This window comes from Lepeophtheirus salmonis, chromosome 13, assembly GCF_016086655.4.
Source record: "Lepeophtheirus salmonis chromosome 13, UVic_Lsal_1.4, whole genome shotgun sequence".
Lineage (NCBI taxonomy): Eukaryota > Metazoa > Arthropoda > Copepoda > Siphonostomatoida > Caligidae > Lepeophtheirus > Lepeophtheirus salmonis.
This window is the reverse complement of record NC_052143.2, coordinates 14998194-15286551: the sequence shown is the minus strand read 5'-3', so window position 1 is coordinate 15286551 and position 288358 is coordinate 14998194. Positions and strand designations below refer to the sequence as shown.

The 288358-nt window shown below is 31.6% G+C and overlaps 15 protein-coding genes and 5 long non-coding RNA genes across 36 annotated transcripts; 10 read left to right on the top strand and 10 right to left on the bottom strand.

Moving 5' to 3' along the window:
- Positions 1–54918: 54918 nt before the first annotated feature.
- On the bottom strand, positions 54919–61371 carry Rabex-5 (Rabaptin-5-associated exchange factor for Rab5). Of its 3 annotated transcripts, none has more exons than XM_071893043.1 (7): positions 61257–61371; positions 60817–61146; positions 60630–60763; positions 56759–57058; positions 56467–56694; positions 56147–56403; positions 54919–56083 (listed from the first exon to the last, which is right to left on the bottom strand). In XM_071893043.1, exons 2-7 carry the CDS (start codon positions 60945–60947, stop codon positions 55262–55264), a joined length of 1872 nt encoding a protein of 623 aa, XP_071749144.1. In that variant the 5' UTR covers positions 60948–61146; positions 61257–61371; the 3' UTR covers positions 54919–55261. The 3 variants fall into 3 exon arrangements, with proteins under 3 accessions (XP_071749144.1, XP_040578897.1, XP_040578898.1); XM_040722963.2 differs by having other exon boundaries at positions 61218–61344; XM_040722964.2 differs by lacking the exons at positions 60630–60763; positions 60817–61146; positions 61257–61371 and adding an exon at positions 57121–57395.
- A 906-nt stretch (positions 61372–62277) lies between these two features.
- On the top strand, positions 62278–64756 carry LOC121127755 (pre-mRNA-processing factor 17). The gene is made up of 2 exons (XM_040723237.2): positions 62278–62671; positions 62728–64756. Exons 1-2 carry the CDS (start codon positions 62525–62527, stop codon positions 64312–64314), a joined length of 1734 nt encoding a protein of 577 aa, XP_040579171.1. The 5' UTR covers positions 62278–62524; the 3' UTR covers positions 64315–64756.
- A 12830-nt stretch (positions 64757–77586) lies between these two features.
- Positions 77587–80326, top strand: LOC121127589 (uncharacterized). The gene is made up of 2 exons (XM_040723004.2): positions 77587–78037; positions 79606–80326. The coding sequence occupies exons 1-2, from the start codon at positions 77674–77676 to the stop codon at positions 80043–80045; spliced, it is 804 nt and encodes a 267-aa protein (XP_040578938.1). The 5' UTR covers positions 77587–77673; the 3' UTR covers positions 80046–80326.
- On the bottom strand, positions 80159–101451 carry sals (sarcomere length short). Of its 8 annotated transcripts, none has more exons than XM_071892691.1 (5): positions 101360–101451; positions 82535–82765; positions 82012–82472; positions 81828–81942; positions 80159–81770 (listed from the first exon to the last, which is right to left on the bottom strand). In XM_071892691.1, the coding sequence occupies exons 2-5, from the start codon at positions 82575–82577 to the stop codon at positions 80470–80472; spliced, it is 1920 nt and encodes a 639-aa protein (XP_071748792.1). In that variant the 5' UTR covers positions 82578–82765; positions 101360–101451; the 3' UTR covers positions 80159–80469. The 8 variants fall into 8 exon arrangements, with proteins under 8 accessions (XP_071748792.1, XP_071748795.1, XP_071748791.1 ...); XM_071892694.1 differs by having other exon boundaries at positions 82012–82469; XM_071892690.1 differs by lacking the exon at positions 101360–101451 and adding an exon at positions 82856–83005.
- Positions 101452–113097: 11646 nt separating this feature from the next.
- LOC121127784 (glycerophosphocholine cholinephosphodiesterase ENPP6) lies at positions 113098–136817 on the bottom strand. 5 transcript variants are annotated; one of them, XM_040723275.2, is made up of 6 exons: positions 118403–118897; positions 117872–118343; positions 117236–117541; positions 115292–115785; positions 114417–114924; positions 113098–114360 (listed from the first exon to the last, which is right to left on the bottom strand). In XM_040723275.2, the coding sequence occupies exons 3-6, from the start codon at positions 117519–117521 to the stop codon at positions 114143–114145; spliced, it is 1506 nt and encodes a 501-aa protein (XP_040579209.1). In that variant the 5' UTR covers positions 117522–117541; positions 117872–118343; positions 118403–118897; the 3' UTR covers positions 113098–114142. The 5 variants fall into 5 exon arrangements, with proteins under 5 accessions (XP_040579209.1, XP_071748856.1, XP_040579208.1 ...); XM_071892755.1 differs by having other exon boundaries at positions 118224–118343; positions 118403–118840; XM_040723274.2 differs by lacking the exons at positions 117872–118343; positions 118403–118897 and adding an exon at positions 136648–136817.
- A 26175-nt stretch (positions 136818–162992) lies between these two features.
- Positions 162993–168740, bottom strand: Mybbp1A (MYB binding protein 1a). The gene is made up of 4 exons (XM_040722870.2): positions 168627–168740; positions 166527–166713; positions 165917–166462; positions 162993–165855 (listed from the first exon to the last, which is right to left on the bottom strand). Exons 2-4 carry the CDS (start codon positions 166650–166652, stop codon positions 163132–163134), a joined length of 3396 nt encoding a protein of 1131 aa, XP_040578804.1. The 5' UTR covers positions 166653–166713; positions 168627–168740; the 3' UTR covers positions 162993–163131.
- Positions 168741–169923: 1183 nt separating this feature from the next.
- LOC121127491 (very-long-chain 3-oxoacyl-CoA reductase) lies at positions 169924–172223 on the top strand. The gene is made up of 5 exons (XM_040722875.2): positions 169924–170324; positions 170645–170805; positions 170860–171146; positions 171837–171967; positions 172018–172223. Exons 1-5 carry the CDS (start codon positions 169985–169987, stop codon positions 172095–172097), a joined length of 999 nt encoding a protein of 332 aa, XP_040578809.1. The 5' UTR covers positions 169924–169984; the 3' UTR covers positions 172098–172223.
- A 116-nt stretch (positions 172224–172339) lies between these two features.
- LOC121127490 (very-long-chain 3-oxoacyl-CoA reductase) lies at positions 172340–176087 on the top strand. Its single transcript, XM_071892765.1, has 7 exons — positions 172340–172842; positions 172907–174286; positions 174343–174689; positions 174811–174971; positions 175030–175317; positions 175376–175508; positions 175580–176087. Exons 3-7 carry the CDS (start codon positions 174350–174352, stop codon positions 175654–175656), a joined length of 999 nt encoding a protein of 332 aa, XP_071748866.1. The 5' UTR covers positions 172340–172842; positions 172907–174286; positions 174343–174349; the 3' UTR covers positions 175657–176087.
- Positions 176088–178533: 2446 nt separating this feature from the next.
- Positions 178534–186144, top strand: muskelin (muskelin 1). Of its 3 annotated transcripts, XM_040722871.2 has the most exons (12): positions 178538–178645; positions 178815–179165; positions 179245–179443; positions 179712–179904; positions 182706–183049; positions 183249–183482; positions 184000–184175; positions 184238–184424; positions 184478–184675; positions 185067–185288; positions 185356–185610; positions 185669–186144. In XM_040722871.2, the coding sequence occupies exons 2-12, from the start codon at positions 178855–178857 to the stop codon at positions 185870–185872; spliced, it is 2523 nt and encodes an 840-aa protein (XP_040578805.1). In that variant the 5' UTR covers positions 178538–178645; positions 178815–178854; the 3' UTR covers positions 185873–186144. The 3 variants fall into 3 exon arrangements, with proteins under 3 accessions (XP_071748863.1, XP_040578805.1, XP_071748864.1); XM_071892762.1 differs by having other exon boundaries at positions 178534–179165; XM_071892763.1 differs by having other exon boundaries at positions 178572–179165; positions 184241–184424.
- Positions 179916–181735, bottom strand: LOC121127488 (serine protease inhibitor 42Dd). The gene has a single exon (XM_040722873.2). The coding sequence runs from the start codon at positions 181598–181600 to the stop codon at positions 180122–180124; it is 1479 nt and encodes a 492-aa protein (XP_040578807.1). The 5' UTR covers positions 181601–181735; the 3' UTR covers positions 179916–180121.
- On the bottom strand, positions 185990–191348 carry LOC121127492 (salivary protein Tsal2A). 2 transcript variants are annotated; one of them, XM_071892764.1, is made up of 7 exons: positions 191201–191348; positions 189124–189343; positions 188960–189069; positions 188663–188889; positions 188454–188591; positions 188177–188400; positions 185990–188092 (listed from the first exon to the last, which is right to left on the bottom strand). In XM_071892764.1, the coding sequence occupies exons 1-7, from the start codon at positions 191256–191258 to the stop codon at positions 187951–187953; spliced, it is 1119 nt and encodes a 372-aa protein (XP_071748865.1). In that variant the 5' UTR covers positions 191259–191348; the 3' UTR covers positions 185990–187950. The 2 variants fall into 2 exon arrangements, with proteins under 2 accessions (XP_071748865.1, XP_040578810.1); XM_040722876.2 differs by having other exon boundaries at positions 185990–188069.
- Positions 191349–201008: 9660 nt separating this feature from the next.
- Positions 201009–202054, top strand: LOC139906990 (uncharacterized). The gene is made up of 2 exons (XR_011783270.1): positions 201009–201212; positions 201382–202054. It is a non-coding gene; the product is annotated as an uncharacterized lncRNA (long non-coding RNA).
- Positions 202055–207052: 4998 nt separating this feature from the next.
- On the top strand, positions 207053–208823 carry LOC139907050 (uncharacterized). The gene is made up of 2 exons (XR_011783363.1): positions 207053–208291; positions 208348–208823. It is a non-coding gene; the product is annotated as an uncharacterized lncRNA (long non-coding RNA).
- Positions 208824–212583: 3760 nt separating this feature from the next.
- Nup188 (nuclear pore complex protein Nup188) lies at positions 212584–218444 on the bottom strand. The gene is made up of 8 exons (XM_040722756.2): positions 217927–218444; positions 217551–217860; positions 216187–217481; positions 215681–216118; positions 215120–215622; positions 214764–215070; positions 214212–214694; positions 212584–214155 (listed from the first exon to the last, which is right to left on the bottom strand). Exons 1-8 carry the CDS (start codon positions 218183–218185, stop codon positions 212693–212695), a joined length of 5058 nt encoding a protein of 1685 aa, XP_040578690.1. The 5' UTR covers positions 218186–218444; the 3' UTR covers positions 212584–212692.
- Positions 218445–218606: 162 nt separating this feature from the next.
- On the top strand, positions 218607–219465 carry LOC121127416 (uncharacterized). The gene is made up of 2 exons (XR_005867832.2): positions 218607–219027; positions 219090–219465. It is a non-coding gene; the product is annotated as an uncharacterized lncRNA (long non-coding RNA).
- A 4986-nt stretch (positions 219466–224451) lies between these two features.
- Positions 224452–229105, top strand: LOC121127557 (FYVE, RhoGEF and PH domain-containing protein 6). Its single transcript, XM_040722969.2, has 7 exons — positions 224452–224733; positions 224835–225319; positions 225927–226235; positions 226534–227469; positions 227526–227954; positions 228221–228519; positions 228638–229105. Exons 2-7 carry the CDS (start codon positions 225226–225228, stop codon positions 228791–228793), a joined length of 2223 nt encoding a protein of 740 aa, XP_040578903.2. The 5' UTR covers positions 224452–224733; positions 224835–225225; the 3' UTR covers positions 228794–229105.
- On the bottom strand, positions 228038–229589 carry LOC121127559 (uncharacterized). Its single transcript, XR_005867857.2, has 3 exons — positions 229441–229589; positions 229088–229378; positions 228038–228388 (listed from the first exon to the last, which is right to left on the bottom strand). It is a non-coding gene; the product is annotated as an uncharacterized lncRNA (long non-coding RNA).
- A 422-nt stretch (positions 229590–230011) lies between these two features.
- Positions 230012–246402, top strand: LOC121128099 (BBSome complex member BBS2). Its single transcript, XM_040723668.2, has 10 exons — positions 230012–230176; positions 242302–242420; positions 242482–242530; positions 243851–244239; positions 244294–244959; positions 245023–245199; positions 245250–245393; positions 245459–245922; positions 246012–246160; positions 246221–246402. The coding sequence occupies exons 2-10, from the start codon at positions 242304–242306 to the stop codon at positions 246325–246327; spliced, it is 2262 nt and encodes a 753-aa protein (XP_040579602.1). The 5' UTR covers positions 230012–230176; positions 242302–242303; the 3' UTR covers positions 246328–246402.
- Positions 246162–271666, bottom strand: LOC121128098 (uncharacterized). Its single transcript, XM_040723666.2, has 5 exons — positions 271581–271666; positions 252054–252256; positions 250167–250532; positions 248010–248048; positions 246162–246722 (listed from the first exon to the last, which is right to left on the bottom strand). Exons 2-5 carry the CDS (start codon positions 252102–252104, stop codon positions 246444–246446), a joined length of 735 nt encoding a protein of 244 aa, XP_040579600.1. The 5' UTR covers positions 252105–252256; positions 271581–271666; the 3' UTR covers positions 246162–246443.
- Positions 271667–284911: 13245 nt separating this feature from the next.
- On the bottom strand, positions 284912–286447 carry LOC121128074 (uncharacterized). Its single transcript, XR_011783321.1, has 3 exons — positions 286338–286447; positions 285899–286280; positions 284912–285827 (listed from the first exon to the last, which is right to left on the bottom strand). It is a non-coding gene; the product is annotated as an uncharacterized lncRNA (long non-coding RNA).
- Between the last annotated feature and the right edge of the window lie 1911 nt (positions 286448–288358).

Sequence of the window (288358 nt, the reverse complement as noted above, 5' to 3'; positions counted from 1 at the left end):
ATCCAAGGTATTTTTAATCGATTTCAAAGTTTGAAAAGCTGTTCCGGAATAGACCATTGTTATATCGTCGATGTAGCACAAGCTCTTCAGTTGGAACTGATTCAAGTTGAAACCTTTGATTATGGATTCATTATACAAATTATACAGTAAAGAGGGAGTCTATTATATGTTGATTCAATACAGTATCAAAAGTCTCAGTGAAATCGATGGCCATGACTGAAGTGTTGGTGTTCGATTCTAAGAGAGTCTGCAGTCTAAAAAACCATATTGTGAAAATGTATGATTGTATGTAACACTTTTTTAATGCGATTTTCGATGATATATGAATAAATTTTATCGATGCAATTTTGCATCATAGGATGACGTAAATTCAAAAGAAAGCCTGGACCTTTGACCTTTTTGAGAATTAAAACAAATTTGCTTTTTGAAGCGAAGTCGGAAAAAAAGCCTTAAGCAAATACCTTTTCATAAAACAGTAGTAAAATAGGAACTAAATAAAATGCAGACTTTTTATCAAATTCGAACGTAAGCCCAGATTGACCAGGTGCCTTGTTCCTTTTAGCATCCTTGATAGATGACTTGATTTCGTCAATGGATATATCATTATCAATTTAGTTGTTGTCATCATAACCAATCACACGCTCGATGTCCAATTCTCAACTCAATTTCTCGGAAAAGTCAGTATTTGATATTTTACATCTTATCAAAGAGTAGAATTTTCAGATTCAATACATCTGTAGAGTTTCGAACAATTGGATAAAATTTCAATACATACAAATACAGGATCACTGGATTTCTTACCATTTCCCGCCTTTAGGGACAAATCATTGTTTGAGTTTATTTTAATCTCTTCTTTTAAACAATGCAACCTGTAGTTGGATATACATTCTTTATGCTATATTTTGAGCTTGACACGATAAAGAAAATCAGCTTCACGATACATTTGATCCATTTTATAATATTTTGAAGTTTTTAAATTTCCTTTCAGGGTTAGGCTCAGGATAGGAATCTACGACCTTACAAAACTTTGAAATCCATCCTACCAAGTTTTTTTTATCAACTCTTTTAAAGGTGTTGACAGCAGAAATGGTAAATCTTTTTTCCTTTTCCATCTTTTCTTAGTATCTTTATTCATGAAATAAATTTTCTCAAACTTTGATCGCAATCTGCTACCTACAGATGACCTCATAGAACAATGCAAAACTTTTCATACCATATGGCAACTTTTCTGCACAGCTGTAATACACATTCAAAAAAGTTGAAAATCAAACCGCTCTATTGATCGTGTTTTGGATTATGAATTGTGTTATCATAAATCTATAGTCGTGAGTAAGAAGATAATTTTTGGATATTATTGGTCCTTTAGTGTAAATTCCCATAAGTAGAGACGTTATCTCTGCTTCCTTCCTGGGTAACGAATGATTAGTTTATTATACAAGAGCAGGGTACATATGTATTGTAGTATTGGTAGCTCTTTGGATTGGTACTCATGATCCCCTTTACATGTTCCTTCTCTTTCTGTCTTCGGCCCTCAGCTTCCATCAACTGAGGATCAGTTCTCCTTAGATAAAGATTGGGTATAGCAGGAGAGACGGTACTTTGTACTCTATGTTTGAAAGAAGATAACCGAATCCTATGTGCATTGATACTATCATTTCAAAAAAATATATTACGTATTTATAAGTTATATAACCCTGGGTATTGTAACTTTATAACATGCCACAGAATACTTTAAATGTTTTAGTCATTCCTAATAAAATTTTATTTTTATGTTGCACCAAGTACATTGTACAATTGGCTTATTGGAGGTTGCAACTTGTATACAACATACGTACAAAATTGTGATTTTACTATAAATATCTTGAAATGAAACACAAACTGATTGAGTTCAGACTAATGGGATATTTGTTGTAACTAACCAATTCTTTAGCAAGGGTTAAAAAAATAAATAAGATTAAGGCTCTATGGCAATAATTAAGATAATTAAAAATACTAATTATTGAACCTGCAAAGTTATAAGGGAATTGATCAATTATACTTTTTACACAATCAAAAGATTATTTATCTAATAATTTTACGGAAGTAAAGTGTATGGATCACCCATGACCAAAAAAATTAAAAACCCGATGTGACACATATTTAATTGTTGAAAAGGATGTAAGTCATATAAACTAATTTATGTGCAACAAAAAAAACTGGCTATTGAATTTTGAGCTATCTAAGAAAGAGAGAATAAATTAAACAATTTTTTTTCTTTTTTGCAAACTTGTTCATAAAATACACGTTATGTATAAAAGCAGGATCCAAAACTTGCAACAGCATTTTATTCCAGTAAATTTTTAATTACGAGGTTTAATTTTGCAGCAAAACGACAGCAGAAACAAAAACAAAACAAGTTTTCTTTTTTATTCTATGTCTTTAAGTTTAGAAAATGTTGGAGAAAAAAAAATCCTTACTTTTTTTTATGATTGAATCAAATCAAGGAGCAAATATTAAAATTTATAAGAATTTCTCCGATACCGATACCATGCAGATATCGGATATTTTATGGGATCTATTGATTCTTCGATTTCGATCTTATTCGACCCAGTGGATATAAATCCTTTACACATGGGAGATAGAACTAAATCACATAATTCCTCTTCGACCATCGTCTATCTAGTGTCGTGTTACTCCCCATTTCCAGCTCAGTCCTGTCTTTGTACCGATCCTTAAGAGTCTCAGTACTTGGGACTGTCAGTGCTAGAACTAAGCTTTATAAGTTTTTATGACTAATAAGCAGGACTAAACTGGACCGGACTGAGACTGAGTTGCAAGTTACTGCAGGCTTCAGTCCTGAATCAGAATGGATACAACACTAGTTCTATTACTACTCATACTCCTTCATAAATTTTTTAGCGGGACCGGGTTTTTTTTTTTTTTGGAATTACTCATTTGAAGAATTCATTTTCTTTCCCTTAGCAGTTGTCATCATTATTTCATTGCTGAGTAGTGAACTTCCTTTCCTAAGTAGATTCAATTATATTTAAAACCTGATTGAACATTCTTGTGTGCACATAAAATATTTGTTGTGGAGTAACTCTTGCAAATTCATTCTCCTTCTTTTCCCCTGTCACATCTGATTGCCTCTACTCTCCTCCAAAACATTTTTTCAAATTGTCAGGGTTATCATATTTATTTTTGGTTACTTTTATTAACATGTCCATTATATGTACACACAATTTTCATCACATATCATGATCCCTTTTTATCTTTCGTTTGTCTTCTCACAGTTCAAAACTACGCAAGCAATAAGAAAATTCCTCTGCCCCCTTCATGTACACAGCTTCATTCAACAATTAACTAGCTTAGAAAAATACACCGTGTGACATCACTAAACATCCCATTTCAAAACGGAAATAAAATGTACGGTGATTAATTTGATAGGTAATGAATTTACTGGAATTAAAAGGGCAGTTAATATAATGCATTAACAAGGAATGTATTAAATTAGTTATCATTTGATAGCACGGAATAGGTTATTCATGGTTTTTTTTTTTCATATAAACTAGCAAAGGGTTACACGGTGTTGCTCGGCCATTGATGGAGCGGGAAACCACATTGGCAATGGTTAGTACTATTTCCTCTTAATGCTTAGACCCCTTACAATCATTATAATATATCTGCAGTATTTTATATCATGGATTTCTCAACTACTGGATAATCAGACTCAATAAATAATCATGCAACCTTTATTTTAGACACCAATGGATTTTTCTTATTTCATATTTTGTCATTTCATATTCTCTTACTCACACTATGTTGCTTTTATTAATACATATTATATTAATGATAGCTATTGATCAAATAATTAGAGATGTGAAATTTGTCGGAAACCTCCTGAGTATTTAAAACAACAATATTTGGTTAATCTGCAATATATAAGTACTTTTACTAATTATTTATTCATATTTATAAAATTCATATGTATTAGGGTGCAAAGAGCACAATAATTTGTATAGTGATCTCTGTCAGCAAATATGTCAACTATCAAACTGGCCAAAATATACTTATCTTTTTTATTTACACTTGCAATGATTTAGACAATTTTTACATCCTTACAAATAATACAAGCGAATTCTCACGTGTAGGATTTTGTAGTCTCAATAAACTTTTCCTGTTCATCAAGCTAATTAACTTTTATACCTGTGGGTATTTCAATCTATTTCTAATTGAAGCTTGAATATTTATTTTATGTTGCCTTTAATCCATTAAATGTAGGTTTATGAATTAATGCAGGAAAAGTTTATTAAATAATCATTTTCGAAATTATTTAAATTTTCATCACGGTTATAAAGTCCTTCCTATGCATATTACTTAATTTCGAGTGTTAAGCTTGAATTGTCTTTTACCATTTATCATATTTATATGAACTACCTGACATTATTATAAAATAGGAATCACTGTCAACTTGCAGTTCAAGTTGAATGGGAATGTCTCATTGTCTTATAAAGCCAAATAAATGTTGGACTTAAATGCTTCAAGAAAGATATAGCGACCATTAGATAAAGAGATCTTTGAGGGCTTGATAAAGTTATGAATGATTTTTGTATTATGAATAGAAGTCAGTAACGTAGTCAAGTACACCTTTTCCTAGTCCTCAAAATGCTTGTGAGTCTGAGATGAGGCCATGAAAAATTTGAATGAGGACTGGAGTCTATGTCTGGATTCAAGTACTACGGTTTTGCTAGAAATTAAGAGCCATTGATGCTCAAATAGGTGGCAGCAGCCTTGCTATATAGATACTGAAAAGATATTTATTAATCATCTTTTCTTTGTAAAGTTAAGTTGGGAATAATTTGTCCATAGTGCCAAAGAACCCATACTGATGAGAGCAATTTCTGGAACTCTTATTGTAAATTCAAAATTTTGGACTTGCAAAACAAAAAAAAGTTATAATATTTATTTATACTTTATCAATACAATTCCATCTGACCAATTAAAGGAACATTTTTAAAAATTAGAAAGCGATAGAAATTAAAGTTGTAAATTGTCATTTTTGGAAATATATCAAAAATTGTAATGTAAAATGTTCTGGAAATTAATATAATGCTTAGCTTTAAAAATTTATGTTCAAAATGCATCATTTTGCGACATTTCCTCTTCAAAATGGATAATTGACGTTAGATAAAAAAAAATGGGAAAAATTATTCAGAAAATGAAAGATATTTTAGTTTAACATCACATATACGTCACATAAAAATATTCAGACGATTTTACGGGCAAATATCTAGAAAATTTATTTCATCTACGAATCCAATATTTAATTGGATTTTTTTACATCTGATAAAAAACTTCACTGCAATTTTTACTGTTTTCTTTTTTTACCCACAGCTTTTTCGATTTTGAATAAAATAAGAAAACGTCCGTTTCCTTATATTATTCTTTATAACCAACGTGATTTATTATTTAATATTAATTTTATATTTAGAAAGCTTCGACTTGACGCATTTCTATAATATATAAATCAGAATTAACCAGGGGGAGGGAAAAAATCATCCCTTAATTTTATAAAATATATAGAGATATGAATCTTTTTATATGTAGAATATAATCAAATTGCGTGAATAACTTCAAAGGATCTAACAGCGAATAAACAAAATACTAGCCTCGAATCTGAATATTTTTAGCACGTAGAGGAAATTGTGGGAAAGTTTCATGTTATTATTGTTTTTTGTATTCCTTATGTCTCTTTCTGTGTGTCACATAAATTTTAGCCACGTGACTAAGAAATAATAATTGAATGGGAAGGAATATGAAATGTTTCTATTGATAAGAAAAATGCTATTTTCGGCAAGGGGGGTTGAGGAAGGTGTCAAGGAACTCAAACAACCAGGGAGAAAGATAAATAGTAAGTTATATAATTGGATTTTTACATTACATTTGTTTTTTCTTAATTCCTTCAACTCATTACAACAAGTAGAGCAATAAAATGTTTTAATGACATATCATCCAAACACTACAAAATAGCTGTCATTTACAACATTATGTTAGCACATTTATGTCACTCAAATGTCGTATTCATGAACCATCACCACATTTTGGACAGCTCTTTATTGTCTTTTTGCTAAAAGTCTGCACATTAGAGCAATAGATCATTCATGCTTCTCTGGCTAGAGAGGCAAATTATCACATTTGCAGAGTTAATCAAGTATATAAAAATGAAAGAATAAATATGCTACAGGAAGTTAGAGCTGTTCAAAAATCATTTTTTTACGAGTCTGAGACAAGTTGAGGGAATTTTCACTTCGAGACTAAGTTGAGTCGCAAGTTTCAGTTTAGATATACTTATACGCAATTCGATTCCTAGTTGTGAGGACAAGCTCTAAATCTTCCTCTGTTTACAAGTCATCTTTTACGACTCATAGAGAAAGAAAAATTTAGAAGTCAGAAGGATTTTTACTTGGTCGCTTCATTTACAGAGTCTTTCAGGTAAATCTGGACCACCTTTAACTGCATCCTGATCAATAAGAAAAGCAAGTAGAGGTTTAAAATTTTATTTACAAGTTCTAACAATACAAAAGAAAAACTACATGTAATGTGTCCACCATCTTGCCAATCATTTACTGGATTTGCAGGCCTTGCCCACGTCCGTGGGGGTCCAATTAATTGATGATGAAGGTCTTCAAGGAGTCGATGCTGTTGTGTGAATTGGGAGAGGTCTTCTTCTCTAACTCCCTCTAAAAGAAGTAATACATGGGATTGATTTCGGGGGAATTAGAGGGACAGGGTCCAAAATGGTAACTTCTCTTCTTTGAACAAGTTTTAAGTCTTACAGCTCTTGTGAGAGGGGGCTGAGTCATGTTGAAACAAGAACTTAACACCAATGGCCTCAGCTTTCATCCAAGGTATCACATTTTTTTTATTACCATTTATTTCGGTACAACTATAACAAACAAAAAAAACAAAAAATAATAACAACCTAAAGAACAGTCAATAATCCTTAATAAACACGAGGCGATAAAAAAAATCATATAAAAACAAGCAAATGAAGCTTATTTTTTTTTTTTTTATGCTTTTTTTTTTTTTTAAACAAGGAATAACAATTTAATATAGTATTTAACAATGTTTTCCACCGGAACACTTGTGGTATCATTAATTGCTTTAAGCGAATAAAGGTACTAGTGTAATTTTGTTATAACGGCATGATTTTTTTTGGGGACGTCAGAGCGAAAAAAGTCGTCCCTCAGAATTTCCCCTCCAAAACATGATTCCACCTCCTTTGCAACGACGTTAAAAGCTGCCTGGAGAGCTTTGCAGACATATAAAATGTGAGATGTGGTCTCCTTATCCATCTTACATTAAATAATTTTATTCATAATAGAAGACAATTCAAGTTTACCTGTGCAGACTCTGTAATTAAACCAGTTTTCAGCTGGAGACAGAATCCAAAGTATCACTTGATCGAACAGGAGCTCAAAGTAACCTTCAGCACCCACCCTCTCTTTTGGCTCAAAAAAGGTAGGGGGAATGAAACTTTCGTTACTCCAAATGATCTAAGGGTCATGATACTGGCCGGAAACTTGGTTTTAAAGACGTGGGGAACATTAGCTCTCTCTGTGTCCAACCATTTGTCGTTCTGGATATAGTAGAATCTGCCGACAGTCCATTGTATCTCATCCAAATTAATGATTATTCGGTTTCCATGACACTTCAAATCTTTCAGAAATTTTCTTTTTTGGGGAGCCTGTGTGGCCTTCATTTTGTCTGTAAGTATATGTCTGTTGTAGAGGTGGTATGACTTCATCCTCAAGTCAGTGTTTATGGACCTGGAGATTTCTGCAAGACTAACATAGGGCTTTTTGACAGTAAAATTAATTGAAGCCCCAGAAAATGCCTTCACCGACCAATTACGGTCGGCGAAGAATCTGGGAACGTGTTGTTTATCACTCTGGGACTTGTGGGTTGTTGTGTTATATGTGCCAACTCCTTCCAGCAGTGGTAGACGTCATAGGTAGACTCTGTTCTTTGGATACCCAAGCATCTTCTTGATGTATGCTGGCTGTGTTCTGTGCAAGCCAATTCGATTATGGCGTTCCTCCGGGTCTCTTCCATTGTAAATATTTGTTTTTAACATTTAGGTCGGGGAACAAACTTAAAATGAACACTCAACCTCCCACTTTAAATTTGAAATTTACCAACTGAAATGTTTTCCTAACTGTTCAAGATGTAGTTAAAGATGGTACGGATTTATCCGAATTGCCCTGTAGTTAGGCAGACATAGAATACATATTTTTATCTTGAGAAATTTAAATCTCTTGTACTTTTTTATGGTTAGAACACAATACTTGCAGTAGCATGACTAAATTACGATAAACGTAATTTTTACGAAATCAAGAAAATGCAACTCAAAGCCAATTTGTGATGTATTTAGCTATATTTTGTATTCTATATGTCCTCTTTCACAAGTTATAATTAACTCAAGACGCTCGTGTGGAAAACATTCTTCTCCAAAACGACCTAACCTGCAAAGTCCAGGGGTTTGAGGTAAAGGTAGAAGTCAGCAATTTTGTTGATCCAGTAGTTTTTGTTCTTCTTGGCTTTATGGAGCTGTAAAATGCTTCTTGATGTTGTAGGTAGTCAGGATGGAGATGCCAACCGTCTTTGTGGCAATTTAAGTAATTGTAACCATCTCTTGGACTGTTTATAGAAGATTAAAAAATTTCTATATGAAATAAAACGGTAACAATCGTTTTTACTTCATAATTTCATATAAATATAAATATTGACATGTAAGAGTTGAATTAGAATACAATGATAGTAATATACAACAGCTTCAAATGGTATCATATGCCCTAGTACACTGTTTAAATTCTGATATATTTTCATTCATCGTCTATTCCTTAAAAAATTGCTACACAGAGAAAATAGAAAGCTAGACTAGATAACGCAGAGCTTTTTTTTTATTCAAAACTGTGTATATTCAAAAGGCCTACTATTGCTAAAACCATCATTTGAATGTAAAATCAATATTATCAGCTCTGGAACCGTTTATAAAAGATTAATACTTTTGGAGGTCATGTTTAAAAATATAATGCTATTAAATAAAACCAAAAAAGTCATCACAATGCATTTATCTGGAAGTTTTTAAGTTTTTTCCAATTGTAGTGCACTAACATGTATGTCCCATTACTTTCCAAAGGGAAAACCCGTTCTTAATAAATCAGATTAGCTATTGATTTTTTTTTCTAAAAGTAGTGATATATTAATAGCAGGGGATTTTAATTTTACCCTTTTTGTAAAGATGACTCATATCTATTTGATTTTATCTTATGTGAATGTCTTAGTCTCATCAACGACCAACCATTTTAAAAAGATATATATATCAGAGCTGTGCATTAGGTATATCTTTTTCTTTTTTTTTGCTGAAGTTGTAAACTTTTTGACTCTATTCATTTTCCAACCCCTAAGGTCCTATTTTTTAGTGATAATGAGGAAGAATACATTGCTACATTCTTTTATAACTATATGCTCAAACACTTTTATATATATGTATTATACATTAGGCCGGTTTGTTTTTCAACTTTTTTCGCATTTCGATAACGGTTTGTGCGAAAAAGTTGTCATATGGTATGAAAATCACCTATTCAAAGTCGCATTATCCTAAGAGGTATTTTTTTAGGTCGTAAGACTGATCAAATTATGGAAAAAGGTAAAAATCTTTAGTTAGTTAATATGGATAAAAAAAAGAGATTTTTAGTTATTTTGCATAACACAGTTTTCATATACATTGTTTTAACTTATAAACACTTTTCTTCGAAAAATAGTCCTAAGTAACAAAAAAAAAAAGAGAAAAAAAGTTAGGAAAATTGGGGGATCCTCGTATAGCGTACATTATTTTATTTTACATTTTCAATAAGGAAATTTTCTTTTGTTGAGCTCTCTTTTTGGTCTTTATGTTAGCTTTAGTAAAATACTTTACTAATATTTTTATAGATTAGAGTCAAGATTAATAGAAATACAAGGTTACACCATAATGCGTGTACAACTGATGTTTGACTTCCACCACGCTTTTAATATTTATGTCATACTTGATGAGTGGTTGCGTGTATTGTCAAAATGTGTTTTTCTTCCCCAGGTGTCGGTATTATATATCAAATTGAAAATTCTAGCAATATAACACAACACATCTTTTTCGAACTAACAGTAATCGAAATTCGAAAAAAGTTGAAAAATAAACCACCCTATTATCCATACTAGAAAATTAAATTTCAAGAGTTGTTCTTCACAACATACATTCATGCAGCTTGCAGACTTTGTTTAAGAACGAACTTTGAGCAGATGTGCAGGTAAAACATTGTTTATTGTTTTGGTGTCTAGCCAAAAGTGTTTGGCGTCATTTTAAAAAATAAATCGATTAATGAAGTAATTATTCCGTAACCCTTGATTTGATCCCTGCTCGACGAGACAATGTTGAGATTGCAAACTTCTTAAGGTTCTTTATTTGGAAGCTTCTTGAGGGGATTATTACTCTGCTCCATGCCAAACTGTAAAGAAAACGTTGACACGGTTGTTATAATTTTATTTTGACATTGTTGGACCCAGTGTTTGTCCTTTATTCTTACTGGACTCCAACCCTATTGACTAGCGACACACCAAAAAGTCCTCCTATAACACAAAAATCCAGGTTGATGTCCAGGATCCTGGAAGAATCCCGAAATTTACCAAAGAAGACTGTCATCAAAACCTGCTCCTCTTTCTGAAGTCGAGTAGAGTTCGTCATTGACGCTAAAGGTGATTATATTGAATGATAATCATTTTTATTTCTTCAGTCTTCATTTGGCATGGATTTTTATTAAAATCAGATTATTAATATGGGAGAATATCTATATAAAATAAAAATCGTGCTGTTGTTAAATAGAGGTCGCATCTTGTAGATGTATTAATTACGTGAGTGTTGATTCAAAGTACTTGAAATGTTAAATGAGTACTCTACACTTTGGCACAAATACTGCAACTAACTCATCATCTTAAAACTCATTTCTTAAACTCAACTTGGTTGTTTACATTTTGAATACATGTACATAGATCCACATAAAAAACTTGTAAAATTAATTTATCTAATTGTATACCACAAAATGATTACATCAAACAAGAAAGTTGAAACTACGAACATACAAGTATATAGGTAGTGATGAAAATACTGAGAATTTTTTAGCTGGCCTGTTTTTTTTTTTTTATTGGTAATCTTAGGAATGAATTTTCTTTTCCTTATCATTTGTCATTATTACTTCATTCCTGACTAATAAACTTCCTTCTCTAAATAGATTCAATTATCTTCAAAAATTGATTGAACATTCGTTTGTGCTCATAAAAGACGCAGAGTAAACTTGAGGATTTGTTACAGAGTTATAATTATGTAAGTCCTTGTTGAAGTCAGAGTGGAATTGGGGATCGACATGGGAGTGACTCTTTCCAATGTCCTCCTTATATACTTCTACCCTCATCCCTCGTCACAGCTGTTTCCTCCAAAAAAAGTTCCTAAAATTATCAGGATTAACTTGTTGATTTTAGTTTTCTTTTTTATTTAACATGCCCATTATACACACGATTTTCAACACTTTACATAGATATGTAAAAAAATTCATATTTGAGGGTAATAACAAACGTTAGTTGATGTAGCCTTTTCTTCTTATTTCAGCTATGCCCATTTCCAATATTTATTAAACAGCGACGGAGTAATTAGAATTTTTTGACAGAAATTATAACATCATTTTCTACGCTTCTTTAATTCAAAAGTAAAAATTTTTGACATACAATACGGTCACATAGATGGTCCATGTTAGCTACATGAAATTTCGTCAAAGGATAGCTGAAACATTCAAATATGTGAGAAAATTTAAGACTTTAAAAAATGACAGAACTTAATATCACAGAAAAAAACTTTCCTTCTCTTCAAAAGGACAAAATATTTGAAGCGCCCTCTATGTTGTTAACATAACTACAAGTACATGACAACACATACTTTTATTTAGTTTTGTAAATTCTACAAAAATTGATGGATAATTATATAGAGGTGTTTAGAACATGTTTCAGTGCGCGAGAGCGGATTTTCCTTGTTGTAATCTAAAGATATTTTTTTTATTTCCCAAAGCTGTTGACATTATTATATAATTCTTTAAGACAGAACATTTAAGTAATAACTTGTATGTAGGCTCATAAAAGACAGAGAGTAACAATGAGGGTTGGATTAAGAACTCCTTGTTAGGCTCAGGGTAGAATTGAGGATCGACATCAGAGTAATTCCATCCTATATGTCCTTGGAATTTACGGAATGGTATTGGAGTTATTTTCTTTTCTATGAGGGCTGATTCCTGCTGATCTAATAAATCAACATGACAGCTAAGCTGATCTTCTCCCATACTCTTCAAACATTCTTCAAATTGTGAAGCTTAATTTTTAATTTCTTATATTTTTACATAAGGGTAGGATATTTATTATACGCAGAGTTGACATATTTGTAAGGAAAAAACTAAGTTTACAAATTCCGAAAAAAGAAAAAAGATTATTGTGTGAGTTTTTTTCTGCTTTAATGTTCATTTTAATACTTCATACTGTTGTTAACTTCAGTCTCTGAAGTAAGCATTCTTCGTTATATTTGGTGTAGTTTCTTCAAAAAATTTATAATAATATATATATGAATTTAAATATAGTAAAAATATTTTTCCTGTAAAAACTATTTTAAATGTAGAAGGTTCTCCTCTTTATAGCTGTAAATCATTTTCTCAAAAATCCAATTATGCATGTTTTTCTTTAGCATAATAGTATAAAATTGGTTTCATTGCCTTATAAAAGGGAAATTTATGTTATCGCACTCTGTTTAAGGAAATTTTAATTATTCCGTAATGAAATTGCAAGTACCGTTTCAATATCGGTTTCCAATTTAGGATAGAAACATTTTGAATGTATCAATAAGTCGTTGTCACTATAGCACTGGTGTAACGAATAACACAAGTTGGAGTCAAGTCCAATCCATGGCACATCATTCATTCACCAACATTGTCCTTATATCCTCTTACATATAGTTTTAATGAATGTCCTTTATGTAGACATTGAATGAGATTTGTATCTCTGTCTCTCTCATTCAATTTTTATGAATAAATGTATTTAAAGATATGATTTAAAGCATTTCTTTTTTACTGCGGAGTTTTAAAATAGGTTTAATAAATTAAAATTTGTCACATTAATATATTTCTCTGTATATTTTCCCCTCGCATGTATGTACATTTATATTTTTTATAATAATATCTTAGATAAATTACATGGCTACTTTATGTTGAAGCTTATTTTGCCTAGTGGGGGGGGGGGCTAGTATACCTATTAGGGATGGAACGATACGCACTAAAACCATGTTTTAATACGAACTGCAGTACACTTTTCATTGTACGCGGTTTGGTACAGTAAAATAGTATTTGTTTTTTTGTAAAAGAATTAATGTATTTATTCAAGATTTTTGATATTTTATTCTTTAACAATTTCCTACATGGAAAAATAGATTATTACTAAATGTATGTATTAAACTTCTTTTAGAAATAAAAGTTGATATAAAATGTACAGGGATTAAATAATACTATGATTCATGAATTTATGATTTTTTTCAAAAGAAATATGAAGTGGTCTACATTTGTCAGTAATAAATAAGACTGATTAGCAGACACAATATCCCCAGCTGTTAAAATAAATTATTTCTCTTGATACAAATGTACCAGTTGTTGCGAGGTATTGGAAAGATTGGGAATTTTTCTAAATTATTCCTCCACCATACCACTGTGTTTTTGTCAACTGGAATGGATTTTGTAAGGCATTATCTCTTTTCTACTTCTTTTGAATAATGTTTTATTTATTTTGCCTCAAATCGACGAATATTTCTCTCATGAAAGTTTTTTAAGTAGGCGGGAATCTATCATTTATTTCACCTGGAGGATGTAGTATTTTTGAATTGACTTCTACAGGTTTTGATTGATAGATCTCTTTAATAAAAAAAATTACAAGTACAAAAATTATTTCTTATATAAAAGGATGCTTATGGATTAAAATCTAACCTCACTATCTAAATCTATTAATTTAAAAATAATAATAATGATAACTAAAGTTTCATAATACCAAAATATTTAAGATGTGATTGTATATACATACCGTAGCGAGGGTAAGAACGTACCGAATCGTAAGGGCTACACAATCCCGTAACCTATCAGCCTAATACTATTAATATTTTTATTATGTTGATATTTATGTTACAGGCAATGTGGAAATCATGCAATCTTCAAAATGCCTGTTAGAGAGAGCAATGTGCAAAATACCCGACAAAATTTATAAAATTTCTAATAGAATTTTCATTTTAAATTCATTTACATTTTCAGGTAAAATGATTGTGGGCAATTTGATTTTTAAACAATTTATTCCTAAGAAATTGATCATTAAGGATTTGGTTATTATAAGTATTTTTATGTATTTCTGAGTGACGAAATATCCCTAGCAAAGGAGATAAAACTATTTAGCCATGAGAATATATAATATATTAATTAATTAATCTAGGGTGAACCATCTGACAACATTTTTACTCCTATAAAAATGTCGAATCACTAGTTTAATAACTCACAAATATTCTTGATCAATTTTTCTCGCACACTTAAATATGAAAATGCCAACAAGTTTAGTTTAATATTTAGAATTAAATAACATACCTGACACAATATTTCGTAAATTTATTTTTGATTATTAAACTTTTATTAATTGCCAAATGTATAACTAAACTAATAAAAATCCGGAATAATTTCAATAAATATATATAATTAAAAATCTAAATTAAGAATATTTAAAAAATCATTGAATATAGATAAGATTGCAAAGATATTGAGGTCTAAACTTTTTTACATTTCCTTTGTTCCGGCCTGGAGCACACTAGATGAAATCTTAAGGTTTTTGTATTTTGACTTTTGTTAGCTAAATCTGATGCGCACATTTTCATAAACATAGATTCCAGGGTTGCCAATATATCGATTTATATACTTGATTATGGATTTAAAATCACCAGCCTGTATTTGAACAATCGATTACAATAAATTTGTAAAACTCTTACTCATCAATAAGAAATCATTTTCCATAAATGGTTTATGATACCAATAAACCTAAATAAAGAACGAGAAAATTATTTATGTTGATATTTGTCATAAAATTTATCAAAAACTATTGAGTTTCCCTAATTGCTATGCTATTTAGTCTTATAAAATACAAAGTAAAGCTGGGTTACTATATCTATCATTAGTGATGTAAATTCTATGAATTTTTAAGCTGTTTCGTTTTTTGGAAATTGGTAATCTGAAGAATGAATTAGTTGGTTAGGTTCTCATTATTATTTATTACCTGAGTAGTGAACCTCCTTTCTTAAATAGATTCAATAATATTATAAATCTGAGTGAACGTTTGTCTATGCCCATAAAATACAAAGTGTAAGCCTGAAAATTTGTTGTGTAGTTATAATTGCATGTACTTATTAGAATTCAGGAAGAAAAGGGGATCGACATCGTGTAACTCTAGCAAATATTGTTTTAAATTTCTTCTCCCCCTCATTCCTTAACACAGCTGATTGTAGCTGATTTCCTCCAAAACATTTTCAGGGTTACCATGTTGATTTTGGTCTCTTTTTTTTAAGATGCCAATTAAAAAACAGTTTTCATAACAATTTAATATGGGTATCAATGTAATACGTGTAAAAAAATACTTTTAAGATCTTTGAAGATTATTTAATTGTCAAATCTCAACAAATCTTCCTGTCAAAATAAAGAAATATTGTTAATTTAAATGTATCTTGTATGTAGGAATACAAAGGAGAGATTGAGATTATCACCTTTAAAAATTAGTATTGAGTACTTAACTGATCTCGAGAGCAATATCAAAGTATTGTCAAATATTTTCAATAAACTCAAATATATAAATAGAACAGAATGTTCGACATTTGTTTGTTATCAGTAGTAAACATGATTTTGATAAATGAAATACTATTCAAGATATTATTTTAAAGTTAAATCAAATTAATTTTAGAAATAAATTGTTTTAGATTAAATATCTTTAACTTGAACTCAACTAGAAGGATTGGAATAATTTTTTTTAATGAATCTTCATTAAAAAAGTAAAAGAGGTAAAAAAATATCCTCACATAAATTTAATTGTAATGGGTAATTACATCTCTTTTTAAAGACTTTTTATCAGAGGCTTAATGATAATTACACTTTGCGATTTTCCATATTTTTAATTAAAATGAAATAATATTATAATATGTGTTATAATAGATCGATTAGAGCCTCATAATCTCAAAGATTAATCAGATTGATTTTATTTCTCCTCTTTTATTTTTTAGTACGTGGATTTGGAAGCCATTTGAAATTAAAGGAAATAAAATAATTTTTTAATTAAAATGGACCCTTTCCTTAAAAAATAAATCTGAAAAGCATTATTGTTCTTCTTTTTCCTTTCTAAAATGTATGGATTTATTGTACTACTATCAAATTATTCATTCAATGCCAAGATTTTTATCGAAATTGAGCGAATGAAGATTATATACAGTGTAAGGGTCGAAATTGGAAACATTTAGCCCTATTCACTTTGAAACATTGATTCCCATAAACCACAAAAGTTAGGTCAATAATTCATTTTTAAAGTGATTGACAATAGATACAAAATACACTTTCAAAATTACCCCCCCCCCTTGCAGCTAACATTGTCCTACACGGTCCATGAGAACCTTGCACAACGAAATGACAAAATGTTCAGACATATTGGGCCACTCCTTCTCAACTATAGCTTCAAGATCCGACACATTCTTGTGAGGTGTCACACAAACTCAACTTTGACTCACGCAGTAAACTCGAGAGACAAAAGATTAGGTGATGAAGGAAGCCACAATTCTAGCACTAATTTTGGACATATGAGCTCCTTTGTGATGGAGCTGAACCTTGCTGCCAAACATTATTGCCTCATTGGTAGTTCTTGTGCAGATAGGGCTGAATGACTTTCTTCGTGACGTTTAGGTAGAAGTATTTTTTGATTTTTAGGCATTTTTTAAACCAATGAGGTTTCATACACCTATCAACGGAAACAATGACACTGAGCATCATTGTTGAAGCGGGAAGCTTCCTCTGAAAGTATTATTCGCCCTCCTTCAGCTTATTGACAATAGCAGGGAATGATAAGGCATATAATATCTCCGGCTGATAGTTGTGTATCGAAAAGATACGACACGCACTGCCTCTTGGACTCTATCTTGAACTTGGGCTCACAATGGTCAAGTTTAAACTACTTAACACACTGATACAATAAAAAAAGATTTATAATCAAATTGATCTTTCTGTCTTGGTTCCTACAGGCTTCTTTTTTTTTTCAGTCCTACTTTTGACCAAATTTAAAGATATGTTGATAAATACGTAAAGGGGCATTCACAAATGCAAGTTTTTGGCATTTATATACAGGGTAGGGATTCTACATTTGGAAGATATAAAGATATTGCATATAACAATTCATATGCCAAAATCAGTGAAGCTATTCAAAAATCTTATTCTCTTACATGATGGTATCGATAGTAAAGTCAATCACTCAAACCAACCATATTCAGCTTCAACTAGAGCCTCCTACCTGGTCCTGAAACTCACACCAGACTTCATGAGGAACTCCTTGTTCATATTGACAACTGCCTCGATAATGCAAGCCCACATGTGTACAACATTATTATGAACGCGTCTCTCTCAGACGGCCCACAAAATGTAATCCGATGGGTTCAGATCCAGCGAGCTAGGAGTTCACATTTCTTTTACCTAAAAATAAAGATCTTAAAATATTGTTTTAACATATATAAGTCCAGTTCCAATTATTGTGCAAACCGAAACAATTTAGTCTTTTAGCATGACATCGGATCTTATCATTATCTTTTGAGATATTTGTGTTCTTGAGCATGCGCCCGGCACAGAGGCACACAATAATGGTTGCTCAGAGCTCGTATTTGAACTATAAAATCACAAGTTTTGTAAGCTGAATCTGATGAGCACACTTTTATAAGTATAAATCTGAGTGTTGCCAGGATATTGAAGTCTAAACTTGTTCCGGATATAAAATCCTCCCCTTGTACCTATATCCTTATACGTAACAAAAATGTTTTAAGCAAATAAATATTTTCCATTGATCGAATTGTAAGTATTACGATATTGATTCATTTTAAAAACCATTAATATATTAGATATCTTTAACGTATTCACTTACTGTTACCTTACAGGATTAATTTTTTAATCCTGTTTCCATGCCGAAAGAAAAAAAAACATTTCAATTTACACATGTATAAATCTTTTTAATAAACTTTCCAAAAGATTGATTTATAGTTCATTATATATAAGTGCTTATTTTTAGGTTGAGAGTATGAGAAGTTGAAACTTCTCATTTGAAGTGGGGGGTTTTTGTAACTTTTTAATAGAAAAATTCCTTTCTTGGCATTTTCTAATAAGTAAACGCATAAAATATTAATTTAATATATTAATTAATGTAAAATATTGTCACTGAGATATGTTACGAGCTGGGTTTTTTTTCTTTACTTTTTCTATTAGGAAGAAATAAAAGTTTTCGGGGCAAATTCAATTCTAAATATTTGTAAGAGGTAAAACTGATATACTTCCATGCATAGTATGTTTGTAAATATTAGATCTACAAACAAAGCATGACTGTATGTACATTAGGGGGTTTCCCCCCTCCCAATTTTTTTCAAATTTCGATTAAGGCTAGTTTAGAAAAATTGAGATATGGTAAGAAAACTACCTACCATGCAAAATTGCATTGTCCTACGAGGTCATTTTTAGGTCGCATATCTTGATCAAACTATGAAAAAAAGACAAAAACTCTATGCTTAGTAAATATATATATTTAAAGAAGACATTTTTAGTTATTTTGCATTAAATAATTTTGATAGATGTTTTCTAGCCTATAAAAAATGTTAAAAAAGATTTTTCCTAAAATTGTCGTATGAAAAAGAAAAAGAGAAAAATGTTTGAAAAATTTGCTGATCCTTGTATAGCAAGCATCCTATTTTTTTACATTTTCACAAAGGAAAGATCAAAATTTTTCAGGTATACTCTCTTTTTGCTTCAAAAGTTTGCCTTAGAAAAAAAAGTTTATACATATTTTTATGGGTTAGAACAGCGTTTTCCACCCTTTCTGGTGGCGTGACCCCTTAAATCATTTTCCAAGTTATGGCAATCCCACAGAAACCAAAATAGTTGGGTTGCTCCTTCTTTGCAGGATTTTTGGATCTAACTAGTTCTAGGCTATATATAAAATTTTATTTTTAATATCTGAAAATTTACAGGCATAACGTTTTTCATTTACAAAATTTCGTTGGAATTGACCAATGGTGGTTTTTCAATTCCTGTTTCAACTATGAAAGTAAAATCTTACTTTAAATATTCCTCAAAATATCTTATTTTCCTAATAACTGTCTCTAATTGCATCATGAGCAATCTCAAATTTTACAAAATAAATTTTAATTTAGTTGATTATTATAATTAGATAATTTTGATTTTGACACAAGAATACAACACAATAACTTTTTAAAGGCCTTAGGCGATCCCATGCAAATTTTCTAACGATCCCAGTTGGAGTTACTACCCATAGGCTCAACCACAGCGTTAGAATAATCTATACCATAATAAAACAATACAAAATAATGATTAATGCTGTATTTTAATCTTTATTGGAGAAATAAATAACTTTTGTCTCCTTCCAAACTTTAAACTAGATGTGCTTTCAAAGGATGACATTTTAGTAAAATGAAAATTTGCATAGGGTTACCATATTACAACTTTTTTTTTTCTAGACGATTTCGAAATTTGAAAAAGTTGAATAACAAAATACCCTAAAATACATACTTTGTGCCTACTTTAATATATGCATAAAATACCAAGGGATATACGGGGTGCATAGTTGAAATCTGGACACCTACTAAACAGTGGAATAAGAAAAATCAATCCAACAATGGCCTAACATGATACAAGTTAATCGAGATTGCTGCTCTAATTTGTGTGGAATACACACCAACACAGATCCAAAATTTGATTTATTCTAGTAGGTTTACTATTTATAACTTACAAAAGGTCATTAATGTCGGTATTGGCATCAAGAAGAAGCCTAAAGGTGTTGCCTAACCCCAAATAAACCGAATGACATTAAATAGGCTCCCCCGAATAGGTCAAAGAAATACATGCAAGATTATGCCAAAGAATTCAACGTTTACCTGAAGGCACCACCTGGAATGCAATCAATAAGGCAGAATGGAAGAGATTGACAATGTTGGTTTGTCCGTTATTAAGACAAAAAGCTCATCAGAACCAGCGTTGTCAATCTCAATAACTACCATGTAACACAGTTCGGGGTTTATTGGATCCCATAGACTGGCGATGTCACTCATCTGGTTCAAACAGTTGAGGGTATAGGCTCAACATTACTAACTACGTCGACCTGTTGATGACTAAGTTTCCGAAAGGGAATGTGATACTTACATAAGATGGTGCATCGACACACACACAGCAAATGCTACTCATTCTTTTTTGGATACTTAATTCTATTCTAGCCGAAAAAAATGCGCCAACCACACTTGCCAGATGGCAACCCACTCGGCATTTGCTTGATGCCGCATGTTGAGCTTATAGAAAAAGGGCGCCAAATCTCAAAGAATTATGGATTAAGGAATGTATAGAATTCAAAATCAAAGAAGAACCGGTCTGACTATAACATTCATTAATCAATGGTTGTTGATAAATGATAAGTCAATTACATTGATATTATTTCCTGTTGTCTTCTTCTCCAAGCTAGATAATTAATCTGATCGAGATCCAACAGTTACGTTGGAAATGATAGCATAGAAGCATCAAAATGTAGCGAATATGTCATGTGGAAAAATTTCCTTGAGGCAAAATTGCCACAGGCGAAAATGTAGTTGACGAAATTACCTAGAAACATTAATACCACCCCACCTGTCAGAGCTTCCATCAGGGCATCACGGCCATTATCAAAGTCAATGGAGGCTACATTGAAGATTAGAAATGACAGCACGTGGGGCAACGTCCTTTTAAAGTTTATTTAATTTAGTTCTCCTAGTTTCAAACATAGCACTATGTAAAGTTCCAGATTATATATTTTTAGTTTTTCATTAAGCACCCGGTACGTATGTACATTTTTAGACTCACAAAATGATGTCTTTATTATTCCTTCCACTACCTACATAAATGTACGATGGCATGCAAACATATAAACAGCTGTTACATCCTGCAAATACAAATAATAATAGAACAGCAAATAGTACAGCAAAATGGTACATAATAGTACAGCAAAAAAAAAACAATAACAAAAAAAGGATGATATTTATCACTTTCCTTTTTGAACATATATGTTACCTATGTACTCGTAGGTAGTTAAGAAACATATTAGTTTAGTTGAACCTGGAATTACAAAAGCTTTCACCAATATTTTAGAAGTCGTAATAAAATATTTGAAAATTGCACATTGTTGTATGGAATGAGGGGAGACTCAAAATTCAAAAAAAAAATAATGGAATCAAGGAAAGACAAGCACAAAGCCAAGTTGAGAAATGTTTAAGTACTATTTTATTTTATTTTTTTGTTCAATATGTTCTCCTTCACAAGCAATAAAAGTCTCCACACGCCGCCTAACAGATTCTCAGCTCTTAACGATGAAAGACGTGTCTATGCCGTACCACACTGTCATGATGGCAGCTCGGGGCGAATCTACATTTGGATGAGAAATGTGACAAATATTCTCCTCTAAATGCCTAATCTAAAAAAATCCGGGGTAGAGGTCAGGCCTGGAAGAGGTAAAAAATAAGACAAAGGTGTGTCATTTAAAAAATTGTTGCACTTTAGACGGAGGGGCCTTAATTTAAATGTAGAAGGTTCTCCTTTTTATAGCAGTAATTCGTTTTATCCACCTAAAATCATATAAGAGGCAGCTGATATTAAAAAAGGTTATGATTCAGTATACCATATGTCTCGCTCTTACCTTCTCCTTGAGCTCTGAAACAAATTTCATCTCTAGAGATGACATATGCGCCTACGGATCACTAATGTCTACGATAGAGCTACTCAACAATTACATGCAAAGTTTAAATTTCAGCAGGTGTTTGTTTATATAATTTATAAAAGACCATTTTCATTTTTTGATTAGCTCAAAAAAAATGAAGAAGTTTTTTGTCCTCCTTGGGCCTAGAGTCCAACTACATCACTCAGAAGGTCCAGATTCGGAATACAGACTACCAGTTAATGAGCCATAGTTTTGGTGCCTCTTTGTTTGCTGATGACGTTTGAATCTCCAAAATATGGAATAACTATAATTAATAAGCTTAATGGGAGTATTTTCTAGGTTACGAAAATAGACTTATTTTTTTAGTTTACGTCACTGGGATTCGAGCAATTTTCTCACCTCTACACATAATGTAACATGGATAAAGATGTGAAAAAGGTTGATATCTAGGGAAGATATAGTAACATGCAAGATATTAGTGCTCATGTCAACTTTTCCTCTCTATTTTGAAATTTCAAAGATATTAGCAAAGGAAAATAGCTTTTTACTATAGAGATCTCTAGGAATTTGAATATGAATGCTCTGATTCATTATTCCTCCCTATTTTGAAAATTTTAACGTATCATCAGCAAACAAGGAGCACTATAGTTTATAGTTACCTCTGTCAGCCATTATGTATAAAAAAAGTTTAAAAATATCCTGAAAATACATTTTGTGAGAACTCATTGTATAAAATTAACTTTTATACCAAGATATTTTTCTTTAAATTGTATTTGTAGTTTTTTTCGATAAATTATTTGGAGGTCCCGCTATTTAAGATTCTATTTGAAAGGTAATAATAATTTTTTTAGCCATTTTCCATTAGTTCCTCTGGAATTTTATGCAAGAAGTTGGGATAGAAAGAGAAAATAAAAATAAATTAAATTCAAAGTGACCTTTGTATTAAATTTAGAAATTTGATAAGGGTTTTAGAAGAGATTTGGGATCGTAGGACGGGATCTCCCACCAATTATTTCTACACCAGGCGGTGCTCTTTTGGAGCACATTTAGCTAGAGGATGAGTAGAGGCTTGTTCCCTATCCCGTACTCTCACACGTATAACAACGGAACGCTTCTTTGACTTAACAAATAACTAACTAATAATATGAATAATAACAACGGTGTCAATTACAAGTAATTTTTTTGGAAACTGCTGTTGATTTTTGAAATTATTTTCCAAAAATATTAATTTTGTGTAAATATTTGTAGTTTTTTGAAAGTTTTTGTAAACAGCTGTGGATTTTTGAAATTTTTTCAAAAAAAAAAAATTGTATGAATATATGTGGATTTTTGAAAAACAATCTTAAAAAATGTAATATTTAAAACTTTTTCCAAAAACTTCAATTTTTCTAACTTTTTCCAAAAACTTCATTTTTTCTAACTTTTTTCCCAAAAATTATATTTTCTGTGAATAGCTTTGGATTTTTAAAAAATATTTCCAAAAAAATTAATATTTGAAATCTTTTTTCTACATCAATTAATTCCATAAATCAAGACCCCTTCTTGGATTCTCAATCATTTTCATTTTAAACTTAAATTATTTAACAGATTCAACTTTTGACTCCTCAGATTCACAATACAAATACAATACAATACAAATCACTTCAGGCATGCAGGATTCATCACATAATTGAACATTCGATCTATTTTCGTCAGGAAAACCAATGACTAAGTACAGTCTTCTTTTTACGGATTCCTGTACTTTTTTTCGCTTTGATAACGCATAGGCTTTTGATTTATGAGCTTTTTGTTGGTCAAATGGACTTTCCCCTAACTGAGTCAGTGACTGATTGAAAGTATCAACTTCAATATTTTTCTCCAAAATTTCATCCTCAGTAAAAATGTTATCAATTTCTGTTGCTATCAGATAAACACTGTTTTCTGTTTCTGTTGGTAATATAGGAGAATTTGTTTTATGGAGTGTTTTCCTACATCCAGTGCAAGTCTATCACCTACCTTTAATAACGAAGAAAACTGCAGTGAAACATCCAGAAGATTTGTTCGTAATACTTCTTTTTGTGTGCTTTTATAGGATCTGCACATTACTTACGAACATCCTTTTTATTTGCAGATGCCATTTCACCAGCTGGGTATATCAATTTTAGAATGTGTCTGACTTAATAGATTTCTTCAAAATGCCCGCATAAATTAAAGTACAATAAAGCATTTCGATGTTTCAATTATTTAATGCGCAATAAAACTATGTGGGGATTTAAATTACTTTGAGTACGTGATTTCTTTGTTATGAGTGCTAACTTATTGACTTTATCAATATCATAGTGTTATTTTTATTGTTATTTGATACAATATATAAATTTTCAATCACATCATACTTAAATAAGAATCCCATTTTATTTTATTAATCAACAGAAAATATGTATATTATATATAATACGAGTTTAAATATAGAACAATCATACCAATATGCTATAAAATCTGCTCTATATACTCTAAATAATGCTCTTGTTGGAAGTGATCCCATTAAGATCCCACTCTGAATTTTGGATATGTTTGAAAACATATACTGATACATGTTCTACAAAAATTAAAACAAAATCGGGTATGCTACTTGGTAGGGACGCCATTTTGAAGGCCTCGCCAGAGCCTCAAACTTTTATTTTTGGATTAAAATAAGATTATGATTGAATATAAATTAAAGTTTGTCGTCTTGTGCATCTTTTGACGTAATTTTGTGTTAAAGTTGAGCCGTTAGGAGCGGAATTATGCCCTTCTAAACAACACAGGTCCAACGCATCAGGCCTAATTTTGAGCGGGCCTAGAACAGCCCAGGTTAGTCACAGAATCCCAATATTTTATATAGGTACTCTCTTATTTCATATAGAAAAGCCAGCTCACCAAAAATCATCAAAATCAGGGATGGCTATGCCGTGAGGGTGTGTACACTTGACGTGAAATGACCCATATACATGTAAACGTTTTACTCAGTGGCGAAAAAACTACAAGTGAATAATGGACAGAAGATTTAAATCATGTTACCTTTTTAGAGGTAGAGCGCAGGCGCACTGTTGTGAGGATGTATAATTTATTTAATAAAGCCATGAATATAGTAATTTTGGCCGTCTGTGCCTAATGGTTTATACAGATTTGTTTAATATTCTATGTATTTACAAGAGATTTATTGATGCTCATTAGTGAGTGGAAACAAGGAAACTTCCCGCAAAATATTCCCCGTATTAAAACCGTGCCTAATCAACTCCAACATAATGAATTAAGCTTGTTATTTATGACTGCAACATGGATGTTACACGAGGAATAGTGTTCCTTCCAAATAAGAAGGGAAAAGGAGTGGATATCGATCCATCCATCCCCGCCATCATCTTCATTATGTATTCGATTTATACGTAATGAAACAAAAATAAAAAGGACAACAAATGGAAAATGAGAGGGGTTTTTTACTACATACTCCGACCAGCTGTTACTCCTTTTCTTTTTATTCCCCTTAAATTATTCAGAAATCCCATTTTTCCATCCCCACAGCATTTCCTTTTCTCTCCCTTTATTTTATATATGTATAAACATGGAATAGCAGAAAATAAAAATTTGTCAAATCAAGTTTTCTGTGACACTTTAACAAGTTACTTATTAAAAACAACACACCTCGGACATCAAACACAGAATCCCAATGAGATGGAGAATGAAGGGAAAAAAGCAACAAAAAAAACCCTCATAATTAGCCATTCCCTGTGTACAGATGGAGTTTTGATTATAACTTCGTCAAAACAAGGAATCAGAGGGTCTTTTGGTTGTAAATCAGGGGCGTCCCCAGGATTATATAGGGGGGTTTAGTTTTTTTAACTATTTTATAATAAAAAAATTGAAAAACATTTCAAAAACCCACAGCTGAACTGTTATTAAAAAGTTAAATTTTTTGCAAATAAATATCAAAAATTAAATTTTTTCCGAAGATTACAAAAATCCTGAGCTATTCAAAAAAAAAAAGTTTAATTAAAATTTTTTAAATTTTTTCCCAAAAAATTTCAAAATTCAAAGCTATTCAAAGTAAATAGTGTGGCTGCAGCACCCTGTGGATGCCCCTTTAAACATTATAAATAAAAAGTATTTCATTACATGTTTAACACAGTTGAACAATTATGATAATTATGTCATTTAAACTTTATATCATTTTTAACTATTACATCCCTTTTGCACCTATAAATATCATTTAAATACTAAAAATAATTACATGAATATAAGAAATAGAGAAAAAATAAATTCTTATTTTAAAATAATCTTAACATCATAAGTTAAGGTTTTAAACTTGAAATAATTTGTTTTCCTTATACCAAAGACATTAAATTCTTATCAGTAATTAAAATTTCTATGAAATATTGATTACTTTATGCAAATTTAGAGAATCAAGTAAATCATCATCAGTTTAAATGAGGTTGCGTGAATAAAATCAAGTAGACTTCAATCATAGATGTAAGAAACATTGTGTGATAATGTAAAAAAGAAGTTTACGCCGTCGAGGTTAAACAAAACATTCAAATTGTAGTGGATATCATATATAGCACGGAGTTACCTCAGTAACACAAAAGTATCCTCTGTATTTTGTTGTCAGCTGTCAATTGCCTCTCTGACTTGATACGTCATGGCTATTTCATAATGTATTCTTTTTAATAAATAAAGAAACTAATCCTCCGTTTCCAAAAGGACAGGAATAAAATTTCTTGTTGATTCCTTATCGTGTTTATATATATATGTATGTCGGCCCTTTTATTATTTCTATGAAGAAATTTTAGCTATCATATGGAAATACAATGTATACCTACATTAAAAACAATATTGTACCTAATACAGTATGGAATAAATTACCATAGGATTTGAATATTATGAAATTTTTATATGTCATTCATTTGAAAAATTGTGGAGAAATAATGATAGACAATGATAGTGTTGGAGTATTTAAGAAATAAATAACAGTTGGTGTGATTGACTCATTTGGCTAACTACCAGAGCATTTTTTTTCTTTCTTTTTGTAGCAAAGGTTGCGTGATAGAATAAAGGTAACAACGTGATAGAAGTATGTTAACAACATAGAGGGCACTTCAAATATTTTGATGTTCCTCAATGTATTTTTAATTTGATTATATTTTTCTTTATGGAATCCTTCAGTTTTTATGGAGCTATAGGATGATTTCATAGAAGATTGATGTATAAATAACTATATTCTATCAACCTAAGCACTCTATGACACAGCGTTACCTCGCCAGCACACAATATATCCTGAACGTTGATTAAGTGAATTATAATTAGCTCCTTTTCAACTGTAAACAATTCTCAACAATCATTGAACAATAGCTCCATGTTTGGAAAGAATTGGCTAACTACCAACTGATTTTGGACCTTTTCTCTGTTTCCTTTAAGGAGAAAAACGTTAGTTGGTCCAATATGTGCATTTTTTCGTTCGCCTTCATTTTTTTTTTCTTTTTGTAGTTGGGAAAGATAAGAATGAATTTTCTTATCCTAAGCTGTTGTTATTATTATTGAAATTCTTCCTTTTTCTGCTAAATGCAATTATTCACAGAACAGTCCTCATATTGAATTGAAAAAAAAATCAAGAGGAAGAATAAAGAAGTAACTTTTAAGCAAAACAGTTAATAAAATTCACTAAACCTCGATTAAAGATTGCTAAAAATACGAATAAATCCTAAGCAAGGCATTTTCAGGATAAATTCATGTTTCAATATACTGAAACGTATTGGCGATAAAATCTAGATTCAAAGGAATAACAAACATCTTTTGAAAAACTCTGTAGTGTATAATATACCAGTTTTTCATATGATGATTTTTCTTTAATTCGATATAAAAATGAACTACGCAAATTCTTATTTTATAATTTGTCAAAGTCCAATATCATTATTATACTTTTTCTTATTTGAATCCCCATAGGAATTCACCAAGTAGTGACTCTTCCAATTACACGAAATGACACTTTCGTTCAGAGTAACAAAAGAAAAAACTAATCTAAACATTTATTACGTCTAGTCCAAAAATAAACGCTAAGAAGATGGATTTGATTTTTCAACTCCTTGTTCTTGTATGTGAGGGTTGAGATCGTAAAATGTAAATCCTTAGAAATATATATATATAACAAAAAAATACAATATTAGACAATACTTTTTATGAGTGTTTTTTTTTTTTTTTTTTTGGGGGGAAAGAAGGGACGATATTAGTCATCAATAAAGTTGATAATCCTGTAGAGAAAAACGCGTGCAAGGAGAAGGGGGGAGAAAGACTTATGGTATCATTGTTTAAAATACTGATGTATTAAATGAATAAGTAGATAAATATCATAGGTATTTCTTCCCTTCTCCTTGCACGCTTTTGTATCCTTACCAAAATTATCAACCTTAGTCATCAATATTCTCGGAGAGCTTTAAGGAAATGGTGTATCCTTAGATATATTTTCTTAAATTTTACAGCAAAATGACAAAACATGAGATATAAAAGGACTCTGAAAGGCCATGCAAATCAAATAAAACATTTTTGAGGACGTCACCACGATGGAAAGTATACAGGGTGGGAATTTTAAATCCCTCTAATTCAAGGATAATGTATATTACAATATATTTCCCAAAATTAATACAACAATTTAAAAATATTTTGCTATTGTGAAGTCAATCACTCAAACCAACCTCAACCTCCGAGTGGCCCTGATCCTGAACTGGCATTAACTTTCTACTATGACACCGGATCTCTTAACATCAATTTAAGCTCTCTTGCATTATTATCGGATTGTAGAGTTGTTGGTGCCCATTATTGTGTGCCTTGCCACACAATAATGGTAGCACTTTGTTCGTATTGGGATGCACATCCCAGGGATTTTGTATTTTTTCTTGAATAGTTTTTCTAATTGAATCTGATGAGCACACTTTATTTTTATTTTTTCACCCCAAAAAAAAAATGTGTATATACCGGTAGTTGCATAAATACACGGACTAATTTTTAAACGCTTATATCTCGAGGTTGCGCGACCGGAAATAAAAAATTCCAGCACAAGTAACTTGGTAAATCTTTTGGTTTTGTTTTTCTTACTCGCATCAAACAAAGTCGTTTACGATGAACGTCATATGGTTGCCACTCTCCTTCGCGCCGGTAGGTCTGTCAAGGAGATAATCAAGGACACTAGACTATCCTGGACTACTGTGTTCAAGGCCCAGAAGCTTGTCAAGGAGGGAAAAGATCTGAAAGACCTGCCTATACCTCTGGAATGACTCAGGATTGGCTCGCTGCCAACATGCCATTTTGGAACAAAAACATTTGGCCACCTCAATCACTTGATTTGAATCCCCTTGACTACAGTGTGTGGCGGCAAATTGAGAAGAAGGCCTGTGCTACCCGCCACCCGAATTTGGACTCATCGAAGACCAGCGTCAATGAGCAATGGGCAGCTATGGAAGCCCATTACATCATCTATGTGTGCAAGACCTTCTGCGGGCGCTTGGAGGGTGACATAGCAGCTGATGGATGTTATATTCAGTAATTATATGAAATTTTATACCAGAATAAATTCTCTATTATATAATTCTCAAAAAAATACGTCATACGAATTTTATTGCACATTTAATTATTTATCACAAATAGCCTGCGTATTTATGCAACTACCGGTATATGAAAACAGCAAAGCTCCTGCATTTAGCCCTTATTTTACTCATACTTAGTATGAGTAAACATGTAAGAAACATTGACCCATATGAGAAAATGAAAAATATTTCCTTTATTCCAGATATCTAGAGTTCCATGACTTAACATAATATATTTTTTGATTAAATATATGTCCTTTTAGAAAATTATTCATGAAATACTAGATCAAATAAAATAGAAAAAAAAATTCGAATTTGAGCATAGTATTATTTGAAGAGAGAAAGAAACACGTCATTCAGTATGAGTAAATCTGCTCCCAACTACCGTTAGTGTATCACACAACCTTTACTCAGAGGCAAATCCTTGCAATATGAAGATGTTAAGTCTTGTAAAGCGGAGAAATTACATTACAGAATACCATTATTCGAAAAACAAAATGAGCACTAGGAGAAAGCGAAAACGATACTTTTGGTAGAACTGCATTAAAACCTTTGTTACAGTAGATGCAAGGTTAATAGAAATACAAGATTATACCATAACGCATCTACAACATATGTTAGACTTCCACCAAGCTTTTAATATATACGTCATAGTGTATGAGTGGTTGCGTGTTTTGTCAAAATATGTTTTTCCTGCCCAGTAGTCAGTACAATACAGCAGATTGAAACTTTTAGCAAGCCGGATTACATGATGGTCTAACCTTGTATTTCTATTAACCTTGGGTAGATGAAAATAATATTAGCCGCCGGTACGTTAAAAACAATAAACCGACAATTAACATGACTACTCTAATAATACTCAATCCTAAATTATACTCTGAGACCAATAAGGAATTACACTTGTAATTCTACAACAAATCCTCGAGTCATTCATCCTTCACACACTACTGATTTCTATATAATTTTTGTTTTCTCGTCAAAAATAATGATGACAGCTTTCCTAAATAAAGAATACGCAACAACAGTTTTTGTTGTTGTTTTTTTTTAAATTTTTTTATTTCCTCTTTCAAAACTTATTTTTTGATCACAAAAATGACAACCTTACACATAATTAGTCTGTATATAGGTGTATACAGTGATACTAATCGGGAGCATTTTGGGCATGTTCCAAAATAATACACCAACAAAAGTCCAACAAGGACTTACCATTATAACTCTACAAAAAAATCTGCAGGATTACTTTTATGGGCACATACAGATGGGCAATCAAGTTTTGTAAACAATGGTATGAAGTGTAAAAGGAAGTTTACTCCTCTGAAATTAACTAATTATGGCAATTGCTTAGGAAAAGAAAATTCATTCTTCAGTTTACCAACTACAACAAACTGGGCAAGCTAAAAGATGTACCTGATTTTCATCACTAGGTTTATTTATGTATATGTAACCTATGTATACCATGGCGTAATCTGTATTTATACACGAAACTTTTTATAGTAAAAAAACAAACAGAAAAAAAAGACTCAAAGTCAGTTGGTAGCAGTGTTAACTTTGTCAAGCCTAACGAGACAAAAACAAAAATCTGACAAAGACGAGATGAAGACGAAACTGACAAAGACAAAACTCTGACGAATACGAAGCTCCGGCGAAGACAAGACGAAGATATTTTCCTCTGATGTGGCGTTTTGAAATAGTTCTACGGAATCGTACTCAGCACACTCAGAATACGATAAAAGGGGTAAGAAGGCAGGAAAATCCACAACTGACAACATGATGCAGTGATCATTTTTATGTTAGGGAACTGTAATACACTCATAGTCACATATTTCGATCAATTATACGTAGTGGTTTTCCCAAAAAAATTAATCCCCATTGTTGGTTATTATTTCCTATGAGGCATTCAGATGTATATTCGTATTTCTTGTAAGGGAAATGATACCATAAATATAGGCGTTACCTTTTAGAGCTCATGGTCTTCAATCTTCAAATTTATTCATCAAACTAAAATAATGTTACAATCTATTTTTTTTTAAATGAAAATGAAAGGCGAATACTAATTGAGATTTGGTGGAACCCTCATCTTGCTGAAAGTAGATCTTACCCACGTAGGTCTAATAAAAAATGAGTTACGTCATGTTATAAGCGTATGTGTTTCAGATAAAGCTAAATATACCCTTCTTCTTTTAAAATGAGTCGAAAATATAATTTTTGACTAGTGCAAATGAGCGTGCCGTATAAGTTAAGAACTCCTTTTGGTATGTAGTTTACTATATATGGGAATTTGATACAATTTTTTGCAATTTGATGACATGATAAGTAATTAGTTATTTGTGATGGGTCACGAGTAAAATTAGACATAAAGTACTTGTCACTATAAAAGTACCATAAATTATCAAAAAAAAAAAAAAAAAAACCAACTCCTCGGTTTAAAAGACGAATTTTACTAGTTACTCATCAATTACTCGAGACTTGTCTTCTACTCGTGGCTCGTACGCTACTCGTGGATAGTATAATATATCTAATAAAATTATGTCAGAATATAAAACTTTGATGAAGACGAAACTCTGACGAAACAAAACTCTAACGAAACGAAATAAAATATAACAATGTGTTGCGTCTTGACGAGGGAGAGACACAATCTTATTTATAATAGGAGAGATCCAGGATGACCGGGAGAGATGAGAGGAAGAAGGACGTGGAGGAATGAAACTACACACTGTTTATACGCTCATGTGTATTCTAATTATACTCTAATATATTTACAAAAGACGACACTATTTATAATACGTAAAACTCAGTACTTATAATACATAGACGAATATACAAGAAGATAAAAACCAGAAAGGACATATTAAATACATAACACAATGAGGAAACAATGACGATGTCTGACGAAGACAATATTTATAACACAGACGAAACTATGATGAAGACGAAAGCTGATGAAATGATGACGAAGACTAATGACTTACGAATACTATTGGCTGACGAAGAAGAGACGAGACAAGACAAAACTGATAATAGCTGACAAAGTTAACACTGGTTGCTAACAATCAAGTTATTGTTCAATCATTCATTGACAGGTTACAACAAAATATAGTATTTATTTTTGTGTTAGCGAGGTAACGCCATGCAATTTCTGTTCTTTTTTTATTCTTCTTTTTAATGTCAATATCTAAGCTCTTTCCATTTTATGGAACAGCAGTTTTCTGCTTATTTTTCCATAATCATTTAACAAACTTCGCTAATATAAAAATACCTTATGTATTTTATCGTAATTTGTCGATTCACTCATCCCACTTGATAAGTCAAGGCTGTTACATAATTTATTATTTTGCGAAAAATGAACGAAGTAATTAGTTGTTTAATTTTTATGCTTCGTTTCCAAAAGGACAGGAATACAATTTCTTGTTGATCCCTTGTTGTATATATAGGGCACCTAATTATTTCTATGAAGAAATTTTGGTTATTATTTACAAATGGATGCTTTTCTTATGGAGTATCAAATGAAATACTATGGAGGATTTTAATATTATAATATAAATATATATGTAATTCATTTGAAAAATTGTGGAGAAATAATATGACATTAATAGTCTGGGAAGACTTAAGAAATAAATAACAATTGGTATTGGTTCATTGACTTATTTAGCTAACTACCAGATGATTTTGGGACTTTTTTCTGTTTTCGGTAACGACGTGCATTGACATTTTTCAAGGTTTTTCTATTATATAGATACAATTGTTCTAAAATATTTACAAATATTTGTTCCACTAATAACAATAAAAGTATAGTCATATGTGAATATTATCACATACACTTATGTGTATTTTGTATTTTTAAAATCCATGAAAACCTCGATACATCATTTGTTTGTTTGTTTGTTTGGAGAGTTTTGAAACATACCGTTAAATCAAAGCAAAGAAAACTATGGGTACACAATATAAACACACAGAAAAAAATATTGGTTCCAACTGAGGATTTGTACATATAAAAAGGTAAAATCCTTTTGTAAATTATTCATTCCCATGAATTCCTATGAAGTTGATATCAAATAAGGAAGAAAAGTTGACTTAATTGTATTTGTTAGTTCATTTTTCTTATATACGAATTTTTAATTGTAGTGAAAAAATGGTATCTGAGAGAACCTTTACTAAAAGCGTATTTATATTTTATCCGGATTTGACTATATTTGTAAAATTAGATCAGTGTCCAGTGGAGTCCAGGGACCATATGCAAGTTTAATTAAGCGGGTTAAAAAAGTATAAATCAAATTATTAATAGTTTGAGCCAGTGTCGGTTTATGAACATGCAGGACTCAAGTTAAAAAAAATGTGCGAGGTATTTTGTATACATGAACTGTAATCAGAATAATGAGACATTTATTTTCTAGTTTTTCGAATTAATTAAATTTTGAATCTTTCCCCTTTTTTTTCGATAAAATTGTGATTCGATTAAATTTATTCTGCACTAAAAAATTTTAATTCTCAAATGTAAAAAAAAGTAAATACATATAAGATATTTAACAAGATAAACAACAAATGAAATGGATCAGAATCGATCTATTACTAATACATTCATAAGTTTCTGAACATAATTTACTTTTATGTTTATTCACAAGGCTAAGTAATGAACTAGCATGGCTAGCGGCTATGATCTACCCAACATAATAATTTATACTTTACAGATGTTCGGAAATTGTGATTGTATAGATCAGGGGTTGCAAAACTACAGCCCGCGACGTCAGTTAATACGGCCCACCAGTATTACTTGAATTTGCTTGATAAAACGTATGGAACACGAAATTTTGTGATAAAATATAAATTTAAATATTCTGTTTAGAATACTAAAAGCTCCTGTTTTCCTGTGTCTTAAGTTTACTATTCGTGTAGTATATTTTATGGGTAATATCTTGTACCTTTGTCTTGTTCAATGTATTTCAAGAAATATATATTCAGTCTACATATAGCATCAGCAAGAGCGATAATTATTTTTTTTCCATCATCATTTGGATGACGCATGTTTCCTGTTATTGTGCAACACTTTTGCTACATAGGTATTAACAGACAGAGTGCAATCTTCGGCGTCACTATTACACCAAACATGCATCTACATATTTGAAATTTTCTGGAAAGTTACACTCTCAGAAATTTGAGTTCATGAAATGGGGCTTGGAAACTAAAAGAAACTTCTTCAGAAGAAAGATTGCTGAAAATGAATTTCACACTTTTACAAGTTAGAAAATAGAATGATTATTCGACCCACGCTCGTCATTTTTTCAGTTATCAGGCCCACAGTATCAAAAGTTTAGTAACCCCTGCTATAGACTATAGGGCACGTTTAATTTTTTTTTTGAAGTAATCTTATAAATGAGTTAACTTTCAAGTTTCACAAGTTAATAGTATTTAATACCTATAATTTATAACCATTTAGAAAAAACCTTTACAAACGCTCAATGTAATCCTTAGATTATAAATAAGTTTTATTTAGGCAAATTAGAATCATTTTCGTATCCAGAGTTGGAGTCGGTTCAAATTTTCCAACTTCTGACTCCTACTCCACCAAAAAAGACACCACATCCATCTCTGCAGCCCTGGTTATAACTATAAAGAACTTGAAAAGGGGGGAGGAGGGTAATGGTCTCTATTTTTCCAGCATCATTGATTACTACCTATTAGTGCTGCATTAGCTACGACTCTTTAAGAGTTTGTGAGTACACTCATTCCTGAGTCGTGACTCATTTTTGGAGCAATTCTTTTTATCACAAATAATTTCCTCTTAAACTCTAGTATCAGCTTTCATGACCCTTTGAAGTGCTAATTAACTGAAAAAGTTGAAATCCTTCTCCTCTTCCTCCGTCAATATATATATTCGTATATACCGAAGGTATTTCTTAACTATTGAAAGGTTGGGATGATTGAGTTAGAAAATTCAGCAGTCACTGTCTCCTATTTCATTATAAAAAGAGAAAGTATGACGTATTTCTTTTGGGTAAAGGCTACCCAAAAGAAATATTTAGTGAAAAGGTATTTCATTGTTTCAGAGTAAACCGCTCAATCCACCTCCAACCGTTACAGACTTTTTGAACGACTCATGATACAATTCAACTCTATGGCCAGTAAAAAAGTGTTTATTTCTAAATTGTTACTTTCAAGTACATTTCCTGTAAAAACTACAAATTTGTGTCTTTTAATTTTTTTTTTTTTCCGAACGTCATCTAGCTATTTTATTTCTTTGTAATAGTAATCTTATCTCAAAAAATGAGCTCAAATAAGTCATGCTATCCAGATAAATAATCATGCATATGTATAAGTAGAATTGGCAGTAGTGAGTCAAATTTGATACTTCCAAAAAGACCCATTTGTACCGAGTCTGCTGCGTTAACAAGGGCAACAAAAGTCTAAGTGGCGCGAAAACAACTTGCGAATTTCTGGGCCTGGTCAATGTTGCTTCTGTTCCTATCAGACTTCAACCCTCTTGACACCATCGAGAGGAAGGGATTATCCACCTTCCATACGAATGCCGGAGCAATACGTGAAGAATTCATGCAAGGCTATCAGGCCTAGGATTGAGATCATGGTGGATGTCAAGTTTAGTCATTTTTAGAAATCATTGTTTGGTATTAAGCATCATCGTCCTATTACTTGTACTCTTTGAGAATCTTGGTAAAATCAACCTTGGGAAAATTCATTCACAATTCGCAGGGATGTGAATATATATTTTTAATTTAAATAATAATATTACACTTGTTCCATGTTCCTGGTTCACAGCATCATTCATGACCTCTAGTAGGTCATTGACACTTCATAGAAGCTAAAGTAACTCCTTTCAATATAATGAAATTTATATTGGACAAGATTATTTTAATAAAATATATTACTAAATGTATATTTTAATTTTAGAAACTGTCTAAGTATACCTTTCAATCTGTTACAAGCTCAATTCCTGGGCACCTGTAGATGAAAAAAGAGGTCAACGACATTGTTTTTATATCATTACTGTTGTTAATTGAAGTCCATGAAATGTGTCTCTTCATGGTGTACAACTGTTTATTTGTATCCAAAGGCTTTTGTGTTTAAAAAAAATGACAATGAATATTTTTCGTACATAGAGCTGTAGTACAACTCATTTTCCATTTCTCTTCATCCTTTAAATATCTGCATACATATGAATAAAATGTGAATTTGCTGACTAGAAATGGCATAATAAAATAAATGCTGTTTAGTAGGGTTATGAAGACAGTCGAAAATAGATTTGTATCTACATAAGAACTATTTGTTCAAGGACTGCTGTCATCTGTAACCTAATTTACATACATATTGATGTATTTAGGCAGTTGTCATTAGACGTGGGCTGGTATATCGGACAAAATATCCAATATCTGCATGCTATTGGTATCGGATAACTTCTTTTAAATTTTAATCCTTGCTCCGATAAAATTTTTGTAGCAAGGGAATACTTAAACTCACATTTAGATCAATGTATATGTTATGACTTATGTCCTTATAAAAAGGAAGTGTTGCCAAGTGGGATGAAGCAAAAACGCCTATATACTTTTGTAAAATCAAATAAAAATCGGCTAGTTACAACAACAAACGACTAAAAATCAGCTATATGGTTTTTTAGCGCGAACAGGCTATCTTAAAGATAGCCAATGAAAAATTAAAATGATTTTATTTATATTTAGTTTGTTTATGTTAAAATTCTAAACTAAAACAATCTATTATAAACTATAAATATATATTAGATAAATTTATATTGTAAAACCTCCTTGTATACAATTTTAATTGTTGTTTTCTGTCCATTTGGTGTAAATATAATCAAACTTGCATTCCCTTTTGACACTCTTGAAATTGCAACATACAATTGACCATATGAAAATACTTATTTTGATAAATAAAAAGCAATTTTTTTAAATGTTTGACCTTGTGATTTATTTATTGTCATTACCAGTGCTAACTTCCCATGTTCCTTCTTAGACCATAATGAAGAAAACTAACTTGCTAATCCTCTTTTTCCTTCATTTACATAATTCCCTTTTTTAATTTGTATTTAATATACGTTCTCCCTTGTTCCGTTGTACAATATTTTTTTTGTGCATTTTCTAATCTACAACACTTAACTTCAAAAAACTTTGAGAAAGGGAATCAATCTTGTTTCATGAAAAAAATAAACTTATTATTAGCGAAAAACAAATTTGCCCTGAAAAAAATCTGATCTGATCATAATGAAAAAAGCCCTAATTCTGAACAACTTTTATTGTACGTTTAAAGTATGTATCTGTCTCCGTTTTTGAAATAAATTCATTTTATCATTGTTTTTCTAAGCTGAACCTACATCACACACACACATAAATTATTTTAATACTATTGGAATAGGTAGAGGTATTTAATTTTTTATAGGCCTCCTTAATATATCATTTTTCAAAAATTTAGCGGGACAATTGAGACTACTACAAGAAAAATGTATTATTGCTTACCAAATTTCGAAAATCCATGAGGCTTTCAACAAAAGAAAAATTTTCACTTTAACCTCTGTTCTTTAAAGTGCGAGCCGACCATAAATTTTTTTGTGGGCGAGGGAGGGGGTGAGGGCTCGAATAACTATTTTTTTTTTTAATTTCAGAGTTAAACTTTTGGGAGAGATCAAATTTGAACGAATAACCTTTTTTCCTTTTTTTTTTTTTAAATTGTAAGATTTAAATTTTTGATACGAAATGATAGTTTTATAACAATTTTTCATAAAATCTTCCAAAAGAAAATATAAATATCGCATCCTTTTCTATGATTTTTGTGAAAGTTGATCTTCTTTCGATAGACATTATTTTTCTTTTAATGCCACCAAATGAAATATTTTATTTAGGATGTCAAATGTAACACAGTTTTCAGACATCATTTTAAGGTAATATCTTTTATGAAGCAGTGTATAACATTATTAATAATTTATTTCCAAAATTTTATGTTATGATTTGGAATATAAAGAATAAAATAAATTTATATCTGGGAGGTAAGCTTTTCCAGCTATCAGCCAAGTGATATTTTTTCGAGCTGTACAGTTTAAAAATCAGCAAGATCTAGTCGGAAATGAGCTAGACTATCAAAACTTTTAAAAAGAGTGCGATAATTTAAATTTTGTTGTACTAAAGCTGAAGAATCATCAGTCAATTTCAAATGATTATGCTTAACAATCGTTTATTAAATAGAAGACGGACTTGATTCAACCAACACAATAAAACATAGATGTTTATAGGATCAGTAACATTTATTCGATTTAGTCTCCATTGGAAACCTCTTCAGAAATAATAATATAACAATATTCTTAGATTTTCACAAAAAAAATAAAAACATTAAAATTAAAAACTAAGAATATATAAAATAATATATCAATAATATATACGAGTAGTATTAAGAATAAAATATCAAAATATTTTCCGTTTACAGGATCGTAACCTTGCATAAGTGCATAATTATATTTTTTTTAAAGTGATATTTTTTTAAGACAGAGCTTGTTTACAGTAAATTTAATGAACGTTCAATTCAATGTCTATTCATTTTAGTGGGTGTTTTGACTTAAATCCATCATTTTTCTCGAACCAAAAGCAACTGTATCGTATCAGCATCGAATCTTGTAGGCCGTACTTGTTCTAGCACCTGTATTTTTATATTTGATTTCTTATTTCCTTTCGAATTGAAGCGTTATCCAGTGGCTTCCAAACATTTATCGACATATCTCATGTGATCACTTATCTGATCTTTTAATCTTCTTTTTGCTTGGCCGACATATTGCTTTGAGGATTTCGTACAACCCAAACACATAAACAGAATGTGTAGAATTGCATGTAATCACATGAGACAGTTTCTATGTAACGCCCATTGCCGATGATTTGATAACCAAACCTGGTTGAACATATAAACATGTTCTACAAACATTTTCTAAGCACTTTTTTCAAACCCACTTCAATGACACTACGTGATGAACTACTTGGAGTCTCTGGAAAAACTTTTGCAAGACAACGTAGATCCCAGATATTTTCTTTTTACTTGACATGCGACTACTTAGGGATATATTTATGAAATAAATGTTTAATTAATTGTTTTTCTCATCAAAATGATAATAACTTCAAATTTTAGGGCTCAAAAAAATTCAAAAATAAGTACATACAAATTTCATCTTAAGCTAATAAATCCACAAATAAAAATCTTTATCCTACAGAGTGTGTACTCAAAACATACAATTGCATGACTAAATTACGAAGAACGTGATTTTTATGGGATCTTACAAGACACGTCAAAACCCATTTGTGATATGTTTAAATACTGTATTCACCTATGTTTTTTTATTCTATATCGCTACTTTCAAAAGCAATAATAACCTCGACGCGCCGGAGAATAGATTGGCAGCTCTTGAAAAAGAATGCCGTGTTGGATGAGAGGTGCGGAAGACATTCTTCTCCAAGACACCCTAAATTGAAAAGTGCTGGGAGTTGAGAGCAGAGCTTGATGAGGGGCACATGGAGGCAGGCCAGAAGCGAGCTATACTATTGCTGCAGAAGTTTTGGTTCTTCTTGGATATACGGGCTTAATGGACTTTTTGAAGTTGTAGGCAGTCCTAAAGGACTCTAGAGAAAGAGCGGCTAAGGGAAAAATAAACAATTCAATCTAAAAAGAAGGAAGACTATGTTCCTAATAACACCGGCCTATAATATCGTGTTATTGTTGTGACGTAGTCGTCCTTATTCTTCTCTTTTCACTAGGGGGAGACGGCCTGTTCCAACTGGCTGCGTCCCTGGAGGAACATGTAGCAGTTTCTAATTTTAAACTAATTAGAATTGAAAACTACTAAATCCTACCTTCCGTGCTTTGAGCGTCCACTCTTTCCTAGAGTCCTTGAGGCAGTCCGTATAAAGATGCCAACGGTCTCTGCAGCCTTCTCGTTACTGGCATCGTCGTGGAGAAGATTGCACAGGTTTTACTTTTTTGCTGTTGCTCCGACTTTTTTAAACTTCGAGACATGGGATACAAACATAGTATGATGATGTGAGGAAGAAGTTGACCCCGTCTTAGTTACCCAAAACATTCAAATAAAAGGGATAATAGATAGGTATGTCAACATCATAGAAGGCGCTTCAAATATTTTGATATTCAATTCTCACTGTATTTTACAATTGATTATATTTTTCTTTATAGAACTCTTTAATTTTTATAGCAGTATAGGATGATTTCATACAAGATCTGGGGTGAATTATGTATAAATAACCATATTTTCCATTGTTTTGGTTACCTAACTTTTGCCTTCAAAAAATTTCCCTTCTCAGTGAGCTGGAGAAGCATAGTTCTGCAAAAATATATAACATTAAAATGACACCCCAAACTCAAACTCGAAAAAATATATAATCAATTGGGTACCAGATGCTTCAACAAATTGGAAAAACCATTTTATAGGTGGTTCAAAATCATGTATTTGACCACATTTAGAAATTTCAAAGTTGACAACTATGGTTACTTGACTTGATTATTTTATTCTCAAGAGATTCGGAAAGTCAGATGTCATAGCTTTTGAATTTGGGGTGTCATTTTGATGGTACATTTTTTTTTTTCTTTTTTTGAAAAATATGTTCCTCCAGCTCACTGTGCCTTGCTCAGCGGTAGAACTCTACGTATTTTATCTCTATGAATAAACATAAAACTTGTTTATGATTGTTTCAGCTGTCATTTGGTAGTGTAATAAAACCTCGTAACTAAAAATAAGGGGGATACAATTGTAGTTAAATTCTACAGCAAGTTTTGGGTCCCAACAATGTAAAATCTGGAGTGCCTTTTTTCGATACATGTATATAGGTTTCATTACAAGACTTTGTGTATACTACAATGATCCAGTACATTATATAATAAGCAATATGCATTAGGGCAGTTTGTTTTTTCAACTTTTTTCGTATTCCGATTATGGATAGTTTGGAAAAATTGTCATATGATATGAAAATTACCTATGCAAAATTGAGGGCATCCTTAAGTCGCTCATCTTGATCAAACAATGAAAAATAATAATATTAAGTTATTCTCCTTTTGCTCCATAGGGTAGCTTTAGAAATAAACTTTATAAATATTTTTTATTGATTAGAATAATATCTATTATTATTAATTAATTCTATATAATGATTAACACTGTGGTTTAAACTTTATTGACGAAATAATGAACTTTTTTTCCCTTTCAAACTTGGAACTGGTGGGTGCCACATCTTAAAACAATGAAATTTTGCACAGGTTAATATGTTACCCTTTCAAAACTTTTTCGAACAGGCAGTAATCGAAAGTGGAAAACTCCCCTAACCGCCTTTGCATGTTTGTGGACTACAGCATACAACAATATTTTCTTTCTTATCTCAGTTTTGTTCCTTCTTCTTTACATAAATTTAATTAATATACGTTTAATAAATATAATGTTGTCAACATGAATTTTTATACTGCATTATATAAATACATAGATACATATCCCAAGAAAATATAATAATAATTTATGTGTAGACTTATTTCAGTTTTGAGGGCAATAAATATCTGCGTTATACCTCAATCACTCCAGATCTTGTATGAAATCATCCTATACGTCTATTAAAATTGAAGAGTTTCGTAAAAAAAATCAAATCAAATGTAAAATACAGTGAAGATCGAACATTAAAATATTTGAATGTTTTAATCAACTAACACAGCGTCAACTTTTTATTCAAGCCATCATCCTAGGTTTTTATCTCTTTGAGGAAAGAAATAAATGGACTGAATTTGAGAAAAAAAGCTGTCTTTCTTCCGTCCCCAGTCCTATAATTGCTTCAATTTCTAATATACAAAAGAAACACGATTTCTTCAATTTATTTTCATGATTTGAAATTTGCAAAATTATTTAAACGCAAATAACTCCTCGAATAAGGAAACTGAAATTGCTACCATCAGATTTAATCTAAATTTAATATAATTATCCCACTAGAATCTCATAAGGAAAAGTAATGTTAGAGTAACAAAAAAATGAAAAAATCACCGGATATTAAAATACTAAAGCTCGGTTTATTCAGTGTATGGACATTGGGGGACGTCACATTTGATTAAAAAAACTATAAATGTGTACTATACCAGGGGTGTCCATAGGGGTTGGCCTGGAGGGGCAGGAGCACTCCCCAAATTATGGAATTTTTGGTAATTACTAGAAAATTTAATATTTAGATTTTTTGTGAATGCCTGTGAATTTTTGAAATTGTTATTGAAAAAAATTATTATTTATAATTTTTTGTGAATTGCCATGGATTTTTGAAATTTTTAACAAAAAATTTAGTATTTACATTTTTTTTTCAAAAAATTGAATATATAAATTAAATTATTCAATTTTTTTTCCAAAAAATTTTCATTTATGACATTAAAAAAATCTATAATGACGTCACTCAACTTTATTTACTGAGATTCCGCAGTCTTAAGAACCGGTCCTAAGCACTAATAGGAACTGTCCTATAACTGGACTGTTCCAAATAAATGAGGAATGACAGAACACAAATCATTATGAAACAAAAGTAAATCTTTTTTATTTATAAAACTTTTTTTTATTCCCCTATAGAAAAAGGAGGTTATTTTACTGCACTCTGTATTTAAAATGTACATTTATTTAGTCAATATAAAAGAAATGAAACTTAAAGGACTTACTTTTCCAAATTTTGATCAAAACGAGAATGTTTATCATGAAGTGTTTATGTAAGGTTCTTCTTACAAATGAACGTGTCGTCATTTTCTACCTTAGTTATATTATGTAACATATGTGCATAAATCCTCCATTTTAATTCGTTATATAAAATCTATATAAATGACTAATATTTAGAACGCAATAAACAATAATTAAAGACAGCAGGGAACAGAGTAGCCAATACTGAACTACGTGACAAATAATAGTATTTACCATACGTACGAAGAGATATCTTATTTGTTCAAAAGGGATTGTCAGTGGCTAAAAATGGATAAATAGTATATGAAAAAAGATTATCACTAATTTAATGACTTTATAAATATAACGTCAATACTCTCTTGTATAGTGTATACAAAAATCCTATAACACATACATATTAAACAATCAAATGCTTATAAATTTGAAAAGATATTTATTATTCGTAAACTTTTGAATCAATTACAAAAGTTTACTAAAAAACAGGATTCAACATTCGTGTGTTGTCATAAAAAAGGGATAATTTGTTCCGTAGTTATGATTGTAAGTCTTTGTTCAAAGTAGAATTGAGGATCAGCATCGGAGTCGTTCTTGCCAATATCCATGTTAGCTGTTCTCCTCCAAAAAAATTCTTTAAATTGTTAGGGTGACCATGTTGATAATTGTCTTTTTTGGGGTTTTTTATCATGGCAAAAATACTTGCTTTTTTAATGTGAGTGGGCCCTATAGCAAAAATAAATATTCATATTTATTTCTTCCTTCTTTTAAAATTGATTTTTTTTAAATATTTTCACTTGTTTAGTAAGTAACATTTTTGTTTAAATCACCTTTATTTATTTTTTTTTTTTTTTTTTTTTGAGAAAAGTAGTGTTTATATTTTTTAAAGACTTACTATTTTTAATCCTTGATTTTTTTTTTCCAAAAGTATGAACATATTTCATTTTTGACGTTTTTTAGAAAAAAATAACTTTCTATTTTTAAAAAGTCCTTTTAAAAAAATAAGATCAATCCCTATTTTATGGTCTATTAATACAAGTAAATTATTCATGTAACTATTTACAAATTATCTCCAGCATGATGCCCCAATGCCCGCAACTTTTCCTACCTTTTTTCGAAAATAAATTTTATTTTTGTTTCATAATGAAACTACTTACTTAATATTTTGTTTTAAAAAGTGTTGAAATCAAATCTCCCTCAGTTTAATAAATTGAACTTCAGTATACCCAGTGATTTTTTTCATTTTTATGTTTCTCTTTAAATAACGATTCATTAAGAAGTTTCAAAAGGACAATTATTTGTTAAAAAATTCTAAATTTAATTATCCACATATGTAATTTTATAAATATGGACGGTTTTTCGATATAGTAATTAGTTATTGACGATTTTGCAAATGTCTTAAAAATGTTTGTTTTCCCAGAACTAATCCGGTTCCAATTACTTGATGCAGCCAGATCGTGCCAATTTAAAAAATTTGTACGACAAAAGATCTGATTACACCAACTATAACTTTTCAGCATCATTACCCGTAGAGTAATTTGGGTTCCAAGATTTTTTTAAATTTTAAATTATGAAAATGAATTGAATAAATCGTTTTTTATATCAGAAAGTGAAGCAATTAACTGATTTTCATAAAGGACACACATAAAAACTAAGGAGCTAAATTGCAATTAGTATAAAATATTATGTTAAAATATTTTTTGGCAGTATTTATTTTCAAAGGCAAACACACGATCATCCCTATCCATCGTATGATAGCGACTAGCAATTGACTTTATTTCAAAATTTCTTTAGAATCTCGCCTCTTAAATGAAACCACGCCCAGTCTACCACCACTTCTACACCTTGAGTGCCACACATTATTAAAAGGAAGTTATGTTATCACACCCTCAATCATCGAGTGCATAGCTACGATGATGCAAAATAAGTAGAAGTGGAATAACTAACCTAGAGATTCATTTATTTGTAAACCATACTTTGAATTACCCGGTACATAAAATGTCCGACTCCGACTTGAGTATTTTGAATGTTACCCACTCCAACACTCACTTTTTAATTAGATATTCTATAGCATATACAAGTATTATTGATTCATTTGAGTCTAGAGCTATAAATATAAATTTAATTTAGAGTTATAGATAGTTTTTAGTTAAATACATGCAGTAAATTATTGTGCCAAATATAAAGAAAATATTTTATCTTGAATATAACATATTTAACATGATGAACAAAAATTGAAGTGGATCAAAAGTTATGTGACTTATATTTATTGCCAGTTCATTCATAAGTTTCTGAACATAACTCATGCACTCGTAACACAACCTTACATACACTTTACACGGATGAAATTTTGACTATTTACAAGGCTAAGATGTAATAAACTATCATGGTTAGTGTTAAGGCCCTCCACATCATAATAACTTCGAATTTAGAGATGTTTGTTAATTGTGACTGGATAGACTAAAGAGCATGTATACATAGAACACGTTTGGAATTTGTGAAGTAATCTTATAAGTCAGTTTCAACTTTCATAAATTAATAGTACTTAATATCTAAAATTTATAAGCATTTAGAATGTAAAATTTTACAAGCATTACATTATAAATAAGTCTTATCTACATAAACTATATTAATTTTTGTAACCGAAGTCAGTACAATTTTTCCGTCTCCTCACTCCGAATCCGCCTTAAAAAAAAGCTCTGACTTCGACTCTTGCGCCCTACTTGCACAGTGGGGTTACCTATTTCATATTCCATACCATAAAATTATAGAATTTCATGGTATGGAATATGGTCTTTGCTGTGGCTCTTTCTTCTTATTCGCAGTGCTTCTAGAAAAGGCGCAAGAAATTCCGTCAATTCAGTGCAAGAAATAGCTAAATAATAAATGTTCTTATAGTAAAAGCGAAAAGAGCATAGTTAATTCTTTTTCATGCTCGAATATTTTGAGTTTTGATCGATGAGGATTTAGAAAAATTGTTTGTTTAAACAATTTTTTTGAAGAAAAAAGACGCTAAATCCTGTAAAACCACTCTGTAGGTCACAAACAATGAAGTTTTGAGTTAAATAAAATTATGTTCCTCACTGTAAAGCAATCAGAAAAAAAAAAAACATATTAATCCAAGAGCAAAAAAAAATCGAAACTTTTTTGAAAAGTGTTAAAACAAATTAAGAAATTGTCCCAAATCATCATGAAGATTGTGCACCCCAATCCAGAGTCTAATATTCAATTCAGTACTAATTATTTTATTATATAATGTACCTTTATGTTAAAATCATTATTTTATATGGATATTTATTATGTTATGATGTTACTTACAGTATATAGAATACATAAATATGTTAATTATCCTGACAAAAATATAATGACCATCTTGTATTCAGTTCGAATGGTGAGCTTTAAAAAAAACTCTAAAAAAATAATTTAGAATCTAAAAAGCGCAATAATTTACATAAAAAAGCCCAAGGTGCTAGAGCAAAATATTAAGCCAAATGTAGCAGTAAAAACGTAAGATTTGCACAAATATGGAAGCATCGTTTATTTCTTATATTCTTTTAATGCTAGAACATGAATGATTAATGTCAGGTCAATATTTCTTTGTATTTTTTGATAAATTAACAATTGTAAAGGAAAAGTGCCCAACAACAGTATAATACATTTTATATACAAACGAACATATGTATGTATTTTATAAGATATCGTCTGATAAAATGAAACAAAACTGAAAAAAAAAGAAAAACCCTCTCCTCATTTATTCCCAGTGGAACAATCAGTGATGATTGTTTAGTCCAAGTACTGGAGGGATAAATTCCCTTTTCTTTTTATTTTCATTTGATTATGATTCCATAAAAAGTTTTCAAATTATATCCTTATAGACGTATACATATATCTATGTATATAAATCCTCTGTTATTTTATGATGATAACTAAAATATGGGACTCCAATCCTTCTTCTTCGCCTTCGATACAATGACTAAGAATATCCATGAAAGGCTCAAAACATAACATACTAGCGATAATAAAGTTTGATAAAAAAATATTCGAAGGATTACGTTTATTGCATAATAAAATTTAGCTTCATCGTACACATATTTGAGAATGCTTCAACATCCCAATTGTTGGAACTTGGAAAACTAACTAAGAAATTATATAAATAGTGATGAAAATCGAGTGTATTTTGGGCACGTTAAAAAAAACTGGCAATCAAGCTGGTAACCTTGACAATTTGAAGATTTTAGACAATTACTCAGAATAAGAAAAATTTATTCTTCAGAATATAAGTTAAAAAACAGGCAAGCTAAAAATACACCGGATTTTCATCACTTTATATAATTAGTGATAAAAATCGTGTGTATAATACTTATGTTACAAAAAAGACAACGAAAATTAATATTTGGAATTAGGAAATCAAACTCTACTCAGTTCCGCGTATTTTGTTATTAGAACATTTTCTCTATTGAACAGTGTATGTTTGTGAAATTATATAGTTTTCTGTCGTGATTCCAGTTTTACATAGCTTCATATGAATACAAAATTCGTTAAAAATTACATATTTAAAAGTAATTTGATTCAATTATATTTGTAAAAAAATGTTAAACATATTCCATCTTTATCATATAATTAAAGGACTGTAATGACTTATTTATGATTCAATAAGCTTTTTTTAAATAATATGAATGTTTCTAGATTAAACAACTAAAATATTTTTCGTAGGGTGTCGTGGGGTTTTAGTTTTTGGTCATAACTCTTTAGTTTTCGATAAATACTAAGATTTCCTTAAAAATGCTTAAATGTAGTCCAAACTTTGGGTTATCTTATGCTATAAGTTTGATCAAATTTATCGAATTGATTGTATGTTTTTGGTGTTAATATATGCTTCAAAAAAAATCATACAAATTGAAGGTCCAAAAACTCAAAAAACGGATTTAAAGTAAATAAAATCATATCATTATGAAATATTTATGTGATGTGCCTCAAAAATTGTATCAATTCCTCCACTCTTTTCAATCTCCTTCCTCTGCTTACTAAAAACACATCCTTGATTTACATGCTTATTCGGATTAAGATATTGCCTTTTCCACGATATGGAATAGCTCATGGGAAATTCTTTATATTATAAAATTAACAATGCTATCTTTTTTTTAATGGAGTTCTACACTACAAAGTAAGCTTAAACATAACTAGCATGAGTATCAAAATGTAGATAAGAGCCTTTAGATAAAAATAAGTTTTAGCAAAAATTTCAAGAGGTATCAATTTTTTTAGTTGCACACGAAAAAGACTGCTTCAACCATTTGACTCTATACACAAGGGAATCCGCAGGGAGAGAGCTGAAGGGACTGTATCCCCTCTCCTCCCAAGAAGAATTTTTATTTTGTTTTTTATTAGAAAATTTAATATTTGAACCTTCATTTTTAAGTTTATCCAAGAAATTTAATTTTTTTTAAGCAAATGTGGATTTTTTTAAATTTTTACTTTAAATTTTATTCTTTTTTTAATTACAAAAACAAAGCCACCCCAAAAAAAAATATATATTTATATAATCCTGCGGACGCTCCTGACATGTGAGGTCAAAAAAATGTACCTCACTTTCTTCTTACTTTGTAATTTTCCAAATTATTTTTCAATTACATATTAATGAGTCTTAGATTAAATTGATAGCTAGGTTGTAGTACTATCATCCAAACATAAAAAAATTGAAAAGTTCACCCAATTTCTTGGAACATGCCTCAAAACGCAGAAATACACCCCTTAGACCCCACCCTAGTCTATTACTTTCATTTAACAATATATTTACCATCATCACTAGGACGTGTTTTATCGTGGTCGAGGCCAGGGGGAAATGATAAATGTACGGGACCTTTTTCTTTCCTTTTTTGAAATTTGATTTCAAATTTACTTCTTTTTTTTAAAAATAAATGATCGAGGTTTTTTTTTTAAATAATAAAATGTAAGGACCCACATGTATATTTGGGCTGAATGTTTAATTTATTAAAAATGTACTCTTTATATGCAGCAAAACAGGGCTTGATCGTCATGTGTAAACTTAATTAGACCTAATTATGTTCCTAGTTGTAACTTAAATCACCAACTACATAGACTAAAGAAAAATTAATTTCGATTTGAATGTTATAGCCAATTAAATTTGAAAATTAAAAAAACTATTAATCTTGTATCTGTATGTAGTATAATGTAAATAAAAGGTTTTTATAGGTGGGTTGAATAAATTTGGATAATTACATAACTAATACTAGCATAATGAATAATTAATTAGGAAATGTGGTTGAATACGTATAATAGTACTAGCAGTAGTATCTGAGCATTACCTGTTGACGAAAAGACCAATTTACCTTTAAAATATAGAAAACAACTCCCTAATAAATCCTCTGTGTTACTCTCTACATTTTTCATAGGCAGACTCACACATAGTTACTCAATACTTAGACGTTCTCTCATCATGAATGAATATTAATAACAGGTTGAGGAAAAAAAAATATGATTTGATGAGCCAGGAAGTACTTTCACTCGTTGCTAAACCTCATTTAAAAACAGATTCATTCTTTTCAATTTCATTAAAAGTACTTCCTTTTTTTTCCTTTTTAATGCGAGTTGAACTAAAGTCCTCCGAGATTTTATTCATTTTTACATACCAGCATTTCATATTTTATACAGCTGTTTTTTAGATTTTAAGATATGCTGTAAATGAATACGAGTCATGATATACATTAGAGAGTAATATTATACAGGGCTCTTTGTATATTACCCTTCCTTTTTCATATTGTAAAGGTATATATATATATATATTACACATCAGGGAGCACTTATACAAAGTATATTGTATACACCCTCAATACTTCATGCAAAACGTCTGCAAGATTTCATTAATATGACTACGTTATACTTTCTTAGATCAAAAATGCCTCAGTTCAAACATACATTCATAAATACAGATAAACTTTGCATTATTAATATAACTATTAAATCTACAAAATAGTCCTATATCTAGTTCAATCTCACAATTTATATTTGACAATGTCAATAGCATGATCCCAGGAACCACTACCCATCCTTCGTATTTTCAAAGAAAAAGCGCCACGTCTAGCTGCAGAGGAAAAAATTCTTCTTCTTTAGTTTTCTCTAACAATTGTTTCTCCAAATTCCAATTTATAGTCAATAAGAGCCTTGGCGCTTAAAAGAGTGAAATGCATTTCCCTATTTGTAGCCACTTTTCCATCTTTGCTTTGTAGGTAAGCCGAACAAAATTGTTTCCTTGAAGGTATTAACATTTTCCCCCGCCACATTAAGAGAAATAAATTCAAGTAAAAAGGAAACCAAAGGGCACTCGACAAAAGCATGCAAAATATTAATAAAAAACTTTCCACAATCTTTACGGGGATCGTAGAAAACAATGCAATTTTTTTGCTTCGACAACTCCACACATAGAATTCCCTATTGTATTAGCCCAAAATGGTAGCAGTTTCAATGTTCTTACGAAATTTTTACATACCTTATTCGATACATCAACACATGACGGCGAAATCCTCTTCCTTAAATTCCAGGATCGTGGATGTAAATAATGTTTTGTAGATTTTGTAAGAGGAACCGGCTTTCATCGAGAGAGACCAATGGATTGATTACATTTTTTGAAAAAATTATGCGAGATTGTTTTCTGTAATTATTTGATCGTGGGAATGTTAAATTGTTTTTAATCTATTGGCTAGGAAGTCTAATTTTAAGCTAAAATACTCATTTATGTGAATACAACGCAATTCCTCCCAGCAATTTATTATCATATTATCAAGTACATGAATATAGATGATTTTTTTTTGTTTTTTTAAATCTTTAGAGGCTTAACTATAAAGCTTTTAATATAGGGTTGTGTTAGATTGCTTAAACATGATGTAATATTTATATTATCACCATTAAGATTAAATTGTCCAAATTATTTAGCGTACATAAAGAAAAAACAGTTCACTGTAAAATGATTGTGGTAAAACGGTTGTAGACAAAATCGTTGGTGTAATAACGTTGCGTGGTAATATCAGTCTGTACATTATCATTGTGAGACAAAAACGTTGCGGGTAACGTCATCATGAAGCAATATGATTGTGAGTAATTTCATTTGCAAGACAATATTATCGTATGCAATTTCTTTGAAATTTATATTATATTCAGACGATAGAACTATTGAATGATGAAGAAACATGCCAGGATAGAACCCTTCTAATATGTTATAATACACCCTGGCGCACAGGCTAGGTAGGTGAACTGCTGGGCCCCAAGGCGGTATAGTTTAAACTACATTGGAGACCAGCACTTTACCTGTACAACCTGACGGTCGTTGTGTATTTGTAGAAATTATAGGGGTTCCATGATGCTCCGGTAAGCAACAGTGGATAAATAAAACTTCTTTTATTTCTGTTGTTTTTTTTTTTGTTTGTTTTTTTAGAATAATAAACTTTAGCTGTCATAAAATTATGCAGTGCGGTGAGGGCACTGGATCCCTATCAAGTTACCTCTAAATTTTAGTCCTTGACTAAGGCTCATTCTAAAATGATAAGTAAGTACTCAGGGGTGTCTGTAGGATTTTATTTTGAGGAGGGTTTAATTTTTTAATAAATTCAAAATACTATCGTGAAACATTATAGAGTAAAAAAGGTCGAGCTTGAATTTTAGTAAGTGACCTTTTTTAGATGGGGATTTTTTTTTTTAATAGCTATTTTCAAATTAAGATGTTTCCTAAAGAGATGTAAGGACTCAAACCCCTCCAGTCCACCCGCTGCAGACGTACAAGATAATACTTAAATTTTTGAAGATACTTTTAAATCCCTCTTAATTCTGCTTTTTTTGTCAACTTTTTTGAGGAATCAAGTACGGCTCATTATTTTTCATTCAAGAAATGACGTCGAACACGAGATAAAAAAAAAGACTGTAGAAATAATAGTCTTGTTTTTTTTTTTTTGTTTTTGTTTATGAGAATTATTTATCTACCTTGCACATACCATGGAACATAGATTGGAACTAAAATTTTCTAAGCTCATTAACTTATCCTTGGTAGTGATTCAAATCGTATTTATTTTAGACATGTTAAAAAAAGAATAACCAAAAATCAACATGGTAACCCTGACAATTTGAAGAATCTTTTGGGGGAGAGCAGTTTAGCTGTCATGACGTTTTATTAGATCAACTTCAACCAGCTGTGACCAGGTAGATGAAGAATGAATGATCAAGGACATAGGCAAGAATGACTTGGATGTTGATCCTCAATTCCACTCTAAGTGCAAGAATGACTTACAATTATAACTCTGTAACAAATCCTCAGGATTACTCTCCGTCTTTCATGAGCACACACGAATGTTCAATCAGGTTTTGAATATAATTGAATGTATTAGAAAAGGAAGTTCACTACTCAGGAGTTAAATAATAATGATGACAACAACTGAAGAAAAGAAAATTCATCTATCAGATTACTATTGTGTCGATCTTTATTTAGAACTGATGACAGCAACTGAACTAACGTCCCTAAAACAGTCTTTGATTACGTCACTCAACTTCATTTCTTCTTTTATAATCGGTTCTAGTACTGACAATCTTAACCCTCCTGTTGTCTTCGAGTCAAAATGACCCATCGCATAGTTTAACTAACCATAAAAACCAATAAAATAACGTTTTTTCGGTCTGATTTTTTTTTATTTTTCCTAACTTGACCCGAATATTTAAAAAATTTTAAAAAAATTCGCAGAAACATTTCTGTGTAAGCAGTACAAAAAAATGCACAAAGATTGTCTTCCGGATCAAAATGACCCATGATAAAATTTTAACAGAATTGAAACTTACAAAAGTAGTTGCGTAATAAAAAAAATTTCTTTGTTTGATTAGTCTCTCTAATACGCAATTTCTTATGCGTAATAGCATAATGACAATGCAATATTTGTTCTTTGTCTGTACATTTCAAGGGGGTATAAAGATGGTTGGTTTTTTAGAATTCACTGTATTTACATTTTTTCAATATGAGTGTGCGTGATATTTCTGAAGAAGCTTTCGATCTCATTCTTGAGGAAAACTCTTATTCCTAACTGGAAGGAGAGGACGGCTGGAGGAGGGTGACTTGCGATGCCAAATGAAGTTATGCTAGGAAAATCCAGGTATATACAGGAAAGTTGGCCGATGGACACCCAGAGAAAAACCAAGGGATGCGTGTTGTACTTGATCTGACCGAGGGACTGAGGGGTCACAATGTGACTTGTGATTACTTTTTTACCTCTTATCAACTCGGACAACAGCTCCTGAAGAGGAAGATTACCATGGTTGGTACGGTTCGTAAAAACAAGCCTGAGCTCCCACCCGCACTGCTTGCATCAAAAGAGAGAGATGTCTTCTCATCAAAATTTGCCTTCACACCCACTACCACTTTAGTTTCTTATTTACCTAAGAAAAACAAAAATGTAGTTCTTCTAAACACACTGCACAGAGACGGTAGCATTAGTGATCGTGACGATAGAAAGCCAATCATAATTATGGGCTACAATCGAAACAAAGGAGGTGTGGACAATCTAGACATGGTAATTGGAGCATACAGCTGCAGAAGGATGACTGCCCGCTTGCCCCTGGCCATGTTTCACAATATCATTGACGTTTCCTCTTACAATGCCTTTGTAATTTGGAGAGAGGTCAATCCGACCTGGATGTCTCACAAGAGCCACAAGAGAAGAGTGTTCCTGGAACAGCTAGGAAGGGCACTTGTAGCTCCACTCATTGAAAGAAGGAAAAACGTCTCCCGAACAGAGGTCTCAGCTCAGATTGTGAAAGCTTTTCAGAGTGCTGGACTTCCGGATCGACCTGATGATCAAGCCTCAACTTCTACTTTTAAAGCAAGCAAAAGAAAAAGATACCAGTTTTGCCCTCAAGAGAAGGGCAATAAGACGAATAATACATGTTTTAAATGAAATAAATACATATGCAAAGGCTGTTCCTTATCATACTGTTCATCATGTGCTCAATAGATGAATTTATTTTACTATTTCTATTATTTTGTCATTGCTTTGTAAGTATTTATAATTATTTAGAGGAAAATTGAAAACAAATATAGAAAAAAATTGCTTTCCCATATTTTTTTATTATTATTTTAGCTATAAAGTTGATTTGGGCATTGTAAAAGCAGTCATTCAATGATATTTTTTTATGAATTAAAAAGTGGTTCTTCTGGCAAACTGAATTGTAGTCGTTAAAATATTAAAAAAAGTCCAATAATTTTATAGCGAAGTATAGATGGGTCATTTTTTTGTGTACAGAAAATGAAGACAACCCAAGGGTTAAGAACCAGGCCTAAGACTGAATTGGGTCAATAAATACGGACGGACACAACACTACCAATTCCAAAAAAACAACGGGCATGCTAGAAAATATACCGAGTTTTCATCACTAAATATTGATGAAGTTAGTTTAAAAAAAAAATGAATGAGCCATTTTTTTCATGCGTAATACACTCAATAGAATATGAACTCCTGTTGAAATGACTATAACCATGGAAGAAACAAATTTATAAGTTAGAATATAATTATAATATGTATTTATGAACTACTAATACACAGATAGGAATAAATAATATTTATTATATTGTCGGCAAGGATATTTAATTTGTATATATTTGGATTCAATTGATGTCTTTAAAAATTGAAGGATAATATTAGGAGATTTAATGATGGTGCGATCAGAGTGTCAACAAAAGTTAAGATTGTATAAATCGTGTTATTATTTCAACTTGTTATAAAAATGCGAAGATAAAATAGCTATGAAAAAATATAACATTCTGAGAAATATTTATGTAATATATATGTACAATGGAGATGTAAGTATTAGTATCTAATCTAATATAATGGATTTATATTAGATTATCAATGGTATTGAAAATACCACTAAAAACTTTGACTAGCTTTTCTTGATTATCAGACACTGAGGAAGCCCCACCATTTTCAGGAACAATAGATTTGCCTTCTTCGTCCGTTGAAGTGCCACTGGATCTTTCAGTTGCAGTTGTACTATGGCTGATGCACTCTTCTTCTTCTTCAACAGCGGTAATTGCGTTATCACAGGGAATACTGGGTATATTAAAACTTTGAGCAGAAAATCCACGATACTCTGCTAACTCTTTGATCAAACTTGCTCCGTGATTTTCATCCACATCAGACACATCAAAAGATAACAGTGATGCGTTCTCTGGAGCAAGAGAACCCATATCAAGAGTTAAAATAGAATCATTTTCAATCCCTGAACTACTAACTAAAAAGTCTTCTAATGGGGAAGGTGCACTTAATATTTTGTCAATGGATGTTGGCTCTAAGGGCTCAGGCAGTAAAACAGTACTTGGTGAATTTTCATCAACTAATAAAGCAGGATTTTTAACTTTTATGGTATATTCAGTCCTTTTGAGTACGGACTCCACTTCCTCTGTTATAACTTTTTGAAAATCATCCATTTCACGCTGTAACTTCTGAGCTTCTTCTTGAACCTTATCGTGTCGAACTTGGAGATCACTTAAAGTTTTAAGATTCTGGGACATCACTTGAAGTCCTTCACACATAAGAAGGGAACTTTGCCACGAACCTGGAGGCATTGCTCTTCCTGACACATAGCTATCAAACTCATCTTTGTCCATGCTGACTGAATTAGCATCCAAGGTACTAATAAATGATAATGCGCAGCACTAAGGTGGGAATTTAATTACTCAAGAACTGCTCAATCCTCAAAACAAAAATTATTAACTTACCAAATTAGCAAAAAAATATCCACCTTCACCCATTCTTAGCTTATTTTCATTACAAAATTTGGTTATAAAGTTGATATTAGACTGTATGCGAGGTGGATTAGCCTTTAAACAAACATAAATGAGGCAGGGAAGGAAGTCGTCCGCGGAAGCAGGAGAGCTATTTGACAGCTTCAACATTTCAAAAATGGTTTTGCAACAACGTACAAGGCATTCCATTTTGTCTTGAGGCGCATATTTCCCATCCATTTCCAAAATATCTATGTAATATATGGGTTAATACAAAACATGCTACAACCAACTACACATTCACAACGACTTACCATTAATAGCTTTGTACAAAAGATCCCTTACTTCTTGGGAAGTTTCAGAAATGCTACACTTCAAATCTCTGGTAGAGATCCAATTTAAGGATCGAATTCTATTTTGAATTTCCAAGTCTTTTTCCTCGTCATCGCTGGTATTAGGGCAGAATAGAGACTTGTAAAAATAGGTCATCACAAATTTTTCTGAATACTCGAGAATCGTACTACGTTCTTCTTCCGTCAAATCTATACAATACATGAATTAATTAATCGCCTATAAAATGATTCTTAAACCGGAGTAATGACTTACCTCTAAATAATTGGTGACATTCAAGTCTTTTTTGAAGTCGTCGATAAAAATCTTGAACAATATTAGATATATCATCAATGGGAATTATATCTGCCTTTTTCGATATGGGATCTATCAGGGATTTGATTTGACGCGATATGTCAGCATTTCCTTGTCTTGGGACGTGAGTTCTTAAAAAGGCCGTAAATTCTTGACTCACAATGGTAACTTCAGGCGATGATTCGGGATTCTGATCAAAATCTTTCTTTGAAACATTCGAATATGGAGACTTAGAGAAATTTTTTGATGGACTAGAGATATCTATAATCAAAAGAAAAATAGTTAGAGAAGAAATCCGGAATGAAAATGTACTGAAAGTTTACATGGTGTCCACAAAGAAACGGGGAAAACACTCTCTTTGGAGGATATTGAAAATACTAAGAACATGGTTGATTTTTAAGACCATGAAATATTTACTTATATACACTGCAGTATACATGAGTTTTATATAACTATTTTATAAGTAGTGTTCTGCAAAAAATGTACAATGACATTTATATGTTTAAAGAATATAAAATTTAGGAAAACTCAACAGAGAGAAAAAAGAATTCCTTCTCTCGAAATACTCACACAAGCGACTATAAGGCACATCAACTGCGCATGGAGTATATATAAATTCATTGTTGGCGAGGCGTAATTAATGATTCACGCACACATTTTTTACGCAAAAAAAATGGCTCAATTTTTCCCTCACTTTTTTCCGAAAGACAGTATGACTAATAAAAAGAACAATAAAGACTGTTCATTTGTAAAAAGTATAGTCTTATACACATCATTCAAATCCATCATAAATATACAATCAACAAAGGGGAAGAAAGAAAAGAACACAAAAATCTACATGTCTAATTCAGAGTTTTTAAAACTTTAGAGTTCAGTGACATCATATGCAGTTAAAACATATGTTCTCTCTCGTTAACCAATTCTAATTTTAGAGAAGGAGACATGATATTGCAATAGCAAAGAAAGTATAATTACAGCATATAAATTACCAAGAAAGTAATTGTTAATCTATTTACGATAGTATATTATGATAATAACTTCTAGAAACGGAAGAAAACACATAGGTGCAGGATCATAAGTCCGGAATTTATGAATATAACATTTTCATTGACGCCATCTTGGGGGCTAAAAGTTGATATTTTTAAAACATAAAATTGACAAATTTCCAATAAAGCTTAATAAAACTCTATCAAATGGTTTTATAGATAAAAAAGACTAAACACGTCCATTGAATACTACTTGATGCGAATAATAAGCAGTGATATTTGAATTAATTCATAGTAATATGTACTGAAAATCCCTAAAAATTGATAGATTTGTACAATTTTTTTTTTTTTTTTTTTTTTTTTTGATCAATTAAGGACGAGAAAAGTAGGATAATTTGAGAAAAATATCTTCTTTCCATGGTAATAGTTAATTTTTATTTACAAAACAAAAATAAAATTATATAATGACGTAATAACATACTTTTAATAAAATTTAGGGTTAGATATATAATAAAACAAGGCAATTGGGCGATAAAATGTTCATAGAAAGTAAGGTTTAAGTCATTCTATTGGTTGGTGCCATTTGGATATCCAATAGCTTACCATTTTCCTTAATATTAATGAAAAAAGTGTTTTCATTGTTATAAAACTTGGTTGCTTAGCTTACTAAAATGAACAATATCAAAATTGAGACGTCACGTGAAAACTCTCTATGGCAATTGTTAATTAAGACATTTTAAAAGAGTTATGCTCACAGGATATTCATCCTAATTTATATTATTTTGGCTCCTAAACTCCCATCATATCACACTTTCTTTCAATTGTGCCTTATACATGGGCTTTTGAATTTTATTAGGGAACTTTCGTTAAAATATGAACTATTCGAAGCGAAAATGTATTGGAAAAAAAAATACAGTCCATTTGAATATAAATGCATAGTAATTGTGTAAAGAGTAAAAAGAAAATGTATATCTCACACTTTCCTTATGTTTCTATAACGAATTTAATATTAAATGACTACATAATGTATGTTGTCATTGGACTAAATAAGACTTAATGACATTGTAGTTATGTGTCTAACATCCCCATTACGATGTATAAGTACTTAAAAGGTAAAATATTTAGACAGTTTAAAATTAAGCATCTTCCTTTTATGATATTCAATAATTATGGATTCAACGCATTAACTAAGACAATTTATTTACAGATGTTGATAACCTGTATATCTATGTAGCAATTAGCTATATCGGTAAATACGACCGGTTCTCCCCTAAGGAATTTAGCGCTTCATAATAATGTTCAAAGATTTTACTAGAATAAAGTCAGTCTGTTTTGTGAATTTAAGAGAGTAAGACTTCTTAATTGAAACAGGCAAACCTATATAGAGCGTATCCACTGAAGTAATTAATTGCATCGTAATTTAAGTAGAGGGCTCAAAGTTGATATTTTTATTACATAAAATGGACAATTTATTAATATATTTTTCATCAAATGGTTTTATGAATAAAAAAGGAAATAACATTTGACCTGAATAACACTTAATGTCAATGACACATATTCAAAATCCTTTTGAAATATTTAAATTTGTACGATTTTTTTTTAATGGATTAAAAACGAGAAATGTCTGATAATTACAGACAAATATCTTATTATCTCATTGTAATGGTCAATTTGCAATTACACTATGGAAATAAGATTGTATAGTGGGGTGAGAGCCATATTGTTGTAACTCCAATTTTTATTTAACAGAATTAAGATTAAAAACTCAATGTTTTCAGTATGAATAATGGTATTTTTGTATTTACAACCAGTAATATGGAACTGAGAAATTGATTTCAATAGTCTAAATAAATGTCGCTGTTTACTAGATAATAACATTAAATATTTGACTTTTAGAAGGACACATATAGGCAATAACGCAATTTTATTTTTTCATTTTTGAGTTACCACAATTTAGCACTAAACCCTAGGTATAGCAATGTGCATAATATATTATTGTCAGATATATAATTCGAGGGATGATAGTTTTTTGATAAAGTGTAAAGGTTTGAGTCCCTTTTATTTGATGCTCCCATTTTCACATCTAATTGTCGACTTTTTTCTTTAATATGGATGGAAAAAAAGGGGTTTCATAGTTAACAAACTTGGTTGGTTAGGCCCTACAAATGCCAAACTACATAAACCATGTTCACATCACATGAAAATGTTCTGTAGGGGATTCATTTAATGAGAATAGAGCGTTTTCACGTGACGTCACAATTTTGGTGTCATTCATTTGGGGGCCTAACCGACTAAGTTTTATAATAATGAAAACCCTTTTTTTACTAATATTAAGGAAAATAGTGAACTAAGTATTGTATGTCAAAATGGCACCAACAAATAAAAGGATTTAAAACTTTTCTGTTTATCAAAATTTTATCCCTCTATTACATGTTATAATATCGTTACACAATCTTGTAGATACAAATTAACTAATAGAATGGAAAAAATAATATATTTTTCTCAAATTATCTTACTTTTGTCATCTACAATCGATCAAAAAAATGTAAAAATCTAGCCATTCGTAGGTATTTTTAGTACGTGTTACTTAGAATTAATTCAAATATCACTGCTCATTATTTGCATCAAGTATTATTCAATGCAAGCGTTAAGTTAATTTATTAATAAAGCCATTGGATGAAGTTTTATCAATATTTATTGTAAATGGTTCCATTTGATGTAGTAAAAATACCAAAATAGAGCCCTCAAAATGGCGTTTCCTTCCATTATGATGGAATGTATGACGTGAGTGAAACAGCTCTGACGGAGTAGAGCAAGTAGCTAGAGAAGAAAGACTCATTCATTACCCTGTAACTCCTTTTTCTTCTCCTTCCGAAAAATATGTTTTAGATTCCTATCACTGCTTTGTCGCTTCTTCTTATCTTCAAACTTTGAAAAGGACTCGGATTTAGACAGCAGTCCCATCGTTGTACTTGTTGACCTAATAATATTGAGGCATGTACATTGGGATTCATTTCTATGAAATATGAATACCTTTTGGAAGGGGACAGACCCACATGGTTGTGCTCCCTCCAACATTTGGAGCAGAACCACTTCCATTCGGGATTGCCATAAAAGCCACATCCTGAGCGACAAAGCAAGTCCCGAGATTCCAAATTTGGCATGTCACTCAGGGAGCAGAGACGTAGCGAAATATGGAGGACGAATCTCACCAATCAGAGAGGAGGCAACTCGAATAATAATTAATAATATGCCACAAAGTCCAGCCTCTTCCTTCTACAGTGAATCCAATTACACTTCAATGATGGACGAATTCAGTAGAATCAACTATCAAGAGAGAGAGAAAGAGAGGCAGACAGAGAGCTAGAAACAAAAACAGAGGGACAGAGAGAAAAATTAATTACAGAGTGAATCAAGTCGTCACAACTACATACGCCGTAGAGAATATTCTATGTATTTCACTGTCTACTTACTATTCGCTACAATAAATTTCAAATAGAGCTACTAACTCAGTCTTCAAACTTTAAAACAAAATAGCGAATACCTAATACTTAGTTATAGTATGTATGTAACAAAAAAATTATAATTAAATTTTTTTCATTTTAAACCTGTTTTATCTAATAGATAATGGTAAAAAAGGCATTTTGATACAGAAATCATGTATCTAGCTTGAATATTAAAGAAGGTATGACCAATTTATCACATATATATCAAATATTATATTTCAATAAAACAACACAACTTTCTTAAACATCAAGAAAATTGAATGAAATTTTCATGAATTACAGAGTACAATATTGTGCAAAAGAAGATATTTTCAAATACATACAATTGAATCGTAAAATATGAAATTCAAGTATATTAATATCTTCTTCCCACGCTCTCCAGACAATTAATTATGGTAATTGAAAAAAAAGAAATGTTAAAAATTAAGACAAAGTAATTTCATATTGCGCAGTAATAAAGATTGAAAGTGCCAATGTCGAGTTAAAATTGAGGTACGTCGCATTATTAGATTTGATGAGAACTTCACAAAATACTAGATAAATAATTTTTTATAAATCCATAATAATTTTTGTTTAACCCATTACACTTTATTTGTGATTTTGAATGCAATCATGATAATATTTATTTTCCACCAAATGGTGCGATTAAAGAAGCATCGAATTGAAAAAAAAAAATTGGTTGAAAGATTAAGAATAAACTACATTAAATATAAATCACGTCAAATTGATATCCTTAATGTTAGTAATAAATATTCAGCGTTTTTACGGGGATCCGTAAGGGTCCTTTAGGTGAGGCAACCCGCTTTTATCTCATTTGAATTTAAACACCACTTTGGTGAGTAATGACGGCTAATAGTTACGTCATTTCTCTGAAAATGTCGCTAAAATTAACTTTAAAGATTTAATCAAATTAATGAACAATAAAGAAGAAAGAGCACATACAACAACCGTTTTTCCTTTTCTTATCCCTAAAGTTTGGATTTTCTTTAATAATAACGTAACACTCGCAGACACCAAACGACGTCACATAATAAATGTAATAAAAGTTTGAGGTTCGATTGATGTGGCTCCATCTCTAACAAGTAACAGCTTCCAAACAAAACAAACATTAAGAAGCTAGAGAAAACGTAGATTGAAGCATATAAATAATACAAAGTAAAAACTCAATTAAATTAAATTAAGTTAAAAGGGATTTAGAATTTGGGCGCCGTACCAGTGACCATTAAGTGCAAAGAATGTTGGGTCTGAAAGACTATGGATTCTCTTCCTCTAGTGAATCGGAAGGGGAAGAAGAGGATTCCAAGGAGAAAGGAGTCGGTATTGGAGTTGCTGTGGAGCTGGAACATACCAAAGGGTTTAGCTCAACCACTTCTTTGGCTTTAGTAAGAATGAATCACGGATTTGAGGATTTGTTAATGAATATATTTTGTATTTTCAGAAAGGGCTGAGCCCAGCTCCGGAAGTAGCTCCGAATAGTAGTCTGGATCAACGACGCCACATTGATCCAGGAACTAAAGAATTGACCTACAATGCTAAATTCGAAGACCTTTACGCCCCCATCCCAGGCCCACATAATCCATTCAAGACGAAAATAGAATCAGCTCTGAAAAATACCTATGCAGGCTATGTGGAGCCAGCACATCTCAACGATTATCAGTTTGAAGAGGAGCGCAAGAACTTTCAATTTAAGGGTTTCGCCATGGACCCCTCTCTAGGATCAGATGCACTCGTGGCATCAGATAAAAATAAATTTCAAGACGAAGACAAGGATTTCTTCTCTCCTAATGTGTGCCAACCTGAGAAGCAACCATCGAGGAAAAGAGAGACAAACGTGGATCCTAGTGATATTGAGGGATTTTTGGGACCTTGGGGAAAGTATAAAGATGAAGTCACCGTATCTAAACCCTCTGAAGAAGACGCTAAGTATTTAGAAGAGTATTTATCCAAAATGAAGAAAAGAGCTCGTGTTCAAGTGGATGATAAACCCATCGAGGAGAAGTCCACTTTGCACATTAAGGATCCATATGATTACCAAGGAAGATCCTTTCTGCATATTCCTCAAGATGTCGGTGTCAATCTCAAGACTGATAATCCTCCTGATAAATGTTTCATTCCTAAAAGACAAATTCACGTATGGCAAGGGCATAATAAGGGTGTGTCAGTAATAAGATGGTTTCCTCGTTCTGCACACTTATTGCTCTCTGGAGCTATGGATTCAAGAGTTAAGTTATGGGAAGTGTATAAAAATCGTCGTTGCGTTAGGACTTTTACAGGTCATAAACAAGCCATTAAAGATGCATGTTTTAACCGCAGCGGAGAACGTTTTCTTAGCACATCCTATGATCGATACATTAAACTCTGGGATACCGAAACCGGTGAATGTATTTCCAGATTCTCGAACAAAAAAGTGGCGTATTGCGTTAAATTTAATCCCGATAGAGAGAAACAACATCTCTTTGTTGCTGGTATGGCGGATAAAAGGATTATTTGTTGGGACACACGATCTGGAGGTATAGTTCAGGAATATGATCGTCATCTTGGTGCTGTGAACTCCATTACATTTGTAGATAATAATCGACGGTTCGTATCTACCTCTGATGACAAATCCCTGAGAGTTTGGGAATGGGATATACCCGTAGACATGAAGTACATTGCAGATCCATCCATGCATTCAATTCCTACTATGACAAAATCACCTAATGAAAAGTGGCTTGTGGGACAGTCTCTGGATAATAAAATAGTTGTATTTACAAGCGGTGAAAAATTTAGGCCTCACAAAAAGAAAGAGTTTAAAGGGCATATGGTCGCAGGTTACGCGTGTAGTATTGATTTCTCTCCCGACATGAGCTACATTGTCAGCGGTGACGGTGATGGCAAATGTGTTGTGTGGGATTGGAAAACGACCAAAATGGTGTCCAAATGGAAAGCTCATGAAGATACATGTATATCCGCTCTCTGGCATCCCCATGAAACTTCCAAAGTTGCAACTGCAGGGTGGGATGGCTTAATAAAGTATTGGGATTAATGTTCTATGTGATTTTATCAAAATGTGTCTTTTTTATATATAATTATATTCGAACTCTTTATGTTTTGTAAACGCAAACACTTACAAAAATATAACTTTACAAATAAAAAAATGTGTTTTAATATTGTCTTTTTGCAATAATATTTTGCTGTAACTTTAGATGAAGGCATATATGTTGTCTACGTAGATGTCGGGATATTGTACAAGTTACAATTTGTACGTTTCATGATATCTTATTTAGTTATATGTAAAGCCAGTCAATAACTATCCACTTTAACATTAGCATATTGATATATAATATAAAACACTTATCTATTACATATTTACAATAAATGAAACTATGAACTCCCAAATTTTCTAATTGTGAATCAATAATTCTCGTTAGTTAAGTCATGGAACTTTATATACCTGTAATAAAGACGGCATTTTTTCTATTCCCGAATAAGTCATTTTTTTCTTTTATTATATAAAATAATTAAGGAAGGTGATATTTATAACTATATATTTATTTATAACTACGCTTGACAATAATTTATCAGAATTAATAAGGTCCAGATATATTATACGTTTAACATTTTTAAATGTCAAAAAAAAAATTGTCTTCCATAAATTTTTATTACAAATTTTAATATTAACAATTATTTTTGACATAAGATTTTTATCAAAAACTGATTACTTATCAAGAATTGCAACGAAAAATTTACCAAAATACAAATTAAGTACTAAGAACTCTAATTTTATAATGTAAATATAGCAATAAGATCTACTACTCAAATGGGGGAAAAGAATTATGAAAAGTCAGCCTACATATGACTCCATTACGACAAGTGATATAATAAGTAAAAATTGCAGGAAGAAATATTATTTTAAAAACCTAATGGATAATGTAAATTTGGAGATTGAAGCTCTCTAAAATAATATTTTACTAATCCTTGACATAACTAATGGCTCCGTTTTTAATTTTGGTTAGTTTTTATTTAATCGGAAAATGTATTCATATTCTTATGAGTTGCCAATATCCTGGCACTCGAAGATTGAACATCCAGCGACATATGTTGATGAGGTGAAGAAATTATGATACAGGTTTTTAGATATCCTTGTGCTTTCAGAGTCTTGGCGAAGTCGAATTTTAAAATTTATTTTTCTGGTATAGAAGATGTTAAGAAGTTCACTGCACAGTTTCAAACATCCTCGCAATGTATTTATTCCAATTCTCCTTATAACTGGTTCAGGCTTTTGGCAATTGTCAGGCTCTGTAAATACTGAAAACGTATATTCTGCTGAATTTGAAAGGAGTTACAAAACATCTCTCCAATTCTTATGTTTAGATTATCGAGTCGAAAAGTTAATGCTCCAGAATCGACCAAAGCAATAGAATATGCCATTTTAAATTGCAAAGCTCTTACCGTGGAGATACTGACACAGTATAAAAGTGGGGGATTCTCATTGCTGCAGATGCTCGCTATACTGCTTTTACGATTAAAATTCCTAATGATAACATCTCAGCTTGGAGGTTTACGGGAGATCTTATTAAATTTCATCCTTCATTCACAGCCATATACTTGATGGTTTTGTATGAGATTATTCGCAATTTAAAATGTTCAAAAACTTTAGATTGAAATAGTCTTTTGCTTGTTTTTTCGTTATTCTTGTTATTTTTTCTTAATTTTATAGTTTTTTTTTTTTTAATTTTTATGATTTTGTTATTGGTTATTTTTTAGTCATCGTTTTAAACACGTGTATTTGAGTGCATTTTATATTTTTTTCTAGAAAATTAATTTATACTAAAACTAGTACACACACGCTATCTTAAAGATAGCCAATGAAAAATTACAAAGATTTTATTTATGTTAAAATTCTAAACTAAAACGATTTACTATAAATATATAATAGGTAAATTTATATTGTAAAACCTCCTTGTATACATTTTTTTGATTTTTTATCTACATTTGATCTAAATTGAATCAAATCTGTACCCCTTTTGACACTGTTTAAAATATTGATTTTAGTAAATATAAAGCAATTTTTTCAAATGTTTGACATTGTGATTAATTTATTTGTCATTGCTAACTTTTAATGTTCCTTCTTTAAACATAATGAAGATTTAAGATACATACTAAGATTAACTTTGGTCATCCTCTTCATAATTCCTTTTTTTTTAATTCGTATTTAATAAACGTTCTCCCTATTTCTGTTAGTACAATAATTCGTTTTTTAGATTTTTAATTTTGTTAGTGCATTTTCGAATCTACAGCCAATTCCTTAAAAAATACTTTAAGAAACGGAAAATCAATCTTGTTTTATGAAAAAAATCAATTTATTAGCGAAAATAAAACTTACCCTCTAGAGCCCAAGAATCTGATCTGATCAGAATTAAACATTCATCACAGATACACAAACAGATAAATTATTTTAATACTATGTAGGATATTTATTTATATCTGTATGATGCAACCATAGAGAAATATGCAACTTTTCTGGATAAATAAAAAGAAGACAAAAAGTTGAAAAAAACCCGACGTCGATAGACTTTCTGGAATTCCTTGGTAACTCTAGAAATACTGTATACAATTAAGAAATTTGCACTCCGGTTTTTAGATCAACTAAACTCAATTTTTTATTTTTTAGTAGAATATTGAATAATTTAAATGAAAGGCTGAATTGAACTAAAACAGTTATAGAATACATGTATTCAGGAATCAAAATAACTTTTTTTAATAATTATTATTCTAATGACTTAAAATAAATAGATCAACCCAAAAAATAAATACTAATTTCTTAAGACATTCATTACACGATTGTTTTAGTTCAATTCCCTAATCCATATTTCATTTTTATTAATCGAGCGTTTTCACATGTCGTCTCAATTTTGATGTCATACATTTTGGGGCCCAAACAACTAAGCTTTTTAATAATAACAACCCTGTTTTTATTCATATTAAGGAAAATAGTGAACTACTAGATGTCAAAATGGGACCAATAAATAAAAGGACTTAAACCTTCCTGTCTATAAATTTTGTATCCCCCATTGCCTAGTTTTAATATCAATATGTAATAATATATATGTGACCCTAAAATATATTATTAAATCTCTATAAAATCTAATTTGCCGTGTTGTAGATTAAAAAAAAAACTACTACTATGGAAAGAATAAGAAATTTTTCTCTATCTGTCCTACTTTCCTAGTCCCTAACCAATTAAAAAAAATTGTACAAATATAACAATTTTAGGGATTTTCAGTACATATTCAGAGGGGTGTGCAGGATTATATATTTATATATATATATTTTTTGGGAGAAGGAGGTTTTTATAATTTCTTTTGCAACGCAGCATAATTTGGTTGAATTGTTTCCCTTGTTTATTTATTAAATTTTTTTCTTTCGAAACGGTAATTTTTCAAAAATTCATTTATTTGGAAGGGAGTCTACAGCCTCTCTATTTCACCCCTGCAGACCCTCCTAATATTACTTTACGATTTAATTCAAATATGAATGTTATCACTAGCATCAAGCAGTATTCAATGCAAGTGTTAAGTTTTATTTATTCTTGAAGCCATTTGATAGAGTTTTATCAAGGTTTATTGAAAATTGGTCCATTTCATTTAGTAAAAATATCAACTTCGAGCCCCTAAGATGTCGTTTTCTTCTAGTATGATGCAATTTATGACGTTAGTCAATATTTTCCATAGAGTATTCTACGGTTAAGTCAAATATTACACCATTGTTCATCAGTATATTGAGCGTCCAATGAAAATTTAATAATTATATAATCCAATTCCTTTTTTCAAATGTTTCATCTCATTTCTTGATTACAATTTTTCAATTTACTTGTAAATGTCTCAACTTCTACACAACAAATAAATTATAATGAAGTTATTTGTCAAAAATAACTTTATAGTCTATAAATACTTTTTGTGACTGAAGGTAAATCTAATTCTTTATTGTTGTTTTGTCAACTAACTTGTCTTATTTTTAATAGTCTCCATGTATGCTTGATTGTTGAGTGATGATACTTGTCTAATTATTATTATCATTAATTCAAAGTAAGAATAGTGAATAATGATATGTCAAATTTAGAGCTATTTTAATTATTTATAGAAGATTGTAAAAGGCACGATTAAAATATTACATATATTAGGACTAAGGTTGACAACTCTCTGAAAAATAATCAGGGATACCTCATTCGCAGGTTTTGCTACCTGATTGCCTTCATCTTTTCTTGTGGGGTGATTTTTTCCCGATTTTTCCGATTTTTTTTTTGGAACTATTTGACCCTTAATTGAGTTAAATGCATATTTTTGAGTAACATGAGCTAATGGAAAACAAATTATTATCCAGTAATTTACTTTAATAATAAACCAAATCGACTGAATAAAAGAGAAACTTGTCTTGCTTACATAAACTTGTATACATTAGTAATATTTTTAGTGAAATAACAAAAGTGCAAAACAGAACGTTTGTTGAAACATTCTAAACAAATTTATTTGTCCCTCAAAAACCTGTCTTGCTTAACATTAAACTGTATACATTAATATATTACAATAGATAGAAAATAGAACAGAGCAGGACATGGCCTAGAAACACGTTTACCGCTAAATTTCATAAAAAGCGCATTTTTATTCATTTTCCATTGGCACTTTACTGACCATTTTTTTAAACTCAGAGTATTACTGGACAAAGAGCGTCGTGTTTCAGCTAAATACAGAATGATTCCGTTTTTCAAGGGATGGCTGGTAACCCTAATTAAGATCGGTTACACTCTTGGATTTTATATACAAAATCAACATTTTTTTAAGTATTTGGAATAATATTATTTTCATCTTTGCATTAAGTTTAGATACTAGTCGTTACAATATATTATATATACTGTTCAACGTAGAAAAAAGTTAAACACAACCTGTTCATGACTTTGGGTGAAGTAAATTTGTAATTGATAATACGTGTTCTGTGTTGATCAAAAATGTTTCCGTCACTCTCTCATGCACAACTGAGAACTGCTTCTTTATCATTAAATACATCTTTTTTTTTTGTTTTTCTAATGGAATAATTGAGATCTATTTGTTAATCTGTGATGTACTCAATTTTAAGAGCGAGTTGATATTAAAAAAAAGAAAAGAGGAGAGAAGTACATACCTTTTATATTAATCCAAAAAAGTTTGTCTGTCTGAATGTATGAATAACAGTAATGGGATGCACTGTATATAGTGCTCTCTGATGTATTTCATAAACATATTTTGATCCAAGGTTAGACCATCATGTAATCGGACTTGCTAGAATTTTCAATTTCATGTATGGTATCGACTTTTGGGCAAGACACACAGATTATGACAAAGCACGCAACTATACATAGTCTATGACATCACACTTGCTAGAACTTTTAATTTGATATATTTCTAAGACAATATTGTGGACAAATTAAGTCAGATAGATAAAACGGAGGTTTTAAACTATAGTTAAAAAAGTATCCCAATTCATCCCAGAATTTTGAATTCAATGCCTATAATTGACCGTAATTTATAAATATAAATGATTGAACCTTTGAATATATCATAATATGATTTGTGTACTTTTCATAAAAATAAATAGTTTTTTTTTTAACTAAATCCTGACATGTAGGTTACATTCAAAAAATACATTGCAGCCAAGATTAATAAAAATACTATTAACCTTGATTGCAGCCAGTAACGAAAAACATAATTTCTAACTCAAATATCCACTCAATATGAAGTAATTTAAATCTATAAATGTAAAGCTGTAAAGTACTCTTGAAATAATAAAGAGGGTGAGAATGTGTTTGATTGAGTACAAGAGAAATTAAATTATACTGTAAAATGATTGTGGTAAAAAGGTTGCAGACAAAATCGTTGGTGTAATAACGTTGCGTGGTAATATCGGTCTGTACATTATCATTGTGAGACAAAAAAGTTGCGGGTAACATCATCATGAAGCAATATGATTGTGAGTAATTTCATCGTATGGACTTTAGTTGCAATTTATTTTATATTCGGAAGATAAAACTATTGAACGATGAAGAAACGTACCAGGATATACCCCTTCTAATCCATATTACGCCCTGGCCTAAAGGTTGTGTAAGTGAACTACTGGGCCCCAAGGCAAGTTGAATATATCTGCCGCCACTTCCCTGACCATCAAGGTACCCTTCTCCTATCCCAAAATATACTCGGGTCCACAGGTTGTGCAGGCGAAGTGCTGGGCCCCAAGGCAGTTTAAACTCCACTGGTGCCACGTTTATAAGCACCAATGCACCCTTCTAGCATGCTATAATATTCCCCAGCCCACAGGTTCTATAGGTGAAGTGCTGAACCCCGAGGCAAGTTAATTTATCCGGCGCTGCTTTCCTGAGAATCAAGGTACCCTTTTAATATCCCGAAATATATCCCGGCCCACAGGTTGTAAATGTAAACTGGTGGGCGCGTTCCATAGAACGCTGTTCAATTTTGCGTTCCGTTCACAAGCCTGGTTATTCCTTTTTTATCATCGGAATTCAAATGCATTTTCAGTATATGATAAGATTTGAATAAAATATATTCGTGGGTAGGTAAAAATGAATAAACTCTCCTAGGCGTTTTCTATTTAATATAGGGGGATCACTGGTTACTTTGTTTTTGTTAGTGTGCGCTCTAGAGACTAAAGTACTCATCAGTCATATGATCATATTAATTTTTTTTCTCTCAAATACTTATTATTCTTTCATTCTTGAGGACAGAACACATCATTTGAATTGATATAAGTAGTTACGTGGGGGTGTACATATAAAAAAAAGAGTAACACTGAAGATTTATGAAAGTTCTCTTCTATATTTTTAAAGCAAAATTTGGCTTTAACTGACGTCTAATTACTCGGGCCAATGCCAGGTACAAACTCTAGTATTTATATAAAAAAAACAAAGAGGAATGTAACTTGAGATGAGTTTTAGCAAAAGTTACAGACAGTAGGCCTTCTAGAGACTAAAAGTACTCCCTGGCTCATTACATCATATTAAAACATTTTGTCATTTGTTATTATTAATTATTATTCGTCATTCTTGAGGAAATATCTTTTAAGTATTGAGTGAGCTCATGGAAAATGGAAAATAATAATCTCATATATTTTATTGAAACAAAGTTTTTCTGTTAGTCGACACTTAATTACTTAGTGCAATGCTGTTCGTAACATTATCATTTGTTTTTTCGGGGAAAAATGTATAACTTCGATGAAGTCTTTTTCATATTAAAAATAGAGCATTTTAAAAATATTTGTGCATAGCTATAGTTAATATATAGCATTTCAAAGTGAGTTATGCACCATACTTATGATGCATAAAAGACTTTGAAATTCACAAGATTTACACATCAATACTTATTGATTTAAATACTGTTAATTTTGTAGCTGGCCGATTTTTTTTTTTTTTTTTTTTTTTTTTGTAATTGGTAATCTGGAATGAACTTTTTTTTATTTAGTAGTTATCATTATATTATTTAATTCCTGAGTAGTGAACATCCCTTCCTAAATAGATTCAATTATATTCAAACCCTGATTGAACATTCGTATGTACTCATTAAAGAAGGATTTATTGCAGAATTATAATTGTAAGTTCTTGTTCGACTTAGAGTAGAATTGGGGATCGACAAGATATTCACTGGATATTAAGCCTTATAAGTTTGAATAACTTTATGGCTTTTAAAAATTGAAGATGTTGTAATTATACATACAACATAATTTCTTGTGTTCTATTAAATTGTATAGCGCTGACGTCGATAAATTGCATCATAGTTGAACGAGACGCCATATTGAGGGCTCAAAGTTGATATTTTTAATATTTAATATTCCAATAAATCTTGCCAAAACTCCATCAGATGACTTTATGAATGAAAAAGACTAAACACTTGCATTGAATACTACTTAATGCATATCATTAACACTGATATTAAAAAAAAAGTAATATGTACAAAAAATTGGTAAATATGGTTAGACTTGAACTTTTTTTTTTTGATCAATTAGGGACTAGAAAAGTAGGATAATTACAGAAAGATATCTTATTCTTTCAATTCTGATGTCATCTAAAAACTTTCTTCAGAATTTTTGTCAGTTTAAAAGACTGGAGAGGAGCCAGTTCATTATTATCAATATCACTATGACAGTTTCTTAAGTCAAATAGTTTCATAACAATAAAACAGGGTGGGGATTTTATGTCTAGAACAAAAACTGTCCCATAAAGAATATAAAATCTTTGAGATTTCTTTCGAATACGAACCTTGTGTGCCCAATATTGTATGCCACCATGCCAGACGCACGGCAAGGACGCAAATAACTAGATAAATAATTATGCGAGAGACCTTAAATTAATGTTAACAGATCTGGTGTCATCCCAGGATTTTAAATTGGGGCGGTTTGTCCAAATTGGTTAATTGGAACCCCACTTATTCTGGGAAATCCAACATTTTAAAGACTTTTATGTGTTAGGCAAAGGAAATGTGGCCCTATGGCTACCTGGATCTGAACGCCTTGGACTACACTGTGTGGAGTGTCTTAGAGAGAGTGTCCAATAAACGTTTACTCCTTGCGGCTTGTATTCTCAATGCAAAAATGGACAAGGAGTTCCACATCAACGTTGAATCTAAAACAAATACAACATCTCATGATATCATGTACTCTTTGATTGCCTTTGTCAATGAGACAATAACCCACATGCCACAGAACTACCTCGTTTCTTGCTCGTCCTTCTGGATCCAAGCCGTGATCGATGCTGGAGGTAGATAGATTAAACGAGCTGTTTCTCAACGGTCATATGTACCATTCAAGCCCATTTCAAGTAAACTTCTTTACAAATGTGGCCTCAGTAACAATTTTTTATTTTATTTTAAAAAGCACCAATTTGATCTTAACACTCAGTATACATTATCCTTATATTTTCCGGATTTAAAATCCCCACCTCGTATACTTTGATTAAATAAATTAACATTATAATGATTGTGTGAAAGCTTCATTGCACGTGTATTATACAGTCACTTTTTCAAACTAGTTTGATGACATAAATTCTAGTACATAAATGAGGAAGTGTTTTTATTTGTCTCTCCTTACTATTTCTCAAAATATTTATACTTGAGATAAATGCTGCTATAGAATATGAAGACACTGAGGATTTAAAATGTATTTATTTAAACTATAAATATGTCTTTCTCCATGATTTTACATGATATTTTCAAAGTAAAACTTGAGCGTTTCTTTCCGTAATAAATTATGTTAGTTTGTTGTTTTCCTTACTTAAAAAAAACTAAGAATTCACTTGACCTACAACGATAGTTGAGAAAAGAAAACCAAGGATATTATAAATATTGTTGACACTTTTAGTCCTTTACGTCACTCTTCCTAAATACAGTACTATTAAATAGGTAATTAAATAGTAGGGATGTTCACAGTTAGCAGCAATACCCAATAGAAAAATAAATACTTACATACAGAGTGACCTAATCTTCATAATATCTCGCAACCTTTAATCCAAAAAGAAACAAATCAAAAATATCCTAAATCAGTGGATAGTTAACCAATTCTTCCAAACTATGGAATTATTTCTCAATAATTGTTCACCACGTCTAACCACCTCTAATCCAAAAAGAAAATGAAAAAAGCCTCCAAAACATTTGGCAGTTCGCTAATTCTTCACAACTATGAAACTATTGTTCATTGATTGTTGAGAATCGTTCTCAGATAAAAAAACGAATTCTAATTCAACCAATCAAAGTTGAGTACACCAATTAGGAGAAAAGTAGAACAAACAACAACAGCTGCCAACAAGTGAGGTAACGATACGGTCAGGGACAATTTGATGAACCCCCAGTACCAAAAACCTTATTGTTAAATGTTACTTCGCCGAAGAAAATAATAAATACATTTGAAGATGATTTATGCTGCAATACTATGAAATTATAATTCCTATCCATGTTACACAACTTTCAAAAGATAAAATGTTTAATTATTTGCCACAAATTGCAAAGATTAAGTGTTGATTGATTCTTTTAATTATTAAAAAACTTTAAAAATTGCCTCAAACCGCTATTAGAATCGTTGTAAAAAAAAAATCACGACAACCGGTCCATAAATAAGTTAGAAAGACATGTTATGTTTAAAAAATAAAAGAAGTCAATGAATTAATGATTGTGATTCAATGGACAGTTTGAATGGATCCCTCATTTAGATCGAATGTGTTGGTGCTCAATGTACCTGATCGTTACTTCTCTATCCGAGGTTGTCTCTGACTCTTTAATTATCAAAATATGTTAAACGGAGTAATCTAGTAGATAATTACATAGTATTGCAATATCCAAAATAATCACATATATTCCACCATGTGTCTGGTTGGAAAATGATAAAATTTGACAATGTGTCCGTTTGTAAAAATGGCTTTCGGCGAAGTGTCCTAGGACCGTAACGAAGTGATGTAGGTATGTTCTTATAAACTACCTCCGAGTGATTGGGCCTTAAACAAAAACAAACTATCTTAAGTAATATCTTCTTAATATGAATCGAGAAAAAATGTAGGCCTAGCTTGCTAATACGATATAATATTAGTATTATGCGTAGGGATTGGATTTTTGCAGAGAAAAAATATAAGAAATGATAAGAAAATAGTATACTTTAACTGACGTCATAATTTATACAACTCTTTTTTTTTTAGTGATCGATCATGATGAGAAAACTAAGATAATTAGCGAAAAATATCTTATTCTTTCTATTCCAAAGTGAATTTGTATCCACAATATGTAAAAAACAACCTATAACGATAACAAAACATATTTTAATACATTTTAGGTTAAGATATACCTATACAAAACTAGGCAATAGAGGGATACACATTTTATAGACTGTAGGTTCAACCATTTTATTAGTTGATCCCATTTTTATATCCAATAGGGACTTTTACCATGTTAACCTTCTGTCTCTTTTTCGAACATGCCCAAAATGATTTCGATTTTTGAAGGTACTTTTTTTATTACAAACTACTCAATTCTACTGACAATGATATGGCAGCAAAATATGGACTGTTATTTAATGTTCATTTTCTCATTACATTGAAAAGGTTTAGTGATTATTTTTTGATATTCTGTTTCTCCCGTCTTTTGAAAATAAACAAACTATACTAATCAGTCAGTCATTTCATCACCATAAGCGAGGAACAAGTAAAGAGGCAGCGCATCTCAGATCTCTTAGATACTGGAGTTGATGTGATTAAAATTACGGATATTGTTAGGTTTTCTAGAAGCCTGGTTTTTAAGTTGGCCAAGATGAAAAAAATGTAAAAGACCTCTCCAAGATGTCAGGAAAGGGAGGATATAGTTTAAAGAGGGATTCAAAGTTCTTGTTAAGTTTAGAGAAGAATATAAAGGAGGATCCTACTGAGCCAATGAATTGTCTCACCAAAGAATTCTCTGTGGCTCCTAGGACCATCGAGAGGGCTATAAAGCACAACTTGGGATTATTTTCTTTCATATGGACCCCACACTACCTCCTGACAGAGGCATTATATGGGTCAATTGAGAAAATCTTTTCGAACAAGAAAATGTTCACAGTTGATCAATTCTACAACTGCCGGAACGACCACTGGCTTCCGGAAATAAAAGAAGAGGTCCAAAGGGTTTACCACACCAAATATCGGCCCAAACAATGGTCCTCGGCGTTATGGTCTCTGATGGAAAGAAGATGCCTCGGTTCTTTTTTAAGACTGCCAGGAGGCCTACTCTAAGGTGCTTAGGTACACTATTTTTCCATGGATGAAGACCAAATTCCTGGAGGGTAACTACGTGTTGACTTAAGACAGCATCCCCTCTTACACATCCGGCCAAGTCTCAAAAGTTCCGCTTAGCTAACATGACTCGATTCTGGTCCAAAGAAAGATGCCCCTTCGTCAGCAGATTTGAACCCACTGGACTTTTCTATATGGGTATATTGGAGAGGGAAACCAACAGGACTTCACACCCAAATGTGGACTCACTAAAGTCCTCCATAGTGGCTGCATGTAGCAACCTGTCAGAGGAGTTTGTTATCAACTCCTGCAAGGCCTTCAGGTAACGTGTAAAGGCTGTGATCGATAATGAGTGAAAAAGTTTTGCATACACCTTGTCTACATATTTTTTTAACATTATTTTTGTGCCTATTATTGAAAATATAAAATTATTAATGTATTTCTAAATCTCTCTCTGTTTTACTATCCTATATTATTAAAGCAACATTTGCCTGTTTTTCGACACCTCATAACTCCATGGAATTCCGGATACTACTACTAGTATGTATATATAATGTACACTTTTAAGATCTATTGATGTGATTGAGGCATTGAGTGATTGGTAGTAAATTTCCTACTTCATTTAACTCAAAAGACAAACCACTATGTAAACATTAGTCATTCAGCTTCTTGCCACCAATTGAGAGTTCATTTTGCATTAAGAAGAATTATGACAGAAGAAAATTACTTTTAATCCAAAATTTTACATTATTCCATGCAAGGCTTGGGATTTTGACCCCATGAAAAGAATAGAATAATAACATTATACCAGAACTGGGCAGCGTACTATTTACTTAATAATATAAAATTAAATAGCAATATTATAATGAGAAATGATGAATAAAAAAATGTAATACATAACTAACACCTTCTCTTCCTCCTGTTTTTTCAAAAGCAAGTCCCAGTTAAAGAATAGATTTTCAAAATTGTGGGAGATAATGGAAGACCTCTTGGTTCGCAAAATGTCTGAACCCACACAAAAGAGGCTCTTCACGCCTGGAAATGAGGAGTGGGGTGTAATGTACGGAACAAAAAAGTCCAGCCACGCTGGCCTAAACTCCTGGGGGAAGTCATGCAGGAATACTTTCTGGGAACTGATGTGAACAGAGCAGACATTTTTTCCTCATTGTTTGTTTATAAGTATTCTTCCCCCCCTGCAACCCTGGTTGAGTTTTGAATGAATAAAGGGAAGTATATTATCGATCCGCAATAAAAAAACTGAGCTACAAAGTTCATAATAAAAAAAAGTACGCTGTATAGACTTGCCTAATTCTGTATAAACCATCGGCTTGAAATTATATCAAAGCCAATAATTTGTTCTTAAGTCTTTCCTTTTATTTCATGACTGTACGTGCCTAAGCAACAAAGCAAAATATGAGGGAAAAAAAACGTACTAATGAAAGTTGCGTTATCAAGATAAACAAAAAATGAAAGGTACTAATATTGTAGCAATAATAATTATTATAAAAAAACCATGGCTCTCGGTCTCAAATCGCATTATTGTGATAAAACAAAAGGAAGCACACTTATTTTTAACAAGGCATGAGTTAGAACGTAGCTTTTAGTTTGGTAAAAACAGAAATGTGGGTCAGAAGCCTTCCATACCTCTCCCTCTGTCTTCCTTTCTTCCTGAACCCAAAATTATCCAGTCATGGTTTGGAATGTTACGAATGTAGAGATCTGAAAAAACAACCAGGGAACTGTCCAGGAAGATTCAGCGTTCGAGTAAAAAATGGCGGTCGATGTCGAATATTCGCATCTGGTAACTTTACAGTGAGCCAAGGTCCAGTGGCCAGGATTCTCTGTGATCCCGAATCTCTCAAAGTCTCATTAATTAATTTGAGAAGGATTTATAAGTACTATGGGGGAAAAATGAGGGCTTCCTGTTGCGACTATGACTACTGTAATACTTTCGAGTCCACCATTAAGAATTTGGTTGTTGATGGTGAGTTTCTTTAATTATGCAGTGTGGGTACGAAAAATGCATCATACATTAAGACTTAAATAAATTCAAAAAAGAAATACGTAAGGCTATGAAACATTTACTGTTTGAAAGAACAGTCTTCAAAATTTTTACGTCTCACATTTTTTTTTGGAAATAAAGTCAGTTTCGTGATGACGTCGAAGAAACATAGAGTGCTTGATTTGCTCCACGCAAGAGGTCCGGTTTGTGAAGTGTTCAAGATTGTGGAAGTGAACATGTCCACTGTATTGAGTATCAAGAAGAGGTTAGGGCTGATTGCATCTATGAACAGAAGCCTGGGAGTGGGGGGTGGGGGAGCAGTTAAGTATTGAGGCAAATCATTTAATCTCGATGCGCATGTTTTCCGCTATGATGTATTTTTGAAAACGTACACTGTAATTATATAATATATTAATGACTGGCAAAATATGTATGTATGTCATGAGGGATTTGTGTTAGTCATTAAGGCTTTCCTAATTATTCATAAGCTGCAACAATAAATTTTCCCCCTGCATCAACACAATTATTTATGAGCCTTGTCATCATTTGTAACATATCAGAAATAATGAAATGAATTAGCTTTCTCTTCTAAAGCATATGTAAATTCTGGAATTATGACATAGAATGACTATTGGTTAATTTAACATTTTTGTAATGAAAAAAAATAGTGCCACTAAAAGACGGGAGTGATATATAGGTATTGCACTATTGAATTAAGACCCCTGTTAATATGACCCGTCTGGTATATCATTTTGGAGTGAGAAACTGAGTTACTGCTATAAGGAGGAGAACTTTCTACATTTAAAATAGCATGAAAGCATGGAAAATATTATAATCACATTTAAATCCATATATATATTTTTTATTAGATGTTTTAAAACAATTTGCACGAAAGATAGGGTTGTTTGAATGCTAACTTCAGAGGGAGAAGTTAACACCAGTACGAACTATTATAAAATGAACAAAAAAGAAGATAGAATAGACGCAACAACTGTTTTTTTCCTTTTTTTAAATTATAAACTTATGTGGTTTGTTCCTTAGAAAAAATGTTCAACTCTACCAATATTTTGAAGAATAAGATGATGTCATTATAAATTAAGTTTCAATACCTTGAATTTTGCAGGCGCTTCTGTAAGAAGTAATCATTCAAATTAAAAAATATTTTCGTAATACGGTAGCAAATCAAGTATGAAAAGAAAGTTTAAATGAAATTATATGACCTCTCTCAAGTACAGTCCTGAATCAGTACAGTACAGATAAACGTTATCATTATAAATATTACTTGTTATCTTATAATACAATCAAAAATACTTTTTGATTGTATTATGCTCGAACTAAAAGGGCATGTTTAATATATGAATGAAAGTGCATTTTATGAACTCGGCGGAAATAATTTAAATGGTACTCTGTTCTGACTCCGATAACCCTAAAAACAAGGCTTAGAATGAAACTGGACGGGACTGCAGTCTTCATTTCTAAATAAGGACAGTCAAAACACTAGATATAAGTAGTATAAAATCTGAGTAAAATATTATTTTTCCTCCCACCAGAGTCTCGTAAATCATGGAAGGAAGACTACAGAGTAATCGGAAAGAAAGTCAGCAAACGACCTTTAAAGGCCACAGAGAATCTCTTCCTCACGACTCACAACCTTTCTTCTTTGACTACGCCATATTCAAACATTCTTCAGTCATTATCAACAGCAACTAGTGTGACCATGTCCTTGGAATATGACTATGACATCATTGAAAATGATTTGGAAATTTTTGGGAATGATCATATTCATAGTGAGGACGACATCAAGGAAGGACATGATAAATATTTTAACGAGATTGTTGATCCCCGTCTTCCTGAAAACAATCTTTTCCGTACAAGTTATTTGAAACCAGAGGATGAGAAAAGTGGAGTTGGAAGAATGAACTATTGCTTCTACAGAGTGTCTTTGATCCTCCTCGTTTTTGCTAGTAAGATCATGACGCAATGCGAGTAGTACGAAGCATTAGGGCGGATTTTGATTTTTCTTTTAAATAAGTTCATGCTTTTTTGACTCATTGAGGAAAGCAAATTTATTTGAACTAAATTTAGCTGAAATGATTCGTATACTTAACGTACTATTCTGGATGTATTTTTAGGATTTAAACATATTTCATAGAGTAAATTTCAGCCTATCTCATATAATTTATAATTAGCAAAAAAAAAAAAAAAAAGAGTAATATAATATTTTTAAATGTTGTGTCAATTTCTGTTCTAATTATGTAATTAATTGTTTTCCATCAAAGAACTCTTTATCGTAGCTATCTTTGAGCGATATGGAGTGAAATATAAATTATGTATATATATATATATAAGTCGTAACATTTGTTTTTAGAAAATAAATAATATTAATATTTTGTTCAGTAGTGTTTTGTTTTCACTTATTGGATATCTGCCAACATCCGTGTTAGCTCTTGCTTAAGATCTTGATGCCTCTCCTTCTCGTATTGAAGAACATCATGGAGCCTATCAATTTTAGACTTTATTGAAAAGTTACATTTCCTCATATTGTGAACGTTTGCAGTTTGGGACTCTATTTGAGCATTTAGGAACTCAGTCGTTTCCTCCTTGTTTTGAGTCAGAGACTCCAGTCTCTCTTTTACTTTCTTCATCTCATCAGACTCTTTTTGTAGATCAAATAATTCCTGGAATTGCTTAATTTCTTCCTCTTCTAATTCATCCTCTGCCAATTGGATGATCTCACTTAGTGTTTCTTCTTCCTCCTCTTCTTCTTCAGACACTACTTCTTCGTCCTCCCAGTCTGGCTGGACCTTCTCCTTACTCACAGGAAGTTTTGAACTGACAAGAGTATCTTCATCCGAGAAGTAGCAGTCCTCCAGCTCTGCAGTAGTGAATTCGTCTGAACACATCTCTGCAATTTCACGCTTAAATGCCTCGTTCATATCCTTGATTTCCTTCTTGAGGTTCTGTCTGGATTTAACCTCGGAGGAAATACTTCCAATAAGATTACCAATTCGTTCGTTCAATAAATTCCTTTCTCGGTTTAGTATTTCCCTCTTATCATGAACTGTCTTGAGTTTCTGTTTAAGCGTATGAACCTCTCTTTTCGACATCCAGTCCTCATCATCACTGTTCTCTCCTTCCAAGGATCCCTCAGACTCATTGCCATCGTCTTCTTGCGTTCTAGTGTACAAGTTGCCGGGCTCAGAGACAGTTGATGACTTTTTATGATGCTTTCCACTCCCACCTTCGATTTCCTTCATTTGCCTTTGCATTTCTTTATACTTGTTCTCCCACTCCTCTGCCAGAAGTCGAGCTTCTTCCGCCTCTTGTCGCAGCAACTCATCTTCAGCTTCTTCTTCTTTATCCTCTTTCGATTCATCCTCCTCTGCCAAGGCCTCATTTTCGCTTATCATTCGAATTATGGATCTACGTTTCATTTGAATAGAGGATCTTCGCGATGGAGCCTCGTTTTCAGTATCTCCATTTATGTCTTCGTTTTTGGACCTCTTTAGATCCATACGAAGCCTTTCCATTTCCGACTGCATTCGTTTATTATCCTTTTCTAAAAGAGACTTGGATCGAACTTCCAGCTCTAAGAGCTGTTTGGTGGATTCGAGATCATCGCGTAACTTTATGAACTCCTCGTTTTCGTCCAAAGCATCCATTTCAGCCATTTGCTCATCTTCCTTTGTGATTTGACGTCTAAAGTTGCGAATGCCTTTAAAATAAAATAAGAAAAGTTGATGACAGTTTTAAAAGGGAATTGAGCACCTACCTCGAAGATTTGGCTTGCTTCTATCATTTGTTTTTACGTGTTTTAGACGAACTCCCTTTTTGATATCTTTGAGAATGCTTTTCTTTTCTTTTGTCTTTTCTGAGTCAAAAACAAACTGTGAAAAAATATTGAAAGATAAAAGTTGAGTATGAACTATGAACAAATGTTGGTTTGTTCAAAGTACCTGTCCTTCAACCTTTGTTTTACTTAAATAGGGTTTACTCCGATCATTGCAAATTACTTTATTCAATAAATGCTTATGACCGTATTTAAAACCTCCAATCTCCTTCATAAGATCACTCCAATCTGGGGTTTTTGCTGGTTTTTTCTTCAGGTTATCAAGAGCCTCACTTCTCTTTTTGGTTGTTTCTGGGTGTGAAATAATGCAGTCACTTGGAGGTGGCGGGGGTGGGGGAGGCGGAGGTGGAATGTAGGATTTGTCGTCATCATCGTCAAATTCATCCTCTGACCAGTCCACTGGTTGCTTACGATCTATTTTAACTAAACTTCCTTCTATTTGAATATTGGGCTGTGGTTTTTTGGCTCCTGGTATGGAGGATGGTGTATGAGGAGCCTCTTCTTCCTCACTCTCGGTTTCCCATTGCCATTCCTCATTTTCATCCCATTCCTCTTCTTCTTCCTCTTCTTTGAAGAAAAGGATTCAGTGATTAGATAGTTGAGTTTTTAGTACTTATGGGACATCTTACCTTCTTTGTGTCCATTGGTGGCGCCCTCAACTAATGCTGTCATTTTTGCACACTTCACTTCCTTTCTTATTTATATATACTCCTCAACTTAATAATGATTTTGTAACTCACTTAAATCATGATTAATTGTTATTCAACTAATTGTAATTGAATACAGGTCATCATAGCAAGCTATACTTTTCTATGTATTTGAATAGGAAGGAAAGAAATCACTCAAGGACTTTTTATGATCTGAAAAAATAAGACAGAAACTATTTTGAATTGCAGGAAGGACGAGGAATTGTTTGTAGTAAATTATACAAATATAAGTTAAGTACTCACTCAAGGAGCGCTTGCTTTCGAAACAAAAAAAAAATTACAAAATCTTGCCAACTTGCGTAAAGCGTGCAAATCGGCAGCCAACCCTCTCTTACAGACGTGCTTGTATGTACTAATATAGGTATATGTAGGTGTATTTATTTACTTTTTTGTGGAATAGCATTGCTACAACATACATCACTTTACAACCCTCCCCCCACTCTCATGTTGTGGTAATGCAACAGACTCTTTCTTGACGTCATGTCGTCAATTCCAGAACATTGTCAAATGATCCACGTCAATATAAAAACAATATTGAACAAAATCAAGGAAATGGGAATATCCCAATGTATTTTTTACTTGCGCCGTCTGTTCAAGAAGCAATTTCTACAAGTTTCTTCGTTCTAAAAGGCATTATTTAATTTCAACATGGGTCATTCAAATTATCAAATATATATGTATGGATATTATCATTTCAATTTGATCTATTTAAATTACATGGTTATTTTGTATTAATGAGTAACTAGATGTAATGACCGGAATTGTCTGTAGTTATTAGACGTCGACGAACATACAAAGTTTTGCGCTAATAATTTAGAAGAATACACCCAAAGAAATCCTAAGATTTTATCTCCCTTTTTCATCTTAAAAATTCTCTCTTCTCATGAATAAAGTAAAAAAAAATAATAATAAATTAAAACAAATCATCAAAAATGATTTGATGAGCCAGGGAGTACTTTAGCTCGTACTTCATTTAAAGTCATATTCATTTTTTTTTAAATTTTATATAGAGTACTTCCCTCTTTTTACTTTTTCTAAAAAATGAGTTGAAGTAAAGGCCTCCAAAGTTTAATTCATTTTATCGAGTGCTTCTTGTATATAATACTATTTTTTTACTTTATCCTGTATTGAATCTGCTGAAGTGTTGTTCTCATACATTCATAAATTATTTTTTACTCGCTAGATGACTCTTAAATTCAATCAATCTTACTTTTTCAAGACTTTTTCACGGCAATTCCCCAAATTAAAAATAAATAAAATAGAAGATATGTCTCACTCAATTCAGTCAAATTGTATCAACTCACTGAATACTCAAATTGTACCTCACCGTCACATAATGAAAAGTCCTACTAATTTCCTCAATGGGACATCCTTGTAGATTGAAGAAAGAAAAAGTTGATGTTATGACTGCAACTTTGTTTTATTTATAACCCTGGGTATTTGAGACTTCTAACTTTATGTGACAGTGACTACTCTTAAATTTAATATTTTTTATTCAATTAGTCAAAAATTACACTATAAATATATTGAGCATTTGTGTAATATTCAATGATTGCGTTATTCTCATCCCAAGTACTGCAAATCCTTCATTTGAAATAAGTCATCTCAGGTGTTGATTGCAATTAGTACAAATTGCTAAGATAAGTTGCACAAAATCGCAACTTCATATACCTATACATACAGCTTAATATTTCAATTCCTATTTACACAAATATCATCTTGTTATTCAAATTTCTGGGAGGATTTTAAATAGCCACTAATGTTACCTATAGTTTCGAAACTGTATTTGATTGATAAACGTTATATTAACCCCCAATATGACATCTTTTAAATAAAATATGTCATTTTTCATTCTTTCATTGTAAAGATCCATTTTGGCTACTTTTGCAGGTTCTTTAAAGTGTAAATAAGAACAATTTGTTTATGGAAATGGACAATAATTCCTTTAAGAATATCAAACTCTATTTTGACAAAAATATTTCTAGATTGTTTTTATATTGACGGATCTACAAGTATGACAAAATACATTAAAGTTTGAGTGACATTTTTTTAGATAGTATTAGATTACTGCTTATGTATGTAGTATTCATACAAATAGATGATGACCTTAATTTTATGACTTTCAAGGTCAGCAAATCAGTCTCAAAAATAAATAATAATTATGAACATAGATTTAAACAAGGCAAGAAGAGAGAGAGAGAGACATATAATTGGCTTTCACTATTTGTATCTCTCTGTCTTATACAGTGTGCGTAAGGAACTCTTACTGCGACAGTTATAGTTCTATAAAGTCATTATTACTTGCAATCGATGTTGAGCAAAAAAATAAAAATTATGCCGAAATTTACCAGCTTTCATACACTGCATTATTGATTGCGATACGTCAACAAACAACGACAATCAAAGCAAATAGGAAACAGACTATAGATTTTCTCCGCGTCCATCACTCTAAAAGGAAGTTGCAGACATTATAAATTGCTCATTGGAGCTTGGTTGTAAGGTTAGGAGCCTTATTCACAGCGGTGAGAGTCTCTCCAGGAAGACAAGAAGTGGAAGATAAAAAAATTATTGATCAGCGTGGCCCTTGAAATGGAAGCCTTGCCAACCACCAGCAAAAGTGCGTTGACCAAGGACCTCAAAGTCAGCAAGGGGACTATCAGGAATGCAGTCAAAAATATAGGGGACAATTCTCATCTCTGCAAGGACCAAGGAGACCAGAGGGATAAGGAGTGAGAAGCTGATCAAGTTGGGTGAAGAAAAATAAACGAGGCACTGTTCTAATTTTCTCCGACAAGAAGAACTGGAAAGTGGGCCAGTCCAGAAATGCCCATAATGATAAGTGTTTGACATATTCAGTGTAAGATATTCTCCCAATAAATAAGACCAAGCACCCAGTCTCTCCCATGATGTTGGGTGATGTGGCCAGTGACCGAAAGCAAATACTACCTTCTGGTTCTCCAAGGATCTCAAGGTGGTCCCATGGAGTATCATAAGGTGATGAAAGAGGTTTTGAAGCCTTAGTTGGATGGGGGATTACTATTGGCAAGAAGAATCAGCCCTGGGTGCTAGGCTCAAGCTTGGTGTAAGGAATATGGGGCTTCATTTATAGCAAGGGCTGCAAAGTCCCCCACCCTAATGTTGATTCCCTAAAGGCTTTTCTTGAGAAGGAGTGGGTTTATATGTCCAATGACTACATCTTCGTGACTGGAGACCATGGTGGCTGCAGACAGAGGACATTTGAACAAATAATTGTTGATACTATAAGGTGCTATTTATAATACAAAATACTCATGATACTATGTAATTGTTGTTCTCGAGGAAGTTGATTTAAATCTTACTATCAAAAGCGTAATAATTTGCTAACGCACATTGTAGGTAATTATATAGCTACTTATATATATATATATATATACAGGGTTTTCGTCACTAAATAGTTTGTTTAAGCTACATCATACAATGAATTGTAACAATACCAACAATAACAATAAGATTTGCTCATCGCATTCTTTTCAAAACTTTCTCTACTAATATAAGGAAGGGGGAATTTCCCAAAAGATATATATCTATATGCATTTAACTTAGAAAGCAAGAACGTTGGAACGATGTTTCCCGCGTATTTTGAAATGCAGCTTCTTTTTCTTTGTAATGAAAGAATTTGATTTTCATCATTATTAACATATATCTTGACTCAATTAATATTTCTCACATACATTTCCTGCCCCTACCTTATTGGTCAGATAGAGTTGTACGGATTAGATAGTAGTATAAGTCGTAGTACTGCAATAAATTCATTTGAAATATTGAAGTCCATATACAGAAGGGGGACCCAAAACTTGCAGTAGCATGACATGATAATCAAGAAAAGACAACTCAAAACCAATATGTGACATGTTTAAATACTATAAATAGCTATATTATATTATATATTTCTTCCTACACAACGGATATCAACCTCGGCATGGTGGCGAACAGATAATCAGCTCTGGACGAGGAAGACCTTATCCATGACGTACCACGCTGTCATGATGGCAGCTTGGAGTGAATCCAATAAGATGAGAGATGGGGGCGGGAAGAAATTCTTCTCCAATATGCCCCGAACTGTAAAGTCAAGGGGCTGGATGAGAGCTACATGGAGGCAGTCAGAATTCAGCCACATTGTTGTTATTAAAGTTTTGGTTCTACTTTGCTGTATGGGGCTATACTGGACTCATGATATTGTAGGCAGTCTGGATGAAGATGTTAAGGCACTCTACAGCCTTCTCGTCACTGAAACCGATGCGGAGGATATCCCACAGGCGTTTGCCTTTTTTGTTGTTTCTAAGACATTTTGACAATATAGACATGGAATAAAAACCAAACATGTTTATTTTTGTTTCACCTATCGTTTGGTTACTTAATGGAACAGTCATAATTAAGAATATTTGGGATAAAATTGTAATTCAATGATACTACTAGTCTTGGGTCTCCACTCTGTACACCAAATATATTGGAGGAAATAAATATTTGAACCCTTCAGGATTTCGTATGTCTACTTATTGACAAAGAAAGGAACGGTATTATACTTTAATGTTAGTTTTATTTTAAGAGTGAGATACATTATATCCCTCCGTTAGTGAACATCCTCTTTTTATACAGTTAGTGAATATAAAACAAATTTCACTACAAAATACAAAGGTAACATAGACTCAAAATTACAATATTGAAATTTGTAACATTTTTCTGATTATTTCAACCATTTTGCACTCGTCAATATCAATTACAATTACTAAAAATAATTGATTGAGTTCAAGAAAAGGCTAAAATATATATTATTTCTTTAAAAATTAATTTGAACAATATTAGTTTGAGGGGGTCTCAATATGGTATAATTTGCGATTATAATAGTTAAAACATTATAATTGTATTTTTGATAAAAAATCTATAAAATATGAATAACTTTTAAAGAATTTTAGGAACCAACAAATGTACGAATTAATTTTGATGGGATTGAGTGTGATATATAAAAATAATAGATGCTATTACAATAGGAGGAACGCCTATAGCTTAAATTGAAAAAAGTGAAATAATGGGGGAGGGGTTAATAACTTGATGGTGAACATATTAATCAAATTCACTAATCTTGATTAAAAATTGTAAAAATTAAATAATTATTTAAAAAAATGGATTCTTACAACAATAAAATTCTCATTTTTAGGAGCATACTAAAAAGTTCTGGCTATAAAACCTACTTGATACAATTTGGAGTACTGAAAATTCCTTTTCAATAACTAATGTATAAAAACAAAAAAAATGTTTATGGAGTTCTGATTACTATCCCTAAAAAGCCTTACTACCTGTCAAAGATGGAGATGAAAACATTATCATGGGACGACTTCAATGCATCTGAAAGTGGCAAATCCTGTCTCTGGACCAGGGGACCCTTTCCCCTCCACTTTGCCAGAATTTTTATAATTATGACAATAAAAATAGGTCCTCTTTTCGAAATAAATTTAAATGTCATTATTTTGGAGAAAAAGAATTCAACTTCTTTAATTAAAAAAAAAAATAGTGATTCGTTCAAATTTGAGTCCCTTATGAAAATTTTTAACTCTAATAATTGAGAAAAAGTTTTTTATCCGTTTTTGACAAAATATATTTGTCAAATTGTACATTTGAAGATAGAAAAATGCTGTGTATATCCCCAAGAACACCATCCTCACCGTCAAGTTCGGGGTAGAAACATAATGTTCTGAATTATATTAAGGTTATGGAGTAGCCTAGCCATTCTCCAGGCCCCAATATCATAGAAAATTCTTATACTCGTATTCGGGCGAACTTACAAAATCGATAATGATCAAATACTTATTTCCGGTCATAAAGTACTTTGCCTAAAACTATATTGCATCGAACATTTTACCTTATACCATGTCGCCTTAAGGCCATTTTGCCTCAAGGATATTTTGTCTTAAAATATAAATAAATATTGATAGAATTATCCTCAAAATTTTAATAAAGTCATACTATCGAGATCTCACAATGAAATGAGTTCGAACCAGAGACAAAAAAATTAATTAAGTTAGTATACCTAATAAGAAAAATAAAAAACAGGACAACGATTCGAATGCTAGAAGTGTATATCACTACTCAGTTATTAATTATCATTAGATATGATGGATTATTCATGTTAGGAAAGACTCATGGATTGACGAACAAGCCTTATAATAGGAAAGAGCATAATTCCATCATTATTCGAAAAGAAAACAACCATTTAACGCGTTTTAATAAACATTACACATTTTGATTTTTAAAAATCTAAGGGAACGTCAATTTCAACTAAAAATAAACAATAACGATGTATAAACAGCATTCTTTTATATTTTTAGGCGAAATATCTATGAGACAAAATGGCTTTAAGGGAAAATGGTTTAAAGCAAAAGTACCAGGCACCCTATTTCCACCGCTGTAACTGACACATGGCTAATATTTTTTTTCAAAAAGCAGGGGTCTATGGCCTTTCCTAATACGTGTCACGTAGAAAAAGCACACTGAAATACTTTCTAGTAAAAAGGACAGTTAATTGACCCCATTACAATTAACAAAGCAGTCTTAATTCATTTGTCTTGTTGTAAAAAAGCGGAGCTTTCAAAAATGTAAATATATCTATGTGTAAAAATACCTAAAAGTCCTAGGTCAAAAGAAAAAATATTCAAATTCAAGGGTCAAATAAATGAATAATTATGTGGGTTTTTTCCCCCCAAATAAGAAAAGAGTTAGATTAAAGTACTTACATATATTAATACGATTTGAAAATATTTATATTTTTGGGGAAATAGAAAGATTGATGGAACAAATATGGAAAATATGATTTTTTCCTTCTAATTCCGGTATGACTAATATATATATATATATATTCATACGAAGAAAAAAACAACTTCTAAAAATAAATCGCTTTATTTTTGTTAAATTTCATGTTGAAAGCTTTACATATAAGTTGTTCTATATAAAAACACAGGAGAGAAAAGGTATGAAAAGATAAAGAAATAGAAAGAAGATGGAAGACTCATTAGTCAAAGGGGAAAAAAGTATTTAACTACAACCTATATCTAGGGAGCTGCGCAACTGAAAAAACAAGTTCCAGTAATTTCTCGTTTTTTAAGTCTATTTGTCTTACAAAATATGTATATGTATATATTTACAAAATAGCAATTCTAATTTGACGTAATTTTAAGGTTAAAAAAGAAGAAGAAATGTCAGCCCATCGTTCTATTGTGAAATAAATCTCTTATAGGAAATTGTAAAAATATATACACATTTATTTTCTTTATTAAACTAGGCGTTACCTCGCTGGGACATAAACTATACAGTGTATCTTATTGTCAGCTGTATTGGCTTCTCTTCTCTTAATCAGTGTTCTGAAGGTTTTATGGTGTGAGTTATTCCTAGTAATTATTGAATACTAATTCCATTTATAGTTGGGAAGAATTGGCTAACTACCAATGGATTTTGGCCTTTTTTCTGTTGTTTTTTTCGAAAGAGAGGTTGTGTTACATATTAAAGGTTCAAATAGATTTTGATTTGTTTTTAGACAGTTAATAAAATAATGTACATATAAGACAATGTAATCTTTATCGTGGATATTCATCTTACAACCTTCTCTTGAAAAAAGTACGAAAAGAAGTTCCAATATTAAGGGTATTTAGTAGTGTTGAGAGCATGACTGGGAACTCTGACTCGGAATCGTGAACAAACGGATAAGCTATGTTTTCTTAGGACTCGTACACGTCTAAATTTATTGCAAAGCCCGAGTCCTGAATTGTAAGAGAACTTATCAAAAATTTCACCCTAGCTCAAGAAAAATAGCACTGAATGATTAGTATCGAGAATGGACCTCGAAGTCGAGGTAAAACAGCTTTGGACACTATAAATAAAGATCCTTCCATGTATTAATTGGACGTTCGTGCCTTTGCGTCCACATTAGTGTCAGTACCATCATCACAAGGGAGAGTTGAAAGATTGTTCTCTCCTTTGAAAATCTTCTGATTGCAATTATTTTCTTAAGAGAAAACCAGCAGGATATGTAAATACTTGAAAGTTATTTATTCTTATACCGTATTTGTAAATATACTTAATCTAACCAAAAAAAAATGAGTTTTAAATATAATTATTACTTTCCGTTTTTATTAGAATCAAAACTATGTTAATTAAGTTTAAATGACTCCTATACTTTTGTAGTGGACCACTTTGCAGCGTATGGGAGTGATTTTTCCGCATTTTTGTTATAGAGTTCATCATTATTAATAGAAAAGATTTAAATATACGTAAACACATATAAATACATATCCAAGTCTGCAAATTGCCTGATTCAGGACTCCTACTTGATAACTCCCGTTATACCAAGGACTTGATTTTGAATTTAAAGTCAAACTCAATCGTTATGTTTAAGTCGAATTCAGACTCGTCCTAGCTGCTCTACAGCCTGCTTGAGACCCGATCCAGGCCATTTTTTAAATTTCGTTCGATTTTAAGGGATTTTTGTATACTCTTTTTTTGTATTTCGTTTTTATACGAAGTTGAACTGAATTAGTTAAAATTTTAAAGATCACAAACCTGTCTTAGATTTTTGAACCAAACTCCAACACTAATATAGACTATTTTCTATTTTATAGTAAGGATATTCAAAGCTTAGCAAGATTTGATAATTATACTGTGCGTTTCAAAAATTAAGGGTGAAAAATAACACACCCACGAATATGGAAGTTGATTTTTTAAAATAAACGGATACAAAATTCAATTGCATATATGACCATTTAATAATATTTATCCGGTTGAAAATTTAGTAAAGAGAAACATTTTTTCAGATGCTACAAATGGATATTGAGCGAATTAAAAAAATATACACGGAGTAAGGACCCAAAACTTGCAGTAGCATGACCAAATCACGAAAAACGTGATTTTTATGGATTCAAGAAAAGAGGACTCAAACCCAATTTTTGATATCTTTGAATACTATGTTTGTGTTCAATACATCCTCCTTTACAAGTGATAACAGGCTTGATACATTGGCGAACAGATTGACAGCTTTTGAGGATGAAAGCCGTGATTCGATATTTTGTCTGTTCTTGATTATTTCTTTCGACGTTATGTCATAGTACCCAGTGGTTCAAATAAGTAAAGTACTAATCTCAGGCAAGAGGTGCCAAATGAATAGTTGACAAAGAAATATAGGGATAGAAAATGCGGTGGCATATTACTAATTACTTCCCTGCAGCTATGCAATTATGCACATGCTTTGATTTATAGTAAAATCAATTCCCCAGTTAGTTTAAAGATTTTATTGAAATATTTAAACAGCGTCCTGCCATTTTGGAAACTCATAAATAAAATAACTTTGATAATAATACAATTATTCATGAATCTGTGTTGGCTTATTTTATTCTAATTTCTATCAGACTTCAAGGTTTTCAAATATGACCTGACATGACATAGGACAAGACAAGGTCATGCTTTCTCTAGATAAACTAATGCCCGCAGTATTGATTTAAAGTCCAGATAATAAATAAATAACTGATACTATCTGGAAAAACAACAACAATTGTGTTCAGACTAATAAAGCCTTTAGGGAGTTTGGAGCAAAAACAAAAGTGAGCAAATCTAATAAACTATTGTGTTTTTTTTTTCCATGAGGTAATTGTTGACTTTAGTAAATGTAATTAAAAAAGAAGGCCAATTTTTATGGAGGATATATTGTATGCAAAAGTGGGGCAAGAATGTGCTTTGTGCAAAAATATATGTGGATCAAGGCTGCATTGGTCAGGGATTTTTAATACATATTACGTAGATATGCAGTTGACATTTAGTCTCTTGCAATTTATTTACTCACTATTCCTTGAAACAGAAAATACCCGAAATACTTTAGAAGTTTAACTGCCCCTTTTTTCCCCTTAATTCCACATTTTTTTTTACTAATTAACATTCACAAATTGTCTAATAATAGTTATCTATTTATAAATATAAAATCTATTAAATAGCTATCCTTATTCGTCAGAGCCTTGTGTCAAAATGATTGTGATCTTAGCTATTTTTCTTTTTCTTTGGAGCTATACACTATATAATTGGATCACGACCAGAAGTTTTTATTTGAGAACTATTTCCTTAAACAGAAAAATAACTGAAATACTTTTATCAAGTAGAAGTATAACATAACCAAGCATATTCCTATGATATTTTTTGGGCCTCCGAGGTCATTGATTTATGACTTTTTTTGGCTGAAGTAACACCTCATTTTCCTTCACTCTTTCTCTCAGTCACGTCGTTACTTTTATTGTATCACGCAACCTTTCCTTTAAAAAAACAAAAAAAAAAAACCAGAAAATATGCCAAAATCATCTGGTAGTTAGCCAAATAAGTCAATCACAACTACCATTTATACCTTATGTACTCCCAGACTATCACTATCATTTTATTTTTAATATTAATTTCATATAATTAAAATCTACATAGTATTTTATTCGATTATGTATTATAATATTGCTTAGTAATATCATATTAAAATAGTGATTATACATTTGTATTTGTGTATGATAGCCAAAATTTCTTAATAGAAATAATAAAATGGCCAAAATATATCTTTACATATATAAAAGAGAGATTGTGTGTGTGTGTGTACGTAGATATCCTTTATACGTTCCAACAACATCGACCTTAGGAGGTTGAAATTTTGCATGGGTCCCCCTTTTGAGCTAGGACAGTCGAAGACGGGGGTATTGATTTTTGGAGAGGTCATATAAGGAGGCTTATGCTATAGCCAAAAACCCAGAAACCGTTTTTGCAGCTCAAGGAGACTAGATAGGGGGCTTAAGGTTATTAATCAATAAGTGATTGGCGTTTCGGAAGCAACTATACGAATTCCTACGTTTTCTAAATTTATTCAAAATAAAAAAAGTTATAAACTAAAAAAGAAATCGGTAAAATTTGGTTTTTCGTTTATTTCAGGTGTAAAAAAATGAACTTCCAATGGAATATGGGATTATTAAATGAAATAGAGTTTATAGAAACTTGTCTGGAGATTCGTTTGCATATAAATTTGCCAAATGAAAATTTTATTTTAACTGAAATATCTGTCATTTTCTGAATAATTTTTCCATTTTCTTTCTTTCTTTTTTTTCTATTTTTTCATAAAAAGTAAAAAAATCCCACAAAACGATGCTTTTTGCTCAACAAAATGCCAACGCAATATTTCCGATGGAGTATTTTCAAATTCCAGAACATTTTATTACATAATTTTTACAATGTTTGTAAAAATGAACCAATCATCGAGTGTTATTTTTTCGACTACATTATTCTTGATAACTTTTTTGTTTTTGCAAGTACGAAATAAATATTGGTAGGTTTGAGTTTCTTTTATCATTCCAATAAATGCTATTAACTATTTTTTGCAAAAATTAGCACACAAAAAGTGTTTTGCAATTTTCTTCGCGAATTTTGCTTTGGGAATTTTTGAATAAAATAAAAAATATACTTCTCATCTAGACAATTTTTTAGATGCATATATGTTGGTATGTTATTACGAGTTTATAACACATTATTTTTTTTATATTCATAATAATACTTCCAAGATTACAAGAGGCAATAATAACAGTTCTTTTTTTTTTTTTTTTTTTTTTTTTGGGGGAGTTGCGATGAAGAGACTTTGTAGATTACCTTACTTAACCCGAATAGATATAGTGTGAAGAATCCAAGAGAATTATAATTATCAGGATCTTCTTCGACAACAACAAAACATTTTCATATCAAAATTATTAGTAGATAGAAGTATTTTCGGATTTTTTTTTAAATTTTCTCAATTAATTTGACCATTTTCAATGTGATTTGGACAAGGGATTAGCAAGAAATTACATTCCTGCCCTTTTGGAAACGGAGCATGAGTGATAAATAACGTATTACTTTGTTTATTCGTCAAAAAGAATACATTATGACGTATCAAGCGAGATGAAGCAATCGACAGCTGACAACAAAATACCATGTGTATTTTGTTATTTTTTGTGTATTATGTCCCTCTGTCTCTTTCTACATTCTTCTTTCCGTATCTTTTCTTCTACCTTCATTCTTTGTATTCATTCCCCTCTATTAAGCCCTACAATGGGGGCACACTCTTCTTGTATACATACAAAATAAAAAAATTTATATCAGTAATTGTAGATCGTAATTGATAATGGGACTAAGCCCACTCCTAACGCCCAGGCAAGTGGGTAAAGGAGACAAACACGACAGCCGACAAAAGAATACAGTTAATAATAAGGGGATGTGACCTTAAATGTTGAAATGATTGTAAATTATACGAGACTTACCATTAATAAAATATTTCTTTTGGTTAAAGTAAATTTTGTTTTCAATTATACCGATAATAGAAATTTTTATATTTTTCTTCATCAATATGGTTCAATAACCCTTTTGCACACTAATTACAGGGGTTCTTGAAAATGAAAGAATTTTTGTCTTGATCCAATGAAAAATAATTTATTTAGAAGAAAAAATATAATGAGAAAACAGGTGTACAAACGGCCAACACCCTCTACTACACCTTTTGGTCGAGGGAAAGGCCTACAGTGCACGCCATCGAAACACCAAGGCCAACAAAGCCACTGTCAGCTAGTAGAGGGGCACCATGACTGGAGATTGCCGCTAAGGGTGGCTACATCAATGATTAAGAGAGCTCGAAGACACATCTATTCCTAGTATTAATTTTGTTGAAATTCTATTGTTAAATAATCAATTATATCTGGTTGAAGTTCAAAAATTCAAAGTATTCAAATTTTAATGGACTACTCAATAGATAACTCAATTAAGTTGATTGAAACTCTGTTGATGCTGAAAGTTCATCAGCCGACGAAAAATCCATTATAATTATTGATGATGTTGGGATATCATTAGGTTCAACGAAAAATATGATCCAACTATCACGAACGGCTACAGTATTTTTACTAAATTGTACTATCATCAACCCATAGCTACAATATATTATTTGAATATGGACGCAGTCAATAAGTTAACATTTTGTTTTGTTTTAGAAAAATTATTATATCAGTAAAAACCCATAAAGTTAATGTTTCAAATGTATTATTAAAGTAACAAATAAAAATATTTGTTGAAAATACTGATTTTTGTGCAAACAACTTTGTCCTTGTCGTTATGATTATTATTATTTGCCTACTTTTGGTGGAAGCGTATAAATATATCCATACTTTACAATTCCATTTGAAGATCAAAAAGGGTACATTGTATAAGTTTGCCTGCACATTATATTTTCTCTTTCCGTCTGGAATTCGGAAACAGAAACAGTGGATAGATGACATTCCATAATCGCAAACCTTTTATAATATCGAAATAACTTCAATCAGGAGTACTAGAGAAAAGGAAAGGGTACCTAAATAGCGACTATACAAACTCAGGCTTATATTTATTTTTTTTAAGAGGGGAAAAAAAGAAAAAGATAACCGTATACATTATATCAGTTTCTATGAAATACTCTTAAATTAAAACAGTTTCAATGACTAATATTGTCTACTTGGCTGTCCAACGTAATTTCGTATGGAAGTATAAGCTAAATAAAAAGGCGAATTGCAATGAAATAAATATTTGTATTACAGCACACAAAAAGTTCAGACAGGGTATGTACTGATTTTTTATAACCACATATCAATATTAAATATTTAAATCATGTGTCTCCCCGAAAGTGGCCTAATTTTAGTCTACATATATAATAACTAACAAATATAATGTTTGGGAGTGTTTTGCCACGCCCCTCTACAGAGAAATGACAAACACCGGGCTGAGCAAAGAGCAAGGAGTAAAATTTAATATGTCAAATCCTTCTTTCGAATGACGACTCTGAAATAAGTTATCATCGATCATTAGGAGGAAGAATGAAATTAGTTGGTGACCCATGGAGAATGTCAAATATCGAATTTGATCCTTAGAAATCCGTGAAATATAATGGATTTCAATTCTATCTCGAACTACCAGAGTGGGGTTATCTCCCAAGTTTGAAAAACACATAGTATATATTAATGATAACCAAATACTCCTCAACGCACTCAATTAAACATTATAATAAATATAAAAACAGAAATAGACAATACTGTAATTTAGGCCTTAGTTTGTGAAAATAAAAATAGGAAGAACTGCACTGTGGCCTTTTAGATGTTCTTGCTTCACTAAGCGAAGAATATATTATTGGAATAGGATGAGAGTGATCACCACTCAATTGATCACAATTGCTGTAGTAAGTTTCCTCGTAGGATTGGACAATCATTGGTGTTTTAACTCTATATATCTATCTATGAATGTTTATAATTATAGTCATTTTCTGTTTCATGAGTTAATTAATTTGATGACATCTGCAAATTACTCTCCATGATAGCTAATGGCTAATAGCATCCTGTAATTATGTTATAATATAGTTCATGGTAAAAACAAGAAAAGTTGAAGTACATAGCTTAATGAGATGTGATCTCTTCCGGCCTCATGTTGTAATTCCCGGATCGACTCAAAGTGCCCCAAACCCCCCTCCTCCTCTTGGAATACTTCAAAAGAGACAAATTCACAATGAGACATTCTATTTACTTACATTATCCTCCAAGTTGCTAATTTTACGAATATCTCAATAAAATCAAGATATAGAATACAATTTCCTTATTTTTAAAAGTTTACGACAATTGAATTCCAACTATCGGCTATCGCTGACTCCGATTTCCAGATAGGAAGAGAACGTATGACGTGCAGGGAAACTTATACAATGTGCCCGATTAAAGATACAAAATGTGAAATAACCCATTAACTTACAACTCATTTATACGCTCAATTAAAGAACAAAAAAAAAACCATGTTCTAAACTAAAGGGCGTACCACAAGTTAGTGCCATATAATACATTATAACAATAGCAAGTATTGAGAGAAAATTATGCATAAATTCAAAAATAAATTACTACCAATAATATTTCAATTATTTCTTTTGGAATTTAATTGAAAACCCCTCCCTTGAAGCAATACAAGCATCAACACGGGACTTGAACTTGTCACACACTTATTACACTAAGGCCTTGGGAATGCTGTTCCACTCTGTGACCATAGAGACCTTCTGGGCATCTATATTAAGGTGGAACGTTTCCCAGGCCTTAGACTCGAAGTTGTTCCACACAAAATAACCCAAGTGATGTAGGTTTGGTGAATTAAATTGTCAAAGATAAGTTTGTTGAGAATTTTCATGCATCTCTCAAATCTTTTGTATCGTTGTTGGGCCTTCAGTCCTTGAACTTCGATATAAGTTCTTGATTTGAGACCTAGGTCATGCCTAAGAATGAGGCACTTTTTTCAATGTTTTACTCACTGGCAACCTTTTGCTGAACGTGGACTCCAATTCTGAGGACGATCGGAAAAGTTCTTGGTTCATTATAGTTGTTTTTGACTTTGTATACAAGGCTTGTGGAGACACCAGAATCGTTTGGGAATGTCCTTGATCTTGACTCTAGCGTCAATGCACTCAACTATTTTATTTCTTTATTTAATTTCAGAGTTTGTTTATTTATTTAATACACCAAAGATCGGAAATAAAAGCTCTTATATTAATACAATTTATTTTTGTTCATGAGAAATGAGGAATTTTAAACGTACATTAGGTTATTGATACTTGAAATAATTGGGACGGATCTTTTGGTACATACTGTAAATCAATACTTTGGCCCAGTTCCGTGAATATAATTGATTGATTGAGACTTTCCGTAGAACGAATTAACATACTCTTCTTTTTGATTGGAAATGGTTAATTTTGAAATTAAAAAATGATTGAACCCGGACTAAATGGGATATAATTTTATTTGAATCCTTAAATATATATACAATTAGACTAATATTTCACGTTCCGAAACTACTTTTTGTGTTCGGTAAGTTTAAAAAAAAAACATTTTTGACTATTAAGAAACTATAAAATTCCATAGAACTAATATATATTATTTATCTCCAAAAATATATCTCATTTGTATAATATTGTATTGATTTTGTGTGTTTTCATGATTAAAACTAATTAAGAGCTGTTAGAGATTTCCACATTAACAAATTTACTTCTGGTCCTTATCAAACTATATAATATATATATTTCTATAGAAAAATAAAAATAGCTCAGATCACAATAATTTTGACACAAGGCTCTGAGTAGATAGATATGTAATAGTTTTTATATGTATAAATAGATAACTATTATCGGACACTTTGTGAATGTTAATTAGCAAAAAAAAGTGCATATTAAGGGAGAAAAGGGGCAGTTAAATTCCTAAAGTAATGCAAAAATAAAACAAACAAAAACTAATTAATTGCCCCCATAAAAATTCGAGAGAGTCAATTCACATTTTAGGCATTTCTGCAAATATATGTATATGCATAAGTTTATTAATGAATTACTGTTTTTCTATTAATGTAGATATGCCTTAATACATGCAGATAAATGCATCCAATAATTTTAAATTGATGTTGATTTAAGAGCTGTATTCAATGAAACATACCATGTTTATAAAAGACTTTTCCCTCTCCTACTAAACTAACTCCTACCTAAAATATATTTTGCCCTATCCTTTATTTCATATACATATATCGGTATATATATATATGCCTATACCGAGTGCAAAGCTGAAATCAAAACTCTACATGGTGCACAAGCTATCTATGGCGCTACTTTGGCACGCTCCTTGGCCAAACACAGCTACTTAGATAACTGATGATTTTTTTATATAGCTTGTTCGAATCTGCAACATAATAATTGCTCCAACTCGGGGACTCAGTGAGATGTTTGTTTGCAAGGACAGGAGGAAATTTGAGGCCTCTAAACTTGATTTAAAGGCAACAACAATGTGAACTGAGGTACAAATGACTGTATCCGAACGCCTGAATTCGTAGCCAGAATCCTGCAAATCATCCATAAGGACACAGGGAAGTCCATCAAATCAATTTCTCGAGAATTTGGCTAGTCAGAGTCGCTGATCCGGCTCAGCATTCACGAAAACCTTCGTTACTACGCATACAAGATAAGTAAGGCCCAAATCCTGATCAAAAAAGGCTAAGAAAAACGCTTAAAGCCCTCACAAAAGCTCCTCAACCACATACTGTATCGTAATGTAGACAAAATTCCCAGTCCACGTCATGGTCTTTGGGGTGGTTAGCTCTAAAGGAAACATCATGCCTTTTCATGTGTTACCCAGAGGCATCAAGGTCAACACTAATGCCTACCTGGAAGTGCTAGAGACAAAGGTGAAGCCTTTAGTCAACATAGTTACCAATAGGAGGGCTTTGTTCCCTACTAAAACTAAAAAAGTCTCAAATGGATGCAAAACAATTTTTACAACTTCCTCGTGCCGCACTTTTGGCCTCCAAACTCGCTGTATCTGAATCCGAAGGATTTTTTTTTTTTGTGTAGAGTGAGATCGAACGACAAACCAACCGAACCACTTGCAACACCAAAGATAATCTTATCATTTGGATTAAGAAGGAATTCGAGTATTTGCCAAGGAAAAAAGTCGTGAAGGCTGATCTAACGTTTGGCCTCGTATAGCGAAGGTAGTTGAGGCTAGAGGTGATTTTATTAAAGAAAATAAATGCAAATCCATAGAACTTTTAGAATCGGGTATTATTTTTTAAACCTATTTCTGTTTGTAGAGAAAATTGCATTTGAAAAGAAAAATTATTTTCCCGGTACAGATAGCTTAAGGTTATTTGCAAATTGTAAGATTCTGGTGTTTTTTTTCAGAGACGACATCAAAAGAGTTATGCACGTTGAACAGTTAATAACACTGAGTATAAATTTCTTTTGTTTAACTTTTCTGAAGTTATTAAGAAAATGGCTTCTGAACGTGACCTTCGCGAGAAGATCCGACCGCTTCTTGACTCTGGATATAAAACCTGGAGGCTCATTTCCTCCCATGGGTTCAGACTGACTTCCAGATGATAATGTGATCCTGCAACAAGACGGCACTCCTGATTACACTGCCAAGGATGCTTAAAGATGGTTGAGCAATAACATCAATTTATGGCCGAAAGAAATATGGGCCGCCATATTCAACCTACGCCAACCTATTGCACTATGCGTTCTGGTTGCATGTATGTAGAATCCAGAGTTGAGTTCGTGCCCTTAGGTACGAAAGGATCATGTGTAGGAAGGTCACTGTAAATGAACAATGGGAAGATATGTACGGAAAATACATGAAGAAGCCTTAAGGATGCATCTTGAAGTTATCGTAGACGCGAGAGGTGGCTACATCTAAAGATTAGAGTATTTTGTAAATGTCGTCTAGTAGCTACGGAAATTTATCTCGTGAAAGTGAAAAATATTGATTGTTCTGATTTCAACGTCGCACCTTGTATATGTTCTGTACAAGTTGTCACCCAAAAATAAATGAATCATTTTAAATGAAGTATTTACAGTATTTGGAATGAGGATAATGCAATATATTTATAGTGTAATTTTTGACTATTTAAATAAAAATTACTAAACATTATAAAGTTCAAATGCCCAGGGTTATATTACACATTAATACATAGTAACCATGTAATTTGAATAAATCAAAATGGAAATATACTCTCAATGTGTAGTTGGTAATTAGAAGATGAGAAATTTTTTAACTAAATAATGCAGTTTAATACAAAGAAATTGCAACTTGGTCAAAATTTGTTCATACAATTTACAACTAGTACACAACAAACCTATATTATATTTAAATAACTTACCTAAAAATAAATGTGATCCAATACCTTTTACAAACTTTTAATTGAATTAATGAAATTCACAATGTTTATATAAATGACCCTAAAGCGATACTGAGTTTATTTATTTACTTTTTTTTTTGTCGTATATTTTACTGCAAGGAAGTTTGAGGAATTGTGGGTCATAACTTGTGAGGGCGAGCGTGTAGATTGATCCATTTGTGTCCTAGGGGTGACGAATGTTGAAATGAGGACATATATATGTATGTATTAGAAAATCATTTTTATAAAAGTCAATTATTATTTGATATACATAGCTATAATTGCATATTTTAGAATAGACTTCCATTGATACTATAGATCCAGACACCAACATCAAGTTTTCGGGGATGCCTGAAGGAAAAGAAAGAAAAAGTTTTGAAACCTCCTTAAAAGAGTCACGCAACGTGGGCATTTTATTTTCTGTGACGAAAAGCTTTTCACTTTTGAGGCTATAAAGAATAATCAATGACATAGAATCCTAAACAAAGATATCTCTAAGGTTACAGAAAATAATAACTAAACGTGTCAAACCTCCATCTTAATTAGTCTGGGTAGCAATTTCATCGGTTCGTAGAAAACACAAAAAAGAATAAAAACTATGTTTTTGAATATGATTATGCGCCTAGTCATGCCTCCAAAAAAAACGTAACATTGGTTGGAACAGAATATATGATTTTGACTAAAGGAAATTTGGCCAGATTTTTCACCAGATTTAAATCCTTTGGGTTATTTTGAATAAAGATTTCTGGAGAGGAATGTTAATCAATCCAGCTATCAAGATGTTGGCTTTTTTAAACGTGCTATTTTACGATAATGGAACAAATTTCCTGCTACGCTCTGAGGAACCGTTTGGAGGCTGTAATTCAAAATCGAGGTAGATATATTGAATAAATGAAGAATATCGCTTTTTTATATATATCTTAGGTTAATGAATAAAAAACAATAAAATAACTGTTTTGACAAACTGCAAATTTAGCCTTTATATTTAACTAGCGGTATTACCCGGCATTTCCCGGAGTAACTACCTATAATAATATGGAAGATAACTCTCCAAGAAATCATCCTCTGTGTTACTCTCTACTTTCCATGAGCACACTCCCACGTAACTACTCAATACAATAATATTTATATCAATTCATATGACGCGATCCCTCCTCAAGAATGAAAGAATAATAATTAAAGTTTGAGAAAAAAAAATATCTTGGGATGACAGATGAGTACTTTAGTGAAAAGAACGCACGCTTTTGTATTTTTACCAAAATTATCAACCTTACCTTTAATATATCCCAGCCCATGTGTTTTGCAATATCCAAAACTTGTTTGAAATGATGAGTCATTACTCATTACCCCTGTGTCACCGCTTCATTGAGCATTAAGGAATTTATATAATTCACATTATGAAGCACTATAAATAGAGTATTCACTAGCTCGGTTTCCTTTATTCATACATTCACACAGACAAACATTGCTTTATTAATATAGAAAATAATATACATATGTGCACGCGTATTGTTCTAATATTGTATATATAATTAAGTTTCAGTTCGACAAAAAAATAGGTATTCTGTATACAAGATATGTATTGCCTATCTACCTTTTGATAAAGGAATCTAATTAATATTTATTACTTACTTTACTGTTTATATCTCCCAAATAAATACATTTTTCCCCATTTCCCTCTTGCCAATAATTGCTAAGCTAATCAACATAAAATAATGATGAATCTTAATTAACCTTAATGTTTCTTGCTTCTGGTATCTTTCTTCCAAGAGTTCTAAGACATTATATTGGTGTGTACTAAAAAAAATATCTACACACTCATACAATTAAAATGTTTTGGTTATAAAAATTTATATATATTTTCTTCATAATGAGGATACTTGAAACTTTTTCTCAACTTAAAACCCTAGGTATTTATCAATATAAATTTTGAGAATGTGGAGAGTTTTGATAGAATGACAGAAATAAGATCATAGATTATAGTCAACATTTTTGTAGCCATGTTTATAAGAAGTGTTACGATCAGATATTTGCCCAGTTACGTTGCCAGAGTTAGCAAACATTTATTATTTTTTTATTGAGTTAAAAATGGTATCAGAGTGACAAGTAACAAGACTTAAGGCCACAGTTTGAATTCATAAGGGGCATACTACAAAGCTAATAGGAATGGCTAGGAAGATTGTTTATGATTTAAAAATAATATGAAAGTGGATAGGAACTTTAAAGGGAAGAACGGCAGTAGCAAGGATCAGATTATCTTGATGTTGTATGCAGATCCGATGGAGAAAAAAACATATATATATGTATTTATAAATATAAATTTCATCTTGACGGAGACCCATGTAAATTTTAAAAAAAGTGCCTCGAATATCAAATAATTCCATACGTATGGAAAAACATGAGATATAACTTACTTCTTATATCACTTATGCCTTCACATTTAGACAAAAATGAATAGATGTCTCTAAACAGGCGTTACATTAATAAACAGAAGTCTATCTTCCGGGCTCTTTCCATAAATATGTTACTTACAATTTTATATTTGAACCAGTCAACGAAACAGTTAAATTTTCCATTCGATGGAACTTTAAGGATTTTGTGAGTTGCTGCTTCCTCTTTCATCGATTCTCTCTTGCGATTAATCTGTTGAATGTATTAAGATTTGATTGGTTTGTCGATTTGAATAAAGCAAATTGTACGATTTTTATCTCTTTTCTAATACCGAAAACTTCAAGAACATATTGCTGCTGCAAAAGTTTTTGTTCTTGATATTGTAGGCAGACCGGATGGAGGTGTCAACTAGTGGGATTTGTTCAATCGGGTAATTAGGAACGGATTTATTCCGGAAACCCCGACATTTTCAAGATCTTAGCAGAATCAATAATAACTAATTATTTTTTCAACTTATCATTCACAAATATAAAATAAGATATGTCGCCAATAAATTTTACATTTTTCTGTAAGACTTCACTATCTCTCCTGAACCTATTAATGATAATTTATATTGAGCGATACAAAAAAATGAAAAAAATCGTCCAGTATTAAAATACCAAAGTTCAGTGTATGGAAAATTGAGGTGTCACCTATCTGATATGATTTTCAAGACAGGACCAAACAAAAGATTAAATGTGTGTTATCATTATGAAACAAAAGTAAAACCTTTATAATCGATAATATTTGTCTTATTTTTTTTTTTAGAAAAAGGAAGTTGTGGTTACACCTTATGTACATATATATTTTTAAAAAACATTACCGCCTAAACAAGTAAAGAAAAATAGATTTTAACAAAACCTTTTGACAATTCTGGAATTCTTTGGTCTTTTAAAAAATAAACCATAAGTTCAATATTAAATAAATATATCAACGAAAAGAACCTTCTGTTGGGGTTTTTGATCAATGCTTTCGAGGAAAAAAAGAAAGAAAATGGGGATAATAGTAATTTGTGCATTCAAATTTCGATAGAAACTAAAATAATAATTAATTAGTGTATTATGTGAAGTCTTTGAGGAATGTTGAGTCAATCATTAAGAAAAGAATTTCACAAATTTTAATTACGTTTTATAATTAGTTTATATTGTACACAAACTACATATTAAACTTTTTTCGAACTTCTATATTTTTATATATGTACGAGTCGTTTCGATATCATCATTCTCTTGTTATTCTGATTATTCATTCTACTCAAGAATTTTTAAGGCACTCTCTACGTGGTGGGATAACCGTTTATTAAAGAAGAGGGGGGAGTCTGAAATCAGTCACGATTCCCTCATAAACGATGACCGCAGAAGTATAAATCAAATAAGGGATTAAGACAAAGTCCTTACGAACAGAAGAGTGGGTGATTTACCCTTAATATTACATAGTAGGAATAAACATGAGAATGGATATATTTGCTCTGAAACTAATTTTTTTTAAATTATTTAGTGTTTAAGACCTCATTCGATTCACCCATTTTAGGCTCCTGTGATGAAATATGAAAATATCCCAATAAATAAGAATTAAGGGGGAAAGATTATTGAGTTTTATTTAAAGGTGACTTGCACATAAAATAGTTATTCAACTTAGTTACTAAGGGGTTCAAAATAAAGTATATTTGTTTAGCTCCTAGATGCTTCCTACCACAACGGAACTCAATCCAGTAGAGGATCATTTATGAGTTTCTAATTTTAGGGTTATAAAATAAATCCTAATTACACAACATATTAAAATTTGCATTTCTACAGGAATAAATTTCTTCGCCATTCGTTTTCTCAAATGACATATTCCTTGCTAGACTTCTTATAACTTCAACTACAGCTTGGAATACTATGTTTGTATCATCAAGTCTTAATGAGCACTCTCCAATAACGGCATCATGTTGAGTTGAGGCCGATCCAACAACTTTTTTACAATTTTTTCTTGACCCATCAGTATATCCAACTAGATTATATTCTTTTATATTATATACCCTTGTCACTTAGAACCCTTGTCTATATGACCAGACCTGTGTAGATTGGCGTAGTAATTGAATTTTATAACTCGTTATGTAGCCATCAAGGTATTGCGGATGCCCTTTACTTGAATGATCGAACCATTTAGGTTGGTTATCTATGTTTTTTCATAGTCTTTTTAGGCAGACACGTTTCATTACATATAGATGTAATGGAATTAATCCTCATAAAACTTCTATGGTTGCTGTTCGCGTCAACGGCCTGGGCCCGGGGATTCCTAAAATACCAAATCTTTGTACTTTGCAAAGTTCAGCTTTCATTAACTCGCTAGATGTGAGTTTTGCTGAGAAAACAATCGCTCCATAACTAACGGCCGATCTAATATGAGTTTCATAAAGCCATATAGACTTAAGTGGACTGAGTCCCTAATCCAGGCTCATGAATGCCTTCAAGGAAAAGAGGCTTATCTTTGCTTTTGCGATGACATATTTTAGATGGTCATTCCACTTTAATACATCATCTATGACTACATAAGATACTTGAAGGTTTTTAATTCTCTTCATCTCAGTCCCAATCATATAAAGAGTAGGAGTCATCCACAAATGCAATCTTATAGATTGGTCTTTCTATAAGATCAACTGTTTCTTGAAAAGAAAGATTCCAGGCAAGTGTGGAGGGGATTGTCGCTACCTAGCTCATCAAAAATAGCTTAATTCTTAGAGGATTACTACTTTCTTTTTGTATAATGGAGTCTCCGAGTAATTAATCTCCGTCAAAACTCGGATTTAGTGCACCATTATAGTAATACTCAATTTTGTCTCTTTTCAGAAAAACACTCACATCAACTTAACAAACAATTGTTACTTAACAACTGCAGTTCCAAAAAGACTGAAACTTTGATGAGTAAATGTCAGCAGATGCTACATAGGTGTGACCAGCTTTTATTTACGACGTCTAGCATCTTCAACTTGAGATTAGAAACTTTTTCGAACTTTTTTTAAGTATTGAAAAATAATACAATTTGGTTTTGAGATGTCTTTTCTTGATTCCATAAAAATCACATTTTTCCTAATTAAGTCATGCTACTGAAATTTCGCCCCCAGTCCTCTATAAAATTTTCAGCATTATTGGATTAAGTTATGAGAAAAAATCACTTCATTTATCTTGTTAACAAGTTCTAATTTACAATTCCAACGTCTCATTCTGCTTTATGAATTTACATCACCTGTCATTGTAATTATCAAATAGCAATTCATATTATCATTTCATTTTGATCCATTAAAATTTTGTATTTATTCTCTATTTACGAGTCATATAAGTGGGGGCATTTAAATTTATAGTATGTCACAGAACACCCATAAATTAGTCATTTAGAAAATTCTAAAAAAACATAATTAATATATCGTCTATCCTTGGGATATTCAATTATCTTCATCACAAGGTTTTGGAAATTTATCATTTAAAACTATTCATCTCATTTAGTGTGTGTTAGTTTGTGTGTTCGCCACACTGCGAATGAAATGCAAGAATAGTGCAATCTTTTGCACATTTGACCTCCCTCTTCAACTGATCTTAACTCCCTTGACTTTATAATGTAGATTATAGTCAAGGATGGTGGACAATGCAGTTTACAGGATGGGCAAGGCTTCCATGAAGACTGCCAGGTTGTTCATTTCAATCTGAATACTTAATAATTTAATGATTAATTAAGGTTGAGTGATGGAAATTAATTTATATTTCGGTATATGAAAGCATAAGCAATTAGTTACAAAACAAACCAAACTTGAGCTCTCTGGCTTACGTACAAGTCGAGAAAATGACACTTGAACATGATCGACGATTATCCATTCGTGTACTCCAGGGGTTGGGTGTCCCTAGGACTTCCGTCCAGGGCTTCATCAAGTTCGAAACGCTGAAGAGGAAGAAGGGATCTTCCATAAATCCAAACTGGACCTGGAGGAGTTAAAGAAAACAGCTCAGATCAATCCCCTCAATTCCATGAGATTCCATCCAAGAGATCTCGACGTTTTACACCAGACTGTCCACAAAGCTGTCAAAAAAGTGGATATAAAGATCCTTGTGAGCATGGAGAGGCCAATTTTGATATCAGAAATGAAAGAACCCCAACTCTTCCTTTGCAAGACTCCTTCGAATGAGTTTTGAAAGAGTCTTTTGAATTCTTTTTTGACACTTTTGCCCCCTTCAGCCGTGATGCCAACCCCTTGACTACACCTTTTGTGTACATGTCCAGGTGAAGGCCTGCAGTGTCCGTAGTCCAAACACACAGCCAAAAGCACTGTCACCCAGTAATGGGACGCCATGACAAAAGGACTACATCTGGTGCTATGCCTCTGCCACCGCTTGGAAGCCATCATTGTTGCTAAGGGTGGCTACACCAAGGATTAAGAGAATTTAGACATACATCTATCTATAGTATTAAAATATCGTTGATTAATAAATTATATCTTGTTAAAATTTAAAATTCAAATTTTAATAGACCAACAGTTCGATAAGATTTTGCCCGTACTAGGTACAAGTAGTTTTGTGTAGATCCTTATTTAAGACTGAAGACCACAGTCCAGTTCAGTTCAGTCCTAAAAACTTATACAGTTCGGTCCTGAATGATGTCATGCAATTTCATTTATCCTTTTTTTAATCAGTTCTAGTACATACAGTCCAAAGTACCAACGGTCTTAAAGACCTGTCCCAATGACTAAAAGGACCGGCCCTAAGACTAGACTGGACCAAAAAATGGACTGAAACAACTCTGACTGTTAGTTAGTGACAATTAATGTTGTGTAGGTACTCATTTATTCAGTCCAGACATAGGACTGGTTCTATAATTCCTTAGAACTGTCGGTCCTTGGAATTTTTCAGAAAATTTTTGATGGTTTATTAAGCAAAATGAGATATATCGGATGAAGAACTTTGCAAATATCTAGCAAAAACATATTCATATTTTCATTACAATGCAATAAGTACAATGCGATATATTCGTTTTAATTAGTTATATACAAATTATTCCATTATATAACGGAATTATTAAAAAAAAGTAACAACCCTTTCAATGACGTCGAAAAAGATATATTTTACCGGAACGATAAGTGGAACTGGACTCTACCACGGTACTCACTTCTAAATAAGGACCGACTAGTGAAAAGACGTCTCTGCCAGGTTGTTCAGAAAAAGTGTCAGCCCATTTAATGAGATATAGGTCAATTGCACATACATAATACAAAATTCAACCTCTAATTAATCATTCATAGATATTTCAATACAAATCATAATTTTAAGAAATTTTATTTGCTTTTTGATACTCTAATTCATGAAAAGGAGCTTCAACCCAATTATATACCCATATAAGCCCTATAAATATATACACACCTAGACATATATTTACGTGCAGCAACCGAATCTTCATCTTTTTTTTTTTTTTTTTTTTTTTTTTTTTTTGACTCACTTAAATCTTGCCCCTTCCTTTCATTTTCCTTTGCTTTTGGAAGAGCTCCAAAAATTACAAATGTTTCTCTTCTTCGTTATGTGTATATATTTTTACTCATCCCTAGTATTAATAGTAAAACATGAAATAAATAAAGTCAATCACATTGAAGGAATGCCTCAGAAATGAAAGCCCCTTTTTAAAGAAAGATTCATGTATGAATTAAAAAGATCCTGAGCCTTCTGTTAGTGAACATCATTTTATAGCGCAGTTAATGAACTGGATAATAAACAAATCCTAAAACTACTAATACAGCACTTGGAAAAGCGCAGAATCTCTGTGTAAAATCAAATTGAGTTATGAATCTCAATTGGATTCAAAGTTATGGTCGATTATGCCTTTTTAGGTTTTAGGTTACCTTGACCTTGAAATTTGACCAATCACAATTTAATGGTCACTTACTCTACCATATATAATCTTACAAATCATGTTTGATCATAATCGATTTGTAACTTTTGCCAGAATCCTCGTGATTAACAAACAAACAGAGAAAAAAAAACCTCTGTTCAACTTTGTTGCGAAGGTAAACATTTATTTAATTACATGATAAACATTAGAGCGTTGTTTGTAATCTGAGTAAACAAGAAACCCCAAAAATTAAACGTATTTTGTTACATGATAAACATTAAAACGATTATAATAAAGACGTCATTTAAAATTTTGATTCATTTTTTTAAATATTCCATCCATTTTAACCTAATTTTAACCATAAATTTATATGACATCAGGATAATACAAATCCTTATTTTATAATAATCTGAACATCATAAGTTTGAGGTCTCAAAAAGAAATAATTTGTTATTGTTATACTAAAAACATTAAATTTATAATAAATATTTATTACTTTATTCGACTTTTGGGAATCAAATAAGTACCCATTTGCTTTTGGAGAGGTTGTGTGCCTTATATAAAATAATAACCACAAATATATCTATGATTTTGTAGCTTCCGTAATACTCCTCAGTTTTCATATTAAAATAAAGAAGAATCCTAGAAATAGTATGGGATCGGTCCTGTGACTGGTTTCCTAATCAGTCTCCCCCTCCCCTTTCAGTCTTTTTTCTATCAGTCTGATCTTTTTTACCATTCAAGGGTCCTAAGGACCGATTAGTCGGCCCTTCAGTCTTAGTTCTCTTTATATTTTCTTCACTCCTAGCTAAGATTCAAGAATATAAAGACAAAGAAAATTATGAATGATAGCTTAAAAGTATAATATGTTTTAGTATACACCTTCTATGTCGTAGTAAGGGAACTTCGTTATTTCAGCTCTATTAGTTACCATAAAAAACCGATAAGGACTAGTTCGAGAACTGACACATTTTATTAGGAACAGACATATAGAACTCCATCTGTCTTTTTGGTTTATTTTAGACCGATCCAACACCACCAAGAAATCAAAAAGAATTCATCCATGTACTCAAAATATATCTGCAACAAATCAATTAGGTTTAATTGACAAATTGAAACTTTAAACTTACTTGAATAATCATATCATTTCATGGTGATAAATAAATATCTCTATTTATTCCAAAAATGGGTTGATCCAACTTTAAAATTCTCAAATAAGATTTTTTTAAATCTTTATAACTTTGATTTTAATAAAAATTTCTATGAAGTATTACTTACTTGATTGAAATTTCGGGTAGGTTGCATATAACTCTATAAATAACTCATAGTTGCACTCCTGAGTATTACTAATAACATCAACTCATGCTTCTTTCAATCTGGAAGGATGTTTTATGAAGGAAATTAGGGTATTTATTTGTGTGGTCATGAGATACAATATGAGTAATCATTGATGTAGGGTCATCAGTACCTTATATTAAATGAATTATAGTCCTTCTTGTATACTAGTATTATTATTAAAAGATCATTTTATGTGTACATGTACAAAGTCCTTTAGAGAAATACACAAGTGAGTTGATATAATTTGATTGAAATGAGTGAAACATCTGTTCTTTAGCACAAAAATATTGCTAATTGTTTTTATAAATTTATCAATAAAAAGTCATATTGATTCAAATTAAGCGGTATTTAGTGAGTAAAAATTTTTTTATGAATAAACGAAAGCACCATCACTGAGTGCAATGTATATGGTGCTCCTTGATTTATATAACATTATAGTATAAAGAAAAAAAGGGACGATAAATAAGGTTGATAATTTTCGTAAAGATACAAAAACGTGCGAGGAGATGGGAATAAATACTTATGGTATCACTGATTAAAATAATAAAAATTTTCCTCTATAAAGAACGTTATCAATTCCCGCCTTTGTTATTCAATATTGATATAATATTAGATACTGATAGTCAATAGAGAACTGGATAAAATGCCTCAAATAACGTTGCCTTCTGTCTGGATTTCTGGAAAGAGAAGCTCAGGAATTTGGAAATACTTACCGGACGAGAAACATATGGCTTGTGAAGCATTATAATTAGCAATTGTGAGTATCCTTCATGATAATAGTGATTTCATAGATAATTTTTTAAGATTTTCTATTTTGAGCTTGACTAAGATATTTAATTGATAGAACAACACTCTTTAAATCTATAGATGTATTCTTGAGTATAGAGGCAATGATTCACAAGATCAAAAGTCATTATCAAGGATCTTGATATGAAGAGACATCTGCACAACGAACGATCTCTCCATTAAAAGAGACGAGATCCCTTGAACAGAATATGAAGTTGAAGCAAGGATCAGAAGGTATATGACTAGGATATCCAAAAAGAATAGTATTAATTCTTAGAAAAGGAAACGATGGGGAAATAACTTATGTCTCGTAGGAAAGATCCATCTTACATCTAACTTCGTTTGTTTATTTTTCTTTAAATGTTAGGAACACAACGGCAATTTTGATAAATTCAAACGGATTATAATAACATTTTTTGTATAAATGCATGAAAGTCAACATAAATATAGAAAATTTTGATGGTGCTGAAAAGACCTATGCGGAAAAGAAGCATGCTGAAGAGAAGCTGTGCTGTAAAAAGTGCGCCCAAATGAGCCCTGCTGAAAAGAATAACGCTGAAATGTATGACCACCATATATTTTATTCATAAAATAAATGAAATCTCGCAGGCATTTAGTTCAACTTATATTAAAAAGGAGGGAAAACTGGAAGTACGTTATATCAATTTTTGGATAAATGAATGTGACTTTAGATGAGATTCAGGAAGAAGCTAAAGTAGTCAAAATCAAATGCTTCATCAAATATTATTAATTTTTTTTTTTTTTTTTAATCTGTTACTATCATTTTTTATTCTTGAGGAGATAATGTTTAAGTATTGAGTGAATAGATACATGTGAGTGAGCTCATAAAAACGGAGGGTAAAATCAATGATTTGTCGGGGTGTTATCTTAATATATTATTAGAGCAAAGTTTGTATGTTTGTCAACATTTAATAACTCCATGTTATGCTGGGTACTACTTATCGTATTATTTGCTACCTTTTTATAAATTTTGTAGCTATCGTTGTACTCCTCAGTCCTCACATTGAAAAAAGAAGAATCCCAAAAATCAAAAAAATACAAAAGAACGACTTGTAAGCAAACAGATTCATTAAATTCAATAAGCCTCTATTAAAAATGTCTAAATATACAAAATAACACTAAACAAGGCATTACTATCCAGATGAATAAAGAATTGTATATTATGGAATTTAATGTTTCAGGAGCGCACTGAAAAGTATGGACAATCAAATGTAGGTTCAACGTTATTAAGAAATATTTTTATACCTCTTGGGATGTATAACATTCACTAAAAAAACTTGAATAAATATGCGAAATAGTAAATTTTTTGTAATTTAATTAATCTCATTCATTATTTTAACAAATTTTAAAATGGTTTTACAATCATAATGTGTGTATATATATTTTTTTTTATTATAATTTGTTTATCATTTAATAAAAAATATTTATTTTATTATTATAGAAGTGCTGTGGGAAAGAGGAGAGGAGGGGGGATGTGTTTGATGGGAAATCTGTGTTGTATCATTGGAAAGCCAAAGTTTTTTTCTACATATATATGTATACAATTATTTATATAACACAACCTTGATACACGTACATTTACATATATAATATAAGTTAATGCCTTGAATAGAAGTTTTAAATGAGTAATATAAATAAAAAGCAAAAATGATGATAGTTAATATTTAATAATAAAATTTTTCGTAGAAAGTAGATTCTTTACTTTTTGACAAAATTTAATATAATAAAATATGTAACAAGGAATAAAAGTGTATCTATATTTATTACGTATATAGAAAAAAGATAAAGATAGACTCTGTAACTAAATTAGTTCCTATAATTAGTGTGCCTTTAACATACTTATAATATTAATAAAGTTCATTTGGATAATTAGAACTCATCCATCTTTGTGATAAAAGAATAAAAATTGTTTAACACTCACAATCATTTCAGTGAAAAGTAGGGAGAAAGCCATCATCAGCCTTTCATCATTGGGCTTAACTCATTTTGTTTGCTTTTATTCATGATAAATAAAAACAATAAAAAAATATATGACGTATAACAACAATTAAATATATTTCATTACATTTCTTTTTAAAAGTCTTGATAATAAGCCTTTGAAATAAAAAGTGTAATACTTTAGTAGAGATTGAAAGCAAATAAGTATGCATTGGCGCTAATAAATGTTCCATTGAGAAATGGGATTATGTGTATGGGGAGAGAAAGAGATTAAAATAAGCACCAAATCTGTGCAGGTGAATCTTGTATTATTTGTGTTCATATTCCATTTAATAATACAAATGATAGAATTTTCGGGAAAGGTATTTCAGAATTTTTCCATTGATAAGGATTCCATTGGGGTTTTTATAGCATTTGAGTCAACTCTACGAGTAAAAGGCTCACTAAAAGTAGCCCGAAATGTGGGTGGAAATCTCCATTTGCAGAGTTTTTCAGTAGGTCCCGAATACGACTCCATAACCCATCATTGGGTTGAGGTTCAACTCCCAAGAGAAAGCAAAACATTTGATACAAATCCACCAGTTCAATTGCGTTATAGGTCTCATTGGGATCCACAACGAAATCTAAGGTGTAAACCATGGATAGTTATATATAAATATAAAAATAATGATATGCCCACCTGGTCCCTTGGCCATAAAAACCCCTCTCATGTCTGGTTCTTCTGGATCATATCCCGCCATCCCTTGTCTCGTTTGTTCATAGATCCTGGAAGGATCAAATGTACTATATCCCGTATGCTTGTTCCGTGGCCATTGCAAATGCCCTTGTGACCGCAGTATGATGGTTCCTGGATGCGCCAGTACAAGAATGGGAGGTGTTTGTGGACTTTCTTTCCAATGGAGATGCTCTGGAATTTCATTGTGCCGATAAACACGTGCCACACCATGTAGATTTCTACGAAGAATAGATACAATTTCACCCGTGTAACGAAACTTTTTCGGATAAATCATGGAGTACGCTCCACTTCCAACCAACATTCGGACTTTGTGGCGAACGTTTCCCAGCTTTTCACCTAATGAAACCTTGACCACATCGATGGATTGGAGAGGGAAATTTTGAGGGTGGTTCATGGCGATGGGGTTTGAGCCATAAGCCATGCCATGATCTGCCATTATGATTATATTTACCTGAATATTTATTAATTCGTTAGAAAAATGTGTATAGTTTGTTGAAGATAAGATATAAAGAGGTTTTGATCCAAACATTAAAAACTTGTAATAATAAACATTAAATATTTATTTGAGGAGGAGGAAGGGAGGCATATGGCTTCATATTAGGGGTATGATTAACTTTAGAAACATTAAAAAATATAAACATGAAAAATAAAAACAAAATATTTTTCTGCATTTTTTGCTTTACTTATACCCCGTTTCTCACATTAAAAAAATCGTGATCAAATTACTAATTTCTGATCTTTTTTTTTTTTTTTTCATCCATATTAATCATAAAAATAAATTATATGTAAAGATTTTTTTTTTATAGTAAGACCCTTACTTTGTCTTCCATGTTTATTCTTTTAAATCGATTCAGAAATATCTTTAGGGAATTATCCAACTCCCTTAGCGTCTCTTCCACTTTGGTGGAAAGAGGCCCATACTCCTCAGCTGATTCTCCCAAGCTACCCTCATAGACAAAGGCTGCATCGTAGCCTCTTTGAAAATAGATGAGGGCCTTTTCTAAATTGATGTTAAAAGTCATGGAATCATCCTTTTGATAGATGGACTCACAGTAGTCAGGACTCGTTGTCTGCACATCATTCCAGGGTATGTCACACCTCCCCCAAAGAAACGTTGCAATTTTGAGACCTTGGTCCGTTGCTGTAGCCCAAAAGGGTTTGGCCTTTTCCCACCATTTAAGGTAGTTGGTTGTTCGTTCATCCTCACTGTTGAAGAGAAGTGATGTTGAGTGTCGGGAGTATTGATTTGATGACATGAGAAGGGAGTCTGCAAACTGGTTACCAATGATGCTATGGTTTTGTGGATAGCAACCTGTGTTGAGAGGACAAGAAAGTAATAGATTACTCAATTTTATATGTATGGCATAGGTAGATATCTAGCATTTGGCCCTTTTTTACCAACACTTTTAAATATCGTGAGTGGGCAATTTGCCAAACGGATATTTGGGGAAATCGTCAAAAAAATTATATTTAATTTTATGATATATGTGATTGTATATTTTAATTCAATTTATATTTATTCATATATGTCGTATTATCATTCAACTTGATGGATTTAATAATACATATTGGAAAATACTCATGGATTGATAAACAAGCATAATATGGGACAAGAAAGGATGCTTCCCTATAAAATTACCGATTTTTCCATCATGTTATGGTTGTTCGTCATAACGAATAATAATTAATTGATAACAGAGAAGTGTTGAGCACTTCTTCCAATAAAATTTATGTATTGCTTCTTTATTATTTAATTTATTTAAAGCACTACAATGGTAAATAGTCGAGCTATATTCGAACCACATACTACTATGTTGTGTTTGTATAATGACTATTAGTGAATATAATTTAATTTCTGCAAAAGAACAGACATTCATATTATTACTTGTATATCAACAAAATCTATTTATTATACTATCATTTTAAATCAATTTTCAAATATACAATCGTATATATCATTAAGTATCATTTTTTTTTTTTTTTTTTGTATGACCAAGAGTTTGGGTCAAATATTGTTGTCCAATGGTTAGTCAGGTTTTTATCTATCTAAAATTATAAGGCCGATTGTTTTCAAAAATTTAAGGTGTGTATTGTATACATGGATTCAACGCAAATAGTTTCTCTTTATTATTTGTTCAAATAAAAAAATCGCGAATATAAGGTGTAGTAAAAAGGCATCCATTATGTTTAATGGATTCTTTATATATATATATATTAATATTTATCTCCTTGGCAATCAAAACATTCGGAATCGACGATACATGTTCGAGAAATGACTTTCCAGAGCGTGGTTCATCTTCGACATCAAAATTACCGGAATAAAATCGATAAAACCAAAATTGCATGTGATTGGTTGTTACAATTTCAAGAACATCAATACTATTAAGATTTTGAGCCACCTGGCTTACGTATTCGCCTTTACTGAAGAAAAAATGTAAAATATGGAGTGTTTTCTTTTTGCTGATGTCCATCTTTGATGCGCGCTCAACGAATACTAAGTTAAACAATAAAAAAACTCTCCAAAAGGTTTTTTAGAATGAAGTCGTGTAGCACTAACACTATCTTGTTGCACTTATGCAGCGCGAACTATACATTACTCTAGCCATCTATTGGAATTCTGTTTACTACGCCTATTATGAGGAAAATTCACGTTATTGGACTGCAAAATATGTATTGAAAGCTTCAGAGACAGGCTTGACATATTTTTTAAATTATAGTGGACTTGCAAATTTTCTTTGTTTGATTAAGATGTTTTTACATACCTGTATTAATCGTTTGCCAAGCTGGAAAGGACTCTGCAGGGAACACGGACTTCAAGTATTTTGTGTGGACCCCACCTCTTTTAAATTCTTCAAAGCCGGGAAAGCCCTTTCCGGAACGGAGAGAAAACTTTCTTAAATAGTCCCATCGGAACCCGTCCACAACAACGACCAAGAGTCGATTTCGATACCCGTCAGGTGTATCTGACGTCATGGCCCTTGAGAGGGACACGCAGGGGGAGAGCAAATAGAGGAGTAAAGATGCAAGGGCTCCGTTAGTCATCATCATTTAATGTCTTGTATTTGTTCCTGAGGAAAAATTTAGATATAAAAGTTATTAAATGAAAAAATGTGTTAGATGATTATGGCATCAAACACAAGCATAAAAAATAAGAGAAGGTCATTAGAAAATAATGCAATAAAACTATGAAAGGGGAAAAAAGTTGAGAGTATTTTTCTACTAATTAGGAAAGTTAGTTTTTTTCTTTTCTAACAACTCTTCAAGCACTTAAAATATGTACATATGTTATTTAAAAAGGAAAATCGGAACATGCTTCTCTATTTTAAAAAGACATCCATCATTTTTTTCTAATGTTCCTTTTAATTGGTCATTGATTAAGTAATAGTAAGTATAGTGACCTAGTAATTGTCCTTGAAGTCCATATACATTATATATATTTCATTCTCTAGAAACAAACGAGACGCAAACCTTCCCATATTGAGTTCAAGACAATAATTTATCTCCAACGCGTTAGTCATTGAGCTAAGTCCTTTGATTTATTTCTTAATCATTATTTCCTTTCCTATTGTCATAAGAGAGCCGCTATTCATCACCAGTCACCCTCCATGGCAAAAATGGGTCGAATTTGTTACGATTTAGCAGCAATTTCCAGGTAATAATTCGGTCTGTGAGGTTTATTTTTGTTTTTTGTTGTTTTTAAGTCAGAAAAATAAGAAAAAAACTCATGTGCATCTTTAAAATCAAAATTACCGGAATGAAATCAACGAAAGCAAAATTGTTCATAATTGGCTGTAAAAGTATACATAGTATATCTACAATTCAAATTTGCAGTCTCCTGGCTCTTGGTTTCCTCTTTTTCTAAGAAGAACTCTAAAACATATATTTCCTGGTGTACATCTTTGAATATACCGTGTAAAACAGTCACAAACCTGTCACAGAAGTTTTTTTTAGTACGAAATCTTATCCTGCGTAAACTGATCACATTTAAACGACACGAGATACAAATAACTAAAGCCATCTATTGGAAAAATAATGGATTTCATTATTTGATACTCATTTTCCATAATAGGCCTTCCAGAGAGACTTGTACATTTTTGACATCAAAATTACAGGAACGGAATCGACGAAACCAAAATTGCACGTAATAGACTGTTACAGTATCAGAAGCATAAATAATATTCACATTTTCAGCCGGTTGAAGAAATGGTTGAAGGTTGAAGAAAAACTGCAAAATATGGAGTATTTTCTCTTTCTTAGTGTTAATCTTTGACGCACTCAAAGGATACTGAGTCAAACAATACCAAAACTGTCCAAAATGTGCTATAGTCCGAAATGGTATGGTTCTAACGCAATCAAGCTATAGTCATCTATTGGAAAAATAATGTATTTATTTTTACTACACATGTTATATTATTCCAAGGGACCTATTCCAATTGACAAATTATAATTATTAATAATTCAATTATTAACTTTATATAACTTTTATAGGATTTGATTTGTTACATAAATCAATTAGATGCAAAAAAAAAGTCAAAAATATTTTGCATTCTTTTCATCTCACTGATTAATCCAATATTAATAAACCTAATTAGTCCTAAGAAATACGACTCTTAAAGAAGCATTTGCATATAAATGAAATTAAATCTGGCATAGATTCACAAAAAGATAATAATAATAATAATATTTGATTAAATGTAATTTGTTATTCCTCGTCTTTGTAAAGCAAAAATATATATTATATTGTGGCATTTCAAGGATAAAAAATTATTATAATTAGAGCACTGTGCGAAGATATTTTTAATAAAGGCATTGAGTCTTATAATAAGTGAAAAAGGTTTTTTTTCTTATTATAATTATTATGTACAATAAGCATAGTTTTATAAAATTTATAATAAATTGGATTATGAAAAGGTAAAACAATTTGTTTAAAAAAAGACAAGAAACTTGATATTCACGTCATTGTAATTAAATAAAAATTAAGCCAATACTACGTCAAAAATAAATAAAAGATGAAATGAACAGCTTCATATTTATGGATTTCAACCTCTACTATTACCACAATATAATCGCCTTTGGCGTCAATAACTGCCTCGACTCCAAATAGGAAACTAGAGAGGATCTTGATGATAGTCTCCTTTGGCAGATTCTTGCATTCCTCACAGATCCAGGGCATCAGCTCGGATTTTATGTTCAGAAGGATCTGTTGATGAATCGTTTCACTGTATCCCACACAAGGAAGTTGAGGCCGGGTAGCTTAGAGGGAAAAACTGAGTCTAACGAAGTTATAAAAAGAACTGACAACAAGGTCAGCGTTTTCTTTTTATTTCTTAGAGAAAGGAACTCTCCACGTGTTTAAGAAGTTTGCAATTTCAACATTGTCTCGTCTGGCGCAGATAGCAACATGGACACTCTGCCTATTCAACGATTGTGGAATAAATACTTTTTCAAACTCAGCATACATATAAACTATTCAGGATACTAAGGCAAGCTACGGCGTTCAATTTTCCTCAATATTCTTTAGTTTGCTGTCAATTTCCCACTTGCTCCTTATTACATCTGTTATGAACTTTGTATATTAAACTCCAATTACACTTTTATTGAACAATTCGCTATTATTTAATGAAGAATTGACAAATTACCAGCTAATTTAGGGACTTTCATTTTTTTAAGTTGAGATGTAAGTAATTGGTACATTTTCATGTTATTGGGATGGACAGTTACTTACAGTTGAGGAAATAAATATTTGATCCCTTCCCAAATTTGTAAGTTTGCACAATGAATTTTCTATACGATTGAAGTGGGGATTAGTTATTGTAATATTAACATTTTGTCAAGTTACAAAAAAAGAAACGGAAAAGGATCTAGGTAACCCTAACAATTCGAAGAATATTTTGAAGGGGAGCAGCTTATATATCCTTACGTTTCATTAGGTTAGGTACAAGGAACTTGGACGATGAGGGGGGAGAAGGGAATAAACAAGGAAATACGCAAAAATTAACCTGATATAGACCCTCAATTATACTCTGAGTCCAACAAGGAATTACAATGATAACTTAACAACAAATCCTCAAGGGATCTCTCTGTCTTTTATAAGCACTCACAAATGTTCAATATGGTTTCACATCCAATAATGATAGGTCGTAATTAGTAGAAAAGAAAGTTCACTCCTTAGAATTTAAATGACAAGGACAACAGCTTAGGAAAAGAAAATTTACTCTTCAGTTTGCCAACTCAAAAAAAAAAGAAAAAAAGCTAAACATTGCACCGACTTTTTATCACTATTTTTTATCGACTGATTCACTCTATAACCTTAATGTACATATTCTAGTCCCACTAATTTGTTGGATTGGCCAAATATTTATGATCATTACCGGGTCGGCGTGTACACGATCCATTTTCAGTGCTCTGTCACGAGGTTGTAGCCCGAGGGTTAGATATGGTGAATTTGTCTTTTCCCCATGGTAGAGAAACAAACAAAAAATGATTTCATCAATATCTTTGATTTTAATAAGTTTGCCCACTGATAAAAGTTATAAATGGAATTGAGGTCTGGAGACTCCATGAGTTTAATGTAATTATTCCTGGGTCACTCCTTTGTTGTGTTGGCCGTAGATTTGTATCATTGTCTTGCTGAAAGACATATTGCACGACCCATTTTCAGTACCATGCCCCGAGGAAAGGAAGTTGTCGTCCAAAATTTTCCAAAGGTCCATCTCCCTTCGATGCTTTTAGGAGAGAAACATTCCAAAACATAATTTTTCCACCTTTATGTTTGACGGTGGTGTTACTCATATTATGGTCAGTATTTTTCTTTATTCTAACACTTTTTTGTTTTTTCATAGAATGTGCCTCTCACTGCTATAATAAAGCTACTCATAAAATTATAAACGGTTATTTTCTTTGTCAGTGGACAAACTTAGACAATCCACTATACACAATGGGACATATTTAAGTTTAAACTGAATAATGTTTTTCAAACTTTGTTACAAACTAGTTCGTGAAGACAGTGAGGACAAAATTAAGTATATTTCCAGGAAATTATAACTGAATTCGACATTTTTTATTCAATATGGCCTCCCTGAACCTCAATGACAGCCTCCACCCTCTTCCTGGAGGCTGCACAAACTTTACCGATGTAGTCTACTGAAAAGATAGCCATGTGTTCTTAATAGTGGACTCCAAAGGTATCACATACCCATGAAGCAAAATTGCAGGTCTCTCCCACGACCTTTGTCTTGATGGAATAATCCAATGGTTTAAGATCGGGGGAGCTGGGAGGCTACATCTTCTTGGATACATTCATAAGAAGCTTGGTTTCAGGCATCCTATTATTCTTTGTGGCCGGGATAATGAGATGTTTCTTCCTCCTTGCTCTTTATTTTGCTCCTTAGTCATCCTTAATGATCCTTCAGAGCGTAACTTCGCTCACATTCATCTTCTTGCCTGTACCGCTAATCCTCCTCACTGGAATTCCAGTAAGACCGTTTTTTACACGCTTACTCATGCCTTCATTTCTGACTGTTGGTTTTCATACACAGCCGTCCAGCTGATCCTGAGGTTATTGGCAATCTTAGTTGGGGTTTTCAGGCGTGCTAGAATTTACAGCAACATAATTATTTTGCCTTCCATTTTGTCGTCATTGAAGATAGAGACAAGAGTTATAAATAAAAGTAATTTGCAAATGATAATTAGAATAAATGCAAACTCACTTTTATACAAAATCATATCGAAAATAGAGCTGTGATAATGTGTAAGCTTAAATATTACGTAGGGGCTATAAAAATAAAATCCATAAACTAATTGAAAAACTGATTAAAAAGAAAAAATATAACATTTCAAAAATTACTTATTTTAAATATATATATAAATATATGTATGTATTGATGATTTCAATTCATAGCGTCTGAGAGAAATATATTCAACCAAACGAAATCCATCCATCTATAGCAATGGTCCAATGCTATTAGTGGTATCTAATATAATTATTATTATTGAAAGCTTTCACTCATTTTAAGAAGAGGAAAGTTATATGTACACACCCGCATATACAAGAAAAAAAGGTGTCAATTGTGGTCTTCTTATTGAATAGACAACATACATATATGTACATAATACACACTCAACAACATTCTTAGGCTACAACCAAAGAGCTATATAGAAAATGGATAAAGTCTTATTTTTGCAGACATAAAGTAAAAATATACTTCCATATATATGTATATATATATTGCCAAACTTGGTAAATAATATACACTAAGTAAGTAAGAAAAAAAAGTTTATTTTTATTTTTGAAGAAGGTATCAAAGTAAAGGGGAAGAGGAGGGTCAAGATATTTGTTATCTCTCTCTCTATGGCAAGAAAAAAAAGAAAAGATTTTACCGAAATTAATTTATATTTATACTTATTATTTTCTAAGTAAATTGAAAAATTCTTTTCTTTTCTTCTTGAGTAAATAGGTTATTTTTTCTTCTTCTTCTTTTTTTTTTTTTTTTTTGAAGAGAAAGACTCATAATCCTATTTTTATAGTCCATCACCTCCTCACCCCCCCTACCCAACTGGTCTTTTTTTTAAGTATTATTCTTGAAAGGACTGGTTCTATATTGTACATACAGGTGAAGCTCAAAATATGATTTTTTTTTTGAAGGGGTGAGGATTTTGCTTCAAGGATATTTCCCCTCAATATGAAAATAAATAAAATTTATACGTCTTTGATTTTGTTATTTTTGGTTAAAATTGATCTTCCCATGGAATTATTCAATCAAAATATGTAATGTGTATTATTACTATAAAATACATTAAATGGTTGTTTTTTTAAAAGGAAAATGATGGAATCATGCCCCAGAATTCCAATGCATACACCAAAAAATCCCGCTATGTAATGAATTCGAACCAGAAACAAAATAGGTAGTCAAATTACATAGTTTAATAAGAAAACAAAAATAAATAAACACGGGAACGACTCGAAACGAAAAATCACTAATTACTTCTCCATTAGTATTGTACATCATGGATTATTCACACTAGAAATGACTCATATATTGACGAACAAACATAATAAGAGGCAAGATAATAATATCATCAATATTCCAAAAGAGATAAAATATTTAATGTACTTTATAGTAATAAATAATGCATATTTTGATTTCAACCAAAAATAACAAATAACTATAAACTTTATTTATTTTTATTAAGGCGAAATATCCTTGAGGCAAAATGTCCCAAGGCAAAATAGTTTAAGGAAAAATTACCAGGCACTATATTTGCCCAACCAAATTACACATGTACTTAACAAAGAAAACACTTCTTTTTTTTCTGCAAATTACCTTTTAATTTTTTTATATTCGCTTTATAAGGCTCTTTTTTTTCCTTAGAAAGGTATCAACAATAATTACGCTATAAATAAGAGAGCACTAACAAAAATAGAACAAAACAGTGCTGAATATTCGATGCTACAAACACATATCCGCAATAACAAAACTGGTTTAATTTGGTTTCAGCTGTCTTTTATTAGCGTAATGAAACCTCGTAAATAAAAATAATGAGGATAAGGTAGTAATTTAATGTTACTGCAATTTTTGGGTCCCCACATTGTATATACTCTCCGAAAGAGCTTCTTGTCCTTTAATTATATGGTCAATTTAAGTGCACTATTTTATGTGTTAATACATCTGTAGCATATGTGACGACACAGCCGCCTCAAGGTCATAGAATCTTCAATTGAATGCAACAAACCGTTCGTATAACAAATAGGCCAGAAATTGTTGTATATTTCATTTTATTTATTTTGCAAAGGACAGTCATCACATTAGTACAAATCAAATTTAATTATGAAGGCAGCACTAGTATATAACAAGTAGCACTTCTAAAGCTAATCATAAATTAGAAATAAGTAATATCTAGTCAAAAAAATTACATCAAAATAGTCAAAAATCTTTTAAATTCCATTTTTTGATTATAATGGTAATTGATGAGACTCTTTACTTAGTTTTTCGCATAAAATATGGTTTTCAAAAAAATTTATTTGAATTTTTTATTTTTGTTTTTATTTTTGGCACCTTTAACCTTTTTCTAAGTTTGTACAAACTTTTGGAAAAAACAGTCAATAATTGATATAATTGATATAAAAGTTAATTTTCTTTTTACAAAATTTTATGCTAATTTCAAATATGTACTTATATTTGATGTACGATCCTCCAATCTTGAGAAAATTCTATTTAAAGGAAAAAAATGGTCATAATTAAAAAAAAAATTGTTTGAAAATATATTTTGTTTGGTTGTTCAATTGTTTTTATACCAAATTAACTTAATAGAAGTACAAATAATTAGAGACCTAAAATTTCAAACAAAAAATCACTAAAAGCCCATTTTATACAAAATATATATGTATAATTATAGATTCATGATTAGCTTGTGAAGTACTACTAGAATGGACTATGGAGTTTAACGGGAATTTTGTTTTGTTGACTTGAGTAGGTATCAATATTGCATGAAACCGATTTTTTTTTAATACAATAAATACGACATTTGGCAATTCCTGTCAAAATCACAAACTTTTTTATAAATATCTCTTCAAAAAATATATTTTTATCATATAACAGATCTCAGCGAATGTACATTGTACAATTTGGAAACTATTTCGTAGCTTTTACTTATATTACAAATAACCCAACCAACAACTATGAATTGTTGCTATCATATCATTATGATTTATAATGTCAATATTTATGAGTGATCTAGCTGTGAACTCTTGGATATTATTATTTAATGTATCCCAGAATAATTAAAAAATTAACTTATCAAGTTAATTTAATCACATGTAGGGGAAAGCGTGGTAGATGCCTCACTTTTCACTATTTTGCATGTAGAAAGGATATTGAGATTTGAGTAAGTTTTAATTCAAAGTTCAAAACAAAATAATAATGGACTTATGACACCTATTCCATAACAAATTTAATGAAACTGTAATATAAAGTCTATTGTTCACTCACAAGTGATAATTGATAAATAATGGTCAAGAGTACTACTACTTATTGCTAAAATTGAAATACATCTTCACTTACCCAAATATATATATTTAAAATAATATAACTCAATAATAAACATATCTGAGTGGCGTACATTCATGTAAACGAGGTTATTCTGTGCGTCGTATTTAATTTTACACTTACAGAAATATTCACAGCTCGAATTTTGATAGGAATTTTTACAAAAGCGAGGTTGGATGATATTCTCAAAATCATTTACAATTCTGATTATTTATAAATATTGGTTGTATCTTCAATGACGACAAAATAGAAGCCAAAATAAATATGTTTTTGGAAATTTTAGTGCTCCATAAGACCCCCAACTAAGATTGTCAATGGCTTCAGGATCAGCTGGACGGCCGTGTAAGGAATTAAAAAGTGATTTGAAATCCAAGGAACACTCATAGGAAAGTCTGATCAGAAACCAATAGTAAGAACAAAGGCCATGATAATACTTGACAAAAACGATCTTACTAGAAATCCAGTGAGGAGGATTAGCGGTATAGGCAAGAAGATGAATGTGAGCTAAGTTACGCTCTGAAGGATCATTAAGGATAACTTAGGAGCAAAATAAAGAGTAAGGAGGAAGAAACATCTCATAACCACGACTACAGAGTAGAAAAGGTTGTCTAGAGCCAAGTTTATTTTGAATGTGTCTAAGAACATGTAGCATCCCAGCTCCCCTGATCTTAATCCTTTGGATTATTCCATCAAGAGAAAGGTTGAGAGAGCTTCCTACAATTTTGCTTCATGGGTATGTGATACCGTTGGAGTCGACATTAAGGCCACATGGACTAACTTTTCAGAAGACTACAACGGTAAAGTTTCGCAATCTTCAGGAAGAGAGTGGAGGATTTTATTGAGGCTGAAGGAGGCCATATTCAATAAAAATGCCGATTTCGGTTATAGTTTACTGGAAATAAACTTACTTTTGTTATCATTGTCTTCGCCAACTAGTTTCTAAGAAAGTTTGAAAAAAAAATTCAGTGTAGACTTAAATATGATGCATGGGGGTATTTTCAGCAAGAGTCATCTTGGAGACATTCTTTTTATTGACTTTTTTTTTTCAGTGAGATTAATTTCAGAGACATTTTCATATAATAAACATTACAAGATAAATTAGACAAAAAAGAAAAAAATGGTCCATGAATCAAAGGTGTACCTTTATAATATTTACAGCAAGAATAAGGGGAGAATGTGAAGCCTTTTTTCAAGATCTTACTCTACGGATTCCATCAATTGATGCGTTGAAACGCCATCACACACAATGAGTTTTTTTATTTAATTCTTGTATTCACATAATCTTACAAAATAGAGACGAAATCCAACAAAAACCTCAATTGCTCCTGCTAGACTTCTCCCATTTTATTTTAAACATGACTTTGTTGAGTAATAACGTCATTAATCTTGTAATTTTAATTATTTAAATATATCACGGAAAAGAAAATCGCTCAAAGGAATGTCAATGATATAACACTTGCTCGAAATGCACTCGCTCAATTAAGAGAAAACGCTAAAGGAGTATATTTTAAATTTATAATAAAATAAACATAACATAGCATAAATAAATTGGTATTTAAAATTGGTGGATTTTAAAAATTTTCATTAGTTTATTGGCTTTCTATTTTCTCGTGGGGTTTCTTTCTTTTCTTTTTTGCTCCAAATAGCGTTAGCCAACATACACCCACCCTAGACTATTTGACTTCATACACTAAAATCTGTCTGAATACATAACCGATTAACTCCATTTAACTGTTAAATTTATCACAAATAGATATATATTCTCGTTATATATATTATGGGTCTGGATTTTAAATCCATAAAAATTTAAAGATAACTTATTTACAATTTATTACCCAAAATCAATTCAGTATTTAACAAATATTTTCCTCGTTCGATTTTAGAGCACATCTCAAAGATTATTATATTGATTCTTATACAGTTTTGTCAGCTAAATCTGATGAGAATACTTTTATAAATATAGATTTTAGAGTAGTCAAGATATTGAGGTCCAAACTTGTTTTATATTTACAATTTATATCCTGTATATATATTCTTAATGTTTCTTTAACTTTTCGGATGGAGTTACACTGATTCATTATAAGTAAACAATATAGTATTAAATTGAGTCCATCTGACCTACAGATTGTCTATTAAGTCCATATTTGGACTATTTGATGTACAAAAACAGTCACTATGGCACTCTCGCCCCAGTCAAACCTGACAGGATCTCAAATTGTAAGCAATAAGAGGAAGTCGAATTTATGTCGAAAAGTTTAAATTACTCATTTTCTCTTTATATAAACTTTGCTCTGAACTTTAATTTTGAACATATAATTATGTTTTCAGCCATAATTAACGTTAAATCTTATTGCGTTATACAGAAATACTCGGGCCATATATCTGCAGACAAGTCGTGGTTGATGTTAAACAGTTCCTATACATTAAGTATACTTCCTTATCTAGGAACAACCGAGCATGGAACCAGAGCAACTTGAGTCGAATTAAGTAATTTCTCATGAGTACGTTGTCCATTAAGCTAAGTTGTTCCACCAGACATAGATACTTTCATAAAATAAAAAGTTTTATGAATTTCTGCTTGGGTTTCAAAAGAAAATGAATGAGGCTGTAAAATTAGAAAATATGACAGAGCTCAGACTTTCCTGAGTGAAATAAAAACAAATAACAGCCTTCTATTATAATTGTATTTCATAGAATGCTTGTATTTAGAAATTTCTTATTTGGTTTTTGTCATAAAAATCAAAATTATTAATATTGCTCTCAGATATTGATAAAGTCGAACCAAGTGCTCCATTTGAATCTTTATTTTTTTTACTTTAAAGTTACATACAGATCTATATTTCATAGACATAGGTATTTGAGTCATTTATAGAGGTTATATTTAAATTTGTGAATTGAGTTAAGATACCCAAGAATTTCAGCTATAGTTTAGAAACTTTATTTGATAAAAGAAACTTGTATTAGCCCCGATATGACTTTATAGTAAAATTGATCAATTTCTCATATTTTTATTATGAAGGTCAATTTTAGTTAGTTTAAGTTCTATTGTTAATGCCTCGAGAGGGTTAATAAGAATTATTTTTTTATAGAAATTGAGGATAATTTGTCGAAGAATACAAATTTAATTCATCCTCAAATTTAGATAGACCATTCTAAATTGTTTTTTTGTTAACAGGCTACAGTATTTATCAATAGTGCTTATATTAAAATTAACTAAAAAATATCCTTTTTTTACAAAAAAAATGCCACTTTGACTTTGTATTTTTTTGCATAGATCCTGCAACATAAGTAATGACTTGAAAATATCAACTATCAACAATGTTTTTTTTGTTTTGTTTTTGTACAGTATGCTTTAAAAATAGCATAGCTAAAATTTAGAAGATACAAATGGATGGAAAAGGTTCTACAATTAATTTCATAAAATAATTGTACAAATTTATAAAGCTTGTCATTTTACTATGTATATCAAACATAAATAGAATCAGACATCTGACTCAAATAATAAAATAAAAAAGCTATTTGTATTTTGAGCATTTAAAATGGCTTCCTAAAAAGTGTATTTTTTTATAATTTAATAATACAATTACATCCCATTTCAATAAATAAAGGATACGACCTCAATTGAACAACCTACACGATTTATATTAAATTTTTATTCTTAACTAATCATTCAATTTTAATCAAACCAGTGCTGATTGAAAATATTATATAAAAAATTATTATTATTTAATATAATCGCCTTTGACGTGAATAACAGCCTCGACTTGAGGCATGGAGCCTCATGCTCCTATCACAAATATCATCCATTTTAATCGTTTTTGTCGATTCAAGGCTTTACGACGTTCCGAAACGCCCGGATATATCCATTCATGTTGACTTTTTGGGCTATTCAAGGTTAAAAAAATGCATGTTTTCTGCAGCAGTAAATTACACCTAGGACCATTATTGTAGCTGCCAGTTTTGTCTTTCTGACTGAGATGACGTCATCCTTCATTTCGGCAAAGAAACGAATATTACGACAGTTATAGCAAGAGTCGACAGAAAAAAGCATCTTCTCAGAGAAGATTTTGACGATCGATCCATTTTGTTTCCATGCCGGCATAAAATTCAGATTAGCCTGCGCAATTAGACTTAGTAATTGATTAGAATGAGTGAAGGATAATAAAGTCGCACCCTAATATGTATTTCTGTAATTTCAATAACACCATAACATCATAATTGTTTGTTTATTTCTTTTGTTATGATGAATATCATCATACCACTCATTGCATAGAAAGTTGAAGGAAGAAGTTCTCATTAAAAAGACTCTCTAATCTACTGCTACTCATCATCAGTTTATCAAAGCTTTCTCTTAACTTTTGTTCCTTTTGGTGCAATAGATCTCATTATCTCCATGTATGTACATATTAATATTCTCTTTCATTCATTAATAACTCACTCTGAGACCCTTTTTTTTACCCTTTGGGATCTACTAGGACCAAAAGAGTAGGAAATAGTGTTGGATTGGTTTAAAAGCACTAAAGTCCTAATTTTGTCAGTCCTGGGACACAGCAATACCTCACTAACACAAATATCTAGTACATTTTGCTGTCAGCTATGGATCTTTCTGCTTCTGATCTCTTAATCAGTGGTCTGAACGTTGATTGGTTCCATTAGAATTGGTGCTTTGAAAGCTGTGAACAATTCCCAATAATTATTGAATAATAGCTCCCTAGTTGGGAAGAAATGGCTAACTACCGACTGATTGATGGCATCCTACTTTTCAAAATAAGGGTTGCATGATACAATAAAACTAACGTCGTAAAGAGCGATCATTATTGGGGTTTTATGGTAACTACAACAGCTTAAATGACGTATTTACTAACAGCGTCATTTAAGCTGTTGAAGTAATATCATAACCTCTTCCAAGGAGACTAAATGCCTGAAGGTTAAAAGTAGGAATTGTCGCGGCTAGAACGTAAAATACTTCGAGTATTATAATTTCTAGCTATCATTCATTTTTTGTTATTATTATCTTCCATCCTTGCTAGAAGTGAACAAAATATAAGAAGATAGCTAGAACCATTGGACTCATGAGTGGTGAAAAGACTAGACCGACTAGAAAAAGGCGTACACTACTAGATACTAGGAGTGTATTGGTCCTTAGCATGGGACTTAAAATATGTCCTATTCTCTCCAGTTTTTTTTATCGTTGTTAAAGGTCCTTGAAAATCTGTGGAGCTTCTCATAGATTTATGTCAATTACATATATTAGAAATAGTCAGGGTAAAAGAGTTTTCTAATCTAATAAAGTTCGTGAGGAATGAATAAGTATAAAGTGCCTTGCTATTAAAATTTTGTAGGTTTTTAATTATTAGTAAATATAATATTATGTTCTTACATGTTGTGGTACATAGTTAAGTTAATCACTCAAACGAACCACCTCCAGGTTCAACCATTGCCTCCAAACTGGCACATGCATTAATGAGGAACTGTTTGTCCATGTTGACCACTGCCTCGAGAATATAATCCAACAAGGAGCCAACAGAGTTGTGTGCTCCTTTATTGGACTCTCTCTCTCTAAGACACCTCACACATACTAGTCAAAGGGGTTCAGATCCACTGAGCTAGGAGCCCACATTCCCTTTGCCTAAAACGTATGGACCTTAAAAATATTGATTTTTCCGTAATAAATCCGGTTCCAATTATCCGATTTGCAGAAACTGAACAATTTAAAAAATTTATCCCATTAACTTACAATCAGTCATTAGCCTAGAACGATCATGAGTCTTCCTTGTAGGTGTTCCCAACCCCTTAGACTCCTTGAATGCATTGGCAACATCGACAGCAGTTTATTTGGGAATTTCGTATACTCAATAATTTCCCTGTTCGTGCGACTAATACGGAGGCAAACAATTTTGGCCGCACGGCGTATTCCCAGGACATCTCAATGATATGTAATTTTTTAAATACAATTTTGTCAGTTAAATATCATGACCACACTTTCATAAACATGAGTGTCAGGATTGTCAAGGTATTGGAGTCTAAGCTTGATCCGGATTTAAAATTTCCATGCTGTACACTTCAATGGACCAGGTTAGTAGAAAGATGGAGTGAGTTTTAAAAGCTTAAATCATCCCTTACTCTGTTATCCATGGATAATGTCATGGGTAGTTATAATTTGAAAATAGGAATTGTCACAATGTTCCAAGAATTCAGTGCCACAGTCAAATGACTCATTTTTTTTAAATAATAACTTAACTAATTTTTTTATCAATCACAATTAGTTTTTCATACATTTTTATTTAGAAAATATAAATATCCCTCAAAATTGAATTATTTTATTCCTTAATTAATTATTTGTATCTAAAATTAACTTCATTCATTAAATTCATTATTAAAATGTAAAAAAGAGTTCAAATTTTATCAAAATATATATTTAAATGTAAAATAATTTCTCGGATAAGTGTATTCAAACATGAAAAGAACAATACCAAGACACCATTTAATTAAGAAAAATAAACAAAAGTATCTAAAGTGTAAATAAAAGCCTAATTTGATGAATAAAAAAATAGGATGGGTGGAGGGGGGTAGAGGACTCAAAAAATGCGTTGTTAAGTTTGATTTTCATTTATTCTATGAACTTATGCAGTCATATACTTAAACAATATTAATCTAGAAAACTTTGCCTATTCTTATTGACAAAATTTAATAAAAAATAATTTCGTATGTATTTATATATTACTGAGTTATTAGGAGTCGTTGAACCGACCTATTTTGAATTAAAAAATAGAATATAACTACACAAGAAATCCTAACTGTTTCTGGGGAGCACACACCCGTACTTACTCAATACTTAGATGTTTTCTCCTCAAGAATTAAGTAATAATAATAACAGCTTGAGAAAAAAATATAAAAATGGCATTTTGACGCATCGGTGATGAGCCAGTGAGTACTTTAATTTCTAGATCGATACCTGGGCGAGCCTTAGCGACACACACTCGCTGTTTCATATAAACATCTACAAGCTTTCATTTATATTTAAGCTTGACATTTTTGTAAGCAAAAAAAAACTTTACAAACCCTTTTGGATTTTCTTTTTTACAATTTATAAATAATTTCTTATTAAAAAAGTAATTACATTTTTTTAAAGATAGTAAAATCACATTTCATTCCCATTTTGTGCGAATTAGACATGAAAAATGAACTTCAAATTTGTCATAGTTTCTTATACAAACGGTTTATATATAAGTGGAATTCTTATAGGAGAAATTAATGTCACATTACACAAAAATAAAAAATTGCAGCAGTTTAACTGCATGCAGATTTTTAATATAATTTTGCCGCATCCTTGTGCACCATACAAATAGGGGGACGCTACTAATTAATATAAATGCCAAGTGATTGTCTAATATTTACATATCGAATGGGGACCCAAAACTTGCAGTTACAAAAGCCCCAATTTTTATGGAATTAAGGAAGGACAACTCAAACCCAGTTTGGGATATCTTTAAATATTCAAAATGTATTCCTTCAGGAGTAATACCTGCCTCAACACGACGGGGAACAGATTGAAAGCTATTGACGATGAAGGCCGAGTCCATGGCGTACTACACTGTCGACAGCAGCTCGGAACAAATCCAAATTTGGATTAGAGGTGTTGCAGACATTCACTTCTAAGACGTTATAAACAACAAAGGCCAGGGGTTGAGCTCAGTGCCGGAGGAGGGCCACATGGAGGCAGGTCAGAAGTCAGCCATATTTTTGCTGCGGTTATTCTAGGATCTATGGGGCTGTAAAGGACTTCTTTGTCACGAAAACATGAACTACTTCTTCACATCATCACACTAAGTTTTTATCTCTATGGGCATGACATTAAAACAAAAACTTGTTTATTTCTGTCTCAGCTGTCGTTTGGCTACGAAATGAAACCTCATAATTTAAAAAAAAAAAAAGGATAAAATCGTGATTAATCACTACTACAAGTTTTGCGTACTCATTCTGTAATATTTATGCTTTTATTATACAACATTTTGAAAATTTATACATAATATTTAAATAGAGCAGCAACTTTAAAAGACTGGGTAGATATGTCAGCGCCGTAGTCACGATTTTCTCCTAATAGGGGCTAGTTGGAGTCATTATGGAGGACTCGCCATTAATAAAAACAATATATACTACTAATAAAAAAAAAAATATTGGGGCCTAGGAACCCTTTACCTAAGTATGTACATCTCAAAATTTTTGTGGAGTTAAGAATAAATATTAAAGCAATAAAGAAAGCATTTTGATGGAATGTTGATGTAATATATTTAAAAAAGTACTTAGTTGTAACTAAATTTTGTCAATAGTTTCGGTAAAATTATATATACAGAGTCTTTTTACTGACGTCATAAATTGCATCATAATTGAAGAAGGCGTCATTTTGGGGGCTGAATGTTGATATTTTTACAACATAAAATTTACAAATTTCCAATAAACCTTGATAAAACATTGGCTTTATGAATGAAAAAGACATAACACCTGTATTGCATGCTACTTGATGCCTATCATAAACAATTATATTTGAATATAATCAAAGTAAAATGTACTAAAAATGGTTGAGTTTATACAATTATTTAAAAGTTTTGATGGATTATGGATGATAAAAGTCGGATAATTTGAGAAAAATATCTAAATATTTCCATTTTAATAGTTAATCCATATCTACAATGTAGAAATAAGAATGTATAACGGTGTAATGACATATCTTGAACTCATTTTAAGGTCAAATATGTAATAAAAATACGTTATAGAGGGGTCCATTTTTGATAGACGGTAAGATTTCAGCTCTTTTATTAGCAAGTCCCATTTTGACATCCAATAGGTGACTATTTTCCTTGGCCTAATACAGGCGATAGGTTAATTAATCTAGAACTACATATGAATATTTTTTTTTTTTTTAAATCTAACTGCATAAGTACTTAAATTAAATTTAATATAAAGAAATATATAAATTATTTATTGGGCGCTGCATTTCTCAAGAGTGTAGCTCGAATCAAGGTAAGTATATCATAAAATATTTAATTTGAATTTGAAATGTTTTAATGATCCTTAATGTTGATCATGATCAATTTTTAATCATTTCTATTTCAATTTGAAATTAAGTGGTTAAAAAATTAACTTGTACATCCAAAGTTCAAGGGAAATTTGTGTTTTCCAGATGCAATATTGAGCAACGTCAAAATTGTAAGTATAATTATGGAAAATAATAGTAATTATCATAGTAAGTACAATAGTTTTTTATTGAAATTTTGTTTATATAAATATCAAATCAACCTATTTGAATATAGAAGTATAATTTTTCAATATTTTATCTCATAATTTTATAAGAATTATGTCTCCAAATCAGAGATCTCTTCTTGCATCTAAATATTACTGATACTGGTGGTAGGTTAATTAATCAACGAGGTCCTATTGGGGTCCCAGATATCTTATGAGATTTTTTTATAAATATAATCCTCTTATTTGAGTCACACATACATAAACTATATCCTTGGAATAATTATTGCCTCTAATGTATAAATATTAAATAAAAAAGGGTTTTCATTGGTAAGAAACTTGATTATTTAGGCCCCCAAAAAAGACGACATCTAAATTGTGACGTGATGAGAAAACGCTCAATGAGTACAATTTGAACGCTTTTGTGGAAATATTTATCCAACAAATTTATTTGTCAAATACATAAATATATACAGGGCTCGAAGAGGAAATCTGTACTCCCCTCACAAAAAAACAACATAAAAACCGTAATTTTCAATATTTTTATTTCTAATACAAAACAAACCAATTGTAGATAATGCATCTGGATGTATTACGCAGGACTAAAAAAAGTATTTATAACGACCACATTTGATTCCAGGGTGATACAAAGAGGGTGTGGATTTCATCTTGGAACCCTGTACAACTAAAATGGGTACTCGGAAGAGTACAAAACCTCCCCCTAAAATCAAATTGAGTTATATATCACAATTTGTTCCAAATTATGGTCAATGATGCACTTTTTTACTTTATGTGTTAACTTAACCTATCAAAATTTAAGGGCCTCATACTGTGAACATTTATTATCTTTGCACCAAGTTTGATCTTTTTTGGCGGAGATAAAAATATACATTCACTAAAAGGATCATTTCCTAATTCCGTACTCAATTTCTTTATTAATACGAAATGTTACAAATTTCAAACTGATTTGCATATCATTATATATAAATATTGGATATCAATAAATGTCAAAGTTGATAATCTGATTACTAGCTGTACATATCTATCTATGACTGTATCCTCAAATGATGCAATCACCGTATCTAACCAAAAAAGATTATACATAAATATTCATTTACGTAAGTTTATAAATAAACCCCCGATATTTTATTTTTGGGATATGATTTTGATAAATGATCATATGATGAGATTTATTTATTTATACCTATAAAAGACCATAGAGATTTATGTAGAAGCCTATGGCAAAAGAAGAACCGGTAATGGATCCATAACCAAACATCCATCTTTCTCCTTATTTTTTAAATAAAATATGATCAATCTCTAAAGAAAGGAAGCGGGAAATATATGCTATACTTATAAATAAATATAACAGATAAGATTTCCATTCAATAACATGTTAAATTAACAAAATGGTAATTTAAATATATTTTTCTGTCAAATTCCCGCAGGGCATAATTTTTGATAATATTTATTGTACATATAATAATAATATTATTATATACTGAGCTATTTTTTCCCGAAGTTTTATTTTTTTTAAATATAAAAAAAAACACTTTGCATTTTAATTGCTTTTTATGATTAGAGAATCGATTTTTGAAGGGAATCACAGAGATACTTTAATTTTAATGACATGCATGACCCCACCTTGTACGATTTTTGAGACTGTTTGTTATATTTATTGAATATTAACTTTTGTCAAATTTTACTTCAATGACAATTATAATTATTTTTATATTTACGCAGTGATTCGCCATTTCTTTCCCTCTTACAAGCCCATTAAAATCATTTTTCGTCTTAACGGGTCATTAAAATGGTTTCTTTGGGGGAAGATATTTGATATATTCATACATATATACTCATATAAATAAAAAACCGCAAAAATCTCTTACCTAGTACAAAAATATTAAAAAAATCACGGATTGATCCGAATCACATCACTTCCATTGCCATTTGTTTATGTATGAATGTTTTTACTCTACCACCAGCGACAGACAATAGTAGAAACGATCTTGAATAGCCTGCACCCAAATATGGAGCCCCTTCATTTTCTTTTTGCGCTGGGGAAAAAAAGTAAAGGGGAGGGGGGGAGAGCGCTTTCACAAAAAAAAGGACCTCGCTCGCAGGGAAAATGTATGTAAAAGATATCTCGGGAAATGATGATGATATTCTATTTTCTTTTCTTCGTTGATTTTTTTATTTTAACAAAATGTATTTCATATTTAGTGTGTGATATAATCAAAATTTATTATTTATTGGTACAAATGGACAATAATTATGATGAGTGGTGGGGGAATTTATGGATAAGAAATGGGTCAGTCTCAAAGTACAAATGATTTTTATTATGTTAATATATATATTAAATTTATCGCATTTCTCTATAAATATCGAACAAAATATAAAAAAGCAAGGAAAAACGATGCGTATTGCTTTCTAATAGATCCCCCCTCCCCCGCCCCCTCCTTCTTCCACATATCTGTTGACTTTTTTACGAAGGAGCCTTTATGTACAGGCTTATTCAATCGTATTTATTTCCCATTTTGGGAAAGGAATGACGAAGAGATTTGAGCAAATACGTTTTTATATTTTACTAACCCGCTACAAGGCTAGAAATGTCTTAGGAGACAAGCAGAAATTGCTTCTTAATATTCTTCTTCCCTTCCCCTCTTTGCAGAAGAGGGGAGAAGACAATAACTATAAGAAAAATATGCAAATACGTTAGCAAAGCTACAACATGAGCATAGATTCTACTAACAAAACATTTCCTAATCTTCTGCATTGAATAGGACGTTAAGATTCGAATGTTATTGTTGTGACATACAACTTAAACATGTGAAACTCACTCAATGAAGGGTAGTTCTTTTAAATGTTTGCAATTCTCCGTGGTCTCATACCATCCCTTACAAGCTGTGAAAGGAGAATTGGTCCGGTACAAATGTCACTCTATCACGTCAGTTGCTCATTATGCTTCCGTACGACAAGATACCCCAATTTTTCAAAAACAATATCCCTTCTGTGTATTTTGTGTTATTTAATTGGTAAAAATTCAGAAAACGTGTCAAGCAGGATGGTGAGGACCCACTGACGACCTGGAAGCGGCTAACTTCTTGCAAAGTCCTGCTTTGTTGAGGAAATATCATTAAAAAGTTTGAGAAGAGTCTTAGCCGATACCATCGACGTAGCGTCCCGCTCAAATGTCAATTGTGACATTATTAAAAGAATTAAAGTATCACAGCTATGCACGTTGCGAGTAACAGCTTCTAACTCCGTCAAACAGGGAGAATGGGTCACCAGTATTAGCTTTGAACAAGCTGATACCGATGTCTTGGTTAAAAATCTTGTTTGGTTCTTCTCAGAAGAGAAAATTTATGTTAAGCCCAGAAGCATAACTCGAAGGACAATAGATGGTAGCTTTGACCTACTACATATGAACAAATGCATTGTAACGATTTTTTTTTTTTTTTTGTTTCATTGAATTACATCGATGGTAATACTTTACTAATTATCAATATAATCTCCGTATACCTCAATTACAGCCTCCATTCTCTAACAAAGTAACGGTTTTATTTCATAGACGCTCCCAGAGTTTGAAATATTGACTTTACTGACTAAATTATGGTTTCAGTATTCATAAATCTTCCGAACATACACAGATTTCATAAAAAGATGTGCAATATAAGGATTAGCTTTCCACTTTTCTCCGTGTTGCACTTTTTCAAGGAACAGACGCTTAATGACAAAGAGAACAGGATTTCAAAACTGTATTAGACCGTGTGGTATTATTAAAACCATTGATATCACTGACAGTTTTTTTCAATTTCAACTCTTATATAGAAATATTTGCATTCATGTGAATTTATGTAGTAAAAACAATCGTAACCATGTTAATTCATGATTAAGTGACGTCTATGATGAGTCTTGCTTCAGCCTTCTCATTGCGCTCTACGAAATGCCCATTCCTACTAATTAGTGCACCTCCATCTGATGACCGGGAAAAAGAAAATATCATATTTAAGTAGAAAGTGTCGTAAAAATGTACTGCCTCAATAAAAAATTAAGTCGTTCTTGCTGTCTTTGATGGATTAGTTCATGTAATATCAGTGATAAACTTGTGTTGTGTCAGTGCTTATTTAGAATCGTGGTCCAGTTCAGTTTGGTCGTAAGGACTGACGTCACGTTCTTAAGGATCAGTCACGAGAAATAAACAATGATAAGAACTGATAGGAACTGTCCTAAGACTGGACTGGACGAAACCAATAAGGACCGGCATAACACTAGCGACAAACCTGTTTAAAACTTTCTTAGTTCCAAAATAATAAACGCCGATTTTAAACTTATTTTCAATTTTTTTAGACGATAAAATAAAAACTACATTTCTGAGTGTATTTTTTTTAAATTACGTAGGTTGCTACTTATATTTCTGGAATCAAAGAAACTATACGTTATAAGTTCAATCTATTGTATCCAACTGATTGGTTGGTATTCACAAGTATTAACTTTGTAGAAACGTGTTGTTATTTATATGTGATTTGAGTATTTTATTGTGATTTAAAATATTTTTTCCAGTAAAAAAAAAAAGGAATTGACTCGTCAAAACTTTTGTACGATCATTTTTCATAACTTTCGACGTAGGTTATCAAGGCAACAGTTCATTGATGAACCTAATTCCTGATATGGCTATCAGGAATCATCCTACAGAACAATAAAAAACTGGTATAACAAATTCAAGCGAGGCTGGAGTTCGCTCTACGACAAATTTCATAAAGGTCGTCAAAAAATTGGTTGTTGTGCCAGAATACATCGATCCTGTGCATGAGCGAATAAAAAAGATTGTCATGTGATTGAAAAAATCTTTGGGAACCAGAATAACTAGGATCTATAAGAAATTGTATGAAAAATTGGCTATAAAGAAGATTTGTTTACGTTGGATCCCACCTCATCTGACAAATGATCAAAGGAAGGATTTGGGCCGATTATTACCAGGAAGTGCAGAAAAAAATTGTTAGAGGTGTATCAAAAGCTGTTTATAATATTTATACAGGTGACGAAACATGAATCTGTGCATATTATCCTAAAACAAAACTGCAATCGAGTGCATGTTTTTTTTTCAAGATGAGCCAAATCCAACTAAAGTTGATCGTGGGAGAAGCACATCAAAGCAAATAGTTCACTGTTGTTGTTTTTTTTCGATTTGACAGGTCAAGTTGCTTCAGTGACATTAAATCAATATAGAACAGTTCATTCTGCATTTTAACAGACCATTTGTCTTTCGGAAGTCTTCCAAAAAACTCACACTTTGGTTCAAAAAAAGATCTTTTTGGCTATTCAAAACATCAAAATAATGGGTCATCCACCGTACAGTCCTGATTTAGCCCCCAATGACTTTTTTCTATTCACATACATCAAGAATAAATTACGTCAACAGCGGTTTTCATCACCAAAAGAAGCCACTGATGCATTCCAAACCTAATTTTTGAAGTTACCTCAATCAGAATAGAAAAAATGTTTCGTTAACAGGCTCAAACATGTATAAAAGTGTATTGATCTCCATGGAGAATATTTTGATAAGCCATAAAACCAATTTTGTTATCAACTGTTTGTTTTTACATAATTACAACACAAAGACATACAGCAACCTATTTACTTATTAAGTATAACTGCCGATGTTCTACTACTAACACATCCACTAAACGAGAATGAAAAGAGTTAATTACGGGTGTATTTCTTTCAGTCATTCCTGATATTTTCGAAAGGCATTAATTGTAGCTCCCACCTTGCTGGAAAATGATTTTCTTGTTATCAGAGGAATGTTTCTCAAACCAAAAAACGGCAACAGAAGATGTGTAGTCTTCCTGCTCATACGAAGACCTTCCGGTAGAAAAACCAAATGAAGATTATCACCGGAGCTTTAAATTTCTCCCCAGAACATCAAATATCGGTTGTTTTTTTAACATGCCCATTATAAACATGATTTTCATCACTAGTCATTAGTTGTTCTTTCCTTTTCGCCACTTCATTGAGAAATTCGTTTAGCTGTATACATAATAATTTGTACTTAACTATCAACACAATAATTATAAATCACGTGTGATGACGTCATTTCATTTTTTAATTAGTACGTGTCATACCTGCAGCCCATACATCAAATAAATATTTGATGATGTTATACCTAAGAAAAGATTTGTTTGACAGAAAATAATAAAGAATATCTTTCTTTTTTTTTTTTTTTTTTTGCTTCTTTATATCCTTCAAACATTTATTTTCTTTTGCAGTAAATGATCCTAAAAATATAATAAGTTTTATCGATATTGATAAAAAGTTAGAAGAAGAATAAAATATTCCCAAGATTTTTTCTAGATTACTTCCACTCATTGCATAAATAAAAACAATGTGTATTAATAAAATTTAACGTACCCTTACTAATTTTATAAAAATATATGTCATGTGGATTGAAGAAAAATCTTAAGTATCTTCCCTAAAAATTAGTCTTATCTCATTACTATTTTTTACTATTATTATTTGAACAAACCGCAGGAATTAGAAATTTTTGCATCATATCAAATTTAAAGACACTCATTTTAAATCTTTAGCATCATTATTCGCGAAATGATTTGTATTAAAGTAATTTAAAAAATTTCAAATTAAGAAATTGTTATTTGTTTATTAAGAATAATTATTAATTGAATTAATAGATTGTACCAATAAATGCTAAAATGTAATTAGTTTAAGTAATTGATAAAATATTATGTCAAACTGTTTTTTGGCAATATTTATTTTCAACGGCAAATACACGTTCCTCTCTATTCCAACACATGATAGGGACTGACTGTATTTCCAAGAAAACTGTAGAATCTCGCCTCTAGAAAGAAAATATGGCCTCGCCGCTAATACTTCTACAGCCTGATTGCCACACATTATAAAAAGGAAGTTATGTTGTCGCACCCTGTTACGTAATTACAAAAGAACTTGACGCGGTGGATACGAATCTGTTATTAGTTTGTTTGTTTTTTATCAAATCGGGTTTTGATCATTTTGTGTTTAAACTTTTATGTATTTCTACGCTTTTAATTGGATCAGACCAACTTTAAAGGAAGAAAAATCAGTAATCGATGTACAATCTACATAAAAATAGATATACCTATAAATAAACGTGACAAAGTTTATCAATAATATTGATTTGATGCAGAAATCACTCAAGGCTGATATCACACGTTTTTACTTCACTAAAACATCAATTTATGGGGTATTTTGTAGTCGACTTTCAATGTTTCTACATATTTTCTGAACGTTGATTGGTTGGGTTTTAATTAACTCCAATTAATCGGTGAACAGTTGCCACAGATGAAAAATAATATTATAATAGAAAAGAGCCTGGTTTTTTTGCAGTTGCTACCTAAATATGTATTTTTTATAATTCAAAAGCTGTTGTTATTATTATTATATTCTTGAAGAGAGAACATATAATTTAAGTATAAAGTAATCACTTGTGTGTGAAAGGCGAAAAGTAACATTGATTATTTATTGCAGAGTTATCAGTGTAAAGACTTGTTGAACTCGAAGTAGAACTGAAGATCGACATTAGAGTGGTTCCTGTGTATACATACGGAATGGTTTTGTGTTTATTTCTCTAATAAAAAATATAGAGTTTATTTTGATTTCAGCTCTCCATGTTTTTGTTTTTTCCCCCTACCCTGTGCTCTGAACATTGATTGGTTGATTAGAATTAGATCTTGTTTAGCTATTAACACTTTTCAAAATTGAATTATTGACTTATAATTTCATAGTTGGGAAAAATTAGCTGACTACCAACTAAGTAGAATTGAGGATTGACATCCGAGTAATTTCAGCATATAGCATTCCTAGATACGAAGTGGGGTTTGTGGTTTTTTTCCTTTAACTCGTAGATGCTCGCAGTTAATTTAATGAAACTCTCATCACAAATGTTTTATTCAAATTATCAGAGTGGTCACCTTAACTTTTTTTTTCTTTTTCTTTTTTAACAAACCAAAATTATTTTCATCTATGCGAATTACCCTCTACAATTATTCAATAATTAATAATTCCATAGATGGAAAGAATTGGGTCACAACCCATTCATTTTGGGTCTTTTTTGGTTTTCTTTTCGGAAGAAAGGTTACGTGGTACAGTAAAAGTGACGGTGTAATCATAATGATAAAATATTCGATTTATTACTATCATTTATATTTTTGGCTTTAAATAAAATTCAATGTGAGCACTTTACTTCGAGTGATTTCTATATCGAAAGAAAAGGATATTTCAAATCATTATTGCTTCTCAATGATAACTTTTAGAAACAAATACCCTTTTGTAAATAAAAGACCAAATATGTATGCGTCAAATAAATGGATTTGTCCTAAAAATAAATTTAAAAAAACAAGCAAGGATTTATTTTTTCCACACAAACCCCTTAAAAAAGATGGTTTTTGGATCTTTAAATTGCATTTTATTAGGATTAAAGGATCCCAAATAAAATATGAACCCATATTTGTAATCAACACAGCATTTTGCATACAATAATTCTTGCACATTAGTTCATCAACTCACTAATGTAACATGAGATTTTTTATTTTATCTTTTTGTACTTTTCTATTTATGTGCAATTATCACAAATATAATTTTTTGTGGTTACATTAGATATTTGTGCTATATTTGCATGTTTTTACAATTAATTATATTAAACTTTTTTTTTTGTAATATTTACTGGTTTTAATCACCAATATACGTTCTTCTATCATATCCTTTATTTTCCCTTTTGTATATTCTATATTTTAGTCGTCTTTTATCATTTAAAAAATAAAGTGTACGCTTATATTAATTTCCCGTCTACAATCATTCCTCTCCACTCCGTTACTTGCATTTAATTGGTTACCCTCTTGGAGTTTCGGCGACGAGAATCGTACAACTCTTTAATTATATGCAATCTTTAATTACATTCAGATAAACAGCACAGTTTGTGTATATATTTATATATACAAATGATTTGACAGAATATTTTATCAAACTAAACTAATTAAAATTTATCTCCCGAGTTTATATTTGTGCGATTTATGAAAATCAGTAAATTCTCTCAATTTCTATTTTACAAAAAAAAACTTTTTCAATCCATTTCAGTAATTTGAAATTTGAAAAATTATTTACAAACAAATAACTCCACGGATAACAATGCTAGAGAGCTAAAATTGATGCCATCAGATTTGATGGCATGCAGGTGTATTAAATTAGTACAATTTATCCAGATTTATTTTTAAAACCTTTGCAAAATCGTCAAAAACTAATTATCTAATCAATTAATCATCCATAGTTATAAAATAAGATATGTTGCCAATTAAATGTTACAACTTTTTTTGTCAAGTAACTATCCCTCTAAAACCTTAATTTATTCAAAGAAAAACAATCTGCTAACTTAAAACTTTGAAAAACACCGTCAAATCATCTGCATATATGAGAATCAGATAATGAGATCTTGATCTGGAATAAAGTACTAAGATCGTTGAAGGTTATTAGAACAGAGTTTTAAAAATATGCATCCCTGCAAGATGTAGTATATTTTATGGTCGTACATGGAGCCTATTTTAGAGAAATGACTTCTAAGAATAGAGGCAACCATATTGATAAAACAAACTGAGTAGAAATGAGGATCGGCATCGGAGTAATTCCTGTCTATACCATTCCTGGATAAGAAGTCATATTTTTTAACTACGAAAAGATACATTTGTATTTAAGGAAGTCCAAAGAAAAATCGATGAGAACGGTAGGAAACTTTTCATTGTTGCACCTAGCTAGATCCATTGTGTCTTGAATTGAGCGAAGAGTATCTTCTGCTCTTTTATTCTTCATAACCCCTTTTTGTGAATCTGAATATATGCTCGTTGTGAAAGAACGCGGAGAATTCTTTTTTCAAGTATTCCTGAACAGTGATAGGTCTGTAATTTAATAAATCCAGTCTATTTTTGTTCTTTATAGGGATTAAGGACAGGATTCTTTTACTCATTAATTTGGACATAAAATCCAAATTTCACAAAAAGAAGTACACAAAGTTGTTAAGTAATGGCCGTTTGCATGTGAGTGTTTTTGTGAAAATGGAGAAAATCGAGTATCGATCTGTTAGCATCATTTTTTTAAAGTGTAAACTTTAAGTAGAATAAAACAATAACAGATATACAAAGGCTTGACGTATTAAAATTGACACGTCGAACTCCATGTAATTGAGCCAAAAAAAAAGTGTGTCATGAACAATTATTTTGAAGAGAAGACGTACTATTTGGATGGGTTATAGAGATGGAAACATTGCTGGGAGAAGAATGTATCTAGTTACAAAGAAACTATGTTGAAAAATAAAAAATAGAAAAATGTTTTACATCTTTGTTATGCCGGAAACTTTTCAGACCCCCCTCGAATATATATGTATTTGAGAGACATTATTTGAAGCCTTCAGCTATACAAACCTATATGTGAAAGGATTTGAAAAGATATGAGTCTGCTTCTGACGTAATCTCTGCCATTTTTTAATTCAAGTAACGTCATTATTACAAAAGGCTTTTAAGCAGTACAAAATAAGTAAATAAATAAAACATCAGATCAATTACAATGTGTATGAGCAATATATGTACATATATACAACATTAACATGAGAATAGAACGGAATATCCATCAGAGTGAATGGTGGGGGGAGGGAGGCATCATCCACTATAACATAAAATGTATGGACATAAGACCACTGCAGATAGAATGATAAATGATAGTGGCTTTATGAGAGTATAGAGAGTAGATAAATAAAGGCGTGGATGTCCCTTTTTAACAATAAGTGGAGAGCCTCGTTTTGTTTCGAATTTGAATTAGAGATGTAACATATTTGTATAGAGTGTTCCTATATCCACAAAAGGGACAAAATCAATGGTTATATTATGTAATGTTATGTAAAATGGAGGATATATGTATTTGGATTTAACCATTTTTAACAAAATAAAAAATAGATTAAAATCAGTTTACATTCACAATGCTAATAAAATAAGTACAACCTCTTCTTCCTTAAACTATACGCTGTATTATTGCAGAGGAAGACGAAGAGAGTATGAACTAGAAAAGGAGAAAAGAAAAACTAATATTTGCTTTCACTAAAAAAAACATGTAATGAAAGGAAGATGAAAGAAACTGCTACTCTGTTCAGGAATAACCTTCCCTGTTTTGTATGTACATATATATATGTATGTTGAATTAAATGAGACATCACTTAGTGTTATATCAGTACACCAATTAATGATGACTCAAAATAAATATGAAGAGTGACCACTCATTGGTTCATTACTACCAGATAGAGCTGTTGAAAAAGAGATAAAAATATCCATAACCTTGATAAAAAATATATCAACAATTGAGGATATTCGATTTTTTAACGAGAAGAAAAATAAACAAACTCTTCTTTTTATTTTTTTTTTACTTTATCTACAAAAAACATTTTTTTTTTTTTTTTAAACCTCTTCAGGCTACAAAAACTATTACATAATAAAAGAAATAAAAAGTCGACTCATATAATTGTTGGAGTCGACACAGCACTAAAATACATTCATTCATACTCTAGTGACCTCAGATTTATAAGCGACTCTCAGCGACTTATGTCCACTCAGATGACAATCTTCTTGATGCAGACGTCTTGTGTTACATCCATGTTTCCTCCATTGAAACATAACTACGAAAGAAATCCTTTTTACTTCGCTATGACAGCACTCTGAATAGGTGTTGCTTCGTAAAAAGACATTATCCTTGAAATGTGTGTTTTCTTATACGGAGGTCTTTGTTTGTTTGTATGTTTGATAATCATTAGGATTATGGAAAAAGTTACAAATCAATTTTGATCAATCTCGGTTAGAAGAGGATATCAGTAAGAGGCCATTAAAATTTGAGAAGTCAAATATCGGACATAACGGGGGTCTCCACAGGATTATATATATATGTTGTTGTTGTTTTTTTTTTTTTTGAATTTTTTCAAAAATTCAAATATTACATTTTTTGTTGAAAAAAAAAATCAAAAATACAGAGCTATTCATAAATAATTAAATGTTTGTCTTAGAAATTTCTAAAATCCATAGTTGTTCATACAAAATTTAAAATACTAAGCAAATTTTAACAATTCATAGATATCCATAGAAAATTAGATCTTTGGAAAAAAATTTGAAACGTTTAATTTATTTCAAATATTACATTTAATGAAAAAAAATTGAATATTAAACTTTATAATAAAAAGCAAAAATTCCTTCATTGGGGGTGTACAGCCCCACAGCCCACCTCCTGCGGATGCCCTTGTATAAGGTAATCACTAGTGCATGAAGGACCACCACTTTAATTTACAATTTATTCTACTCAATTCATTGGGTAAGGTTGGACTCGAAAATCTTTTGACAATCATAAGTAAAAGACAAGCACAAGTTTAGTTGCAGAAAGTTGAGAATCCCTGCTCTACTTCATTCAATACTTTTAAAAAATATTATAAAAACACTGAATTATATATATTTGGGTCTGATTGTTTTACATAAAGTATTTTGCTTAAAAAAATAGCTAATGTGGCCACAGTACTCGCCAAATGCTAACCCGCTAGACTGCCGGAGAATGGAATCGAATCTCGATGCTCTCAATGCTTCTATTGATGAGCATTGGAACTCGATGAGTCCCAATTACAGTATTACCACATCTCAGAGCTTCCAGTGGCGCATCAAAGCCATTATCAATTTCGATGGAGGGAACATTGAAAATTATAAATGGGTTCAACAGATGTGGTAACATATGTACAAAGTTTCCTTAATGTAGTTCCTCTATTTTCCAAAATTAAACGTACTAAATTTCCAGATTCAAAATATTTAATTTTCAATTACGCAACCGGAGGTGTTACTCAGCCTCTTGACGTCACAACACCAGGTAAATTTAAGATTGGAAGATTTCCATCGTAAATAGAAACATGCATTCAGGGCTGTCTGCAGGTGGAGGACTGTAGGGGCTGTAGCGCCCCCTCCCCCCAAAAAAAAGTAAGGAACTTTTGATTTTTCCAAGAAAATTTAATATTTGAAATCTTTTTTTTATTTTTTTTATTTTATCCCAAGAAAATTAATTGTCCAAAAATAACAATGAATTTTTGAAATATTTCTCTTTGAATTTAATATTCAAAAAAAAATTTCAAAAATTTTAAATTTAATTTTAGAATTATAATCCGAAAATTTTATATTTAATTTTACAAATTTTTGAGAACAGTTCTCCCTTTCTTCAAATTTTTGAAATTTTTCTCTGAAAATTTAATTTAAAAATATTTTTCTGGATTTTTGAAATTTTTTTCGGAAAGTTTTATATTTGAAATTTTTTTTTTTTTTTTTAAACTCTAAAAAATTTAATTTTCATTTTTTTTTTTGTAAAAAAATCAAAAAACCATGCAATCCCCAAAATATAATTCTGCAGAGGCTCTTGTTTATAATATGTAACTAATTATCATTTATGTGTCCATACATAATCTTAAATAAAAGATTTTCGTCATTTTACTCAAATTAACTCTCATTTAAAATAATTCAAGTATCTCCGCTTGGATTTTATTTAAACAAATTTATGCATAATATTTCTAGAAAGGAATTGACGTTTTTTATATTGTTTTTATTATTGTTATTATATTTAAATTTATGTAACTTTGAAGGGGAAAATATAAATATTAGAATGTTATTTTGATGTAACACTCTGAAGAAGAAAAAAAAATCCTCCCTTAAGAGGAAAGAGGGAAGAAGAAAACGAAGTGAGAAACTTCTTGAACCGTCAAGAAATGTCATAAAAAAGTTGAATATAATGTAAGAATAAGTAAGAATATATTTATATATAAATGAGGATCCCTTTTCCTGCTGGTTCGTCTCATACATACAATGTTCATTTATTTATAAAATTCTTTCCTGTAGAGTTTTTTAGGTTCTAATTATAATGGCTCAAAAGTATTTTCTTAGGGGGGAAAACCTTGAGATGCTCCAGATTTACCATTATAATACCAGTTAGGGAATCAATATTGATTTTAATCTATATGAAGTCAAACGAACTTGGACATGGTAGACGTCAAAGAATGATTTATTATGTACTAACGGTACGGAGTAATTAGACGTCAGCGACCAGACAAACTTTACTCTAATAATATAGAAGATAGCTCCCCATAACATTGAGATGAGATATTTGTTTGTGTGTGATGTATGTCCCGCTAAGATGAATTACGTACTTAAGGTCATCTGTAAGTTTGATCAAACCAGACTCCTGGGCTCTGGAGGGCAAGTTTGCTTCACAAACAAAAACAAGATCGATTCCCCGTGTCTCAAAGTTTTTGAAGGTACGGGTTGTATATTCGAAAATGCAGTAAAAAAGTTAAAAATCCAAAAAAACGAAATTATTCATCAAACAGACCGTATATTAAATACGAATTTTAAAAAAAATGAGGAAGAGGGTGTGCGAGTTAATCTTAGTGTGTATCTTCAATCTTCATTATGGTTGAAGAAGAAATATGGCAATTTAGCACTGGAAATGACAGACTGGAAATAAATAAATCACAGGCTCAAATATTTGAAAAATTGCATTATTATTTTTTTCATTACAAACTCTCAGCTCGAAGTATTACAGGGTTGCCTAGATAAATCCGGACAAAATTCAATTGATAATGACACTGGTATCCTTGCACTGAGTTCACATCAGAGTGTCTCAATTAAGAGGTTGCAGTCTTTTGTATAATATTCTTCCAATTTTTCATCAAAATAAACACGAAGCATTTAGAGGCATGGAGCAAACCAAAAGATCCACTGTCATCGAACTCCCTCGTCAGAGAGCAGTAACTATCATTAAGCTCTCAGAATATGCCTGGAGCACTGTCTAAGATATCTATACCAGGTTAAAAAATGAGGAAAAAGAGGAAAGATCCCCACATAGTGCCAGAAGTTATCGTAAAGTTCCTCCAAGGTTTCTGGCAGTCCTGAAGAGGACTGTTACTGATCCATCCTTGAATCAGACAACTGGCCAGGAGGAAGGGTGTGGCTCGCAGCACCATCCAAAAAGGATTAAGGACACTGCAATTGGTATGACCTCCTAACCTTGTCTGTGCGTCATCTGTTGACTGAGAAACAAAAGGAGGTCAGGTTGATCCACTGCAAGATTCTGTTTTCTAGGCTCAAGACGGTCAATGCAGGTCACACCATCATTTTCTCAGATGATAAAATATTCGGTATTGAACACAAATGGAACTTTTAAAATGACAGATGGTTCTCCACACCCAAGGAAAATGTCCCCTATGTGTACAAGCTCCACCATGGTCTTGGCTTCCATCACTAGCACACGGAAGGGAGAAAAGGTGAATTCCACTCTGTGTGTGGAGTGCTAGATGTCCACTGCACTTCCATGGGTGCAGGTAAACGTCCCTGAGCCCTACGTGCAGTAACAGGACTTGCCTCCTGTCACACGTCCAAGATCAACCAAAAGTTCGTCAGCGTAAACTTTTACGATATCTGGCCCCTAAAGACCTGGCCCTCTAACTCTCCTGATTGCAAATTCGCTGGATTACTTCTTCTAGGGAGAGTTGGAGAGGGAGGTCTGCTCAAAGCACCACAATAACGTGGACAGCCTGAAGGCACCCAAGAAGAAATAGTGGGCAAGGATTTTGGCTGCAAATGTGAAAAATGTCTCCAAGAGCTTCAGTGCCAGGATCGACAAAGTGATTGTGGCTCAGGGCAGTCACATTGAATAAAATAATAAATAAATGTAAAATGAATAATTATTGTTTTATTGCTTGGATCTTTATCTAGTCTACAATTTTAGAAAGACCCTTTTGAATTTTGTCTGGATTTATCTTGGCAACACTGCATATCGGGTAGTGAATAAATTTCGGAACACCTTGCATTAGTGATAGGACAATTCCAAAAAAAAATGCAGATTCCGATGCGATTCTAGTAAAAATTCCCAATGCCAATTATGATTCCTTAATATTTTAAATAATAGTTAAAACATGCCATTTTGCTATCAGGGGCGTACAGAAGATTATTTATATTTTTTTTTTTTTTTTTTTTTGGTTCTTGGAATTTTTTTGATAATTGAATTTTTTTCGGAAAAAAATAGAAAAGTTCAATTTTTTGAAAAAAAACCCGATTCCCGCTTCATTGCCCCATCACTACTTTGAACTCGGACAGGGTAAAAATCAAAGAGATATTTATTCATTATAGAAGCTTTAGTTAAAAAAATCCATAAGAAATCCATTATTTTTAATGGATTTTGTTTTATTATTTTTTTTTCCACTAATGTTTAACTTTTTGGCAATCAAAACATTGCTTACGTGACTGTGGAACTCCATTATTCCATTATTTTATTTACATTTTTGACAATTCCCCTTAGAGTGCGAGCTTATCTTTGGCATCAAAATTACCGGAACAGAATCGGCGAAATCAAAAGGGCACTTAATTAATGTATCTTCTTAGAGGGAAATTCTTTGAGATGTTCAAGATTTACTGTTATTCTAGCGGGTAGTAAATAAGCCTTGATCCACTTTGCATATTAGTGTGTTCCATTTTAATTTGAATGAAGTCAAATGAACTCGGACATGGTAGACATCAAAGAGAAAAATATGTATACAGGAAGAATATATGTTTGTAATGAAAAAACTACCTTTAAAAAATACCAAAAATCGATTGATACACGTGCTCATTGTTTTTCTCTTTTTATTATTTAATGTGTCGTCATTGTGTTAATCTCCCACTCTGAAGTACTCATTCTCGCCATTCTTCGGGGTAAATTGTTATAAAAATTTATAATAAAATAAATATATATAAATTTTATTATAATTACAATATTGTCCCTGCAACTAATACTATTTTAAAGGCTAAAGGTTCAACCTTATTCTCTTTATAGTAGTAATTCGATTTATCCCCATAAAAATCATATAAGAGGCAGTGATATTAACAATTGTCTTCATACAGGTGTACCATATGTTTAGCACACACTTTCTCCTCGGCTCTTTTTTTCATTATAAACATATCAACTCTCGCAATGATAACCTCCAAGCGGGGCATAAGGGGACGCACATAAAATCTAGCCGCAGGTCTTCTTCTTCCACTCAGTCATCCTAAACAGTAGTAGCATTTCAGGTATTTTGAAAATGGATTCTAGTTTATATTATTTCCATGATTCTAATCAAAGTTATTTACATTATTTTGTATCAATATCCATTTTTGAACGGATATAAAGAACAAAGACACAACGAGTCAGAAATTTGAATTGTAATATTTTCTTATGACGTGAATTAGAGCGTGTCGCAGAGGCCAATAGACATCGTATGTCAGCACTTCGTGAGGCGGGGATGTTTTATGACACGATTTCCCGCATAGGCCCCTGCTCCAAGGGTACAACTACACAGATTAAATACCTATTGTACGACAACAAGAACCTTGAAACGCCAAAAAAAAACTTCGAAAGTAGTGTGACGACAACTTGGCTAATTTCTGAGCCTGGTCAATTTGGCCTCCGTCCTAACTAGACTGCAACCCTATTAACTATGGGATTTGAGGCGCCATCGATAGGAAGGTTTGGTCAATGTGGTATCCGTCCTCACTCGACAGTAATTCTATTAACTATGGGATCTGGGGCGCCATCGAGATGAAGGCATATACCCCCTACCAATTTTATGCCCTAAAAACTGCCTTCAAAAATGAGAGGGCTGACTTGTCAATAAACTAATTTTATTAGCTTATTTTGTTCAGGAACGCCGAGGTGTGATTGATTACGTTCATGTCTAATAATCTAACGCTTAAAATTATTAAAAGTTTGGAACCTATTTGTAAAACCCCACAAACAATTGGGGGTACTTTTATTTCATTACAAAATGTGTTTTATTCCTTTTAAAATAACTCCAAATTATTTTTACACAATATTTACAACCGGGAGGTTCGCTTTTTTCGAATTTCGATCATGGCTAATAAGGAAAAATTGTGATACGGTATGAAAGTTTCATTGTCCTATGAGTTCATCTTTAGGTGACATATCTCAATCAAATTATGAAAAAAAGACAAAAACTCTTTAGATACAAAGAAGACACTTTTATTTAAATTTTTGAATCTATAAAAAGTTTTTTGTTTATTTTCGAAAATTGTCCTATGGAACAAAAAAAGAGAAAAAAATTAGGAAGAATGATGATCCGCATATAATTTAAGAAAAAATAATGTCTATCATAACCTTTAAATGCAAAATAATGATTATTGCTATATCTTAAATGCAAAATAATGATTATTGCTATATCTTAAAAACAAAACAAATAACTTTTACATCCTTTCAAACTTTGAACGAGATGTACTACCTAAAGATGATATTGTAGGGCAATGCAATTTTGCATTTCTAACCATACCACAACTTTTCCGAACTAATGGTATTCAAAATTCGAAAAAGTTGAGGAACAACCTGTCTTAATGTACAATCTAACTGCAATTTTAAAAAAATCATTAGTTTACTCTACTTTATTATGAAGAAACAACCCTGAGCATCATGTAATTAGTATCAAGATGATAAATAGGTTGGGATAGTATATAATAAATCATTTACATTAAATCAGTTAGCTGAAGATTTAGGGTAAAAATACTTGACATTATCTACCCTAACTCTTAAATAATGTAGTTTGATTTGTCCAGCATCAATTAATACGATCTATATATAATGATATATGATGTATGTAATTGTTTGGTATAAGATTATAAATGTTGTCTCGTTACAAGGTTTTGTTTCCTTAGCTTACAAGTTATTTGATGTTCACAATCAGTAAAATGTTTTAAAATACATATTTATAGCACAATATAATCTACAGGGTGAACAGAAATTAGGGTAATCACAATCTCTAGCTCGTCCCCGTTTCGTGATATCAGGTTCATCAGTATATTCATTCTTATTAAACTACTTGATTTCTTTAAGTCATGAAAACATTATTTACCAACATTACTATAACTGAGATCCAGTGGAAAGTGATCGTTCAGTTAATTATAGACGGAAAATCCTATGGCACCATTTTCAAGCTCATTAAAGTTAACAAAGCCGCTATATAGAGGATATACAAGAAGTTTCAAGAAGCAGGAGGATTCAAAACGGTCCCTGGGAATGAAAGGAAGCTAAAGGTCATCAAGGCTGTGAGTGAGAAGATCCAAAGTAAAGGCAAGAGGTTTATCCCAAGCTTTGCCAAGAACCTACCTATAAGATACTTTCAAGGCTCGTTTCAAGCCCTGACCCAAGAATTTGGGAAAGAGCCTTAGACCTTCCAGCAAGATCAATTACCCTTACACACTGCCAAGATCATGCAAAACTGGCTCACAGGGAATTTTCCAAGCTTTTTGTGAAAGAAATAATGGCATCCCAGCTCCCCGGATTTAAATCCCATGGACTACTCTTTGTGATCTATTCTAGGGGGGAAAGGCATGTATAAAGCCAGTTTCGTTGATTAATGCATGGAATGAAATCGTTTATGTACAAAGTGGGACAAGGAAATTTTCCACGTCATTAAAACTAATTTTTTTCCAATAATTAAGGTTTCAGGTGATATCTCAAGTAGGTGTGTTGTTTTTCTTTCGTATTGTTTTAATTTGACGCAGATGTTGATCCAAAAAGAATTTTAGAAATTGTCAGCGTGACTGTGAGAACAGTCTGGAACATCAGGGTGGTCAAGGAGAATGAGAAATGAGTCAAAAGGAAGGCAGGAAGTGGAGGAAATGTTTTAAAGCGAGATGAAACATTTCTCAAGCCCCTGGAGGGGCAAGATCAAGGAAGATCCAACAGCATCAATGCTCCGCTTGGCTAACGAGTTCAATGTGGACGAGATCATCATCAGGAGGCCAATTCATGATGACCTCAACCTTCAGATCTTTGTCAGGACTCCAAGACATCTCCTCACCGACAAGATGAGGCCTTAAGGCTTGAAAGATGCAAAAATAAAGTCCTTAATTATATAAAAAAATCATCTAATGACTGTGAAGATCTTATCAGACGAGAAGATCTTAACAGTTGACCAGGTTTTCAACAGCAGAAACGACAGATTTTTAGCAGCCTCACCTGAGCAAGTCTACGGTGCATTCAGAACTATCTGGCCCAAACAATATACTTGAGAATCGTTGCCTCTGATGGGAAGCAAATGGATCCCTTCTTCTTCAAGCCCTATAAGATATTCAGGGCTTAGGCATACTATAAGCTCCTGAGGTGGAAAATCTTGCCCTGGCTGAAGGCTAAACATCCTGAGAACAACTATTTGTGGACCCAAGATGATGCCCCCAGTCATACAACTTGAAGACAAAGAACTTCTCCAATGAGTACTTTACTTACTTCTTGTACAAGACCATCTCACCTTCTTCCACTCCTGATCTCAATTCCCTCGACTTGAGTGTGTGGAGTGTCTTAGAGAGCAAGGTTGGGATAACATCACACATAATTGTGCAGGAGCTCAAGGCCAGCATCAAGAAGCAATGGTCCAACATGTCACCCGATTATTTTGTAGCAACTAGTCAAGTTTCTTGTGCAACTGGTGTGGAAGAACAATGATAGAGCCTGGAGGTGGCCATATTGAATCATTCTTGCCAAGATTGATTGGTAAAAGTTTTTTACAATATACTTTTCTAATAAAAAGTTGTTAAGGTTTTGGTTTTGCTTCTTAAATGCGGAAAATTTCCCTGTCACACTCTGTAGCTGTCTGTGCCGCTGTCTGACGTCAACTGTAAAGACTGGATGTGGATAATTTTATTTGAAATTTTAAATGTTACAGAAAAATTATTTAAATGTTTTAATTTTAAAAATAAACTTGTTATTAAATTTTTCTGGATTGTCCAAATTTCTGTACAACCTGTATATGGCATCTTTCACCCTTTTCTTCAAAAAGAGAAGAAAAAAAAATTTCCTACAGTTTAATTAGTATTTTCCACATACTTCCCAACTTTTTGGACTATTTCTCATTTAAGAATACAAAAAAACTTTTGACAGTTTAACAAGTTCTGATTCTAGTTCAACCAATTAATAGTTATAACAGCGTGTCCCAGCAAATCGTGAATGAAACTTTAGAAAGATTTCATTGACCTACAAAATAACTTACAGATATTTTCCTCGTAATATTAACTGGTAGAGCAATAAAAACAAACAATTCTTGACTTTCTGGTCCGGACAATTCCGCTTCTAGGTGATAATAAGACAGTAAATTTTAATAGTAACTTCAAGAGTAAAGACAAAATCATATATTCGTAATTCTTTTTTACGCAAAAGATAAAGGATGTGGATTGATTGAGTAGCTTAACAGCTGTAAATAAGAAAAAATGAAGAGAAGTAGGAATGTTATTTTATCAATGATGTAAATCCAATGAAATTTTTTGCTTACCTCTTTTTTTTTTTTTGGAATTGGTAGTCTGAAGAATGAATTTTCTTTCCCTTAGCAGTTGTCATTATTATCTAATTCCTCAGGAGTGAACATCCTTTCCTAAATAGATTCAATTATATCCAAAACCTGATTGAACACTCATGTGGGCTCAGAAAAAACGGACCCTAACCCCGAGGATTTCTTGCAGAGTTATAATTATAAGTCCTGGTATTGGGCTGGTATTGGTAATTGGGTATCGACATCGGAGTGCTTCCCGTGTGACAGAACAAAATTAGTCTCAAATCACTTGTTTATATTTTGGGCAACAACCCGATTTAATTGCACTGCTTCGAACAGTTAAGAACTGTATTTCTTAGGATGGGCATAATAAGAGCATATCAACAGTATACACCAAACATATATTTGTGCAGTTGTAATATTTATAATTTATTTTGTAACACTTGTCTACTGTTTTCGTTTTGTACATAGTTCAACTTTACATATATTTTGCATTGCATTCACATGTCGTTAAAAATGAAAATAGACACAACGTCTAGACAGTACCTCCATTGTGATTTGTGATAAATTAGACTGTTTGAAGCCACCATCAAAGATAATAATTATAATCATACCTATAATCCAGAAAAAAAGATGTAGGAATCCTCGGGAAAAATAGTAAAAAAACGAACCCTTATAGACAATAAGAAAATGAACAACAAAATGAACGCCACTCATATTTTTCCCACGTACAATTTTATAGTATTAATATAGCCGCTGTAAAAAAAATATATAGGTTTAAAGAAAAAGTAGTTAGGCCTTCCAATCAATTAATGATCATGTCATTTATTCATCTCCTGAATTAAACCATATATTCACACTAATTAAATCTATTTCAAAATATTATGTAAGCATAAAATTATATCATTTCAGATACCGTGCAAGTAAGAAGATTCAATGGACCAAAGTTTGGAGCATACTAACGAATCTGATTCAATTTAAGAATTGATAATTATTTATTTTTGAATTGAATTAGAGTCAGAATAATCTCCCAAATCCATCATTAATATTTTGAAAGATTAAATAAAATTCTATATAATTTTAAAATTGGAATAAAAATTTAATATACTTCATGAAATAATCTGTTCAAAAATGATTTAATAACCTATTGACTTCTCTAAATTCATATTATCATATTCATGTATTATTCAACAAAATCACACTTTTTTTAAAAAAAACCCACAACAACAGTATATGAGGATCTTAGTAAAATTTTTTCCCGTGACCCCAAATATGATCCTATTTTTTCTTTGCTTGCCTCAGAAAAAGACCATAAAGTTTTTGTCCTTTTTGGCTATATTTTAATATTCAAAGTTTTATTAATGCATTGTGTTGAATATAAGGATATATTATATAAATAATTTTCAACAGTTAGCGTTAAAAGATACTTAAAGCATTTTTAAATTGTATATATCATGCTGATAACTCGAGTTATCTATGTTTAAAGTTAAAAATATGTTATTTTTATTCAAAACCTCATAACTTCAAGACAAAGATATTCAGAAAGTTTAAAAGTACCTCATTTGAAAGCTAAAATTCTGAACTTTAATTTTAAAAAAGAACCACTCTAAAAAACCTCTATATCGGTGTAAATTTGAGATAAGGCTACCACGATATTTCAAGAACAAATCTCATTTTTGAATTTATCTCACAAGAAAAGTCCGTATAGTCCATATGCATTAGGGGTATCACGGGAGCTCAAAATTGAGCTATTACGTATTCTTACCCCTCAAAAGTTGCGAATGGTAAATAAAAATCCATTTTACTATTAAAAAAATCCTGGAGACAAAAATTTACCCCCCCCTTTTTTTTTTGTCTAGAAAGGTTTCTGTATGAAGCCAAAAAAATTTATTAAATAATTTTTTTCTTATTTATAAAAAAGTTTTTATGTACCTTAAAAGATGATATTACACGACATGAAATTTTTTGCAAAAGTTAAATTCCTTACTTCTACATCGAAATAAACGTTGCACACTCCCGGATTTAGTGCAAAAATAGACGAAAAAGATAAAAATTACTTATGAAAAGGTGAAAATTCTGCCAATATTTAAAAAATTTTATTCTATATAAGTTAGTATATAATAATGTGGATAATTATCCTTAATCTTTGCTGAATGCTATTTTTTAAAATATTATAGGTAAATATAATAAACTGGGTACTGAAACTTAGTTTTAAATTTCCTTAGTTTATCTCTTGATTTAAAAGTTGACAAAAATGTATCCGTGTCTTTGGTTATATCCGTAAACCTTACAGGACGCCTCTGAAGCTAGTTTCACTGCCCTTTCTACAGATTGGGAATGGCATGGATATTTCTCTAATTTCAAAGGCTCATTTTTTGCTTTCATAAGTTCTGTATCTGACCGATATTGTAAGATTGGAGTAACTGAAATTACTATCGTAGACCAATCAATCATATTCATGAAATGATTTGATTCATAGTTTATTTTATAAGGAATTATTAATTGTCTATGGGGATCATATGAAATTTTTGCATTCAAGACTTTGTTCAATGCAAATTTACGAACTTCTGAATCTTCATATACCAATGCTGCTAACAATATATTTTCATGATGAGCGAAGAAAGAATTTTGGGGGTAAAATTTTTTGTAAAATAAAGGCCAGATCTTGACCAATATCTCTTGATAGTGAAATTGCAAGCTGAAAATGCTTCGAAGCATCATAGCAATTCGGCTGACATTTAATTGCAAATCACATTGGAGCGTAACAGTTTAAGATAAATGCTACCAATTTTAAGAGGTTTTTGCTAGGATTTTTATTCGATATATAATATCGCAAAATGAGATTAGCTTTGGTAAGACATCTAGCCTCGTGCAAGGTTCCTGGTGATTTAAGAGGTAAGTGGGAACCAGGAGAATTTTTTTCAAACTGAATTGCCAAAGCAATGTCGTAAAGGTAGCGTTGGTCATTACTTAAATCTGCCAAAATATCTTCATTAATTTTTTTAACTTTTCCTACAACAGGCTTGAAATTGACGACTAACATCTTATGTAAATACTCATTTATTGATTTTCCAATTGAGCCCCTATAAATACTAGGTCCTTGCTGACCATCATAAATTTGTTTTAATGCCTCCTTCAATGTCAATTCATTCATTTGAAGTTGACACACCAGCCATTGAAGGGGTCTTTGGAGGGAAAATTCAAGCCTCCTTACAATGCCAGACCAAATTCCTACATTTGTGTTGCAACCATCACATATGATAGCAACTATGGATTCTAAGCTTTCATGATCTTCTAGAACCGATAGTATTTCTCTAGCTTGATCCTCCGCTTTCCCACTTCTTGGTGAAACATGGTCAATGTATTCATGTTGGGGCTCTTAAATGGGGGAAACCAACATTAATTTGTTTGTATAATTTTAAATTTAAAAAAAGAATAAGAAAGTTTATTCTTGGTAATGTAAATTTTGAGTTTCCAATCCCTTTTAACTTTTTGCCTATCTAGTATATTTGAAGGCGTAATTAATTCCATATCTTCTAAAAGAGAATTTCAGATAGCAGCTACTGCTGTATCTGACAACCGAAATCTGTCCGCCATTATTCCAAGGTTAGGGTAACTCCCCTTATTATGGTCAGCTTTTTTGAATTGCCTCACAGATTCTTCTTCAAAGTCCAAGTTCTCATCAGCATTTTCAGGCATAGGGAAATCTTCCACATCTGAAAAATTCGTTAAGGACTGATTATAAGAATTTTTTTTTATCACTATATTCCTGCCACTCTTGAAAGGGGATCTTTCTTTAACATTTGATTTATCTCTTGGAATTTTATTATCATTTGACAAATCCATTAGTCGAACTTTTTAACTTATCAGTTTTCTTTATTCCCCTATTTTTTGATTTTACCAGACAAAACTAAATCCTCCCATATTGACAAAACTAAATCCACAGTTGTTAAATAAGCCTCTCTTTTAAACCATTTACCAGGACGACTTTGATTTAAGTCTTGCTTTACAATTAAAAGGGATTTATAGACATCCTTTATAGATGGGAGAATTGCAGGATTTAGATCACTGGGCTGACCAAAAAGTAAATGCAGAGTTAAACTTCTTGTAGACATTGTTGTTTCTGTATGAATACTACTTTGTGAAAAATCACTTGCATCGCATTTATAATTAAGTACTCTTGACCAATGGTTCAATTTGAAGTTTTTTACAAAAAAAAACATGTTAATAAGTCTATTTTTCAAAATACAAAGAAAGGTAATAATAAAGAATGTTAAATTTTGATTTCTTTGTTCCAAATGTACAAAGTAAATTAACAAACATTTAGCATTTATGATATCCACATTATTATATACTAACTTATATAGAATTAAAAAGTAATTCGCAACTTTTGAGGGGTCAGAATGCGTGATAGCTCAATTTTGGGCTCCCCAAATATACATGGCCTGGCAAGAAAAAAAAAATTTATAATTTGACATTATTAATATCCATATTTTCAATACAATGCCCTTAATAAAGCTTTGTATGAAATGGTGAGAGTAATACCTCTATTCCTGTATGGAAGGGCGTTCAGGAATATACATTAAGATCGACTCTGCTATTGTATACTCATGGCTTCCGACATTAAATAGAGGAGTAAAGAAACTAAGAGTGTATGGAATATCGGGGAAATGCTTATCAAAAGAAGTATTGATCTACTTGTAGAGCTCCTGTTTGAGTATAGGGCAGTTTGGGACCTAGAATTGGTGAGGCCTGAGAGCAATTTAGCCGACATAATGACAAGAGTCCCCAAGACTTGGATGTTGAGATGTGACAGTGATGAGAAGGAGTTGGAAGAGAGGACATGCGATGCACCATTGTGAGACAGACACCAGACTCCATTTTGTAAAACAATCACTGGAGGAAGTACCAAAAAAGTTGGTTGAGAAGACAGTAAGATAATGCGATAAATGAAATTTTATCGACCCAACAGTTTATGGTCATTAAAATTAGATTGGCTGTTTACTGTCACTTACCCATGACAGTAAGGACAAGTTCCTTACTGTAGTGGAGTGTATTCCTAGTAGGTTTGCAATATGGCGAACTCTTACCATTGATATGGAAGATGAGGTGTGTCAGAAGATCGGAGAAATATTCAGTCAAATGTGACCACAAAGAGAAATCCTTTGAAATAATGGCAGGACATTTAGATCAAAAAAGTTTACATCAACCATCAACAGATGGAACACAAGTTTTAAGTTCAGATGCGCCTATAGATCGTCAGGAAATGGAATAGTCGAATGAAACCACAGAACAATTAAAGTATCCTCTGTTCGTACAGACAAACTTAATTAATCAATGTTTTTACTGGTATTGCGTATGTCCCAGAAGTGAAAATGGGGTGATTCCATTGGAAAGGATATTTAATCATGTCTGGAGAAACCCTTTGATGGAATTAACTGAGGAAGAAGAGGACAAAGCGTCAGGTGATTTTTTTTTATTTTTTTTTTGTGGTTATAAAATGTGGGTAAAACCACTTAAAGCGATGTGCACGGAGAGATGGAAGGAGGGTACTGTCACAGTAGTCCTCATTTGGTCATTTTGGTATAAATCTTGGGGGGTTTATAAAAAAACAATATATCTGGGCCTGATAAATACTTATTCCGGCATCCAAAAGCAGCACAAGCAGGGATTTTTACATTATTTTTTAATAATTAATCTTATTAATAGGCAATAACTTCTATTCTTTTAAGCTAGGGTTTTAGAGATATGTTTACTTGAATCAGCTGACGTTTCAGCTGTTGAATATCTAGACTCTTCTATTTTAAAACACTAATAATGAGTTCTAACAATATCTATAGGAGCACAAGCTCCAATAACGCAGCCTGTTCGTTGATAAATTCGACTTGGTAAACTCATATGAACTTCGTAAAATTATAAAAATATAATATTTGTCGTAGTTGTAGTTTATATAAACATCACGGGGTATTTTAAGAAACTCTTCCTTTTTAGGGTTATATTCGGAATCCTAATTGAAAAGAGATGGTCCTTCGTTGATAGTAAAAGTAGATACGGTTGAGAAATAAGAGGATACCCACCATCTTCGGACAAGAGCTATAATTCATCAATAAATATTTCTTTGTTTCTATCGATGGAGTTTTTTCCATTTCTTAAAGCTTCAACTAAGGTCACGACTATGATTCATGAACGTGTCACAAGTCAATGAGTACTTTCGAAATAGACTCAACATCCCAGACCCGTGATTCCTTAATCCTTCTCCTTATAATATTAAATATATGAACAGCGCAAGATAACAGATTACTTCCTTATCATTATTCCTTTTTTCTTCTTCTCCTATATATAATTAATCTGACGGAGATACAACATTAAAGTTCGAACCGATAATAGAAAAACATATAAAATCAGCGAAGATGATCATGCAACAAAATCTCCTCGAGGAAAAATTTCCAGTGGAAAAAATGTAGGGGACAAAAATACCGGTCATGATTAACACAGCCATGAATATTAATTAATGAATTAAAAAGGAGAAAGAGCACACGGATCAACCTTGGCTAATAAAAGTCCCAGGACCAAATGATTTTTCTTTTCTAATTGCTATAATGAGACTTTTTTTTACACATACCTTCTTTAATCATTACTCACCCAGGGTCAGATCAACCCAATATCAGGCTAATTTATGCTGCATAATGAAAACCAAACCAAGATACAGATCAAAGATAAGGTAGTACAGAGACGATCCTAGTGATGAAAATAATAAACAAGGATAATAGCAGTTTAATAGTTTAACTGTACTACTCTATCAGATATTTTACACAATTCGATATTTAAAAGAAAGACTTCAGGATGGAAGGGGTTGGAAATAATATGTATATTCGCATAATGTAAATCAGCATGTATAACGACACAGTGTTAAGTGTACAATAATGACAACAGTAAGCATTATCCTAATGAATACTTAAATTTTATTAAAAACAAATTCCGCACATTATGCTACACCAATATCCCCATTATAAACGAATTTGGATTTATCTTTCCTTGTAATTCCTTTAAATGATGGGAGAGCTTCTCCTTTAAACTGTCCATCAAGTTCAAACATTTTTTTAGCCTTTCGAGACGCAATAGTGTCCTTCTTAACCTTGGTTTTCCTCTTTTTGGATTTCTTTTTTGATGCCTTACTTTTAGTTTCTTCAGAATCGACATCCATTGCATCATCACTGTCCTCAAACGTTTGAACCGCTGCCTTTTCGGAGGGTAGCAATGGATTTATATTGAGAGGAACAGCAATTTTATTAAATGATTTTCTTAGATCAGTAAAGCTTTTGAAGCCAGGGATCTTTGAACGAAGTTGAACAAGAGCCGTCTTTACCTCATCCCAATTCACAATTTCTCTTATGGGTTTAGATGAATTAAAATCCTTTAAAATGGACAGAGACTGACAAATGAATTTAGAAATGACGTCTGAAATCGACTCTCCTTGATAGATCTGAATGATTTTTTTGACGCATGACTTTACTAACTCATCCCGATCCGATTTGTGTTCTGGAGTTGCACTTTTGACATACGTTATAATGAGATTGAATCCTTGTATCCTGCGAAATTGTCGAATTTTATCATCAAATGTATGTAATAATATTTTGCTAGACAATGACCACATGCCATTTCGATTATTGAGGAAGGGGATTGAGAAGAAGTTGCAAGGAAGCAAGCAATGGCTCCGACAAAAGTAATCATTTAATGATTTTTCGTATACTCCTATGACCTTTTTCTGCACTGATTCATTATTAGATAATTCGATAGCTTTTAAAATAAAGCAACAAAGTTTGGAAAAAATAGGAACGGGATGATTAAGTTGTTGAACCAGAGGAGACCCACGATTCGCTAAACCAATAAACATTTTAATGACGCCTATTAGAGACTCTGGATCCAGCTCAGAGTCAATATCCGGTCTTTTGATGTTACTGATCTTCTTTAATACACTTTTAATGGAAGAGACAATCGATCCTTTTTCAGAATTGATAGCACTTATCTTTAAAGAATATTCCAATGCACTAAGTAGAGGAGATATTAAATAAATAACATGTGAGGTTGGAGGTGGGTTGGAGGGACGACTCAAGTACATATCTATCATGTCTAGGGCCCTTATTTTGAAGTGGATTTGTGCAATAGCATCCTTCTTTTCTTTTTTCTTTTGATTCTGGCTCTTTTTTTTGCAAAGAATTTTGAAGACATTAGCAAGAGCTTCGTCAATCTTTGCCATACTTTCTTCATCCATATCATCAACATCCACGGAGCCTGTGTCGCTTTGAACTGCACCGTCACCAAGAGCTGATTTGATATCCTTGCGAATCTCTTCATTCACGTCATTCTGCTGCATTTCATTATCTTCTTCTTCACTTTCTGATTCTTCTTCTTCATCGTTGTCAGTCTCATCACAAACATCAACATCTTCGTCATCCATGTCCATTTCGTCTTCATCTTCTTCCTCCTTTTCAATACTAGGATTAATTACGTCTATTATCGTTTGCAAAGCTTTTGTAGTTACAAATGGACTAATGAGAGAAAAAACAGTATTGACGACTTGTCTTAAAATGCTTCGATTTTGAGAGAGGAGAGACAAAAGAAGATCTACGATTACTTCAGTCCAAATAGGCTCATCATTTTCTTCATCTCCTAAGGAAACCTTGACACTCGTCTTTATTTCTCCACAAGCCTTTTCATAACAAATATGAAGATCCTTCAATGCTTCAACGGCCATTTCGGGTTGATGAAATAATTGAAAACCCATGTGAGCAAAAAGAATTAAGAAAACAGACAACTTTTTGTCAGATTCATAGGAAATACTTTTAACAACTGCAGTCATCTTCATCCATACTTTCTTATTTTCGGATGACAGGGCATCACTTTTTGGTCCTAGTTTATTATTGGCAAATAACAATGTTTCTTTAAGAACTTTACAGGTATTTCCAAAACTTTTTTCTTTGATATCCAACCCCTTGAAAAAAGCATTTTTTGCTTGAATCCGTGTGGCTGAATTCCATGGTGTCGTTTTTTTATTTTGAAAAATTACATTAGAAAGCAAAAATTGCAAGGATTCGATTTTCCATTCCACTTCTCCCGTAAGAGAAGAATGGCTAGTCAATTTAGCAAATTGTTGAATGGCAAATAATCGTTCATGGAAAGTTAGTTGTTGATTTTTTTTCTTTCCACCTTCAGCTGCAGTTTTATAAATCTCCCCAAGAGATTTAATAGACATGGGTGAACATACAGCAGACAATCTTACAATCAAGCTTCCACCAGTTACTTTATCAAAAGTGACTGTACCAGTTCCAGTTAATAACACTTTTAAAAGTGGCACTTGAGTCTCGGGAGCCTCTTCTGCGACTTTAATTATGTTTTCATAAATACCTAAAATAATTTTATCTTCGTCTGAAGACTCATTGCGTCTGCTTAAATAAGAGAGACTCGCTCCAACAAAATTAGATGAAATAAAAGAGGATATATTCGTGTTCCTATCATTGGAAGATAGATAAAGCATTACGTAGCTAAGCATAATGAATGCAACGGATGTTCGATAAGTTGATTCCTTTGAAATAAATGGACCCACATGCTGGGTCCAAAAACTGTGCACAATTTCTTTTTCACAAAGAAAACGTATAATTTCTTTCAACCCAGGATGAATCTTCAAACTTGCTAGAGGGACATTGCACTCCTGAAGGAATATTTATAAAAGTTATGTTACAATTTATTTTAGCTAGCATAAGTATTATTACCTTCATGTGCTTCCCAAATTGATCAACTAAAACAGAGTCCGTAATTTTTGTTGCATTTTCTTTTGCAAAAAATTTGGGCCATTTAATCAAAAGTACAACAACGATCCAAGCTTGGTTCAAGGATGAAATATCCGCTCCATTTTTGTACTTGGCTTTATATGCGTTCATCATAACATTTTTATCTTCTGATTTTTCCGATCTTTCTATAAAATCCTTCAAAATAGCCATCGCAGAGCCCGCGATATAGCTTCTTTTCCCGGATACTTCAAAAATTTCATTCACAATTGATGTTTTTTCCTCTAGAGAGAATTCAACTCCTGATCTAAGAAGAGCTCCAAGAACAAATAAATGACCACATGCGTTTTCTCCTTCTTCACTCTTAGTGCCTTTGGCCATTAAATGCTCTTCTTTGAGTTTCATCACTTTGGAGTAAGAACTCGGGCCGCTTCGTCGGATCAGTTCAGTGAGAGTCAGGAAAAACCCTTGGCGAGATCGAGAGGAAGCCATTCCACGAATCAAACGTGTTAATACATAGTCCATATCCAACTGTAGTGAATTATTATTGAGTAAATGATTAATTATGTCCCTTAATTAATAATCAAAACCATACCTTGTCGTCACGATCGCTATTGACTTTGGCGAGGAGTCTTTGAACGACCTCGAGGCGAGTCTTGTCATTTTTAACATCCCCCAACTTCCAAAAAAGATCCAACCCTTCCGTAGAACCTTTCTGCATCTTCGATACTTCAATCCGTTACTCTGCACGTGGGACACACAAACACGCACGTATAAAGTCTCTATAATAACAAATTAAAATAAAAACAAACACAGCAGCTTTATGAAAATTCATCGGAGGATAAATATTATACTATCACTCAACCTTCCCATGTTTCCTCGAAAATATTAAAATAATATATATTATACAAAGAGAAGAAATACATCTTTATGATATTATTATGTATTAGGCCCATGAACAACAAAACAAGCTGGAATTATTTTTCTCAGAATTGAGTGTGGATTACATTTGTATCCCTCCACGAATTATTCTCAATTTCTATCAACAAATTATATTTATTTCCTATAATTATTGGGTATTTTTACTGATCCCACAAATTTGAATTCAAAGCCCATAAGTGATATTATGTCTATGAAATATTGAGCTGCAATTATTTGAAGTATAAAATTATTAGGGATTTTCTCCTTTTCTTGATTTTTGTTCAAGATTTGTGGGATTTACTTCAAGATCATCTAATCCGGCTATATTTTAAGATTAACAAAAAATATGTATTAGTAAGATAGCATAATTAATTATTTTTGTGGATACCACTTTACATGAATTCAACTATTTTACCAGTGCTTAAAAATCCTTCTTCTCTGTCTTCCAAATCAACAGAAGAGGATAGTCTATATCAAAGGATTTTAGAATCAAATTTTATCATATAACACGTTTCCCTTTTAATGCGAGCGTTACCCAAGAAGCTACCGGGTGATAGGAAATTAATTTTACACTTAGTTTGATTAAATTAGCTTGAGTTGTACGTTGATTAACCATACTGTTTCAAAAGACAAAACTGGATTAAAAGGTACTTTTGTTTTAGTCACTGTTTTACAAAACAAAAAAATAAACGAACAACGACAGAAAAGAGACGAAGTATCCGTTTTACTTCGTTCAGGATCGTCTCCATAGAGCAACTGATATTGCAAAGCAAATAAGGGTCACCCGCGCCACCGCCTACAACTTTAAAAAGTTTTTGGTTCACAACAAAGGCATTGAGCGGAATCCTGGTCAGCGACGGAAGAAGTTGGTGGAGATGGAGTTTCAAGTAGGCTCTGGAAGCAAGCAGAGCCCATAAAATCAATTTTCGCCCATACGTTTGCAACGCTGTTGAACCCTTCTCATTGATATGAAGTATGCTCCAGCTGGTCGTTGCATTATTTTCAGTCATAAAAAAATATGCCTTGTCTGTCCAGGTCAAGGCAAGCCTGGTCAAGTACCCGAAAATTGAGGCCCTGAAAGCAATAGCCAATGAAGAGTGGAATGCAATGACTTATTGATAAGGAAATTGATCTTGTTAAATGTAGTAATGTAAAGTATATAATTAATTTTCTCGCACCTGGTATCTGTAAATATTCATCTTAAAAATCTTAACTCTTTTTGACTTGAACACCTAGTATTATGTGCGCCTTTGTTTCCATTGAATTAATAATCAGCCATACATGACACCCTCGGGTCTATTTATAATTTCACCTACTAAGTGTACTTAGATCTATATTTTTTACTAATGGGAGTACCTGGTATTTCCCAGAGTAATTATGGGTAGACTAATGGACAAACTTTGCTTTAACAATACAGAAGATAACTCCCCAACAAATCATCAGTGTTACTTTCAGTTTTTTATGTGCACACTCACACGTAATTACTTAATAATTAGATTCCCTCTCCTGGATTATGAAAGATTAATAATAGCCTCTTGATAACTTTTTGTAAAATGATCTGATGGGCCAAGGAGTACTTCAGTTCTAGAGGACTCACTGGCTGTGCCATACCTACATACACTAGTTGCTAAACCATATCTAAAGTCACTTTCATTACTTTTATTTTGTAAATTACTACCCGTAATATACTGGTAGTATTAACCGTCTTCGAACAGACAAGGTTTCCCTAAAAATATAGAAGATAAGTACGCAAAAAATTCTCTATGTTACTCACCGTTTTTTATGAGCACTCATATGTAATTACTCAATATATAGATGTTCTATCATCAAGAATGAAAGATTAATAACAGCTGAAGGGAGGGGGGGATGACGTTATGACTGATGAGTCAGTGAGTACTTTAGTCTCTAGATAGCTATCTGGCTGAGCCTTAGCTACACACACTCGATGCATCATGCAAAACGCCTCCAAGATTTCATTCAAACATACATACGGATAAACTTTACATTATTAATATAGATTAAACTTCAGTTCTTACAATCTTAATATGTATATTTGTACCTCAGTCCCACTCCACATCTTCTTCTCTTTTGTCTTCTTCACCTCCTCTGGGTCCACGACGTGCCTCTTCCAGGCCGGTATTGTGAGTCGTAACAGTCTATTATGAAGTTGTATGCATATGAATTACTGCTACAACTTTGAAACCGATACTATCAGGAATTTGGAATATTGTTGATCCAACAAAGAGTTATATAAATATCGATCCAAAACAACCTTCATAAATATTTTAAGCCCTATTTAACACTTTTGTTATTTTTATCGCTTTAAATTTTATACCAAAGTGAGAAGGCTGATTTATTTAGTTACTAAATATATTATAAAAATCATATTTACCTACGCCAACGAAGTTCAAAAGGGGTTATATTTCCCTCCGTGTGTTTGTTGATCATGAGGATTACAGCAAAAATTACAAATCGATTTTGATCTAACTTGATACGAAGATTATAAATAGTCACAGTAAAGATGTAATTAATTTTTGAGAGTTCAAGGTAGCACAAACGTTAAAAGTACATAATCGACAATAACTTTGGAACATATTGATGTACAGAACTCAAATGAGAGCCATTATGTAGCTTTAATAAAGATATATCAAAAAATACAAGGTCAAGATTAAAGGTCAAAAACACATGTTGAATCATTACCTTTGAACAAATTGAAATACAGGGCTGAAATCATCTCTCCAACAAAGGAATATGGACATCAAGTTGTAAATTGTTATTATCATAAGTAAGTTTGGAATATAATTCATATTATTGAAATCTAATGATGGATTTCTTCGCACATTATTTAAATATTGAGTCAAAATATCCATGAGACAAAATGTCCTAAGACAAATAGTTTAGAGCAAAAGTATCGGGCAGCCTCCCAGCGTAATATAACCTCGTCTATTGTAATAAACATTTTACATTACTTATTTCAATAACCAAATATTTTACTCTATCAGTGGCGTGGCCCACTTTTTTTAAAGGATTTTAAACAATAAATGGTTTAATTAAATTTAATTTTGTTAAATATTAAATCCGACTTTGTTTAGTTGAAAAGTTTGTGGTTACTACGAAAATTTACATTGAATCATGGCTTTGGTCATTAAAAAAGGAGATATATTTATTGATAATATCGTGAAGAGTCTTAGAGACTCATCTTTATCGCAATATTTCGCTCTTTTTGGAGCATCGACCATAGTTTACATAGCAGGGAAAACAGTTTTTCAATTAATGAATGGAATACGTATTCATTTTTGGTCAAGATTTCGTCGAGTTAATCTTAAGGAATCATTTGGAACTTGGGCAATTGTCACTGGATGTACGAGTGGAATTGGGAGAGCTCTAAGCTTAGAACTAGCCTCAAGAGGAATGAATGTCGTACTCATAGCTAGAAATTTGACTCATTTAAATGAACTATCCGAATATTTGGGTAATGATTGTATTAGTATATAATTGTTTAATAGATATTTTCTATAATTGATAATATGTAAATGTATCAACATATAGTCAGTTTCTAGCTCAAATCTAATTATTTTGTTATCGATATAAGAGAAAATCTTCTGAACTGAGATCAAATTGATATGTAAATGTTAAATACTATTTTAAATTAGCTACTGTGTAACATATCTTGGTACTAATATACTATATTTACACAACTCCATTATAAATCCGCTCTTATCCGAGTTATCCAAAAAATAAGTGATTAATTATTTTTAATACTAACTTAGTTATTTATAATATTTTAAATAGAGAAGAACTATGAAATTCAAACCCTTATCATCGCTGTAGACTTTAAGGATATTGGAATATATGAAGTGATTAGAGAAAAATTAAAACCTATTGAAAATAATTTAGGAATTTTAATTAACAATGTTGCAATGGTTCAAGATGTACCTACTTACTATACAAAGGTATGATTATATTCAATAATTTTATCCAAGTACATTTGGTTTGGTTCCTTTCAGATCTCAGATACTTGCATCATAGATTCTATTAACACAAACATCACATCCATTTCACTTATGTCAAAAATAGCTTTGCAATCAATGGTAAAACGACGTCGAGGAGCAATTTTAAATGTTTCTTCCTTAAGTGGAGTATATGCAACGCCTTTAATTTCAATCTATTCAGCTACGAAAGCGTTCGTTAATCACTTTTCTAGAAATCTTGCTTTAGAGTATAGGCCAAAGGGAATACATGTTCAAAATCTCATTCCTATGAGTGTTAAAACTAAAATGTTCAAGAATATATGGTGAGTATTTTGTAATTATATAGAAAATTTTCACTGACGTCATAAATTGCATCATAATTTAAGGAGACACCATTTTGGGGGTTCAAAGTTAATAGGGTTTCCTACATATAATGTATAAATTTACAATAAATCTAAATAAAACTCCATCAAATGGCTTTAAAATTAAAATTAACAATTAAAAATGAATACTATTCGACATCAATGATAAAGAATGATATTTGAATTAAACTAAAGTAATATGTACTCAAAAATCCCTAAAAATTGATAAATTTGTACACTTTTTTCTCGATTAGGGACAAAAAAAGTGGGATAGTTTGAGAAAAATATCTTATTCTTTCCATTATTATAGGTAATTCTTATCTACAATACGAAAATAAGTTTGTATAACGATGTAATACCATATTTTTAATACACTTTAGGGTCATTTACATAACAAAGAAAGGCAATTGAGGGATACAATTTTTATAAACAGTAAGGTTTAATTGTTAAGGTTATTTGATGTTCCATTTTGACATCCAATAATTAACTTTTTTCCTCAATATTAATGAAAAAAGGGTTTTCATTATTATAAAACTTGGTTGTTTAGGCCCTAAAATCAACATCAAAATTCTAACGTCATGTGAAAATGTTCTATACAGAAACTGTAACTTAGTAAATTTAACTTTGAAATCGATCACTTTCTCCATTTAGGGATGATGATACCGTAAAAAGTGTAGTTACATCAACTACCGATGTCTATGCCTATAATGCAATAAGTACACTAAGTAGAACTTATCAAACTTCTGGCTATTGGCGTCATTCTCTAGCCCAATGGTTTATTTGTGAGTAGTTAAAATAATGATTAATTAATGATAATAACTCTCTTTTTTAGTCTTATTGCCTTCTTCCCTAGTGGAGCATAAAATACACTCCATTATGAGATCGAGTATGAATAGTAAGAAGCGTAATTAATACATTATAGTTTAATGAGTGATAAAGGATGTTTATGTACCTATTTAATATCATCTTAAAATGTATTTACTATATTAAATACTAATAAATACATTATTTCAATACGAAAATTCATATATCGTGAAAGGGGATGTTATAATCAATTTATGTCAAAGGATGGGCGTATTTGGTCAAATAAATTACTGTTTTGAGATTAGAAAGGGCAAACAGTTGTTACATTTTTCCTTTTTTCTTATTTATTCATTCTTTCTCGAATTATTCTTGTACTCACATCTCTAACAAATAATTTATTGTGTGCCAAGTACCTTTAAGTTGGTCCAATAAATTTAGTGAAATGCCGAAAAACAAATTATCCCCCGCCAGGATTGAAATTAAAGGAAGCCATGAAATTTGGAGACACCTAGCGGACGAAAAAAAATATTTTGTCGAATATGCCGATGTAAGTACTCTTACAGCCCCCCTATCCAGAGTCAAACGATATTTAATGTCCTCGTCACACATCAAAAATATGAATGCATCCGAACGACATTTGACTCATGATGATTCTGACAACTTAAACACCGATCTCTTAAAGATGCTAGTTTCCTGTAATACTAATATATCTTTTTTCCAAAACTAAGTTATTTATCAATGAAATGAACAGCATTGAATAATTAATTATATTCAATTTTATAAAAAGCTACCCTTCAATTGAAACATATTATTTGTGTAGCTCATGGACTCCATAGCGTGGTTGAACTTGCACGTAAGTAATTCCCAAAGACAAAAGAGCTTATTTCAGAAATAAAAAAAATGTTTTTGTATGCCAGGCTAAGAAAACGGAACGTTACTGCTTTTTACCAACTTGGTTGAAAGCAGTTGATTACTATTTCAATAACTTCGAATTAATCAGGCAAGATTTAAACATCCTTAATGAAAAAACATCATCAGTCGTTAAAGCTCAGGAGATTATAAATAATGAGTTTATTTATGAAGAATTGTCGATAATTAATCATAATCTCAACCCAATTACCGAGGCCATTACTGCGTTAGAAAGGAGACTCCCTTTACTGGTTAGCTTGACTATTGTCGAACATTTACGCGTCGATATCAAGATAGAGCCATTCAAACCCAAATTAAATTCAAATTACTTAAATAATCCAGAAGTTATCAAACCAACTTCATGTCCTTGAATTAATTGGAAAACTTTTTTCTGGTCCATGACCGGAATAACTTCAAGACTTTACATGAAATAGAAATGAATAATTTAGAAGAGACAAATCATTATTCAGTGACTATTAAAATATGGGATAGTTAATTCTAATGAATGGGTGGAAATCAAAGTAGTCTGTAGTGACTCAATACATAAAGTTCCTATGAAAAAATATAATTTATTTAAATATGCAAAGTTTGACAGTATATTAACCATCATTAGTTTAAAAGAGACAAGAGAAATATGCAAGTTATCGGCTCTAAATCAAAAAAACTCATTTTCCTTCCATGTATAATGAGATCATCCAAAAAAATAATCTAGTGAATTGGAAAATGGATATATTTTGCATTTTATTTCATCAAGAAGTATATAGCTTCCAAATAGAAGAATTAAATGTGGGAAAAAATGAAAATTTAATCAATATGCTAAATTATATTGCTTAGGGAAATGGAATCTAGTGATTCAATCAATTCGTACAGAAGAATTTATAAAAATATTTTATCTAAGCATGTGTGAGTAAAGTAATGAAAAAGGTAATTATGTACCATAATGAATAAAGGATTTAATAGGAAGTTATTTACTAATTGATAGGATCAATTTTAATAAACGAATTATTATGAGGTTGAAAATACCAAACGCTTCTATGATCACGTTTAAACAACTTTTTTTTACTTTCTATAATTATATGCATTAGTATTACTTTTGCCCAAGCTAAGTATCTAAATGACATCACCAGAAAGAGAAAAAGTTACTTAATAAATCCGCTATATTTTCTCTACGATTTTCTTATTTTTCATAAAGAATAAGCTTGAATTAAAGCTTACTCTTATAAATGATAATACGTTACATCAACATTCAACGGCTCTGTTGAAAAAGCAGACCTACTCCAAAAAACAAGAAAAAAATTATTTTGTTCCAGAGACTTCGTCGTGGATTATTTATTTACCTTGAAATCTTGCATTTATGATACCTTTACAGATTACACTATAAGTATTATGTAAGAAAATCTTATTTATTAACTCACAAATATATTATAACAAATTCAACCCACAGATTGATAATGGCTCTCGTTGTTGAAAAAGCAGATTTATTGGTAAACGAAATCTTTAAGGGAATTCGTAACTCTTCTATAACGCAATACTCTGCTCTTCTGGGAGGATCGGTAGTAGCTTACACCGTGGGGAAATTCCTTTACCAACTTGTAGATGGAATTCGTATTCATTTTTGGTCCAGGCTTTGTCGTATTAACCTGAAAGAAAAATATGGAGATTGGGCAATTGTCACTGGATGTACGAGTGGTATAGGTAGAGCAATGACAATAGAACTAGCCTCAAGAGGAATAAATCTTGCACTCATCGCTCGAAATCCGACTTTTTTAAAGGACTTATCAGAATATATCGGTACAGTTTAAAACATCAGAAAAATAATATATAATTATATTTCTCCAATACTGAGTTATTTATCAATGAAATGAACAGCATTGAATAATTAATTAATTAATTATATTCCTTTAATAAAAAGAGAATGAGTTTAAGGTTAAAACTCTCGTCATTAAAGTGGATTTTAAGGACACGGGAATCTATGAAGACATAAGAGATCAATTGAAACCAATTGAAAACGAATTGGGAATGTTGTTTAATAATGTTGGAGTGACATTAGAACAAATTGAAGAGTATACAATAGTATTCATTTTCCTACTTATTGAAACTATTTTTTAACCCTGTATATCCCTAATTACAGACTCAAAATTCTTCTATCTTGGACGTAATCAATATTAACATTTCTTCTATGGCACTCATGTCAAAAATCGGAATGGAAATGATGGAAACACGACGTCGTGGAATAATTGTGAATGTATCTTCCGTGGCAGGAATTTACGCCATTCCTTTTTTTTCACTTTACTCATCTACTAAAGGATTTGTCAATCACTTTTCACGAAATATTTATTATGAATGTAGACAAAAGGGAATATCTGTTCAAAATCTTGTTCCTATGGGCGTTAGAACTAACATGTTAAAAAAATTTAGGTACGTTTGACGTCTACTTAATAAATCATTTATTATTTTTACCACTCAGGGAAGATTGGGAAGATAATGATATAGGAAGCACATGGACAACTCCTACTTCGGAAGTATATGCATATAATGCAATTAACACTGTGGGTAGAACTTTTCAGACGTCAGGTTATTGGGGTCATTCACTGATTCAATGGTTTTTCGGTAAGTGAAGATGTAACTTTCAATTATGTTATTTACACAATCAACATTTTTTTCTCCTTCTAATACCAAAGGTGCGTTTCCATTGTCAGTATTTGAGTCTTCCATGTATGCCCGATTAAGAAACAAATTTGTCAAGAAAAATAAGTAAACTTTTTGCATCGAAAGTTCAATATTACGAGTATAATTTAGATACACTAATATGATGGAAAGTGTATTACTACTCGTGAAAACATAATATCAGTCGCCTTACCATATTTTAAGTATAATTAATCTATTGATTTAAAATAATGTCCATTGTGTAACTTATTATTTAAAATTAATATAAATTGGGGCTAATTAGGGTTATTAGAAAGGATAATATGACTAAAAAATTATTCATCACAAAGGACCTACTTGAGTTGAGAGAAAGGAAAGTTTCAATATCATGAAGAAATTGTAGATCTTAGTATGAAATTGATTTGCCAACAGATAAATGTAATGTTTTATTTCATATAAATGGCCCCAACTTGGACCTAACTAAGTCATAGACAGGCATAACTCATACACATAACAATAAAGGAACAACAAGAATTGAAGTTATTACGTAATATTTCATACTTAAATATGATTTAAATTATACTTACAAAAAAACAAAGGAGACTGAGGTATGAAATTACTAATTAGTAATAACACTCATATTTATAGTGATATTATTATATACATATATTCTTTTGTTTAATTTTTTTAAATGCCTCTTAAGTTCTTGGAATTGTAAGCATAAAGGTAACCAAATAATATTTTGAACAATATGTGTACATATTTAGCGAATAAATATTAGACTTAAAAAGATTCGGTATACATATATTTCTCATGAAAAACTAGTTAATTAATAATCTTTGATCATATTAAAAAAATACTAAGTCGTAGTAAATTAAGCAATTTCTTTTATGTATAATGTAAATTGTAAAAAATCCAATCTCAATGTAAAGTTTATATCACAAAAAAATGATGCTTTATCGTGATATCTTTAGGGAGCATTGTAGACAATATTCCCTGATGTATATCTTAAACGTATTTTGATAATATAAATAACAATGTAGCCGTGTTTAAATAAATATTGCAGGTGTTTGTTTATCTAGTATCAAATGTGCATACAGGGCCCACTATATACAGTCCCTCCTCATGTCTATCATACACATATTTTTGATCAAAGAAATAATAATGTAGTTGTATTAATTAAATATTGCATGTACCATTGAGTATAGATATAAGATAGATCACTGTTTCTGATTAGTTTTGTTATTGCTCTCTTGTGCATTGGTTGGACCGAATTAGTTCGGTCCAAAAAAAAAAAGCTTGAACTTGACCGGTCTCATGTAAAAATTCAGTCTATATTGGTCCAAAGGAAAAAATCGGTCTAGATCGATTTTACAGATAAATTGTATAAACATGGCATCATGTTTTTTCAAGTTCAATGACGTTATACGAAGTTTAAACAGAGATAGCTCGGATTAATTTTGAGTTGAGCAGTTTCGTGCGAGTGTGCCCATGAAAAAGGAGATTAACAATGAGGATTTCCCTGGAAGCTATAATCAATATTATTAAAGCAAAAAAAATCTTTTAAGCCGACCCCTAATAATTCAGGGCAATGCCAGATACTACCACTAGTAATCAATAACTTAAAAGATATGTTACGGGAAAAACCTCGAAAACGGACAGGGTGATTACATCAAATTAACGATCCTCGAGAAAACTTATTTTACCCCTCAAAAATAGTATCTCAAGTTAACAAAAATAAAAAAATAATTTTTTCCACAGTAATTTACGTAATATTATGTAAATTTTATGTCTGTACCTTTGTTGATGCACGAGAAGACGGAACAATTGCAGTGTAATTGTCCCATGGGTGATGACACTTGTTGTGATTGTCCAAGGTATTTCCTACTCGACATATTATCAAAATAAAAACTTTTCTTATAATTTGAAATTTAAGAATTTCAAAATAAATTAGCGTTTTGTCGGTTGTTCAGGATCAATATTATAAATTATAAAAAAAGTAAAGATGTATTTGTATGATGAAAAGTGTATTTGAACTCGTGAAAACAATTTCTGACTTTTGTGTACTCTATGCATAATTAAACGCTTAAAAGTCATGTTGATTGCTTTACGTATTATTTAAAATTAATCTAGATTGGCACTAATTATGATTATTAAAAAGTAAATTATAATTGAAGGAAACTTGTGTTGAGGAAATGGAAAGTTTCAAGATCAGGAAATAATTGCAAATCTAAATACAGAACTGTGCTACCAATAGATAAGCCTTATATGTTTTATTTGTCGAAGTGGCCTAAATGAAGTCCTAACTACGTGTATGTAGTGAAGTTCTCTTATTTAAGTCCTAAAAAATTACCCATGGATTCTAGGGATAAAGAGATGTGAAGGTCAATAAATATATTTACAACTAAATATTGGATGCATTTTAACGGGCTTTGAAGTTTTTTGTGAATAATAAAAAGTAGGTAATTCAAATATACTGTATTGCATAGGAGGACCTGTTGTGACTTTTAAATCACATACACAACTAATCCGTGTCGCTCATCAATCGCCTCTCTCCTCTCAATATTAATAGACTTTTATGTCTAAATTTGACGAAACTCAAGTTCTAGGATATATGAATCATAATATTACATAAGTTGTTATAACGTAAAGGGGAAGATAGAGATAAGTTTGTGTAAAACATAACTTGGAATATAATGATCTTTATTAGATCCCAAACTAAACCAATAAGTTCTATTGATATCCACTAAACCTCTAATAAGAAATATCACAAATAATAATATATCGAAATTGAGACATAGATAGAATGTTGAATTTTAGTTTTGAATGTCTAAAATTTTAATTTTGAAGGCCTAATATTTAACATCAATATATATCCTGCTCATGAAGTTCTATACTGACACAAAGTACATAGCATTAATAATATGTATTCAAGTCCACAAACTAATTATGTCTACTATCTATGTCCTATAGGAATGCCGAGAATTTTGTTTGTTTGTTTATTCTATGACGTCATCGATTTGAGGCAAAAGACAAGTAATCAGCCCATTTTTTTACTTGCTGTTCGTCCAACTCTATTATATTCAGCTCCGTATACAAAAGTGGGGATTTATATAATAATATAATAGTACTGACTACTAGTACTGTACATATTTTTTTGTTATAGTACTATTAATTATATATCATATATAATATAAATTTATCAAGGATAAATTCCCTATTCTTTTATTCTCCTTTTATTGAATATTTGCCTGTAATGCCTGTATGAAGATGCTGATTTGAAGGCTAATTTTTCGTCGTCGTAGTCGTCATGGAGCTTCAACGCCTTTTGATCTCGGAGGAGAATGAAGTTCTACCATTTAGTATACACAAATATTCAAGCTCATCCTCAACCTACACTCCAGAAAACATCCTTGATGACAAACCCAAGGATCAGTCCTCTCGATGGTCCTCCAATACCATATCTCCACCTCAATTCCTCATATTAAAACTGGAACGTCCAGCTATTGTTAAATTCATACTCTTTGGAAAATACGAAAAAACTCATGTGTGTAATTTGAAACGCTTCAAAGTCTTCGGCGGAATCAGAGAGGACGATAACTTCATTGAGCTCTTGGACAGGTGGGTGGGCTTCATTAGCTTATATTAATAAGTGTAACCAATCAATAATGAGTCATTCATTTTCACTTACTCCTTCTAGTGGCTTGAAGAATGATTCCATTCCAGAGTCCTTTCCACTTCGATATACGGTGAATCAACATTCCTACCCCTGTCTCTTCATAAAGATTGTACCAATCCAGTCATGGGGACCCATTTTTAATTTTTCCATTTGGCACATTTCTTTAATGGGGATTACGAAGCCTGAAATCATACAACCATCTATCTTATGGCAAGAACAAGTAATACACTACACGTTTGAGTCCCTAGTTTAACTAACCCTAGTTTTCAAACCCAATAGTAGTTGTGCATTTAGTTATGATTAATACTAGATATCCACTTGTAAATTTCCTACTCTCATTTCTTTTAAACATTACTTAAAGATGAATAAGACTCTTTAATAAGTAATTTGTTTTACTTAGATCAAAAAATGAAGACAGGTCTTAAAGGGTTAATAGATAGGGACTCGTAATACTCAGGAATGATTAATGAACCCTATGATTTTCTTAGTTTAGGGAAAAGGAGGCAATCCGATTGTGCCTTAAGCATTTTCGACAGCATAATTATATCGAAATATATGAATTACTTCAGAAAAAAACTTTAATTAAATTGGAAAATGAAATTCTGACGAATTTGCATGATATTTTGGTATCGAGTGGTAATTTTGTAATGGCTGAATCCATCATCGATAAAGCAATTCATGGTGAGTTACTATTTTGATTCTTATAATATTTATTTATTTTGTAATGGTGGTGCATGGACAAAGACTATATTGTACTGACTACTGAGTGAGTAATTTGAATCCTTTTTTTATTGGGAAAATACATTTTAAGGTGCGAATTTGTATAGGAATAAATTAAAGTTTATGTATTTCTAATACAATACATACATATATAATATAACAAATACTGCTTCCCACATTAATTATCTAAAATGTGCTCTTTTTTCATAACCAATGTTTCCCTAGGCCGAAAGGGGAAAAATATTTGCGGTACTTCTTTGGTTGTCTCTTCGCGATCATTTTTGCTATTATTACTATCATAATCATTATTATTATCCTTGCGTCTATGTTGTGGAACTCGTGCAGGTGGAGGATTAATTGGATTTTCGAATTGATCATTATTACCATTTGATGCCTTTGAAGGATTGACATACTTTCCAAAGAAGAGTGGGATGTTAAATCTTTTGTCTGTTATGATGAAAATGAAGGGTCTGTCTGCTGACATTCTTATGAGACTAGAAGAGGATCGAGTACCAATAACTATAGCTGTGGCTGCGGAAGCCTCTGTACCTTCTTCATTGACAATAATGCGAGCCTTGTGTTTGATATAGTCTACATGAAGATCCTTATAATTAGTTGAAATGTCGTTTAAATTTGATTTTGACTGGTCAAAGACATCCGTAACTCCCAAGGCTATGAATATTTCTGAAATATCTTCTGATGTCTCGATTTCGAAAGAAGGCATGGTTATATTGACCTTTCTATTGACCATTCGGCGATAGAGGTTATCGAAGAGAGATCCTTGATAATTATTAATTTTTTCGTCCAATATATTCAATGAGTAATCATTAGGATCATTGGGAATAAAAAGAAGCATGGAGAAGTCTTGATTCTCGTATGGAAGGTCAATTATGTCTGCGTTCAATTCTGGATCGTCATATGATACCCAGTAATGCCCAACTTTGTTCATCATTTTTGGATAAAGAACACTCGACTGAGGTGAGAGTCTGAATTGTCCAGGAAGAGTATCAAGGGGATCAAATTGTTCGAGCCAGTCCCCTTTAAAGTAAATGGCGTTTATAATTACAAGGCGAGTTAATTCATCAATGTCTCTTGGAGAGATAATATTTTTAATGTTTCCTCTTGTTGTATTGGAGACAAATTCATTCATCTCTTCAGCGACAGTAGGACCATTAAGAGCAAAATCTCCTTTAATTGCATCTGCTCTATAAAATCTTGCGAGGGCACCTCGGAAATTTTCCTCTAGTTCTACTGATTGATCCACGTATATACGATTAGCAGCCAGTACATAGTTAGGAAGATCTCTTTCATATCCCATCAAGACTAATAGATAATTAAGAAGATACTCTCCATAATGCTCTCGTCTATTGAGCCCCAACAGATTTGAAAGTTGCTCAAAAGTCGATGAGTTCCCTGGACTACCATAAAATAGCATAGAAGCTGCAGCATGGATGCTAAATGGTGAGTAAACGAGATTTTCATCGGGAGAATTCTTTGACAATAAGTAGTATGTTTTTTTAGTAAAAGATTCCAAAGCCCCAGATAAGCGAAAAGTTGTGAGTCGAGCTTGTAGCAAGAGGGTTTCATCATCAGGGAGATTGGGTCTGCCTAGTACAATTACTACTGCACTTAATAGCAATAAAATACTTGTCTTCATTCTTTGAAAAAGCTAAAAACACTGATCTAATAATACTATTAATAACTGATTTTCTTTTTTTTTTCTCGTTATGCTGCGACTTTGAAAACTAGTTTGGAACTATTTGGTTTTTGTATATTTGCACCGATACAAAAATGTGTAAATACCTTAGGTAATAATAATTCTCAGGTATGGGATTATAAGGTTCCTCATTTCTGCATAAAATACTATTAAACGAGCGTTATTTGGAAATCCCATGTTTGCAGGGAATGAAAACAGATAAAAAATACCCACCTTACCAGTAAACATTAAAATCCTTCATATTTTTCAAGAGGAAGTTTGAAATATATTTTTTTAAACCAAAGCTTAATTATATTACATAATAGTAGCATGATTTGAAATGATGTAGTTTACCATAATTAAGTTATAAACATTGTAAACATTATAGTCCCTAGTATATTTGTCATAAAATATGACTTCGTAGTCTCATTTTGTTGCTTTTAAACATTTGGGACTTTTCAAGTTGTTTTTAATTGGGATATCTAATCTTAACTATATCCATCAAGAGACATAACTTTGATATTTATCCATAGTCTTCTTTAATATTATATCTTAGTAGTACTCACAAGGTTTACAGTCTCCTTTGTATGGGGGAAACGAGTTTTAAGTTCTATGACACTAAAGCATTTACTTTTGAACTTATACATTTTATAAAATTATTCTTCTAATATAACGGTTCATTCCTACCGTTATACAATTCAATTATTCCTACTCTTCTTACTATTTATGAAATTATGATTTGTAAATAAATATAATATGTCAGGGGCGACCGCCGGATTATATATATATATATGTTTTTTAGGGGGTTGGGGGGTGCTTGGTTATTTTGAATTTTTTGAAAAAAAATTCAAAAAAAAATCTTGAAGAGCGATAATTTTTCCCAGTCAATGACAAAAATTCTTTCATTGGGGGTGGTATACATCCCTCCAGCCCACCTTCTGCGGACGCCCCTGTATGTACATACCCAAATTATGAACTCAATGAGTCTTTGTTGGATGTGCCTACCTTTTAAACCCATCAGTGATTGTTTAAAGTTCAACACATTCACTCTTATTTTTATTTATAGATGATTTATTCAACCTCTGGATCGACACTCAGCTACCCCATCCTCAGTGGACTCATCTTGCTGTATCAGATAATATTGCATCTAGTCAGTCTTATGGACAGTGTCAGATTGATGAATTCAATCAATTAAGTTCCAAATCCTCTTCATGCACTTTAGGAAGCCCTACTTCTCTATCCCTGATGGAGTCTAACGAGTTAGAAGGGAAACATGAGAATAGGGACAATAATGAAGGGGAATCCTTGGATCAAAACAAGTCTTCTTCGTCTCTTGCATCCCTTCACCAAAGCTTAAAGCAACCACAGCCTCGGGGTGGTCATCAAATGGTCATGGACACCACTCATCAAGTAAATTGTGTTTATTCTATACTTGCATAACTAAGTTATTCAGTTCCTCACTTATTCTTTTTAATTAATATGTATTATCCGTTATTTTAAAGGAGGGAGATTCGACAGTTTTTAAATTGCAAACTTTGCTTATTTACCTCATTCCCTCTACTTAAATATGTTGTTGCTATGTTTCAATCTATTATGTATTCCTTTATAGTGTATCTATCTATTTGGAGGATGGAACGGGCAGCAAAATTTGAGTGACTTCTGGCACATTGATGTATCTTCTCCTAATGAAAGGTGGACTTTGTTGAGTAAAAATACAGAGTTAGATGGGGGTCCATCACCTCGATCTTGTCACAAAATGGTGCTGGATCAAAGTTCAAGGCATATATTTGTTCTTGGAAGATATTTAGAGAGAGAGTTAAGAGACGATGTTGAAAAAATAAAGGCAAGTTACTCTTTAGTATGGACATGTTAATCATTTTGAGGGTTATGCAATCGAGTAATTATATTGGGCATGAAGTAGATTTTTTTTTTTTTTTTGCGTATTCATGTTCAAGAGTGCATGAAATAGTTATTTCTATTGTTAGTAGATACAGAGTCTTTGTTCCATTCTTTTATCCTAATGCTTTATCATAACAAAAGTATGTATCCACCATAATTCAATTTCAGACAAAAATAATTATTATAATTTTGATAGATCAATTATTTTTGCTTTAACATTCTATGTATTCACGATGACTAACATTATGAAAAAGTGATGAATGGCTCTTTCCATATTGGGTTTCGCGCATGTACTCATATGGAACAAGAGCATGTACATGGCTTTATTTATTGTTATATGCAAAGACAACTAAATAAAGTTACCATATCAAAATATTATAAGCATATTTGCTCATTTTAGTTAATTATATTTGATGATCTTCCTATTTATTTTTTATTTGACTATTAACTTTTTTATCCAGGGTGATTTTTACATGTATAATTTGGATACAAAACGTTGGATTCTAATAACAGACGACACTGCAGCAATGGGTGGACCTGGATTATGTTTTGACCATCAAATGGTCATAGATCAAGAAAACAATACAATATACGTTTTTGGAGGACATAGTATTTACTCTTCATCATACTCTCAAGGGTATTCTACTACAATACTCTATATTAATTCAGTGTAACTTTGATGTATATTATTCATTTCAGAAGCTCTGGGGAGCAAGGACATAATTTATCTTCATTATCCGGAGAAAAGCGATACTCTGGACTTTATAGTTACAATATACCAACAAATACATGGAAAAAAATAAGAGACGATAATAATGGAAATTCACATCAACCTGGTACGGGAGAAATTCGATCTCGATCCAATCACTCCATGGTTTTTCATACGGTAACACTTTCTTTTTTAAATAAAGAATCAATGATGTGTGTTTTGATGAATAGGGAACACGGAAACTCTATATCTTCGGTGGTCAGAGGAAAAGAGATGATTATTTAAATGATTTTTTCACTTATGATGTTGATAATGATGAAATTGAAATTATTTCAAGCGGTAATTCAACAGATTCTTCAATCCCAGATGTTGGGCACACCACACGTGCAACTATAGATTGTCAAAGAAACGAAATTCATGTGATGATGGTAAGGATCTTTGTTTTGTTTATATATATACAGGGTTCTCAACAACTCGGATTTTTCGGCCTCTGCTCGGGCAAATTCCTTCATATGTTCAATTTTTAAGCTCCATTCATTATTGTCAATAAATATTAAGGTTGAAATTTAATTTCTGATTAAATTTCTCGTTTCAAAATTTATATCCGAGCAATGTGTAATCTGCGGTCCTCAAAAGCTTTCTATGTTTTCCTTTCTCCTAAAAAACAAGTAAACTATAGTGTTTTCGATTGTCCTTATCCTTAGCAACAGCGTGTTTCACAGGCTTAGTCTAAAATATCGGTGATCAGACTGGATTTTTCAAATAACATTGTTGAGATCCCTGACAACATGTCTTCTTTCCTTAATTACTTCATACTAGGGATTAAATAAAGTGAAAAGTGTTGATAAACAACGTGGGAGTAACTTAAACACCTTACAAGAGTCAAATAAAGTCATAAGCTCCTTTTGGGTGTTTAACATTTCATCTAATACATGGACCTGTTTGTATCGCAATGATAAGGGAGGTGGATCTAATAGTAACGCCCAGAAAGAGCCTCAGCCTCGTTATGCCCACCAAATCGTCTATAATGAAAATTTAAAGGTAATTTATGTCAAAGAAACTGTATTACTCATTGTTAGTTGATCAACTTTTTCTCAAATGCTCGCAGATTCATTATATGTTTGGTGGCAATCCTGGAGGTCGTGAGGGAAATGAAGATAAAATTCGATTTGGGGACTTTTGGAGCTTATATTTTGTTCGACCCTCTAAAAAAGAGGTTTTGAGAATATGTCAACTCATGATCCGTAAGGTTCAATTTTTGGAAATGGCTCTTGATAAGTGTGATCCATTAACAGCTATGTCCTATCTTCAAACGCAATTATCTGCTGTAGTGGATCATGACAATTCCAAAGAAGAACATGAGGTAAATCAATCATCAACCCATATATCAAAAATCATTTTTTCTCCCTTTTAATCCCTAGTTCCAACTATTGGCCTCCTACCTCTTCAAAGGAAGCAAGAGTCAGAAAAACGAATTTGAAGATAATATTCCTGCTAAGTATCATGATATTACGAGGGATCGGCGATCAGATCTTTTTGATGAACTCTCAAAATTCTTCCCTCCAGAAATGACTCAGCCCAAAAGGAATTTGGTTGATCTCATCAGACAAGAATTGGATAATTAATTTTATCATAAATAAAAGAAATTTAAAAAAAACAAACAAACATTTTCTCATCGATGATATCCTCCTGATATTAATTTATAGACTACTATAAAGAAAACATAAACTTTAGAATGCTTATTCTTCTATATTTGTTTTTTATTGCTCAATTCAATGGTTAAAGTCTTCCGATTTACTTGATTTATTGATTATGTTATAATTAGATTCAATTATATAAAATTGGAATTATATAGAATCTATGATAAATATAGATCAAATTTGAATTACTATAAAAATATCAATCAATTTAATAATTATTTACGTAACAATTAATTCATAGACAAAAGTGAGCATAGATTGTGCAATATATACAAAATGTAGTTATACATTAGGGATCAGTTAAATTTTGAACTAAATTGTACTTCTTGAGGCATTGTTACTTGTACACATTTAAGATTCCTTGTCGAATTAAAAAGTAAATTAAATGGAGGGTGAAAATACTCCCATTTTTAATTGAGGTTATGAAATTAAAATACATAATTAAAAAGACAAAATATCTAGGGACATCCTCAGTTATTGCGGAATCCTATACAAAATGGATTATTTAAGTCCCAAATCCTAATCTGGGTAGGGGAAAAAAAGATAACTCATATTTGAGTCGGAAAAAATTGATATTGACTTTTTCTTTTACATAAATTAATGATGCTTTCTAAAAAAAAGGTTCATTATATGAAATAGTATGAATAAAATTTATTAAAAGGGCCGAAATAAGCTAGGCCTTTTCTTAAAAGGAAATATATAATGATACAATAAATATATTTTTTAAATTTCCATCGATAATCATTTAAAAAAAGTTATTAAGAAAGGCCAAAAGATTTTTTCAGGGAAAAAAAGAGAGGTGGGGTAGCGATGGGGGGGGGTCTATTTTATCATATTAGAGGGAAATTTGAAAAAAGTGGGGTTAGCCCCAAAAATTATCAGCACCATTATATAATTACATATATAAATAGTAATTACACTACATACAGGTTATCTCCGCTTATTACAGTCTTTAGGAACAAGAAAAATCTGCGTTAGGTGAAATCTGCGTTGTACGGGGACTTTTTTATTACTACAAAAATTCTTGTTTACCTCAATTATCAATATATCTTTTTTTATAATTTGTTATATTAATATAAAAAACTGTGAAATAAGGGGAATATACTGCACTATATGGAGAGTCAGAATAATACCAAACACCGCGTTATACTGGCAAAAGGGAAAAATAATTTGTCTTAATTTTCGTTAGCTAAAATATGCCGATCATGAGATGTCAGGGGGCGTCCACATGATTATATGTAACTATCTTTTTTTTTTTTTTTTTTTGGGGGAGGGGCTTAGTTGAAAAAAAAATGGGTCATAATTTGATCAAACGACCTATTTCATATTTAGAAAAGAAATCCTTTAAAAGTTTGTTTTTTGCCTAATATTGCATAATTTTTTTTTATTGCAACTTGATAATTTTTCCTTGGTATTGGAGGTAGACACCTTATGCAAGCTATATTGTCTTGTTTAATTCACATTACTCTATTACGATAGAGTACTGTAAATGAATACGAAATGCCTGAAATGTATCATAGAAGTTAATAACATTTACAAGCTTAAAATTAATGCCTCAAAAGTGCTTCTTGTTTCTAATAAATTCAAGTTTGTCTACTGTTCTATACTGTGCTGACATGTAATCTACATTCACAATTATATTTTCAATTCGTACAGTACTATTGATGTTATCTTGGTTGATTTTGTGTCTATGATAAGGTAGAAGTTGTTTAAATAGCTACGTTGATGAACACTCCTTAATAAGCGTTCTCATATTATAAAATAACGGCAAAATCCCAAATTCCATATAAAATGATAAAGCGTGTATGTAACATGATAAAACTGTGGGACTAGTTGTTTTTTATCACATTACTTTAGTTTAAACAATCATCTTGATATTTATAAACTCTTCAGGAAATCCATCGAGGATGTCTTGTACATCTGATAGACGACAGGTATATATGTATCCACGCTCAATATCCTCTGGATTCTTTATATTGTCCAAAATTGGATGTGCTATATGATCAGTACAAAGAATATAATCTTCCAAATTTAAGTCGTCCTCCTTCAAAAGGGATTGTTGACTCCAAAGAAAATGATTCCTTCTTTTTTAGATGAGCTTCCAAGGGCTTTCCAAAAAAGCCTATAGGAAATAAAAAAAGATAGCTGCTTATAGTAAAAAATACAAATGTTACTAATAAAATATGACATTAATGCAGTAAACTTAGTTTATTATATCTCCTATCATACTTGGGAACAGGAATATCTGGACTATTATCCAAATGAAGAAAAATCTGGACGTTTGTGTTATTTTCATTTTTAAGTTCGAGAACTCCGTGTGTTCCAGTGTAAATGACGAGATCTTCTCCCTTTTTTTCAACATAGTTACGAAATTGTTCCTCCAGACTTCTCCAGTTACGAGCGTTGAAGCTCTGCCATTGTGGTGCTGTATTGGTGTAGTGATAAGATGCATCCTATTAATTACAATAGTTTGTATATAGGTAGATATGTTAGATCAAAGCTTTACCTGCCATGAGGAGTATATAAAATCTGCCCTTGGGGATAAATGTCCCCTTGAAAAAAAATTGTTTTTCTCATGTGTTATATAGTTATTTGCCAAATCTTCAGACTCTAAGAGAATTGCCAATGTCTTGCGTTGATTTTCCTGTGCAGACATTATATAAAAACTTGTTTTTAGTATACAAAGCTTGATAAGCATGGAATTAATTTAATTACAAATCTGTATGACGAGTCTACATCGTAGTTAAAGACATAGTCAGGATGAAAACTTGGTTTACTATTGTTTCTGTCTCTTGTATCAATTTCGTTATTTAGGATATTACGAGACCAAATGGTTCGATCTACTTTTCTGTCAAAACATAGACTGTAGAGCATTTTGTATCCACTTGATAACTCGTATCCAACCTCATAATAATTGAAATCTTCTTGAACCCCGCATTTCCCTGAGAAAAAAAAATGAAAGTTATGACTTCAGAATCTCCAAAGGGAGAATAAGACAAAGTTTTCAAGTACCTTTCTTAGTAAATTTTTCAACTGGTTGCTTGTTACATCCAAGTCTTGCAAAATCTACATCCTCTGCCTTCTTTTTTACCATAATAGAAAAAGTGGTACCATTTTTACAACTAAAAGTCTTTATTGAAATTAATTAAACAAATAAAATGTATATTTTACTTTACACAGCTTTAAAAGACTTAGCTTCTTTTCCAAAATTTGGAAAATATCGACTTAGGGAGCATTCCAATTTTATTGCATCGCCGTATGCAAAACTAAAACTTCTATTTTTTTTTGTACCATTGAATAATAGCCAGTTATTATGGACATCTAAATAAAGTGGAGGATATTTTGGGTAGTCCTTTGTTGAGGGATCAATGGTACAACCTTCATCACTCTCTACATCTATATATTTAGATTGAAGGTAATTATAGTTCGGAGTTAATTGAGGTATTAGTTTAATCACAATAAACATATTACCCACGTAAATTCTAAATTCCAACGCAACCATTTTGTATGCATTATGATTGGTTAAAATTAAGTATTGCATCAACCAAATGAAAGAAGTCAAGTTAGATTTTTAAAGTCTTCCTTAGAAATACTTTAGATCTTAAATAATTTATGAAATTAATATGACTTTATTTATTAATTACAGAAGTGAACGAAATTTTACTTTTTCAAAAGCCTTATTAATTCCATATTCAATTTTAGTGGTAATTAAAGAGATTAGTTTTTTCGTTTATAATCCTTTGAATGGATCCCAAACAACCTAGAACATTTTTTTTTTAAATTTGACTTTTTCAAAAAACATTATTTCAAAGTTTTGTCAAAAGCCCAACATCCTGTAATGGCCCTGATTATAATGTAATGATTGCTAATTAAAATTCAGAGAGACACAAAAATGCAACCATGTCAGCCAAAATGGGGCCAGCAAGGTTTTTCTCAATCAGTTTTTTTTTTAATGCCAAATATGCCCCCCGGAATAAATCTTTCATTTTTTATTATAACTTTTTTATTATTAGGGGTGGGGAGGGGGTTATTCCCCCAAAATTATCGCCACCGGTATATAACTACTTATTTAAATATATTTATTTAATACTATCAGAGTGTGCCCGCGTTGGAGGGCTTAATAGAAAGGGGACAGACACAAAGAATGAAGGTAGGTGAAAAGAGACAGAGAGGGGAATGTAGAAAGATACAGAGGGAGATGGGAAGAGGGAAAAAACCAAGAGAAGGAGAGAGATATATAGAAAAAGAAAAGAAAATGAGGGTTTTTTTCGCTCAAAAAAAGGATCTTAATGACTTCGCCAGGCAAATATTATGTCATAGGAACATACTTGATTATTTTATACCTTTATTTGTTAAATTTGAGACTGATTTGTTCGAATAATTTGAATTCCATGAGGGATAACACCAAAAGTATACTTATAAATATACATAAGATTTAATGAATCATTTTGAGAGCTTCAAAAACTTTTAGGGGACTAGTTACATAAAGTTATAGGCTAATCTGTGTATGATGGATCCCACCAACTTCCTTCAACGACCCTGGTTGCAACAATTACAACTCTATATTTAAATGAAATGTACTCCTCAATGTTTATACAGCATGATTTATCAGCGTTTTCATTGACACCATAAATTGAATCATAATTAAAGGAGACGACACCCTTTTGGGAGCTCAAAGTTGATATTTTTACTACATAAATGAACAAATTTTAAGTAAACTTGACTAAACTCCATCAAATGACTTTATGAATAAAAAAATTGTATGGATTACTACTTGATGCCAATGATAAGCACTGATATTTAAATATAGTCCATGTAGTATCTACTGAAAAACTAAACAAAAATTTTTTTTGATCGATGATGGACGAGAAATGTAAAATAGTTACGATAAAAATATTTTATTCTTTCCATTATAATAGTTAACTATTATCTACAACACGGAAATAAGATGATATAACGATGCTTTTTTTTCTTCAAATTTTTGGGTTTTGTATATAATAAAACATGGTAATTGAGCGATTTTTTTTTTGATAGACAGTATGGTTTAAGTCTTTTTATTTGTTTGTTCAATTTTGACATTAAATAGTTCCTTATTTTTCTTAATATTAATGAAAAATGGGTTTTCATTGTTGTAAAACTAGGTTGTTTAGCCCCCAAAATGAACGAAATCAAAATTGTGATGCCACGTAAAAACGCTCTTTTAGATGTATAGTAACTAATAATAATTAATTGTTATGAAATAATGATACTCACATGATGTGTTAACCATACTTAAAAGTAAACAAAATGCTATAAGTACTAAAAAGCACATTTTGGATCAACAATCAAAAGGACCTTTATTCTAAACCTTAGTTTATTTACTACTTATTTATTTAATTTTTCTACGTTGTTGATAATCATTTTGAAATCAAATATTTGCTAGATCACCGGAATAAAAAAAGTTACATTATTTAATGATGAAAATATTTCATAGTAATAAGATAAAATTGATAGTCAAATATTTGATAAATAATAGTTTTAAAACAGTGGCAGGGGTGTCCCCAGGGGGTAGACTATACCCCCCCCCCTAATTAAAGGATTTTTGTTTTTAACTTGAAAATTTAATTTAATTTTTCAATTTTTTTCCCAAAAATATAATTTTTTGTGAGCAGCTGGGGATTTTGTTATATATCATTGCATTATATATTATCATTAATACAACATGAATATCTTGTCAATTTAAAAATTGTCCGAAGAAAAAAAAAAGGTTCTTTTTACAAATTTGACAAGATTTTAGTCATGAGCCTCAAAGTGAAAGGAAAGATTCATTTTAAAATTATATTATTTTATGTCTTAGCGTAGCTATACATTTGTAATTCCATTCTACCCTAGCTGTTTTAGAAAAAACCCCAAAACTTTACAATAAGAATCTGGTCACCCTGAATCTCACTACCACCTCTAAGACATGTGTTACTTCTCATATCTCATCCTCTTTCTGTTTCTACCCTTTAAGGGTCAACACGTATTTGACAGAGTCTCTCGATTCACAATTGGCTATTCTGATGGCAAATCCCCAAATTAAATGCCTGGAGTTAGTGACACAGTTATCACTGACATACACAAGAATTCAGATAGTCTTCTAGACCCATTATGAACCCTATGAAGAGATAAGTGACATTTCTACAAAGTTAGCTGCGATCTCTACCTCTGCCGATCTTTTGGATGAAGGAGCAAGCAAGGAAGGAAACTAAAAAAAAAAATTGGAAGCCCCCGCCATGTGATTAAAATAATGGAAGAATTTCCATGTTTCCTTCATGGAACCCTTTTAATTAACGCAATGCCTTAGAAAAATAAAAAGCTCTTTAAGAACGCTAGAAAGATACTTTTAGTCTCTGCCTTTAAAGAGCCCCTTAAAACATCTATCCTGTAAGAGGAATCAAAAGACTCGGCTCCAAACCATCTTATATTTGGTTCTATTTGGTCCTTCATCAATCAAGATCATGTTGGGCAATATTCGGAATGGCCGAGCTTTGTCTAATGTGATATGGATGGGTTCTAGGTATCAAAAGATTCATTTTGGATGAACAACGTCTAACATGCATTAAAATCCCTTACCCTTCCTTAAGGCCAACACTCTGTACTTGTTACTGTCGATGGAGAGTAACAAGAAATCTCAAGATATTTAATAAGTTTATTCTAAATTTAAATTAGAATCAGTTGATTCATTAATGTTTTTGCCTAAGCTAAGATTACTTTTTTATGCTCAATTAGATCTGTTTGATACATATCATTCTTTTAAAAAAATTCCCTGAACCACCGTCGTTTTTTTTTCAGATTTCGAAGGAGAAACAATGTTTAATCAGTTTTTGTTTTGGTCTGACATCAGCACCTATAATTTTTACTAAGCTTTTGAAACACGTGATTTCATATCTAAGGTCACAACATAAGATAATTTGTAGCATCTATTTATATGACATAGTTTTGCAGGTCAATGCCTTTGTGCACGCCTCGGTCTCCTCGTGTTTAGCCTCGCTGTTATACACAATCCTTGATTTCAAGGTCAATTTAAATAAGAGTTCTTGGATGTGACTTATTCATCTATGGTTGTTATGAGACTATGTGTCAGACTCTTGCCCTTCCGTAGGAGACAGCGCAAAAGATCCAAGATCATACTGCTAAATTCTGCCATAGGAAAAAGTTGTCGGTACGAAACCTTCAACAAATAACTGCTCAAAAGATCTAAGATCTTGCCGCTTAATTCCTCATAAGGCAATGGTTGTCGGTTGGAGACCTTCAACAAATAACTATGCAAAAGATCCGAGATCTTGTTGCTAAATTAGCCCAAAGGCGAGGGTTGTTGGTCGAGACCTTCAAAAAATTACAACGCAAAAGATCCGAGATCTTGTTTCTAAATTCCACCAAAGGTAAGGGTTATTGGTTCGAGACCTTCAACAAATAACTGGGTAAATTGGAAGTGTGAGACCAGCGTTTGGCTACTCCCACTCTTTCAGAAGAACCTTCATTTAGATTAATAAAAGGGAAATTTTGATGATCCTTTCAATCTAGAAATACAAATCTCCTCCGAGAGCAAGATGGGTATATTATGATGGGAAGAACTAAGAATAGAATGTACACCCGTGACAATAATTTTAATCTAACGCTGGAAGTTTTTACGGATACTTCCTTACCAGGTTATGGCATTTCATGATCATACGGCTCCTTTGAACAGGGTTGGTGGACAGGGAATGATGGAGATCTTCATATTAACGAGCTTGGAATTTATATGTAGAGAAAGTGTTATTTGTACTTACAGATATTAGTTCATGTGGATAATACAACTACTCTTTTTAAAGAAATGTGATACCAAGGTGAAACGTCTAAACGATATCGCTGTGACAACATGGAAGCGCTTGATGAAAAGAGGAATTTGGGCAGATTTTGTCGGGATTCCTTTAAAAGAGAACACGCAAGTAGATTTTTATCAAAGGATTTTCTTAATATTTGTGAGTTCGAATTGAATGAAGAAGTATTCAACCAAATATCCTCTCGTTTGTTCCAACCCGAAGTGGATTTCTGTTTGTCAAGAGATTCCCACACAAATTCAAATGACGTATCTTGGATGAGAGACGATCAAGCGGAGGCCTTAGATACGTACTCCATCAGGTGGAAGAAGAAGGGTAACTTCTTCCCTCCAGTTCCACTACTTTCGAGAGTCACAAGCAGACGGGAAAAACAAAGTTTGTCCCCAGCAATTCTGATAACTCCCTAGTGAACAGGGGCAAAATGGTTCCTACACTTCCAGGAGGTTTTGAGAGAATCACTATGATTGGGGAGGGGGAGCAAGAAAAATTATCTCGTGTCTAGACACTTAGAACTTCGTACAATTATGGATTTTGATAGCATGGCTGATTTAGAGGGGCCTTTATTAATTCAAGGTTTCGATTCTAAGGCAATTAGTATAATTTTTTCAGATATTCGTTCCTCAAATAGAGGACTTACACATTGGTGTTTTAAATATTTTTATAAGTTTTATTTAGGAGAGGGTTTATCTCCCTTTAACGTGTCAGGGAATTTGGTAATGAACTACTTAGCATCACATCGAACGTCTTCCTATATTGCCCTTGCAACAACGAAAGCGCCTTTAGTAAAGAATCAATTAAGCCCGGAGGTGTTATCATCAGATAATTTGTTGACCAGATTCTTGTAAGGTTCATTCAATTTAAAACCTCCATTACTTAAATATCAAGATACGTGGCATGTTAAAATGCTCCTTAATAAATGTAAAGATTAAGGGTGTCTGAATAGTTTAATCATATGAAATACTGGCAAAAAATACTCTGACTTTAATAGCTTTGGCGAGTATAGCTAGAGCTATTTCTTTAACTTTATTAAGCTGGAGCTAAAGAATATATAGCGATATTCTAGTTTTTCAAGTTTAGACCATATTAGATGTAGAATTAATTTAGCAAGTTTTCCTCAGACGAGAGACGGGATACAGTCAGACATATCATTGAATAAGTCTAGAATTAAAAGATAAATTGATTGGTCCTTCGGATGGCTGTTTCTTGGATTTTCCTAATATAATCAGATGGATATAAAAGTTGCTAATATCGTTAATGTTGCAAATTTTGTCGTTCAGAGTATTCAACCAACTCTTCTTTGGACCCTGATGAAAATAAGTTTAAAGTTTTCATCACGGATAGAGTGTCCTACTATAAAAAAGCGGGCAAAGACCTCAAAAGAAGCTACCCCAATTGAAACATATTATTTGTGTAGCTCATGGACTCCATAACGTGGCTGAACTTACACGTAAAGAATTCCCAAAGACAAACGAGCTCATTTAAGAAATAAAAATGTTTTTGTATGCCGGGCTAAGAAAACGGAACGTTACTACTTCTTACCAAATTCCCTTACATACAGCACCTATCGTCACACGCTAGGGAGCTTGGTTGAAAGCAGTTAATTACTATTTCTATAATTTCGAAGTAATCAGGGAATATTTAAACAACATTAACGAAAAAACACAAACGGTCGTTAAAGCTAAGGAGATTATAAATGATGAGTTTATTTATGAAGAATTGTCGATAATTAATCATAATCTCAACCCAATTACCGAGGGCATTACTGTGTTAGAAAGAACTCGTTAGCTTGACTATTGTCGAACATTTACGCGTTGATATTAAGCTAGAGCCATTCAATACAAAATTTAGTACATTTTTAGATGAAAATCCAGCATACAGCGATTTGTGAGACCTACAAAATTCTAAGGAGACAATTTACAGAAACACACCTATTGTAAATTGTGACTTAAAGATGATTTTCAGCATATTGAGAACCATTCATACAAAAATAAGATTCTGTTTATCAGTAAAAATTGTAAGGAAAAAGCGAATTATAAAATGGAATATTGAAATATTAGATTCGTAAGAGTAAGTATTTTCAAATAACTTTTTTAAGAATAAATTACATTAATTCCTAAATACAGTAATATGGTCAAGAATAACAGCATGAATTATGTCAAAGGTGGTCTTAGCTTCAAATGGCATGCAAATTGTTTGTATAACATCAGTTTCTTTGGATTAAGAATTGGGTATGCTCCATGGATTCCAACTGGTTGAAGTACAAATTATTTAAGATAAGTATAAGTCGTCTTAAATACGGAACATATTATTTTAGTTTTTATTTTCTTAGCTTTACAAATTACTTAGATGACGAAAAATAAGGACTCTACATAGAATTTGAATTATGATATGAAAAAGGCGGATTTTATTTCTAATCATAATTAGTACATTTTTTTCTGTATAAAAATGTCTCATTATTTTTGTATTCAATATATATTTTGAATATTTTTATATTTCACTCTCTGTGTATAGCTACTAATAAAATTTCTTATTAAAATTTTTCGTTATAATTAATCGTTTTTTTATTTGAGTTTTCATTTTCCCCATACTTCTTTAACTTAATGTCACAAATATACGTTATAATACTTTAATTTATAAATTTACTACTAATTAATTTAAAAAAAAACATTTATTGGTACACTACATATAAAATATACAATCAGTACGGGCACATGTAAAAATAACTTTAACTGTTGGTGCCCTCGCAATAGTTTGCCGGATTAGGCATCCTACTGCAGTCCGTCCTGAAGGTGTTCTAGGGATGGTGCATTGTTTAGCCAGGCGATATCAGAATTCATTAAAAAACTGGAGAGGCTGGAGACAGAATGTCTAAATGTACAAGTAATCTACTGCTACGGGTTAAGTGATAATCATAAGTTTTTGACTAATCATTGTATGACATATCATGTTAGCAACTTTTATTAATATTTGTTAATAAATCTATAATACAGAAATTTGGAAGTTTTTTCACGAAGTAAATCAGTATTCCTGAATTTGAAAATTTCAACTACTTTTTATTTTTACCAAGGTACTGTAGTATAGTGGGTGTCGCCACGACTTTAATAATTTGACAGAAGTAAGCATCCCATTTTAATGACGTCACATATGTGTGGACAACGCTGGCCCGTACTTGTATTTTGTTCTAAGATTACAAGGAATCTAACTCATAATGTAAGATTTTCTGCTTGCAAACTGGGCCTTGCACTATATAAAGGAGGAATTACATTTTATTTTCGATACCTTCTAGGTATCGAAAAAAAAATTACTATCTTACATGAACATAATTTATTACTATTAGTTACCTTGGGGTTGTAAGTTTGAACAGCTTCTAAACATTTGGTATTTTTCGAAAAATAACATCATTATCTTAATATTAGGTATAGTTTTATAATACAAAAAAAAGTCCTTATATTAAAGAAACCAATTATATTTTAAAAATATGTGGATATTATTTTTTCTTAACATGAAACGCTAATGTGAAAAAAAAAAAAACTTATTCGGGGGGGGGTATGGGGGTGGGTAATTTCTTATTTATCTTGATATTAAGTTTATCTTGCTAACAGAACTGAAAATGATGCATTGAATAAGCCTCTGTTACCTTGTGGCTTTTACTTTTTCTCTCCATAAAGAGATATATATTTAATTATGGTAAAATTTGAATAATACTCGGAAAATCAAATTTTCTAAAAATTTCTACTTTTATATTGCTTGCAATAGTTTGTAATACAGGCCAATAATAGTTCTACAACTAATAATAGGAAGAATTTTGAACTTTTTACTCGCCTGACAACAATCACAATAACAAAATAGCAGTTGTAGGTCCAAAATAAAACCGAATTAATCAATAAGATAAAAATAAAAGAACAGAGAACTCATAAATATGGAACGCAAATTTTGAGGAATATCATTGACCCTTTTTTATTATTTTCTCAATTAATACTAAAAACATAGTATTATTATATTGCTATATTTTAACTCTTGTCCTCAGTAAAACAACTCTTCCATAGAAAACATTTAATAATTTATTTATTCGTGTTGAGATCCTAGATCTTTGTAAGAATAATATTCCAATAGGGTGACAAGCAATTTGGCTGTTTAGAGAAGGATTCCCGACTCAATAAGTTCGGGAATTTCAATGACATTCTGATATTTTAATATAAGTCTAAAGAAGTTTATTTGTGTGTTATATATTTTGTAAAACATATAATAACTTAACAGCAGATCAGAAGTCACAAGTCACCTTGATATGAAGAGGTACCAGCAAAATGAACAATCTTTCTATTAAAGGAGATGAGATCCACTGAGCGAAACACTTGTTCATTGGATTTTGCCTTAAGAGTCGAGATCCCTTGAGCGGGCCATTACATTGAAGAGAGTTATATCATCCACATCCTTGATAAATTCTCAATTCACGTTGTTATATTAATATTATTTTTTTAATTTTTGAGTGAATACAAAATATGTGACGTCACTCAGCTCAGCCAATCAGAATGCAGACGCTAACCCACACACCTATATTATCCACTATCTTGGTACAATATGTCTCGCTCCCGCTTTTTACACACACTCGCTCCATGCCTGACCCTAGAAATAAAATAGTAAACATTAACTAAGTCTACTGCATTAATGTCATATTTTACTAAAAGCGGAGCTTTACATTTGTCAATAGTCCCTCCCGCTATCCCTTTTACTTAGTTGAAGTTACGGCTATTAGCAAAAAGAGGAGGATGTAAGAGAAATTTCTAAAATAGATGAGGTAGAACGGAATTACAAATGTATCTAGTGGACATAGTTCATATCTCCTATTTTCAATTAGGGTGGATACATTTGAATTCCGAACAGGATTTTGTTTTAAACATGACCTGACTATGCACTATTTCTAGTATTTAGTATACATCAGTGAAGTATTACTAAGATTGTACTAAATTAAATTGAGCTTCAATGATAATTAAAGTACTTTAAAAAAATACATGCTTACTCTTATCATGTTTTTATTCCATTCATTATCATAATTACCACAAATATAAATAATAAAAAATACTATAAAAACTGTATTTGACCCTAATAAATAATATATATAAACAATCTTATTTTCCATATAGTAGATAATCCATATTAATAAAGCAAAATTTATCTCTATGTATAATTGTATTCTTGGAAAAAGGATTTTTTATCTAAAGGCAAGTTACCACAACTATATATATATATATGATTAGACGTGTACACGCACAATAGTTGTGGTAACTCACCTTAAGTGATAACAACGTAGTAATATTAATGAAATCTCGCAGGCCTTTTGCATGTAGCATCGAGCGTGTATATAGGGTGCATTGTATATAGTGCTATCTGATGTACAATGGTCTGCCGTTGTTTAACAACGAACTTTGTTCGCACTCCCAGCAATTTCTTCCTTAATCTTTGACAACAATACTTTTCCTTGGGACTCCATTGATGGGGTAACAAGAAGGCATGGCTTTACCAGTATAAAGTTCCATGAATTTTACAAGATTTGAATGACTATCAATATGGAGGTGTAAATTGCAGGAGACATACATCTTGTTCATATCCGACATAAAATTAAAAGTATCAGGACTTGATTCAATTATATTCTTAGAATATAACTTCAAATTAATATCGTGAAAACAACTTTTACTATGCTGATGAAATTCGAATTCTCTTGAGGTTTGGCTCACAAAATTCTGGAAGCCTTGTCATAAACCTAGACATTTTCTCCTTCATTATCAGAAAAAAAGGAATTAAAATTAATATTTATATATAAAAATTATATAATAAAACTGAATGTTATTTAATGTTAAAGAATTAAATATAATTGTTCTTTTTACATGCATAATATTTTGTTTAAAACATGATATAATTTATAAAAACAAATGTAAGTAATATTGGAATTGTAGGTACAATAAGTCTTAAGGTATCTCCTATTATAAATAAGCTTGCGTCTCTCCCTCGTCAAGACGCAACAGGTTCACTGAAGTGTTTAAGCACTCATTAGGCAAGTATAATTTCTCTCTTTTTTTTATTACTATTATCCTTTAATCCATCTTTATTATATAGCTCCTTCTTTTTTTAGGACCTTTTGACAAAAACCTCTCTTTTTTCAATAATTTAAAGTATTTTTTAAGATTTCTTCTTTTCCAAGAAAAAAAAAGAGAAAAAAGTAGGGTAATTAGTTTGTTCCTTGACAATTGTTAAGCATATTAATATTACATTAAAACACTTAAAATTATTTGCTTACTTATCAATTGTAAATATTGGTGTAAAACACCTATATAAATATATATTTATATTTGTGCTTAATTGGTTTATTCTTATATTGTATTAATTGTTTAGATTTATAATATATTTTATAATTTATTAACTTACCACGATTTAAGATTATTAGAATTATATGTATACTTCTAAATCTCTAGGTTTGTAGTAAAAATGTAAGATTATCTTTTACTATTCTCATTGGTGGTGAAAGGTTTATTCAAAGATGCCTTCACATTAAAATCCATCAATATTGTGTTCAATGCTTCGTTCATGAATGCCGTAGTATTTACAAAGCATTGAAGTCATCAAAAAAATCAGTGTAGTGTTTACTTTTCGTCGTGTATCAGGTTTGTAATTTTATAGTTTAATAACTTAATTTTATTCCATTATTTGTTCAAATATTATAATAATATCAAAGGTTATAGATAATTTGTCGTTATATTTGATTTACAAAATATGTGTACAATTGTCTAATTTAGTGAGATAAATTGTATCAGGAAAGCGATTATGAGGATTCTAAGAGTTCATCAAATATTTGATAAGAAATGAATAGAACCCTTTTTAAACCTAAGATTGAGAGTGACAATATGGATATAAATGATGATATAATCTTTAAATAAAGTAATATTGTAATGCATCATTGAATAATAATAAACATAAAATCCTTAAAAGTATAAAATTAATCATTGCCATTTATATTAACAAGACTGCAAGCTATAAAATTAACTTAATCATTCATTTTTAAATTGCGCATCAATTTTATGAAATTTTTAATCAAATTTCATATATACAAAAATAAACATATCTATCTTCCTCCTCCGTTTTTGCTGCCTGGCAACAGTTTTTGTTTTCTTCTAGCTCTATCTATTATTAAAAATAAAAAGCGAAGGAAAGATTTTTTATTAGCCAGTTAATTCGTCTTGGATAAACACTAATGAAAATTCAATCTGTTCCATAATTTTTTATGTAAAACATGAAAGGAGATTGCACTAGCAAGTTAATTCGTCTTGGAGTCCTGCAATACAAATGAACACTCATTGCCGCAATTCAAATGAGCACTTATGAGAATTCTATTGAAGCATTGGATATTACACAGGATACTAATTTATTTGGAGGTAAAGTAATTTTAAAGTTGTTTTGTAGTTGGTGCATGTATTAAGCGTTCTTCACTTTAGGCAAATTAGTAGTAGGTAAGTTTATTGACATGGTGTTGAACAGGGTTTAATTTACAAAGGTTAATATAATAAACTTTTTATTTGTATCTTGACATTTTCACTTTTACAGTGGTTCACGCGTGAGTGCAAATTTGTTGGGTCATCTCCAAAGCAGGCGTATCTGTGGGAGTATTGCCGTACACAATACCCGTTCAGGAAGAATTCTGAAGAACTTCAACTTTTTTTTTATCAAACCCAGGAGGCCACCACGCAAAAATTTTAACTTGGGTTTGACTGATAAATATATTTGGGTTTTTGGGTGTTTTAATTATTCTCCTGGAATAAATTAGGTACTTTTACATTCGATTTAAATGAACTAACTTAAGTTATATATGACATTATTTATTTGAATTTTTAAATCATTTGGCAGACAAAAACATGGACTATACACCACCAGCATTTTGTGTCAAAATGCCCCCCTATGCGTCCGTGGAACAGGCAGGCTCATACTGGTCTTTTATATACAAAAATAAACTTTTTAAACTTCGTCCTACTTCCCTGTTTTTTGTCTGCCTAGCAACAGTTTTTATTCTTCATTCTACTATTAAAAATTATTAGAAGGGAAGGGGACATTACATTAGCCAGTTAATTTGTCTTGGATTGCTGCAATTCAAATGAAGGACACGTTTACTAAAATCTACTAATTATACTAATTTATATGTTTTCAATATATAATCAATATCATTTTTAAGGACCACTTCCACTACCCTGATATAAATAAAATAATAATTTTTTGATATATATACATTAAAGTTTTATTTGATAATATTTTGACAAATGTCTAGCAAAAAATTATACCAATCTACAATTGTACGTTTAGAAAGGTCGCTTTGGTCTGCAATAGTAGAAACCGTCTACAATAGTAGAAATGCATGCAGTTGATAATTTCCTTTCTGGTTTTTATCTTCTTGTACAATGATTAAATACTGATCATTATAAATAGTATCGAATATTTATAAGTTAAATACATGATCATATAAACAGTGTGTAGTTTTTCCTCCAATATTTTCAAATTATAAATAAGAATATATTTTCCTACAAATCACGAACGATGGAAGGAGTCTAATGGGACTATGATTCCTCTACTAAATTCACGGAAATTATAAGTATAGTAATGACCGTTGGTGTACTTTGAACGATACAGATTATCTTGTTAATAATTATCATGGTAATGTATTTATGTATTGTACGATGAATTTGAATATATTAGGTTGCTGTAGGATTAATATCTAGTTGAGTTTAGGGAAAAAAAGTTCTTTGTATAGAAAGAGAGAAAGAGAAAAAAAAGGGAGAATAATTAGAAAGAGAAAGTGGTGATGGTAGATTTTTGTAAAATATGAATACTAATGATAATTTAATCTATTCAATAAAGCCAAAAAGTGACATTGTACAATAACTTCTAAAAGGAGGACAGTACAGTTCATCCTTTTTCCTTTTTATTTCTACAAAATCCGTTCTAAAGTACACTATTGTCTATAGCTGTTTTTCTTTTCTTTTTATTATAATGTGGTACTGATATCAGTACCTATCAGATATACATATGTGTAAATCCGGTATGTTTTTTAGCTGGTCTGTTAATTTCTAATTGGTAGTATAAAGAACGAATCTTTTTTTTCCTTAGCAGTTGTCATTATTATTTAATTCCTGAGTAGTGAACATCCTTTCCTAAATACATTCAATTATATTCAAAACGTATTTGAACATACTTGTGTGCTCATTAAAGTAGGAGTGTAACCCTGAGGATTTATTGCAGAGATATAATTGTAAGTCCTTGTTGGACTCAGAGTAGAATTGGGGATCGACATCCACGTAATACTAGCAAATGTCATTGTTTATATTCTTTTTTTCCTTCCTCTCTTGTCACAGCTGATTGTAGCTTATCTAATGAAACGTCATGAACACTATATAGTGGACGTCATGAGCACCTGGGTAACAGACTAGAAAATATACACTCCAAGGACTGGCTTAGAAGAAGTTCACGAATATGTTCTTTTTTTAATAAAAATATATTTATACGGCTTTTCAATACAGATTGTATGAGTTAAAATTTATAAATATTTATTCATAATAGGACAATTAGTAATACTAAATAAGCTGCAATATATCACCAATATAATTTACATTAATTATTTCAAAAATAGATGCACAAACCAAAAAAATTAATGTTCATAACTTAAACATTATCCGATTGAAGTTTGCTAACCTTTCTAGATTTGAGTTTCTTTTCAAATGATATTTTTCTACCTTCCTGTCGGATGTTGTCATTGAGTTGAGAAACCAAATGTTTGCCCATCACGTTGAAGAAGATTTGTGAAATTTTGCCCATTTGTGACCTTGATCACACACAGTATTAACTATTACTTCGATTGTAGCTTCTGAGCTCTTACTTGACTCTTTATGGTGGATTTCTTTGATGTAAGCAAAATTAGGGGTTTAATGATGAAATAACTACTAGACGGTTCAGGGGAATGCTGATGTGCTTTTCTTTTGGATGCAGTAATAAATTTTTTTTAAATTGTGTACAGGTTCGAAGATGAGATGAACTTTTCTATAGTTGTTGTGTGGGTGGTTAATTAAAGTCTGGAGCTCACCACCACAAAGAAAATGAGTGAAGAACTTCCTGTTGACTGGGTGGTTATCAACTAATACGGCCAAAACGATGAATCCGATTTGATACAGGGTTTTCATAATTAGAGTATATTTGCAGTAGATAAATTCAGCGTTTAATTTGGTAACTGTATAAGTGCATGTAGTTTCCTCCAACGGGTTTGATCATAAATGTAAGGACCGTTTTAGTTGTTTGGTTGTTCTCGCTGCCCAAGAACTTACCTCTAACAAACTCGACTCTTTTTGCAGAGTAGACTTCATCGATTATAAGATTGACATTACGCTCTCTGCTGTTAAGGTGTTTGATCCTATATATATATATTTAACTATAGATGACAGTAGTCAAGTATCTATGGTAACTACAGTATACATAGTTCTAAGATACTTGGGACATGGAACTGTAAGCCAATTCGAGGGCCTTACTAACATTTTGCCACAGAAGACAAGCATATGGAAGACAAGGTGAAAATCTCCTTGTGTTAGGTTTCTTGAAGAGTAATATTATCTATTCTATGATGAAACACTATTTTAAAGAATGAATTGGCTCCAAGTCTGGGGATGCAAGTAGTTTGTTTAATAAGCCCATGATGATTTCTTAAGTCTCTTCATTATTAAAGAACTCTTTCGATCCTAAATACGCAGCAGTTACTTCAGTTACCGATTTTATTACATTAATCTTAGTGGTAAGACAGTGGGAGACTGAACTATTGCTTAGGGTATAATGCCCATGAAAAATTCGAAAGGTAAAGTTTTCTTAAATTTCGAGGTTAGCCTTAATATCAAGGCCTTCCGTCGCTTCCAGCTTCCTAAGGGTCAATTTGGGGTATTTAATTAATATAAATCCCGACGTAATGTTTCAATTAACAACTTGTTATAAAGCTCGTTAACGGTTAGCGCCTCTTTTTCCGTCAAACATTTTGAGCTCCAAGGCTCCCAGACAATTGTTTTGAGCTGAAGTCGTAGGTCACTAGTGGACAGGGCCGTACGTCAGTATTGCGCTTTGTCCGCTTCAGCGGACCAAAAAAAAACAAAGCCTTACTCAACCGTCCACCAATCATATAGGTATGTAAATATAGATGAATTAAGTCATAATTAATTATTAAAATCTATTATATATATGTAACTTATGACCAACTCATAATAGTACTGAGTCATTATAATAAAATTACATATTTGTAGCACGTCCACCCAAAAGGAAGCTAGATAATTTTTCCTAAAATTGAACATGGAATACATTTTCCAACAAATTATAGTTCATTTAAATGAAAAAATGATTCTGATTAATCCTTTGGAGGCACCACAAATTGTACTTAAAGTAGCCAAAATTCACCGGCACATTTATAGAATTAGTAAATTAATAAATTATATCTATAAGACAATATTGGGGCCAAATTAAGTCAGATAGATAAAACGGAGGTTTTAAACTACAGTTAACACTCTCGGGTATCTCAATTCATCGCAGAAATTTGAATTCAAATCCTGTAATTTACCGTAATATCTTTTTCAAATATTGCCTGTCATTTTATAAATATAAATGATTGAACCTTTGAATATAAAACGCGTTTTACGCTTCCCTGATACATTTCTGATAATTAATAAATCACTGCAATTATTTCAAGAGTACTTTACAGCCAAAAATAAAAAACAAAGACGCGCACAACATTTTTCGTATGGATTTAAAGTACTTCACATTGAGTGGATATTTGAGTTAGATATTACGTTTAACGTTACTGGTTGCAAATGTGAAGTACTTTACAGCCAAAAAAAAAAAAAAAGACGCACACAAAATTTTTCGTATGGAGTACTCTTGAAATATTTAAGAGCGTGAGAATTTGTTTCATTGAATACAAGATAAATTAAATGATTACTGCTTAAAAGGGACATAAATAATAGTTATGTACTTTTTAGAGTGGACTGTTGCAGTAATTTATTAATTCTCAGAAATGTATCACGGGAAGCGGAAAACGAATTTTAACAGAGAGTTGGTGATTTGTTCTATCTGTCAGAAGGAAATACAGAAGGACAACTTTAATGATCACAAAGTTAAACTCCATAAGAATGACCCCAGCTGTAAGTATCAAGTGAAAATTGATCATAAGAAGCAGAAAACATTGAACTTTGCTGTTAAGAAAACTTCCTCTGCTACATCCTCATCCTCAGTCACTGCCTCCTTCTGTCCCGATGACCCTGCTCCAGTTGAGACCTTACTGCCTGAACCAAGATCTGAAAAGTCCGTTTCTGCTGAAGAGAAAGTTACTGCAGACACAGAAAATAATGGCGACTCATCAAATTATCCCAGCGGACGGATTTCTCATGGAATAAGACTTCCTAATCTCGATATCGGACCAATCTTCTCTCCCGAGCAGCTCTCTGTAGTCAACAACAACAATATTCCTTCTGCAGAGGACTCTGAGACTAGCGACAATGTCCAGGGAGGTAAGAAGAGCATGACTGAGGAGATGGAGTTTGTGGACGGAGGCCCAGAGTACCCTGGCGTCTTCACGAGCCAGCTGGGTGACCCAATACTTACCGGGCGGGAGCCAAAGCGGAAGGACATCCAGACCAGAACCAGAGTGGAGACTGAGCGGGAAACTGTGCAAGTTACAAACATACAGTCATCAGATAGATGACAAATACTCCAGAGATTTTCAATATGATTGGTTCCGTAAGTTCCCGAGGCTAGAATATGACGAGGTTGAAAAGTCAGCCAAGTGTTTCGCCTGTTCCAAATTTTCAATTTCCAACCTTGGGAAATTTGAGCTCAAAACATGGAAAAACAGTTCCTCGTTGAAAGTTCATTCTAACAACAAAAAACACAAACTGTCGATGGAAAAGTGGATCAATTTCCTCACATCAAAGAGAAAGAATACCTCGGTTCTCGGCCATATTCAGTTTCAACATGCTGAGGAAGTCGTGAAGTGGCGAGCTTATTTGATTTATATTCCAAACTGTTGGGTTCCTCGCAAAGCAAGGATTGGCTTTTAGGGGCGATTCCGAAACAAGAGAAAAGTTGACGGAATCTAATGAAAACAATCGAGGAAACTTCTTGGAGCTTTTGTCCCTGCGTTCACACGACAATCATATTCTCAAAGATAAGCTGGAGGCCGAAGTCAAAAAATTTGGTTCAGCTGGGGCAGGTTTTGCCAAATGGGCTTCACCTGCCATCCAAAATGAGCTGATAGAGATTATAGCATCCAAAGTGACGGAAAATATAAATGAAGATGTCAAGACTTGTGCCGGCGATGATGACTACTGGTTCTCTGTGATTGTTGATGAGACATCAGATATGTCAAACACGGATCAGTTCAGTCTGTCACTGGGATATTTGACGAGTGAAGGCATCAAGAAAGAGAGCTTCCTCAAGTTTGTAAAAGTTACCCAGACTGACGGCAAATATTTGTTTGAGAAGCTTCACGAGGCTGTCAAGGATCTCGGCCTTAACCCCGCCCGCACTGTTTCCCTGGCCGCGGACGGTACCTCCAACATATCCGGCATCAAGAAGGGTCTTGCCGCCAGGTGGAAGGAAGGAGCCCCACTGTGTGTCTACATCCACTGCTATGCCCATGTCCTCAATCTTGTAGTCAAGGATCTTCTCTCAGATATAACCCTGTTGAGAAATACAATGGGGACAGTACAAATTTTATACAACTTCATTGAAGGGTCACCAAAGAGGTCAGCAATCTACAAGTCGGTGAAGATAACAAGTAAAGATGAGGAGCATGCCAAGGTGATGGCCCTGAAGAACCAGTCTGCTACCCGCTGGAGTCTCCGCTACGATGCTGTACACGCTGTATCTCTAAGGATGGTCAGAATCATGAAGACCTCATAATAATGAGAAAAGATAAAGATACATTGTCGAGTTCAACAGCAACTTCTCTGCTCAACAGCATCTTTAGTCACGAATTTGTTTTCGGCATTGAACTGTTGAAGACACTCCTCAGACACACATCTAGCTTGTCAGATGAACTTCAAGGCAGAAAGGTTGACCTAACAAAGGCCCGGAAACACGTCAACCTAGTGATTAGGACTCTTGAAGATCTTAAGAATGAGAAAATCTTTGAATCAATCTAGAAACTTGCTGAGTTGAAGTCGTCTGTGATGAAATCAGTATTTGACCAGGAGGACTCAATTGATTTGGAATTCAAGGAGGCGAAGATTCCAAGGAGAATAAAGTGGAAAGGAACAACTGAATCCTACTTCCGTGAAACACATTTCGATGTTGCAATCAATAAGATACAAACATCACAATGGATCTCATTGCAATCGTCAATGACAGTGAAGTGGAGACCTGTGTCATTGAGCGTGTCGCCAAACACTACAGACTTGAACTCGAGCAGCTCCAGTCAGACCATGCAATCTTCCAGCAATTCAAGGTTAATATTATAATGTTTCATTTTGCATTATATGTTTAAAATTTATGTTTCTCTAGGCAGATATTGACATAGAAGACATGGTTTCGTCACAAATTGCTGCGGACTTAATAAGCTCGGGAGTGTCCGGCCTGATGTCGGAGCTATACAAGGGGATCATTATCCTGGCCTCAATGCCCATCAGCAGCTGTGAGGCGGAGCGGTCATTCTCCTGTCTCAGAAGGCTCAAGAACCACATGAGGACCACCATAGACCAGGAGAGGCTCTCCTCCCTCACCCTCTTGAACATGGACAGGGTGATGGTGGACAAGGTGCTCCATGAAGACATGGACAGTTTGATTGACACCTTTGCGTCAAGGAAAGAGAGGAAAAAGTTCTTCTTCTTATCATGATAACGAACACATGCATTTTTTTCTTCATTTTTTTCAAACACATCACCACGTATACATGCGAGTTACGAACATCAAGACTTGTGAACATAATTTATTTTCTGTCGATGTAACCGTTTCATGGTATATTATAATCTTGTTCATTATCTTCATCCGTTATTATTTTAAAAATATTTAAGGAGGTTTAAATTGTTTGACTTAATTGTATAGTTCAAAATTTTTCTCTCATCTTGCACCGTGCATTTTCTACTCCATTATACTCCTTCCTTTATGAATAGGTCGGCATTGACTTTCCGTCTAGAGTCTTTCCTTTTCATTTTATATTTCCCAATGTTTGCCTGAAGAAAATAATGGTCCGACAGTCCATTGGACGATATTCTTGCAAGATTTAATCTATGCTGTAGCATTTGCCCTGTTTAAATATCCCACCTTCACCACTGAAAATCAACCGTTCACCCTTGTAAAGCGGACCGAAAAATCTTCCTGACATACGGCACTGGGGGCATATATTAAGCGATCTTTACTTTAGGGAAGTTAGGAGTAGGAGTTAGGAGTTTATTGAGATGGGGTTGAACCTGGTTTAATTTACATAGGTTAAACTTTTGTTTTTGTGATAAAAAAAAACATCAACAAAAAAATTATTAATTATAAATTTGGTTTAACTACATACTGAGATGATAGTTACGTAGCTATCTGTTGATAGTTTATTGTTACTGATTATTTGGTATCTTGTAATTTGTTGGGTTGTCTTCAAAACAATGCCTGTTTAGGAGTAATTCTGACGAATATATTTTTTTATCAAACCCAGGAGGCTACCAATTTTTTTTTTTTTTTTTTTTTTTTTTGCGTTCTTCAGTTTTTTAATTATTGTTCTAGAATAAATTAGGTACTTTTACATTCGATTCAAATAGACGAACATAAGTTATGAATAATATTACTGTTAATGATCCAGTACTGTTTCAAATTTGAACATTTGGTGAGTCATTCTACCTTGATAAAAATTGAGTAAGATAATGGATTAATATTGTAACCATTCCTTTTTTATACAATATTGGTTAGGAAGTTATGATAAAGAGCCTTTGTTGGACAAAGACTAGAGTTTAGGATCAACTTCAAAGTAATTCCTGTCAATGTAGGATTTTTGTTTACTTCATTATCTACCCTCTCAGGGTTGCTCACTGCTAATCTAATAAAACGTCTTGACTGCTACTCTTCCCCTAAACATTCATCAAATTATCATGATTACCATGTTAATTTTTGGTTTCTTTTTTAGCATACCGGTGGATAATATTTTGAACATCTTTGGGCATTAGTGGGGTTGAGTAATTTGTAATGAATAATGATGAAAATCTAGTGTAGAATGGGCATGTTAGAAAAAAATACCCGAAAATCAATATGGTAACCCTGACAATTTGGAGAATGTTAAGAGTAGAGAAAGAATAATGTTCATGACGTTTCATTAGATCAGTTGTGACAAGGCAGGGAATACTATATTAGTATAGTAGTTTAGGTGTTGTATTACCTGGACAAGGGGAGAAGGAGAAAAGGATATAAACAAGGCCCAAAAAGGACTTAAAATTATAACTTCCCAACAAATCCTCAGAGTTAATGACTACACACGAATACATATTCAATCATGTTTTGAATATAATTGAAAATGAATCTATTTAGGAAAGGATGTTCACTACTCAGGGAATTAAATATTAATGAAAACTTCTAAGGAAAGAAAATTTATTCTTCAAACTACCAATTCCAAAAAAAAAAAAAAAAAAAAAAAAAAAAAAAAGGGGCCACCTAAAAAAATACACCGGATTTTTATCACTGCTAATAAAAAAACTACCTTTAAAAATTGGAAAAAGAAAAATACTTTTTGCCTGTGCTCCTTTTTTTTCTTTTTGTTTTTGTTCATCATTTAACGGGTGTTGTGGAGTTAAAATTCTTCATCTGAAGTATGCATTATTACCTATCTTTGGTGTAAGTTTATTTAAACATGCATAATAAAATAAATATGAATGAACTTAACTATAATTACAATATTTTCCCTGCACTATTGCTATTGTAAATGTAGAAGATTCTCCTCTTTATAGAATTGATTCATTCTCTCCCCCCAAAATCATATAAAAGGAACAAGAATTATTTACAAGAAATTCAGAAGTACCATGTCTCCCGTCTTTTCCTGTCAAAAATGTTAACTCTAGGCATGAGCATTGTTTATATACTCGAAGATAGTGGCGTCAACTTGTGCCTATTAGTAGTTTGACTACTTTTTTATTATAACAACTTAGTACATCTGCGCCATCTTGCGGATATTTATGAACTTTTTTGTTTGCTCATGCCCTATTATCCTTCATACTTTCTTCATCCCTAATCCATCAAACAAATAGAATTGTAAAAATCTAGCACTTCAAAGTATTTTCAGCACCTATTCCTAGTAATGAAAATCATTTTTATTTTGGGCATGTTAGAAAAAAAAAAATATATATCAACATGGTAACCCTGACAATTTGAAGAATGTTTTGTAGGAGAACAGTCTTGTTGTCATGACGTTTCATTCAATCACCTACAATTAGCTGTGACTAGGGATGAGGGGGAGAAGGAAATATGCAAGGACATTGGCAAGAATTACTTCGATGTCGATCCTCAATTATAGACCAAGTCCAACAAGGACTTACTGAATTATAACTGCAACAAATACTTAAGTTTACTCTCTGTCTTTTATAAGCCCACACAAATGTTCAATCAGGTTTTGAATATTATTAAGTAGAGTAGGAAAATAAATTCACTTCTCTGGAGTTAAATAATAATGACAACAGGTGAGGAAAAGAAAATGGATTCTTCAAATTACCAGTTCCAAAAAAAGCAGGTCGGCCAAAAAATATACACGATTTACATCACTACCTATTAGTTTGATTAAATTCAAATATTGCTTTTATCAATACCATAAAGTAGTTTTCAAGGCAGGTGTAAAGTCTTTTTTTTGTGTGTTATTAAAGCCATTTGATGGAGATTCGTAAAGATTTATTTGAAATTTGTCCATTTTATGTAGTAAAAATATTAACGATAAGCCCCAAGATGGTGTCACCTTCAATTATAATTGCAATTTATGAGAGTGAAAACGTTATTTTATTTGATAAAAACTCAAATTATATACCAAAAATTTTCACGGGGGCATTTGTTTCACTCTGAGCTACATTCCCGGCACAGACAAGTCACAAATAGTGCCATCACTTTTTACAACTTTTGGTTCTATAAGTTTTCATAAAAGTAGTGTTGTCTGGGTCCTTATTTAGGATCAAGGACTCCGGTACCACTTTTCGGTCCTCAAACAAGGTAAAATTGATCCATCTTGACATCATTGACGGTGTTTTTCCTTTTTTATTACTCTGATATGCAATAGAATAAATTATATTACCAGGTAAAAATATAATATATTCGCTTTCTAATGCATTATAATTAAAAATAATAATCTTTCCAAGAAATGTGCCATGCTCTTAATATATATCTCATATGGTGTCAGAAAAAAATGGCAGTGGGTAGGAGAAAAAAAAGGAAAAATGTATAAGTGGAAAAAATAGCAAGATTTTTTAAAACTGATATAATGATATAATCACCAATATAATATATATTATGATAAAAGAAAAATAAACAAACACTAGTATTATGCAAATGCTTGACTGTCAATCCAAGAGTCTTGTCGAATATGAATAATCCATCATGTCTAATGATATTAATTGATAACGGAAAATTAAGTGATTTTATGAAAAACTCCATGGACCGGGTCTAAGACTTAATAAAGACCGATACAACAAAGACATATGAACAGGTTTATTTAATATAATGTACTTTTTCTTCCTTTTTTAACAAAGCAATAATTGTAAAGTAGAGAGAGGAAATAAGTATACACGGTTTCTTTGGACTTGGAAAATGTATTTAAAAATGAAAAGAATCGTAATCTAAAAAATATAAATATTTTGGCTCATCTTTCTCATTCGCTTCATTGCAAACGAGAGTTAATTTATTTATATACATTAAGAACAACAGAGGAAATCATTTTGATGAAACAATCGTAAGATTTATGCATTCCAAGGGAAGCGGGAGATGTACCACCAGTTCTTCGATTTATTTGAGGTATAGGAGACTTGGATGAGCGCTGAACAAATCTCCTCATACTTTCAATAAAGGATCCAAGCTCAGCTCCTAGTTCTCTCCTTAATAACTGTTTATCTCTATTAGAAACCTCTGGATTCCGAAGGCTTAAAAGACTTTGAACAAGAATAAGAACAACGGATTGTTCAAAAACTAATAATAGATGACGACGATCTGGATCGGGTAAGCCAAGATCTCTCTCTCCTGATGAAGAAGGTGATGGAGATCTGTCACTTCGAGTAATAGAGCGAACACAAAAATTTGCCAATGAGATCAATATACCATAAGTAAGAAATCGCTCCGAGGCATGTTCTTCATCAAAAGTTGGAGATGAAAAAGTAATGGTCACAAGGCTCTCCCACTGCGTAGGGTCAATCAAGTCCTCCACTGATACGAATGAGCTCATATCAGGAGAAAGTGAACGAAACATTTTCAAGCATGAACTAATTATATCGAGAAGGCAATTTTGAATTTTGACAGTTTCGGGAGAAGAATGCTCCATTGTTTCTTGATCGGTTGAGGATAATCGTCGCACTCTATTTGAGTTAAGACATTGACTGTTATTCTCAGAAGTATCTTGGCAGTTCAATAATATGGCACCTAGTAAGGATGGTCGAATCAAAAGACTAACTCCTGCATGGATAAGAGAAGATATCCGATGATAAAAATGGAAAAATGAAGAAGGATGTTGAAGTTGCCACCGTTTGTAGTAGGGTGAAAGAAGGGATATGAAGGAAACAGCAGAGGAGGTCAATTCCAAATGAACACCTCCTTTCACCTGATTCATTGGTGGAATGATATTAAGAAATGAGGTTACTCTATCTTGAAGTAATGAAACAGCGGTAATGGACTCATTTACTGCGTATTGTTTACCAATGCGGAGCACATTAGCTGCTAGTCTCAGACTAAGCCTAAATACAGAATACCAGTCCTCACTGTATGTATCATCTGAACTTGAAGGAACGGTCTGAAAGGGATTTATGTCCGAGAGGGGAAACCAAATACTCTGACTTAAGTCTAAAATCAATAAAGAATGACAACATTCTTCGGATGTAGTGATAACAACTATAAGTAGATCTAACAGAGAAATGATGAGCCCAGAGGCCGAACGATGACGAAGACAATGTTCTAAAATACTGATCAATGACTGAGCAAGTATCGACTCCCTCCAAGCACGAGTCCAACAAAGTGGGGAAGACGACAATCGCTGTATAAGATTTTTCAGGAGATTCACGGCCAAAATAGGAACTTGAATATTCATTTTCATTTCCTCTTTAGAAAGATTCGAAGACTTTCCAGCAAAATCCTTAATGCTCAACAATACAAGATTTACTATTAATAAAGATAAATCATTAATGCAATGACCTTGCCATGTTAAATTAATTTACCTGCAGGTTGGATCCACGAAGCTAAAGCTTTATCCTCTTTTTCAATCTTAAATGAACTTATTTTAAGAGCAGTATGAGCTAAGGCTAAAATCGAACTTTTTGTCCGTACATGTATGTTATCAAAGGACGAATCGAGCTCTTCCAAAATTTGCTTGTGATCTTTCATCCACTCGTCAATATTTCCAGAGCATTTTGTCATCCACTTTTGAGTCAGAATTAAAGTCATTTCACTTAGACTTGTAGTTATTCTTATGCCTTTGGGAGAGGTAGACAGTCCCATTTTGACGCCTTCTATAAGACCCTTAGCTACAAAATGACATTGTACAGGAGAAATAGAGATGGGTTGGTCCTTGGTTAATATAACCAAAAATGTTTTCCAGGCTCCAAGAAGAAATGCATCATTATCTTCAAGGATCTGTTTATTCCATTTATTTAAATGATTACTTTTTTCATCGACAAAATTTTCAAGAACAGACTTTAATTCTGAAATGGAAATACATGACTCATTATTAAGATGATTAAATCTATGAAGAAAAAAATGTTATTAAATACCAGCATCTACTTTTCCTCCAAATGCAAATATCTCAGCAGAGAAAATTCGAAGTATTAGTGCGCAAAGTTTTTTCTTTTTAGTAAAGTTGAGGCCTTCATTTTTTTCATCAAAAAGCGGAGAGGACAAGTTTTTCCAAAAGCTTTTTTGTTTCTTTAGAAATGAAACAGCAACAATCCTTTGATGATCCCATAGTTTTAAAACCAAATTCAATATCACCATAAGAAGATCCGGTTGATTCTTAGTATCGTTTTCCATGACTGTAAGAACGGATTTCAGACACCCCTTATCCATGGAACTCCATGATGCCTATATAAACTTAAATGCTTAAAACATATTATGTGAACTATGAACAAACCTTGAGATTATCTTTTGATTTATCTCCTTCTTTTTTGTCACTCTGGGTTTCATCTAATTTCTTTTCACCCCCAATGAGAAGCTGAACTAAACCAGGTTGATTTTCTATGCAGGCAGAAAAGAACTCAACAATCGCTATTTTAAGACGAACATCCTCAGTATGTGATTCCAATCTCGAAATAAGAACATCTCTAAATGCTTCAGCTTCTTGGCCTAAACATGCCAGTAAGCTCATGGGGAATACACCAGCAACAGTGGACAACAATTTGACAGCAGATATAGGGATATTAGGATTTTGAAAGTGGTATATGTAATGTGCAATTGTGAGTAGAAAATGGGGCTGAGGCTGATGATGAACATTTTGAGAGAAGGGAGAGCAAAGGATCTCTTGAAAATCCTGAGTTGAGTTTTGTCTACTTCTAATGAGAACTTCCAGAATACAAAGAACCAAATCAACCAATTTCACCAATTCAGTTCCAAGTCCACATTCCCAACTAGACTGATCTAAAGTAAATTAACGCATAAGTTTATGCACTATTTCAGAGGGGAAAACCCAACCTACCTTCTAAAATTGATTGTATCGCTTTATCACCAATGCCTACCAAATTAAAAAGAGTCTCACAAGGGGCTGGACTCAACAAAGCTTCACATAAGAGCTCCTTATCTGGATGAAAATTATTTTTTTTAATATCGGAATTGGAGAGATCCTCATCAGAGGCAGTTGATGAAGATATGATGGCAAAGCAGACTTTCAATATTTTTTGACCAAATATAGGTTTATTTGTAGAGTGAGCAAATCTCCATTGTTGAAATGATGGAAGCATTTCTTGAACTATGTATATCAATGAGGGAGATATCTTGATATTGCTACCACTCGTTGTGGTGTGAAGTAAGAGATCAAGAAATGCGTTGGTCAAGGGATACTCTCCATCAACACACTCTTGCTGAGCCAAAAGGGCTCCAATAACACCAGGGTTAATGTCAGCATTACTTGATGTACCTAAAAGAATATATATTATTATTACCCGTTATATCAATAATTATGTAAGCCAAATTATATTGTAATACCTAAGATATCTAAATTAGACCTTGCAACATAGGGGAAAAGCCCAGTCGAGGCTAATCTGTCCCATACTTTTTGTGGAGATACCTTTGCAACCACCGACAAACAACTCACGCAATTAGCTAGGAGATCGATAGGCGGAGAAGGAGCTTGTACGAATTTTTCAATTAGAATAAAAAAACATTCAATGAAATGGTCTAATGAATGAATTATGCTCTCTCCAACTGCAGAGTGTAAAATTTTATCGGTTAATTTCGTGATTGCTGTTACAGATGACAATTTTGCCTCATTCACGTTCTTTGCTCCATGACTAACTTGCTTTATTAAGCAATCAATTTCACACAAAAACAATTGCCATCCACTCATATGTACTTTCCATTGAAACAAAATTCCGTCGCTTAGGGCTTTCGACTTTGCAGGTATAACAATGGTTTGAGAATTCAAATAAGGATAGCGATCCTCTGTACTCATCCACTTATCTCCAAACGGACGCAATATCCCGCAATTTACATTTTCAACAGGCTCTGCATAGGAAGTTAAATTTTGAAAAACATTAATGACCTCTTTAGAGCTTTCGGGTGAGGCTTCTGCAAGAGACGTACAGATTTCAAGAACGGGCTTGAGAGTTACAGGAAATTTAGTGAGGTAACCACCCAGGACGAGTCCTAGTCCTGTATCAAAGCCCTGCTTCCAAAAGTTACTGGCTATCAAGCTCTCTGTCAGAACTAATTGAGTAGCATTATGAATATCCATTCCGAGTCCCATCTTATCAGGATCGAACACTGTTATGAGTATCGATAAAATGGAGTAGCATACTCCAGCAGCAATAGACTTGACAGTTTGATTAGTAATAACATCATTGCTCATTAAAGAATTCAGATAATGCAACACTCTGAGTTGAACGGCTCTTTCTCCAATAGATATCTCAGGTTGGGACAATTCCCCATTCCTCAAATATCTAGACAACATCCATGCCAACATAATGGGTCCATGATATGGAGACGATCCAAGTGAGGAAATGAGTGAATAATCTAAACAGTCGTTTACTTTTGCCTTAACGCTTTCATCATTTTGCAATAAGGTTAATTTAGGTAAATTCATGAGATATATAGATATAAGAGACTGAAGTTGCCCCACACTAGCAACAAGATTGGGATCAATTTTTTCCGTTAATGAGGGCCCCATTCCTTTATTCCGGAAAAGGTTGAAAAGACATTTTAAGTCCGTATTCCCCACACTCTCAGAAAAAGATGAGCCATGGAAATGAAGAAGTATGAGTTGAAGTAATTCCACCTTTTCTCTATGAAAAATAAAAGAAATCAAGCTATGACAACACAAATTTACTATTAATTAATTATTATTATTATACCTCAAATTGTATTTGATCCAGGTAAATTTCAAGTCTGAGGACTTGTTCCATTCCTCCTCAAATACACTTTTTAATTGGGAAATAAGACTTTCCTTCAGGGAATCCTTTTTCCAAAGGTCCAAAAGATATTTAAAGGCATCATAATGCTTGTGTGAAGCGTTGCTTTGATGACTGAGAATTTGTTTAAGGACTTGAAGTAAGTACAGTCTTTCAGCACGGTAAAATTGCCAAATATCCACTATTAGAGGCTTTTGAAGATGCTCTTGGTTGATCAGAACCTTTAAGGAGTCTCGTGTGCCTCGAAAATCGCCTACAAAGAAAAAGCGCGGCAATTAAACATTGGATAATAATTATAATTATGTCCAATTTCTAGTACCACTTAGATATGAAGATAGAATATCCCAGGTATCCTCAGGACCCTTATCCAGAAAGGATCCGAGTTTTGAGAGGAAGGACTCAAAGTTTTCAGAGAGATTCTTTCTCTTGGTGGAAGTTCCTTTCGCAGTGAATGAGACCCCTGCAAAGAGTTTCTTTTCACGCTCCTCAAACTCTTTTTTGAGAACGGCGGTGCTTGCATCCACTCCACCCACACCAGAGACAAGTGTAAACAATCCTCTCAAGGAGGAATGAGACATCCTCAAAAGCAAGTGTCTTCTCGTTAATTATCAATAATTCAATAAATATTATTAAATACTAATAGTAAATTAAAATTCAATGATACGAAGAAAAAACCGCCAGTAGGTTCTTTTCTCCGGTTCTCACTTCCTAATGCTGCTACTATAGTTGCTCGGAATTAAATTCAACTGAAAACTCGCAACAGCCAATGAAGCTATTCATATAGAGATAAAATAAATTATACATGTATATTATTATCTCTATGGTACTGCAACAACTGTTTATTATTTATTATGTTTGATGACGTCATGTCGATTGTTGATCCACAGCTGAATTTCAACCCCAAAGAATATACATATCAAGGACGCTCTTTCATCTGGACTGCTCTCTTTGAATAAGAAATGTACCCCAGTATCGGAAGGTTGCCTAGAAATTTAGCTTGTTTCTTTTAGTATTGTATTGATAAAACAATACTAACTACAATGCGAGGTTAATAGAAATACAATTCTATTAACCTTGCTACAATGCTTAGTTATCTTGATGTGGTGATCGGATCATCGTTACTTCGAAGAAGATGGGGTGGAAATGTGTTCTCCTGGATGCCGGCACTCCCAAGGTCCATAGCATCAGTTTTCCCATATTCCCAGGCTTCAATGTGCCCCCTAATCAAGAGCTCCAATCAAAGTGGGAAAGAGCCATTCCAAGATCAAAAGTTAATAAAAAAAGGCCAAGAGACAATTTAGAAAATAACTAAAAATACAAGAATCTGTAGCCTCCATTTTATAGATGATGATTTCATCACCAAGTTGGTCGACAAGCAACATGTCCATGGGCGCCAACTAAACATAGATCTAAAACAAAGGTAAGACTGGACAGACTTGTATTACTTAATAGTTAATTGAAAAACTAATTATTAATTTGTAGGGGTTGAAAGATGACACTCTTCCGTCAGTGTGGATAAATCTGCCGTCGTACCTCTCCTTACCCAGCACCCTAGATCTACCAGAGCAGTATCAAGCAGTCAAAGGCTCCAACTCTACTATGAACATCAAAAGACCATTGGGGTTAAGATATTCATAAAAGAAGAGGTTGAAACAGCTCAAGAGCTATATAAGAAGTTATCTCAGGAGACAGTCCCCTCAGGAAGGGTTATCTCCTCTTCAACATAAAGTGAATTAATTATATTTACTATGCAGTTTCATAGGATTTTTATTCTTGAATTCTTACTTATTATCGAATTGAAGTATCCCTTATTTTAATAGTTCCTATTAAATAAATTTATCTTTGTTAATGAAAAAAATGTTTATTATAAATTATTTCACAGTTTAAATCAGATAAATGACGAACTAGAGTTTATATTATTGAATACACGGTAGGTCACACTCTGAGTTGCGCATTTTGAAGTCCACCATCCATAAAGTAGATACATCCTTGATATATACGTCCTCTAGATGTCCATGATAATATAAAGAAATAGAAGAGCAATAAGGGCAGTTCTGATGAATTGACCACGTTACACTAAAATAAGTATGGAATGATATCTTCGTTTGGCGTACGCTTTTTTTACTAGAGTGCAAATGGATTTATCATTTTTATAATTATAAAGTAAATGCAATAAATCGAAACATAACAGCTCACAAGTCATAACTTACCCTTTTGAAACTACTAAAAAGAAACTTTTTTATTCAAAACTTAACACACAATTTTAATTGAACTTAATTTTATAATGAAACAAACATAATATGTACAATGTACAAAATATAAATGACATTGAAGAAAAAAAGGAGCTAATTCACAATTCAATCTGATTTCAGCTTTGAATTTTTTTTAGTATTAGAAAATTTTTTCCAAACACTTTTTTTTATTTACATGAAGATGGCTGTTCATTAAAATGCTTACTACTGTACCGATTTTTTACCCAAAACACGAAAAAAAAAAGGTATTTGGAGTTCAATGAGACTGAATAAGGGGTTAAGTTATAAATCAAAAAGTGATTGGCGTCTCAAAAAAAACTACACAAATAACTACGTTTTCTAAATTTATTCAAAATCAGAAAAGTTATCGGCAAAAAAATTAATCGGTGAAAATTACAATTTCGTTTATTTCAGGTGCAAACAAATCAACTTTCAATGAAATTTTGGATTCGTAAATAAAATGAAGTTTGTAGAAATTTGTTTAGATAATTATTTATAAATTTGACGCATAAAAATTTATATTTAACTGAAATATCTGTCATTTTCTGAATAATTTTTCTTCTTTTTTTTCAGATTTTATCACTTTTTCTCTTTTTTTTTATCAAAAGTTAATTTTTCATTTGAAGAAATGGTAAAAAAAAAAATTTGCTGCAAAATAGTTTTTCTCGATTTTCTTCACAAATTTCAATTTAGTAATTTTTTGTCAAAAAAAAAAAAAATTGGACTTCTCATCTGGATTTTTTTTTTGATACATATATTAATATTAGTCACTCTGGTAGGGTTACCAGAGTGACTAGTCGCCTCCCTCCCCCTCAAATGTTATGATGATACATTTTGGATTACGTTACGTAACCAGATTGATATAGTGTGATTAGTATATTATGTATTATAATTTATGTAGTATAAACCGCAGTCCATTTCCGCTCCATCGTTATTATCATAGTAAGATAATTATAATTATCAGGACCTTTCTCTCTCGATAACAACGAAATATTCATATTAAAATTATCAGTGTAATAGAACAATTATATATATAGAATTATTCCCGCTCTATCCTTGGCCAAGCAACGTCAGGCAACCCTTTGCTACTATCATGGACATGGCTAGAAAAATAAACAGAAACAACAACTGTTCGAATAATAGAAGTCAAGGTGACTATATAAATAAGTGTAAGGTGTGTCGATAAGAAACTTGCAACCGAATCTGGTTCACGTTAGCTGATAACTTTTTTTGATGACGTCACATCGGACCCAAGTTCAGTGTTACTCACTATTGATAAGTGATAATTATAAGTCAAAGTGTTAATAGTAGTTAATTATAGATAAATAACAGAAGCCGAAGGAGAAGAAAAAGTTGTAAACTACGTGGGAATACAATAAATTCATAGTGATTGCATTAGTCTTTGTGCCTCACTCGGTGGATATTATCTTATTTAATGAAAGAATCCTGCATTGTACATTTCTCTTCACATCAAGGTCTATGATAGTGACTTCTCACCTCGTGAATCATTTCCTCTAGGCTCAAGAATACATAAATTCTTCCAGATCTTTTATGATATCATCGTATACTTCTACATATAAGAACTATGGAGTTCCATAAAACGATAGAATAGTCGACTGAAAGATCTATTGTGGAACATGGATATTTCTTATCCTCCATCCACTGCTCCTCAATTAAAGTTCTTGAGTCCTTTTCTCCTTAATTCAACTCTGCTTCGTATTCTATTTTGAGGAGTAGGAAACAAAATCTGAATTCAACTCCTAATCTAGATAGGTCGGTGAAGACTAACAAAATTTCAAACTCATAAGGAGAAGGGTTCCCAATTTCATTTATTTATAGTGGGTCGGTTTAAAATATAGAGAAAAAGTTTTTTTACAATCACATCCCAAAATTATACAAAAAATTAATTAAATAGAAAAATTAATGAACCAATTCAATAAAAAAAAAGAAAAATCTGAAGGCATTGATGAAACGTAATTTCATGTCGTTAAGAGTTCTAAATCAATGTGGCATCACAATGCAATTCATTGTCGTCATTCCAGGGTAAAACACTATTGTTCATTTGCTTGAGTAGAGACGCTTCAATTGTCCTAGAAGGTCGCTTCTATTCGCGCGTTCATATAGCAAGCTTATTCTACTCCTTATTAAGTTTAAAAACTCTTTAATACTCAATGAGACACGTTGATTATTTAGTTGGCGACCAGAAAATGTTTAAATTACACACATCAAAAGTCTAGATCCTTATATTTAGTGTAAGATGATGTTCACATGATGTAAATGCCCAACTCATGTAGCCCTTTAGAATAATTACCAAGAGTGTATACATTTGATGGCAATCCAGACACACAATGTAGAATTGCACATAAAAAGAAAAACACAAAATGAGTTCTAGAATACTTGCAAAAATACAACTAAAGGAAAAGGGGAAGAAAAAAAAAAGACTATTTAAATCGAAAAACTTACTTATTTACACAATTTAATATCCAAAATGATTATTCATTAATTTATTTATTCAGCAAAATATACTTTTTTAAATAAGATTACTCTACTTATGTACAATAGTCGACATATCAAGAAAACTGTTCCATTAATAAGTGTCCTAGATTCATATAATGCAGAAATGCATGGTCTACCGTATGCGTCATAAGTCCTTGTACACTTTTTATACGTTTAAAATAACTAACAAGTATAATAACGTTTAAATTTTGCGAAAATTTCATAAAAAGAGGGAAATAACACCAAACCGGTTTCCTTTTAGGGGTTGATTGAAGAAATAAAGTCAACCGTAGATTTTTTTATGAGTTCCAAAATACAGAAATGTAAAACTTTCTGTCCTCACAGAAAGCCTCATAACGAGAGTGAAGGCAAAGATAGACGCGAACCTTTATGACAACATCTACAAAATGGCCAGGGACCTCAAGGTTCACGAAACGACTGTCCGGTGCATCGTTAAGGAGGATTTGGGCCTCAAGTCTAGGGTTGTCACAAAAGTTGAGGGTTTGACAACTTAACACAGACAAAAGAGGCTGGAACGATCCAAGATCCTCCTAAATAAATTGAAGAAACCCAATGGGAATGCCCTTATTATTTTTGGATGAAAAAATTTTCAGTCGACCTAGTCAGCAACTCCTGCAACCTTCGGTACATCGCCAAGATCCCCAAAGACGCCCCTCTCGAGGTAAAATTTACCGGGGGTTTGAAACACCCAGGCAATGCCATGATGCTCGTTGTCATAGGTTCAGGCGGTACGGCGTTTCCACCGGTGTGGGTAGAAGAGACCTTGAAGGCCAATTAATATAAAATTATCAAGAAGGTGTTTCTCGCCCTCAACTCAACCTACGGCATTGGAAATTGGGTAGGGTCACAGGACAGAGCACCGTGCAACACATCCATGGTGACCCAAAAATATTTAAAAACAAATTAGGGACGAATGGATTTTGGTACAAGGAGATGTGGCGGCCCAATGCCTCCAACCGGAATCCACTTGACTACTACGTGTGGCGCACCGTAGAGAGAAAGGCCAAACGCCCACTACCACAGCAGCGTGGAGGTAATGAAGGCTAAAGTGGAGGAGGAATGGACCAACATTCCGGCTGACAACCTCAGGAAAGTTTGTCGTAAGTTTCGAACCCGCCCGGAGCTCTGTATTGTGGGCGAGGGCTGAATTTTTGAAAAATAATAGAAATTGAAATATCGTTTATCTCCTTTTTAATATTTTTTTTGTATCATTAATATTAAGCCTAGGTTTATCTTTCTTTTTAATAAAGTAAAAAGTGTACAAGGACTTATGCCGCATACAGCATATGGATAATTATATAACCTGTACACTTTAAGCCTCACCCCTTACTATTGATTTCCTTATTACTTGTGAGTCCCTTTTGTGATTCGAAAACAAGTGGAAGATTATTCTAGACTTTAAAGATAATGTGTCTCTCTTTTCTTGATACTTTTTTCTGAAAAGCATATTCTATTCTACTATTGCTTATAAATAGTTATTGGGAACTATTAGTGATTATGTATTAAAAAATATAAGTGACTTCTTAAAATTCTGTAGATTTTATTGGAATATTTGAATGTCGTTGCAATTTCCAAACTTATTGACTCAGGAATACTCTTCTAAGCAGTTAAATTGCTTGTTAGCATATTGGCATATTACTCTCTTGAAAATCTGGGATCTTTACAAAAATAACTAAGTGTGTGTGCCGATACGAGCTAATTATAAGTTGTTTGATTGAGGACAATAGTTAAAATGTATCAAAATTATATTACGATTGCTTGAGTATTAATTGAAATAAAAATAATTAGAACATCTATGATATTCTTCTAAATTTAAATTCCCTATTTATGAGTTCTGTTTTTTTTTTTTTTTTTTTGTATCTTAAAGATTCATTCGGGTTTTAATAGAATTGTCTGATAACAAAATAAAATACTATTATTATATGATGTATTATTAAAATTAGTTTTATAAATATGAATTTCCTCCTAAATTGACTCCACTGTGATGTCATCAAAATAATCAGTACAATTGTAAACAAAAGCAAAGAAATCTTATCGACACACATTAGTGACATTATATATCAAGGTGACTAGATATAGTCACATTGAATTTTCCTGATATACAAGAATGGCTCTTCCTAAATCGATTTTAATCACTGGATGCAACCGTGGAATTGGCCTTGGTTTGGTAAAGGAGTTCCTTAAAGTAGGAGATGAATCGCTAAAGATAATTGCTACCTGTGGAAAAAAATCAACAGCAAATGAATAGTCTGCTTTGGAGTCTTCAAATACCAACCGTCTTAAAATTTTGGAGTTAGATGTCCACAATTATCACCATGATTATAAGGACTTTGTAACAAAAGTTAGACAGGAACTTGGTGAGTTAAATTGCTATCAATTTATCGTTTATACTAATAATTCCATTAATACAATTTTGAACTTTTTTTTCTTTTGGCAAAAAAAAAAAAAAAAAAAATAGGAGAAAGAGGTCTCAATTTATTGATTCACAATGCCAGAACCATTGGAGAGCGTCAAAGTTTGGAGGATATGATGATTGATGAATGTGTTTAGAGTTAATTGTGTTGTCACAAGAGAATTAATTCCTTTTTTGAAAGAGGCTGTTGCTTCAAATCCCGAAGGAAAAATGGGTTGCAAAAAAGCTGTGGTTGTAGAAATGAGTACAGCAGTTGCTTCTATTGCTGAAAACGCTAGTGGTGGAAATTATGCTTATCGTCGTGGCATGAGCGCTTTAAATATGTCAATGAAAAGTGTGTCGATTGAATTAGAACCTGCAGGGATTCTAGTCATGTCAATGCATCCTGGATGGGTTGAAACAGATATGGGAGGTCCTAATGGTATGATAACTGTAGATGAATGTGTTTCAACCATGGTTAAGACGATTAGTCAACTTGGAGAGAAAGATAATGGTAGTTTTCTTAGATACAACAATACTTCTATCCCTTGGTAATTTTTCCTCTATATTACTGTAAGCATTTCTTAAAAATGGCAATTCAATGAATAAAGTACCTACATGTTGCTTATCAATCATCAAAACATTGTCTATCTTATTTATCATTATTTGATATAGATTATAATAATAATTATTTCACAAAAGTGAAAATATAAACATTTTCTAATTTCTTAGAATTATATAAATTCCCCTTCCATGCGATAAAGCTTCTCATTAAACAGAATGAATATCTGAAAAATAAATGACAGAAAATATCAAGCCCACAAGATGAGGATAATTTCTATTCATATGATGAGGCATTATTGTCTTTTAAAGAGGACTTACATTTGTATTATGTATGTAACACATTATCGTCAGACATTCAAATATAAGTCTTTACTCTGCTACTCTGTATAGCAAGCTCCTTATTCCCCCTTTATCTACTTCCAATTAAGCATTAGTGCATAGAAACTGATAATAATTAATATGAATTGTTTTTTTCTCTTGTATTCCGTGAGCATTGTTCATATTATATTAGTGTCATACTAAAGAAGAAAACAAAATTGAGTTGCTAATTATATAATATAATATAATATATATATATAATATTCTGTATTCAAGTGAAAAACCTAATTATAAATTCAAAGAACAATACTACTACTATGAAGAAAATACTTATTGGTGGGGGGAAAATGACATCTTGGAGGACTCCCGCAGAGATGAGACGTTCGCATGCGCAGAAGGGTAGGGGTAGGGATGAGTTTTCTTGTAACCAAGTGGAAGATACTTCAGATGAAGAAATGTCTCCAGAGGATCAGGAGATCCTTCGTAGAAACATTGTGAAACAAAGGATCCAATACTTTGATCGTCAAACATCGAAACAGAAATCTATTGATTCAGGAAAAAAAATATTTATCAATTTTCATAATGGTAAGTACAAATAAGTTATATATGTAATAAATAGTAGGTATTTCCTTAATGCGGACTCAATCAACTCAGTCATTAATTAGACCGAGGGGGGGGGGGGTGAGAAGTGGAATGGGTCCTTAATAGACTTAAAAAAATAAATTGGAAAAGCTTTGTGAGGTTTTTTTACTGGCAAATACATCCTGATAAGGAATAGCAGGGAAAGTCACAAACACCTAGTACCATCCCATTCCACGCCCCCTGGCTTTCCTATAAGTGGTTTGACGTAAAATGTATGACTAAATCATTTAAAATCTTCTAGGAGAGAGGAAGTATCCAATGGTTGCTGACAAACCGTCCTTTAATTCTTACAATCGGAGGTCAACCGATCCTGGATCTGAAGAAAATGAGGAAGAAGAAAATACAGATTTTGGTTCGTCTCAAAAAGTCGCCAAAATTGCTAGAGAAATAATGACCTCTGAGGAAGCTTATGTCAATAATCTAAAACTACTAAATGTGGACTTCCGAGCCTTTGTATCAAAGGAAATTGATGATGCTATACCTCCTTGTGAACTAAATAAAATACTCAGCTACTTTCCAGAGCTTCAACTCTTGAATAGTGATCTCTTAAATGACTTTACTTCAAGGATTAGAAACTGGGACTCTAATCCTAAAATTGCAGATATTATGGTCATCAAAGGAAAATTTCTTCTAATATATGCATCATACATAAAGGAATTCCCTCGTAATTCTCAATTTTATCAAGAATGCTTAAAAAAATATCCTAAATTTAGAGAACTCGTGTTAGCTTTTCAACTAAAGAAAGAATGTCGTAACCTTAAAATTGAACATTTGATGCTTGAACCCATACAAAGACTACCTCGTTATAAACTACTATTCGAAAGATATGTCAAAAATCTTCCAGTTGGTGATCCTGATTATGAAGTGTCTCTTGAAGCTTTAGAAATCATACTGAAGATTGCTGATAAAGCAAACACAGAACTGAAAGAATATGATGAGTTTAAAAAAATGTTAAATCTACAATCCAGAGTGAATGAATCTGATCTAATACAACCAGATAGGGAACTTTTCAAAGAAGGGGAATTACTGAAGATTAGTAGAAACTCTGTGGATCCACGTTACATCGTTTTGCTTTCAGATATTCTGTTGTACACAACTTCCTATTCGATATTAGCTGGTGATCCTGCCAATACTAATCTCAGGATTCATTACAAAATACCATTAATCAAACTTAAAGGTAAGAGTTAAAGTTACAAAATAACTTCAACAATAATACATTTTACAAATGCATAGTTGACGATCTGGCCGATGAAATCGACGCAGAAGAAACCGATTTTCAAATCATTTCATCAGTTCGAAGTTTTGTTCTTAGAGCAAATTCATTAGAAGAGAAAATAGAATGGATGAAGGCTATCAACGATGCAGCTACTTCCCTTAGAACCAAAAGATCTACGTTTGATCTTCAAAAGTCCAAAGAAATTCCTGAAGAAGAAGAAAAAGAAATCATTTTAGGAGAAACTGCCCCAGTGTGGATCCCGGACAAGAAAGTATCCATGTGCCAAAAATGTGCAATAGAATTTTCTGTACTTACAAGACGGCATCATTGTCGGGGTTGTGGCATAGTGACTTGTTTTTATTGTTCAGACAATCGTGCACCCCTTAAATACCTCAACTATAAATCTGATCGAGTTTGCGATGAATGTTTTGACTCTATAAAAGAAGGTAAGCTCCATAAAAACAATCGATACTTTTTATGTTAAGACCCTAAGGAAGGGTGTGTTTTGCAAAATAAAAATTATTGATCCCTCTTTTTAGCAGTAATTATATTTTGTCAATGTTTGATCTCTTTATTTTAATATTATCTATCTACATAATATGCCTTGGCCAAACGCAATAATATTTTGTATAAGTTTAATTACACACTTGTATAAAATTCCACTCATAATTGTGTTTTTTTCTTATTTTTCAAATTATTCTATTATATGTAGAATATTATTACCAAGATGCTAAGGCAAATAGTCAATATCTATCCTTGTTTCGGAAAAGAGAGGAACACAAATCTGGGTCTCTTCGCACGGTCCCAAATCGTTTAAAAATGAAAGCTAATGCTGAAGGAGCTCAAGCCGCTGGCTATCTCAGAAAAAGAGTCGTCAAATCTGGAAAATGGAAAAAATCATGGTTTGTATTAAAGGACAACGTTTTATATGCTTATAAAGCCTCCAGTGATACTGTAGCTATCGATACCTTTCCTGTTTTAGGATTAGAAGTTGAAGTCATATCGGAAAAGGTACAGTAGTAGTCATATTTTAGGCAACATTATACAGTATACATATATACAAATATAGCCATTAAATTAGTTTCTACCTCATATTTAAGTGTTTTTTTTTTTTCCTTTTTATATATAGATCGAGGATCTCAATAATGAGCCTAATGGAAGTTCAGTAGTATTTCAGCTCATTCATGCTGGCCTTCAAAAATATTCATTGTGCTTTAAAACAGAGAATGAACAACAACTTCAAAAATGGGTAAAAGCATTACAAGAGGCATCAACTCTATCATAGTCAGAATTCCTCGTCTTCGAAGTTTTTAAATCATATGTAACACCATGTATGCATTGTATTGGAATTTGGAAACTCTGTTTGGAACCCTTTGCTTTTTATTTTTATTTTTGTTCGTTTGATGCAAATGCTAGTGTTATCTATTTAAGAAAGATTTCATCCATTTCCTGTGATATTTTGCTATTCAAAGTTTATTTATTATAATATATTATTTATCTCTTTATTTTATAACTTGCTTTATATAATTTTATATATTCTACTTTTCTAAAACCCTTACTTTTTCGTTTATAAACTTACTGAGTAACTATGTTAAAATGTTGTTTCATTATTCGATCCTTTACTGTAGACTCCAGGCCAACCGAGTCGTTCTTTTGGTTTTCTTTTCTTAACTCCCGATTTTAAGGTATTTTTAAGCATTTTCTTCACTGTTTTATAGTCCTCTTCTTGTATGTCATCATCATTCCTTAAACTGCATGGACGAAGGATCCAAAGACATATAATAATGAGTAACAATATCGATACTTCCACATAAATTGTGGTTCGAAATTCCACTAATCCAAGAACATTTGTCCACCCTAATGCATCAACCTATATTTATGTTGAACAAATATGAAGGAAAAAATGGTCAAAAATATATTAAGATTACTCACCAACTCCCTAATTTCCACTCTATGACCATCTTGATAGGCTGCTTCTCTTTTTTGATATATTTTTATTGCCATCCAAGGATCAAACATTTTGAAATCCGTCTTTTGTTCTTGATATGGTTCTTGAAGTTTTGTTTTTCTATGTATCATATATAATTCTATCGGATATACTTGAAGATATTTACAAAATTTTATTTCCCCTCTATGTACTCTCTCTATATTCAATAATTTGCCTTCATTGAATTTATGCACCATTATATTATAATAGTCCATCTTTCTAAATGTATGGCAGAGCTTATAGTAAGAAAAATATCTTAAAATCTTAAAATGTGTTACTAAAATGCTCATTAACTAAAAACATGTTACATTAAAAAATAATTAATTTTTATAATATTATTCCCTTTTAAAACCGGTGTTCGCTCTTGGGTTGATTATAAAGAGCTATCATTGAGATAGTAAATCCTTTCACAATGTATTTAATATAGTACATTATATTAAATACCATACAGTATACATCTATCTTTAAATACTCTATTCTCGTCCCTAATGAAAACTTGAGGAAAGCAGGTGATGAGAGTTTACCTACCAACATACAATTATTAATTTTGTAAATACTCATACACGATTAGTTTCTTGATTCCAATGGTTAATTTTAATGAATTTAACATACTAAAGTGAATTAAAATATTGCAGTGTCACATAAGTCGTATATGAATTTATTGAATTAAACTAAAATTGAGTAAGTATAATCTATAAGTTCATGTAATCCATTAATACACATATGACACTTTTGTAAATCAATAAATTTCAATCTAGGATTGATCATTTTCCGTAAAATTGTCGTTGAGCGAATCCCAGAAAATAAAGGGATCCCGTGAGTAAATACTAAATACTGTGAAATTTAGTATTTTTTTTAAAGAAAAAATAATATTTTTTATGGTAGCCCGTATGGTCTCATTTCTACAGTTGATTATTATCACAAATAATGTGTGGGTTGTTTTTTTAGAGTCTGCGGGTCACGTTCTTTTGAACTCCGTAACCCGATCCGAACCCCCAACAAAAAAATCTTAAATAGTAAAGTGATAAACGAGCTAAAATTTGGGTGGAGCCTGTGTTGTCCCTACCCACGTACTAAAACTCGACTCGTGCATCACTACTATATGTAAATGCAACTTTTATTATAAAATGTTAGACATCTGAAATGTCACATCTCATAGTGCTTCAAAAACACATAATATTATTTAAAGGGTTTTCAAGTAATATCACAATTTTGATATCGTCTGTTTTGGCGGACTAAACAATCAAGTTTCATAACAATGAACACACTTTTCCATTAATATTTAGGAATAATTATCTATTGGATGTTAAAATGGGACCAACAAATAAAAAGACTTCTCCTAGCTACTGTCTATCAAAATTGTATCGCTCTATCCCCTTGTTTTATTATATACATATTCGACCCTAAAATGCATTCAAAATATGTTATTAAATCGTTATGTTACGGGTAATACGCAAAATGCCCGGGCAATCTATAAAATTTCAAATAGAGTGGTCAATGGTAAATTTAACTTCATTTACATTTCTAGCTAAAATGATTGTGAGTTATTTGATTATTAAACAATTCATTGCAAGCAATTTGATCATTAAGGATTTGAATAAGATAAAATTGCATTGCAAGCAATTTAATAATCTAGTGTAGGGATTTCCAACCTGTGGATCGCGGGCAACATTGTGGCAATATTTGTGTCTTGTTTTCTGAGATACTAATAGGTTTTTCTGTTTAGCTTTTATTCATTAAAAAGCTAGACTGCCAAGCCAGTTAGAGTCTCAGAAAATACAAGATTCCGTAAAATATTTTTCTATGTTTGTATGTATTATGAGTGTTCTACGCGTTTTGATGATATTGCTACAATTTTGCTAAAAAAATACTACTTAAAGTGAGAATGAGTAGTGGGTCACACCTAAACATTCAGTGGGACGTAGTGTTGCCCGCGATCCATAGGTAGGAAATCCCTACACTAGATTATTAAATTGCTTGCAATGTAATTTTATGTTAATCAAATCCTTAATGATCAAATTGCTTGCAATGAATTGTTTATTAACCAAATTACTCACTATCATTTTACCTAATAATTTAAATGAAGTTAAAATTACCATTGCCCACTCTATTTGAAATTTTATAGATTGCCCGGGCATTTTGCGTATTAAAATTATCTATTAGAATGGAAAGAATAAGATATTTTCCTCTAATTAGCCAACTTTTCTCGTTCCTAATCGATCAAAAAAAAAAAAAGAAGAAGAAGTATAATATAGCCAATTTTAGTACATATTATTTTAATATAATTCAAATATCAATGTCTACCATTTGCTTTCAAGTAGTATAGTATTCAATGTAGGTATTAAATATTAAGTCTTTTTTATTCTAAAGGTATTTGATGGACTTTGATCCAGATTTTGGAAATTTGTTTATTTTATTTAGTAAAAATATCAACTTTGAGACCCAAAGATCGTGTCTCTTTCAATTATGACGTAAATGAAAATGTTTCATTCAAAATACGGAAATTTTATGCATACATAGAAGAGTTTATAAATCATTTACCTAAGTTTTTTTAGGTTGATTCCTTCTCCATAATATTTACCTTTTTATATGCATCAAACTTGCATTATATGACAGACTTGTATACCTATTATTATCAATAGGTGTATTATACTGTATGTTTCGGACTAGGAACATATGTATAATATTGTTGTAGTAAAGTTCAAAGTTCGTTCCATTAATATACTTGGCCCCTTGCAAAGTATAAATCGTACAAAACTTTAAACCAGGTAATTCTCAATTTAAATAGTGTTCAACGTTTAATTTAATGTATTATTGTTTATAATTTAATGAAGCTTATATTATGATATAATTGATGGAGAATTTTTGCATATTTTCCCGTACGTGTAAACCCCCATAAATCCCGGAAAAATCATATTGTATAATTTTTGACTACTTTCATAAAAATTACTAAAATATGGGAGTATTCTGTTGAAAATAATACATTTCAAACGCCCACAGTTATATTACTCATAAATACATAATGACCATGTGATTTTAATAGATCAAAATGAAATGACTGTATCAATGTATACTTGGTAATGCAAATGGCCAATGTTGTAATTAAATAATACATCTTAAGACGAAGAAATTGAAACTTGTATAATTTGCTCATACAAGTTGCAACTTGTACATACATAGTAATTTGTACAAAACAAATACAACGTGTATTGAAACCTTTCATCCGGGGAAAAAATAAGAAAAATACACTCAAAATCCGTTAGTAGTTAATCAATTCTTCACAACTATGGAATTATTATTCGATAATTGTTGAACACTATTCACAGATATAATGATAGAAATTATTTTTATTCTTAGTCTGAGAAAGAATATAGGTTCTTAATATTATTTGGCTCTGTACTATTTATAAATTGATTTGAAAATTCAATTACTTTGTTAACAAAAGTATCATAGGTGTACGGTGAATTAATTTTTATTCCAATGATATTAACGGATTGCATCTTGAACATTGAAATTCTAATTTTTAGAAAAATCTAATAGAACAACAACTTCATCCTCTTTTGATTTTTTTCTAACGAATTAAGGTTCTCTGCGATAAATGATCTACTTGTAAGAGTATTGATTTTTTTCACATAAAACATTTACGAATTCACAAGGACATAGTAATTGAGTTATTACCAATTGATCCTACATTATTTTGATGCTAGATCGCATACAACTATTTCCATAATTTATTTATATAAAAAATTATCAATCCCAGATCCTTACTTAATAAATTTGACATTTTGATGAATACAACAATTACAAACGGAATGTGTTCCATTCTTTTCTGGATCTGTTATACATCACTTAGAACGACATGAAGCGAATTTCGAAAACCTAACATTAAGGATGAGATTTTTTGCATTGAAAGTAACATGGAAATCCTTTAAATTACATAACATTTTTTTTCCATATGTACATTTTTTTCAATACTAACATAGTCCTTTTTACCGGGGGATTGTCTCGTTTTGTCGTCATTACAGTAAAAATCGTGGACCAATAGTTTAAACTTTATTAGTGTTAGTGAGATTATTTTCAATCGCAAGTTTCGATCGATTTAATAAGTATCTTGAAACTCCCAAATAATTTTGTATCAAAGACAATAAAATTTTTTTTTCCAACATCAATAGCAACTCAAAAATTACTTTGCGAAGTAAACATAAAAATATCAAAATTCTTCCCCTTTTGCTTTAATTGTTTTATTTTAAAATTGTTTGCGTTCAAACGATAATCTTCTGATATTAAAGGCATAATAAATTAAGTCAGATAAAGTATTTGAGATCTTATCCAAATCCCTTCAAGCAAATATATTCATTCAACATATTTTTATTTAATCTATAATAATTGAGGCCATGTTATTTAGTTTTCTGGTTCGATATATTTCGTAGTCTTCATCCAGATTGTAATTTTCTATAAAATTATCATCATTCTTCTAAGAAAATTGTTCTATATTCAGTATTTGGAAAGTATGCACTCTGTATTGAATGTAAAGATATTATCCGGGAACTACAAACTTTCCTACTGAAAAAATAAATTTAGCCAATTTAAGAATAAATCTCTCCAACTGCAGCTACGGTAAAATGTTACATTAAATAAAATAAAAAAATAATATATTTATTGATAAAAACCTTTTATAATATTATCGTTTCAACCAAAAGGATTGCAACAATGCTTCTTCCTCTTAACTCTGATAATATAAATAGGTAACATATTGCTAGATTTTAGTTAATTATTGAAAGCCCAGGTCTCCAAAATATAATTAAACTATTTTCTAGTGTTGAAGTGAAAAACAACCGTTCATTTCAGCAATATTTTTTTGAATGACAATTTAAATTATAAATAACACCATAAATGCATTGGGATAAAGTATGAATAATTTATTATTGATTCTTGTTATGTTACACACGGATAAATTGAATTAATATATCCAGTGAAGTGTTGTTGATAATAATGTTATTGATTTAAAGAAAAAAAAAAGAAAAGAAAAAGAAATGGAATTGAACCTAATTGAATTCAATTTATAGTAATTTAATACTAAATATTAGAGAGGTTGCTGAATGTTATTTTAAAACTTCCGAAAAAATATCGAAACATTGTAACAATGAGTTGTACTTTTATTTGGACTGAACCAAGGGTAAATCATTTAACCTCATCTAGGGAGATGCGTATTTTTTATGGTTAAAAATCAAATGACATAACCTAATTGACTTTTTATAGTATTACTCCATTTCTATTTCGACAACATCAAAAAATCTATGTGAAGTCATTTGCTACAATTAATATATCTTCCAGCAAGACAACATTTTTGAACTGAAATAAAAAAGTTTTTGATTAAAAAAACTTGCGTAGAGTAAGTGCTTCAATATGAGAGGGATACATATATTACCTTTAACATTTTTCTTCAAGTCAATTATAAAAAAATTACCAAAAGTAAAGTTTAAATCAAACATTTTATCCGTTAAAGTTAGGAGTTATCTTTTAGGCAAAGGATGTACAATATATATAACGTAAATCTTTGGTAGATAATTAAAGAAGAAAGAAAGGAACGAAGGGTTGAATGATGATTACTTGATTAATAATGCCAATATTATAGTTGGCAATACTGTGTATGTGCCCTTTTCATTTTTTCACGGAATATTCTGAATTAATTTTGCTTTTTAACATATTTACTATATGTTTTTGAATGGCTGATTCTAAGGCATTTATCATTACAAGTATTTTTAATATTTTATTTGAAATAATGAAATGTACACATCACAGTATTTTGTAGATTTTTTGAATATATGATAAACTAAAAATACATTTAAAAAAATAAATAATAACATACCAATTATTTATTATATATGCCGGAAAATTTACGATTTTTTTAGGCGCAACTCCATTTTGCCAATGATTTGATATATGTACTTATTTTATTAAGTATTATTACAGAAACTTTAATTAAAAAAGATTTTCTTAAATGTTTCAAAAATAGTTTGTTGTTTTTATATATTAAGTAATAGCAATTCAATTACTGCTTAACAAACGGAATGGGGACATCTTATCACAAAAATACTTTCCAGGATTTACTTCTTAAAATTAAATTTTATATTCAAACATTTCAATGATTATTATATGAAAAAATTATAAGTGTATTACAAGAAAATAGGAATGTAATAATTTAAGAACCAAGGTTAATAATTTATATCAAATTCAGCTAGATAAGCGAATGTGAAACCATTAAACTAGCTACTTGTTAGTGTAAATGTGAAGAGGTAATTATAAATTACCTCTTCACATTTATCACAGATATAATGTATTTTTACAACTACACTACTAATTATGCTATTATAATATAAATCAAAATTAATAATAATTTTCAGTGATGAAATAAAAATGGCACGGACGCAATACTGTCTAATATAATATTAATAATCAATTAATCATCCTTTAACTCTTTGATCCTTTCTTTTTTAATTCTTTACTAAGATTTACGTTACATATATTGTATATTCTTTGCGAAAAAATGTCTCCTTTTAAAGGCCTTTAATACTCAATAATAGTTATATAATATTTAAGTTAATAAAGTATAGATTTAAATTCTTAGTAAAGGTCCAAGGTCACAAAAAGGTCAATTTCTTCTAAATTTTTATTTTAGCTTGTGTTCTAAGGTTTCGTATTTTTAGGGTGACAAGTTAATTCGATCTTCCGTTATATTTTGAGTAAAAAGTTATGTATTATAAAATTTCAGTCTTTAAATGGTGTTTTTGTGGCCTCTTTGGCAATTTGAAAAGGACTTTTTTTAACAAGATTCTCGATTTGTAAAGAAATTCAGTTGCGTAAATTTTTAAAGTTCAGTTGCGTAAATTTTAGGGGTTTACTAAAGTTTCTTTTCTCAAGTGATACATAAGAATATAATCCTTATTTTTAATTTTGAAGAAAATAAAAGTAGCCCTACGAATTACTTCGAATACTCAATCGATCAAAAAACTGTACTGACTTCCAGTTCGAATCAAATAAGTATCAGAGCTCATTCCTAAATTTTATTGGAAGTGGCTGAAGTAATAAAAAGGAGTATTATACATATTGAGTGTCAAAATCAAATGTACACATAGTTGGACCACTCATAATAATAAGGGAAACTTTTTATCTAGGAAGAAATAAAAAATAAATTTTGAAGAAAAATAATTAAATATTCCTGAAGGGTATCAAACTTCAATGCAAATTCCATAACGAGTATTTTTATTATTCATAATGTATATTTTGGATACTTTCGTATTGATATAGCTATATATAAGTTCATTTCCCAGATGGAATCCAGATTAATTATGATTGAAGGTATACAATGCACATAGATATGGAGTCAGAGATACTCTTCCATACTGACTTATTTAGCCTATACTTTTCTTTGAAAAAAAACCTTATTTATAACTGGAAGTGAAGTGTTCGATATTAACAAATTCATAATATATAACACTTCGGACATGATTTAGAATGATTTATTGGTTCCAGTTGATTTATATTCAACTTTCAATGTCCAGGACAAAGATAATAGTATCAAACAAAAGGTGCCAAGGAAAATCAGAGTGCTTGTTCCCAACCAGGTGTTCCTTTGAAATCTGAACACTTACTAATTCAATAATTAATGAAGGGTGAGTGATTGAAATTAATTCCTATTTCGATATATTAAAGCATATGAAATTAGTTACGGGAAAAAAAAAAAAAAAAAAAAAATCATGAGCTCTCTAGTTTACATACAAGTCGAGAAAATTAAACTTAAACAATTTCTATTCGCGCACTCTATGCTTTTGGACATCTCCAGGACTACCTTCTAAGCCGTCAGCAAGTCTGAAAGATTGGAGAGGAAGCAGGGATCTGTCAAATAGGCCAAACTGGATCCGGAGGATCAAAAGAAAACATCCCAGGCCAATCCCCTCAAGTCCATGAAGATATCTCCAGGGTTCACTCCAGACTGTCCAAGAGATTTCAAAAAAAGTGGGCGGGAAGAGCCTTGTGAGGGTAGAGAGCCCACTTTTGATACCAGCAAAGAAAAAAATCTATCTTCTCTGTTGAAATACTCTTTTGAACTCTTTTTTGACAATTTTGGCCCTCCTACAGCCCTGATGCAAACCTCCTTGACTACACCTTTTGGGTGCATGCCCATGACAGAAGATTATATTCGTAGTGGTTACCATGACCTCGGCTGCCGCCTGGAAGCCATCATTACCACTAAGGGAGGATAATTTAACGATTCATATGGCTCAGATAGACATACATGTATTTATAGTATTAATTTTGTTAAAATTCTATAGTTTGTTTATAAACAATATCTTTTCGAACATGAAAATTCAAAGTGTTCAGATTTTAATATACCACTCGGTTAGATTATCCTTGCCTTATGTTTCCTAACTATTTGAGTATTAGATGGGAAAAGGATATATGTAAATGAAAAAGGTTTGTAAACGGAAAGCAAAATTGAACGGCGTTCCATGGAACGTGCGTTAAATGAACGAAATTGATTTTTTTTTTTTGGAACGATGAACGCTAAAAATGAGATTTTAGCATTTTGTTCTAATAGGTCATTGTAATTTCGGAAGGGGTGTAGTTATTTACGATATAAGTATCCTAGAAACACGACTATGCAAAATTTTAAATCGGGGGGACCTAAAGCCTCCACCCCTGCGGACGCCCCTGATATTAATATTCAAGTAAATGTGAATTAACCACTCTAAAAAGTACATGATTATTATTTATGTCCCTTTTACGCAGTAATTATTTTATTTATGTTTATCTTGTAATCAATGGAACAATTTATTTAACAATTTATTCTCTTTGTCCTTCATTTTTGTTGTAATTTTTCGTATATAGATTTGAAGTACTTCAAATTGAGTAGATATTCGAGTTAGATATTATATTTAACGTTACTGGCTTCAATCAAGGGAAATATTATATCTATTAATCTTGGCTATAATGTATTTTTTCAATGTCGCCTAAATCTTGGGGTTTAGTTTAAAAAAACAAAAAAACTAATGGTTTTTATGAAGAATACAAGAAATCAGGTAATCGTATATCCAAAGCTTCATTTATTTATATTTATAAAATGACAGGCAATATTTCTAAGAAATATTACCAGTGATGGGCAAGATAACCTATCTTGTTAATTAATTAAGTTAAAGTTAATAATTATTTAATTTCTTATTACTAGTTTAATTAAAGTTAATTACGATTTCTATGAAATTAACTGATTAGTTATGGTTAATTTTAACTCACCCAACCTTGGTTAAGTTAAAATTAATTTTGATATTAAAAAATAACTATTTAAGTTAGTCCATTGAGAGATTTATCAAGGTTTTATAATATAGATTATTCTGTCGGTCTCTCTGGCTGAAATTTTCTCCACTTCCAAAAGAATGATCAAGAAAAAAAAAAAAAAAATACAGATTCAAGTTACTACTAAAATATAAGTCTAAGACAGCTAATATTGTACATTTTTGAGTTTCTATCTAATTTGGAACTATATGTAAAATTATAAAAATATCGGTGATATTATAAAAACGACATTTTCTTTGTCAGTGATAAAATATCCTTTTTATCAATTTGATGTGGAATGACCCAATTGAAAAGTTTAATAAAACAAATAGTGTATACACAGAGTTTAAGTAAATTATCGGAGAACTAATGGTTACTTAAAGACAGTTTTTTAGTATTTAAAATTAGAATAACAAAATACATTTAACTTTAATTAATTAACTTAATCAAGTTAAGTTAAAATAAAGATAATGCAGTTTAAAAAATTAACAAGTTAAGTTAAAAGTTATTTTTGATAAATTAAAAATTAACTAGTTAAATTGAAGATAAAATAACGCTGTTTAAATAATTAACTAGTTAATTTAAAAGTTAATTAACTTATCTAAATTAAGCCAAGTTGTATTAACTTGTCCAATTCTGGATATTTCGATCAATTATAGACATTGAATTCAAATTTCTGGGATGAATTGAAATACCCCAGACTGTTAACCGTAGTTTAAAAACTCTGTTTTATCTACTTGACTTAATTTGGCCCAATATTGTCATGGAAATATAATTTATTAATTTCCTAATTCTATAAATGTGGCGGTGAATTTTGGCTACTTTTAATACAATTAGCGGTGATTATAAAGGATTAATCAGGATCATTTGTTCGCTGAAATGGACTATAATTTGTTGGAAAATTAATTACATTTCCAATTTTGAGAAAAATTATTCTAGTTTCCTTTTAAGTTGACTTGCTACAAATATTCTATTTTATTACAATGACTCAGTACTATTATGAGTTGGTCAAAATTATATACAAGATTTTAATAATTAATTATGACTTAATTCAACTATATTTGCATATGGGATTTAGAGAAGATCAATATGAATCACAACGGACATCGCTATCCTACTTCTGTGAAAATAAAATATTGTTATTTTTAGTCGGCTATTAGTGTTATGAACTTTGGATTCATTAATTTTTTTTTATGATTCCTATAGACATTTCAGACAAAAAAAAAACAACTTTGGCGATCCAGAAATACATGAAAGCTTTCTAGTTTTTCTGCATTTAATTTTATTTAGTAATTTCATTTGGGGTATCAGACTTTTTTTATGCCCCAAAAACTGTACAGCTTCATTTAACGAGCGCGCAGGTGTGTGTATGTATACTGTACAAGCTTGGTACTACCTTATAATTGGAACGCTGAACGAAAAAAGATAAATTGAACGGAACGCTTACAAGCTTAAATAACCAATGTAATTACTAATTACATTGGTTATTTAATGATTTCAATCAATCATTCAAATAGCTACATTTAATAGTATTTAAATGACTAGGATATATACTTGGATTTAAAACCGCATTTAATGCCAAGCATTCTACAATGGGACTTTATGTAAACAATTAAATCTCAAAGTGACCACTCTTGGGCTCCACCATGGGATCCATCCTAGGCTTGAAGGTTTTGCAAATCTTCTTCACGCATTCCTCCGACATATAAGACCACTCGTTCTGCACGAAAGCCTTTAGGGCATCCACATTAACACGGGAGGTGGCACATGCCTTGCTCTCGTTTGTACTCCAGATCCCATAGTAAAGAGGTTTGTAGTATGGGGTGGACGGACATTGACAAGGGTCTGAAATTCGTCAAGTTGTCTTCACATCACTTTTGAGTTTTTTTGGCCTAATGACCTGGGCAGAGTCTTATTGGAAAACATAATTGCCCTTGGGGTTGTTGGCAGTCAAGCAGGGCAAGACCACTGTTTCCATTACCTCCAGGTATTCGTCTTTGCTGATCTTGAGGCACTTTGGAAACCAATAAGTCCAAGAAGAACGCTGCCCTTTTCTAGTTTTGCTCACCACTTCCAGGCTTACTTTCTAGTATGTCGTTGTTGTCAGCTTTTTAATCATGGTAATAAGACTCTTGCAGTAGGGAACAATGCCGGAGATCTCCTCATAACTCATTCCTGCGTCAAGAAGCGCTGACACACAATTCAACCCGTTGAGCAACTCTATATGTTAGTAAATAAAGTCCAGAAGCTGCCAAATACGCGTTGGTAATTTTGAAGACCTATTGTCATCTTTCAACAAAGGATGGAGAAAATTGACTAGGGCTATACTTTGTTCGACTTTTCCACCTCCCCAGAAGTTCATTAATGAGGACCACAAGGATCATGCTAATAATAATTAAAACTGCTTACCAAATATCAAATAAATGTTTATCAAATCAAAACTGTGATAAACTTAATGAGGCTGGATCAGGGTTAAAAAATAATCGATAGTGAAGTATTAAAAGACCTCTAAAAAACCCAGTGTAGTCTCTCAGTTGGGAATAATGGCGTAATCGGTCAACTATCAGTTAATTTTAAGTATTTTTTTCTTCTCTTTTCGAAGTATTAGCCTGTTCTAAATTGATTGAGACAAATTTTTTGAAGGAAAGGGGAAGAGTTATTTACAAAATTTCAACAGGATCGATTTTTCATGAATTTTATGCTGGAAAAAAATTCCATAATTATTCAGAGACTAAATAGTTAATGCCTATATACCATATTTGCACATGTTTCTCAATTCTTCGCTGATCATGGAGACTGAAAATTTTCGCTTGTATTTTTTCATACCCTACAAACTGGGCAAACAGTCTCTGAGATCCACATTGACCTCACTATCATTTACCCATATCACCCAAGTCAAGTACCTGGCAAGGAACACACTCCGATTGAACGTTCAAGAGGTTTCATTGGGTTTTTCCTTACCACTCACAGTGGTTTTTAGAATCCTGACTGATGATTTCCACTTCAAAAACCTTTTCAGTGTGTGGGACAACGCACATTCTGCATATACAACGACACCAGGCAGTTCAGCGGGTGAGTAAGTTAGTGAACGAAGAGGAGCATGCCAGGCAGTTTTGGGAGTTGGATATAATTATAACTTCAGTTTTCATTTGGCAATTGATATTTTCATTTTTATTAAAATCGTGTTGGTTGTTGAATAGAGATTGCATCATGTACATTTTATTTTTAAACTCTTTATTGAATGGTCATAACGTGTTAGAGAAAACTACATGATCACAAAAATTACAAAAAATATATCTTAAATATTTTATATTTACACAATGCTTATGAATTAAATGATAATTTATAATTAATACCTATCCTTGCAAATATATCACTAATAAAATCTAGGAAACAGAAACAAAGAATTTATACACAATTATAAAACTAATACAGATAATTTTTATATTAATATTTATTTGTTTCTCTCTAAAAAGAAATGATTGTTCCAATCTTCACTCTCAGTCTGGGCCAAAAAATTCTCCCTGGGAGAGTAACTATCGGTGAATACGATGGAAAACATCCATGTTTAACAGCAGCAACTACTGCAGAAAAGGTAATACTATCTTTAAAGGGTTTTTGGAGCACAAAATGTTACATAATCCATCCAACTCCAGGTCTTTATTCACAATCCACATAAAAAAATGGGACATCAAAGTACTCAAGGTAATTTGTAGCATTGTAAGAGAATAATATTTGTTCGTTTATGCTTTGGATTTTGTATGATTATTTTCACTTAAAGATGATTAACATTATTGAACGTAGGACGTAGGTAGATCACAAATTTGTTCCACCTCCAGGGCCGGCTTTAGGAATGACCATGGTGAATTTCTCTTTGAAAAAAGGTAAATCAAGCAAAACGTAATGAATTATGAAATACATATAGAAGTTTATTAAAAAATGTTACAATAAAGCCTTAACCTTTCCTAAAGATCCTAATCCCTTACTCGGATTAGGATTTAGGCCTTGCATTATCCGTTTCGTATAGGCCCTGTATCTCCCTATCCTCTTGTAGAAGTCACATTGAGCAATAAACAGAGGTTAAAGAAATATTAAACTTTTAATTTACTAAAGCTATCATCATTATTCATTATTAGGGAATACTCTGACAGCTGTTTTTTAAAGGTTGGTACTAACTGAAATTGAGATGAATTAAAAAAAAAAAAAAAAATAGCCCCATCAATCTGTCAAGGGCAGGACTTTTCAGCCTATATTTTATTAGCAAGTATAAATAGGCTGGAATTACTCTTATGTCGATCCTCAATTCTATTCAGAGTTCAACCAAAACTTACACTTATAGCCCCCGAGCAAACCCACATTGTTACTCATCATCTTTCAAGAGCACACACACTAGTTATTACTTAGATATTCTGTCTTCTAGAATTAAATAATAATGACAACAGCTTGTTCAGATTACCAACCAGAAATAGCCGATCCCGCTTTCTAGCACATTGTTTATCCATCTCTAATCATTGTTAGAAACGGAGTGGGACTTGTGCTTATTTCCTTCATCCCATAGCTACTCGCAGCTAATTTAATGAAATGTCATGACAGCTAAGCTGTTCTCCACACAAACGTTTTTCAAATTGTCAGGGTGACCACATTCATTTTCGTTTTCTTTTATTTTTGTACAGACCAACATTTAATTTTATTTGAATCTTGAGCAATAAACGTAATATGTACACAGAAGTGCTCCCTTGGGCTTTCAGATCACTCAAAAGAAAGCATATGAAATGTAAGACGCCCAATTTATGTACATACTTATCTACTTATGGTTATTATATGTACTATATATTAAGATGTAGGGAATTAATGGGAAGCACTATAAAAAAGAGAAATAATAATCAATTTAGAATAGCACCCATAAGCATCTATGTAACAAATATTTTTGATACATTGGTAGTCATACATATTCAAGAAGTAGGTATGTACCACCAACCAAGATAAATATACATAAGTTCATTTCCATTTATTTGAACCTATAAGAATCAAGGACAAGTTTTGTAAAGCGAATGAGTCCATCTGCGCATGAGATAACCCATTTGAACATCAATCAAAAGGTTACATCCTTGATGAGTGGGAAAATGAGGAATGATTCGGATAGAGACTATTTGATGATAGGAACTCCCACCAATCTTCTTGCATTTGATGTTCATGACAATAAAGACGTATTTTACAAGGATATCGAGGACGGAGTGAATACAATGACCATTGGGAAGTTAGGAGATGACTCCAGTTCCACCTTGGTGATCATTGGAGGTAATTGCTCGATTCAAGGTTTTGATGCATATGGAAATGATCCTTTTTGGACAGTGACTGGAGATAATGTTTCATCAATGATGCTTATAGACCATAATAGCGATGGAAAAAATGAGGTAATGAATGGGTTGTTTCTTTTCAAGCAACTATGAACTATTTTTTCCTCATAGTTGATTGTAGGTTCCGAAGATTACGAAATAAGAGTATTTGCGCAGGATGAAATTTTATTCGAAATAACGGAAACAGAGTCTGTGATCGGTCTTACTCCCTTGAAAGATGGATCATTCGGATATGCTCTGGCAAATGGAACTGTGGGGGTGTATGAAAAAAGTACACGTTGGTGGAGAATTAAGTCAAAAAATGGAGCATCCTCTATTTTTGGATTTGACATCGATGGAGATGGAGTGGAAGAGCTTGTAACAGGATGGAGCTCAGGTAAACTAGATGCAAGAAACAATCGATCTGGTGAAGTCATCTTCAAAGATAATTTTAATCACCCTGTTGCTGGAATTACAAAGGCAGACTATCGCTCAGACGGAAAAATGCAGTTAGTTGTTTGTGGATCTGAGGGTGAAGTTAGAGGATACGCACCCTTGATATCAGAGGGATCGAGACAGGGAATGTTACTCAATAATGATGAAGAGCATTTAAGGGAATTATCAGCCAAAAAACAAAATCTTCTTCTAGAATTAAAAAATTATCAAGAAAATCAAAAGTTTTCAAATACTGATAAGTTAACAGCAAGAAGCGATATTTTATCTGCAGGAGTTGGTGTGATCCCTGCTCAAACTCAACTTCAAACTTCTTTAATAGCTAATTATTCAGGAACTTCTGCTGTAATATAAATATACCAAATATTTGATTAAATCTATATTTAATTCATTCGAACCTTATTTCAGCCTCATGTGGAGCTATCATTGAGCACTACGAATGAAACTATTATCAAATGTGTTCTTATATTTGCCGAGGGGATATTTGATGGAGAATGCTTCGTTCAACATTACAAAATCCCTGAATCCAACGTCAAAGTAGCTATTGTACCTCCAAAAGACATTCCCGTCGACTTACACGTCAAAGTGAGTAAATGAAATATATTTAACGTATGAAGTAATAAAATATCAACTAGGCATTCATAGGATACCCAAACAGTAAAAACTTTCATGTGTTTGAGTTGACACGCCAACTCCCTCGGTTTTCTATGTATCATTTATTGACCAAAGAATCTACTGACTACAAGAACCTACTCCCCTCTGGACACATACACTTTAAGGTTCGTAACCTACCAAGATTCATTTTGTAAATGAGATTTATAAAATATTTTACTGCTTCTCCTAGTTAAACGAAAGAATTTCTAGAATCATCATTTGGTTAAATCAAACATTTTTACTCGAAGATGAATTTGAGGCTCCTATCCCATCCAATACGGATGACTTTGAAATCAAATTTGTATTTTTAAGGAAGTTAGAGGAGTGTGACTCAGAAGACGAGGCTGAGAGCGAGTTAAAAAATTATCTAGGAATACATTTCAAAATGACTTACACAGGTGATGTCAACTTATACAGTGATTCCATTGAGGTTGCTGGAGACTTCATTCAATCCCTTGCCGATTTTCTTGGATTGGATGATCTAAGATCCGTAGTTGACTTTCCAAATGAGCTAATTAAGCTTCAAGAGTATTTATTAGCTGCAGAAGAACTGCAACTCACTCGCCAACGTTTGTCTGCAGAAATGGCCGATCATTCAGGAATAGTAAGGACGTTTGTAGTGAGAGCAGAAGATTCTCGGCTCCTCTCGGACATGTATGTAATTTATACGCTTAAATAATTTCCGTTTTGAATGTAATATGAATTGTTGATTTTTTTTTTTTTTTTTTTTTTTTTTTTTTTAGAAAGAGCGTTCGGAAATGGTACTCACAATTGTTTGAAATTAATCGAGGAATGATTTCCAATTATAAAATTCGATGTCATAACCATGAAAATCTCATGAACACATTGAAAAATGTCAATCAAATAATTCAAAAACTTGCACGACTCAGGGGTAAGCATTATTAAATTATATATTCTGAAGGTTTAATCACATTTCTTTATTCACAAATAGTTGGAAAAACAAAGTCAAATATCATAACAGACTCCAGGACTGCAATCAAAGATAATAACATACCTCAATTACTCAAAGTTATGAAGTATGGTGATCCAGTTCAGTAATAATTGTAATGTCAATGAATAGGCAATAATTTAAATCAATTAATTTTTTTTAAAGATGAATAAATGAGATGATTATATATGTTGATTCATTTGATACCAGTTATAATTTAGAGCTCTCAAATTGATTCAGACGAATTCATTTTTTCATTATTATGATATTTAAGTTTTTCCTCTTCTGTGGAAATCAGATCTTCATCATTCATCTCATTTGCCTTGGATTTAGTGTAAGAAACCTGTTTGAACTCTGCACAAGAATTGTGTTTTTCTAAGATCCTAGCTTTCTTCATGATTCTTTCCTCTTCTTCCGTTACCAGAGAAGAAAACTCACATATTAAATGATTGATTTCTTGCTGAACCTCTGAGAGCATTAAAGTATCTTCCTCTAATCGATGTATCTTTTAGAATAAATACATATTGGTTTAACTATTCCTCGACTTTGATTAGTTACTTTGATAATTTCATAAGGCATGAAAAAATGAAAAAAAATATAAAGTGCCTTCTATGTGAGAAACAGTGGCACATGTTACTTTTAATTAAAGAATATTATCCTTTAGGGATTTTTTTTATGTTGCTGCAAGACGAGGCCACTCTCTGTCACCTTCTTTACAAACTAATATAAGTAAACAAAACTTATGCCCTATTGAAATATGTAAATATAAATTTTTAAATATGGATTTTCACATTCATTTCGGAAAAATTTACGTTCAGGGACTTAATTGTTAATTTATTTCCGTTTAGTCCTTCATTTTTTTTTAAACGAAACGACGTCCATGTGATCAGTTTTCTTCTAAATTTAGTTGACTATTGTTAAACTTATTTACTCACAAGATGTCCCTAATGAAGTCAATTTTGGCACAAATGACACCACTTTATCATTTTTGCTCGTGACGTATGCAACATTTTTTCTACTGTATGGAGAATTCACTTTATAAATCCAATGAAATGTGTGAATTCAAGGAGGGGGCGTAGGCATATATGTTGTGTACAAGTTGCGATATCTATACAAGTTGTAACTTGTATAAACAAATTGTACAAGTTGCAATTCCTTCTTCTCAGAAATGTATTGGTTGATTACATCATTGATCATAATCAAATTAGCCAACTATATATTCATACTTTCCTTAATTTTGATTTATTAAAATTACAGGGTTATTATGTATTCATTAGTAATATAATCGCAGGCATTTGAACTTAATAATTTGCTACAAAATACTGATATTATTAGTAAAATAGTCAAAGTTTAGATTTGCTTATACAAGTTATAATTTGTATAAAATAACAAGTTGTACACAGCATATATATAATTAATTATATCTTCAGCACCCCCTAGAAGACAAAATGTATTCTCGTAGTCAAATAAATTTGGACAAAATTGATCATGTTGTCATTGTTTTGCCAATTAATTTTAGCTCAGTTCAAGAGGTAAAAGAAGCCTCTAGAAACCAAAACAAAAGAAACGAAGAAATAAACATTATTTAAGGGGTTTCCCGGCAAACAACCCTTTTGCAAATTGTCTCTAAGAAAAATGTACATTCGGCAAATTATCCTTTGACAAAATGTCCGTTGGGAAAATTGTCCCTCCGCAAATTTTTTTTTCGGGCAATTGACCTAGAATCGCTTAGTACTAATAAGTCAAAGGAATAGTTAAAGGATAAGTCTCTGGCTTATTATTTTTTTCTTACTGGAGGATCCCAAACTGTTTCTTTGGAATCGTTGTCACTCTGAAAATCAAAAATGTATTTATTAATACTTTTATAAATCATGTGGATGTTAGTTAGGGGGTCCGCAGGATTATATTTGGAGGGGGGGGGTGGAATTTTTTTTGTGAAATAAATCCAGAATTTAAATTTTTGGAAAAAAATTTTAAATATTAATTTTTGCCAAAAAATTCAAAAATCCACAGACATTCACAAAAAAAAATTTGGATTTTTTTTTTTCCTCAAATTTCAAATTTAATATCATATATTAAAAAAAAATACATATTAAATTTTCGAGTACAAAACCTAAATTCCTTAATTTTTAAGCTCCTTTGGACGCCTCTGGTTTAATGTTTACATACAGAACGTAAGAAATAAGGAAAATAGAACAAAAAGATGGTGGAAAGGGAGAAAAATATATGTTTCGATAGAGAAAGGTGAAAAGGTTGTATGTGCACATAATTAATAAGCTGCTTTATTTTTACAAATTTCATCAACATTTAATTTATAATCCTCTTTTTATATTGATTTTGAATACATTGTGTAAGTTTTCCGTCACGTCATACTTTATCTTTCCATCTTGAAATTGGAGACAGCGAGAGCGGATAGTTGAAACTCAACCCTCGCAACCTTTTAATAATAAGGAAATAACTTTGCACAGTTAAGAATATATTATGAGAGTGGGTTTTCGATTCATTTGGACAATTTACACTTTGGAGGATCATGAAAGTAAATGGAAGGAGTCATTATGTAGAGTGAGATATCCTGAGCAGAGTGAATCGGAGTCGATCCATTGACTGAGGAATGAGGATATTACATCCCATTATGCAAAGTACTACGCCTCTTCTTTGTATCTACTATGAATCATTACAGAATAATTACTTTCAAGAATCCCATGTACGGGAAACGAAGTGTGCAAATCCGTCTCTTTAGGCATTTTTCTTCTTGCACATCGATCAACTCGTTTAAGGAGTGAAGTATGTTAATATATTATATAATTAAGTATTACTTAATTGCGTTATGATTATATTGATTACAATTCCTCGAATAACCTTCCACGTTGGATTAGACAATAATTGGAGTTTCTATGGTATATTTCTATTTATGCATGTGAATAGTAATTTTCTGTTACAGAAGTTAATGGATTTGATGGCATCTAGAAGTTTCTCTCTATGATACCTATTACGTTCATCCTGTAGTTATACATAGATAATGCATTTGTGTAACTAAAGAAGGTGGGAGTGAAACTACTGAATTAAGAGAGTTGTTAATATCAGCTGCCTGTTATATGATTTTGAGGGAGAAAATAAGTTACTACTCTAAAGAGGAGAACCTTCTACATTTAAAATTAAATTAGTGGAGGGAATATATTCTAACTATATTTAAATTCATATATATTTATTTAATTATCAAGTTTTAAAACATTTTATACCAAAGATAGGGGAGAATTATAATTTAAGAGGGAGATGCCCTACCACTCATTAAATAATGAAAATAAGAAGAAGAAACAGCACACACATCAACTGTTTTTCCTTTTCTAATTGCTATACTTAGTTTTTTCCCTACTAGGATCCCTCCTTCAATTATACCTTAATGATTCATGGTAGATACAAGAAAAAATATTAATTAAGCTTTCCTTAATGAAATGTAATCTCCTCAGGCCTCATCCCTAAAATCCACTGATTGACTACGAGTCCCTCTCCCCCATAATACTTCATAATAGAGAAACCCTCAAACTTCTTTACTTTATGTGTCTTTCCATTTAATTTCATGATCCTCCAAGGACCTAATTGTGCGAATATCCTGAAAAAGTCGGCATCCCCCTCATACTACTACCATAATATACTATTTTCTTTTCAAAGTTATTTGATTATTATTAAAAGGTTGCGAGGATTGAATTTCAACTATCCCCTCTCTCTGTCTCCAATTTCGAGATAGAAAGAGAAAGTATGACGTAAGTATGATTTTTTTATTATTATTAAAAATATCCTGAAATAACTTAGTGAGTAACATAGTTTACCTTCATGCATCAAAGACAAGGAGCAACATCAATTCGTGCAAACAACAACGAAGACAAAAAAAAAAAAAACAAAGCCAACCAATTGTGTAACAATTAATTTTGATGTTGCAAAAAAATTAAACCTGTATTAAAATATCTTCTACGTCCTTTTTGGCTATAATAACTTTACTCTCAGCATTTCGCAATTTTTTGAGACTACCTCTACAAAAAGACTTCATGGGATCATTGCTTTTCTGCCAACAGCCTCTTGTAAACTTCATCATGCTTTGCTCAGAGGATGGATGATGTAATCCCTCGCATATGGATTCATTTGTAGTATTTGATAGATTATAGACGGAGGAGCGTTTATCCATATTTTGATTGTCTCTTGAAAAGCAAAAGGAAACGGTGTTGGCTCGTTTAAGAATCCAGCCTGGACAATTGGGTCGCTGTCTTACTACATTTTTGGACGTTTTTGAAGTAGATTGATCCGTTTTGAATGATACTGTCTTGAATAATGAAATAAACATGAAGGGATTTTATTTAATATCTACCAATGGGCTGTATATTTAATCAGGGCTACGGAGTCAGAGTCTTTTTTGGTAGAGCCGGAGCCAGGAGTCGGAACATTTGTACCGACTTTGACAACTAAAATTATTATAATTGATGTAAATTATAACTTACATAAAATAATCTAATGCATACATTGAGTGTTTGCAAAGTTTTTTTTTTTATATATACAAGGTTATAAATTATAGGTATTAATTACTATTAATTTATGAAACTTGAAACAACTAATTTGTAAGTTTATTTTACAAATTTTCAAAGTGTTGTATATATACATGCTCTATTAGGTTGCATAGAGAGTAGCCACTAGCCGTGCAAGTCTATTACATTATAATCCTGTGAATGGTCAATGTCATCCGTGTAAATTGTAAAATTTCAATGAGAGGCTGTCTGTATTGTTTTTCTCCTTGTTACAAGTCCATTAATTATGTTCAGAAACTTATTAATGTACTAGCAAGAGATGTAAGTCACATAGCTCTTGATCTATTTCTTTTCTTGTTCACTTTATTAAATATCTTATATTTCAAATTATTCACTACATATGACTAACAGCTATTACCGTTTTGCTCCTTATTTATTCAGTACACTCCATTCTTGGAACCGGTCCTATTGGTCCTTAGGACTCTTGATCCTTGGACGAGTCAATAAGACTGTTAGTCCTTGGGATATTTCATAAGAATGTCAATGGTTTACTAAGCCAAATATGATATATAGGGGCGTCCGCAAGGGGTAGAATGAAGGGGATGTAGCCCCACCCCAAATTAAGGAATTTTTCTTTTTACTAGAAAATTAAATATTTGCTTTTTTTTGGGAAAAAATTCAATTTTTTTAGGCTAACTATTGATTTTTGAATTTTTTTTCTCCAAAGATTATAATTTTTGGATTTTTTTCCAAAAAATAAAATCCAATCCCTCTCCAAAATATAATCCTGCGGACACCTCTGTCTGCTTCTTTAATAATTCATAAGTAGTACAAGACTGGACTTCGGTCCTCGGTCCTAAATAAGTACCGATACAAGACAACTTATGACTATTTATATCTAATGATGTGTCGGTCCTTATTTTTTCGGTCCAGTCTAGTCTTAGGACCGGTCCTATCAGTCCTTGTCGTTTAGACTGTCAGTACTCGAACGGATTAAAAGAAAAATGCTGAGTGACGTCATTAAGGATTGAACTTTATTACTTTTAGGACAGATATGCCGGACTGAACTGGACCAGATCATTCGGAAATAAGGACTGCACAACACTACCTATAGTTATAAATTACATCTATACTGATGGTCTCTAAACGCAAATGACTGAATACTACTTATATACATAGGCAACATAATATATAGTCATAAAATTGTCTGTAGCAGTCGGAGTTGTAGTCAGAGTCAAATGTGGAGTCGGTGACATTCAAAATACTGGAGTCGGACTCCAGAACCCTGTATTTAATGAATTGACAAACTATTATTCTATTACCTCGTTGCAAGTATTTCCCGATATCGGAGGGGAATTAACATCTTTTTCCATATTGTATCCGTTGTCTTATTTCTCATTCATGTGCAGAGTACTCACTGTATGACTTAATTATACTTATTTGAACAAAGAGAGGAAATAGAGGCCTAGAACCTCAATATTCTTTCCATGGTTGGATACATTCAATATGCTATGATTTGCGTGCACTAGGTAGAAAAGTAATAATTACTTATGTATGAATATGGTACGACATACGTTATATTATGTAATAAATTTGTACAATAGAGTGGTTTGTTTTCAACTTTTTTTAGAAATTTGATTACGGCTAGTTTGGAAAAGTTGCCAATTGGTAAAAAAATAACCTATGCAAAATGTCATCTTCCTACGATGTCATCTTTAAGTAGCACATCTAGTTCAAGGTTTGAAAAGAGAAAAAAGTTCTTTATTTCGTCCATAAGGATTAAAATACAGCTTTAAGCATTATTTTGCATTCATTAATTATGATAGATATTATTCTAACCCATAAAACCATTTATAAAGTTTTTTTCTGAAGCTACCCTATAGTGAAAAAAGTTAGAAGAACTTGAGTTATCAAATTTGGTCCAAAGGACAATTTTAGAAAAAAACTTTCGAAACAGTTTTTATAGATCGAAAAAATGTCTATCGAAATTATTTAATGAAAATTTCTGCAAATGTCTTTTTAGTACCTTTACTCACTAAGTAAAGAGTCTTTGCATTTTTCATAATTTGATCGATATATCCAACCTATGAAATGTAGGACAATGAAATTTTGCATAGGTAATTTTCCTACTATATAGCAACTTTCCGCACTAGCCTTGATCTAAATTCGAAAATCAAACTGCTCTAATGTAGAAGTAGATTGATTTAAATACTAAAACCTATTCCAAGTTTAGAGCATGTACAATACATAGTCCGGTTTGATTTTAAACTTTTTTGGAATTTTGATTAAGGCTAGTGGAGAAAAGTCGTCTCATAGTATGACAATTACCATTGCAAAACTGCATTACCCTAAGAGGTCAATGATTAAGTCATACATCTCCATCAAATAATGAAAAAAGGCAAAAACTCGTTACTTAGTGTTGAATTCGACATTTTTAGGAATGCTGAACAAAAATAGAAAAAAGACAGATTCTACAACCCTTTTTACTTTTTGAAGAAAAAAAAAAGTTGAGAGATTAGAAAAGGAAAAAGGGTTGATGCGTGTGCTCTTTCTTCCTTTTTGTTCATTATTCCATATGTCGTCGTGGTGTTAACTTATCCCTCTCAAGTAAGCATGATTGTGCATATTGCGTGTAAATTGTTTTAAAAATGAAGAAGAGGGGTGATTATCTTTTGATTAAACTCCACGTCTCGCTTGTGTTTTGCAACCTAAAGTTATGAAATATACTAACTGGATTCCGGTGTCAGAACAAGAAAATATTATTTGGATCAATCTATTATTTCAATATTCTGTATTTATAATATATTGTTATTATTAGTTATATGATTACAATGGTTTAATTTTGTATATTGAACATATATGTATGATGGTATATTTTTTATATTATAGATTATATTTAATTAAAGCCTTCTTTTTTAAACTTGGAGCTTCAAATATATTTCGAAATACCCTACTTTGTCGTTTCATTAGCTATTATTCTGAGAATAAGGTTCACAATGAATTACAATTTCATGGAGTGTGACGTTTTCAAATCTACTGTAACGGATAAAAAACGTCTAAGTCAATTATACGAAGTATATCTTCATTAAACATTTTGCTAATAAATACTTTCGTTATATCCTCAAAAATCATAATAAAGCAGGCAGATGATAATCACATCAGTATTTTAAACAATGATACCATATGTTTCCCCCTCCCCCCTTCTCCTTGCACGCGTTTTTCTCTACAATAATATCAACTTTGCTTATAAGATACTTCTAATTAGAAAATCCGTTTTAAGTTAATTGTGTGTTGAGTCAAGGTAGTCATCATCCAGTCTAGTATGCTGAACCCCCCCCATATTCTTGTTTATCTTTTTCTCTAAGATATAGGCACTCCAAGTGTCCTTGAGCAGTACCAACTCGTTTCTTTTTCTTTCTTCTTTACAACAAGAAACAACTTTGCCCATCCTCCAAAACATTCTTCAAATTGTCAGGGTGACTTTTTGGGTTCCTTTTTTTTTAGCATAGCAGTGAATAGTTAATCATTTTTATTGATGCTTATAAAATTATGTTCTCACTTGTCAGTACACGGCCTATGTTATTATGAGGGATGTTCTATAGAAAATCAAATGTATTTATATTTGCTTTTTTATTTCCATACCATATCTTCATTATAGATATTATATGAAGCAATCAAAATTGAGTCGTTTGCTTTTAATAAAGAAGTGAGTTTTATTACACTAAGAATATTTTAAAATACTCCACATCAATAATAAAAAAGTGCAATAGTCTTTATGGTTTTGTTCTTTTATTTAAGTATGCGTATGGCTTTTAAATAACCAGGTATGTTTATGCATCATACAATACGAGTGTACATGAACATTAAAATATATAAAATAATAATAAAAAAAAATTTATTTGAAATCTTTGTCGTTGTTTAAGAAATCAATTCAAGGCTTAGTGTTGTGCCAGTTCTTATTTATTTGTCCCGGACCCGCTCAGGTTTGGGACCGATCCTAGCAGTCCTTGGGGCTCATCTTTAAGACTGTGGTTAAATAAGAACGGACAAAACACTAGTCACGTTAGCGAAGCCTGAAAGTTTGAAAATTTGAAAGTGGGGATCCAAATCATAATATACTGATGTCATCAGGGGTGTCCACACGGTTTAGAAAAGGGGCATGGCTGTGACAAGGATTTTGGATCCTAGAAAGTGGGGAAGCTTTTTGAGGGAATGTTTTTGTATTTTCTATTTTATAAATGCTCAATTTAACGAATGACTATCAATGACGTCACTCACTGTCACTTTGTTTACAAATGAGCATAAGTAAACATTGCTCATATCCAATTATTAGGTGGGTAAATGCCCCTGGTCAGTACAGGTTTAGGGTGAGAAGGGCCTGGGAAAGGATATAATTGTGTAGCCTATTCTTTGATTCTCCTTTTCAAAATTTGATTTTTTTCTTAGAATTTTTTTTTGAAATCTTTAATATAAAAAAAATACTACTACTAGAATTGAATACGTAATTCAAAAGATTTTGGCAATGACCATCTACAATTATTATCACTCCTGAACCACAAATTTACCGCCTCTTCAAAACATCCACTTTTTTTAAATGGATTTTATAAATTTTGATGTCTTTTGGTTTCTTTATAAAAATTAAAATTTTGTCTTGTTTTTTTTTATTTAAAAAAAACTACAACATAAATATAAATTCCCTTAATTTTCCATGTTACATCATTGTATTCATTTTCACTTTACATGTAACAAGTGCTACAAGTGATCCAACAGTTTATTCTTGAATAATTAATTGTTATTTAATGTGCCATATGAATGCTTAAAAATCTATTGTTGTCTTGATCATAGAAATTACTTCAACTTACAATAATTTTTGCTGAATGAGTTTCAAATTCAGGAATAAATTTCGAAACAAAACAAGATATTACCACAGTGGACGACAATCAATGTCAAATGTTATTTATTCTATGAAGATTTGGATGTTCAAAGAGCCGTTTCAACTGATATATGAGGGAGAAAAAGGAGTGAGAGACATTTAGTTTATAGTAGTTTAAGTCTTGGCGTACAGAACCTTGAAGTCTTGATTTACTCCTTTTTTTCAGTATTAATCAAATACAAAGAAAATGAGGAAAAAATAGCAAGAAATGACAGTCCCTTATCATACTAAAAACTTAGAAGGGCTACCTATATGGCACTAATCCAGTAAAGAAACTTATAGAGTTATAAAGAAGTTTAGAGATATCGAACCAACGGCAGCAACAAATGACAATAAACAATTCAATTTTTTATTATTATTACTTTTTGTGTTGAAAAAAAAATTAGATTAGTTTTATTTACTCAAGCTAAAGAGTTATGGATACCAAAATTTCAGCCGATTTCGATTCCAATTTCATATTAATATTATGAATAAAGGAAATTAATAAACAAAATGATTTTTTTTTAATGTTTAACTTTAAATTAATTTGGGTTTCTCAAGAAAGTTCATAAATTCCTACATCAATCATAATTATGATAATAATTAGTTGTAAATAATTTGAAATTTAAATGATTTAAAAAGTTAGTTCCTCTCCTTTCTCAGGAGTCAATTTTTTCCTAGTTGGCTCATATATACATATATTGCCCACACTACTGAATAGACTTTCATTTTCAATATATGGACCTGAATTTTTTTTGCAGGTGTTTAATATTGCAATTGTTATGGATTAAAGTTAAAGAAAAATGAGTTTGATTCTGGGCCCTACATGTAGGAGTACCTAGTCTTGACCTATGCTATGATCCTCACCTCCTTATATTGGTTGAGCATTTGAAATACTAAAATTATTAATTTTGTAGCTTGTTTATTGATGACTATAAATAAATAAGCACAGGTATCGGTGGAATCGGTGTTATTGAGCCGATTCCTATAATCCAAAAGATACCAATTTTGAGAGATTCCAATGCATCGGGACACCCCTAATTAAAACCTTTAAATAAAACATTATTTTAATGTAAAAAATCTAGACTTAAAAAATCACAATGGTTCCATAGCTTTCCAAAGGATTCTATTTTCTAACGAAAATGTTTGATTTAATTGCTAAATGAGTAGTTCATAATTCTCCATGATCTACGTAACTCTGAATATTATTTCACGTTTCAAATCTTCAGTCCCTTTAAAAGAAACGGTCTTTTATAGAAAATATTTTCTGGATTGTAAGAATTTCAAATTTTTCTCTAGATTTAAATCTATTTTTTAATCAATATATTACATAAATATGTAAAAGCACCACAAATGAGTTTTTTTTTTTTTTTCTTGAATTCCCAATCCTTTTCCTCAAATTAAGAAGGGATAAATAATATATAGCTTTCTTTGAAAACTTAAAACATTTTACTAGGAATTTTAATTTTTATGTTTGCATTCTATTTGCTTCTTACAATGACAATGAATGAAACTTGTCAGTAATGTCTACTAATCGGTGGCATTTTGTAGCTCATCTGTTTTTTGGAGTTGACAACCTAATGAGATAATTTTATTTTCCTAAACTCTTATAGTTATTATCTAATTCCAAAGGAGAGTGAACCTCCTTTTCTACTATATAAAACCTATTATTGATATACATACATATATATAACTGGATTGAACACTTGAAGAGTTGAAGAGTAACTCTGAGGATTAGTTGGTGAGTTATAATTGTAAGTCCTTATTTGACTCAAAGTAGAATAGAGCATTTTCACTAACGTTCTAAATTACATCATAGTTAAAAGTGACGTCATTTTTGGGGTTTGAATGTGATAATTTTACTACATAAAATGAACAAATTTCCAATAAACCTTCATAAAACTCCATCAAATGTCGTTATGAAGTTATTAAAAAGTACATAACATTGAGTACTACTTAATGCCAATGATAAACGCTAATGTTGGAATAAAATCAAAGTAATATGTTCTGAAAATCCCTGAAAGGCATGAATTTGTACAATTTTTTAAAATTTTTTATTCAAATACATTTGAGAAAAATACAGATCTTCTTGTTTCCATGGTAATTGTTAATTTAAATCTACAAGAGGGAAATTAGATTGTATGATGATGTAATAACATATTGTTAATACATTTAGGGGTATACATATATAATAAAACTAGGCAACAAAGGGAATCTTTTTTTATAGACAATAAGTTTTTGCTCCCATTTTCATTGTTTTAAAATTTGGTTATTTAGGCCCCAAAATTCTTACCTATATCCTTTTTTATTTCCTCTCCCTCCCCATCATCACAGCTGCTTTTAGCTGATCTAATAAAATGTCATGGCAGCCAAGCTCCTCTCCCCTCAAACATTCTTGAAATTGTCAGTTGAGTAAAAATGTGAAATGTAAGTCACATTTTAACCCTTTGGTGTTATACGGTGTTAGTTGTTACTAGTAAGTAGGATCACTTGAGCTATTGAGGGGCATCCAATATCTGGTTTTTGGATTTTTTGAAAAAATCAACAACTTTTCAGAAAAAATTGATTTTTTTTAGAAAAATTCTTTAAAATTCCGTAGTTATTCACAGGAAATGATTTTTTTTGGAAAAAAAAATAGAAAAATTAAATTACAGTTACTATATTTCATTAATGTGAGAACATTGTTATTTCTTCGATCAACATTTCATTCTAGTATACTTTAATACATTCATAGAGATAAACCTTTCTATATTAATATAGATATTAAAAACCTGAAAATCTAGAAAAACCTCGCCCACACCCCTCCCCTTCAGAGACTATGTTTCCCTATATCAGTGTTCCAAATATTGATTGGAAGACTTTAAATTAACTCTTGTTAAGCTGTCAATTTACGAGTATTATGAATAGTGATGAAAATCCTATGTATTTTGGACATGTTAAAAAAAAAGAAATAAAAAATAACCATGTTGAACCTCACAATTTTAAGAATGTTTTGGAAGAGAGCACTTAAGCTATCATGCCGTTTTATTAGATCAGGTAAAATCAGCTGTAACAAGGGAGAAGGAAATGTTACGTATTATTGTGTTTATGTCCAGTAAATCTAGACGGGAACTATGTCCCGGTTTTATTTTTTTGTGTACCTCAGTTTTTATATTCAGTGTGTATAGTAAGTTTTTTTGATATAGTGCTTGATTCACCTTTAAAACCTTCGTACTTAAGGGTTTCACTACTCCGTATTGTGTTCCCTAAATCCAGTAGTTAAACACTACAGAAATATTCAAAGACATTACCAAGAATCCTTAATTCTACTCTGAGTGCCACAAGGACTTACAATTATAACTACGCAATAAATCCTCGAGGTTACTCTTGGTCTTTTATGAGGACATACGAATGTTCAATACGGCTTTGAATATAATTGAACATAGTCGAGAAGGAAGTTCAATACTCAGGAGTTAAATAATAATGACAACAGGTAAGGAAAGGAAAATTCATGCTTCAGATTATCAATTCCAAAAAAGAAACGGGCGAGTTAAACAATACACACGATTTAAATCCCTAATTATGAGCTTACGGTAGTACTCAGCAAGCCTCGAAGTAGTTAGGAGTCGATATTCTCATATTACTCACGTCGTTACTTTTATTGTATCCCACCACCTTTTTTTTTTATTTATAAACAACCTATTCCTCTCTTAAACTATTTATTTCCGAAAACTATCATAATCATATTAGTTCGCAACAATTTTTAAAATGAATTACAAATATATATTTATATAAATGTTACCGGAAATATCTATAAGGCATTATATAGAATACATAGGTAATGTACATAATACCTGATGGTGTCAGGCAAACTATATAATAAACGATTTTTTGTATACTTTTCCTCGGTATTATTGTGTAATACCAAACTATTACATAGAATACTAAATAACTGTTTAGAAAAAGTAATAAATGTTGACAAGATGGGATTAGATATCTTTATTATGAATTAGGCATTTAAAATAATAAACCTTAAAATGGATATTATATCCATAAAAAATGATAGAAAGACTGAGACTGAAAATGGAGAAGCTACAATAGCACACTATTATTTATTTTTAGAAACAGGCAAGACCAGAATGACATCTTCCGTTACGTTCATAACAACAGCTACGAGGTTACGCGATTCTATGTTGTGTATTGGAACTCGTACCGTTCTTTTTCCTCCCCTGTTATCTGAATGCTGGTTATTATATTTTCAGTGTTTCCTCAAGATCTACATCTTGAAAAATGTCGTTTGGTAGAAATAACGTTGAAAGGCCAACTCTTGCCTTGCAGTTGAATATAGTAGAGCTTCGTATGGAGAACTTTTAGTCCCAGAATGAAAGGTTATATTCTTAATAAGCATAACGAATCTTAATCTCTCGCTCCGACAGTTGTTTTTTGATCTTTCGTCCAAGTGTACAACATATTTTGAATGCCCTGATAACCTAGTTTGGCGCCAACCACTTTGTGAGTGGTTTGGCTTCCTTTGGATGATTTTTAAGACCGGTCAGTACTTTGTTAGACTATTTAACACTCTTTGTCCAATTTAGTTAATGCCAGCTGGGTGAGTATGTAATCGAAATATATTGTTGATTACAGAAAATAATTTAACGCGCACAAAATACGTGTACCTATGCACTATTCCTGACTTTGTATTGTTATTCACAATTTGTAATTTATTTTTATTATATACTTTACCAATATGTGAACCCAGCATTATATATAATACCTAGGTTATGTATAAAATGTCGTTTATTATATACTTTGCCTGAGACTATCAAGCGTTATATACATTACCTAGGTATTATATATAATGCCGGATTTTCATACTTTGCCGGTAACATAAATATTTAGGTATGTTACAAGTCTGAAAAAAGTATAAATATGAATGGGAAAATCGGCTCTTACGTCACGTATGGAGTGTCGCTTCCCATAAATACCTCAATACTTAAAATTTATTTGCCATTTACTGAGAAATCCGGAGATTCTTGGTGCAAAATTATATCCCTCTTCTCCTTGAATCGCATGTACTCAGAACTGGTTTCTTAAGACTGGCATGTTAAATATTACGCACGGAATTTGTTTATCACCATTGCACTTAAATTATGGATATCTTCTTTTTAGGACTGCCGTAGTTTCAATATTAGAACCTACAATTTCCTAGATGTGAATTGCACAAGGTTCAGTGACCAAAAAAGAATGAATATAATAGAAACATGACACTCTCCTCATAATTTTTTAGCGTCTACAAACTTCTTCATCTAATAGAAACTGATTTTGTCTATTAATTTATATATTTTTTTCATTAATGAATAGAAAAATGACCCAGCTTTCTTAAATTGAAAAAAAATATTTATCAATAAAAAGGGTAATTTTTAGCCCAAAACGTCAAAGTCATATTATAATAATATTATAAGAAAAGTGTATCAATACATTTGTATTTCTATATGATAGCCAAAATTTCTTCATAGATATAATAAAATGGCCAATATATGTGCGACGGGGAATGAACAGGGAATGGCGTTCCTGTCCTATCGGAAGCAAAGCAAAGTAAAAGTATAGTATAACTTGTTTATTTATCAAAAAGAATAATTTATGAAATAGCCACGAGTCCATGACGTATCAAGTGAGACGAGAGAATCGACAGAAGACAACAAAATACATAGGCTTTTTTTATTAAGTGAGGTAACACCGTATAGTATATTTTATTACACAAATAGCCAGTGCTCACTCTATAATTTTAAAGAAAATTTCAAATTTGCAGCTATTTAAATAAAGTATTTCCAACAAAGAAGGGGAAGTATTAATTTTATGGAATAATCATTCATAGCCTTTTCCTAAAGCATTATTCATACATAGTTTTCAATAGATTAAAAAATCAATAAATGTTGACATTTAATCCCTAAAAAGAACAAAAGTAGAGTTGATACATCAAATTACAGACTGCCCTGAATACATCCTATAAAATTCCAGAGGAATACTTAACAAAATAATACCTGGACTTCTTCCACTCATAATTTCAGATTCTCAAATGGGTTCATTATGAATAAAAGATTAGAAAATATTCGTAGCTCAATGTAAGACGCAATAGACTTTGCTAGCTGCAACAACAAAGAAATTCCTTTGATTCTATTATCCACAAATGTATCTTTTAGGAATTAAATAAGTATAGCTTCTCTATGGTTGTAACTATTCTCTGAATTTCATCCTCTAAAATACCCTCCACGTACGGGCATAGCAGATATGGCCTTAGCCCTCCACTCAATTTAGATTCGATATCAAGAGCTCCTCATCTGATTCTCCTACCCACAGATGATTTGAAAGTGTTTTAAATGTCCAGGAGAGCAACTATCTCTCCAACTATGAAACATCTAAAACAATTTACAAAAGAAATCCGGTTTAGAAGTTCATGAGAGCGACACAGTTGTTATCATCTCTAATCAGAAGGACTTTCACGTGCTTTAAATATAAGAAAAGCAGTATGCTTCTTGGACTTATGATTTCATATCTTGATATGAAATCTTATAAGCTTAAACTGTGAAAAGGCTAAGAACAGTCAAGAAATCATAGATTCTGCTTGAAAGGCTGTAACACAGTACGACCATCGAACGTTTTGGTTATTCCCTGGTAGTGCATCTTCTATGGTTTACAACATACACAGAAGACGTGAAAGATAAACTCCAGCCTATTCAAACTCAGGATATATGGCGAAATGAAAATAGTTATATGTCTTCACAGCTTCATTAGATTGGAGAGTTGGCTTGAATAATATTGAAAAGCGACCTGGAAAACGTAAACTTGAGTTGGAAAAAGAGGCTGAGGCTAATTACGACTTCTGGGCAGCAAAGTTAAAGAGTAGTTTTGCAAGGTTCATTGGACACAAATTTAACAAAAGACTATTTATGGGACCACAACAACTTTTTAATATCACTGATAAGTGGTGGAACTTTTGGAGGGCGATAACTCGCTCATGTAATTCTTCTATTAGATTAGTACTCCCTCTCTTGGCTTCAGATGAACCGATGAACTATATTCCAAGGTTTTATACAAAGGAGGTCCTATTTGCCAACCAAAAAAAATCAGCTTACTTCTGTTGGTCAACTCCATAAAAAGTACGTAAAGAAGTGCTCCAACGCGTTTCTACAAGGTAACATAATTATTAAGATTATAAAAAGACGTAATCGTTGCTTTCTTTCCGCCAAATCCCTTTTATATCCCTTTGGAGACCGTCCCTTAAAGCGAGTTTTTAATTTAATCAGTGGAAGCCTTAGAAAGGAAACTCCAGCAAACTTTGTATCCAAGGTCTTTGATACCGTGCTTATAAAAATGTTGTCAAGGACTTGAGCAAACTCTTCAGAACCCCTTTCGCAAGTCAAAAGGAGAAATGGTTCCGCTACAGGATGGCGACCTCTTCGTTATTCACCAATAAATCTTTGAAAGAAAAAGAGATTAAAAATTGCTCCTTCTGCGGCTTGGAGAAGGAAACCTCTTTTCATTTATTTTACGAATGTCCGAAAGTAAAGCACGTGGTATGCATGACTATGGGACTCTTGGAGGCTTCTCCTAAACTGATGATGTCATCCCCTTCCTATAAAAACTTCAACAAAGTAGAACTAATCCTTCAAAAGTCCTACTGATTATCGACCCCGCACGCTCAAACAAGACCATGATTCATAGAAGCCTCGACATTTGGTCGGAAAGGGACATTATCTTATAGAAAAGTTTTGTGAAAAGGGAATATACGGATATACTCAATGATCAACCTGCTACATAGTCTACGCTCCTATTTAGGATCAGAGGTTTTAGCTAGTTTTTATGTATTATCTACAAATAATCAAGCTTTCATTATATAGTGTTTTTTTTTAAAGAACCGATTTTAAGTCGTGTATTTTTAAGCTATTTTTTACGATATGTTCGGGGCTATGGCACTTTATAAATAAATTATTGTTCATTGGAAAAAATCAATAAATATTGACGGATATATACTTAACTAGTAAAGAGTTACCCGGCGTTGTTTGGTGCAAAGAGGGACTATAATCGCATTGATAATGGTCAATGTTTATTTTTATAAATGTTTAGACCCCTTCGGTGCTGAAGAGTATTATAATATAGCGGCGCCTGTATGTAATATGAAATTTATTATTATGAATTTATATTAAAAAATTGTGTTATAAAATTCAAATAACATATATGCATGAAAGAATTTGTCTAGATGAGAATTCCATCTTTTTTTTTTTCAAAAAATTATTGAATAAAAATTCGCAAAATTATAAATACTAGTTAATAGGATTTATTTTTGCATTGCAAAAAGAAAAATATACCTACAATTTTTTTTTGTACTTGCAAAAACAAAAAGTTGAAGAGAATAAGCTCTTTGAAAAAATAATCCTCAATAACTGGTTCATTTTTTCAAATATTGCAAACATTATATAATAAAATGTTGAAGAAATTAAAGAGACTCTATTGTACTGTTAGAGTACACATTTTCTGCCTTCAAAAAACCCCTTACCTTCCAATAGAACATTTATTAATAATAATCATTTATTTATGGCTTAAAAACTACCTCCCCATGTTTGTCTAGTTAAGCTTTTTGATAATAATACTATCAGTTAATAGTTGTATTTGTACATATTCTTTTTATGATAAAGTTATAGCTAGGTATACTTGTCTTTGATAGACAAGTATACATACTGTACATATACAGGGGGGGTTCCTAAGTACTGTAACTGTACTTTTAACTTCAAATGAAGCTTGCTGAACTCATATAAATTTAAAGACATCAATAACAAGGTTAATAGAAATCATAACGGGTATTTGACTGATGTTTGAGTTCCACTGACGTTTTAATATTGACGTCATAGTAGATGAGTGGTTGTGTGTTTTGTCAAAATCTGTTTTTCTTGTCCAGCAGTAGAAAAATATATTAATTAGAAAATTCTAGCAATAGTGACGTCATAGACTATGAATGGTTGCGTGTTTTGTCAAATTCTTCCTGTCTTGCCCAGCAGTCGGGGGTACAATACATCAGATTGAAAATTCTAGCAAGCCCGATTACATGATGGTCTAACCTGTATTTCTATTAACCTTGATCAATAGTAGGACTTGGATCGTACGCTAAACCCACAGTTCGATACGAACTGCAGTACACCCTTCACGGTAGGTATGCAGTTCGGTAGGGTAGTTGGTACTTTTTTATATTTAATTAATGTAGTTTTTAAAAAAATTTCCGATATTTTATTATTTGATAATTTCCTTTCTGTACAAATAAACGTAAGTTCTCTACAAAAAAATAAAACAAAGCTTCATACAAAAAATGCAGTGGTTATATAATATATTATTTGCGAATTTATAATATATATATATTTTTTTTTTTTGCAAAAAGATGAGCCTATCTACATTTTCCAGTAATAAGTAAGACCGATTAAAAAAATTATTTCGCTTTATACTGATGTACTTATAATTGGGAGGTATCATTAAGCTAACTTGGAAACATTGGAAATAGTTATTCAAATTATCCCTCCACCATACCACTGGCACGCCACCCAACATTCTTTTTCGTCATGTTAAAGTTTTTTTCTGTTGAAGTTATATGCAATCTCACAAAATGATTGCTTTTAGATCAAAAAAGGATCTATTGGAAACAAAAATCAGAGTTATTGATAGTATAGGGTTCAATCGGCCTTTCGGGTAATGTGTTCCCTATCTTTTTGGCTAGGGGTTAAAATGACCAACATTGAGTACGTGAGCAACGTTCTGGAGAAAAGTCTCCAACGATGTCCCCATTGCTACTTGAATGAAGATATTTAACATGATGGTGCTCCTTCTCACACATCCAATATGATGCCAAAGCGGTGTTAAACTCTATTCTCTAGCTTTTGCATCAAAAAAATTAAGCTTTTATCTAGTCCAGATTTGAATCTGATAGATTTTGGAATATGGTTGATTTTACGAAGAAATTGTCTACAAGAATCCCTACAAGACTCAAGTCTGTAATTTTTGCATAGGGCGACCACTTTAAATAGTTTTTCGCCTATTGATATGACATTGAGTAGTTTTTATGAAAAATTTTTGGTTATTAATTATAGAAATAAAAAAAATTATATTTAATTATTCATTTTAAAGTATCTAATGTCCACCCTGTATATCTAAATAATATCAGGCATTATAATTTCTCTAAATCATTCTTTTTTTTTTAAATTTACATATACAAGGTGCAACATTACAACATTCTCGTTTATAATGTGTTGCAATCAGACATATAAGTATTAGTCCAAGTATATGTGGTTTCCTTCTAGAGCAAGGGTCTATTTTTTTATTTTTTTTGAAATACTGTCAGTCAGTATCATGCGTTGCAGTAGTGAGGGATGTATATTTGCCATCTAAATATTGCCACCAAAAATGGTCTGAGAGAATGTTATTTAAAATAACTCTAATTCAAATTTAAATACTGAGTTTTTAGGTGCAAATTTTACAACTCCCAGAATTGTAATAGCCAATAAGGTTTACTTAATGAATGAGATATTGAAGGAAACCTTGGAATCGATATCTACCATGAAGATGCAGAATAAGGGGCTTCCGCAGCGGTGTGAGCTGGAGGGACTGTACCCCCTCCAAATTAAGGAATGTTTGATTTTTACTAGATTTATTTTGGTTAGGATAAAAAAAAATACGCAAAAAAAGGGGTAATTTGTTGTTTTTTTGATTATATCAAATTGATTTTTTTCTTTTAAATGAAATTTTTTCTGAATATTTATGATTTTTTGATTTTTTTCCCCCAAAAATTAACGTTTGTTGTGTAAGTAGATTTTTGAAATTTTTTTCAAAAAACAAAAACAAATGTGAAATCAGTTGGATAACGACGAAGAATTTTTAGATTTGTGTTTCCATTTCTGAGGGAGATTTGTCTTTCTAATTAATTTTTTTTATTTTTATAATGGTGATTGTCAATGGTATTGTTGTTTACCAATTTTTTTATTACTTAATTGAATACTGTCACGCCACTATGGGGAAAATATAATTTTTTAGTTATTTTTAATTTCTAATATACAAAAACAATTTTTCAATTCATTATTATAATTTGTAATTTGGTAAATTATTTGAACGAAAATAACTCCACAAATAACGTTGTTAAGGAGTTAAAATGGATTTTAATTGATTTAGTGTTCTACAAGATTTCTAAGTTGGTGCAATTTGTCCAAATCGGATAATTAAAACTGGATATATTTTTGTAAAAACTAAAAATTTTAATACCTTTGCAGAATCGACTATAACTAATTACTAATCAATTAATAATAATTTATTAGGCAAAATCTTCAACAAGGATTTTTCCCAAAAGGGGAATTAACATTTTTTATTTATAAAACTTGTTTTTTTGCCTTTTGGAAAAAGCAAGTTACGCTTCTATATAATATATACAAGACTAAAAATAAATATGTACTGAATTTTAAATTATCATAGATATACGATTTATGATCATGAATTAATCATGAAAATATTATACACGTATGTTAGTATGCTTTTAGTTATGTATCTAATATCTAAAATGTGGATATTGGAATTATAATCTAATAATGATAAATAGATAACTTAAATGTGCACTCGGTAGAGTGCAAAACCTCCAACTAAAATCAAATTGAGTGTTGTACCTCAATTTGTTTCCAAAGTTATGATCGATTGTCCATTTTTGACGTTTTGCCTTGCCTTGACCTCTCAAAATGTATTGCCCTTTAACTGTGACCATTTATAATTTTCGTGTTAAGTTTGATCAAAATCAATTCGTAACTTTTGTCATAACTCTGGTGATTAACAAATAAACAATCTAAACAACAGGGCAAAAGCAACAACTTTTTTTTTTCATTTTTTTACAGCTGTTCCCAAAAAAATTTCAAATATCAAATTTTTGGAAAATAATTTTCAAAAATCCATAACTATTCACAAAAAATTAAATTTATAGGAAAAAAATTTGAAAAATTAATTTTTTTGGAAAATAATCTCAAAAATTATTATTTTTTTTTTTAATTCATAAATCCTCATTTGTTTATAAAAAAATTGCAAATATTAAATTTTCGGATGAATATTTCTAAAATTTATACCTATTCACAGAAAATTTCTAATATCAAATTCTTTGTAAAAAAATTTCAGAAACTAATTTTGTCCGAATTTTTTTTTATATCTTCGGCTATTCACAAAAATTTAATCTATTGGGAAAAGAATAGAAAAATTAATTTTTTGGAAATAAAAAATAGAAAAATGAAAAATTAAATTGAATTTCAAATATTGAATTTTTTGAAAAAATATATTATAATATTAAATTTTCTAATAAAAAAAAAAACACAAATTCTTTCATTTGGGAGTAAGGGGGGAGGTGTTCAGCCACTTCAGCCCACCCCCAACAGATGCTCCTTGTATTGATTTTTAAAATAAATATTTTATAAGTAATAAATGAGATTGAAAACAAATCATTTTAAACTTGGACGAGCACGCTTCTTCTTCTATATTTCCTTGTATCCAATAATAAATTCATCCTTTTTATTACGTGAGGATGGAATACTTGTCAGTTATCTATATATTTTCTTTAATTTCACGATGAATCTTTAATGTCTACTTTTTTCCTAGCGTTATTTAGTCGCAGTAAACCTTGATCTATATTAGTTAGTGATGGGAGGATTACCAAAAAAGTCCTGATGCGTTAAAAGTTAGAGATTCCGATTTTTTTTTAAGAAAAATTTCAAAAATAAATTTTTTACAAAGAAGGAAAAGTTTCTTAAGGGGGGGGGGGGGCCATTTTTTCCATAACTTTTAAAAATAATAAATAATTGAATACCAGTAATAAGATAATCAATAAGAATCGAAATTAAATTAAACATTATTGTCCTATTACTGATTCCAGAAAAAACGCCTGTTTTTCCAATTCTCGATTCTGATGAATCGTCCCATCACTAATATTAATATTAAATCTATCAAAGCCTGTCTGTCGGTATGTATTTTTTTGAAATAAATACTTGATCTAATAAATAATAAAACAAACGAGCGTGCACGTCATATTAAAGAAAACAAAAAAACAGTATTTGTATATAAATTTATAAAAACTGTAGTTAAAAAGGAATGAAATCTTGCAGGGGTTTAAGTGAAATTATACATCTTCAAAAAGACAAAAAAAAAAGGAAGTAGTTTATATATATATATATATAAATGAATGTGGCTTTAAATGATGTTTAGCAACTAGCTAAAGTACTCTTTGGCATATCAAATTATATTAAATTTATTTTCTCAAGGTGTTATTAATATTATTTTATTATTAAAGAGGAGAAATCTAAGCATTGAGTAACTACGTGCAAGTGGTCTCGTAAAAAAGGACGTGTAAATCTAAAGATTTGTTCAAGAATTATCATTCATATTATTGAAGCTAAGTTTCTCTAATTGTCGACGCTTAAAAACTCCAAACAAATGACAGAACTTTACCAAAATAAGTATATAAATTATATCGGATTATACATAGTCATGGTAATCTGGAGCATTATGGGGGATGTTAAAAAAAGCAATAGAAAATCAACAGGGACACTCAAGAATCTTTTAGAGAAGACTATTAGCCGTAATGACGTTTGATTAGAACAGCTACAAGCAGTGCTGACGAAGGGAAGGAAGAAGGAAATAAACAAGTATTATAATTGAATGTAGTAGAAAAATAATTTAACTACTCAGGAGTTAAATAATAATTACAACACCTCATGCATCTTTACTCTTCAGTTTACCAACTCAAAAAAAAAGGTGAGCTAAAAAATACACCTGATTTGCATCACTAGGCTTATATTTAGAGGTAAAAGCAATAAGGAACAAATTCAAGTAGATTTTTTTTTATAACTAGACGTGTTATGAAGATATTTTGTCTCGTTTTTGCTTAACCTTTCTAAAGTCTTGGATTCGTTGATAGCCAATATCAAGTGAACTAAATTAATATCTAAATCTTGGATAAAGTGGTCTTGATCAGATCAGAATAAGAATGTCTAAAAAGCGTGGCCAATTCTTTGCTAACATAAATATATTTATAAAAGGTGTATAATAACCTTTGGTTTGGTTTTCAACTTTTTTTAAATTTCGATTGCAGGTAGTGTATAAATTTCAACAATAGCTTTACTACAGAAATATCCTTTTTAGAAAATTTATAATTGAAACTATTAACAAAAAAATATATTAACCCCCAAAGAGTCCATAACCCCTTGAACTCTGAATTTCTATGGGATGAAAAAGTTATGGGAATACGACGACTTTTGGAAAATTCATTTGAATGAATTTTTAAATATAAACCAATGTTCATGTTGAGATGGTGCTACTGAAATCGTAAGAAAGTTTGATTTATCTTTACAATGGGACATAGCAACTAGAGGTTGCATTAATAAAAAATGTTATGTGTTCCCTAAACTCGGATATTGCAGCAGATGTTACCTTGACAGATTTTCTCGTGAATAAAATGGCTTTTGTCTTTTATGTGTTTATTTTTGTAAGAAACAATTCAGTGGAGCATCCTTTTGTTCCCTTTAGACGGAAAGTATGTTATACAAGTACTTTCTACTTGAAAAAATGAATGCACATATATTGTACACCAACCTTAACACCTTTCATCGCATATTTGGAACAACGCAGTATTAAAAAGAGTCACCAAGAAAACCTAAAGGCAATTAAAAATAGGATGTTAACTTCAAGCGATAGATGGCTGAAATACAGAATACTATCCGGGACATTTGAGGTTGCTACCAAGTATTTTAATTAGTGATGGGACGATTAAAAAACAACTCCGATGCCGATTCTTTAATATTTTAAATTAATGAAAAATAGAATTTGGAAAAATTAAATTTTTTGGAAAAAAAATTTCAAATATTACACAATTTGATTTTTTTTTTCCCAAAATCAAAAAACTATTCACAAAAAAAAAAAACTTAGTTATTCACACAAAGTTAAATTTTTTGGAAATAAATTGAAAAATTAAATTAAATTTCAAATTTTTGGAAAAGAAAAATTAAAATATTAAATTTCCTAGTAAATAGCAAAAATGTTTTAATTTTGGAGCGGTCTTTTTTTTTTTCATAACCTCAAAAAGTAGTAAATAAAAATCCCAATCGCAAATTATAAATTATTTTCTTGATACCGATTCCAGAAACAACGCACTATTCTCCGATTCCGATTATTCGTCCCATTACATATTTTAACGAGGAACAGGGAATTTGCTTCTGTTGCTAATGTATAACGGAAACCATCAATCTCATTTTGTGGGAGAGCCAATGTTTATATAAAAATTATGGGACGCTATTAAAATATATAATAACTTATTTAATCAACAACTGGGCAAACAATATCTCCTCTCTACTTCGAACAATGAAAAACTTGATGCATTTCTTATAAAAACGTAATAAATTACGTACAATAAATGAAAACAACGTCGGTAGAATTTGACATATTGTTAATCTTTACACGAATGTTTCAGCAAAAATTAAGACTATTTTTTTATTTCTAGATATTTATTGTAAATATTCTTGATTATGGTATATCTTTTGATTATATGTTTTACAAATTATTTTTCTAGTATATTATATTGCATTATTAACAGATTGTAAACGTTTAAATGCATGCCAATAAAAAAATATCAACATTTATAAAATTAACAGCTGCAGAAACGAATGATTCATAAATGTGTATAATGAAAGTATACGTTTTAGCTGATAAGAAATAAAATCAATAATTAAAGTATTAATATATAATGTGTATAAAACAGTTTTTTAGTAGTATTGATTAATGTTTCGAGTCCAGTTTTTTTTTTTTTTTCCAAAAATATTAATTAAATATTTGTTGTTATTTCTTTTGACGATCATGTTTTAATCAATTCTTATATAATAAATTTATAATGGTTCTACATAATTACCAGAAATGAATTAGAACTCTCCTTGAAGAACTCACAGATGAATTAAATGTTTTTCAATGACACAAGACATGGAAATGAAATGTGAAATGTGTATTGGAAAGCAATTGCTTCTTTTTGAAGAAGGATAAAAAAGGTGGAAGAGGACACGATAAAGAAAGCAGGAGTTAAGGAATATAATTCTGCGCTTGATATTACATTTTTTTATTACAAACTACTCAACTCTATTCGTCAAGTCGTCGTTGCGTTTACTTCTCCTTCTGAAGTAAGCATTCTCGCCTATCTTTGATGGTAATTGATTTAAAAATGCATGATGAAATAAATAAATATGAATTAAAATTTTTTCCTGCACTAATGCTTTTTTAAATCTAGAAAGTTACCCTCTTTATAGCAGTAACTTATTTTCTCCACCTACATCATACAACAGGCAGCTGACAGTAACAAGGGTCTTAATACAGTTGCACCACATTTATGACTCCTAACTTCTCCTCGTGCTCTTACAGAAAACCCTATCTATAATGAGAAAAAAAATGGGTAGAAAGGGAGTTTTTGAAGAAAAAAATTAATTTAGTTTAGAAATTAGAAGCTGAAAATCGGTTGTTACATTCCCTCTTCATTCTTTTTTGTTCATTATTTAATATTTCATCGTGGTATTAACTTCTCTTCAGAAGCAAGCATTATTTGGTTTAAATTGTTTTAAAAATGCGTACTAAAATATATATAGGGTAAGTTACGCACCGTCGGACGTTTCAAATTGTCGGACACTATACGGTTAAGTCGAAAAAATTATTTTGTACTTCAATCAAGGATATCAAAAGAGATTGTTATGTAATTATCACACATTTTTTAATAATTCTGTAAAATTTCAAATCGATTGATGTTATAATTTTTGAGAAACAAAAGTTTAAAGTTCGAGGTTCTAGTTATTTGTAATTAAAATTCAACACTTCTATATTTTATGATGTGTGATAATATGAAGATTTTTCCTCTCCATTTGGTTATATTAGAACAAAATTCCCATATTCGAGTTCAATAGGAGTTTTGACATTCATATTTTATTTATATGCGGAATTTTTGTCAGATTTTTTTCGAAATAATCCCTGTCTGATAATATGAACCAAATAATTGACAAATTCATATTATCAGACAGTATTTTAAATAAAATAGCTAGATACCAAAGAGAAAATTATTCAAATAGCTGTGGATCAGAAAGAAGTCTCTTCGACTTAAGGTACATTCAACTATCTCACGCCTCACATCAATCATATTAATAATTAATAAAAGGAATCACGTTTATATGCATGCATCCAACTCCGTCTCAGGAAGGAATACAGCGCATCCTCTTCGGCAAGATAATGCCCTTTATTCCATTGATACCTCCAATACATATTTGATTGCCAGTTAAATATCTCTCCAAATTAGAACTGTCCAAGTATCGTATGGAGTCTCTCAGAGTTCGAGTCGCTACACTCCTACCTTGGGAAATTATCAACATTTCGTTTTCAAACATAAATAATTGTTATGAATCCCCTAACAGGTACTCATACCGACATTAAGTTTAATTCGATTAATATGAATATTCCACTCGAAGCATTGTCAATGTGGGGAGTTGAATCTTGAAGTCATTTGGATGAATACCTTTCATTGAGAGAAAAATATGAGAAGACGACAGAAGAATTTTTATCCAATATTATGCTTCACCTTTCCCAATAGTTTATTACTCAATCTAGGCGATATATTCGAACTAATTAATCAATTAAGAACTCAAATTAATTATTTTATGAATTGTATATTATAATATAAAATTAATTGATAAATAAAACTATAAATTAGACAATATGAAAACAATCTGTAATTATTGAATCATTTAGAAACTGAATTTAGCAATAACGGAGTTGCAAATTGTAATTTATTAGTTCCTTAATCCTGTAGGAGCTCAGCTTCGTTTTGTATTCTTAAATACATACATTAGAGTTATTGAGGTGCGATGTAGTCAATTGACTTCCTTGCTAATTAATAAATCGAACATGAGTCTGTACCAAGTTATTGAATGAAGCCTTTCTCAACAAAGAGTATAACTTGGATTTTGTAGAACGGTAATGCAAAGACTACTATAACCAAACTATTAACCAAACAATGTAAAAGGCTATAACATCATCTATCGGAATATAAATAATAACTCCTGATTTTTGAAGTAAATGAAGGATTTAGAGTTAGAGACAATTCCTTTTCATAATTGATCCAACATATTATGATGATAATGTAAATTTTGACATGGAAGAGTCTCAGTAAAATAAAGGATCGTATTGGAAATGAGGATTTAACTTTCTGGAGTTGACAATAGGAGCAAACAAGACACGAAAATGATAGCACATCTTTACAAAATTGATTAGTTCCCGAGGTTCCATGAGTTGAAGTGAATCAACTTGGACTCCGAAAGACTCCATGGATACTTGGCTAGAGTTAAAATCCAAGTAGAAATTTAATAGTGAATCGGATATTGGATGTATCCATGGAATACGGAGACGGAGTTTGAAACACAGACCTGATCCTTTATAAATTATATTAATACGACAAAAGGGGAGGGAGGATTCTCCTTTTTTTAATTTCTTCTTCCAATTTATGTACTGTGTGTCTGTTCCTCCCCTCTATTCGTTCTCATAAAATAATATGAGATCCTTCATCTAAAGGATTACTAAATAATCAGGGATTGCCCTGCGTACAAGAGTAGGTACATTGTATTTTGAATTTTATCCACCCAAGAGATAAATATTCAAACAGCATTTGCACTCCTATTTATGTTTATCTCCTATATTTTTGATGTTTCATGGTGTCTGAAATTAAGAAACATGATTCGAGTAACGTCCAAAATTAAAAATTTTGATTTGAAACTTGTCCAAATTTATAAATTTTTGGTAATTTTTGATAGTGCTTTTAAATCCTTAATAACCTCTTTATTCGATATTTGAATGAAAATATTTTGATACAAAATTTCCATCTAACATATTTGCAATGTGTGTATTCAAAAAAAAAAAATCTCTCAAATGTAACGCACGATGTCTATATGAACATGAACACCTCTTCGATGTGTCCGACAATGCGTAACTTACCCTATATGAAGCTAAATTTAAATACAATATTTCCTTGTACTAATGTTATTTTAAATGTAGAAAGTTCTCCTCTTTATAGCAATAATTCATTAATTAATTAACTCCACCAACGAAGTTAAACGGAGGTTGTGTTTTTGCCTCTTTTTGTATTTTAGTTTGTTCGTTAGTTAGTTTGTTTGTAAGTAATTAGGATTACAGCAAAAGTTAGAAATCGATTTTGATCAAAATTGGTATGAAGATTATAGATGGTCACATTAAGAGGACATAAAATTTTGAGAGGTCATGTGCAAGGAAACACAAAATGTTAAAAACGGCATAATCGGCCATAACTTTGGAGCAAATTGGGATCAATATCTCAATTAGATTTTAGAAGGGAGTTTTGTGTTCTACCAAGTGCCTATTGTAGTTCATAATTTCCCCCCCCCCCGGAATCATCGATCATAATTCTGTAATACCATATGTATCTCTCCTATCTTCTCCTTGCGCTCATATATTCTTTACAAAAAATGTCATCCTTAAACATAATATAAATGAATTAAGCCACTTGTACAAAAAAGTATTACTTAACTCTTCACGTTTTGAGTTTATATAACTTGCAAGGGTCCTTCAGCCTCATTGAAAAATAAAAGAGGATTATTTTGTTACTTATCAATTTAGTCGTATTTTATTATGATATGTTATTTGTAGTATGTACCAATGGGCGGATTCGAATTGTTTTTCCTTGGTTCTTAATTCCCTTTGGAGACTATAAAAATAAAATAGAAAAGTCCTTTGATAAAGGTTGTCTACGCCCATGGAATATAATATATTTTCGATTTGATAATGTTGAGAATTATCTGCAATTCACTATCGTTACACTGATAGACAAAATTTGATTAAACCACTTATTTTTTATTTGTTAGTAAGTATTCTGAGCCAAATATAGAAAAGTGTTCATGTGAAAATGCAAAATATAAAGCGTGAATTACATTCTGCATAATCAATTCATAACACCCCAATTAGAGCTTCATAAAGCCATTATTACTTACACTCGATGTTGAGTTCTTGACGAATTTTTGTTCATCTTTTCAATTTGGTCACCGAAGAAATTTTTCGGAAATGTATAAGTTTTCATACTCTGTATTGGGATACGTTTATAAACATCAACAATGGATGCAAAAAGGTAACAGATTGGGGATCGTCTCCGCGCACATCACTCTGTATTACTCTGTTGAGCATGGCAGTAAGGTCAGAAAGCTTATTAATAGTGGCAAGAGCCACTCAACGAAGACAAAAAGTGGAGGACACTACAAGATTGAAAATTTTGGACCGATGTAGCCTTACCAACAAGCAGCAAAAGGGGATTCAAAGGGTTCCTCAACGTAAGCGAGAGACATATCAAGAATGTAGTCAAGGATCTGGGGCCCATTTTTATGATCATAGAAGGGGCCACCTTTTTTTTGCTAATGAAGGATAAGAATCTGATCAATTGGTTGAGGATAAATAAACCATTCACTATCCTGATTTTCTCCGACAATAAGAACTTTAAAGTGGACCAGTCTAGAAAAGCCCATAATTTAGCCTATTCAGTCAAAGAGGTTTCCCTTATGAATAAAAACAGGTTGTAGTCCAAAGAGAACTAAGAAGTGATGAAAGATTTTGAGAAGCCCTGGTATGATGCCAACTATCCCAAAGGGGATTAATATTAGTAACCAGACCGTAAGGCTCAAGCTTGGTGCAAATAACACTTTTCTGGGATCCAAATTTTTGACCCCCCTCATCACTGGGCTGCTCGCCACTGGACTATGGAATATAGAGTTTCGTGGAGAATAAGGCTTACAATGTCCCCCCCCCCTCCCCACATTGTTAATTCCCTGAAGGCCTCCGTTGAGAAGGAGTGGGTTGATATGTATGTCCAATGACTATATCATTAACGTATGCAAGGTCTTTACGCCCAGACTGGGAGCCATGGTGGCGGCAAACAGAGGAAATTTTAAGAAATAATTGTTGATACTATAAGGTGCAATTTGTGTAATTGGTGTTCTCGAGGAAATTGATTTAAATCTTACAATCAAAAACGTTATGATTTCCTTACACAGAACGTGTTAAAAATAAAATGGTAGTTATCTCTCAAACATCAACTTGTTACTATGCATTTGCACTACGCTCTTTTGGAGCAAAATTAAAAATACAACGTCTTTCTATTCTCTTATCTCAGATGTCCTCCATTATATACTGAACATGTAATAAAACTTCTTATTAAACTTATTTTTTTGAAGGTTTCATTGCCACCTATCTACGGCATAGTCATTTCCTTCAAAGCGAGTATTGGGGAGAAAAGTCTCTCGATGAACGAAGGATTAATATCTCTAAAAAAATCTCATGATGAGTCTTTCATTTCTAAATATTTCAAGAATTATTAAGAATGGTGTTCCTCACTTTTGGGATTCATTCCTACAAAGTTTATTAGCATAGTAGTACGGACGTAATATCTCACTAACACAAAAATTTAGACTGTATTTTTTTTCTCAGCTGTCAATGGTTTTGCTTCTTGTTCCTTATATGTTTTGAATGCTAACTTTGTTGCATTTGAATTAGATTATGATATACGATAAATAGTTCCCAACAATCATTCATCAATAATTTCATAATTGGGAATAATCGTTCCAATTACGAACTGGTATTCATCCCTTTTTTTTTTTTTTGTATCTTTTCGGAGGAAAAACTGATATTCTCTGTTAGTAAACCTTTTGTGACATTAACGATGGAATGAGAATGAAAGGCATGGAAGAGACTTAGTAAGTGTAACACATTATTACAAACGTCATACTACCTGGCAGTATCTAACCTGTCGGCGTATTTATAGCTAAATACAAGTACATAAAACCACTTAAAATATTAAAGGAGATTGAGGGGGGGGGAGATTCTGACTTAGTGATAATACACAACAAAACCTAAGATAACTCCTGTGTAATTATAATAAAATCAACTCTTGTCTCCTTCAATCTAGAAGGATGGTTCATTTAGGAATTTAGAGTATTTCCTGATGTGACCGTGAGATACGATTCAAGACTTGGTATAATTTCACTGAATTGAGTGAACCATCTCTTCTTTTTAGGAAAATCTCGTTAATTGTCGTAAAAAGTAATATTCATGAAAGAAATCTATTAGGCGTTTAGTTTCAACTCATTTAAAAAAGAAAGAAAAAAGCGGGAAGTACTTTATATAAAAATTTTAAAAAATGAATGACTTTAGATTAGGTATGGCAACGAGCTAAAGTACTATTTGGCTCATCCAATCATATACATTTTTCCCCAATCTGTTATTTTTTATTAATATTAATCTTAAGGAAATAATGTCTAAAAGCTTAGAAACTCATTTTATTTTTCACACATAATTTATCCTTTTTTATTATTATTGAACTTCACTCCATCTTGACTGCCATAGGTCACTAAGTATTTTCTTATGATTTCTTCTTCTTCAAGAAAAAAAAAAGAAAAATCTATGGACATTAGAAAAAAGAGAAGGTGTGAATGAAATTGGAAACATTTCTTCTGTTTAGTGTTCGAATCAGTTTGATTTACTCACAAGTTCGAACCATATCATTATAGGCCAATTAAATACAATTAACACTGTTACATCATACAATAAAGAGAATAGGAAAACAATAATATGACTTATTACTCCATTCGATAGAAATTTAATTATAATTATGGCCATAATATCATGAAATCAAAGAGTTTTATAGGCACGTAGGAATACAGACCCGTGTACATCAAGAAGATGATGATATATCTAAAGAGCACAGTCTAAAATCACTGGAAGGAGTAGAAAACATATTAGAGAAAAGCCAACAAGTCCCAGAGTCATAAAAAACTCTTTCCCATATTCCTCGTAGGCCGAAAACATTCTTTGAATTCATTTCCTGGGACTTCTCTTAACGTTCTTCCAAAAAACGCCAAGTAAGTAGTGTAACAGTCGCCAGGGCCATAAACTCTGACTTGAGAATGAAGTCATACCGCCTCTACAAAAGACATATCCTTAGAAACGAAATGAAGGCCTCCCAAGCTACCCAAGAAAGAAAATTGCTCAACAATTTGAAGTACTTTGATAACCGAATCATCTTTTATTTGAATGTGAAACAATGGACTGTCGTGAGATTTCTCATTATCCAGAACGACAGATGGTTGCCCACAAAGAGAGCTAATGCCCCCAACGTTTTGAAACCAAGTTTCTGACCCATCTTCTTTGAGCCAAAGTAACCATATTAAACTCAATTAGGAGCTGGAGCCAGTTCAAGACCATTAGATCTCATGTGGACCGAACCAGTAAAATAATAGAAAATAGTCCATTTTCAGTGTCGCAAGTATTTTTTATTATCAGTGAGGCAGTTGAAATTAGATCAGAAGCCAAGGAGCGACGAGATTGACTTTAAATATCTTACAAAAGATGGGCATCAAACTCCCTATTATGAACCAACCAATAATTAATTGACTCCTGAGCACGGAGAGTAATTAACTATTTTAAATATAAATTTGTCAACAGCTAATTATGATTTATTAATTTATATATATATATTTTTTCCTATCCGCAATTAATAAAAAGTTAATCACTAAAAAAAGTAAACAATTTTGTTATTTGTTAATGAAATTATTTTACAATTAATAAGGAATCAGAGTCGTCTATAAAAATGGTATCAGAATCGGCTGAAAATTTGGTATCAGTACATCCTAATTTATCCTCAAGACGATAGCAGCTAACAAGTTTTTATCAATATTCTAATCCTTATAAATATTTATAGAGTAAAGTTGTGTTCATTAATTAACTTTTAAATTAGAAATTATTTATATCTGATGTTAAGATTAAGTTAACGGAGTCTTATGATAAAAAGTTTAGTCTGTAAACTCTGCAACTTGTTCTTTAAAGGAGCAGACGAATTTTTTGACTACGGTAAGACTCATTTTCTATGTAACGAAAAATTTTCAAAGGATTCCTCAATCTCTTCCTATCACGATTGTATGGCTTTATTGCCGACTGTCGGAGTCCTAGTTGAACAAGTTTGATTCCTATCACGAGGTCCCGAGGAAGATGAATCCTATTAAGTTAAGGAAGGAGGTATGTCAGTAGCCTCCTTTCAATGGAAGTCGTCCTTTCTAAGACGATCATCAAATTTAGGAAAATCGTGCTCTACTATCCTCAAGGAATTCAATCAATATTTAGAAATTAATAGTAATGTTTTATCGTCCGGGTTTGGCATCTCCTTTTCGGATGGGAGGTTCGAGCATAAAGAGATAAAATAATACATCAATATGCCTAAAGGCATAACTTTTACACCACTTTTTTTCGCAAATTTGCCGGTACCATCTTTGAAGAATACAATTGTATACCTATGGAGATAAAATTAGGAAAGCTGAAGGCATCGTTTCAGCATCGCTATTGCAGAGTGAATAGTTTCAATGGACTTCAAAATATCATATATATTATTAAGAGAATTTTTTTTCATATTATTAATGAAAACTCAAGGAGCATACTATTATTACAAAATCCCTGAAGAAATAAATTCAAATTGACAATTGTTGATATATTGTTTAATTATTTATATTATCATTGGAGACTAATTCGTTTTAGATCTAGTGCGAAGATCCTCTTCGATGTTGATACATGTTTGAAAAGAGTATCTTCGCATAAAACTAACGAGCAAATTAATTGCTTTACAGCAAACAAGTTGAAAAGTAGGAACACAAAATCAAGCTTAATTTATATACTTCATTTCTTTTGATTTATTATGATATATATATTCTTCATCAGAAGTAAACTCTAAAAACTTAATGAATTCCCAATTAAATAACGGTCCGTTCTCCAGCCTCCTATGGAAGGATCCACCAATATCTGTCAACTCAATTTATACTCCTCAGGGACCTACTGGTTAATTTTAGAATGGAACTACTCGAAAACTTGTAATGTTCCAGTAGGTATCATACAACAGTGGGTAGCAAAGCCATATAGTACATGAAGGGGTCAGTTGAATAGCAGAGTTCATCTCTAGAATTTCTCTTGATTTGGTCAAAAAGCTCATCTGGTCCCTAGAAAAACAAGTTGCAGAGGTGTTAAAGTAGACGTTTCTCGTAAGACTCTCATACATTCATCATATCATCTCACATAACTTATCAATAAACTATAGTTATTAGTTATTTATTAGTATTAGAATTAGTAGAATAGAATATATTATAGTATCTTCATTAGTGACTCAAATCTAGATATTTTTTTATTACTACACGAATTTTACAAAAAAAATTAGTTTAGGTATAGTAAGTAAGTTGTTATTTTCTTGACGGTATGAATAATAACAACCTCTGGCGGACAAAAAAAAGTAAATTATGACCAAGACATGTGTATTGTTTTTGTCTTTGTTTTGCTACTTGGTTTAAAGCTTTAGTATGAGGATTTTAGGGAAAAATGGCAGGGAAAAATGTTAAGGTGAAAAAAAGGAAAAGTAACAAAGAGTAAAAAATGCACACTTTATTTTAAGCTGATTTAAGTAAAGAAACTAGTCTCAGACAAACTAGTTAGTTGCGAACCATCCAAAGCTACTACCCCCGTTGTTGTGACCATTTAAGCACTTGTTTTTGCCATTTAATGAGTTGTGTACCATAATTCTTGATAATTTTAGCTAAAATAGAATCATATTTTATGATTAAGTTTTAAAAAAATGAATACTTACTGTTAGATGGTACAAAATTCAGAGTTCCATTTTGTAATTTGGTGTGGATGCCTCTAAACCGGCTGAAAATATCTTAACTTCACAATTTATAATGGGGGTATTTCTATAAATGACATCATTACCAACATCCTCCATTAATTTAAACATAATCTTGATATGAGATGAGGATAATGAGTGGCGGGTAATTCTAGACAGGGGACTAAAGGCACATTTATATTGAGAAATCCGACAAACCATCTGTTTCTCATCTGGTAAGTATTTTCCAAATTCCTGGGCCTCCATTTTCATAAATATAGAAAGAAGGCGACTTTATTTCAGGAATTTTATTCAGTTCTCTATCAACTATCACCATCTAATATTATATTAATATTGAATAATAAAGGCGGGAATGATAACGTTCATGATTGATAGAAGAAGATGTATATTATTTAATCAATCATGCCATAAGGATTTCTTCTCTTCTCCTCGCTCGCTTTGCTATTCTTACCAAAATTATCAACCTTACTTATTAACTATCATTAGCTTCTTTGTTTAAATAGTAGTTACAAATCGATAAATATTTTCCTTTTTAAATCAATTTTCGCTCTTTAAGGATGAATAGAAAAAAAAAATACAAACCATCTAAAAACTTTTACTTTTCTACAAATTATCATATTAATATGTATAAGTACCACTAAAAACATATTGTTTTGAGTTATAACCAGACTATGGTAAAATATAGATAAGTGGACTAAATGAACTGTTGAATTACGTGTATGACCATGATTCAAATAAGTTCAACTGATTTTAAAGTTAATCTTGGAAAATAAATTACGAAAACAATTTTTAAATTACAAGCTTCAATAATTCTTTAAAAATATGATACTTTTGTATGACGAGTTTTTTAGCGAGCAAGAGTGAGTAACGAGTATTCAAATGAGTAACAAGCAAAGCTCGTAATTCCTCGAGTGCTTTTCAGATACTCTAAAATTCTCATTTAGCAAAATTCAGCTCGCGGGACATCACTATAAATATTATTTACATTAAATTAAGGATGACGATTTATTTTATAAATTGTAATCCTTAGAAATTGACAGCAAAATGTTATTTTTCAACTATTATTTAAAATATTAAAGAATCGGAATGTGCATCGGGACTTTTTTTTGAAACCTTCCTATCACTAGTACATATATAAAATAAGAATATAAAGGGGAATTATGAAGAAGATTAGCGAGTTCGTCTTAATAAAATAATTAGAAATAAAATATATATTACGGGTAAGTCCTTGTAAATTATATTATTTAAGATAAAAGAAAAATAAACAAACACCTTAACGGTTCGAATGGAAGTCGATTCTCCATTATCATTTATAATATCATTATAAATGATTGATTGTTTATATCGGACAAGACTTATGGATTGACGAACAATAAATAGCATAATATTAGACAAGAGTAATGATTTCTACTTTGTGATGATCCATGATGTGTCTCAAGAAGGGGCGGTTAGCTGTGTCGCGATGAATCCACTGAGAGGATTCGGAGAGGCAGACAAAGGTCTGGTCATTGGAGTGTGCGAGGAAAACAGTAAAGCTCAGTACAGTTGTAGCAATCTGTAACTGCAATAGAAAGATGGTTTTCGTCTCTTCATAAACCTTCTTACTTCTCCAAATAGAACAAAACAGACTGCATTACGTAGTTACTCAAATCCTCAAAGTTGTATATCTAGGACTGTAAATTCTTACATTCTAACAATTTCAAGCCAAGTTATGATAACTATAACAAGAGACTCATAGGTTCTTTTAACGAATTTTTATGTGTATTTTTGTAGTATGATACAACCACATTTGAATATGTACCTTCTTTGTAATAATGGTCTTCAGTGATATTTATCAAAAATATGAATATTACAACTCTAAAAATCCATTCAATTAAATTTAGAATGAGAATCCGACCCCAACTTCATTAACTTGTAAAACAAATATAAATGTAAATTCAATTGTCAATGTTTAATTCCATAAATATAACTATGTATGGAATTAATTTAAAATATTTAATGACGACAGAGACGGTTCTAAAAATCAGTTATTTGACACTAATGAAATTATTTAATTTGGTTAATTGCGATACGTATGGTTGGAGCCAACTCTATGGGAAGGTTTTATGCCCTCCAAGGTGCCTTATATCTCCCAATATATTATTCTAATAAAATTTGTCAATCCATGAGTTTTGTGCAAGATGAATATTTAATCCATCATGTCTAATAATATTATAATTAATAACTGAGAATTAAGTGATTATGACTTCTGCCATTTGAACTGCTGTTGTATTTCTTTATTTTCTTTTATCTTAATACATTGTTGATGGGTATTGTATTAGTTTGAAATAATTTTGCCATTTAATTCACTTTGTCACTTTTCCTTTTTTCCTGACACTGTTGCGAGATTTCTGTATTTTTGGTGTTACCAAATATCAATTATTATTTAGATTAAACATTTTTCAAATTATCAGGGTAAAAATGTTAAATTTCGGGCTTTTGTACAACCCAACTTATTTAAAAATGTGCGTCTATATAGTTTTTTCTTAGAATGTTATATATCCCACGGATGAGGTTCCACAGCTAAGGCTGGTGCCCTTTCAGACACTGATATATCTAATTAATAATATCCGTATCAAATTACATTATTAAGTTCATATTATAGGTACGATTATATATCAATATTTTTGTAATTTAATATCATATTATGAAAGAAGATGAGGGAAATCCTGGAACTTTTAATAAGAGAAGTAAGTTTATTGTCAGCTTGTTTTAGAATCTCACTCATTCTTATTGTTCTCGCTCAGTAATTATAAATATAATCAGGGCTCGATGGATGTTAAAATTACCCACTAAACAACAGGGGCAGTTAAAAAAAATACTTTGACTCTGAAACATTTACAAGCCCAGAATTGCAGTAATATAGTATCAATTATAGACTACAGGGTGGACCATGTAAATCAGGAATAACTCTAACTTTATTGCCAGACTTTTCTTTCTATCTCATATATAAGAGATCATAATTCCCGTTAAAGTTATTCCTAATATGCCCACATTTTATCACTTCATTCAAATTGCTCACCTGTTTGGCATATATTATATTATTTAAAAACAACCCAACCTTTTGGTTGTGGAGAAGCAGCAAGAGGGTCATTAACCACAACAAAAGTTTCACATACTTTAACAGAGCCTTTAAGTATAATAGCAAAATAGTTAAGTCATTGAGTAATTTAGAATAACTAGGGTCCTTGATGGTCAGGGAAGAGACGGCGGTTTGATTTTTGGTGCAATTATTTTTTTATAGGTTATTGTTAGAAAATGTGATTTTTAAAGGGCCCTTGACTCGCAGGGAAGCAGTGGCGATGGGTATTAACCCACCTTTTGATCATAAATGAGTTCGATTGTCCGAATACAGTATAAATTTCAATGAAAATGCAAAATTGCTTGCAATGAAATGGGATCCTTATCAAAAATCCTAAATGATCAAATTGCTTGAGAATACCTGACAATGTAAATGAAAGTAAATTGACCACTCTATTTGAAATATTATAGATTGCCAAGGCATTTTGCACATTGCCCGCTCTAACGGCATTGTGCGTAACATATATAAAAAATAAACATTATTCTAGACTCTTTCAGGCCCGCCATTTATTAATTCAATCCCATGAATAAAGCTACAACTAGAATTGGGAAATTGAGTTATGTATCTCAAAAAAATGACACGACTGGGATTCAGACTAAATTTTGCTCTTCATATCGTAATCTCAATCAAACCTTATGATAAAGCTATTAATGTGCTTAAAGAAGCACTCATTAGTCTCAGAAATCCTTATGTGGTAATATACGGACTCCTCAGGCTCCCAGGAAGTCTAATCGTAACCTTGATGACGCTGGTTCATGATTGTGAAGTCAACTCAGTGAACGTTCAAGAACACAGGTCTGTGACATTGATGGATTCACTTATAGCTGGGATTGGCTCTTCAGATAAAAGAATAAGACTCCTAGAGGAATACAATTTGACAATGGAAGCATCCGTCCAAACTAGCTATGGAGACAATAATTATAAATAATAAGGAGTATGCTGAATCTCATTGTAGTGCTGTAGTCCGAGAGAATTTTCCAAATACAATACGGAGCCTAGGAGGAGTGAATCTCCAGATGAAGAATATATTGTTGCAGAGATAAAAAGACTGAGGATCAAGAAATTATGTCAATATTGTTGTTACGTAAAGCATGGGAGAAATGGGATTTTTTTTTTGTGTGTGTTTTTTTTTATGTAGCCTGCAAAAGGATCTTCGTGTACACCACTTATATAATTACAATTGAAAAAATGGTTACCAAAAGGGAAGATCCAGAAGATATATTAGCAAACAATAGGAGCGAATGGATGACTTCAAGGAAGCAGAGAGCTTAAAATTCACCTATCTAAAGAGATATTAAGGAATTAGGGCTTTAATAATATAAAGGATATTTTGAACTGCATTAAAACTACTCACCGTACAGTAGCGATCCTGAAACAGTGTCTTCAGCTATCCTGATTTCACTTCAGTAGGAATACAGTTGTAATCTTCAAAGATGGTACTAGTAAATTTGCGTGGCATGTTGATTTGTAATTTCTATCACTCTATAGACCATTCTCCTTGCTCGAACTTCCCATCCAAAAAACAAACGCCAAATTCTAACGTTGATGCATCAATATTAATTTCTAAATATTGATTTAATTTCCATAGGATAGAAGAGCACAAGGTTTTTAAATTTGACCATCATTTAAAGTAAATCAGACTCCAAGAGGAAAATCTGATTAATGATTTACAAGGGGAATTATTTTCGTTCCATTCAAAATGACTCTTCGCATCATCAAAAAGATCGTCTGCTCCCCTGGATGACAAGTTGCAGAGATTACTGACTAAAAAAATTATCCGAAGTCTCACTTACATTATTCTTATCATCTGACATAATTTATTTATAATTAAAAAGTAAAATAATTAACTCATAAAGACTAGAATATCAATATGAATATAGATAAACATAAAACACGTTTTATCGTCTTCAGTATAAATAAATGAATGACTTCATAGGAAAAGTGACATCTTGCAAAAAAATATGAAAATACTTGCCATACTATTTCCTCAGACTAACGGTGCTCGATGCGCTACTTGGTTTTTATGTTTAATTCGCACTCAATTACTCATTACTCTAATAACTGATTTTTTTTACTTAAAAATGGCGGGAAAAATGAAAAAAAAGGTCGAAAATGCAAATAAGAGACTAAACTTCAAATAAATCTTGTTTGTATAATTTGGACATAACTAGTACTCATTATAGGAGAAGGGGGGAGGTATTACCTTCTAATTTTGCTCTATTTTCCTTTATTTCTTGTTTTTTCGAAACATTTATCAAGTATTCATACGGTCAATGATAAATTTTATATATTCCATAAATCAAGAAAAAAAATATTATTACAGGGTCCACACTACTAGTATGGCCTATGGGTGTATGTACCTCTCACTTTTTTGTAATTTATATAGTAACGACTAAGGTTAATAGAAATACAAGGTTGTACCATAACGCATGTACAACTGATGTTTGACTTCCACCACGCTTTTAATATTGACATCATATTTAATCAGTGTTTGAGTGTTTTGTCAAAATCTGCATTTCTTGCCCGGTAGTCGGTACAACAACATATTTGATTGAAAATTCTAGCAAGGCCGATTTCATGATGGTCTAACTTAAAGCATTAAACCAAGTAGGAGATCGAAGGCTAACGTCATTATTAGCGGAAAAAAATATCTTGGTGACAATTTACTTTCTTTTGTCCATTAGAGGTATTATTATTTTAAGCATTTTGGAGAATTATTTCCTGTTCTCGAGTGAATGAGTCAAGTAATGTACTGTTTCTACTTTTATTTACTTCATTATTCATTTACTTTTTGCTTGAACAATTATGGAAAGGGAATTATGATTCATAATTATTTTCACATACAGAATGGTCAGGTTCCCAATAAGGAAGATATTTACGATTTGATATCTATTTGTTTCTTCTTGCGGCTTCTTTTGGATTTTCGGGAATGGGAAATTTAAAAAAGCGAACGTTTCCTTAAGCTTTTGGAAATTTGACGCAGTTCTATTTTTGCCTCCTCCATGTAATCGGGCTTGCTAGAATTTTCAATCTGATGTATTGTACCGACTGCAGGGCAATACAGGCGGATTTTTACAAAAAACGCAACCACTTATAGCCTATGACATCACTATTTAATGTTTCGTACCGACTGTTGGAAAAGAAAAACAGATTTTGACAAAACCCGCAACCCCTCATCTACTATGACGTCAATATTAAAATCGTGGTGGAAGTCAAACATCAGTCGTTCACACGTTATGGTGTAACCTTGTATATCTATTAACCTTTCCTTCGACAAAAGAAGTACGAGAAAAGTGGGTCCAAGCTCTACGGAGAAAAGATTGGAAGCCTGGGGTAGATAGAGATTATAGAGCATATTTCTTGACTTCAAATTATGTTGCTACACCTGGATTAGAGAGGATGCACTTGATCTATCAGACTGAGAAACTGATGGGCTAACAATCCCTGAATATTTTTTGGTCATATCAGGGTCATTCAAGCCTCATTATTTCCGGATTTGATTTTAAACTATGCATGATTGTATGTATAGAAATGACTAAGAAATAGACAAAGCCTCACTGTATTCATATATTGAAGGGCATGCAGAAGTCTCGAACTTTAAATGTATGAAATTATTTAACGTAAGAGGATTCGTAACTTATTATAATAACTTGTCTTACTAACATATAACTTTTAGGCCACCAAGACAACGCAACCTCGTTGTTTACTCTTATGACAAATTTCTCGATGTAAAAACAATTCTTTTGTCCCTCTTTCTTCTCTCTGAGTATTACATAAATTATATTTTGCCTTGGACAAAGACGGAAAAAATTGC

What these genes read in the sequence shown, in the direction of transcription:
- LOC121127490 (XM_071892765.1), top strand. Translation starts at nt 174,350, where the DNA reads ATGGCTCTCGTTGTTGAAAAAGCAGATTTATTGGTAAACGAAATCTTT. An exon ending in ACATGTTAAAAAAATTTAGG is followed by an intron (nt 175,318 to 175,375) that starts TACGTTTGACGT and finishes AGGGAAGATTGG; the next exon opens with GAAGATAATGATATAGGAAG. An exon ending in ACTGATTCAATGGTTTTTCG is followed by an intron (nt 175,509 to 175,579) that starts GTAAGTGAAGAT and finishes CTAATACCAAAG; the next exon opens with GTGCGTTTCCATTGTCAGTA.
- LOC121127589 (XM_040723004.2), top strand. Translation starts at nt 77,674, where the DNA reads ATGTGGGTCAGAAGCCTTCCATACCTCTCCCTCTGTCTTCCTTTCTTC. An exon ending in TAAGAATTTGGTTGTTGATG is followed by an intron (nt 78,038 to 79,605) that starts GTGAGTTTCTTT and finishes TCCTCCCACCAG; the next exon opens with AGTCTCGTAAATCATGGAAG.
- Rabex-5 (XM_071893043.1), bottom strand. Translation starts at nt 60,947, where the DNA reads ATGCCAAATTTGGAATCTCGGGACTTGCTTTGTCGCTCAGGATGTGGC. An exon ending in GGTCTGTCCCCTTCCAAAAG is followed by an intron (nt 60,764 to 60,816) that starts GTATTCATATTT and finishes CAATATTATTAG; the next exon opens with GTCAACAAGTACAACGATGG. An exon ending in TTTGTACAAAGCTATTAATG is followed by an intron (nt 56,404 to 56,466) that starts GTAAGTCGTTGT and finishes TATATTACATAG; the next exon opens with ATATTTTGGAAATGGATGGG.
- Mybbp1A (XM_040722870.2), bottom strand. Translation starts at nt 166,652, where the DNA reads ATGCAGAAAGGTTCTACGGAAGGGTTGGATCTTTTTTGGAAGTTGGGG. An exon ending in ATAGCGATCGTGACGACAAG is followed by an intron (nt 166,463 to 166,526) that starts GTATGGTTTTGA and finishes AATTCACTACAG; the next exon opens with TTGGATATGGACTATGTATT. An exon ending in AATTTGGGAAGCACATGAAG is followed by an intron (nt 165,856 to 165,916) that starts GTAATAATACTT and finishes ATATTCCTTCAG; the next exon opens with GAGTGCAATGTCCCTCTAGC.
- LOC121127755 (XM_040723237.2), top strand. Translation starts at nt 62,525, where the DNA reads ATGTTGGGTCTGAAAGACTATGGATTCTCTTCCTCTAGTGAATCGGAA. An exon ending in CAACCACTTCTTTGGCTTTA is followed by an intron (nt 62,672 to 62,727) that starts GTAAGAATGAAT and finishes TTGTATTTTCAG; the next exon opens with AAAGGGCTGAGCCCAGCTCC.
- LOC121127784 (XM_040723274.2), bottom strand. Translation starts at nt 117,521, where the DNA reads ATGATGATGACTAACGGAGCCCTTGCATCTTTACTCCTCTATTTGCTC. An exon ending in TTGGCAAACGATTAATACAG is followed by an intron (nt 115,786 to 117,235) that starts GTATGTAAAAAC and finishes CTCTCAACACAG; the next exon opens with GTTGCTATCCACAAAACCAT. An exon ending in GAATAAACATGGAAGACAAA is followed by an intron (nt 114,925 to 115,291) that starts GTAAGGGTCTTA and finishes ATAAATATTCAG; the next exon opens with GTAAATATAATCATAATGGC.
- LOC121127491 (XM_040722875.2), top strand. Translation starts at nt 169,985, where the DNA reads ATGGCTTTGGTCATTAAAAAAGGAGATATATTTATTGATAATATCGTG. An exon ending in TACCTACTTACTATACAAAG is followed by an intron (nt 170,806 to 170,859) that starts GTATGATTATAT and finishes GGTTCCTTTCAG; the next exon opens with ATCTCAGATACTTGCATCAT. An exon ending in TCTAGCCCAATGGTTTATTT is followed by an intron (nt 171,968 to 172,017) that starts GTGAGTAGTTAA and finishes TCTCTTTTTTAG; the next exon opens with TCTTATTGCCTTCTTCCCTA.
- LOC121128098 (XM_040723666.2), bottom strand. Translation starts at nt 252,104, where the DNA reads ATGGAAAAAGATGTTAATTCCCCTCCGATATCGGGAAATACTTGCAAC. An exon ending in CGGGAAATACTTGCAACGAG is followed by an intron (nt 250,533 to 252,053) that starts GTAATAGAATAA and finishes TCATTATTCAAG; the next exon opens with ACAGTATCATTCAAAACGGA. An exon ending in AAACAGTTTGGGATCCTCCA is followed by an intron (nt 246,723 to 248,009) that starts GTAAGAAAAAAA and finishes TTATTCTAAAAG; the next exon opens with ATACATCGATTAGAGGAAGA.
- LOC121127557 (XM_040722969.2), top strand. Translation starts at nt 225,226, where the DNA reads ATGAATGTGTTTCAACCATGGTTAAGACGATTAGTCAACTTGGAGAGA. An exon ending in ATTTATCAATTTTCATAATG is followed by an intron (nt 226,236 to 226,533) that starts GTAAGTACAAAT and finishes AAAATCTTCTAG; the next exon opens with GAGAGAGGAAGTATCCAATG. An exon ending in ACCATTAATCAAACTTAAAG is followed by an intron (nt 227,470 to 227,525) that starts GTAAGAGTTAAA and finishes ACAAATGCATAG; the next exon opens with TTGACGATCTGGCCGATGAA.
- LOC121127492 (XM_071892764.1), bottom strand. Translation starts at nt 191,258, where the DNA reads ATGTGCTTTTTAGTACTTATAGCATTTTGTTTACTTTTAAGTATGGTT. An exon ending in GCTAAGTCTTTTAAAGCTGT is followed by an intron (nt 189,070 to 189,123) that starts GTAAAGTAAAAT and finishes AAAGACTTTTAG; the next exon opens with TTGTAAAAATGGTACCACTT. An exon ending in TTATATACTCCTCATGGCAG is followed by an intron (nt 188,401 to 188,453) that starts GTAAAGCTTTGA and finishes TGTAATTAATAG; the next exon opens with GATGCATCTTATCACTACAC.
- Nup188 (XM_040722756.2), bottom strand. Translation starts at nt 218,185, where the DNA reads ATGTCTCATTCCTCCTTGAGAGGATTGTTTACACTTGTCTCTGGTGTG. An exon ending in AATCAAAAGATAATCTCAAG is followed by an intron (nt 215,071 to 215,119) that starts GTTTGTTCATAG and finishes AAGTTTATATAG; the next exon opens with GCATCATGGAGTTCCATGGA. An exon ending in TTCGTGGATCCAACCTGCAG is followed by an intron (nt 214,156 to 214,211) that starts GTAAATTAATTT and finishes CTTTATTAATAG; the next exon opens with TAAATCTTGTATTGTTGAGC.
- LOC121127488 (XM_040722873.2), bottom strand. Translation starts at nt 181,600, where the DNA reads ATGAAGACAAGTATTTTATTGCTATTAAGTGCAGTAGTAATTGTACTA.
- muskelin (XM_071892762.1), top strand. Translation starts at nt 178,855, where the DNA reads ATGGAGCTTCAACGCCTTTTGATCTCGGAGGAGAATGAAGTTCTACCA. An exon ending in TCATGGACACCACTCATCAA is followed by an intron (nt 183,050 to 183,248) that starts GTAAATTGTGTT and finishes ATTCCTTTATAG; the next exon opens with TGTATCTATCTATTTGGAGG. An exon ending in ATTCCAAAGAAGAACATGAG is followed by an intron (nt 185,611 to 185,668) that starts GTAAATCAATCA and finishes TTTAATCCCTAG; the next exon opens with TTCCAACTATTGGCCTCCTA.
- LOC121128099 (XM_040723668.2), top strand. Translation starts at nt 242,304, where the DNA reads ATGATTGTTCCAATCTTCACTCTCAGTCTGGGCCAAAAAATTCTCCCT. An exon ending in GGGACATCAAAGTACTCAAG is followed by an intron (nt 242,531 to 243,850) that starts GTAATTTGTAGC and finishes TGAACCTATAAG; the next exon opens with AATCAAGGACAAGTTTTGTA. An exon ending in ATAGCGATGGAAAAAATGAG is followed by an intron (nt 244,240 to 244,293) that starts GTAATGAATGGG and finishes TTTTCCTCATAG; the next exon opens with TTGATTGTAGGTTCCGAAGA.
- sals (XM_071892691.1), bottom strand. Translation starts at nt 82,577, where the DNA reads ATGACAGCATTAGTTGAGGGCGCCACCAATGGACACAAAGAAG. An exon ending in AAACAAAGGTTGAAGGACAG is followed by an intron (nt 81,943 to 82,011) that starts GTACTTTGAACA and finishes ATTTTTTCACAG; the next exon opens with TTTGTTTTTGACTCAGAAAA. An exon ending in AAGCAAGCCAAATCTTCGAG is followed by an intron (nt 81,771 to 81,827) that starts GTAGGTGCTCAA and finishes TTTATTTTAAAG; the next exon opens with GCATTCGCAACTTTAGACGT.